The 288,358-nt window shown below is 37.4% G+C and overlaps 6 protein-coding genes and 1 long non-coding RNA gene across 8 annotated transcripts in view; 3 read left to right on the top strand and 4 right to left on the bottom strand.

The window, feature by feature from the left end:
* The window catches only part of LOC121373271 (gastrula zinc finger protein xLCGF3.1-like), a 7,486-nt gene extending 1,221 nt beyond the window's left edge, over positions 1-6,265 (top strand). The window contains exon 2 of the mRNA XM_041499792.1: positions 3,855-6,265. Coding sequence (XP_041355726.1) covers positions 4,319-5,275 — 957 coding nt within the window. The 5' untranslated portion in view covers positions 3,855-4,318 and the 3' untranslated portion in view covers positions 5,276-6,265. The remainder of the gene's footprint in view (positions 1-3,854) is intronic.
* A 14,399-nt stretch (positions 6,266-20,664) lies between these two features.
* Positions 20,665-33,976, bottom strand: LOC121373686 (zinc finger protein 708-like). The gene is made up of 3 exons (XM_041500412.1): positions 33,847-33,976; positions 27,758-28,067; positions 20,665-25,695 (listed from the first exon to the last, which is right to left on the bottom strand). Exon 3 carries the CDS (start codon positions 25,214-25,216, stop codon positions 23,921-23,923), a length of 1,296 nt encoding a protein of 431 aa, XP_041356346.1. The 5' UTR covers positions 25,217-25,695; positions 27,758-28,067; positions 33,847-33,976; the 3' UTR covers positions 20,665-23,920.
* A 15,739-nt stretch (positions 33,977-49,715) lies between these two features.
* LOC121372950 (zinc finger protein 425-like) lies at positions 49,716-63,552 on the top strand. Its single transcript, XM_041499387.1, has 3 exons — positions 49,716-50,259; positions 59,047-59,610; positions 63,338-63,552. Exons 1-3 carry the CDS (start codon positions 49,716-49,718, stop codon positions 63,550-63,552), a joined length of 1,323 nt encoding a protein of 440 aa, XP_041355321.1.
* Positions 63,553-101,724: 38,172 nt separating this feature from the next.
* LOC121372949 (uncharacterized protein F54H12.2-like) lies at positions 101,725-103,029 on the bottom strand. The gene has a single exon (XM_041499386.1). The coding sequence runs from the start codon at positions 103,027-103,029 to the stop codon at positions 101,725-101,727; it is 1,305 nt and encodes a 434-aa protein (XP_041355320.1).
* Positions 103,030-121,662: 18,633 nt separating this feature from the next.
* On the top strand, positions 121,663-137,837 carry LOC121373263. Of its 2 annotated transcripts, none has more exons than XR_005958054.1 (3): positions 121,663-122,421; positions 124,714-124,861; positions 136,762-137,837. It is a non-coding gene; the product is annotated as an uncharacterized LOC121373263 (long non-coding RNA). The 2 variants fall into 2 exon arrangements; XR_005958053.1 differs by lacking the exon at positions 136,762-137,837 and adding an exon at positions 134,761-134,894.
* On the bottom strand, positions 127,585-229,460 carry LOC121373262 (talin-1-like). The gene is made up of 49 exons (XM_041499784.1): positions 229,384-229,460; positions 228,412-228,593; positions 224,831-224,971; positions 222,262-222,422; positions 221,681-221,834; positions 220,837-220,941; positions 219,890-220,057; positions 219,203-219,418; positions 218,405-218,518; positions 216,899-217,030; positions 215,523-215,651; positions 214,385-214,612; positions 213,903-214,037; positions 211,108-211,236; positions 209,836-209,919; positions 208,857-209,084; positions 207,864-207,983; positions 206,718-207,055; positions 205,826-205,919; positions 204,575-204,664; positions 200,268-200,291; positions 196,731-196,853; positions 195,176-195,319; positions 189,765-189,794; positions 180,840-181,001; positions 179,619-179,759; positions 178,723-178,904; positions 178,071-178,203; positions 177,253-177,354; positions 175,717-175,887; positions 174,559-174,705; positions 173,672-173,773; positions 172,233-172,352; positions 170,873-171,019; positions 169,300-169,466; positions 168,711-168,894; positions 168,102-168,227; positions 152,242-152,358; positions 151,054-151,236; positions 149,856-149,960; positions 148,610-148,715; positions 145,109-145,138; positions 142,142-142,177; positions 139,027-139,151; positions 134,809-134,934; positions 133,611-133,679; positions 133,020-133,202; positions 131,558-131,680; positions 127,585-130,722 (listed from the first exon to the last, which is right to left on the bottom strand). The coding sequence occupies exons 2-49, from the start codon at positions 228,481-228,483 to the stop codon at positions 130,588-130,590; spliced, it is 6,381 nt and encodes a 2,126-aa protein (XP_041355718.1). The 5' UTR covers positions 228,484-228,593; positions 229,384-229,460; the 3' UTR covers positions 127,585-130,587.
* On the bottom strand, positions 228,564-260,945 carry LOC121372948 (talin-2-like). The gene is made up of 14 exons (XM_041499385.1): positions 260,810-260,945; positions 259,056-259,153; positions 257,604-257,733; positions 256,220-256,369; positions 255,292-255,434; positions 254,464-254,591; positions 253,290-253,353; positions 251,482-251,586; positions 248,025-248,114; positions 246,870-246,935; positions 245,506-245,607; positions 229,384-229,460; positions 228,985-229,015; positions 228,564-228,593 (listed from the first exon to the last, which is right to left on the bottom strand). Exons 1-14 carry the CDS (start codon positions 260,943-260,945, stop codon positions 228,564-228,566), a joined length of 1,350 nt encoding a protein of 449 aa, XP_041355319.1.
* Between the last annotated feature and the right edge of the window lie 27,413 nt (positions 260,946-288,358).

Here is a 288,358-nt window from a genome sequence, read left to right as displayed (position 1 = left end):
TTAATGCATTTTGTGATATTAAAAATACCAGGATGACCAAAAACACTTCGAAATGTATAATCTAAACCATAAAATCTCAGTAAAGTATTAGTTCAGTTATCAAAAATGGCTCTATTCGTAAAAACTATGACTTAGTGTTTCAAAACTAGGGTATGTCCCTTTAAAATTTAATAATGAATACATTACTGTTTGGTACTTTTCTGTAATAATAATTATCCCCTATTGGTCCAACCGGAGGGTACTATAGGTTTCATCTCTGTCCTTCTGTCTGTGTCTGTCTGTCCGTCTGTCTGTCCTACATATATTTTTCCACATTTTTGTTTTTTAAAGGCATACTGTCACAGACCACTGACCTATTTAATGGTCTAACAAAGTATTACCTGAACAAAAATAATTTGATTTGTCTCTAAATGTACTTTATTCAACCATCTTCATAACCACCATACTCCCATTTATTAATGACATTTTGTAAAAAATAATTGAATTATGGCAGTGGTCCATAATTCAAAAACTAAAATTGCCGAGAGGGATGACATGGATTTCACTCCATTATGGTTCAGTTAAGGTGATGCCATAGCTAGATTTGGTTTCCAACAATTAATGTAATTTTTATTTATCCATTTTTTTTTTAATAAGGTCCTTAAATCTGTGACAGTATGCCTTTAATGCCTTGAGATATTACGCTGAAATTTTCTTTATAGCTTTATCATGTACTGTTACAGATCTTTTTACCCATTTTTGACGGAGTTATGGCCCTTGAACGTAGGAGACTTTTGTTTTACAATGCCTAAAGATACTGAGGTGAAAGCTTGTATATAGCTTTATCATGTGCTGTTACAGATCAAGTTTAACGTTCATGGTCATTTACCCATTTTTGACAGAGTTACCGAGGTAAATCGCCCACAAAATACTGATCTCAATACTGAAACTCAAATTTCAATACCGCCCAGCTCTAACTCTTAGAATGTTTGTTTTACAATGACATCCATTTAAAGGAAGGGACAATTAAGGCATCGCAATGTTTTGTAATAATAATAGGAGGTCGTTTTGATACTCTTTTGTAAATAAACATTTCTGGGTGTTCTTATTAGCGATGTCATCTGACTGCATGTCATTCAGACGCTGGGTATTTTCATTTAGTTCCTTTGGTACGTTAATCTCTTTCAAGGCCTCGTGAAATTCACTGTGCCTTTTGGTTTGAAACCGTTTGTATAGATATTGTGAATCTTTTAACATATCTGCAATGTGACGGTCTTCAATGATCGAAACTTTGTACATCACTTGTAGGTAGTACTATACCAAATAACTTCCGGCTGGGTCAAAGTTCGAGGTGCACCGAACTTTTGATAGAGAAGTGAACACCACAAGTCCTGTGATTGGTTATAAATGTGAGTGTGTTGGTTGTAAAAAATAATAGTTTCATCTGGGTAAAATAAATGTGCAATTTTATTTCATCTAGTACCAATGTGTCAAGTAGCCTTGTGCTTGAAACATGTATGGGGTACCTGTAAAAAAAAGTACTAAAATTTTGTGCGAAACTAGGGTAGTCATAGACCCTACCCGTTATCTCAGAAACGAGCAGCTTGATCCCCATTTTTTTCTGATTCACTTTAAGTGTAAGGTGTGGTAGTATTTATATCCGTGGCGTTTATGTCGGTTGATACGTTGCAGGTAGGAGTTTTAGCCGCATATGTTACTATTGTCGTCTATGGGATTTGATTTGGTAGTATACACCCTGTACTTTTCGATTCCAAGAAAGTGGTTTTTGTCTGGATCATCCTGTATGTGTTGTAATAGACTACGCCCCTTCTGTCTGTAAGGTTTAGACAAGGCGCCAAGAATCACTTCTGCATCCAGCAATTCAAAATCTTCTTGAATCTCTTCAGGTTGCACAGTACCAAAGAAGAGAGTTCCGTGTTAAAGTTCGAGGTGCACCGTGAAATATTTACGAAGTAAAAGCAGCTGTGGGTGTGATTGGTAGTAATATGTGACATTGATTATTTGTGCAAATACTATTATCCATCAACAATAAATAAATACACTTTTATTTGTTATACAGTTGTTCTGCAGTATATATTAGAGATTGAAACTAATGCGGGGTACCCCCAAAAATGGAACTGCAATTTTCAGCAAAAATGACGGTTGCTATTAAAGACATTAATTAAACCTCTTAATTGATATTTGAACACACACACCCCCCCCCCCCCCCCCCCCCCCCCCCCCCCCCCCCCCCCCCCCACCCCCCATTTTTTTGCAGGTAGATTAGATGTGAGGTGCCACACTTTTTATTGCTGTACTTCCTGGGTGTGTTGATACGCTGCTTATATCAGTTTTATTAGTAAACGTTAACATTATCGGCAATGGGAATTAATTTTGTCTATTAGAACCTTCAGGTCGACTTGATAGATAGGTCTTTATGAGACGTTCGTATATTTCCACGGGTATCAAAATGGTTTTTGACAAGTGTTGCCTTGTTGTTTTAATAGAGGTGCTATACTCTTTAAAACGAGTACGATAAAACCCGTTTCTAATAGTTTTTTCTTTTCTTTGTCGAAATTGTCTTGTCACCCAACACATGTAATACTTGCCTGTACCTTTCAAGTTATTAAATGTCTGTTTGGCGAGAGAGAGAGAGAGAGAGAGAGAGAGAGAGAGAGAGAGAGAGAGAGAGAGAGAGAGAGAGAGAGAGAGAGAGATTGATTTCCACGCAACAAATTGGTATAATGACTGTCAGACGTTTTAGTTTAATCTCCAGAAGTAAGAGATGATAATTAAAAAGTGTGCCAACCTTTCAAGAAAACGTTGATTGAAGTACAATGAAGGGCTTTATTCAGCCGTTACGGGACAATTGGCACACGACTCGAGTCAAAACAGACTATCAATGTCATCTGTCCCACGCGTCTTTTGTTAAAATCATGAATGAAACTTGCTGACCTCGACTTGCTGTTATGAAGCGGCGCACGACGGTCACGTCTTTTGTTAAAAATTAAAAATTATCATACGGCTGTTGACACCCTGTTAATCATCTTGTCAGAATCAGAATATGTATGATCCTCTTACGCCGTTGCATAACGGCCTGAGTGTAATAAAGTTCTGTTTTGTTCTGACAAATGTTTTTCTCATTGACACACTGGAGAGTGGTATATAGATATGTTTTAAAATATATGTCATATGTAAGTATTAGAATGTCTGGGCCTTTTTTTTAACTAAGACAAAATAATAATTCAATAGATACAATAAAATAGCTTACCTTAGAGTTAGAAATAATACAGTTCTCTTTTTTCAAAAACGTAGAGCAGTTGTACAGATTCCTACAAGTGAATGACAATAAGGCTAAAACTTACCCATTTTATACTGGATTGTTTTATACATAACGTACATGGTCACTCCGACTACTGAGTCACTCTCAGCGACACACAAATGGGGCGAGCACCGAGTCACCCAAGGACACACAGATGTGAGGACCCCCCCCCCCCCCGAGTCACCCCTCAGCTAGGTCAACCAAGTACACACAGGTGTGTGTGGGGGGGGGGGGGGGGAGTCACATCAAATTCAAAAATGAACCCAGGGTGCATGTGATACTACTTTTCTAATACATTTTCAAAACTGCACGTACCTTCGAGAAGTAATGGTTATGGAGACAAGCTCTAGTCTGTTTTAAATGTATTTCACAGTTTCATTGTTGCAGGCTGTTGTTTCAATCTGTTGTAACGATATCCAAATGCTACAGCTTAGAGTAACTAAAGTTGGTGTCTATTTTCACGGATTGAAACTAGGGTCTGTGACTTTAAAACATACATAATTGTACAACTCGAACTTGTAATTTATTTATGAATTTACTGTCTCTGTTTCAGCACTCCCTCTACAACCTTGAAGATCCATCAAACAATGCTCATGCCAGACTGTTTCTCGAGAAACAAAGACATTGTGATTTACATCATACTCTTCAAAACACTTGATCCCAAGCTTCTGTCTGTCATCCAGTGACTATAGATTTGGTTACAATTAGGTTCCATCAAAACATTGATAGAAAAAGTACTGTTCAAAACGTTAACTCCAGGCTCCTGTATGAAAAAGAATATGCCTTACTGTGATTGTGTTAACAGATTTTTCGACAACTATAGATTTGGTTACAATTAGGTTCCATCAAAACATTGATAGACATTTTTCTGTTCAAGGTGTTGACTCAAAGCTCGTCTGGGAAAAAAAGGAATATGTCATTCAGTAATGATAGATTTGACAAGGTGGCCCCATCAAAACATTGATAGAGAATATACTGTTCAAAACGTTCACTAGAGGCTCCCATCGAAAAAGGAATATGTCATTCAGCGTCGACAATGAGGTCACATCAAAACATTGTAAAAACAGTTCTGATCTGGAAATCGACCGGCCGCCTACACCGGAACATTCTTTTGAAAAACCTTTTCAATGTGGGATGTGTTTAAAGTGTTTCTCGTGCAACAGTAAGATAAAGCAGCATATGAGGATCCACACTGGTGAACGACCATATCAGTGTGAGGTGTGCAGAAAGTCTTTTCGTCTGAGAGATTACTTGAGGAAACATATGCTGGTCCACACCGGTGTTAAAGACTTCAGATGTGATGTGTGTGCCAGATGTTTCTCTCATCGTTTCAGCCTGCAGCTGCATATCTTGGTTCACACTGGAGCTAAGCCGTTTACATGTGGAATGTGTGCCAAGTGTTTCTTACGTAGCAACGACCTGAAGATACACATGTTGAAGCACACTGGTTTTAAGCCCTTTACGTGCGATGCTTGTGGAAAATGTTTCTCACGCAAAACCCACATGAAGGAGCATATGTCAACACACACTGACGACAGGAATTTCAAATGTGAGGTGTGTGCAAAGAGTTTCTCTCATAACAACACCTTGAAGAAACATATGTCGATTCACGCTGAGGTGAAACCCTTTAAATGCGAGGTGTGTGCAAAACGTTTCTCTTTAAATTCCTATTTAAAAAAACATATGGTCATTCACACCAATGTTAAGCCGTTCGCGTGTGAGCTGTGTGAAAAGCGATTCTCTCAGAAGACACTCCTAACAAGACACCTTTTCGTTCACTCGGGTGTTAAACCTTTCAAGTGTGAGGTGTGTGATAAATGTTTTTCCCGCAGTACCCACCTGACACAGCACACGCTGGTTCATACTGATGTTAAACCTTTCATTTGTGGCACGTGTGCAAAATGTTTCTCTCAGTGTAAGCAGTTGAAACATCACATGTTGATTCATACTGGTGAGAAAGCTTTAAAATGTTGAAAGTGCTCAGAATATTTTAAGACAACACGAGCTTGAATCACCACCTGTCCAATTATACTATTGTGAAACGTTTAAAATGTTGAAAGTGCTCAGAATGTTTTAACAGACAGAACCAGCTTCATTCACAACCTGTCCGTTTACTCTGTTGAAAAACATTCGAAAAGTTGAAAGTGCACAGAATGTTTTAACAAACAACACCTGCCTGAAGCACCACGTCCATTGATTCTGTTGAGAAACCTTTCAAATGTTGAAAGTGCTCAGAATGTTTTAACAGACAACATCTGCTTGAAGCACCACATATTTGTTGAAACTGTTGAGAAACATTTAAAATGTTGAAAATGCACGGAATGTTTTAACAGACGAATCGAGCTTTGAAGCTCCACATCCGTTGATTCTGTTGAGAAACATTTAAAATGTTAAAAAGTGCACATAATGCTTTAACAGACAAAACCAGCTTGAAGCACCACATATCTTTCCATACTTTTGAGAAACCTATACAATGTTGAAAGTGCACAGTATGTTTTAACAGACAATACCAGTTTAACGCACCACATATTCGTTGAAACAGTTGAGAAACCTTTAACATGTTAAAAGTGCACAGAATGTTTTAACAGACAACACCCGCTTGACACATCACAAATCAGTTCATACAAATGACAGTGTTATATGAGTCAGACTTTTGTAATGTGATATATTCAGGTTTGAAAAGTAGCAGTCGCCTGTGGCAACCTTTATTGGCTAAGGGCGACTAAGAATTTTACAAAGATAGTCCGTTGGGTGACCATCGATTTTAGAGTCTGGCGAATATGGTGCCTGTTAAAAAAAGAAATGCACTTAAACTGAATCGTTTGTACCAAAACACATTGCGTCTCATCTTCATAAATCAAGGCTAATATTCGTTTCTCGTATTCAGCCTTGATACATGTAGTCAAGATTACTGATATCCACTACTAGCGCCCTCTATTGGAAGAAAATTTGTAACACCGATTATATCCCTTACACGATGACATCGCTGACCAATCACAGCATCGGTGACAATCTTGAAAGCAATATCAAAAATTAACCGCCGAAACCTTTTTTTTAACATCGTGACAAACACGACACGTTTCCACGGACGCTGCCATCTTTGTTTACAATAACAAGGGAATCTATAAGGAACGTTGCGATTCGTTGCAATCAGATCTCATCGCATCCAATGAAATTTAAGCATTTTGTGGCACGATTTCTTGACGACATGTATCAAGGCTGAATACGAGGAACGAATATTAGCCTTGATTTATGAAGATGATTGCGTCTGTGCTGACGTGAACTACAGATCTGGCAGCTGGAGACAGAACATGAAATAAGAACAGATCAGATCTAACGTCTTGACACCAAGACGTGCATGATGCAATAACCACCCAAAGATTACTATATTAAACAATAAGTACGTTTTTATGCTTTGTAATATGATAAAAAAAAAAGACAAAAAAAAAAGACACCCTATATTTTGGTAAAATGTTTGTTGTGATCCTTATTTATTTTATTAGTAGCCTACTACTGTAGCATTTAAAATATTTAAACATTCTCTCTCTCTCTCTCTCTCTCTCTCTCTCTCTCTCTCTCTCTCTCTCTCTCTCTCTCTCTCTCTCTCTCTCTCTCTCTCTCTCTCTCTTTCACACACACACACACACACACACACACTATCTTTGTAAAATTCTTAGTCGCCCTAAGCCAATAAAGGTCGACTGGGCGACTGCTAATTTTCAACCCTGTGTATTATTGGAACAGTATTGCCCAGTAGCAGACGTCTGAGGTGTAATTGCTCACATCAGTGCCACGTTCATTTAACATTCGACGCAACAAAAACAGTCTAGCAAGAGACTGCGATCGTTCTCCCTCCTAAATATGCCTCTGGTAATTGCATTAATGTATAACTGGTAATGTCCAGCTGCGTAGGTCAACAGGTGACCGAGTGGACTGCAGATCAGTCACTTTTTATTACACAGCTTATTTCCGATTTAATGCATTTCTTTTCTACGATCGGTGGGCCCATTGGGCTATTTCTCGTTCCAGCCAGTGCACCACGACTGGTATAGCAAATGCAGTGGTATGTGCTATCCTGTCTGTGGGATGGTGCATATAAAAGAACCCCTGCTGCTAATCGAAAAGAGTAGCCCATGAAGTGGCGACAGCGGCTTTCCTCCCTCAAAATCTGTGTGGTCCCTAATCATATGTCCGACGCCATATAACCGTAAATAAAATGTGTTGAGTGCGTCGTTAAATAAAACATTTCCTTTCCTTTCCTTTCTGCGAAGGGGCGGGCATACTGCACAGTGGTAAAACGCTTGCCTTATGAACAGGTCGGTCTAGAACACATTGATTTGTTAATCATCGGCTACTGGGTGACAAACATTTGGTGATTTTGACATATATTCTTATGTGGAAGCCCGCTACATATTTCCATTAGTATATTTATATGCACCATCTCACAGACAGGAAAGCACATACCACGGGATTTGATATACCAGTCGCGGTGCACTTGGTGGATCGAGAAATAGCCTAATGGGCCAACAGACGGGGATCGATCTTAGACCGACCGCGCAAACGGCGATCGCTTTACCACTGTGCTGTGTGCTACGTCCCGCCCCTAAATCTGATATAAGCACCTATCAACACCCGGGCAGAGTGCACTAGTATAAAGTGTGGCTTTGACCGTAAGTGTTTTCAGTGGTAACCCATCGGGCTACCAGGTTATAAAATCTAGTAGCCCTCAGTACAAATTGTTAGCCCCATAACTTTAATAAATTGTTTTTTGTTTTTTAAAAAGAGAAGAGAAAAAAAAGCAAAATCATTTCTATTTAGAAACATGTTTTAGGGTTGGCTTTTTTTAAATCATGACCAATATACTGTGAAATACACACAACATTACAACATAAACAACATTACAGGCCTTAATGAACAAAGTATTTTGTTTAAATCAGTAAACAAAATCTGGGGGTATTGCCAATTTATCTAAGAAGATTTTTAGTTGGACTTGTCCAGTGGACAAGTGAAAAAAATGTAAACGTCTTGTTGATTGCGGAGTTACTGGACATGCCAAACAATTTGGTAGCCCTGCGGACTACCGGGTTTAGACAACTGGTACTCCCGAGTGAGAAATCGTTAGCCGAAACACACCGGACTACCGCTAAGGTCGAGCTCTGCCGGCACCTAACATTTAATCTACCTGTAAGAAAATGGCGGTGGGGGGAAGGGTTCACATACAATTTAAAAGATTTAATTAATGTTTTTATTAGAAACCCATATTTTGGTTGAGAGTCGCAGCTGCATTCTTAGGGGGTACTCTGCAATAAGTACAACCTCTGGTGCATAGTGCGTAACATAACAACTGTATAACAAATACAAGTGTATTTATTTATTGCAAATGGACCGGCGTCGTGGTTAAGTAATCGGTCTACAGGCTGGTAGGTACTGGGTTCGGATCCCAGTCGAGCCATGGGATTTTTAATCCAGATACCGACTCCAAACCCTGAGTGAGTGCTCCGCAAGGCTCAATGGGTAGGTGTAAACCACTTGCACCGACCAGTGATCCATAACTGGTTCAACAAAGGCCATGGTTTGTGCTATCCTGCCTGTGGGAAGCGCAAATAAAAGATCCCTTGCTGCTTGTCATAAAAGAGTAGCCCATGTGGCGAGAGCGGATTTCCTCTTTAAAAACAGTGTCAGAATGACCATATGTCTGACGTCCAATAGCCGATGATAAGATATAAAAAAATCAATGTGCTCGTGGTATGTGTTATCCTGTCTGTGGGATGGTGCATATAAAAGATCCCTTGCAGCTAATCGAAAAGAGTAGCCCATGAAGTGGCGACAGCGGGTTTTAACTCTCAATATCTGTGTGGTCCTTAACCATATGTCTGACGCCATATAACCGTAAATAAAATGTGTTGAGTGCGTTGTTAAATAAAACATTTGCCTCCTTTGGTTTGACACGGACCGTTTTATTGTATTTGCTACAACGCAACCTCTAGTCCTATTCTCGTTATATGGCACACCGGACTCGGTGGTGTTGTGGTCAAGCCATCAGAAAAAAGGTTGGTAGGTACTGGGGTTCTCAACTCCGTTTTTATCTCCCACCCAAAGCGAGATTTAACAACTCAATGGGTAGATGCATGACCACTACACCGACTTCTCTTTCACTAACCTCTAACAACTAACCACTATAACTACTGTCCTAGACAGAGCCCAGTTAGCGGGGTTTTCTATACTGTGGCGAGCGATATTGATAGGGGATAGGAAGGAAGCAAGGAAATGTTTTATTTAACGACGCACTCAACACATTTTTATTTACGGTTATATGGCGTCAGACATATGGTTAAGGACCACAAAGATCCTGAGAGGAAACCCGCTGTTGCCACTTCATGGACTACTCTTTTCGATTAGCAGCAAGGAACTTTTATATGCACCATCCCATAGACAGAATAGGACATACCACGGCCTTTGATGTACCAGTCGCGGTGCACTTGGTGGATCGAGAAATAGCCTAATGGGCCAACAGACGGGGATCGATCCTAGACCGTCCGCGCAAACAGCGAGCGTTTTACCACTGGGTTACGCCTCGCCCCTTGATAGGGGAAAGAGACATGCTCTCCCAGAAAATATATTGAAAAAACAAAAAAAATCATATTCGCATTATTGAAAAACAGCATTAAAGTAAAGTATTAAAGTATTAACTGAAGAAAGTAAAACCTTTGACGACTGATTTTCGATATAACTGGATGTTTGTACGACACCCCTTCTTTCGCATACATATTTCAAGACAAAGGCTACATGACACAGTGGTACCACGTGAAATAAAATTGTACACATTTATTGCCCAAATAAAATTGTTCATCACATTATATGTTTGACTAAAGACAGGAATAGTGGTATTAACTAAATTTATCTCAGTCGGCTGAGTGGTCGCCTGAGGTGCTTCCGTCGCAGGATCAAACCACCTCGATGGATCCATTCAACTGATTAGGTTTGTTCTCGTTCCAGCCAATGCACCACAGTTGGTCATATACCATGTATGTACTTCCCTGTATGTGTGGAAAGTGTATATAAAGGATTCCTTGCTGCATTAGGACAAATGTAGCGGGTTTCCTCTGATGACTACGAGTTAGAATTACCAAATGTTTGACATCCAATAGCCGATGATTAATTCATCAATGTGCTCTAATGGTGTCGTTAAACAAAACAAACTTTGAACTTTGACACAGCCAAATTTTATTTGGTTCAGCACTATCTATACTAGACACGAGTATTCAATGTAAATCAGTTATGAACTTGCGACTGAAATACAATTAGGTCCTATAATTTACTTAGTGACAGTGTGACAATACATACCATATATTTTTATTAGCAATTACAAGAACACAGACCAAACAAACTTGCACGAAAATGAATTCCAAAACGGCCAAATTGAAATTTTTGTAATCACGAAGAAGATGGTTGAATAAAGTACATTTGGGGACAAATCGAATTATTTTTGTTCAGTTAATACTTTGTTAGACCATTAAATAGGTCAGTGGTCTGTGACAATATGCCTTGAAATGTACTGTAAAACACACCATTGTCATTATCTTATCGTCACAGGCATAAGAATTTAGTCCATCAACCAGAATCGTCAAGAAATAGTTTTTAAGTTGTTTGTTTGTTGTTCTTCTTTAATGACGCCACTAAACCAAATTGATTCAATCTAATTAAAATTAGCTCCACTATTACATGTGGATCTAACAACAGCCTGTTGGAGCTCATGTCCAGTTGACCTTTCATTCGGCCAATCAAAACCTTACTTGCAAAATCATGCCAGTGATTTGAAAAGAATTTGAAAACATTCGGAATTATGCCGAGGGTATACAAAATGACTCGGGTGAATTACGAAGTATGCCGCAAATTAATTGCAATATAAATTTTTATATAAAATTCGTTTCAAGACGAAAAAAAACAAACCCCGTGATGGTATAGCCATAAAGTCTGTTTATACTAGTATATATTCCAGAGTTTTATTACTGCACTTTTCCCCCATTTTTTTCAATTTTGAAATATACCAACAAGTTCGCCTATTGCATAAATAGTCTCGCTCGATATTTTAGAATTTATATGCTCCTGAATAACGCTATAAAAGGCGAAGTGTAATTGGTCGATATTAAAATTGTTATTCATAGATGGGCATGGGAGTCCACGCAATGTTGTTAGATCTACTGGTAGACCCAGTAGAGCTAAATTTTAATCAGATTGCAAATTAATTTAAAGTCCAAAACAAATTGTTAACAACTACGATAAATTACTCTCCTACCTGTAACTACCATTAAATTTACTCCACTTTTTGTCCAAACATAAATCGAGAAAAAAACATTACAATGACAAAGATTTCACATACGAGACTATAACGATGTCATCGATATCGATTTCGCTGAGAAAAAAGAAAGAAATGCTCTATTTAACGACGCACTCAACACATTTTATTTACGGTTATATGGCGTCAGACATATGGTTAAGAATCACACAGATTTTGAGAGGAAACCCGCTGTCGCCACTTCATGGGCTACTCTTTCCGATTAGCAGCAAGGGATCTTTTATTTGCGCTTCCCATAGGCCGGATAGCACAAACCATGGCTTTTGTGGAACCAGTTATGGATCACTGGTCGGTGCAAGTGGTTTACACCTACCCATTGAGCCTTGCGGAGCACTCACTCAGGGTTTGGAGTCGGTATCTGGATTAAAAATTCCATGCCTCGACTGGGATCCGAACCCAGTACCTACCAGCCTGTTGACTGATGGCCTAACCACGACGCTACCGAGGCCGGTATTTCGCTGAGATTGCATAGGGCAAAATACATGTAATTTTTCACCGTCTGCCATTTTGAATTTTTATGGAATATTCTTCATGAGGGGTGGAAGCCTCCTAAGTATGCCAAATAATTAATTTGATGTAATGATAAGTGCGTTATACCTTAGCGCATGTCATGACGTCGTTCGATTACGTCATATTGACCCACCCCTCTTGAAGAGTATTCCATAAACAAGCAAAATGGCAGACGGAAGGAAACGGCATGTATTTTGCCCTATGCCATCTCAGCGAAGTCGACATAGGTGACGTCGTTACAGTCTCGTATGTGGAATCTCTTTCACTGTAATACTTTTTTCACGATTTGTGTCTGGACAAAATTGGGAGGAAATCTAACAGTAATTAAAGGTAGTAGAGTAATTTAACAATTTGTTTCGGACTTTAAGCTGTTTCTGATCGCCTGGATTTTTCAAGAAGTCGAGACTAGATTTTACCTCCCAATAATTTCATAGTTTTATTTACTACAAACATTAGGATATTCACAAAGACATTGGGTGTGTGATCTAGTGGTGTCTAGCTTAAAAACTGCCGCTGGACACTGGCTAGTGATAAAGAAATATCGTGTGGATAAACTGAGTTTAAAAAGAAGTGAGTCCACATCAGTCTTTTAAAAAGCAATAATAGTCACTGACGTAGGATATTTTGATTTATATTTGCTTGATAATAGTGTAGAAGTGTAAATATATAAAAAAAATGTAAATCGATGTAGGTGGGGCAAATATGCTAATTTGCATAATTTCAAAATGGCCGCCATAACTCATATATGCAAACACAATGGCAAACTACATGTATTCTTAAGATCCAGTGGACAGTTGCATGGAATTATCAGTGCTATGACTTAAATGTATTCACACATGTTCTTTAAAATTCATTCAGAGATATATGGATGAAAAGGAAAATTCAAGATGGCCACCTTTGTTCAAAATTGGTACCAATATTCCCCCAAATCGCACACAAATATAAATATATACAGACAATGTACTTTTGTTAGTGTTACTAATATTGTCAAAGAAAGCTGTAAATATAAACTAATTATTTAGTTACAAAAGTGACATAAATGATATATTAAGCCCACCGTTAGCTTCAGATTGAATTGACTTAAGTTGTCCCACTGATCAAAAGCTTGGGGAAATGAATATTTTGTTTTACATTAGATAATTATGCCCTGTCATTTTTATGGCACTTTTGATCAATAAACACGAATCTGGTGGAATGTTTTGTTAACGACCACTTTTTAAGACCGGAATTTTAATTTATTCAAAATGGCGATCAAGTTTTGTCGCCTTTAGATCAAACACCTTCATGTAATATGTCAATGTATGAGTTCTGTGGGTCGCACAGGAAGAAAATTACACTTTTAGATAGTATAGCCATCATAAAGAGGTCTTTCCTACATTTTTTTGCTCTAAAATAATAAAAAATATTGTGATATAGGTTATCATGGTATTTCACTATTTTGTCAGCATGCAGCTTGTATCAACAATTTGTAACTAAGTCATGTATACTATCGAAACACGAATCTACCTCTTTACTGTTGAAAAATGATGACATAATCCTATAAACCATCTTGTGGACAAAATGTAAATTCAATGATTGGCGAGTAACACATACAATATATGAACCACGAATTAGAATGAGAGTAAGCAGGACTGAAAATGATAAAGACATTTACCTGAATACCTGTCATCGACCATATAATTCAACATTACTTCCTTTGTTCTTAAACCTGATCCTTTAATTGGCATAGGAAGAAAATATGTGAAGATATTACAAGTACATGTCATCCGAACTGTCTATAAATATACCCACGGCGTTTTGTCTTGTGCAGGTTTAACCAGTCAAGAAGAATACATCGTCCTCGTGAGTGGCAGACTACCTATAGACAATGCACATGGCTGCTTCATAGTAGCAGTATTATTATATCCAATGTCCCTTTGACTGCTTTCAGATTATAGTACACGTATACATTTGACTTGTTAGAGTACAGTGCACATGTACATATTAAATGCAATAAACGGGGTTTTGGGTGGGTGTACGTTATAAGAAGATTATCAGGAGGTCGAAATAAGTCTAGCATGTGCAGCTGTGAATGGTTTAATGCAAACACTCAAAAACAGTTTATGACACAAGTGATATAATAGATTGTAACAAGCTAGACAAAAGACAAAGTAAGAAAGACCAATCTGATTAAAATTAGCTCTACTGGTCTTAACAGCATTGTGTGGACTCTCATGTCCAGGTGACATTTCATCAATAAATAATAATTTAAATATCGACCAATTACACTTCGCCTTTTATAGCGTTATTCGGGAGCATACAAATTCTAAAAATATCGGGCGAGACTATTTATGCAATAGGCGAACTTGTTGGTCTGTTTCAACATTGAAAAAACAGGGGGGAAAGTGCAGTAATAACCATCACGGGTTTTTTTCGTCTTGAAACGAATTTTATATAAAATTTTATATTGCAATTAGTTTCCGGCATACTTCGTAATTCACCCGAATCATTTCGTATACCCTCGGCATAATCCCGAATGTTTTCAAATTACTGGCATGATTTTGCAAGTAAGGTTTTGATTGGTCGAATGAAAGGTCAACTGGACATGAGCTCCAACGGGCTGCTGTTAGATCCACATGTAATAGTGGAGCTAATTTTAATTAGATTGAAGATAGACAAATTTGAAAGACAGAAACGAAACCAATGAATGTGTCAAATCTGATATATACATAGACATTCAAACTGACGTTGTTGTTATAAGACAGAAGGGACGCTTCAGCTTTCCAGAAGCAATTTATCTTCTGTATCACCTTTTGCAATTTACATATCACAATTTCTGTATTATATTTGTATCTTAGGGCAAGCTCAATGTATGCCAGTTTCACTATGTCATATTATTCTTGTACAGAAGTTGTTTCATCACAGTTATAATAATCAAGGACTCCTGAAAACTTTCAAAACAGTTCATGGTAGACATATAGAGACTATATCAGGGCACAGATCACAATTATTTATGATATACGGTATGTCTCTATATAGCATTAGTGGCTATATAGCACTTTTATTAATATCAGTAGGCCCGTGGGGGTTTTATGCTCCTTTGCCTGCCTGGGGGCACATATCCTGAAAAGGACAGCTCTTCCCAAGATATTGGTTTAAACAAACAAACCGACTAAACCTGGCCGGCGTACCCCCATTTTACAGTAAAAGTATTACATTTGAATTGGCTGTAATTACTACAAAAAAAAAATTCAATGTCAGCAAGTTTGCAAACTGTATGCATTCTCCTGTCAACTTCCGTCTAATAGTTTCCACTACAAAGCTATCTGCCATGAAATAGCCAAACACCAGACTACTTGTGCGGATATATGTCTGGATTTTCAACTACATGTAAATGGGAAAATAGCTATTGTCTGTAACCAATAAGCTGATGTTTGTCTGCATATCCCATTCTGACTGTACATACATGTATTGCTTCATGATTTTTAAACATCTTCTACAGAATTTTCATTGTTGCTTCAGGTAGATTAATTGTCTTTTACTATATATGTGTGAAACTAACAATTTCCTGAATGATCCAGAGTGTAAGGTAGGGTAACTTTGTGATTGGATTCTTCACATTTGTGTTATTTTATTCTACAGATAGTCATTATGTGAAAATGAAGAAACACGTTTCAGGGCAAATAGGTTTCACCCCGTCATTGATGTGTAATTTCAAATGCATATTGGAGCACTGGCAAAACAGACTATGACACAATGGTGCACTTGAAAGGAAATTGGCAAAGAATGGATGTTTGCATGTAAGAAATAGAAATAAATTGTGCACACGAATTTCAGTTTTGTCTTCAGAAGATAGGCTAATTGATTAACTGTAAGACCATGCTATATGTGGAACTCATTAATCAACAAAGTGACATACTACTTTACTTATGTTTTTAAACACAAATGGAATAGATTACCGAGATCTCGGATCATTGTAGAGGAACTGTTATTTCAATTTTAATATTGGCGGCCATCTTTAAAAATGAAAGCCATCTTAAGATATAAATTAATGGAGGTCTTTCTAAGTCATTATGTAGGTTATTACAAACAAAATACAATGAATTTAAAATAACATTTACTAAATATATCTCGTTTCAGCACACATATATGTTTACTAAATTGTAAAATATGTCATGTGGCGGTCATATTTAATTATGCAAATTTGTCACTTTGCCCTGGTTACATCATATTATCTTTTTGATATGTTGTCTAGGATGGTATTCAGAGTACATTATAACAAAAATATGTTTTTGCAAGATCACCAAATCTTAGATTATTTTCGAATTTTAAAGGGACATTCTTGAGTTTGCTGCATTGTAAGATGTTTCCGACTAATAAAATATTTCTACGATTAAACTTATATATTAAATATTTTGTTTTTGTTTAGAATATCAGTGTCTGTATATTCAGTGTGTTTCTGGTCGTCTTAATACTTGTAAGAAGCCAAATCCGGATTTTGTCTTCAAATAATTTCGTACGTACGAAAAAATATATTTTAGGAAATAATATGAATTTTAACCAAGTACAAATTTTAGAACTATCATAAACATGTTTAATATACAGCCACTAATATTTTGTGCAGAAAAATATATTTGATATATAATTACAATCGTTAAAAAGTCTCTGTTAGTCGATAACATCTTAAACATTGCAGCAAACTCAGGAATGTCCCTTTAAGGAACGGTTATTTCAATGGGATGTTGGCGACCATCTTGAAAAATGAAAACCATCGTAAACCATAAATAAATATAGGTCTTTATGGACTAAATACAATCATTTAAAACATCATTTACTAAATATATCTTGTACTGGTACACATACAAGTGTATACTGTTGTAACATAACATGGCGGCAATTTTAATTTATGTAAATTAGTCACTCTCCCCAACATACATAAATGCACACTTTTGATATGTTGTCTAGGATGGCTTTGAGAGTAAGTTACAACAAAAATTAATGATGTTGCAAGGTTATCAAGATCTCAGATCACTTTGGAATTTTAAGGAACTGTTATTTCAATGGGAATGTTGGCAGTAATCTTGAAAAATAAAAACCATTTTAAATTATAAATTAAGGGAGGTATTTCTAAGTCATCAAGTAAGTTATTACAGACAAAATACAATGCAATTAAAATATCATTTACTAAATATATCTTGTTTCAGCACACATACATGTGTATACTGTTGAAAAATATTACTGTGGCGGCCATATTTAATTTATGATATGTTGTCTAGGATGGTTTTGAGAACAAATTACAACAAAAATAAATTCTGTTGCAATGTGTTCCATGTTAGGCCTTTTTTAAACTTAGTTTGACTGGACTAATAATATGCATTTCTTTGGATTTTTTAAGAGAGAAAAATACTATAACCCCATTTCGTTTTAATAATGCAAATTGAAATATATTTAGTTAAACAGTTTATTATATTATCAAGTTATTTATGTTGTTTTACAAGTCTGGTTGATAAAAGCGAAGCGCCTTGTCGTAAATGACTGCGTTTGTTTACACTGTGCATACAGGAGTTGGTCGGAGCTGACGTCACTTCGCCCCAAGCTAGAATTCTGGACGCACCGAAAACAAAAGAAATGTCTGCCTCCAGTTAGCATGATAATCACGGTTTTTATATTTTTTATTAACTCTAAAATTACACGTGTTTCATTTGTTAAAGTGTCAGCATGTGTGTGCATCTTTCCAACACATAAGGCTGTTTGAGTTTACTATCCCTTTAAGTCTCATAGAGGAACCCCCCCCCCCCCCCTCTTTCTGTTAGTAGCAAGGGATCTTTGATATGCTCCATCTACAGACAGAATAGCACATACCACGGCTTTTGATATGTCAGTCATGGTGCACTGGCTGGAACGAGAAATAGCTCAATGGGCTTTCCGACGAGGATCGATCCCAAATCGAGCGCCTTACAGTGGACCACATCCTGTCCCTTCGTAGAAAAGGAACGCATGATATCGGAAACAAGCAGATTAATAAAAGGTGACCAGTCATCAATCGAATGCAAGGACCAGAGGCGAGTTGTCGCAGTCGCTGTCAAGACTAGTTTTTGTGTTGAATGTTAGATGAATGTGATGTGACAGAAGACGATGGTACCAGTCAAATTAGTTGCGAAAGAAGGAAAATGTTTTATTCAACGACACACTCGACACATTTTGTGTACGGTTATATGGCGTCGGACATATGGTTACGGACCAAACAGATATTGAGAGAGGAAACCCGCTGTCGCCACTTCATGGGCTACTCTTTTCGACTAACAGCAAGGATCTTTTATATGCACCATCCCACAGACAGGATAAAACATACCACGGCCTTTGGTATACCAGTCGTGGCACTGGCTGGAGCGAGAAATAACCCAATGAGTCCACCGACGGGGATCGATCCCAGACCGACCGCGCATCAAGCTACACTGGGCTACATCCCAACCCAATTAGTTGCGAGTGTTCGGCCTCTTAAACACGGCACAAGTTGCTGGATAGCCTCGGTGGCGTCGTGGTTAAGCCATCGAGCATAAGGCTGGTAGATACAGGGTTCGCAGCGCGGTACCGGCTCCCACCCAGAGCGAGTTTTAACGACTCATTGGGTAGGTGTAAGACTACTAAACCCTCTTCTCTCTCATTAACCACTAACAATTAACAACTAACCCACTATCCTGGACAGACAGCCCAGATAGCTGAGGTGTGTCCTCAGGAAAGCGTGCTTGAACCTTAATTGGATATAAGCACCAAAATAAGTTGAAATGAAATGAAATACTGGATAGCTGAAATAAACACTATCTCTCTCCCCCTCTGTCTTTCTCTCTGTGTCTGTCTGTCTGTGTCTCTCTCTCTCTCTCTCTCTCTCTCTCTCTCTCTCTCTCTCTCTCTCTCTCTCTCTATATATATATATATATTATCTCTCTCTCTCTCTCTATATATATATATATATATGTGGATAGATACAAGAACTTTGTGAGCCAATAAACTTCGGTTTTTTCGTACCCTCGGAGACAATCGATTAAGTTTTTGTGATGGCTGTTTATTTGTTTTTTGTTTTTTGTTGGTTTTTGTTGGGGTTTTTATTATTATTATTATTTGTTTGTGGGGTTTTGGGGTTTTGGGGGTTTTTTTTGTTATAGTTTTTTTGGGAGGTTCGATTTTTTTAGGGGTTCAAAGGTGGTGTCTTTTATACATTACATTTATACATTTATACATTACATGTTCAGTGTTCAGATATTTTTGGGTATGGCGCTATGGAATTGAATGCAACCACAGTCAACAGGAGGTGTGTGGGGGGGGGGGGGGGGGGGTCTCCCCCAGAAAGGAAATGGGTTAAGTTTAGGGTTTAGAAAATAATACAGTAATGATAAGACTAATTAATTTTGTCAAAAGGTAAACTTTAAAAGAAAATCAGCAAAACATTTAGGTATGGCGCCATACTCATTTTACCCTCTGGCAGAAACCCTGATGTTATATCAAGCAACATGTTAAAAGTATGCTATTTATCAAAGTGAAATTTGTATCCACAATAATCAACATAACAAAAAGGTTATTCAGCTTTTAAAAGTGGAATTTTTTTCCTGAACCAGGCATTATAGTGGCTATTCATGAGAAGAACAAAAAATCAACTTGAGCATTTGTCCAAGATTTCCCATTGGTCTACAGGCTGGTAGGTACTGGGTTCGGATCCCAGTCGAGGTATGGGATTTTTAATCCAGATACCGACTCCAAACCCCGAGAGGGTACTCCGCAAGGCTCAGTGGGTAGGTATAAACCACTTGCACTGACCAGTGATCCATAACTGGTTCAACAAAGGCCATGGTTTGTGCTATCCTGCCTGTGGGAAGCGCAAATAAAAGATCCCTTGCTGCCTGTCGTAAAAGAGTAGCCTATGTGGCAACAGCGGGTTTCCTCTAAAAAAAAAACAGTGTCAGAATGACCATATATTTGACGTCCAATAGCCGGTGATAAGATAAAAAAATCAATGTGCTCTAGTGGCGTCGTTATATAAAACAAACTTTTTTGTCCCAGATTTCACATTTTTATTGCTTAGTTCATAAGAAACATATTTAAAATTTTACAAAATTCTAAATTCAAATTGATTTTAATAATAATAATAATAATAATAATAATAATAATAAAAACTACAAATAAAAAAATAAATAAACCATCACGGAACTCTGTTTATATTATAGACAGCGCATATTGTCAGGATATAAAGTTTTAAAAAGATATCAGTAGATAACTACAAAACTAATGTAGCATGTGCTAAAAGAATTTAAAGGTTTCGTACATGTAAGTATGGACACATAGACTTCAAGCTGGCGTCGTGGCAGGCCATCGGTCTACAGGCTGGTAGGTACTGGGTTCGGATCCCAGTCGAGGCATGGGATTTTTAATCCAGATACCGACTCCAAACCCTGAGTGAGTGCTCCGCAAGGCTCACTGGGTAGGTGTAAACCACTTGCACCGACCAGTGATCCATAACTGGTTCAACAAAGGCCATGGTTTGTGCTATCCTGCCTGTGGGAAGTGCAAATAAAAGATTCCTTGCTGCTAATCGGAAGAGTAGCCCATGTAGTGGCGACAGTTTCACGATTATACTGCTAAATAAGATGCCACTCCCAAACTAGTTTAATACAACAGTCTGTGCACATTCAGCAATTCAGAGGTTTGTTAGTTGTATGGACGTACTTTTGACGCTTCAAGCTGGCGGTGCCTGTTTTAAAACACTGTGCACATTCAGCAATTCAGAGGTTTGTTAGTTGTATGGACGTACTTTTGACGCTTCAAGCTGGCGGTGCCTGTTTTAAAACACTGTGCACATTCAGCAATTCAGAGGTTTGTTAGTTTTATGGACGTACTTTTGACGCTTCAAGCTGGCGGTGCCTGTTTTAAAACACTGTGCACATTCAGCAATTCAGAGGTTTGTTAGTTGTATGGACGTACTTTTGACGCTTCAAGCTGGCGGTGCCTGTTTTAAAACACTGTGCACATTCAGCAATTCAAAGGTTTGTTAGTTGTATGGACATACTTTTGACGCTTCAAGCTGGCGGTGCCTGTTTTAAAACACTGTGTGTACATTCAGCAATTCAAAGGTTTGTTAGTTGTATGGACGTACTTTTGACACTTGAAGCTCGCGGTGCCTGTTTTAAAAGACTGTGTACATTCAGCAATTCAAAGGTTTGTTAGTTGTATGGACGTACTTTTGACGCTTCAAGCTGGCGGTGCCTGTTTTAAAACACTGTGCACATTCAGCAATTCAGAGGTTTGTTAGTTGTATGGACGTACTTTTGACGCTTCAAGCTGGCGGTGCCTGTTTTAAAACACTGTGCACATTCAGCAATTCAGAGGTTTGTTAGTTGTATGGACGTACTTTTGACGCTTCAAGCTGGCGGTGCCTGTTTTAAAACACTGTGCACATTCAGCAATTCAAAGGTTTGTTAGTTGTATGGACGTACTTTTGACGCTTCAAGCTGGCGGTGCCTGTTTTAAAACACTGTGTGTACATTCAGCAATTCAAAGGTTTGTTAGTTGTATGGACGTACTTTTGACGCTTCAAGCTGGCGGTGCCTGTTTTAAAACACTGTGTGTACATTCAGCAATTCAAAGGTTTGTTAGTTGTATGGACGTACTTTTGACGCTTCAAGCTGGCGGTGCCTGTTTTAAAACACTGTGTGTACATTCAGCAATTCAAAGGTTTGTTAGTTGTATGGACGTACTTTTGACGCTTCAAGCTGGCGGTGCCTGTTTTAAAACACTGTGCACATTCAGCAATTCAGAGGTTTGTTAGTTGTATGGACGTACTTTTGACGCTTCAAGCTGGCGGTGCCTGTTTTAAAACACTGTGTGTACATTCAGCAATTCAGAGGTTTGTTAGTTGTATGGACGTACTTTTGACGCTTCAAGCTGGCGGTGCCTGTTTTAAAACACTGTGCACATTCAGCAATTCAGAGGTTTGTTAGTTGTATGGACGTACTTTTGACGCTTCAAGCTGGCGGTGCCTGTTTTAAAACACTGTGTGTACATTCAGCAATTCAAAGGTTTGTTAGTTGTATGGACGTACTTTTGACACTTGAAGCTGGCGGTGCCTGTTTTAAAAGACTATGTGTACATTCAGCAATTCAAAGGTTTGTTAGTTGTATGGACGTACTTTTGACGCTTCAAGCTGGCGGTGCCTGTTTTAAAACACTGTGCACATTCAGCAATTCAGAGGTTTGTTAGTTGTATGGACGTACTTTTGACGCTTCAAGCTGGCGGTGCCTGTTTTAAAACACTGTGTGTACATTCAGCAATTCAAAGGTTTGTTAGTTGTATGGACGTACTTTTGACACTTGAAGCTGGCGGTGCCTGTTTTAAAAGACTATGTGTACATTCAGCAATTCAAAGGTTTGTTAGTTGTATGGACGTACTTTTGACGCTTCAAGCTGGCAGTGCCTGTTTTAAAACACTGTGTGTACATTCAGCAATTCAAAGGTTTGTTAGTTGTATGGACGTACTTTTGACACTTGAAGCTGGCGGTGCCTGTTTTAAAAGACTATGTGTACATTCAGCAATTCAAAGGTTTGTTAGTTGTATGGACGTACTTTTGACGCTTCAAGCTGGCGGTGCCTGTTTTAAAACACTGTGCACATTCAGCAATTCAGAGGTTTGTTAGTTGTATGGACGTACTTTTGACGCTTCAAGCTGGCGGTGCCTGTTTTAAAACACTGTGTGTACATTCAGCAATTCAAAGGTTTGTTAGTTGTATGGACGTACTTTTGACACTTGAAGCTGGCGGTGCCTGTTTTAAAAGACTATGTGTACATTCAGCAATTCAAAGGTTTGTTAGTTGTATGGACGTACTTTTGACGCTTCAAGCTGGCAGTGCCTGTTTTAAAACACTGTGTGTACATTCAGCAATTCAAAGGTTTGTTAGTTGTATGGACGTACTTTTGACACTTGAAGCTGGCGGTGCCTGTTTTAAAACACTGTGTGTACATTCAGCAATTCAAAGGTTTGTTAGTTGTATGGACGTACTTTTGACACTTGAAGCTGGCGGTGCCTGTTTTAAAAGACTGTGTACATTCAGCAATTCAAAGGTTTGTTAGTTGTATGGACGTACTTTTGACGCTTCAAGCTGGCGGTGCCTGTTTTAAAACACTGTGTGTACATTCAGCAATTCAAAGGTTTGTTAGTTGTATGGACGTACTTTTGACACTTGAAGCTCGCGGTGCCTGTTTTAAAAGACTGTGTACATTCAGCAATTCAAAGGTTTGTTAGTTGTATGGACGTACTTTTGACGCTTCAAGCTGGCGGTGCCTGTTTTAAAAGACTGTGTGTACATTCAGCAATTCAAAGGTTTGTTAGTTGTATGGACGTACTTTTGACGCTTCAAGCTGGCGGTGCCTGTTTTAAAACACTGTGTGTACATTCAGCAATTCAAAGGTTTGTTAGTTGTATGGACGTACTTTTGACACTTGAAGCTCGCGGTGCCTGTTTTAAAAGACTATGTGTACATTCAGCAATTCAAAGGTTTGTTAGTTGTATGGACGTACTTTTGACGCTTCAAGCTGGCGGTGCCTGTTTTAAAACAGTATGTGCACATTCAGCATTTCAAAGTTGTACGAGTCAACTGATGGTGCTGCAGCTGACGACTCCGTGTGTAACCTTTAGTGCACACGTCACACTTGAAAGGTTTATCAGCTGCGTGAACCAACATATCATGCTCTTTCAAGCAGGACTTGCATGCAAAACATTTCTCACACACCTTACATTTGGAAAGGTTCGACACCATTGTGAACCGACATATGCAGTTTCAATTGAGATCTGCGTGCAAAACGTTTTGTACATATTTCACATTTGAAAGATTTAATACCAGTATGAACCGGCATGTGCTGTTTCAAGTCACCTCTGCGTACAAAACATTTTTCACACACCTCACATTTGAAAGATTTAACATCTGTGTGAAGCAACATATGCTGTTTTAAGTCAGCAGTGCTTGTAAAACATGTTGCACACACCTCGCATTTCAAAGGTTTAACACCGCTGTGAACCACTGTATTATGTTCCGTCAAGAGTGACATGTTTATAAAACATTTTGCACATACATCACATTTGAAAGGACTAACACGAGTGTGGATAAACATATGCTGTTTCAAGCCATCTCGGAGTAGAAAACGTTTCCCACACCTATCACATTCGAAAGGTTTAACACCTGTGTGAAGCAACATATGCCGTTTCAAGGCACCTGTGCCTGCAAAACATTTTGCACACACCTCACATTTCAAAGATTTAGCATCTGTGTGAAGCAACATATGCTGTTTCAAGTCACTGGTGCGTGGAAAACTTTTTGCACACCTATCACATTCGAAAGGTCTAACACCTGTGTGAAGCAACGTATGCCGTTTCAACACAGCTCTGCGTGTAAAACTTTTTGCACACACCTCACATTCGAAAGATCTAACACCTGTGTGAATCAACATATGCTGTTTCAAGTCACCAGTGCGTGCAAAACAGTTTGCACACACCTCACATTTGAAAGATTTAACACCTGTGTGAATCAACATATGTTTTTTCAAGTCACCAGTGCGTGCAAAACAGTTTGTACACACCTCACATTTAAAAGGCTTAGCGCCAGTGTGTGTTAATGTATGCTGTTTCAAGTTGGAGCTGTATATGAAACATTTTGCACATACCTCACATTTGAAAGGCTTAACACCTGTGTGAAGCAACATATGCCTATGTATTTTGGACTTATGAGAGAAACGTTTGGCACAAACCTCACATTTGAACTTTCTAATTCCAGTATGAACCGACATATGCTCTTTCAAGTTAGTACTTTGACGAAAACATTTCTTACATATCTCACACAGAAACGGTGTTTCACCAGTATGAATTAACATATGCTGTTTAATTCTAAACTTAGACGATACACACTTTAAACACATCCCGCACTGGAAAGGTTTCTCACCACCATGTCTACCTTCAGGTATTTCCACATTAGAGTTACGTTGATGTCCTAAGGAGATCTCACGTTCCACACATCTATCAACACTGCTTGACATATTGCTTTTCAAATGGAGGATTTTTCAGTCTAAGTTTTCAACTGTATAATTAATGTCTTGCTTCAGTCTACGTTCTGAACTGTATTAATTCATGTCTTGCTTTAGTCTACGTTTTGAATTGTATAATTCACATGTCTTGCTTCAGTCTAAGTTTTTAATTGTATAATCAATATGTTTTGCTTCAGTCTAAGTTTTTAATTGTATAATTAATATGTCTTGCTTCAGTCTAAGTTTTGAATTGTATAATTCACGTCTTGGTTCAGTCTAAGTTTTGAATTGTATAATGGTTCAGTTTTAGTTTTTAATTGTATAATTCACATATCTTGCTTCAGTCTAAGTTTTTAATTGTATAATTCACATATCTTGCTTCAGTCTAAGTTTTGAATTGTATAATTCATATGTCCTGTTTCCTAGTATGCTTCTTCAGGCTGGATATTATCTTATCGATTTTCACAGTTGTAGAATGGAGAGAAGAAGACCTAGAATGGAAGCAGTAAATGGTTTAATAAAACGGAGACTAAGAGCTGTAGGTACCACTGAAGGCATCGTGTAACACTGCATTAAGGCAAACTGCTAGTTTTTGGTACTTTTGTAGATATATCAGAGAGAGAGAGAGAGAGAGAGAGAGAGAGAGAGAGAGAGAGAGAGAGAGAGAGAGAGAGAGAGAGAGAGAGAGAGAGAGAGAGAGAGAGAGAGAGAGAGAGAGAGATTAATACAGCTGTGGATGTACCTATATCTCACTATAACATTTGCAGATCGTTTATCTGACACAAGTCTCAAGAAAATCAACCCTTCGACAAGAGCTTTAGCGACCTCCAAGAATTTATTTTCTTGAGATGAGTGTCAGAAAAAACATTCACAAAAGGAGGGGTGCCAGTTACCGTTATATGGCTTCGGACATATGGTGTGGGACCATTGAGAGAAGAAAACCCACCGACCACACATGAAGCAAGCGCTTTACCACTGGGCTACGTCCCCCCCTCCCCCCCCCCTTAAGCATTAGTTATGTTTATTCCCCAAAGAGAAGTAGCCAAAAATCAGAAATTGGTAAAAAAAAATAAAAAGTAAAAGTGAAGTAAAATAAATTAAATAATCAATAAAATACAATAAAATAAAAGGTAAAAGAGATCTATTATAAAAGAACAAGCATTCTGACAGTACGGATAAAGCCATCTGGGGCATATCCACAGAGCAAAAAAACGCAGAGGCAAACCCAGACGTCTGCTTCATGCTGGCTACGCCATTGGCAATACATGTCCCCTCCTGGGCACCACACAGTCCAAGGTCATAACAGTTATTGCCCTTGAATAACTTCCAATGAAAGTCAAATTTGATCTGTCCATAACTGTCAAATAAATCCCCATAAAATTTAAATCTGATCTGTAACTTCATCATACAGTATGTACAAAATTTATGCTCCTTATCTTGTGCTCTTGTGTGGGGGTGTGGAGAGAACATCCAGAAAACTATATATGAGACAGATGGACAGACAAACAGACGACAGACGGACAGACAAACGACAGACGGACAGACAAACAGACGACAGATGGACAGACAAACAGACGACAGACGACAGATGGACAGACAAACAGACAACATATGGACAGACAAACAGATGACAGATGGACAGACAAACAGACGACAGACGGACAAACAGACGACAGACGGACAGACAAACAGACGACATATGGACAGACAAACAGACGACAGATGGACAGACAAACAGACGACAGACGGACAGACAAACAGACGACAGACGGACAGACAAATGGACAGACAAAAAGACGACAGATGGACAGACAACAGACGGACAGACAAACAGACGGACAGACAAACACACGACAGGCGGACAGACAAACAGACGACAGATGGACAGACAAACAGACGACAGACAGACAGACAAACAGATGGACAGACAAACAGACGACAGACGGACAGACAAACAGACGGCAGATGGACAAACAGACAACAGATGGACAGACAAATGGACAAACAGACGACAGACGGACAGACAAACAGACGACAGACGGACAGACAAACGGACAGACAACAGACGGACAGACAAACAGACGGACAGACAAACAGACGACAGGCGGACAGACAAACAGACGACAGATGGACAGACAAACAGACGACAGACGGACAAACAGATGGACAGACAAACAGACGACAGACGGACAGACAAACAGACGGCAGATGGACAGACAGACGACAGATGGACAGACAAACAGACGACAGACGGACATACAAACATACGACAGACAAACAGACGACAGAAGGACAGACAAACAGACTACAGACAGACAGACAGACAGACGACAGACGGTTGGACCAGTAAGGGACTAATAATCACTACTATTCAGCAACGATTCTTATTGTGGGAAATGTATGAATGACTTAATGTTTAACGACACCCCAGCACGAAAAGTACATCGGCTATTGGGTGTCAAACTATGGTAAATGCAAATAAATGATCAACATCAATATAAACATTCAACAGTTAAATATACTGTGGGAAAAACAAAACAAACAACAACTTACCATTGGAAATAGTAGTCTTTCGTTTTACTGTTAACCAGTTGACCAAGCCCCTCCTCCGTCTTAAACTGACTTCTCCACATATACTCGAACAAATGCAGGGCAAACGTTTCCTCCAGTACTGTGTGGGTGCTAGGCAACCGGCGTTTTGACCAAGCCCTATCCTCTGTCTTAAACTGACTTTTCCACATATACTCGAAGAAGAAGTACAGGGCAAACGTTGCCTCCAGTACTGTGTGGTTGCTAGGCAATCGGCGTTTTACACACTACCTCCTGAACTCTTCAAGATTCATGCAAGCTCTGGTCGTGGGGTCTGAAATACACATTTTCAAATGTGTTCCTTTTAATAGCATATGTTTAATTAATAAATATATTAAAATTGTTCTAAAGTTCAGTTTTGTTTTGTTTCAATCTATTTGAAATCAACTCTACTGGTCTACCAGTAGATCTGAGATTGATAACATTGCGTGGACTCCCATGTCCAAGTGACATTCCGTCTGTAAATAATAATTTAAATATTCATAAATCACATTTTGGCTTTTATAACGTTATTTGGGAGCATACAAACTCTAAAAATATCGGGCGAGACTATTCATGCAGCCGCCGTACCGAGAACCATACCAATAAATACGGGCCGGGTTACGCTACTGCTCAGCTGCAATATATTATATATACATATATAAATAAATATTTCAAGTGTTTAATTTATTTTTAAACAACTAAATCAGTCATCAATTTTACATTACAAATTATTTATTTTATAAAATAAAATGTTTTAATGCATTGGCAAGTTTGGTCTGGTAAGATACAAACCTACTGCAAAGATATACATGTATATTTTTTAATGGATTACCAATAAATACGGTGGTATATTTAGGACATAAATGTATATTTTTCTTACTTTTAACTTTAAAGATCTCGAACTCTAGATAAATGAAGTTCGTACACAAGGGCAAGAGATAAGTATAGCATTCGATAATATAATTTGAGAGCTCAAGATAAAAAGGTTCAGAGGTCAACATAATAAGTGATGGTAATAAGTCGAGATCTTAACATTTTCTATTAACATGATCTGAGTGCGGAAACGTGCATTTTCATGTCTTCGTTTTTACAAAATTATTTAATCTTATTCTAAATAGTGGCATACTGCCAGATGATTGGTTAAAGGGTATTATTAAACCTATATACAAGAAGAATGGTAGTCCAAAAGAACCCGAGTCGTATAGACCTATTACACTTGTTAGTTGTTTTGGAAAACTCTTTACAGCTATTTTAAATAACAGATTAACTGTTTTTGTTGAATCTACTGAAAAGCTCAACGAAAATCAAGCCGGTTTCCGTAAAAATTATAGTACAATTTTTTTCCTTATATGCTTTATATGAAATCATACGACAACGAAAGAAAAAACTGTATTGTGCTTTTGTTGATTTTTCTAAAGCATTTGATACAGTATAGCGAACAGGTTTATGGCAAAAGATGTTAAGTTTAGATGTAAATAGTAAATACTTAAGAATTGTTTATAACATGTACCAAGGAATTAAATCATGCATTAGTCATAGTAACGAATATTCTGCTTATTTGCTATGTCAAAACGGTGTACGTCACGGTGAAAATCTTTCACCCATTTTATTTGCTATATATTTAAACGATCTAGAGGACTCATTAAAAGAGAACAATGCACTGGTATTAAATTAGAGTACAAAAAAGACAACATTGATTTATTTATAGTAATTACTTTATTACTATATGCTGATGACACTGTTATTCTAGTAGAATCCCCTGAGGACCTACAAAAATCTTTAAATGTTTTTTCGGAATATTGTGAAAAATGGAGATTAAAAATAAATATTGAGAAATCTAAAATCCTTATATTTGGTTCAAAACCACCAAGAAATAAATCGTTTTATATTAAAGACATCAAATTGAACATTGTTGATACATACAAATATTTAGGCATTATATTTTCTAGAACTGGATCATTTGTTGAAGCCAAAAAAACTCTTATAGTGCAGGCTAAAAAAACAATGACGTTACTAAACATTAGAATAAGAAATTTAAATCTACCTATAGATTGCCAGTTGCGTATTTTTGATAGTACTATTGTCCCAATTCTCCTGTATTCCTCACAAATCTGGGGATTTGGTAATAGCCAAAATAATGAACAAATTCAATTAAATTTCTTAAGAGACATACTGAGACTTAGAAAGAGTACACCACTCCCTATGATTTATGGTGAATTGGGAGGTTTTCCCCTAGATGTTAAGATTAAAACCAGGATGCTAAATTTCTCCAGAATTAATTTGGACACGCATCCTGAGGTGCAAGTAGAATGTTACCCAGACGCCAATTTTAATCACTTTCGGACCATGGCCTCAAATTATAAGGGCAAGTCTCAACCCGAAACCATTGTTCTTAACATTGGTATAAACTCAAAAGATCAAAATCCAACCAGTGCAATAAATCAGTTGCGAAACATGATAAGCTCGATTCGGAAACATTTCCCTAGGTCAAAAATACTTTTTATCGAGCTTAACTTTTCGGACAGACTTTTGGCTAGTCAAAAAACCTGCCTCAACCAAATAAATTTGGCTGCAAAAACAATGAGGGACATCAAAATTATACCTGCGCTTCATGCATGTGATTTTGAGGTTGGGCAGGACAACATTCACTGGACAGAAACAACTGCCAATAAACTTTATCGCAGTTGGATGAGGTACTTAAATTTAAACTAAGGCCGGGAAAGTTCACCCTGATTTAGGACTAGGAACTAACATTGTTAACCTAACTGGTGACACTAACCTTCTAACATCCGCTGAAAAATCATTACTGGACAGGGGTTTGAATTTTGTTCCCACCCCCCAACCAAAAACAGGCTTAGAGGCTAAACTTGACAATGGTGTAATGGATACGGCATTTTTGACCACAAAATTAAACTGGTCGATTATTTTCGGCGTTCAACTGGAGAAAAAATCCCATTCACGGAAAACTCCGGCTGGTTACCCCCAAACTCTAGTGTAGATCCTGAAATCATTAAAGCTCATAAAAGGATAGTGGAAAAAGTGGGTGATATGACAGTTTACACAAATCAGCAACATCTTTCTGTCCTGGAACGTCGTGTTCTCACCAAACTACGCAAAAACCGCAAAATTGTTATAAAACCTGCAGATAAAGGGTCAGCCAGTCATTCTATCAAGGGAGAACTATATCCGGGAAGCCCATCGACAGCTTAATAATTCAAAGTACTACAAAAAATTTGACAAAGCTAGTTGGCCTGAAAATTGTAAAAAGTTCAATGCAATTATTCAATGTCTAAAAGATCAGGGACATATTAATAAAAAAACAAGTAAAATATTTAGAAGCCAAGTCACAATCACAAACCCGGAAATTTTATCTACTTCCAAAAATCCACAAGCCAGTCGATACATGGACCGATATTAACACACCACCCGGTCGTCCAATCATTTCAGACTGTGGATCAGAATCGTACAATATTTCAGAATGCATAGACTTTCACTTAAAACCAATTGCAAATAGACATGAAAGTTTTGTGAAAAACACTGAAGATCTTCTATCAAAATTATCAAAAACCAAAATCCCAAAAGATTCATTCTTGGTTACCCTTGATATTGACTCCATGTACACCAACATAGGTATTGATGCGGGCATTGATTCAGTTAAGAGAGCATTTGTTAAGTACCCAGATCCAAACAGACCAGATACGAACATTATTGAGCTGTTAAAATTAAGCCTAAAAGGAAATGATTTTGAGTTTGATGGAGAAATGTATCAGCAAGTGTGTGGTTGTGCTATGGGCAAACGTTTTAGTCCAAACTTTGCATCTATCTATGTCGCCGAATGGGAAGAGGCTGCTTTAAAGAAATCGAGTAAAACACCTCTTTTGTACCTCAGATATCTCGACAATATACTTATCATTTGGCCACATTCTAAACAAGAATTTTGTAACTTTTTTGAGCTATTAAATCAACAGGATGACAATATCAAACTTAAGGCCACCATATCAGATAAATCAGTTGACTTTTTGGATGTAACAATTTATAAAGGTACACAGTTTGAAACATCAGGTTACCTAGACTACAAAGTGTTTTTCAAACCCACAGACACACACCAACTTCTCCACTGTAAGTCTTTTCACCCATGCCACACCTTTAAAGGCATTGCTAAATCTCAGATTATTAGATTTCACAGAAATTCGAGTAACACACACAATTTCAATGAGGCTTGTTCACTGTTATTTAGTGCTTTAAAACCGAGGGGATATTCAAAACGGTTTTTAAGAAAACTTAAATCTGAAACTGTTCGAGAATTAGAAAATCCCTTTAGGGCAACTGAAGACTATAAACCATACAAACTTCAGCATAACCAATCACCTCAAATAAGCACTGGCTCCTCTACTACTTGTGCCAAAATCAGGTGTAGACTTCACAACTTACTTAAAACGCAGTCGACTTTCAAAAGTCAACAGACCAAAATTGAATATCAAATTCGGAAAGACATGAACTGTGATTCGAAAAATGTAGTATATCTAATCACCTGTAATTTATGTAAAAAACAGTACGTAGGACAAACGCAAAACCAAATGAGAATTAGAGCAGTTTGTCACAAGCATGATATTCGGCATGAAGTTGACACCCCTGTCGCCAATCACTTCAATCTACCTGACCATTCGTTAGATGAAAATTTTGAAATAATTCCAATTGAACAACCCCTGATACTTGGTTCAAAAGACGAAACAGACCTCTTGAGACTTGAACGAGAGGCCTTCTGTATTCGTACATTACAGACAAAACAGCCGTTTGGAATCAACGTTGAATCTGGTAAAGCCGTAAAAAGAGATAAAATAATTTTTCCAATAATTTACAGTCGACGTAGCGTTGATATTGGTAAACTTATGAAGGAGGAGTTTTTAAATCTGCAAACTGTTGTGAAAAACCCTATTACAGCACGTCCGGTTATTGTATACAAAAAAAATCCAAGTCTCAAGAATATCTTAGTCTCCACCCGACTACCCGCCGTCTAAGCCTCTAAACCAGTTCACTTTTCAGCGGTTGGTTTGTTGTTATCCCTATATATTTACATACATACATACATACATAGCTCAGAGCGTATCGTGGTTAGTCTTGCCACAGGTTCGAGTCCCAGCAACGGCATGGGACAATTTGTGAGGCCAGAAAGGATATAATTATCCCCTGCGCCAGTGCGTTAATATCTATGTATGTAATAGTCAACCTCGACATACATACAATATATAGATATTCATACATCAATATATAGATATTCATACATCAATACATATATATTTACATACATACATACATACATGCCAGAGCTTCTAGAATTTTATAAAAATCCACTAGCCATGGGATCAGTGACTTTAAAACTTTACTAGCCCTAATTAAAAATTCACTAGCCCTACTTTAAATAAATACAATTGTACTAATAGTAATAATCAGATATGTCATCTAAAGAGGGAGATAGAGCTTAAAAGCCCATAGATTGGGATGGGAAGAGGGGACAGGATATTCATATTTACAAAATAAGACATAAATGCAGCATTTGACCACTCTGTTTTTCACTAGCCGTCGGGCTAGTTATAGTAGTTATTTACTAGCCCAACACTGAATATCACTAGCCATGGGAGTGGGGCTACCATAATCTAGAAGCCCTGCATACATACATACATACATACACACACACACACACACACACACACACACACACACACACACACACACACACACACACACTCAGTATATAAACATGGCTCCTAATTTTGCTATTTAGAAGTAGGCGTCATCTGGCTCCTTGACAGAAATGTTAACTAGAGGGCTGGAATGTAAAAAAAGAAAAAAGAGAAGAAAAAGAAAAAACAAAAAGGGCCGAAAAAAACCTAAATGAGACAGAAGAACATGAAAGGGACGGGGAAACGAGAAAAAGGGGTGCATCGCCCCACTAAAACTTTGCGATAACTTCCGTGTTTAACAAAGACTCAGTCCGAGCCAGTGTTCTAGTTAAGTTCCACGTAAGCCCCATTTTTCATTTCATCTTTAAACAAAAAATAGGTAATACGTACACGTCCTGGAATTATTTTCGGTACATTGTCCTAGGATATGACCTTAGACCGCTGTTTATAAAGGAAGAAACGTAGAAAATTGCTGTAATATTCAGTAAAACAACGGACCAGCAATTAGGTTACTACAAAGGAAATGGATATGTATAGAAACCTTATTCTGACCAATAGTTCGGACCAGTGGTGTACAATGATACGCGGACATCGATTAATTATCTCCCTTGTTCAAAGCTCATATTCTTGCCATATATATATTGTTACTAATAATAATTGCTGTTTGTCTTTTTGCTTCACGCTGATAGGTACTGGGTTCGTATCCCGTTACCGGCTTTCACCTTAACCGCTAACCTACTGACCTTGAATGACAACCTGCATAAGTGAAGTATGTGCCCCGGACAGCGTGACATAAGTTGAAATAAAATAAATCCCTGTTGATATCGTTCATTGTTTCACTTAAAGGGACATACCCTAGTTTTTAAACACTAACCCATATATTTTGTTTACTATTATAACCGTTTTTGGTGACTTAAATCATACTTTACTTACATTTTATTGTTTAGATTATAAATTTCCGTACATTTGAAATGTTTTTGGTCATTCTGGTGTCTTTACTATCACAAAATGAATTTCTCATATTTTTTAAAACGCACGTGCGTCTGAGAAATAACAGTTATGGAGTCGAGTTTTAGTCTATTTTTAGAGGGTATTTCACCATTTCAAAGTCACAGACTCGTGTTTCACTCTGTTGTAACTTTATCCAAATGTGTTACAGGTTTGTAGATTAACTAAACTTAGTGTTCAATTTTCACGGGTTAAAACTAGGGTCTGTCCCTTTAAAACATCTCACTTAGCCAATTTTTATATCGGTTACATGTTTATATTAAACTCGCATTAACACGGCGCCTTCTTGATGATTCGCGTGCATGCGCTAAATATTTTGGGGGCGGTACGTAGTTCAGTGGTAGTGCGCTCGCCTGATGCGCGGTCGGTCTGGGATCGATCCCCGTCGGTGGGCCCATTTGGTCTATTTCTAGGTCCAGCCATTTTACCGCGACTGGTATATCAAAGGCCGTCTGGAGCATATAATTCAAACATTGAGGGAGTTTCCTCTCTAAGACTATGTCCCAATTACCAAATGAATAAATCGATTTGCTTTAGTGGTGTCGTTAACCAAAAAAAATTCTTGACCATTCTAGTCCATCCACTAAATGTCTTCGGCCTGTGACATCATCGGCTATTGGATGTCAGGCATGTGCTAATTTTGACAGATAGTCTTAAAGAGGAAACCCGCTGCATTTTTCAATTAGTAGCAAGGGATCTACTATATGCATCATCCCACAGACAGGATACCACACACTACGGCCTTTGATATACCAGTCGTGGTCAATTAGCTGGAATGAGAAATAACTCAGTGGCTCTACCGACGGAGATCGATCCTAGACTGACCGCGTGTAGTGCCCACATATGTTGTAAAAGCAACAAATGTCATTTTGACGACAAATTTCGCAATTTTTCTGCCACATATATGTCTTAATCATCGACAAATGTCACACAATCGACGACAAATGTCACAAACGCTTCAACCATAACTGTCGCGACGCTAATTTCCGCAAAGGTCACAACGACACGCAATACATCAACCACAGATGTTATAATTAACATTGGCATTTTTGGTAATTTTTAAAAAACATTTCGTCCTTCTGGATGGATATTCATAGATCAAATATTGTCTCCTTTGTTGAACACGATCGATGGATCAATCCCAACTATACTTTACCTAAACTGTTCTACTATTAGCTCCTCTCTGGTGGTCTGAATCTGTGGCAAACTATTTATGGATAATGTGTATGTGTATATATATATATATATATATATATATATATATATATATATATATATATATATATATATACACACACACACACACACACAGTCGAGACTGGTATAACGGCCTCCTGTATATAACGGTCACCTGACCATAACGGCCACCATAAATCCCGCCCAATGCATTTCCTTCTTTATTTTACCTGTATATAACGGCCACCTGTTCAATGCGGCCAACAGCCATTATTTGTGGACCAAAATGAATGGTTGAACCTGCTTTAACGGCCACAAAATTACAATGACCACTATTTTGTCACAAATTGGACAGTTGAACTTGCCATAACGATTATATATACATGTATTGACCTGCGCCGTAACAATATAAAGTTATTGTTTTACTTAAGTTGAAACAAAACAGATGCATGCTCCAGTGCATCGTTAATCGTATTTACATCTTGTGATATGGTGGTTATTTAAATTACAAGACGATTTGTTATTGCTTGAAGGAAGGCTTGCATTGAACTTACATATATATTCGACTCGTCAACACTGACAGATATAGTCCAGTAGAAATATGTCAAAAATGTCTTAACCGAGAACAAATTGCAATAGACTTTTTTTTTATGATTGCTTATGGTTAGTGGGGTCACTGAATATCCACACCAAGTTAATGGGGGGTTTTACAGTAAATTATTGTATATGTTTTTTTCTTTACCTGTATATAACAGCCACCTGTCCATATATAATAAACTTTATATATCTTATTGTTTTATTTGTTTTTAATTTCCATTGATTTAACTGTACTATAAAGCGTTGTTTACTTTATTTGTCTTTTAGATAAGTTTAGCGAATAGTCTCACATACCTCAGTGTAGAGTGGCTCATTACAATTTTGGAGTTTGCTTCTTCTAGAGAGTTGTGTTTCTTGACTCGTGTCCTCTGTGTTTTCGGTCCATATTAGTCCAGCTTGGGTGACCTTACCAGGAACTGATGCTCCAGCTGGCATAGCTATCCGAGTTGTTGAGATATGCAAGCTACCTCACCACGTCAAGGAATGTTTCTTTTGTACAACGTATCATTATAAATAAGGGCAGGACGTAGCCCAGTGGTAAAACGCTCGCTTGATGATGTGCTGTCGGTCTGGGATCGACCCCCGTCGGTAAGGCTATTAGGCTGTTTATTGTTTCAGTCAGTGCACCACAACTGGTATATCAAAGGCCGTGGTGTGTGCTATCATGTCTGTGGAATGGTGCATATGAAAGATCCCTTGCTAAATGTAGCGGGTTTCCTCTCTAAGACGTAATAAGACGGATTTAGCTGAGTCGGTGGAGTGTTCGCTTGAGGTGCTTGCATCACAATCGAACCACCTCGATGGATCCATTCAACTGATTGGGCTTTTTGCTCGTTCCAACCAATGCACCACAACTGGTCAAAGGCCGTGTTATGTGCTTTCCTGTCTGTGGGAAAGTGTATATAAAAGATCCCTTGCTGTATTAAGAACAATGTAACGGGTTTCCTCTGATGACTACGAGTTATAAATACCAAATATTTCACATCCAATAGCCAGTGATTAATTAATCAATGTGGTCTGGTGATGTCATTAAACAAAACAAAATTTTTGTCTTTTCTACGAAGCAACGGGATATGGCCCAATGTTAAAGCGTTCGTCTGATGCGCGGTCGGTCTAGGATCATTGACGACATTGATTTATTAATCATCAGATATTGGATGTCAAATATTTGGTAATTTTGACATATAATCTTAGAGGAAACCCGCTATATTTTTTCATTATCAGCAAAGGATCTTTTTTATGCATCTTTCAACAGACAGGATAGCACATACCACGGCCTTTGATATACGTACCAGTCGTGGAGCACTGGCTGGAACGAGAAATAGCCCAATGGGCCCACCGATGGGGATCGATCGGCGACCTAACAGGCGAGCGCTTTACTAATGAACAAGAATCATCAATAAGTCGATTGATGTGATTCAAATATAAAAATATGACGGATGTGAAACTTTGCCAAGTGAGATGTAATGCATCAAAGTAACGTAAAGTTTGTTTTATTTAACGACGCCACTAGAGCACATTGATTTTTTTATCTCATCATCGGCTATTGGACGTCAAACATATGGTCATTCTGACACTGTTTTTGAAAGGAAACCCACTGTCGCCACATATGCTGCTCTTTTACGACAGGCAGCAAGGGATCTTTTATTTGCGCTTCCCACAGGCAGAATAGCACAAACCATGGCCTTTGTTTAACCAGTTATGGATCACTGGTCGGTGCAGGTGGTTTACACCTACCCACTCAGGGTTTGGAGTCGGTATCTGGATTAAAAATCCCATGCCTCGACTGGGATCCGAACCCAGTACCTACCAGCCTGTAGACCGATGGCTTAACCACTGCGCCACCCTTTTCACAATGAATTAGTTTCAAGTTACCACCGAGGCCGGTCTTGTGAGATGTATAACAATGCATCGGCAATTCATTTCATTTCAACTTATTTTTGACCTTGTATCAGTTAATGTTCAAGCACACTGTCCTGGGCACACAGTTCATCTACCTGGGCTGTGTACCCAGCACAGTGGATTAGTTGTTAGTGGTTAGTGAAAGAGAAGTCAATAAAGTGGCCTAAAACGAACCCAGTACCTACCAGCGTGAAGCAAAATGCCTATAATGAATTGTGTTTTGTAACTATAAATTATATAGCCCGAGTACTCGGACTGTAAGAGAGCTAGACGGACATTTGGACATAAACACGCTCTCAGTAATGAGAGCGTGTTTATGTCCAAATGTCCGTCTAGCTCTCTTACAGTCAGAGTACTCGGGCTATAAATTATATTGACAAGAATATATCAGTTGTGAACAAGAGAAATAATTAATCGCATTCCGTGTTTCATTGTAAATTACTAGTTCGAACTGTTTGCCAGAATAGGTTTCTCATGTCTATTTCCTTTGTTGTAACCTAATTGCTGTTCGTAGATTTACTTAATTTTACAGCAATTGTCGATGTTTCTTGCATTTATAAATAGTTTAAGCTCATATTTATGGACACGGTAACGAAAATGAGACTAGGACTTGTACGTATTACCTATTCTTGATTTTAAAAAGAAAAGGAAACTTATTTTTATTGTTGTTGTTGGCATAATGGAGCCTATGTAATACTCAAAATAGAACACTGACTCGGACTAAGCGACTTTTGTTAAATACGAAGATCGTCAAGTCTTTACAGTGGGTAAGTTTGTAGTTTTGCAATATTTATAATTTGTTAATGTAAATAATTTAATTTGTGTACACGTACAAAATGACATAATCTGAGGAATTCTGATTGTTTCTCTTCAAAGGCTGTAAGAGTAATAAATTATAAATTAAAGAAACAAAATACTGGTATTTTACAAATGTGCATTTCTAAAACCAGATTCAGCAAGAAATAATTATGACTCACTTAACATACCTGTACATGTGTACTCTATATATAAAAATACACTTATGGTTTACTACTAGTTTAAAGTGAATATAGGTACAATACCAATTAACTTAATGCTAATTACATTAATTTCAAGAGATGCATTACATGCAGTATTAACACATGGCTTGTTTCATATTCAATATATGATCACAATTACTTGCTTAGCATGAGAAAACCCCTCACACACAAAACAACCACCATTTATTTTAAAGGCATACTGTCAGGGATTTAAGGACCTTATTTCTCTAAAAATGGATAATAACTAAACATTACATTAATTGTTGGAAACCAAATCTAGCTATTGCATCACTGTAATTGAACCATGGTGGAGTGAAATCCATGTCAACCCTCTCGGCAATTTTAGTTTTTGAATTATGGACCATTGCCATAATTCAATTATTAAAAAAAAATATTGTTAATAAATGGAGTATGGTGGTGAGGAAGATGGTTGAATAAAGTACATTTAGGGACAAATTAAATTATTTTTGTTCAGGTAATACTTTGTTAGACCATTAAATAGGTCAGTGGTCTGTGGCAATATGCCTTTAAAAGGTAGTAAATAAACTGAACAAATATTAAAATTTCCAATTTCAGGATATTTATGCAAATAAATTCTAGATTATAATTTGGAAAGTATTTTTTTATGGTCAGTAGCAAAAACCAAACAGTTTGTTCTGTTATGCCTCAAGTATTTAATCAAATCTCGCATTGCAAAACAAGCTCTGCAGTATCTTTAGAAAAAAACAACATTGAAAAGAAAATTAATATTTTTATTACAACATCTCAGCACATTTTAAATTTGGTGTTAAACATCTGTGTTTCAGAAAAACAGCCTTCATAATTTTGACCCATGATCATTTTGACACTTGGCATAGATACTGACTCACTGAGAAGGTAAACCCATGGCCACCACACAGGCTACTCCTACCAATTACTATAATTTTAGCATGTTTACTTTCACTGGAGTTATTTGTTTACACCACCACCACAGCATCCTTTGGTAGTATTTTTGTCAGTAATTTCAGATATGTTTAGTATAAAAAGAAAATGCATCCTACATACATATTATATCTTACAAAAGAGATTCCCAACTAGTAGGCCCCCTATCAATCTGTTTAAAATTATCTCTACTGGTCTCGCCAGTAGATCTAACAGCATTGCGTGGACTCCCATGTCCAGGTGACATTTCATCTATAAATAACAATTTAAATATCGACCAATTACACTTCACCTTTTATAACGTTATTCGGGAGCATACAAAGTCTAAAAATATCGGTTGAGACTATTTATGCAATAGGCGAACTTGTTGGTCTGTTTCAACATCGAAAAAACAAGGGGGAAAGTGCAGTAATAAACCCTGTATTGTATACTAGTATAAACAGATTTTATGGCTATACCATCATGTTTTTTTTTGTTTGTCTTGAAACGAATTTTATATAAAATTTTATATTGAAATTATTTTCCGGCATACTGCGTAATTCACTCGAATCATTTCGTATACCCTCGGCATAAACCCGAATGTTTTCAAAATCTTTTCAAATCACTGGCATGATTTTGCAAGTAAGGTTTTGACTGGTCGAATGGAAGGTTAACTGGACATGAGCTCCAACGGGCTGCTGTTAGATCCACATGTAATAGTGGAGCTAATTTTAATTAGATTGGAGCTCCAACGGGCTGCTGTTAGATCCACATGTAATAGTGGAGCTAATTTTAATTAGATTGGCCCCGTATAGACGGATTAACAAAGGAATAATCAAATATAGTTAAGAAATTAACAAATTAAGTAACAAATTAAGAAAATTACATTTTGTTCTGCCTCCTTGTGCCTAAAAACAATTCTGGGAACATGACTAAAAAATATTTAGGTAGGGCCAATCTAAAGTTTAAAAAAAAAAAATACATTTGTACTCTTTTTAATTAAAAAAAATAATAATAATAAGGAAAAATAATTATGGTAAGCACTTGTTTTTTAGGTAGGGTCGGTTTCAAGAAACAATTTTTTTTTACGCCTTAATGGGCACACAGCATCTTCACTATTCTATGTCTATATTGGATGTATGCTATTTGCATGTTTCGAACAATTTTTTTTCTCCTTCAAATTGTGTATTAGGGGCTGCGGAAGAGGTGAGGGCCAATAGGGCCATGGTCTCCTCTTTTTCCCTGTTACTGTTCTCAAAAGTCTGGAGATGTCATAGGCCCTATGTTAACATCTGATATTTAAACTTATTCCGGGTGAGCATGCCTCTCTCACTCTCACTCACTCTCTCTCCTCTCTCTCTCTCTCTCTCTCTCTCTCTCTCTCTCTCTCTCTCTCTCTCTCTCTCTCTCTCTCTCTCTCTCTCTCTCTCTCTCTCTCTCTCTCTCTCTCTCTCTCTCACACACACACACACCACAACCTTTTAACAGTAAACTGCTAGTACCCCCACCCCATCCCCACTTTCAAATACACTCTGCTAGCCCTGTACATATATTTTTTTAAATGTGTTGTTTCTAAAACACTTTTTCTTTTAGTTTTGTGACATTATTGATTAAAAATAAATTAATTAATATATAAATAATCGCCAATAAACATCATGCCATGAAGGGGGGGGGGGGGGTAGGACGAACCCACCAAAACCCTCCCTCTCATCAAAAAGCAGTGAACAAAACACACAAATAAACAAATGTCCACATAGCATACATAAAAAGAAGAAAATTATTATATTTCAACTAGATTTTATTCAAATAATATCCCCTGCGCGTGCTGTAACCTCACCGTGGTGCAGGAGTGTAACATTCTCTTTGAGAATGGACAATACAGCACAAAATTAAAATTTTTAGTGAAAGTCAGTATCTATCTGTGATATTTTTATTTTTGCACCATTCTTTACACTGTTTTTATTTAAATCTTGAATTTTTATATTGATCATCACCTTATTTGTTTGCATTAGGTCAATTGACCAATTATGAAATATCAGTTCTTGTGTTTGTGCTGGCTTGGTTTGGTAATAAATACTGGGTAGAAAGCTAATCTGAATGGATGTAGAAAGTGTGGTTCTTTCTACGTCCGAATAATGTTACATACCCTATATATATGGACACACAAACCATAAATGTATAAGCTACTGTACTCACTAAATCCCGATTGAAGTACTTGCGTCATTATTAACAAAATAAATCTTCCAAGTTCCAACGACAACATAAAATTTTGCCCGTCATTTTAAATTTGCTAAATAAAGGGAAGCAACTCGCCCTGCACATTAATAAACGTATTGACTTAAAGGCACAATCCCTAGCTTTAACCCGTAAAAAAAATGGACACTAAGTTTAGTTAATTTACAAACCTGTAACTCATTTGAATAAAGTTACAATAGAGTGAAAGAAGAGTCTGTGACGTTAAAACAGGAAATATCCTTAAAAACAGACTAGAACTCGAATCAATAAACCGCTACTTCTCAGACGCATGTGCGTTTTTAAACATATTAAAAAAATGTTAATTTTTTTTGTACTACAAACACCAGGATGACCAGAAAGACTTCAGTTCTATGGAAATGGATAATCCAAAGAATAAAATATAAGTAAGCCTAATGTTTGATTTCAGTGATCATAAACGGCTCTAATAGTGAAAATATGCTGTAGTGTTTAATAACTAAGGTCTGTTCCTTTAATATATGCCTTTCACTAGGTAGACAGCGATCTGTTAATGATTCAGACCCTAGTCTCAGCCTGTGAAAAATACAGTAGAGTGATATTTAAACGGCCCGGAAATATCGGCTAAAAATGACAAGAGCATGATTTGATAGCAGTTACTTTTCACAGGTACGTGCGTTTTTAGAATTACGAATAGTATTTCGGTTATTACAAAAGCCAGGACGGCTAGAAACACTTCGGATATAACTAAATGTATATTCTAAACAATAAAATGTAAGTAACTTCTAATTTAAATAATCTAATGGTCTAATACCTAGGGTCTGTCTCTTTAAAGAACGTGGAGGGGGGTGGGGTTAGCCCAATGGGTAAAGCGCTCGCTTGATGCACGGTCGGTTTTGGATCGATCCCCGTTGGTGAACCCATTGGGCTATTTCTCTCTCTAGTCAGTGCACCATGACTGGTGTATCAAAGGCTGTGGTATGTGCTATCCTGTCTGTGGGATGGTATATATATATAAAAGATCCTGTTACTAATGAAAAACATGTAGCAGCTTTCCTCTCTAAGACTACATATCTGATTTACCAAATGTTTGACATCCAATAGCCGATGATTAATTGCTCAGTGCTCTAGTGGTGTCGTTAAACAAAACAAACTTTTAGCTTTAAATAACAAAATAGTTGTGCTTACCTCAGATAAAAATGAGGCAGATGTTTGAAAAACGTTCTGTTTCAGTTGACAAATATAATCCCCGTCCCCCACCCCATGTTTCATAACGCATTTCATGATACCATCTGTAGACCATATGTAATGGTTAACGACCCCCGTTCAAAGTGGGGTTTTTTTTGGGGGGGGGGGTTGTTGTTGGGTGTTTTATTTTTTGGGGGGGGCGGGTGTTCTTTAATAATATTTTATCTATTTCATTTTTTTTTTTTTTTTTTTTTTTTTTTTTTTAGATTTTCAGACATACGGCTGGTAAGTAGGCCTACTGGGTTCGCAGCCTGGTACCGGTTCCCACCCAGAGTGAGTTTTAACGACTCAATGGGTAAGTGTAAGACCACTACACCCTCTTCACTCTCACTAACTACTAACCACTAACAGCTAACCCACTGTCCTGGACAGACAGCCCAGATAACTGAGGTGTGTATCCAGGACAGTGTGCTTGAACCTTAATTGGATATAAGCACGAAAAAATAAGTTGAATTGAACATAAATGAAATGACACTGATATTCTAAAAAAAACAACAGAGTGGGATTTAGCTGATTAATTAATCAATGTTCTCTAAGGCCAAAAACGAAGAAGTTTGTTTCAGGTAACATGGCCAAAAAAAGTAGGGTAGGTAGGTAGGATTTTTTTTTTTTTTTTTTTTTTTTAGTTCAAAGAAAGGTTACCCTACCTTAAATGTGTTTGCCAGAGAAAAACTCAGTCTCAAGATGAAAGACATGAAGGCAAGCTGTCTGAAAAATCTTAGTTTACTCTTTGCAGCCAGAGAGAAATAAAAACAATCTCACTGTCAATGCCAGTTTTAAGTTTCACATGCCATTTTCAAAAGACAGGAAAACAAAAAAAGTTCAAACTATTCCTTTCACCAATAAAAGTCAGTAGATGACTGCACAGAAACTTCACAGCTTTGTCCAGTTTTGTCAGAGGATGACTGCACAAATTTGTCCAAGTTGGTCAATAGATGTTTGCACAAAAAGTTCACAGATTTATCCAGTCAGTAGATGACTGCACAAAAACTTCACAGATTTGTCCAACTTGTATTGGAAATAACAAAACAATACTAATTTTGTGTGCAATTTACAAATCAATCGGCTTAGAAATGAATAACTTGTAGTAAATTTCATAGTAATAAAAAAGGCGTTCCTAGCCCGAGTACTCTGACTGTAAGAGAGCTAGACGGACATTTGGACATAAATAATGAGAACGTGTTTATGTTCAAATGTCCGTCTAGCTCTCTTACAGTCAGAGTACTCGGGCTAAGGCGTTCCCTGTGGGATGGACTTATAGTTTTAATGTTTATTAGCCTATTGAACGAACCCATGCTAAAATCACCCAAATTAATTTATTCCCAATTAACTGAAACACTGAAATAAATGTGAACTGTTTAATGTTTGTGGTTATTCTTGAATATTCCGTTTATTTAATTATTACCCATGCTCAGCAGTTGATAGGCCTATCTACATCACTGGCGTAGGAAGCGGGGAAGGGGGTACTTTGTAGCAGCATCAATGGTTTATATATTAATTTTATACGTGTGTGTGCCCACCCACCCCACTTTTTGGTATCTTCCTACAGGCTACACCCGTGTATATTAACAAATTCTGGGTACTAGGCCTAAGCAGTAGCCAACAACGAAAATTGTACGTCTTCTTCAAATGACCTTCACCATTGCATGCGAAAAAAAACGCGATGACTTGTAGTCTGTGCATGTGGTATCGAGAAATCCTTGATTGTTTTGTTGAGATCGCACGTTGTTGGTTTTGGAAAATAAACGTACAATGTATGAGATGACTATCGAGTAACGATAATACGATATATTTTCCTCTATAGGCCTACAGTATTTAGCAGTTTGTAATAAAAGCCGTTTAATCGCCACACACATTACCGTACTGTCATGCGATCTCGTGTGTCACCAATTACCGTGGTAGCTAATAAGAGCACGTGTTAATGATTCCAATTTCAAACAAATTAGTTATGCTCATATCCATTCAACGTCCAGGCATGTCTAGTCTGGGTCCAGTCTCTAACAATGCCAGTGATTGGGTCCAGGGCACGGCGTAAGAAGGTGCCAAAAAGTGGGGTGGGGGTGTATAAAAACCATCGCTGCTACCTCCCCCCCCCCCCCCCACGCACACACACCCCTCAACCTCCATTTAACACACACACTGACGTGTAAGAGTTATCCTACTTGAGTACTTCTGTCGTCTGCTTTGTCGATCCGTGACCACAACTTTTCTGTGCGCTTCCCCCCACCCCTCCCCACCCCAGCAGAAAAAAAAAAGTTCTGGGTCGGTGGCAAAATTTAGGGTCGGTCGGGTGACTGGAAACAAACGATTTTTTTTTGTTGGCCTAATGGTGTCGTTAAACAAAACAAACTTTTCTAAATGAAAATGTGAAGAAAATGTATTTAAATGTGTAATTTTAGTTGTTAAAAATGTTCTTTAACTCAATTTTTTTTTTAAATGGCAGCAATCTCAGGACAGTCGCTTTAAAGTGACAGACCCTAGTTTTTAAACACTACGACATATTTTTCACTATCAAAGTTACAGACCCTAGTTTTTAAACACTACGACGTATTTTTCACTATCAAAGTTACAGACCCTAGTTTTTAAACACTACGACGTATTTTTCACTATCAAAGTAACAGACCCTAGTTTTTAAACACTACGACGTATTTTTCACTATCAAAGTAAAAGTAACAGACCCTACCCTAGTATTTTTCACTATCAAAGTGACAGACCCTAGTTTTTAAACACTACGACGTATTTTTTTCACACTCGATGTATTTTTTTTTCACTATTAAAGTAACAGACCCTAGTTTTTAAACACTACGACGTATTTTTCACTATCAAAGTAACAGACCCTAGTTTTTAAACACTTCGATGTATTTTTTACTATTAAAGTGACAGACCCTAGTTTTTAAACTTCGACACACTACGACGTATTTTTTACACTATCAATTAAAGTAACAGACCCTAGTTTTTAAACACTTCGACGTATTTTTCACTATCAAAGTTACAGTGTTTTTACACTACGACCCTAGTTTTTTTTAAACACTACGACGTATTTTTCACTATTAAAGTGACAGACCCTAGTTTTTAAACACGACGTATTTTCACACTTCGACGTATTTTTTCACTATCAAAGTAACAGACCCTAGTTTTTAAACACTACGACGTATTTTTTCACTATCAAAGTGACAGACCCTAGTTTTTAAACACTACGACGTATTTTTTCACTATTAAAGTTACAGACCCTAGTTTTTAAACACTTCGACGTATTTTTCACTATCAAAGTAACAGACCCTAGTTTTTAAACACTACGACGTATTTTTTCACTATTAAAGTGACAGACCCTAGTTTTTAAACACTACGACGTATTTTTTCACTATTAAAGTTACAGACCCTAGTTTTTTCAAAAAGTAACAGACCCTACGACGACGTATTTTTTTCACTATTAAAGTTACAGACCCTAGTTTTTAAACTACACTACGTGACAGTATTTTTAAACACTATTAAAGTTTTTAAACAGACCCGTAGTCAGACCCTAGTTTTTAAACACTTCGACGTATTTTTTCACTATTAAAGTGACAGACCCTAGTTTTTAAACACTACGACGTATTTTTTACTATTAAAGTGACAGACCCTAGTTTTTAATCATTACGGTGTATTTTTCACTATTAAAGTGACAGACCCTAGTTTTTAAACACTGTGGCGTATTTTTCACTATTAAAGTGACAGACCCTAGTTTTTAAACACTTCGACGTATTTTTTTACTATTAAAGTGACAGACCCTAGTTTTTAAACACTACGACGTATTTTTCACTATTAAAGTGACAGACCCTAGTTTTTAAACACTTCGACGTATTTTTTCACTATTAAAGTGACAGACCCTAGTTTTTAAACACTACGACGTATTATTTACTATTAAAGTGACAGACCCTAGTTTTTAAACACTTCGACGTATTTTTCACTATCAAAGTTACAGACCCTAGTTTTAAAACACTACGGTGTATTTTTCACTATTAAAGTAACAGACCCTAGTTTTTAAACACTACGGTGTATTTTTCACTATTAAAGTTACAGACCCTAGTTTTTAAACACTTTGACGTATTTTTTTACTATTAAAGTAACAGACCCTAGTTTTTAAACACTACGGTGTATTTTTCACTATTAAAGTTACAGACCCTAGTTTTTAAACACTTCGACGTATTTTTCACTATTAAAGTAACAGACCCTAGTTTTTAAACACTTCGACGTATTTTTCACTATTAAAGTGACAGACCCTAGTTTTTAAACACTTCGACGTATTTTTTCACTATTAAAGTGACAGACCCTAGTTTTTAAACACTACGACGTATTATTTACTATTAAAGTTACAGACCCTAGTTTTTAAACACTTCGACGTATTTTTTCACTATTAAAGTGACAGACCCTAGTTTTTAAACACTTCGACGTATTTTTCACTATTAAAGTGACAGACCCTAGTTTTTAAACACTTTGACGTATTTTTTCACTATTAAAGTGACAGACCCTAGTTTTTAAACACTACGACGTATTATTTACTATTAAAGTTACAGACCCTAGTTTTTAAACACTTCGACATATTTTTTCACTATTAAAGTGACAGACCCTAGTTTTTAAACACTACGACGTATTTTTTACTATTAAAGTGACAGACCCTAGTTTTTAATCATTACGGTGTATTTTTCACTATTAAAGTGACAGACCCTAGTTTTTAAACACTGTGGCGTATTTTTCACTATTAAAGTGACAGACCCTAGTTTTAAAACACTACGGTGTATTTTTCACTATTAAAGTAGCAGACCCTAATTTTTAAACACTACGACGTATTTTTCACTATTAAAGTAGCAGACCCTAAACTAGTGTCGGAAATAGAATAAAACTGATTTTCGTTGATTATTTCTTTCATATTAAACGAACAAGTAAATATTTTGTAAATATCTATTTAATGATACTCTACCTAATTTAGCATTTACTTGTTTGGGTTCTCATTGATGTACAAGGTATATCTCTTTCTAAACATCACAGACTTCAGCTTCTCTCTGTTATAACCTTATCCCAATGTGTTGCAGGTTTGTATATTAACTAAACTTAGTGTCCATTCTCACTCATTGAAACTAGGGTCTGCGCCTTTAATATACATGTATTACCATATTGCTGAGCACTGGCATTTATTTAATCCTGCTGTTGTAATTTTAGGGCAGGTAATAAAAACAAAACAGATCTTAAGTGCCCCTACTAGGTGGTTATGGACTTAAAAATCTTTTAAAATTAGACGCTGCATTTCATTATTTTGTCAAATTTTAAACAAGTCCTCTTACTACAATATTTATAAAAATGTATCCATTAATGTTCAAGATTTTAGGGTACGCAATTGTACCCTCCGACAAAGAAACCCTGTAAGAGAAGCAGACTAGTCCCTAATAATGGGGTGACAGGGTAATAGCGTCCCTTAAACTTGGAGTTGTACATTCAACTCTTAAGCTGTATCCTAACCGGATGCGTGCAATGTGAACGATGTTTTCAAAAAACCATTGATTTCAATCACTGTATCCTAACCGCACGCGTACAGCGCGACAGATAATTATAATTACAGATTTATATGTTGCTTTACGGTTAGGATACAGCAATTGAAATCAATGATTTCTAACATAATCACTCGCGGCCGGTTAGAATACAGCTTTAGTCTCCATTTGTATTTTGGAGCGAGACGTAGCCAAGTGGTATTTAGCACTCGCTTGATGCGCGGTTGGTTTGGGATCGATCCCTGTCAGTGGGATTGGGCTATTTCTCGCTCCAGCCAATGCACCACGACTGGTACATCAAAGGTCATGGTTTATGCTATCCTGTCTATGGGATGGTGCATATAAAAGATCCCTTGCTGCTAATCGAAACGAGTAGTTCATGAAGTGGCGACAGCGGGTTTCCTCTCTCAATATCTGTGTAGTCCTTAACCATATGTCTGACGCCATATAACTGTAAATGTAATGTGTTGAGTGCATTGTTAAATAAAATATTTCCTTCATTCCTTCTTTCATTTGCATTTAATTATTTACTGCTTCCATTTCAGGGCTTCTTCTCTTCGATCTGTTACTTTGACGATACACCTGAGAGTATCCACACTAGTTTTGTAGAAGCCCACACAGAAACAAGACATATAAAATTAATTATGCAGACTGAAGATCCTCTTGTGTGAAAAACATGTGTTCCAGCGATGACAGATATTTGGAACATGAGGTCTGGTCAGATCACCACCAAAGTATCTCTAATATACAAATACCTGAGCATGTACAATCTGCCGAGAAGCCTTTCGAGTGCGGGATGTGCTTCAAGTGCTTCTCATTCAAGACTAAGATTAAAGAGCACATGCTAATCCACACTGGGAAGAGACCGTTTCAGTGTGAGGTGTGCAGAAAAGGCTTCCGTCTGAACAGTAACCTGAAACAGCACATGTTGGTCCACACTGGAGTCAGGGATTTCAAATGTGACGTGTGCGGGAAATACTTCGTACGCCGTGCCAACTTGAAACAGCATATGTTAACTCACAGTGACGACAGGCCTTTCAGATGTGATGTGTGTGCAAAATCGTTCTTCTTAGTTGCCCATTTGAGGCAGCACGTGTTTAGTCACACAGGCGAAAAGCCTTTTGAATGTGAGGTGTGCGGAAATCGCTTCGCTCGCAAGGCCTACTTGAAAGAGCATGTTTTTATCCACACCGGTGTTAAGCCTTTTAAATGTGAGATATGTGAGAAATGTTTCTCGAGAAGTACAGACTTGAAACAACATACGTTGGTTCACACCGGCGTTAGACCTTTTAAATGTCACATGTGCACTAAATCTTACACTCAATGTCATCAGCTGAAACGTCATAAGTTGATTCATACTGGTGAGAAAGCTTGACAATGTTGAATGTGCACAGATTGTTTTAACAGACATCGCTAGCTTGAAGTGTCACATATGTTTCATGTAGTTTTGAAACGTTTAAATGGACATACCCTAGTTTCAACCCGTGAAAATTAACACTAAGTTTAGTTAATCTACAAACCTGTAACACATTTGGATAAAGTTACAATTGAGTGAAACATGAGTCTGTAACTTTGAAATGGTGAAATACCCTCTAAAAATAGATTAAAACTGTACTCCATAGCTGTTACTTCTTAGACGCACGTGCATTTTTTAAAATATGAGAAATGCAGTTTGTGATATTAAAAACACTAGGATGGCCAAAAACACTAGGATGGCCAAACACTCTTCGAATGTATGGAAATGGATAATATAAACAATAAAATCTAAGTAAAGTATGACTTCAAAAACGGCTCTAATGGTAAAAAATATACCTTATTGTTTAAAAACTAGGGTATGTCCCTTTAAAATGTTGAATATGCACAGAATGTTTTAACAGACATCGCTAGCTTGAAGTTTGACATATGCACAGAATGTTTTAACAGACATCGCTAGCTTGAAGTTTGACATATGCACAGAATGTTTTAACAGACATCGCTAGCTTGAAGTTTGACATATGCACAGAATGTTTTAACAGACATCGCTAGCTTGAAGTTTGACATATGCACAGAATGTTTTAACGGACATCGCTAGCTTGAAGTGCGACATATGCACAGAATGTTTTAACGGACATCGCTAGCTTGAAGTGCGACATATGCACAGAATGTTTTAACAGACATCGCTAGCTTGAAGTTTGACATATGCACAGAATGTTTTAACAGACATCGCTAGCTTGAAGTGCGACATATGCACAGAATGTTTTAACAGACATCGCTAGCTTGAAGTTTGACATATGCACAGAATGTTTTAACAGACATCGCTAGCTTGAAGTTTGACATATGCACAGAATGTTTTAACAGACATCGCTAGCTTGAAGTTTGACATATGCACAGAATGTTTTAACAGACATCGCTAGCTTGAAGTGCGACATATGCACAGAATGTTTTAACGGACATCGCTAGCTTGAAGTGCGACATATGCACAGAATGTTTTAACTGACATCGCTAGCTTGAAGTTTGACATATGCACAGAATGTTTTAACGGACATCGCTAGCTTGAAGTGCGACATATGCACAGAATGTTTTAACAGACATCGCTAGCTTGAAGTTTGACATATGTACAGAATGTTTTACCAGCTATGCAGTACAGTTTTAGCTTGAATAGCCACATATGTTTTGTGTAGTTTCAAATGTTTAAAATGTTGAATATGCACAGAATGTTTTAACAGACATCGCTAGCTTGAAGTGCGACATATGATTCATGTAGTTTCGAAACGTTTAAAAGTTTGAACATGTACAGAATGTTTTACCAGCTATGGAGTACAGTTTTAGCTTGAATAGCCACATATGTTTTGTGTAGTTTCGAATGTTTAAAATGTTAAATATGTACAGACTGTTATAACAGACATCGCTAGCTTGACGTGCCACATTTTTCATGTACATGTAGTTTCGAAATTTTTTAAATGTTGAATATGTACAGAATGTTATAACAGACATCGCTAGCTTGAAGCACCACATATGTTTCATGTAGTTTCGAAACGTTTAAAATGTTGAATATGTACAGAATGTTATAACAGACATCGCTAGCTTGAAGCACCACATATGTTTCATGTAGTTTCGAAACGTTTAAAATGTTGGAATATGTACAGAATGTTTTAACAGACATCGCTGGCACTTCAAGCTGTTTCGAAACGTTTAAAATGTTGAACATGCACAGAATGTTTTAACAGATATCATCCGTTGGAAAAAGAAGACGTTTGTTTTGTTTAACGACACCACTAGAGAACATTAATCTATTAATCATCGGCTATTGGATGTCAAACATTTGGTAATTTTGACATATAGCTTTATGTAGTAAGGGATCTTTTATATGCACCATCCCACAGACAGGATAGCACATACCACGGCCTTTGATATTTCAGTCATGGTATACTGGCTTCACCAGCTTGAAGTGCCACGTATACAGGTTAATATTAATTAAGTCTGTTACTGGGCAAAGCTGTTCCTATGACCCATCACACTGAGCTACATACCACTTCCATTAATATTAACATGTATACATGGCACTTCAAGCTGGTGAAGCCAGTATACCTCGACTGGTATATCAAAGGTCGTGGTAAGTGCTGTTCTGTCTTGGGAAAATGCATATAAAAGATCCCTGCTGCTAATGGAAAAATGTAGCAGAGTTTCTCTGAAGACTACAAGTCAAAATTACCAAATAGTTTACACCCAGTAGACGATGATTAATAAATCAATGTGCTCTAGTGGTGTCGTTAGAGAAAAACAAACTTAACACGGCATCTTTTTAAAATTAAAATTTATTTTCAAATGCAAGGTGTCCGCAAACTATTTTAGTTTTTACTTTACTTCTGACATTATGGGCTGTCTACATGTATATCTGTAGTATGTATTTATGCCAGTAAATATATATATTAACAATTTCTTAATGTTGATTTTTTATTTTTTTTTATTTTTAAATTGAGACAATTTAGAATTTAGGGTTTTTTTTTTAATTGGACGTGTTTTACGTTGATGCAAGTATGAACTATAGAATTTAACAATACCACTATTTTTACCAATAGGAAAACAATAATGAAATTTAGCTTGTCTGGAAATGGATTTTGTGCAAAGAAAACCTTAATAGTCTTTCACAATATTCCCTTATCTCAGTATCTCTCGTACCCTTCCCCATCAGTGGGCCCATTGGGCTATTTGTCGTTCCAACCAGAGCACGATGACTGGTATATCAAAGACCGTGGTATATGCTATCCTGTCTATGGGATGGTGCATATAAAATATCCCTTGCTGCTAATGGGAAAATGTAGCAGGTTTCCTCTTTGTCAAAATGATCATATGTTTGACATCCAATAGCTGATGATTAATAAATCAGTGTGCTCTAGTGGTGTTGTTAAACAAAACAAACAAACTTTCTCGTTCCCTTCCATACACAAAATGTTTCTTACCTTTCCCAACACTGTCTTCTTTTGGGGCAGGACGTAGCCCAGTGGTAAACCGTTCGCTTGATGTGCAGTCGGTATAGGATCGATCCCAGTCGGTGGACCCATTGGGCTATTTCTCGTTCCAGCCAGTGCTCCCACAACTGGTGTAACAAAGGCCGTAATATGTATTATCCTGTCTGTGGGATGTTGCATACAAAATATCCCTTGCTGCTAATCGAAAAGAGTAGCCCATGAAGTGGCGAGAGCGGGTTTCCTCCCTCAATATCTGTGTGGTCCTTAACCATATGTCCGACACCATATAACCGTAAATAAAATGTGTTGAGTGCGTTGTTAAATAAAACATTTTGAAACGTCGGGGCGAGATGTAGCCCAGTGGTAAAGCGCTCGCTTGATGCGTGGTCTGTCTGGGATCGATCCTCGTCATTGGGCCCATTGCGCTATTTCTCGCTCCAGCCAGTGCACCACGACTGGTACATCAAAGGCCGTGGTATGTGCTATCCTGTCTATGGGATGATGCATATAAAAGATCCCTTGCTGCTAATCAAAAAGAGTAGCCCATGAAGTGGTGACAGCGGGTTTCCTCTCTCAATATCTATGTGGTCCTTAACCATATGTCTGATGCCATATAACCGTAAATAAAATGTGTTGAGTGCGTCGTTAAATAAAACATTTCCTTCCTTGTTCATCTAGTTTCCAAACATTAACAATAAAACCTTATATATTTTAATTGTTTTATCTTGAATTTGTATTTTGAAACGTGATGAGCCAGTAAGAGGGGTTGGGATAGGTGTGTGTTTGATGCTAGGAAGGTATTAAAGGGACATTCCTCAGTTTGCTACACTTTTTTAAAGATGTTATTGACTAAAAGAGACTTTTTAACGATTGTAATTTCATATCAAATATATTTTTCTGCATAAAATATTACAGGCTGTATATTAAACGTGTTTCTGATTGTTCTAATATTTGTACTACCGGTAGGTTAAATTTCATTTTATTTCCTAACATTTTTTGCCAAATCCAGTTTGGCTTCTTACAAATCTTAAGACGACCAGAAACACATTGAACATACAGACACTGATATTCTAAACGAGAAAATATATTTAATATGTAATGTTTAATTGTAGAAATAGTTTATTAGTTGGAAACATCTTACAATGCAGCAAACTCAGGAATGTCCCAACACCGTCTGTTGGCGAAGCCTATGATTAGGATTAGGATTTAAGATATTAAAGGGACAGACCCTAGTTAAGGCATATTTTTCACTACTAAAGCTGTTTATGATGACTGAAATTAAACATTACTTATATTTTATTGTTTATATGATCCATTTCTGTACAACCAAAGTTTTTCTGACCATCCTGGCGTTTTTAATACCACAAAATGGATTTTTTCATATTTTTAAAAACGCACGTACGTCTGAGAAGGAAAGGATATAGGGGCGAGTTTTAGTCTATTTTAAAGGGTATTCCACCGTTTTAATGTCACAGACTCTTGTTTCACTCTTTTGTAATGTTATCCAAATGTGTTACAGGTTTGTAAATTAATCAAATTTAGCATCCATTTTGATGGGTTGAAACTAGTGTTTGGTAATGGTAATACTAGTACTATTATTATATCAGCTGACAGGCATTTTGTGGGGCGAACTGACCTGGGACGAATAAGCTGGGGGGGGGGGGGGGGGGTCAAAACGTCAGCTATTCATGCGACACTTCTTCTGACTAGCATATAATGATACGCGGACTACCTGTACATACATTATTTCTGTTGTTCACAATTCAAATATTTTCTGCTGCTGTCTTGCCTATATATAGTTAGGAATAATAATTTGTGCTAATACTATACATTATTTCGCTAAAGACATCTAACGTGGCCAGGTTTCATAGTGGTCATATTTTTATATTAAAATTCTGTCCTATGCATTACATGTTTTGGAGCTATATATAATTAAAAACGCTACAATGAAATACATGAGTACTTTAAAAGTTTGTTTTTATTTATTAATCATAGGCTATTGGATGACAAACATTTGGTAATTTTGACATATTCCCTTAGAGAGAAAACCTGGTACATTCTTCCATTAGTAGCTCAAGGGATATTTTATATGCACCATCCCACAGACAGGATAGCACATACCACATGGCCTTTGATATACTAGTCGTGGTGTACTGTCTAGGACGAAAAAAGCCCAAAGAGCCCACTGACGGGGATCGATCCCAGACCAACAGCGCATTAGACGAGAGCGTTATTACTGGACTACGTCTCGCCCTTCGTGTGTAGAATCTAACAGTTTCATATTTAATTTTTATGCCACAGTGTTAGAAGATACATGGACGTATTATCCGCTCAAATGTATATTCCCTTGTCGGTCATAGATCACAGTGGTGTGTATCAAAACTTTCTTCTGTTTAATGACACCACTAGAGCACGGATGTAAAACGTGTGGTAATTTTCAAATATAATCTTGGAGAGAAAACCTGCTACATTTTACAATAAGTAGCTAGGGTCTTTTATATGCACTTTTCCACAGACAGGAGAGCACATACCACGGCATTTCATATGCCAATCGTGGTGCACGTATTGGGATGGGGGAAAACACCGAATCATAGATTGGGTCCACTTTAGTGATTCGATCCTACAACACTAAACTCCTGAGGCTTGCGAACTAGATCCCGCCCCTGGTGTGTAACACATCTATGTGCTATTCTAACACCACCCCACACCCCCATCCCTACCCCCACCACCCGTTACGTGTGGGTTTTTTCACATGTTGGAATTCCAGGTCACGGCTACGAGACACCTTTCAGTGCTATTTTTATACTGTCTGTCTGTGTGTCTGTCTGTCTGTGTATCTCTCTCTCTCTCTCTGCAAGATCCCGTTGTGTAATTTCGTGAAAAGTTTATATACATTTCTTAAAACATGTTTTGTGTAATTTGAGTGCCAAATAGTAAAAAAAATTGATCTTTCCATTTTTTTTATCTGCCATCTTGAATATCTGGCAGCTATTTTTAAAAATGGCTATCTGAAATATAAACAAAAATTGATTATTTGCACATATAAATGTCAGAAAGTGTACGATTTTTTTTGTGTAATTCGAATGACAAATTGTTAAAAAAATTGATGTTTTCATTGTTTTGTCCACCATCTTGAATATCTGGCAGCCATGTTTAAAAATGGTACCCGAAATGTAAAAAAGGATTATTTTCGCATATATGTGTTTAGAAAGTGTAACATGTGTTTTAATGGAGTCAAAATGTTTTATAATATGGTACTAAAGTCAAACACCCTAGTTTTAAGAGGACTGTCTTCGATGGGGCATGACTGTAAGGTATTTTCTCCTAATATATTATTGTGCTGTAAAACAAACATTGGTTAATTTTTGACATAGAATATTCATTTTCGTACACCGAATATGTTTTAAAATTCCTAGTGTTTGTAATGGGCTTCTGCTACTTTTAACAGAGGTACATGCGTTTGCGGTTTTCGGTCAAGTGTACATAAGGGTACGAGACAGAGTCCAGGTGGTGGGGTAACTGGCTCCCTAGTGCTGGAGCAAATCCTCAAATTCGGCCAAAAAGAGTAGAGATATTCGGGCAAAATATGCTAACCTGAGACCTCTTTACCATGTATTTCCATCATTATACCGGCAAAACTTTAGATGTTTGGTAGTATTGCTTATATAAATAAATGTTGTAATCCAGATTTTCTTTAATTCGGGCAAAAACCAGCCCCCACCCTACAAAAATGGGAGCCCGTATAACTATGTAAGTGCATTATCAGAATTTATGGGCCATTATAAACACTAGGACATATTAGATGTAAGAAGATTGTAAGCAATACTTTTTAACTGCAAAAAAGGCTATAATTATCCGAAAATAGGTTACATCCTCATAAAACGGGTCAGCGCCTTTAATAATATTGTTTTGTAATTCAAACAATAGTTAAACGTATGAAGAGTTTAGGCGCAAATCAGTAAAAGTGATTTTTTAATTTGGCATATATCGCGTTTTGAAGAAGAAAAAAAACGGGATTTACCCAATATAATTTCATAAGGATCAATCACGTTTTGCAGAAAAAGAGCGGGCCTACGATTAGCCCTTACTGACATGCAATAAAGACTTTAACTAAAAACTAGAAAGAAAATGGTTTATATCGCGTTTTGCGCCTGAACTCTTCATATATTACTTATAGCTTAACCTGCAAGGAGTTATCAGTAAACCTCATAAGAGCAACGGAGGACAAATCAAAAGGATATTTCTCGGCATACGTTGTATTTTGTTTAACGGCTATTGGATATCAACCATTTGGTAATTTTGATATATAGTCGTGTGAAATTGTGAAAGCCACTTCAAGCCATGAAGAACCTAACACAAAGATAATCTTCTTTCCATCAGAAATGAGTAAACAAGGATACAGTGTTGATATTTACTCATTATATACTCATGTTCCTTCTGTGTTACCCGAAATTGGCGCTAAAGGGAACTGGAGAAAAGCGTAGATAGATTGATTTTCAACCCATATTTGACAAATTAGGAGCCGGCTTGCCTACCACAGTATCCGATAATGGAACTTCTTTCACAAGCAGTGAATATGATGTATTCATGGCTCGAACCAATATCGAACACATACATAAAGACTGCTCCCTACCACCCAGGATCCAATGGACTAGCAGAACTTTGTGTAGAAACCTTCAAAGAAGCAATGAAAAAAATCGAAGGGCGATTAAATTTGTAGAATCAAAAAGTTTCTCGCTTTCATTTCAGATGCAGAGTTATGCCGCACTCGACGACTGACAAGTCGCCTTAGGAAATTTTAATGGGGAGGAAGTTGAGAACTCATTTTGACCTCCATCAGCCTGATGAGACTCTTTCTGTTGGTGAAAAGGTATTTGTAACAAATTTTGGTAGAGGTTCTCGCTGGATTCCAGGCACCATTCTAAGTCAAACCAGTTCGGTATTCGTCATAAAAACACTTGAAGGTCAGACTATTCGTAGACACCATGACCATTTGAAACACCATTTCACAAATGAAACTGTCAATTCTGATGTTATTTTGGATTCCATGGATACCACACTGGTAAACAGTCAACACATTGTGCTCAACCCTGTGCAGCGGGCCGCACCAGAGCCTGTCAACCAACCAGTTCCTGTTGGCAGATCTACTAGACATTCAAACTCACCAGACAGATTGAATCTCTCTAAGTGCAAAGATATTTCACAGTGTTATTGCAGAGATATATCAGTGTTATTTTAGTATTGTTCTAAAATGAGTTGTTTGCTCTGAAGTTAATTGACTTCCGAACTGATTCACGATGAGAACAGACGTGTTGCCTTGTACTCTCGAGTTGCCCCCCCCCCCCCAACCTGGGGGGATTTATGCAGTTATGGAAAACTTTTGGAGTATCGCGTCTCGTACACTGGGTCACGGGCTTCCGTGACTTTGGTGTACGGTGACGCGATCGTACTGACGAAGAAGAGGAGATCGAGGAAGAGGAGAAGCGCGCCAGGAACGGCACGGGGGGGGGGGGGGGGGGGGACCAAAGCTGGCGGTCCCTTCTGCGACGCCGCCCCCAGCCCATCCTGAGTTGACGAGACCAGCCCTGCGGGAACCGTCGACCACCGAGAGGGACCGACTCAACACCGCGGTGTGTGAGACACCCCACGACGACCCTCCATCGCCGACCGTCACGTGGCCAGGCAGAACTGGCCGGTATAGCCAGTCAGCACGCCAGACCCGATCAGCCGCCGTTGGCAAGAGGAAGGCAACATCACCGACCAACCAGCCAGCCAAGACCGAGAGACCAGCGCCGGTAGTCGCCGGTAGTCCCCCCCCCCCCCCCCCCCCTGAAGAGTCCGAGTGGACCGTCGCAGTGAGCGGACTGAAGAAACACCTTCATCAGTACATTCAGGGGGACACGACAGTCCCGACCAAGCTCCGTGGCAGTTACCTCAACGCTGACTGGAGACCCCTGGAGGACGGCAGCGAGTACGAACTTCACAGCAAGATGTTCGGTACTCACCACACCGTAGTCGTGACGCACCGGAGGGAGCAGACCTATACACAGGCCATACTTTCGAACAAGTTGGACAACCGGAATCTACGTAAGATGATCCGAGCGGTCTGCGGCCCCGACTACGGTACGGTAGTCAGTACCCTGTTACGACGCCAACATCTGCTGCCGAACCTCCGGGACACTCCAGCCTCGCCGACGTAACAACCTAACGGCCTTAACGAGGCCACTCACGTGGACGTATAGATCGGACTTTAAAAACTTTTAGACCTTCGTTCATGTCGAAATTACTTCTTCTTTTTTTAAAAATATTATTAAATAGTCCGATCCTCTCTTCTTTCTCTTATTTATTTTTGGACTCTTTCGAAAATGCTCCAAATTATATAAATATTCGACCGAGCAGTCAATTCTTTTTATTTTTGGCTTGTAACTTTTTTCTTTCTAATTTTAATCCTACTAATTTCTTTTACTAATTGCTATTTTCAAAATTCTGTCCATTTTCACCCCCCCCCCCCCCCCCCCCCCCCCATCCCAAATCTGGCGTGTTATCTATCTAATTTCATTTTGACTGCCCAATCTAATCTAGCGATCAAATTTAATGAGTTGAATTTTCTTTATTAATTATATTAATTAGAGATGCGCACCAAACTTTTAAAGGCCCAGTATTTAATTTTTGGATGTAAATTTCAAAATTGTCCCTTTAATTTTGTTCTGTCCCGGAGCAAGTCACTGGCTATCCAGAGACAGGCCCCGGGACGGACATGCTCGAAAGTCTAGTGGTATATGAGCATGTTAAAATTATTCGCACTCGCACTGAAGTTAATTTGCAAGGTTAACATTTTAGTTAGGTAAACAAGTTAAAATTTCAAGTTCTCAATTAAAAACTGTTCGAGATGAATAACAGTGTGTGTTAAGATACTAGGTAGTACAAAACTAAATAACTTCCGGCTGGGTCAAAGGTCAAGGGGCACCCAACTTTTGATAAAGAAGTGAACACCACGAGTCCTGTGATTGGTGATAATGTGAGTGCGTTGGTTGTAAACAAAAAAGATAGTTTCAGCCGGGCAAAACATTTATTCAGTTTTATTTCGTCTGGGACCACAGTGTCAAGTAGCCTTGTGCTTGAAACATGTATGGGGTGCCTGTAAAAAATGGTACTCGAATTTTGTGCGGAACTAGGGCAGTCATAAATGAGCAGCTTGACACCCAAATTTTTTCTGATTCACTTTAAGGGTAGTAGTATTTATATCCGTGGTGTTTATGTCGATTGATACGCTGCAGGTTTTAGCCACATATGTTACTATCGTCGTCTATGGTATTTGATTTAGTAGTATACACCCTATAGCACATATTCAGTGCATAATGAAGAATATCATCATTTTGTCATTTTATTTAATTAAACTATACTGGTTGATTAATTAGCCATCACTCGATCATGCAAGTTCACAGTGACATTGACCTTGACAATAATCACTGTACATGGCTTCGAATTGAGTTTGATTCAAAGTTAGCACTGAGGAAAAGTTGGTTATGGCCTATAATTCATACTGTAAAGATTTCAATAATTTATTTGTACGTGGTATTTGACTTGCCAAAAACAACTGCTCTTAAATGTGGTATTATATATAGGCAACTTGAAATAAGATTTTAATAGCAATTTATTTTTATATTAAAAATAGCATGTGCCAATAGTGGGTTAATATCTAGTTTATACTATATTCAGAACACATTTTTTCAGTTTTCTTTAATTATCTGCCTTGGAGTAAGTTGATAATTTATTTTATTGTTAAAGCTGTATTACCCAATGTTGCTAGATAAATAAAATGATGGATTATAGATTGTAGGAATACATCCAATATACATATTGTATTCATCTGGATTAGAAAAAATGCAAGAAAATAGATGATCAGGTAATTATGTTATTTAAAAATAGGTTGGGGTTTTTTCCCCAGTAATTAATCAAAAATAAATGTGTGAAAGCTACAAGATAATTCCTGATATCACAAATATTAAACCTCCAACTACAGCAGGCTATAAATAAAACAGTCAGGAATATTGGTGGCTGCCAATGGTTTTGATGGTTCAGTATGAAAATCAGCATGGCCGATGGATTTGAAATTTCCACACCTGGTAACTTGAAGACACCCACACTCAGCATACAGGATTTCCTTCCAACACTAATGTTCAGGACATTAAGTCATTACTTCATACAGGTACAGTGTATGTTTTAATACTAATATTTCTTTAATGTGCCTGTTAAGGTCTTCATAATATAGGGGCCAGTCAAGTGCACGTGTTTTAATGTAATTATTTAAAGGAGTAGTGGTACTCTATCTTTGTTGTCTCTACATACTATGATATACACCTGAGTACACACACACAACTGACAGTAAATATCTTCAGCAGTTTTATTTTGAAACATTTTGTTGTTTAACATGATATATTGCATTTGTACAAAACTGTGTGTGTATATATATATATATATATATATATATATATATATATATATATATATATATATATATATATATATATTTATATATATATATATATATATATATATAGCTGTATAGCAGCAATGCCAATAAATATGAATCCTGCCCCCTGCCCCATCAAAAACATGATCCCCAACGCCTATGAGCCTAATTGGTCCACAAATGTTTGACATCCAGTAGCCGGTGATTAATAAATCAATGTGCTCTAGTGGTGTCATTAAACAACAAAAATGTGTGACCATCCGTGTCATGCACCTGCTATCCTCCCCCCCCCCCCCCCCCATCAGATTTTAACTGTGGGCTTAGTGAGACCACTTCGAGGAGTCTTCCGAGCTTACTTCTGTCATTGTTAAGAGGCACTTGTAATAATCTACTACAATGGGTTTTTTATTTTTTTATTTCAACTTATTTTTCGTGCTTTAGGTTCAAGCACGATGTTCTGGGAAAATACCTCAGCTGGGCTGTCTGTCCAGGACTGGATTAGTTTATTGTTGTTAGAGGTTGGTCAGAGAAAACGAGGGTGTAGTGGCCTTACAACTACCCACTGAGTTGTTAAATCTCGCTCCGGGTGAGAGCCGGTAATGGACTGCGAACCCAGTACCTACCAGCCTTATGTCCGACGGCTTGATACAATGTCACATTCTTCATCCGTCACTGAACTTTATTTTAGTACAAATAGTACACACATTGTTTATGTTGACGTGACAAGCAAAATTGATAACTTTTATACATGTAGAATTGATTTACATATAACGCAAAAACGTTTATAAATTATCACTGAAAATTTTTATTAAAATATATTGATACAAAGATACAATCTATAAGTGCAGACTATGCATATGAACAGAAATACACTTTAAACAGTGGCGGATCCAAAAAACACATTTGGGGGGGGGGGGGGGGGGAGAGATTGGCATGTGGCCGAAGGCCGAAGTGAAGTGATTCCTTGGATTCTCCAATGTAACAAAATAAAATATAAATATCACAAAATTTAGGGGGGAATCAGACCACAAGATCCGCCACTGTTAACCAACAAAATAAAATATATCTGGCATTAACTTCTGACCAATATAAAATAATAATAAGCTATTTTAAGTGGGTACTGGGTCTCCAATATAAAATAACAAGCTATTTTAAGTTTGTGGATTGGATGACATATTAACGTGACTATATATCCAATTAAGGTTCAAGCACATCTCTCCCGGGCACAATATTTGACTTATACACAGTGATTGTGTCCGGGACAGAAGTGGGAAGGGGTAAATTGAAAATGGACAGCATTTTGGAATAGCAAGTATGGCCCAGGCCTCAAATCTGCCATAGGCCTGTCTACTGACGAGTGTTCACCGTATGGCCCAGGCTATGACCCAGGCCTCAAATCTGCCATAGGCCTGTCTACTGACGAGTGTTCACCGTATGACCCAGGCCTCAAATCTGCCATAGGCCTGTCTACTGACGAGTGTTCACCGTATGGCCCAGGCCTCAAATCTCCCATAGGCCTGTCTACTGACGAGTGTTCACCGTATGGCCCAGGCCTCAAATCTCCCATAGGCCTGTCTACTGACGAGTGTTGACCGTATGGCCCAGGACTCAAATCTGCCATAGGCCTGTCTACTAACGAGTGTTGACCATATGACCCAGGCCTCAAATCTGCCATAGGCCTGTCTACTGACGAGTGTTGACCATATGACCCAGGCCTCAAATCTGCCATAGGCCTGTCTACTGACAAGTGTTGACCATATAACCCAGGCCTCAAATCTGCCATAGGCCTGTCTACTGACGAGTGTTGACCATATGACCCAGGCCTCAAATCTGATAAAGGTTTGTGCATCTTCCGACTGTTGACCCTAGGACACACAAGACTACCACTGATCTACATACAACTGTCTGAATTGTGAATGGGCATGCGCTACTTCTATCTAACATTGGTTGTATAAAACATTCTGTGCACCTACAACATTTGAAAGGTTTCTCACCAGTTTGAGTCAATAGTATGATGTTTCATTTGCCTTCACATCACTGAGAGAAACATTTGGTGCTCGCCTTAACAGTAATAAATCAACATGATTTTTCTAAGTGTTAGTTCTGAGATAAAGGCTTTGCATACAGCTCACATAACACCAATGTGAATCAAATTACTAGCTTTCAAATGAGTATTCCTTGAAAAACAGTTTTCACACATCATACATTTGAAAAGCTTAGGGTGAATGTCATTTAAATGTCTTGCCACCAGTGTGAACCAACGTATGTACATTTAAGGTATTCATCGTTAAGAAACATTTTGAAATATGCTTTTTTCAGCCTGTAATTCTGAGAGAAACCTTTAGTACATACCTCACATTTGAAAGGTTTAACGTCAGCATGAAGCAAGATATGTTGTTTCAAGCTCGAACTGCGGGGGATTTTAAAAAATGCATATGCTGTTTCAAGTTGGCACTGTGATAGAAACATTTTGGACACACCTCACATTTAAATAATTTAACACCAGTGTGAACCCACATACGATGTTTCAAGTTCGCGCTCTGAGAGAAACATTTAGCACACACCTCACAAGTAAAACGTTTTATACTAGTGTCGACCAACATATGCTGTTTAAAGATGGAAGAGAGAGAGAAACATTTAGCACACACCTCACAAGTAAAACGTTTTATACCAGTGTGGACCAACATATGCTGTTTCAAGATGGAACTGAGAGAAAAACATTTAGCACACACCTCACAAGTAAAACGTTTTATACCAGTGTGGACCAACATATGCTGTTTCAAGATGGAACTGAGAGAGAAACATTTAGCACACACCTCACAAGTAAAACGTTTTATACCAGTGTCGACCAACATATGCTGTTCCAACATGGAACTGAGAGAGAAACATTTAGCACACACCTCACAAGTAAAACGTTTTATACCAGTGTCGACCAATATATGCTGTTTCAAGATGGAAATGAGAGAGAAACATTTAGCACACACCTCACAAGTAAAACGTTTTATACCAGTGTGGACCAACATATGCTGTTTCAAGATGGACACAGAGAGAGAAACTTTTAGTATACACCTCACATTTAAAAGACTGAATACCGGTGTGAACTGGCATATGCGGTTTCAAGTTGGACTCGTCTTGTAAGAGAAATGTTTTTTCCCACACCTAACATTTAAATGCCTTCATACCAGTGTGAATAACATGTGCTGTTTTAAGTCACCATTCCGAAGAAGGCCTTTTCTGTACATGTCACACTGCTATCATCTTTCAATAGTGTGAGACCATGCATGCAGGTTAATTTGACTCTTGTTAGAGAACACTTTAAGCACACCCCACAGTTGAAGGCTCTCTCATCTGAATCTTCCTGTGAATGTGCTTGCAAATCATTATTAATTTCACAACATTTGGACGAGACTTCACATTTGATACATCTATCTTCACTGTACGTCATAATGCTTTTCACACACAGGATCTTCACTGTACGTCATAATGCTTTTCACACACAGAGGATCTTCACTGTACGTCATAATACTTTTCATACACATTATCTTCATTGAAAGCTTTCAACTTAGGGGATTGTGTGAGTTATATTTTTAAGCGAGAACCAGACTATGGTCGCGCAAATAATAGGATACGCGATCAAGTTGACAGACGTCAATAACCATGCTGCGGCGACAAATTGTTGTAAAAAAACCCTTGTTTCAGCCACACTAAGGAAGAGGTTCAGGAAATATGGAAAATGATATATCATTACAGATCTGGAGAGGTACCGTTTGCATTCACAATAACAGTGTGTTAATTAGAATTAGCAAAATCATTTGAGTACCCAAGTATAAACAGTGCAAGAATTAGAAGCGTGGAGATCTGTTTTAGATGATGGCCAATCTGTGGACTGGGTCTGTTACTTCAGCCTATTCCCGCAGAAGTTTTTTTTATAGGCGGCTTACCACTACTTTAGCATCATGATAACACAAAACTTGGATCAAGCCAAAAAAGATCAGTGTGGGGTAGTGGGTGGAAGGAAAAAGTTAAAGTGGGTTGCATTTCAATCCAATAAAATTATGTTGTATATGTTGGTGTGGTGGTTGCGGCAGGGTTGTTTGTTTGGGGATGTTGAGACGGGGGTTGTTTTGTGTGCGTGGGGGGGGAAAGTAAAACTTTCTTATTTAAAAATAACCCATCCAATCCCCAGACCCCAACAATTTCATAATTTGCGTCGATGTTGTTGCGTTGATTTCAGCGTCGTGGCTTAAATGTGGTTGTGGAGCTTGTTGTAAAAGGACCTAAGCAGACGAGGCTGATCTTCACAGTATATTCAATTAACTAAAAAAAAAAAAATGAAAAAAAAAAAAAATCCGAAGCTAACTTATAAAGTCACACTCACAGTTTTCATATCTCTTCAAAGAAGAAAACAGCCAAAACCACATTGTAGTATACGATGTGTGAGAATTGAGATTTAATTTATGAATGGTGAGCATGATCTAATACCAAATGTGCAGGATTGTTCAACCAAGTCACTCATAGGTCAGTTGTGATGTAAGTGTTGATTAGGACAGCACTCCCACCAAAGGTTAAGGTCGACGCTCTGGAGATCTAATGTATCCCGAGTGGTGGTGAGCCGGCGCTAGCCGTGAATGATTGACAACTGGCCATTATACAGGCGAGCCCGCCATGCCCATTGAACCCAAACCAGAGTACAGGATGACGTCCCGGGGTATGGATGGCCCACGTCGGCCTGCAGGCTGCTGCACCAGGCTCTGCGAGGCTAAGGGTCTGGGGTCTTCTCGTCTGGGTTAGTTGTCGACTGTCGTAGGGCAGTTCGGTCAATACTGTGTCCCATAGGATGCTCAATTGGGGTTCAAAATCCGAGGCTGGGGGAGGGCGATATTTCAGTGATGGCACAAGGAAGGAGTCATTATGTTGTTGTTCTGTAGGGAAAATCTGAAAAAGCCTGCTTGTCGGAGACGTGCTGCTAGTGGAGCGGACTGGCGTTGTCATGTTGGAATCCACTGACGTTGGCGTTGGCCATAACTGAGAAGCGATGTCGGGGCACGGAAGGATCTGGTCCTGAGCTGTCGAGGCCCTGTGCATTCAGGTGCCCCTGCCACGGGGGATTCCAAGGGTCAGTATCTGCCAGTGTGTGAGATTGGGCTGCACCACACTCCATGCCAACTACCACAACCTGCCAGAATTTGATTCCAGCTTCCTGCACGCAGGTTTACCGCATAACGTATCAACCACGACAGCCTATAGCAGGCCGCCATGCTTTCCTATCATCGACGTCGGCGGACAGAAATCGGACATGGCACTGACGTCGTGAACCACTGACTCGTGCTGCTACATAGCAAGTTGAGAGACCCATAGTACGATGAAATCTGGAGAAACACCTGACAGTAGGGCGTCGGACTCGGTGTTGTGGTGTTTTAAGGATGAAACCCTCAAACTGGACGTCTGCGCAATCACGGAATTCCGTACCTCAAGTATGGCAGGTTCCGCCGGTCTGGTCGAGAGTATCCGTGGCAAAAACCTGGTATTGCTGCGGATGTGGAGTCGTAATGGTGGCAGTAGTCAACGGTTACCGAAGGTGCGTACCACGGAAATGTAGCGGATGCTGCCCTGGGAGTATGGGTAAGTGACCCGTGGATCGAGCCGAGATTTAGGGAACCCGGTCATGCGTGGTTGATCCATGGGCTGGGGTAACGTCCACAGTCTGGGAGATGGGGCTGGGGACACATGGAATGCCCTGGCAATCAGCGGTGCCTCGTTAATGGATTCGACCTGCGCTAGTCGAGCCGATAGGCATTGATTGTTCTCTGCGGTTCACTGAGCCTGTTTGTGGTCATGTCCTGGGATTGTCAACTGTTCGGCAGATCTCAGAGGCCAGGCAAGGCGGAACACCATGCACCAGGATTTATAATGTCTGGCTCGTTCATGTTGCACTGCCGTGCAGAAAAACCGAAATGACCAAGTCAGGAGAACATGGTTGGCACGTGGATTGCGGTTTTTGCGAAGTATTCAACATTTTGGACTTTTATGGACCAGTAGCTGCTGTTTTAGCCGAATGTTTCAACCGTGTGGAGAATGTGTGATTGGGACATGCAAATGACTTTATATTGACACAAGAAGCATGAAAAAGGTAGGAACATAAAAGTGCGGAGTTATAACCATTTGTAGCCCTTTTGCGGGTCTTATTTTGAAGAGTATAGTATAAATGTCTAGCATATGCTATAACAAATAATGATATTGCCTAAACTAAGTTCGTGTACGGCTAACTGCAAAAATTTGGTATAAATACTGACTGATCATTTTACCTGCGCGACTCGCACAGATCTGCAGATGCGTGCTCATAGAGATCCATAGGTACAGAGATAACAAATGGACAAAGGAAATAACCGAAAATGCATTAGCGTTATTCAATTGATGCAAACCGCTAATTGCTTTTACACAGTTGAATCTAAGATGATTTACTTCTGTGTAGACGGTCGTATTCGTTGTCGAAGTTGTCACGCAACGATGTCTCTTGACAAGCGGGTTGGGTGATCGAGGGAACGGTCATGGAAGCGTGTAGTGATATTACGCCGGAGAGCTTTTACCTCAGGTTATCAGCCAATCGACGATTCTGTTCCTAAAAGCGGTTCAGCGAACTATTTGAAAATGGGTGTCCGTGCGTGTCCATTTGGTTTTAAGTGAAGCGCAAAACCAGTCTGGAGAATGTTGGGTGTTTTTTTTTTTTTTGATTGTGGGGTTATGTGTTGTTTTTTTGTAGCCGAACGTTTGTTTTCGCTTGGTCGGGACTGAAAACCAGCCTTGGGATAGCCTGAACAAGTCTTTCGGCCGCTCCTGAACCTGGCATTGGTGTATTCGAGAAATGTGACATGCAATTGTCGGTTTTTTCTATTACTTGGTTCAAAAGACTTTTACCAAAAGTTAAAGAATAGGCAAAGTTACTTATCATTCCGGGACATGTGAATTACCAGCACATGACGGTATACTGGTCAATTTGCATGCCGTTATAAAAAGTAATAAACCTGATTATTAAACATTAGACAATACATAGAGCATACGCTGTATTCTGGATGACCACCGTTTTCCGTTACCAGGTCGCGAGATCAGGCTATTCTGCTAATTGAATATTTAGTATTAGTATGTGTGAGGGTTGTCGAATACGATGTATGTAAAACCGTTGTCACATCAAGAAGATACGTAATAGATGGCAGTCAGCCATTGGAAATTTTATTAGGTATTGTTGTTATGTAAACGAATTTTTAATTAGCCGATGGCTTCTAACATTGGGTTGATAGACAAGCGCGAGGCCCTGGATAGTTTTCAGTATGGGTTTTTGGAAGAGGGTGTTAGGTTTAAGAAGATTACTGATTACCGAACGAAGTGTACTGTCTAATAAAAAAGTTGCTTCACCATAATTGTGGTTAGTTATGAAGTTAATATAGTACAGCTGAATTCTGGTCATGTATGGCATCTTTTTTGAATCGGAACTTGAGCGCGGATTGCTCGGGCACGGGAATCCCGGTCGCGCGTAGAGAGCGCGCTTCCTGGACGGATTAAGCATATCCCGAGTTAATAAAAGACACAAAAAAAAATGTGGTTTAAAATCTACCAAACACCAATTGTGACGCGAAGAGACTGGTCCATTGTTAAGTAGTTTAGGAAATGTATAGTTCCCTGTCATAGTGGCATTAGGTGGTGCTTGGGCCATAGTAATGGTAAGCAATACAAGTTTGTTTGCAAAGAGGTAGGTGAGCTGCCAACACTTACGTTAACTTGTGATGAGTGTAATACCTTATTATGGGTTAATATGGCGTATGTCAGTGCCGACCACCAAATCGTCTGTTAAATATTTTCTTGTCCGGATTAAATCATGGCATAGCAGATGCATAGGTAGCATATCAAACTCAACATGTAGGAACACCACTCTGGGTATGGGCAGTGGTGTTGATCGCTTTCTATTGCTAGGTCACACTGAATGACCTCTTTTCAATGTTACAGATGCACAATAACCCAGTAACAGCCTCTACGGACCACCATCATTGCATACCAGAGTGCGCCAATACAGGACATAAAAATCATATCTAAGGAACTTGGGAATGATGTGGTGGTCCAAAACACAAATGTTATCACGATCCCTGCCAACATTCAGTTATTAATGGTGCTCTGTATTAATGTTACGCCTTGGTATGTAAATATTACTTCTCTAAGTAAATTGTTGTTGCTCTCTATTAATGTTTTAACACAAGTGTAAATATAACACAACACCATATTCAAACTAAAAGAAAGGGTGAAACCAGGTTTCCATGATTTATCGTAATTAAAACAACCTTTTCAGGAAGTCATGGGTGTGAGAAATGATGACCAATAATTCTAGTTCAAATAAAAGGGCACGATGCGCCATGGTTTCCGTCTTGAGAGCTGTAGTTAATTTTTCGGGTATATGTTGTGGAAAAATGGTCTATTTATAATGAGGAGAGGAACTGAACAAAATCCGCCATCTGACAAGTTTTGTATTGGGTATAAAGCGATTACAAAATGTAAAATCATTAAAACATTTGTTGTTGTAATCATTGAGATAGGAACTATAATGTAATTAACACGTTTGTATAACATTCAAAAACATAAAAACAACATTAATAATAAAGATGACAACAATTTAAATAGGTTGCTATAAATTTCTGTGTCGAATTCCAAAGGTCACTAAGAAACTATATAGTAGTATTGTTTTTCTAAAGTATGATTTTTGATAATTACTTGTATATCTAAAAGCAAATTTCCGCTAAACAAGTAGGAGCTAGGGCGTTAGTAAAAGTATCATAAGCCTGTTTCCGGAGGATTAGGTACTCAGGTCAATACTCGAATTTAGCCGGTACTGAGCCAAAATTCGTAGAATACGCCATTTAATCAAGCACGGAACAAATAGATCTGATACACACAAAATAAGGCGGAAAATGAAGAGAAGGGAGGCGAGGGTCCGCATTATGTGTGGAAATTAAGTTCTAATTAGATGAAATTGAGAGTGGTGAGACTCAACACGGCGTTGCAGTTTATGTTGTATTATCTGTATTAATGATGAACCTGTGATAATAATTACTTCTCTATGTAGAGTGGGGATTATGCTGTATTAATGTTTGTTGTTTATTAGTAAGTGTTATCTTTATTAAATGTTACCCCTAATTGTTGATTATACTAAGTTATAATCGGTAAGGGTAACAGGATGGTCATCACAGCTGTAGGATTAACAGGTGTCATTGTCTGTGTGATGGTTGTATCATGCTGTCATTCAACGGAGTTAATGACAGATATTCAGACAATTAATGACGACAGTATGTGGTAAATTACATCAAAACCATAACGGGGAAAGGTGAGTTCTTCTCTCGCGTGACTGGGGTTGTCGTATGGTTGACCATAATAGTTACATAAAGACATAATGTGTAAAGAAAAACCCCCCACGAAAGAACCGGTAACTGTAGGCCCGGCCCACATGGTCTTGAATTGGGTACAACTTTATAAATAGAAGGCGAGGCCATTAGGCTACCGGGTGTGAAATGCAGGGCACAAAAGGCAAATTTCAACAAAAGTGTAGAAAATAGTATAACAGCCAAGACACACAGATTTCAAACTATAAAGAGAAGTCGTGTCGAAAACATTTTCCATTGTTTTCGATGAGTAAATCCAACTTTACGGAAGTCATGTCGAGAATGATGAACAAGAGTAAGATCTTTCAAAATAAGGCATGGGCACAGAGTTTCGGCTTGAGCTGATTTAATTTTCAAGGGTATATGTTGTGGAATGGTTTTCGTATGTAGAATTGTGGAGAGACACAATCTCAATCCAGGCCAAGTTTTGATGGTATAAATGATAAAAAGTATAATAATTAAAACCAAATTTTGTCGTGTATGGAGTCATTGATTTATTAGATTAACGATTTAACGTTGTATAAGAACTACTATTTAAACATTCACAACATGAAAACAAAAAAATATTAAAATAAAGAGATCAAAATGTAAATTTGCTATAAATTTCACTATGTGTCCCAAACTTCTAAGGTCACTAAAAATTATGTATATATTATAAAATGTATGTGGTTGTAGAAACCCTAACCAATCCTCCAGAGAAAAAACCGCGAACTTAGAAGCAAGGCATGGACTTATTGATGTCTCCTGGAGCGGGACAGGTCACAGTAAGACAGTGGTGGTGTGTTAGCAGGAAACAAAAGTGAAAAAGAAGGACATCTGAATAATTCATTTTCAAATCAAATTCTTGGACGAGAGACCGTATGGACCCATGATTTTCGATCGTGGATTCACAGTCACTAGGGGTGGGGGGGGGCGGGAAACCAGTGGGGGGGAGGTTTTGTAGCAGGAAAAAGGGCAAAAAAAAAAACTAGCAACTGATAGAATCATTTCAATCAACTTGGAGATAGACATGGATAATGAAGTTCAGATCGGGTAGTCGGAATTCAATACGTGCTGACTTTTATGCTTTCTTTTTTAAAATAATTTTAAAATTGGTAGGCAGGTTCAAAATTGACACAGGTGTTAGCATTTTGCATATGGCAATAAACCTTCAAAAGTACCATCGGTAAGGATGTTTTATTTTTAAAGCCCTGGTAATCATACGATTCCCAGACTGTACGGATTTGTTGTAATACGTGTTGATATTCTTCCAACAGAGAAACTGGATCCGCCCCGATGACTGTGCTTTATATTTTATACTGACCAACAGACCAGTCTGCTGGAAGTGACGTGTTCTAACGTTTAAAACATATTGTTGGCCGCTCCGTATTATTCACGAAGTACTAGTTATTTCTCAGCTTTCTGGTGAACCGTGAACAATCAGCGCGATCTGTCCTAATTTGTCAACTAGATCTAATTATATATAAAAAATTATATTGTAATTAACATAACCACCAATTGGTTATTCTACTGTCAAGGGTCAAGGATATAAGGTTTAAAACCTGCGTTAATATTAGCCACGGAGGTTCACACACCGCTTGTCCTGGGCTTAATCTCTGGCCTTTGCCATGTGACTAAGTCCAGGACAAGGCGGGGCGGGGGTGGGGGAGGGGGGAAATGATGAGTTTGAAATGGTCGGGAAGTGGAAATAAGTTATTTAGTAGCGCTCCGAGGCACGACTGCCGGATCTTGTCGGTAGTAGACAACAGATAAAATGGGCCTATGTTCTGATTGGCTGAATTTCGATTCCTTCGGATCTAGACGTAGAAAAACCTAAGAGTCTACGGAGAGTTGAGGAGACGAATAAACTGCGTCCTATAATCTGTCCGGAGACTAAGAATTAACACCCGCAGAAATAAGTGACTGCATCCGGCCGAAAAAGGTCGTTTTTTTGTTAAGGTGATAGTTGAGCAAGGTTTGAAACGGGCGCCACAAGTAATGGTGGTTGGACTATTTATTAAAAAAAAACTTACATTAAGAACTTTTTTGAAGGCTTCAGATCCTCGATAGCTTTAAAGTCCCAACACTAAGCCCAGAAAGGTAGGATAGCCACTGTCCTAGGGTAAGGATTGGGTCTATTCGGGGAACCTGGAGAGGGTATCTGGAGTGACGGCATGCTGATATTCCGACTTGTATTGGTGACGCGATTATCTTGAATAACCGCCCCCATGGGAGGCTAGTCGGGGCCGCCAGGCGCTTTATGGCCTCCTGTGGAATCGATCTGTTGGTCAGGAAGGCTATCCAATTAAATCTAGGGAGGCAAGCCTGTAGGGGTCCGGGTCCCTGCGGTGATTGTGACGAACTATTCCCTTATGTTCCCACACTGAAGATCTTGGATGTGGAGCTCCATGAAAACTGCTCGCCGTAATCAGCATGTCTTTCCACGTTAGTTGGGGTTTGGAGAAAAAATCACTCCTCCCGAAGTAGGTGCTGGATAGAGCGGATTCCACCCTATCTATATTATGATGGAAGTGACTGACCGAAAGTCCATACTTGATGGAATATGGTGCCATATAGTCGTCCTATGGGGGGGGGGGGGGGAGGTGGGGTGGCCGCTTGGTGTACTTGGCTGGACTGGAGAGCTGGTCCGGTGAATGCTCGCCTTCCTTATTTCGTCACCGGAACAACTAAAAGTCCAAATGTGGCGTACTCAAACCGGACGCTGGTCGAATACAGCTTGACATCCCGTGCCATCCGGAGTCTGTAGATTCTTTGGGTGGGGTGGAGTGGAGGTTTGGACAAGTTGGTGTGGCCAACACTGTCCGCTTGGACATCTGGATATGTCCTTTGAGTGGTGTGGGCGCCATTCCGGAGGGTAGGTGCGGCCGTAGGCCGTTGGCACGGTCAGGTCGCGTTTCCACGCTCTCCGCGAGAGAGTCGGTGGGGGCGGCTACACAGAAGGGACCGCCACTTGGCGGTGTAGCCTGCCAGCTAGGTTGTCCCCCTTCTGGGCCGGTCACCTAGCACAGGTTTCCTTCTTCCTCCTTCCTCTTCCAAGTCCATGCCTTTCACCTCTTCTGTGGGTAGGCGGGTCAATCATCTACCCAAAGTCAGACGGTAGTGCCCGTGACCCGGTACCTTTTAGTAGGTGACCTCGAAACTGCCAACAAGCAGCCACACAAAAGCTGGCTTCAGTACACCCCAGGTGGGGGGGTGGGGGGGGGGGGGGTTCGCAAGGTCGAGAGCGCTACGAAGACACGTTAGGTCGACACGAAAGCATGCTGGAGAAATATAACATATATAGGTTGTCGTAACTATAATGTTTGAACTCATATTGGCCCGAGATGGGTTTTATGACCAAGTAGCATGAGGAATCTTGCACGGATGTCTACAGTCATACATGGTCGGGGACGCCAAAAATCCGGGTTGATGAAACTAGGGACCAGCACTGCAATCTAAGTGTTTTGAATGATGTTTCCAGAGTTTTAATTACGTGTCGTTAATCTGTTTTGTAGAACCGATACCAATCCTCCAGAGAGAGGATAAAAATAGGAAAAGCTTGGAAAGAAGACATGGAACGTATGATGTTCAGATCACGTTACAGTCACAATGAGATCGAGATGTTTAGCAGGGAAAAAATAAAGGGAAAAACACACAGTACACTATGATAATCATTTCAATCTCAAAGTCTCTTGGAAGAAGACATGGGCCGAGGAATGTTCAGATCCGGCTAGTCCAAATCAGACAGGCTGTTTTAGTAGGAAAAAAGGGAAAAAACATACCTACATTAGAACAAATTCAGTTTTCACAGCAACTTGGAAGACGACATGCGACCATAGAGATGTTCAGAGCGGCATTGTCCACACAGACAGGCTTTGAGCAGGGAAAAAACGGAAAAATAACAACAATACATGACAATGTTCTTGCAAAAAAAAATTGACATTGTGGTTGATTCCTGTACTGCGATGGTTCTATATGTCTGCTGGTTGATAATAAAAGGCGAGATCTTTGGTGCGAGTTGACAGTTGGTCACCCTTTAACTTTTTTAAGCATTCATAATACCACTAATTAGTGTTATAAAACCTCAACCAGACTCCTGCGTTTAGACTTTTACCTTATAGGGATGATTGGGATCTCGTAATACAAAAACAGTGTTGTAAGTAACTGTGAATAATTTATGTTTTCTAGGTGCATTTTCCCTGGGATCCCGCTTCAATCAAGGTACCAATGTATTTCCTGACTCCAAGAAAGTGCAGCCTAGCGGGGTTTGCTGGAAAAAGGGGAGGGATTCAAACTGAGTGTCATCAACTACTAACTGAAAAACCTTTCCTTTGCAACAATTTCAGTCTTGGAGAAACATGCAGCATGTATCTTCATGCGACAAAATGTGCGGCTGTAGAACAAGAATCGTTTGGTACTGTGGTATATGGCCATGTGAGGTACAGTGCATAAATGCCATCTATGAGATAAATAACACTTTTAAAGTTTCTTGATACAGGACACACCCCCACCAATTTGCCCACGACTGCGTGTTTCCGTACTAATGAAGTACAAGAGGACAAGGCGTACACGGGTATGCAAAATCTTTGTGCTGAACAATGGCTGGGTCGTAGAGGATTACGAAGTACGAGGGACAGGTGTGTCAAAAATCCCCCAGATGGTTAGACGAGAAGATGGACAGTCTGGTGTCCATAACTGACTGCGCTAAGATCGTTTCGAGAGAAACCCCCTATCTTCCGCCCCCTTCCCTGTCGTGCAAGAGGTTTCAGCACTTTAGGTTAGTCACGATTTTGTTAGTTTTAAACATAGTTATAGATACTTGTGACCTTAACTGTATATCCAATTCTAAAATACAATAAGGTAATTAAACAATATAAGAAGACCAAAATTAAGTTATTTTTTCATACTACTAAAACAAAATTAAAAGATTATTGGGTGGGTATTTATTTAGTTCAATGTCCCAAACGATTCTCTTGCACTTGGGTCCCAATCGAGCGTGCGTAATTCGCCGAGGCTTTCCTCATTCGCAAACGAACGTTCTTCCTAACGTTCGCAACTTTTTGTTGGTGTCCTCGGCCATTTGGTTAATGAAGGCAAAACCATGAGCAACGTTTTGTTTTGCTTGGTCTGGGCGAAATCAGGCCTTGGGATACGAAAGTCTTTCCTCGTTACCGGTCGCGAGATCGCTATTATGCTAATTGAATATTTTGTATTATTATGTTTGAGGTGTCGAATAGATTATGTAACCGTTTGTTCACATCAGAAGATAGAAAATGGCTCAGCCACTTGCAAATTTTATTAGGTATTTTTTTTGTAAAAATAATTTTTAATTAGCCGATGGCTAAATTGGTTACCGACAGCGCGAGCCCTGGATATTTTCAGTATGTGTTTTGGGAAGAGGGTGTTAGGATAAAAATTACTGATTGCCAACTTAACTGTACTATTAAAAAGTGCTTCACCAATTGTTTATTGAGTTAAATAGTACAGCTGATTCTGTCAATGGGCATCTTCTTTGATCGACCTTGAAGCTCGGTTGCTCGGCACGGGAATCCCGTTACGCGTAAGCGCCTTCCTGACGGATTAGCGATCCCAGTAAATGTGGTAAAATTACCAAACACCAATTGTGAGCAGACGACTGGTCCATTGTTAAGTAGTTAGGAAATGTTTTACCTGTCATAGTGATTAGGTGTGCTTGGTATACTGGTACACAAGTTGTTTGCAAGAGGTAGTCGACTGCCACACTCGTACTTGTGATGATAATACTATTATGGTATGGCGTTGTCCGTCCGACCACCATCCGTCTGTTAACTTTTTCTTGTCCGGATCATATCTTGCATACAGATGCATATAGGACTATCAAACCTCACATGTAGGAACAACTTGGGATGGCAGTGTGTCGCTTTCTATTGCTAGGTCACTGTGACCTACTTTTCATGGTTTACTGCACATAACAGTAAATCCTTCTCCGGACCACATCTTGCATACAGATGCATACAGGACAATAAAATCATATCTAAGAACTTGGGATGGTGGTTGGTCCAAAACAAACTGTTCATCCATCCCATTCCAACAATTTTTTATTAATGTTATCTGTATTAATGTTACCTGTATAAATATTACTTCTTTATTAATGTTGTTATCTATATTAATGTTTAAACAAGTGTAAAATATAACACAACACCATATTCAAACTAAAGAAGTGTGAACCATTTCATGTTTTCGTAATAAAACAACTTTCAGGAGTCATGTTTGAGAATGCTGACCAATTAATATCTTTCAAAATAAGGCATGGCCAGTTTCGTCTTGAGACTGTTTAATTTTCAGGGTATATGTTGTGGAATGGTTATTCTATAATTGGAGGCACAAATCCCATCTGCAAGTTTTGATTGGTATAAAATGATAAAAATGTAAATAATTAAAACATTTGTTGTTGTATCATTGATTATATTAACTATAATTGTAATAACACTTTTTAAACATTCAAAACATAAAACAACTATTAAAATAAAGAGACAAAATTTAAATTTGCTATAAATTTCTGTGTCCGAATTCAAGGTCACTAAAAATATATATATATTTTTTTTCTAAAGTAATGATTTTTTGTTAATTACTTATATATAAAAATGCAAATTTCAAAAGCAAGTAGAGCTGGGCGTTATACCGTATATACTGTTCGGTATCGGTATCATGTCAATACCGATTTACCGTACTGAGCAAATCTTAAAATACGCCATTTAATAAAGCACTAACAATATATCTGATCAACACAAAATAGCCGAAATGAAGAGAGAGGCGAGGGCCTTATGTGTGGAATTTAATTTTATTAGATGAAATTAGCGGTGAGACTCAACACGGGTATGCATTTAATGTTGTTATCTGTATTAATGTTACCTGTATAAATATTACTTCTTTATTAATGTTGTTATCTGTATTAATGTTGTTGTTTATTAGTAGTGTTATCTTTATTAATGTTACCATTTTGATTAATACTTTAAGTTATAATCTTAATGTTGTTACAGATGGTTCATCACAGCTGTGATTACAGGTGTCATTTGTCTGTGTATGGTTGTATCTGTGTCATTCAACGAGTTATGCAGATATCTCAACAATAGAAACAGTGGTAAATTCATCAAACCATACGAAGGTTAGTTCTTCTTCCATGGGTTGTCTTAGGTTGCCATAATATGTTTACATGAAACACTAATGTTGTAAAGAAACCCCCCCGAAAAAACCTAACTGTAGGGCCCGGCACCCACATGTCTTGAATTGGGTAAACTTTATAATAGAAGGCGAGGCCATTTGGCTTACAGCTAGAATGCAGGGCAAAAAGGCAAATTTCAACAAGTGTAAAATATAACACAACACCATATTCAAACTAAAGAAGTGTGAACCATTTCATGTTTTCGTAATAATACAACTTTAAGGAGTCATGTTCGAGAATGCTGACCAATTAATATCTTTCAAAATAAGGCATGGCCAGTTTCGTCTTGAGACTGTTTAATTTTCAGGGTATATGTTGTGGAATGGTTATTCTATAATTGGAGGCACAAATCCCATCCGCAAGTTTTGATTGGTATAAAATGATAAAAATGTAAATAATTAAAACATTTGTTGTTGTATCATTGATTATATTAACTATAATTGTAATAACACTTTTTAAACATTCAAAACATAAAACAACTATTAAAATAAAGAGACAAAATTTAAATTTGCTATCAATTTCTGTGTCCAAATTCAAGGTCACTAAAATATATATATATATATGTTTTTGTAGAACCCTACCAATCCTCCAGAGGAAAAACCGGAAACTTGGAAGAAGACATGGACTATGATGTTCAGATCGGTACAGTCACATAGACAGTGTTTTAGTAGGAAAAAAGGGGAAAAAAGTACATCTAATAATTCATTTCAATCAACTTGGAAGAAGACATGGACCATGATGTTTAGATCGGCAGTCACACAGACAGTGTTTTAGCAGGAAAAAAGGAAAAAAACTACATCTGATAATTCATTTCAATCAACTTGGAAGAAGACATGGATAATGAAGTTCAGATCGGTAGTCTAATTCAATAAGTGCTCTTTTTTCTTTCTTTTTTAAAATCATTTAAAATTGTAGGCAGGTTCAAAATTGACACAGGTGAGCATTTTGCTTATGGCAAAAACCTTTCAAAATTACCATCGGTAAGATTTTTATTTTTAAAGCCCTGGTATCATAGATTGCCAGACTGTACTGATTCTGTTGTAATACGTGTGATATTCTTCCAGGAAACGGATCCAGCGATGCTGTTCTTTATATTTTACTTACCCATACCAGTCTGGCTGGGAGTGACGTGTCTTACGTTAACCATATTGTTGGCCCTCGTATTAATACAGAAGTACATTATTCTCAGCTTTTCTGGTGAGTGAACAACAGCGATCTCCAATTTGCAATATATATATATATATAAAATTATATTGTAATTCACATAACCAAATTGGTTATCTGGTCAGGTCAGGTATAAGGTTTAACGTGCGTATATACCACGAAGGTTTCACACACGCTTGTCCTGGGCTTAATCTCTGGCCTTTGCCAGTGACTAAGTCCAGGACAAGGGGGGGGGGGGGGGGGGGGGGGGGGGGGGAGATTGAGTTTGAAATGGTCGGAATGTGGAATAAGTATTTAGTAGCGTCCAGCGACTGCGCGGACCGACTAGTAGACACCGAAAATGGGCCATGTTCTGATTGGCTGAATTTCGATTCCTTCGGATCTGACTAGAAAAACCTAAGTCTACGGAGAATAACTGCGCCTAACATCATGTCCGGACTAAGAATTTAAACCCAAAAATAAGTTTGACTGCTCGGCCGAAAAGGTTTTAAGGTGATTTGAGCAATTGAACGGGCGCCAAAGTAAAATGCGTTGGACTATTTATAAAAAAAATAAACATAAGAATTTTGAAGCTCGATCGAATAGTTTAAAGTCCAACTAAGCCCAAAAAGGAGGATACCTGTCCTAGGTAAGGTTGGTCTACTTCGGGGAGCCTGGAGTGTCTCGGAGTGACGGCAGCTGTTCCTTGATTTGGCGCAGATTCTTGATTACCAGGGAGTAGTCGGGGCCGCAGACCGCTTTGAGCATCCTGTGGATCGATCTGTTGTCGAGCTTCCAAAACAGGATGCACTGCCTGTAGGTCCGGTCCCTTCGGTGTGTGACGACTATTCCCTTAGTTCCACTGAAGATCTTGGAGTGGAGCTCATAACTGCTGCCGTCATCCAATGTTTTCCAGTTGGTGTTGAGAAAACCTCCCCGAAGTAGGTGTGGATCGAGCGTGTCCCCCTACATATATTGATGGAGTTGACGACGAAGTCCACTGATGGAAATGGTCCATTCGTCGTCATTGGGGGGGGGGGGGGGGGGGCTTTGTCTTGGCTGGCTGGGTGGTCGGTGATGTCGCCTTCCTTTTCGTCACCGGAACAACAAGTCCATGTGGCGACTCAACGGGAGCGGTCGATACAGTTGACCGCTGCACCGGAGTCGTCGTCTTTGGGGTGGAGGTGGAGGTTGGTGGTGGCACACTTGTCCGCTTGGACATCTCGATGTACTGAGTGGTGTAGGGCCGTTCCGGGGGTGCGGGAGCCGTTGGCGTTCGCGTCCTCTCCGGAGAAGTCGGTGGGGGCGGCGACACAGAAGGGACCGCCACTGGCGGTTGAGCCGCCAGCTTTGTCCCCCCCTGGGCCGTCCCTAGCACAGGTTTCTTCTTCCTCCTTCCTCTTCCAGTCCCTCCTTTCCTCTTCTGTGGAGGCGGGTCACCATATACCAAAGTCACGGTTGCCCGTGACCCGGTATAGGTGACCCGAAACTCCAACAAAGAGCCAAAGCTGGCTATCAGTCCCCCCAGGTGGGGGGGGGGGGGCAGGTCGAGAGCGCACGAAGACACGTCTAGTCGCATCGAAAGACAGCTGGAGAAAATAATATATATGTTTCGTAAAATTTTGAACTATTAATTGTCCCCTGATGGGTTTTTGAAAATCATGAGGATTGCACGATGTCACATCAACATGGTGGGATGCCAAAATCGGGTTATGAACTTGGACAACACTGACATCTAATGTTTTTGAAGATGTTTCAGCTTTTAATTACTCTGTTAATCTGTTTTGTAGAACCCTACCAATCCTCCAGAGAAAAAACCGGAAACTTGGAAGAAGACATGGACTATGATGTTCAGATCGGTACAGTCACATAGACAGTGTTTTAGCAGGAAAAAAGGAAAAAAAGTACATCTGATAATTCATTTCAATCAACTTGGAAGAAGACATGGGCCATGATGTTCAGATCGGCAGTCACACAGACAGTGTTTTAGTAGGAAAAAAGGAAAAAAACCTACATCTGACAATTCATTTCAATCAACTTGGAAGAAGACATGGACCATGATGTTCAGATCGGCAGTCACACAGACAGTGTTTTAGCAGGAAAAAAGGAAAAAAACTACATCTGACAATGTTTTCTTGCAAAAAAAATGACATGTGGTGTCCTGTCTGAGATGGTGCTATAGCTGCTGGTTGATAATAAAAGTAGTCTTGTGGTGACAGTAACTTTGTTTAATCATTCAATTACCATAATTATGTTATACACCTAACAGACTCTGGTTAACTTTTAATTTAAGATGTTGACTGTATACAAAAACAGTGTTGTAATAATGTAAATTTATTTTTCAGGTGCATTTCCCCTGGGATCCGCTTCAACCAGGACCAATGTATTTCCTGACTCCAAGAAAGTGCAGCCTATTTGGGGTTTGCTGGAAAAGGCTCAAACAGTGTCATCAACTACCTGAACCATTTCTTTGCAAATTTCAGTCTTGGAGAAACAGCAGCTGATCTTCATTGCGACAACTGTGCTGGCTAGAACAAGAATCGTTTTGTACTGTGGTATATGGCATGGAGGACAGTGCATAAATTTCATCATGAGATAACATTAAATTTCTTGATAACAGGACACACCAAATTTGCCCCCGACTGGTGTTTCCGTCTACTGAAACAAGAGTACAGGCGTACACGGGTATGCAAATTGGATGACATTGCTGGTGTCGTAAGGAACAGCACAGTGACAGGTGTCAACATCCCCCAGATGGTTAGACGAGAAGATGGGACAGTCCTGGTTCCATCATACGACTGGCAGATGTTTCTGGAACCCTACTTCCGCCCCTTCCCTGGTGTCAAGAGCTTTCAGCACTTTAGGTTAGTCAGATTTTGTTAGTTAAAATAGTATGAACTTGTGAAATTAACTGTATAACCAATTATAAAAACAATAATTTAATTAAACAATATAAGAAGACAAAATTTAACTTTATTTTCAAACTATCAACACAAAATTAAAGATTTATGGGTTGGTATTTTTTTAGTTAATAAATGCAGTGTGAAATAACTATTAATAGTTTTGTATTTTATGGGAATAATTTATTTTTAATGCATTCATAACAAAAAAAAACATCTTTTTCAGCAACATTTATTTCAGCAATGAAGATTATTTTGTCCATTTCCCATACTGAATGTAGAATTATTATTCTCAATGTGTTCATGATTTCTATTCTACTTTTTCAGCTTTTCCAGGCCAGGTCACTGCTAAGGAGTACTGTGATTCAGAGGAAAAAACGGTATTCCAACTGTTGAGGAACCCAGCCGTGCTGCCCCCAGCTGACATGCCACCAACAGTTCCACCACCCGGCATTGATGTCAAAAGACAGACATATTTGTATGACAATATTAGAGAGTTTTGCGATGAAACTTCAGTGGACATCTGTTGTCCCAAGCCACATCAGCCTGCAGCACAGCCGAAAGGAAAGAGACGGAGAGAACCTGATAGTCATGTTTATGATCAATTTAGCCATTTTCTAAATATAAATAGTGGACACATCATTGAACATTGGCTAAAGAAATACAGGGCTTCTAGAATTTTTATAAAATCTACTAGCCATGGGATCTGTATTTTAAAAAATTACTAGCCACGATTAAACGGTCACTAGCCCTACTTTACGTTATTTAATAGTTTTACTAAATAGTAATAATCGGATATGTCACCTAAAGAGGGATTAGAGCTATAAAACACTAACATTGGGAGGTGGGATAGGGGCAGGATATTCATATTTACAACATAAACTTAACTGCAATATTGGACTTTTATTAAAAAAATTCACTAGCCGTCGGGCAGGCAATAATAGTTATTTACAGCCAATAGTGATTTCCCTATAAATTAGGGAAGGCATGGTACACCAAACACTTTTGTGGCATTTTCACCATTTTCGGGGCACTTGTTTTTCATTAAAAATTTCAAAAAAATTAATTAAAATAAACATCAATGTAATTTATGTGCTTGCTTTAATAAATGAATGGCAAAAGATATAAAAGGCATATTTTATTAATTAATAATACGTCTTTGGGTGTTTTATAAAGGCAATTTTAGAATTAATAGACCTCTTTCTCATTCCACTGCGCATGTGCCCGTTGCGGAGTTACTCGAGGACGCAAACCGCGAGATTTCGCGAGATCTCGCCAAAATAGACCTATCTGCAAATTGGGGGGCAAAAGCAATGGGAGGCCACGACCATTGTTCAATTATTAACTGTTCCAATCGCATATGACCGGGAAATTCGTTATCCTTCCATCGATATCCAGCCAATGGATATCGGAAACGTTTGTGGGTAATCGTTTCACGTAGAAAACGATTTTAATGTTACTCTAAGTACGAGGGTTTGTTCGGTACATTTTGTAGGAGGGAAGCCAGTGAACGCATAAGGGACCAAAACCTTACCGGTTCTGTACAGGCAGGGCCGTACCCTGACCAAAATCCATGGGGGGGGGGGGGGGGGGGGGGGCTAAATTTTATAAATAATTTTTAACATACTATAAAGATTAAACATTTCTATGCTATTACTGGAGATATATAAAAAAAAAAAAAAGGACAAGATTCTCGGGGGGGGGGGGGCAGCTGCCCCCCCTGCCCCACCCCCCCCCCCCCCGGAGGGTACGGCCCTGACAGGACGTTCCTACACAGGGCGGTCTAGTATACTTAGATATGGTGGAAAACACATTAACAGTAAAGAAAATAAATATATATTTTGTATATAAAGAAAATATATGTATATTTCGGACAATACTCGACAGAATATATATATATATATATATATATATATATATATATATATATATATATATATATATATATATATATATATATATATGAACTTTTAATGTTATTATTACTCAGTGTGTTTCAAATTTAATTATAAGTATTGTCTGTTATTACTTTTACGTTCATCTAGGTATGAACAAAAAAATCATCCGCAAACTTATGTGAGAACGGCTTCGCCGATTCACACAATTTACGGATGATTTATTTTGTTCATACCCCGATGAACGTAAAAGAAATAACAGACACTCCTTAAATAATAATAATAATAATAATGATATATGAATATATATAGAGTGATGACGGCTGTGTACAGGACGTTCCTACACAGGTCCGTCTAGTATTTTATATACTTAGATATGGTGGAAAACACATTAACAGTAAAGAAAATAAATATATTTGGTATAATACCCAATGCGTTCATGTTGACACTGTATAAAAATGTGTGTATGGGTAAACAGAACGGCACCTACCTTCAAACCACCCCCCCCCCCCCCCTCAAATCCCCCTTTTTTTAAATTCCCACTTTATGGATATACATGTAACAGCATAAAATCAATTCCTTTTTTTAACTTTTCCCAATTAGATAGACACTAAGAAAAATGCAACAAAACACCTTCTGATATATTTATATATATATATATATATATACAGTCAAACCTGTCCTAGCGGCCACCTGTACTCAGCGGTCACCTGCCTTTAGCGGCCACTTTTTTCCTCCCAAACGATTTATAATGTAAATGCACCTGTAATAAGCGGTCACCTGTCTAACGCGGCCAGCGGCCACCTAAATCGGATCCCAAATCGCTAAAATACCTGCATTAAGCGGCCACAGTAAAGTTTTACTCTGATATAAAAGGGATATTTTAACAACAGCGATAAGGTGCAGCAAATAACTGATCTTCACACCTTCAGGAATACTAGTACCCATTCAGTCCCGACATCTCCACTGTGTATCAATTAAGGAAGTATGAATCTGACATGCATCTAATTGCCTCTGGGCAGGCTACGCTTGACATTTGTAGATTCACTTACTATAACAATACATCGCATGAAGTCGGAATTAAATAATTAAATGGAAAAAGAAAACAAAATTGTGGAGAACGGTTAATTTAATATATTCTATTTGCATTATTCTGAAGGAGACAACATGTCAAAAGTTGATTTATAGTCAACTATGAAGCACAAATTCGTTAATTAGCAGTACAGACGGTAAAACAAGAAACAACAACAAATGTTTTAAAGACTATATATGTGGCAACCTGTACTCAGCGGCCACCTGTCTTAATCGGCCACGTTTATCTACTCACTTGTGTGGCCGCTTAACACAGGTTTGACTATATATATATATGTGTGTGTGTATACTCTCTCTCTCTCTCTCTCTCTCTCTCTCTCTCTCTCTCTCTCTCTCTCTCTCTCTCTCTCTCTCTCTTTCTCTCTCAAATATATATATCGATCGATGCCATAACCTGTCGATGCCATAACCTATGGAATCTGTCAACGGTTTTGTTTATACTTTTTACGAGATAGTCTTTTAATCTGGCGTTATCAAAACCCTCGGGTACGAGTCGCAGAGACTTTGTCCAAGTTGTTGCACTGCTTTTTAAAGGGACATTCCCGAGTTTGCTTCACTTTTTAAGATGTTATCGACTAACAGAGACTTTTTAACGATTGTAATTACATATCAAATATATTTTTCTGCATAAAATATCAGTGGCTGTATATTAAACGTGTTTCTGATCGTTCTAATATTTGTACTATGTTAAATTTCATCTTATTTCCTAAAATATTGTTTTTTCTTATGTACGAAGTTATTTGAAGACAAAATCCAGTCTGGGCTTCTTACAAATATTAAGACGATCAGAAACACATTGAATATACAGACACTGGTATTCTAAACAAGAAAATATATTTAATATGTAAATTTAATCGTAGAAATATTTTATTAGTCGGAAACATCTTACAATGCAGCAAACTCAGGAATGTCCCTTTAATTTGAACCATTCCGCTGTAAATTTCAGCGGACCGTTTTCTACGGCCATTATACCATCTAATTCGAAATATGTATATGTTAGTTGCCAAAGTTTAAAAGTCTCCTACGAAGCTACTCAAGTCACCCATAACAACCTGTCTGTCACGCCCCCCAATTTGTAAATAGACTAGTTTCAGTCTATTTTGTCAAGGGACGTTACTCTTCGCGCGCATGCGCAATAGGAATGCGAAATACCTCTATTACTGAAAAAGGCTTGTTTAATCTCAGGACAGCATGGCGCTGATTAAGGCAAGATGGTGCTACACTATTGAGGCATGGTGCTGCACCATGCTAAAACAAGCTAGGGAAAACACTAGCCCAACATTGAATATCACTAGCCATGGGAGTGTGGCTACCATAATCTAGAAGCCCTGAAATATTGTTTAATTTAACCATATTTTGATAATTTTCAAGGAAATACTGTGCATATGTGAAATGTGGCATTCAAATATGATTACGCGATCTATTGACAACGTCATAACCTGCTGGGCGACAATCAAAAAACCTGTTTCACCAAAAGAGGTTCAGGCATACTGGAAACTGATATACAGTACATGACTGGTTTCCGTTTGCATTACACTAACAGTGTGTTACTTAGAATAGCAAATCATTGAGTACCAATATAAACAGTGCAAGCAAGCAGCATGGAATCTGTTTTAATATGGCCATCTGTGATGGGTCGTATTCAGGCCTTTCCCCAGAATTTTTTTAAGGCGCTTACATATTTAGCATCATTATAACACAAAAATCAAGCCAAAAGAAGTGGGGTAGTGGGTTGAAAACAGTTAAGTGTTTGCCTTCAATCCATCAAATCATGTTGGATTTGTTTGTTGTTGGGTTGGGTTGTTTGTTTGGGGGTGTTGTTTGTTTGGGGGTGTTTTTTGTGTGGGGGGGGGGGGGGGGGGGTTAAAACTTCTTTTTAAAATAACCCATCAATTCCCCACCCCAACAATTTCATAATGTGCGCCATGTTGTTGCTGTTGATTTCAGCGTCGTGTTAAATGCTTGTTGTGATCTCTGCTTGTAAAATACCTAAGCTAAGAATGCTGACTTGACAGTATATTCAATTTAAAAAAAACCCCCAAAAAAACAAAAAAAACAACTTAATAAAATAAACATTTTACGGTCTTTTTAAAATCAGCTAACTTATTAAATGTCACCTCACTGTTTTACAAATATATATCTAGCATTATCTAACAAATATGATTATTGTAAACTAATTCAGTGTACATATAACTGCAGTTTGTATAAATGTTGCATGTTCATTTTCCGCGATCGCGATCTGCATGCGTGCTCACGACCATAGGTACAAAATTAACAAAGACAAAGGAAATAACCGAAACTGCAGTTAGGTATTCATTGATGCAAACAACTATTGTTTTTCTACAAATTTACATCAATATTTACTTCTGTGTAATTGTATTGTTTAATGTCCGCAACGATGTCTCTTGACACGTGGGTGTCAGCTGACTCTGAAGCGTGACGTATATTACGCCGAGAGCTTTCCTCAGTTCAGCCAACGAACGTTCTTCCTAACGTTTGCGAACTATTTGATTGGTGTCCGTCGTGTCCATTTGGTTTAACGTGAAGCGCACAAACCAGTGTAGCGAACGTTTTGTTTTCGCTTGGTCTGGCTGAACTCAGACCTTGGGATAGCTGACATGTCTTTCGGCCCTGAACTGGCATGTGTATTCAAATTGACATGCATTGTCGGTTTGTTTTCATTACTTTGGTTCAAAGACTTCACAAAATTAAAATAGCAAGTTACATATCTTCCAGACATTGAATCACCGTCACATTGCTGTCATACATGTCAATGCATGCCGTTAAAATTAATAACCTTGATTATTAAAATTAGCAAACATCATAAGGCATACGCTGTATTCTGGATAACACCGTTTCTCGTTACCGGTCGCGAGATCGCTATTATGCTAATTGAATATTTTGTATTATTATGTTTGAGGTGTCGATTAGCGATCCCAGTAAATGTGGTAAAATTACCAAACACCAATTGTGAGCAGACGACTGGTCCATTGTTAAGTAGTTAGGAAGTGTTTTACCTGTCATAGTGATTAGGTGTGCTTGGTATACTGGTACACAAGTTGTTTGCAAGAGGTAGTCGACTGCCACACTCGTACTTGTGATGATAATACTATTATCGTATGGCGTTGTCCGTCCGACCACCATCCGTCTGTTAACTTTTTCTTGTCCGGATCGTATCTTGCATACAGGTGCATATAGGACTATCAAACCTCACATGTAGGAACAACTTGGGATGGCAGTGTGTCGCATACTATTGCTAGGTCACTGTGACCTACTTTTCATGGTTTACTGCACATAACAGTAAATCCTTCTCCGGACCACATCTTGCATACAGATGCATACAGGACAATAAAATCATATCTAAGAACTTGAGATGGTGGTTGGTCCAAAAGAAACTGTTCATCCATCCCATTCCAACAATTCTTTATTAATGTTATCTGTATAAATATTACTTCTTTATTAATGTTGTTATCTCTATTAATGTTTAAACAAGTGTAAAATATAACGCAACACCATATTCAAACTAAAGAAGTGTGAACCATTTCATGTTTTCGTAATAAAACAACTTTCAGGAGTCATGTTCGAGAATGCTGACCAATTAATATCTTTCAAAATAAGGCATGGCCAGTTTCGTCTTGAGACTGTTTAATTTTCAGGGTATGTGTTGTGGAATGGTTATTCTATAATTGGAGGCACAAATCCCATCCGCAAGTTTTGATTGGTATAAAATGATAAAAATGTAAATAATAAAAACATTTGTTGTTGTATCATTGATTATATTAACTATAATTGTAATAACACTTTTTAAACATTCAAAACATAAAACTACTATTAAAATAAAGAGACAAAATTTAAATTTGCTATAAATTTCTGTGTGTCCGAATTCAAGGTCACTAAAAATATATATATATATGTTTTGTAGAACCCTACCAATCCTCCAGAGGAAAAACTGGAAACTTGGAAGAAGACATGGACTATGATGTTCAGATCGGTACAGTCACATGGACAGTGTTTTAGTAGGAAAAAAGGAAAAAAACTACATCTGATAATTCATTTCAATCAACTTGGAAGAAGACATGGATAATGAAGTTCAGATCAGTACAGTCACGCAGAGAGTGTTTTAGTAGGAAAAAAGGAAAAAAACTACATCTGATAATTCATTTCAATCAACTTGGAAGAAGACATGGACCATGAAGTTCAGATCAGTACAGTCACGCAGACAGTGGTTTAGTGGGGAAAAAGGAAAAAAACTACATCTGATAATTCATTTCAATCAACTTGGAAGAAGACATGGACCATGATGTTCAGATCGGTACAGTCACACAGATAGTGTTTTAGTGGGAAAAAAGGAAAAAAACTACATCTGATAATTCATTTCAATCAACTTGGAAGAAGACATGGACCATGATGTTCAGATCGGTACAGTCACACAGACAGTGTTTTAGCAGGAAAAAAGGAAAAAAACTACATCTGATAATTCATTTCAATCAACTTGGAAGAAGACATGGACCATGATGTTCAGATCGGTACAGTCACACAGACAGTGTTTTAGCAGGAAAAAAGGAAAAAAAACATCTACATCTGATAATTCATTTCAATCAACTTGGAAGAAGACATGGACCATGATGTTCAGATCGGTACAGTCACACAGACAGTGTTTTAGCAGGAAAAAAGGAAAAAAACTACATCTGATAATTCATTTCAATCAACTTGGAAGAAGACATGGACCATGATGTTCAGATCGGTACAGTCACACAGACAGTGTTTTAGTGGGAAAAAAGGAAAAAAACTACATCTGATAATTCATTTCAATCAACTTGGAAGAAGACATGGACCATGATGTTCAGATCGGTACAGTCACACAGACAGTGTTTTAGCAGGAAAAAAGGAAAAAAAACTACATCTGATAATTCATTTCAATCAACTTGGAAGAAGACATGGACCATGATGTTCAGATCGGTACAGTCACACAGACAGTGTTTTAGCAGGAAAAAAGGAAAAAAACTACATCTGATAATTCATTTCAATCAACTTGGAAGAAGACATGGACCATGATGTTCAGATCGGTACAGTCACACAGACAGTGTTTTAGCAGGAAAAAAGGAAAAAAACTACATCTGATAATTCATTTCAATCAACATGGAAGAAGACATGGACCATGATGTTCAGATCGGTACAGTCACACAGACAGTGTTTTAGCAGGAAAAAAGGAAAAAAAAAAATCAAAAATTACATCTGATAATTCATTTCAATCAACTTGGAAGAAGACATGAACCATGATGTTCAGATCGGTACAGTCACACAGATAGTGTTTTAGCAGGAAAAAAGGAAAAAAACTACATCTGATAATTCATTTCAATCAACTTGGAAGAAGACATGAACCATGATGTTTAGATCGGCAGTCACACAGACAGTGTTTTAGTAGGAAAAAAGGAAAAAACCTACATCTGATAATTCATTTCAATCAACTTGGAAGAAGACATGAACCATGATGTTCAGATCGGTACAGTCACACAGACAGTGTTTTAGCAGGAAAAAAGGAAAAAAGACAGTGTTTTAGTGGGAAAAAAGGGAAAAAAACTACATCTGATAATTCATTTCAATCAACTTGGAAGAAGACATGGACCATGATGTTCAGATCGGTACAGTCACACAGACTGTTTTAGCAGGAAAAAAGGAAAAAAACTACATCTGATAATTCATTTCAATCAACTTGGAAGAAGACATGGACCATGATGTTCAGATCGGTACAGTCACACAGACAGTGTTTTAGCAGGAAAAAAGGAAAAAAACTACATCTGATAATTCATTTCAATCAACTTGGAAGAAGACATGGACCATGATGTTCAGATCGGTAGTCTAATTCAATAAGTGCTCTTTTTTCTTTCTTTTTTAAAATCATTTAAAATTGTAGGCAGGTTCAAAATTGACACAGGTGAGCATTTTGCTTATGGCAAAAACCTTTCAAAATTACCATCGGTAACATTGTTATTTTTAAAGCCCTGGTATCACAGATTGCCAGACTGTACTGATTCTGTTGTAATACCTGTGATATTCTTCCAGGAAACGGATCCAGCGATGCTGTTCTTTATATTTTACTTACCCATACCAGTCTGGCTGGGAGTGACGTGTCTTACGTTAACCATATTGTTGGCCCTCGTATTAATACATAAGTGCATTATTCTCAGCTTTTCCGGTGAGTGAACAACAGCGATATCCAATTTGCAATATATATATATATATATATATATATATATATATATATATATATATATATATATACATTGTAATTCACATAACCAAATTGGTTATCTACATATATGTTTCGTAAAATTTTGAACTATTAATTGTCCGCTGGTGGGTTTTTGAAAATCATGAGGATTGCACGATGTCACATCAACATGGTGGGATGCCAAAATCGGGTTATGAACTTGGACAACACTGACATCTAATGTTTTTGAAGACGTTTCAGCTTTTAATTACTCTGTTAATCTGTTTTGTAGAACCCTACCAATCCTCCAGAGGAAAAACCGGAAACTTGGAAGAAGACATGGACTATGATGTTCAGATCGGTACAGTCACATAGACAGTGTTTTAGTTGGAAAAAAGGAAAAAAACTACATCTGATAATTCATTTCAATCAACTTGGAAGAAGACATGGTCAACGAAATTCAGATCTGTACAGTCACAGACAGTGTTTTAGTGGGAAAAAAGGGAAAAAAACTACATCTGATAATTCATTTGAATCAACTTGGAAGAAGACATGGATAATGAAGTTCAGCATCATAATTCATTTCAATCAACTTGTTGGAGATTGTAGGCAGGTAATGGAATGACAGGTGAGCACTTATGGAGAGTCGGTAACATTGTTATTTTTAAAGCCCTGTGATTGGAAAAAAGGAAACGGAAGCGATGCTACATCTGATAATTCATTTCACGTGTCAACTTATTAATACATAAGGCATTAGAAGACGGTGTGATAATGAAGTATCCAGATCATTGTAATTCACATAACCAAATTGGTTATCTACATATATGTTTCGTAAAATTTTGAACTATTAATTGTCCGCTGGTGGGTTTTTGAAAATCATGAGGATTGCACGATGTCACATCAACATGGTGGGATGCCAAAATCGGGTTATGAACTTGGACAACACTGACATCTAATGTTTTTGAAGACGTTTCAGCTTTTAATTACTCTGTTAATCTGTTTTGTAGAACCCTACCAATCCTCCAGAGGAAAAACCGGAAACTTGGAAGAAGACATGGACTATGATGTTCAGATCGGTACAGTCACATAGACAGTGTTTTAGTTGGAAAAAAGGAAAAAAACTACATCTGATAATTCATTTCAATCAACTTGGAAGAAGACATGGTCAACGAAATTCAGATCTGTACAGTCACAGACAGTGTTTTAGTGGGAAAAAAGGGAAAAAAACTACATCTGATAATTCATTTGAATCAACTTGGAAGAAGACATGGATAATGAAGTTCAGATCAGTACAGTCACGCAGAGAGTGTTTTAGTGGGAAAAAAGGAAAAAAACTACATCTGATTATTCATTTCAATCAACTTGGAAGAAGACATGGATAATGAAGTTCAGATCGGTACAGTCACATAGACAATGCTTTAACATAAGCAGCCATCTACAGTAGTGATACAAGATTTTAAATAGAGGATGTGGGGGACCAATCTAATTACACAAAATAGCTTAGTTATTTTATATTGGAGACACAGTACCAGTTTTAAAAGGTTGTTATTTTATATTGGAGCCACAGTTCCAACTTAAAAAAGCTTAGTTATTTTATATTGGAGACAGTCCAGTACCAGCTTTTAAAGCTTGTTATTTTATATTGGAGACACAGCACCAGCTTTAAAAGCTTGTTATTTTATATTGGAGACACAGTACCAGCTTTAAAAGCTTGTTATTTTATATTGGAGACACAGTACCAGCTTTAAAAGCTTGTTATTTTATATTGGAGGCACAGTACCAACTTAAAATAGCTTAATGTTATTTTATGTAATAGAGGACGAGTAACAATACTTTATCGGCGTATAAAGGTAGTGTCGCACGAGACAAAGGCGAGGCGTTAGCCGAGCGTTTTCTTGTGCGACACTACCTATATACGCCGATAAAGTATTGTTACGAGTTCTCTGTCTTAGAGCAGAGCCAAAATCTCGAGCTGTTCGGTGAATCAAGAGGTACACGAAGTGTGCACTTTATATAAACTGCACAGTTCGTGAATCTGCAACTTGTACGTGCAAATAACATAACAACAGCTATATATAAGAAACTAGAATTTTGAACTTTTTTTATTTCTGGCTGTTGAACAACATGGACAGTGATGATGATATTTGGTTGACACAGGCAAGTGAGGCTAGCGAATGTTCTTTATCTGACACCGATTTATCACAAACACTAGATACGTTTGAACGAATTCAAAATTTGTGTATTTATCTAGGATACTTACGACCTTGTATGCGTACCCACACGGTACGTGTTTTTGTATTCGATTTTTTTCGGTTGTTGGTTCGAGAACACTCTCAAAATCGCTGTATATAATGAATGGAAATCGCTGTGTTTTATACTTTTGTTTCACACCAAAACATTTTATTGCTTCATCAAATGGTGGCATAACTATTCTCTGTGCGTTGTGATAACAGTAATCTCTGTGTTTGTCTAACCGTTCTTCGCTGGTAAAGGGCCACAGACACTTTTTACATATGTAATGTTGTCGATCACGGTATTCCGTGCACGATGTTAAACCGGACAAGCTTTTGATTAGACAGAAATGAATTTTTTTTTTATCGTTTAGTGTATTTTCCGTTAACATGAGAAGATCAACGTGATGGTTATTTGGTACGTTGAGAGATTTGCTTATTCGTATGGGGTATACAACCTTCGGGGGCGGAGAGTCTTTAGGTTCGTTTCTACCCACTGGCGGAATTTCTTCATAACCGTAAACATTTACAGTCAAGTCATTATTTTTTTCAAATAAGTCGATTTGTTTTAGTGTAACTGGAAATGTTATACCATTAACATTCAGTTTGTCTTCATGAGGTAAATAGTGATGCGTTCTCTCTGGGTGTGAATGACTGTGAGCGGGGTACAGTTGCGCCAGAACACAATACAGAAAGCATTTGTCATCATCGTTTTGAATGTTAAGTATACTTTTTTTCTTTTGCTTTAACTCTACAGGTAATTCGATGTATGACGCGCCCCTGAAAGGTTGAAATCGAACAACGGTCAGTTTCATGGTGATGACTTCTTCAAAATTAAGATTTGATTCTTCGCCTTCATAGTCGTCTAATCTAATCATGATAGTATTCATTGCAGTAGAATATTGTTCTGCTAAATCATCTGTCTCTGTAGCAACGACCATTTTGTTTTTGAAGTACGGTTCTACAAATGTCTGTTCACCTTCTGTGGTTACTTTTGACATTTTAATTTGTACACAAATACCCCATTTTATCGATAATTTTTCTCTTAGTTCTGACTGAATATCACGAATAATGTCACTACGACGTGCGACTAGAAATCGCATCAAGTCCGACCTATCTTGCTCAGTACCGACATAGTCAAATTCTCTCACATCACCACCCAGAGCTTGTCTATTACAGCCTCTGTTTGGAGAAAGTGGCTCGTCGGGAATCTGACCATCTTCTGGTTGTGGGGAAGGGGCTTGTTCAGCTATGAGATTAATCTGTGGTGGGGGAGTTGTGTCAGGGTTACGACTAATGGTAGCCGATGGTTTGCGTCGCTTGTTATGTGGCTGAACACTACTGACAGTTTGGGAAGATGTAGTACTGACTGACGGAGCTGGCTTTGCTCGTTTGGTTCGTGGCTTTCCACCCCCCGATTGTTCTCGACATACTTTAAAATGTCTTTTTAACATATGCACATTGACAAAGTCTATTAGACATAATGAACACTGAAATTTTCTTTGCGGTTTATGATTTCGAGAGTTGTGTATTGATAGTTCTCTAAATGTTGAAAAAATGCTCTGACACTGATTACACGAATACTGAGGCCTACTGATACATGCTGAAACGTGATTTTCGAGCTTGGTTCGGTTTGAACACTGATACGAACAGTTTAAACATTTTAAAGTATGTTCATGAAACCGTTTAACATGTCTGTGATAGTTATCTTTTCTGGTAAAATGTTCACCACACAGTTCACACATGAAAATGTGTGACTGATTGAAACAATTCCTTTTATGCCTAAGAAGATCAGCATTCCGAGAAAAGCGGCTCTGACACAGTTCACACAAAAATATTCTGCATGTTGTGTGAGAGGACATTTTGAAGTACTGTTTATTCTTGTTTAGATTAATTATAAACTATCTATTCCTAATTGCATATATATATATATATAACTACATTCTTGATTACATATTTTAACTGACTATTCTGGTTATATATTAAACTATCTACTTTGATTACATTGTTTTAAACTTTGATCACATTTTATGTTAACATGTTGCATATGAACACTTTCAGTGCCCTGCAAATAAATGAAAAACCTTTTAACTAAGCTGTTTAGTATGATTAGTGAATAAAACATTAGTAAGTCATATTTTCAAGTTATAACAATTACACTATGTTAACTGAAAATTTATTTCCAAGTTGTATGTTAAACGTCTTAACAAACGGATAAAAGCTAAGTGGTTGCTTTAAAATAGGATAAGTTTGGCTCTATGAAAAGTATATCTAAAACACATACCTTCAATATAGATTCAGAAGCAAGAGATTTAGTTGGTAGATTTCCCAAGCAAGTAGCACTCCCAAGCAAGAGTGTCTGTGACTGACCGATGTAATGGTTTTTAAAGGAAAGATCATTTTTGTCTTTTCCGTCAACCGCTTTATTAACCAATCATAAACTGTTTAATTATAGCGGTGGGGTCAAATAACTTTTTAAATGACTACACTGTACCCCGTAACCCCATTACAAAACCGGTTTATACACCTTATAATCTGTCAATCATTTAATTAATGTAGTGATGTTACTGAACTTTTATAGTACACTCCAACGTCGATTATTTTATCAAAGTGGTTGAACAGATATTAAAATAAACCTACAGTCTAACTAATATTGAAATTATACCTTTAAGATATACATATATGTTAACATTAAATATCAACCAACTCACAGAGTAAAATTACATTCAACAGATCAATAAATAGAGCTCTCGATACTGTCGATTTTAGTATAGATTGACTCATTAACTATTCCTTTAATTTACATATAACATTAATATATTTTGTTTGATTTTAAAAATAATCGCTTACAAACAAATATGTTTAATAAGTTATGGATGTAGGGTAATGCCATCTACGTTTCTAGGTTAACACTTTTGTATTTTATTCTTTAAAGTAAAGAATAATAAAGTAACAAAACATCGTTTGAACATAATATAGAAAATAGTCTCGCTTGGTATACTCAACACAATACGTTTTATATTTAATGTTTAATCACTGTCCAGTATGTATTTGTGAAAATACTTAGGAATAACCTATTTTCAAAAATATTTCCATCATCATTCAAATGTATTAATGCTTCGAGGCAAACTATTAGTACACCGAACACCTGTTATTTCTATTGATGAATAGAAGTTTAAAACCAAAAGGTGGGACCCAAAAGCACGGTGGTTCAATGGTAACATCTTAAAATAGTCTTGGATAATTGAAGAACCAGAATATGTTTACAATTTGAAGAGTAAGCCTTTTACCCAAAAGTATTTACAAAAGCGTGAGGAATTTTCTAATTTTAAGAATTATACTCCCATCATTGAAATTAAAGATGTGACCGACATATGCTTTCTATAGATAATAGAAACTTCATTATGCTTAATCAAATTTAAATTACTGTAAATAGTTTGCTATTTCTAGACAGTAGGGGAAAATGACAAGACACTAAATCGTGGGAAACGGGTTATAGATGTTCTATTGGTTAATAGCAACCTACCAATCGTTTTAGACCTTCTTCGTTATTGTTATACGGTTTTATAAAAGTGAAAACGCAACAGTTTGTATCACTCTGCGCCGAACATTTTTTGTCTTAACATTTTAAAAACAAATCTATATCAAAACAAAATGAATCAATCTAAAAAAATAAACTTTTGGTATAAAGATCACATTGTAGTAAAGGTGTGGGAGGGCAACTCACTGGCGTACGTACATTTCAACAAGATAACGAAGACGGGAACAAAGTCCCTGACATTTTGTTCTGATGCGATCCGATCGCTGTTGAATAATAAGGAACAAATACTGTGTGCGATTGACGATGTTGAAAGGGAGTATCAAGAAGAGCGGGAGATGCTATCCCTTGCTGTAACCGACGAACGGTTGGAACAGCAGCAGCAGCAGCAGCAGCAGCAGCAGCACTACCATAGTCCACCGTCTGAGAGAGTTCCTCTCAATGCAACTCGGCGGTTTCAGCCGTATGTTGGTGAGTATTATTATTATTTTTATTTTTTTACAGTGTAACTAGTTAAGTCCTTATAGTCCAGTTAGCATATGCACATATAGAACTCTAGTAAATCAGAAGAGTTTTGGAGTTTTCTTTAACGACATAGTTCACATATTTATTACAAATTTACTTTGTAAATAAATGAGAAGAAACCAGTTGCAAGATGGGTTTTCTTAATATATGATTAATTCTGTTGAACAAATATCTTGTTTTAATACAAATAAACACAAACATGACACTAAATATGTAGCAATCAACACCATTTTAGGAAAAAATGTTCTAATGAAGGAAAGAAAGAAAGAAATGTTTTAGTTAACGACGCACTCAACACATTTATTTACGGTTATATAGAGTCAGACATATGGTTAAGGATCACACAGATAATGAGAAAGGAAACCGCTCTCGCCACTTCATGGGCTACTCTTTCCGATTAGCAGCAAGGGATCTTTTATATGTAACATCCCAGACAGGATAGCACATACCAGTCATGATGCACTGGCTGTGAGGAGATTTCTAATGAAGGAAGAGTAACTTTAATGATTGTTATAATAAATTTAATTGTTTTCATTGTTTGAAGGAACTGGAGGAGGAAACTTTGAAGGACGAGGAGTTTCCACGAACATGGTACAGGGACAGGGACGAGGAGTTCCCAGTACCAACTTAACACTGACACAGGGCCTAGGAGTACCATTTGGCAGAGGGCGTGGATCAAATCTACTGGCGGCCCTACAACACCAACAACAGCAGCACCAGCAACAGCAGCATACCAACAGCAGATTCCAAACAATTTCACCACCAACACTAATTGATTGAAGATAACATTTAGTCGTTTATTATTATGATAGTTCATATATATATATATATATATATATATATATATATATATATATATATATATATATATATATATATATATATATAACCAATATTTCTTATATACTGGATGTATACAACTTAATGTGTGTAAAAGTTTAATAAATAAATAAAATGATAAACTATTTGTTATTGTAATTGTTAAATTAAACAACTATAGAATTGCAAATTATGAAATTGTCTCCCCTTGATCATCAAGAAATAATTTCTTGTTTTGATTTCCCACTTTGTTTTCAATTTGGATTACCTACTGTTGTTTTCAAGTTGGATTACCTACTGTTGTTTCAATTTGGATTACCTACTGTTCTGTTCAATTTGGATTACATACTGTTCTGTTCAATTTGGATTACCTACTGTTCTGTTCAATTTGGATTACCTACTGTTCTGTTCAATTTGGATTACCTACTGTTCTGTTCAATTTGGATTACCTACTGTTCTGTTCAATTTGGATTAATTTGGATTACCTACTGTTCTGTTCAATTTGGATTACCTACTGTTCTGTTCAATTTGGATTACCTACTGTTCTGTTCAATTTGGATTACCTACTGTTCTGTTCAATTTGGATTACCTACATGCAAATACCTAAAACTAATCAAAAATAAGCATGCAAATAAAAACTTCTTACAGTACTTCTTATTTTTATTTAAGTATAAAGTGGTATAACCAGCACTAGCTGTGTGTAAGCAAACAATCTAACACACATTATCTTTAAATATTAAAATTGAAAAACCATGTTTCCAATAAACTAACAGTAATCACATAAACTTATTTAGTCAATTAAATAAATTTAAGAATTAAAATTTCCAATTTTTATTATTATTGTTTTTAAAATTGACAGCTCTCCCAGAACTATTCCTGGTTGTAATAAACTGACAACAATACCAACAATGTTTGATTAGTAGTAGAAGTTACAACAGCAACTCTAGGTGAGCAGGCACTTTGCTAAATTATTATTATTAAAAATTAAAAATGATATGCAAACTTACACAAACTTTTTAAAATACAACTTATTTAAATTTTAGCAATTAAATGTTCTAACATTGTCTACTCTCCTGCATAACATAATTTTTTTTTTTTTTTTATCATCAAACTGTAAATTCTTACATGTAAAACAAATAATCATTCACACTTTGATCATCAATAATTTGTATAAATAAAACATGAAATTCTTACATATAATCAGCATTAATTTGTAAATAAGATACCAAACTATGATAGAAAAAATGTGTAAATAATCTACAATTCTATGATAGAAATTTAAAAAAATAACTAAAAATAACTACATCTATGATAAAGAAGTATCAAAATAAACTGACATCAATGTTTGAGGTAGTAGTAGTAGTTACAACAGCAACTCTAGGTGAGCAGGCACTTTGCTAAATTATGTTTTAAAATTAAAATGATATGCAAACTTATACCAACTTTTTAAAAATACAACTTTTTTAAATTTTAGCAATTAAATAATAAAGTTTAAATGTTCTAAAATTGGCAACTCTTCTGAATAACATTAATTTTCATCATACTGTAAATTCTTACATGTAAAAAAAAAAAAAAAAAAAAAAAAAAAAAAAAATCATCATTCACACTTTGATCAACAATAATTTGTATAAATAAAACATGAAATTCTTACATATAATCAGCATAAATTTGTAATAATCTATAATACTATGATAGAAATTTGTAAATAATCTACAATACTATGATATAAAAATTGTTTAAATATAAACAAGTAACTAGCTACATCTACAATAAACAAGTATCAAACACTTATGAATTAAATAGAAAATAAAAAACATAAAAGGGCAGAAGGTGAATTTGCAATGTTAGAAACAGGAATGGCTGTGAAAGAGAAGTTGTGAAATACTACCAGTCTTTTCTGTTTAGAATTAATGTTTAATTGAAAACATTTCTATTTCTTCATCGGATTCATCAGAAGCAAACAGAGGAATGGAAGAGAAAGAAAACGGATGTGTGGTAGGAGTGACAGAGATTGTGTCAACAGGTGTTTGTCCAAGTGAGTGAAGTGTTAAGTGGAACAAAGAAAGGGATAGGTGGTGTACGTAAAAGAGTGGCAGAAGGTGAATCTGGAAAGGGAATAGAAGTGTTTGTAGTTGGAGTGGGGGGCGGTGAGTGATTGTGTGATAGGAACCCACAAATTACAGATCAACATTTTACGATATAATGTATTTATTTTCAAAACATGTTTGAATTACAGGGAAATACATGAATTGGTACAATATTATAATAACAATACAAACTAGATACATGATTGTGTACAATATTTAACATATTAGTATGAGCAGTGAATACAAGACGGGGTACAATATCTAAAGTATTTACATATAAAGTTATACACAAATACATCATTCTGTAATGTATCTTTACTAAACTGACTCATAATATCATTCATTATCAGTTCAGTTTTACATTTCTGTAACAGGAAATACAAACAATAAAAAGCACATGTCTTGGATTTAATAAATTGTATGGATTTGTCGTTGTAAACGTATGATGTACAATGTTTCCTTAAAAATTGTACAAATGTTATATTGTAATGTTCTGGTGGTTTCCCAAAACTGTCGAAAAACTCTGCTTTGTTTTTGTCAAAATAGAACGCCACCCAATGTTTGCCTGGAAGGTGAGATGGGTCTGTGTTTACAATACACCCCCAAGGGCTCCGCCGTTTCAAACGTGGTAGTGTATCGCTCGAGTAAACACCTACAATGCGTGAACGTAAATCTGAGTCACAGTCAATCGCACACTGAATCTGCTTTCCATTCATGATATTCTTTATTTGACATACACGTTCCTGGTTTGATCAATTTCAATCAAGCTAGGGAATTCTCCATACACTATACAACTCACTGTCTTTGTTAATGCAGATTTAAACTGCACTTCTAACCTTAAGTTACCGTTTTTTAATAAACTTAAATAATCAGAGTCCACGAAAACGGGTTCAAGGTTGAACACAAACAGACCATTTCCCAAAGAAAATTCAGTTCTTTCAATATAATTTCCACAATCCAGGTTCCAGCTATTAACACCTTCAAACAAATTCACGTAGGCACTGACGTCATCTGCTTCGACTGGTCGACCGGGTACACTGACACCATCCAAATATAAGCCCACCGTTTTCACGAATGAACTCTGGAAGTTAAACGGGTTCTTTGTGTATGATCCACTCACTCCGTCACCGTCGACAAAACCAACAATTAGCCTGTTTGGACACTGCGACTGGTACACACTGTCCCACACGTAACTCTGTTGAGAGGCCGGAATACTACTCATTTTAACTTCGGTTTTAGCGAATGGGTACAAGGCGTTAGACTTTTCAAACATCTTGTTATGTGTTAAAATAAGTGCACTGTTCATTTTCAGTTTACATATCTTGAAGTAAATATCTAAGAGTTCGATCTTGTACTCCTGACCGGACTTCCCAGACATCAAACAAAAGGGTATGGAGCTCCGAAATAACTTAACTGTCATATCAACCCCATTCACCATATATCTGCCCATGTTAAAAATATCTTCACACAGGGGCCCTTCCATGGTAACAGTTTTGCTGTCAGCGATGTGTGCTCCTCGATCCGATACTCCAGAATTAGTGCCAGTGATAGGATCGGTGCTTTCGATATCTGCTTGTGTCTCTCCGACGTCCTTGTAAAACAGTTGAGACTGGAGTTGCGATTGTTTAGCTTCTACTCCATAGTTCAGTAAGGTTTGAATGTATGCTTTGTAGGGATAATGATTGTTCGCCGAACTCACCAGCTGACCTTGTAAGTACACAGCGACTTGCGACCACAGAGCTTGCATGAATAAATTTACTGGGGCCACGTGTTCGTCCTTACCCAAAACTGTTCCATCGGAATGACTCACTTTCAGTTTAACATGTAAACGACTTCGTTTCAAATCCACGTAGTCACTTCCACTATTTGCAATTTGAAATTCTACCGGTGACGAATCTGTAATTTGACTAACAGGTCTAACATCGACGTAGTAATGTTGAAACACACTCGTTTGGTATGGGGGCATAGTAAACAGATCCAAAGCACTGGGTAAACCTTCCACAAAGTCTTTGTCTGTAAGGAGTGACATATTGTTTGTTGTTGTTGTTGTCGTTTATACAAATATATCTTTTTCACTAACAGCTGATTTGTACTTCGATGTAGGAGCTCGTTTTTTCTGTACTGTCATGCGTCTGACTTTTTTGCTTCTGACAATTCGATCACCAGATTTATGTTTTATAGCCCTGGTACGTTCCTGTTCAGCTTCGGCCCTTTCTACAACATCTTGTGTTTGTGACGTCACTTCTATTTTAGGTTTGTGCTTGTTGTCCCCGTCACTGTTTACATGTCTCGGAATCATTGGAATCATATAAGAAAACCACTTATGCTTGTAATTCCCAACTCCAGATCCAACCTGCTTATTTGACTGAACAACATTCTTTGTTCGTTTTATCAAAATACTTTAACCATTTATTAACATCAGGTACGTAAAGTTTTCGATCCATGTTAATTTACTCTAAAAACGGATAATGTCGTAATAGTAGTGTCACACTCGTGCTCTCTTTGATAAATGAAACCGGAACGCCTGATGTTGCTTTTATACGTATTTCGACATATGAACTCTCTGTCACTACAACTGGTATATTCCACAGTGTGTTAAACTCGTAACGTGGACCGTCTCGTAAATCCACACGTCTCAGTAGAGGTACAAAACTATCACCTACTAGACTGCTGCCACACAAATTACACAACACATCTACTTGTAAATCGTTCATACCATGAAGGTCAATTTCTCCAAAATTCAAATCCACGAGAGACACAATCCACACACCTTCAAAAGTTAACCTCTTGTTTAACTTTACTCGAAAGTGATAGGGGTTGTTGTCAGGAAACACTGATTTAGAATCCGAGCTCTTCAAAATAACGTACTTCTCCATGCTTCACACAGTTTTCAGTTCTCCTTCTTCTATGTACGAATCGAAGCTAGGTGGCCACCCTAACCACCGAACCAAATAGTACACTTTCCCCTTCTCCTTCTTCTTTTTTAACACTTTTTCGATTTTCCACAGAATGTCTTGATTTTTATTTACTTTCTGAAGTTCGGCCGTATAAAATATACCTTTCAACACTTCGTCGTGAAAATCTCTCAGTCTGTACACTGGAATACTTTGTCGTCTTCTTCTAGAATGTATTTTAAACAACTCTTCTGTCTGTCCACCTCAAGTCCTGCTCCTTTGTGAATGATTTACGCAAATAGCTGATTCTCGTTAAATCACCCACTTTAAATAAAAAGTTTGCCAATGGTTTCTTTACTTTAAGTTTCTTAACCATGGGCTCGACGTACAGATGACTCCACACTTTAATTTCGTTCGCTTTATTTACATCAACCGGTGCCCACAGTCCCAGTGACGAGTGAACTGTATTGTTATAATTGTGTACTAGATCTGCTAAAACGTCTATGTATTTGTGTGTATTGTTGTAAGTCGTAAAACGCGCGATAAGACCCCGAAGCGTCCTAATACTTCTTTCTGCGAAATTACTTTTGATATCTTCATTCTGCGTGACAATCAGTTTAATGTTTTCTTTTGATAGAAACTGCTTGAATACACCTGCGAACTCTGTACCTTTGTCTACCCGAACTTTCTTGGGTATACGTTTGTCTTTTAAAATTGTTTTGAAGCCTTCTAACACCGTCTCCGGTTTCTTGTTTACAAGGGGTATGGCCCACAGGTATCTCGAAAGAATGTCAATAGCTATAAGCAGGTACCTAACTCCATCGTTGTCTTTTGAATGGCGGCTGACGTCCATTAAATCCATGTCAAACATCTCATCTTTTTTGTTAACCCGTACTCGGAGACGCTTGAATGAACGGTTCACTGGTTTGTGAAGACTGTACGCATCTTCGTCGTTCAACCACTGTGTTACCGCTTTTAACTTGTACGTTTGTAAACCACGTCTCTTCAGAGCGTCGTGAAACTTCTTTGGTCCGTAGAAAGCTCCAGCGTCTCTCTCGTTTTGTATAATATTTTTCAAGTCCTTTCTTGTTACGTTCATTCTTTTCAGTGTTAGGGTTCACTCTGGATGACATGACTGAACTAATGTATTCTGTGTCATTAATTTATACTCGCATACGATCTTCTAAACGTAGTATTTTAAGTACTTGTTCTTTTAAAATGTTCATCCACTCTACAGTTTTAAACGTTCATATCCAAATAGTCTTTGCATTGATACTGACACAAAACAAATCCTGGAGTGTTTAATAAAACTGGATCTGCATAAACAAGACGTAACCACCTGTCAGCAACTACATCTTCGTTCAGTTCAACCCATGCAGTTGTGTAATAGCGTTCGAGCATATCCTCGTGATTCAGTGTTTTACAGGTGTGAGTTTTCTCCTCGTCGAACATGCATCCCATACACATTTCTTTACAGAATCGCTGAACCAGTTTACACACTTCAAAGGCATAACTCAGAGTTAACAAATTTTCCAAGCATTTTCTGTTATCAACTGTATCTACTTCATCCACGAGCACACGAGTTGGTCGTATTTTCTTGATTATTATTAGCTTGGTACTGGTAGTCAAATCGCAGAAGGATCGTTTGGCATCCATCTCACATTCAGTACGACTCTTAAACCAACAAGTTGATTTTTTCACTATTGATTCATTAAAACTGCATTCTGATCGTAAAACATATTTCCAGCTGAAGTAAAGAGCCTGTTTCTTGTCGTTATAGTTCATCTTTGAACGCAATCGTTACAAATAATAAATAATTTCACTTTTATGTTATAACATATATTCAAATGCATTGTTTAAAAAGACTGGTTGCGATTGGTTAATAGTAATAACAAATAAACCGGTTTCAACTGGTTTTCTATTCAAAAATATTATTTCATCATTGCTAACAATAAACCTTTCAAAGCATATTTAGACAAAGGTCTTTGTACCCATCACCCTTGTCACAACTAAAAACCAAGCCAACACAAAAGACTGACTCAAACTATCTATAAATAACACCACTTTAGTTCCTATTGAAAACGCGGACGTTCCCGCCCAAAATTTGAAAAAATGCCAGTCATCCTTTTTAAAAAAATGCCAGTCATCCACTCAGCACAATAGGTGCACTTCTTTTGTTCAAAAATCCATTATTCGCTCCACTGAACCGGAAAACCCAATTATCCGCTCCACTGAACCGGAAAAACCAATTATAAGAGTTAATCTAGCAGACCCTAACAAATGCATTGTTAGATTATTTGATACTTATCTCCTACACATCTCTCCAACTGGACCATTTTATAAGTGCCCACTTGCTCCATCAGCCACCGAACAGATTCGTTTCAGCAGCCAGACAATAGGCATTCACCACTCTTGGCAACTATATGAATCGAATGTTCACAGCAGCTGGACTGCCAAATAAATATACAAACCATTCTGGAAAGGTAAGTGTTTTTTACTTTACTTTTGCTATTTTATGGTCATAATATCTGAGTGAAACCGGTCTCGGTGGCGCAGTGGTTAAGTCATCGGCTCACAGGCTGGTAGGTTCTGGGTTTACACCCCAGTACCGGCTCCCACCAAGAGCAGGTTTTAAAGACTCAATGGGTAGGTGTAAGGCCACTGCACCCTCCTTTCTTCGTTAACAATCTCACTAACATCTACTAACAACCACGGCACTGTCATGACCAGACAGCCCAGATAGCTGAGGTGAAAATTGTTTTGAAGCCTTCTAACACCGTCTCCGGTTTCTTGTTTACAAGGGGTATGGCCCACAGGTATCTCGAAAGAATGTCAATAGCTATAAGCAGGTACCTAACTCCATCGTTGTCTTTTGAATGGCGGCTGACGTCCATTAAATCCATGTCAAACATCTCATCTTTTTTGTTAACCCGTACTCGGAGACGCTTGAATGAACGGTTCACTGGTTTGTGAAGACTGTACGCATCTTCGTCGTTCAACCACTGTGTTACCGCTTTTAACTTGTACGTTTGTAAACCACGTCTCTTCAGAGCGTCGTGAAACTTCTTTGGTCCGTAGAAAGCTCCAGCGTCTCTCGGTTTTGTATAATATTTTTCAAGTCCTTTCTTGTTACGTTCATTCTTTTCAGTGTTAGGGTTCACTCTGGATGACATGACTGAACTAATGTATTCTGTGTCATTAATTTATACTCGCATACGATCTTCTAAACGTAGTATTTTAAGTACTTGTTCTTTTAAAATGTTCATCCACTCTACAGTTTTAACGTTCATATCCAAATAGTCTTTGCATTGATACTGACACAAAACAAATCCTGGAGTGTTTAATAAAACTGGATCTGCATAAACAAGACGTAACCACCTGTCAGCAACTACATCTTCGTTCAGTTCAACCCATGCAGTTGTGTAATAGCGTTCGAGCATATCCTCGTGATTCAGTGTTTTACAGGTGTGAGTTTTCTCCTCGTCGAACATGCATCCCATACACATTTCTTTACAGAATCGCTGAACCAGTTTACACACTTCAAAGGCATAACTCAGAGTTAACAAATTTTCCAAGTATTTTCTGTTATCAACTGTATCTACTTCATCCACGAGCACACGAGTTGGTCGTATTTTCTTGATTATTATTAGCTTGGTACTGGTAGTCAAATCGCAGAAGGAGCGTTTGGCATCCATCTCACATTCAGTACGACTCTTAAACCAACAAGTTGATTTTTTCACTATTGATTCATTAAAACTGCATTCTGATCGTAAAACATATTTCCAGCTGAAGTAAAGAGCCTGTTTCTTGTCGTTATAGTTCATCTTTGAACGCAATCGTTACAAATAATAAATAATTTCACTTTTATGTTATAACATATATTCAAATGCATTGTTTAAAAAGACTGGTTGCGATTGGTTAATAGTAATAACAAATAAACCGGTTTCAACTGGTTTTCTATTCAAAAATATTATTTCATCATTGCTAACAATAAACCTTTCAAAGCATATTTAGACAAAGGTCTTTGTACCTATCACCCTTGTCACAACTAAAAACCAAGCCAACACAAAAGACTGACTCAAACTATCTATAAATAACACCACTTTAGTTCCTATTGAAAACGCGGACGTTCCCGCCCAAAATTTGAAAAAATGCCAGTCATCCTTTTTAAAAAATGCCAGTCATCCACTCAGCACAATAGGTGCACTTCTTTTGTTCCAAAATCCATTATTCGCTCCACTGAACCGGAAAACCCAATTATCCGCTCCACTGAACCGGAAAAACCAATTATACGCTCCACTGAACCGGAAAGACAATAGGTGCACATCCATTGTTGCGGATTGGGGACCCATTGTTCCGGAGGTGCATATCCATTGTATTGGAGGCGACTCCATTGTATTTCCTTTGTTGTCCCCGCTACGTACAAAATATACTACTTTTATCATATGGTGTATTTTTTTACACATGTAAATGTTTTGGATTGAGAGGTAGGGATGAACACCGAACTCTCAACGTTCTCAGTTAAAAATAGGAAAAGATGAGGAAGGTTGGTATGTACAGTTTTTGGGTAGAGAAAGCAAATATCACAAAAATGGCATAAGACAAAGACATGTTGAAAATAAAAATATCAAACAAAGAGTTAATCTAGCAGACCCTAACAAATGCATTGTTAGATTATTTGATACTTATCTCCTACACATCTCTCCAACTGGACCATTTTATAAGTGCCCACTTGCTCCATCAGCCACCGAACAGATTCGTTTCAGCAGCCAGACAATAGGCATTCACACTCTTGGCAACTATATGAATCGAATGTTCACAGCAGCTGGACTGCCAAATAAATATACAAACCATTCTGGAAAGGTAAGTGTTTTTACTTTACTTTTGCTATTTTATGGTCATAATATCTGAGTGAACCGGTCTCGGTGGCGCAGTGGTTAAGTCATCGGCTCACAGGCTGGTAGGTTCTGGGTTTACACCCCAGTACCGGCTCCCACCAAGAGCAGGTTTTTAAAGACTCAATGGGTAGGTGTAAGGCCACTGCACCCTCCTTTCCCTCGTTAACAATCTCACTAACATCTACTAACAACCACGGCACTGTCATGACCAGACAGCCCAGATAGCTGAGGTGTGTGCTCATGACAGCGTGCTCGAACCTTAATTGGATATAAGCACGAAATAAAGTTGAAATGAAATGTCTGAGTTCCCTTTTACAAGGGAATTAATCCATTTACGGGGCAGGATTCACCTCCATGTTAGAGCAGTCACCTGATGAGCTTTTGTTTTCATATTTGAACCTCTTCCCCACAACTCTTATAACAAAGACCACAATATGAGGTATTCTTTTTCATCATAAAGGTATAGCTCATGTGGGGATAGCAAGTTTCTGTTCTATCTATACCATGTCAAAATAACCATGTTTAATCATGTGTTCACAAATACCCATTTCCAGTAAAGCCATATTAATTGATATAACGCATACAATATAAGCCATTCATTTTCTTTCAGGTAACCACGGCAACCACTTTGTTCAATGAAGGTTTAGAGAAGGACTTGGTAAAATCTCGCACAGGACACCGATCAGATGCAGTGTTGTTTTATAGACGACGACCGAACAATGGGACACTGAAAAGGAACTGCAGCATATGTAAAAGAAAATTATATGCTTTCTCCGGAGCGGATCACAGTCTTTACACAAATTTCAACCGATGAGCAACAGAAAATGCCTCTTCCAGAGTTTGTGTTCAAAGGAAAAGGCACTCGAACTCGGTTACACCCACCAGATGACGTCAAGTTTCAGTGGGCACCAAAGGGGTCATATAGGTTAGAAAATATGCTGACAAGGATAAAAAAAAACCTTCCAAACAGATACAACCTGTTCAGTCATAAAAATCATGCTATATACATATTGGATGACTATTCAGTCTTAGCTTAGCTTAGTAACTTGTTTAACGTGTCCATATACCACTAGGGTTTCGAACACGCCTATCCCGAGTCCGGCCTCCGATAGGATCGGGAGTCTGACTCGGGATAGGGATAACCTACTATTCAGTCCATATCACAGATGAAGTTAGAAAAGCACTTCTAGACAGAGGATACATACTGGTTGTGATTGGAGGTGGCATAACAGGTGATATTCAAGTAAATGATACTCACATTCACCATGTGCTAAAACAAGAATATCGGGCACTTGAATCCAAACTTATGTTTGATCTTCTGCAAACTGACCCCAAGAAGATACCAACCCCAACACGTGATGACATAATGACAATGTTGACCAAATCGTGGAAATCTTTGAATGTGGATCCATCAGTTGCTCTCAAAAATAACTTTATATCCAATAAACTTGATGGTTCTGAGGATTTCTTGGTTCATGATAAATTGTTTGAGTTACTTGGTGCTGAGATGACAGCTTTTCGAACCAAGTTGTTATCATCAACACCACCAGCCAATTTAGTTGAGCTTCTCAAGACCATCACCCCACCCAAAGGAGTGAAAGGCAAAGTGCAACTTTGTTGTCAACCTGATGATGAGGGTACGGAGCTGCTGGACTGTGAAGGAGAAGATATTGCTGCAGATGATGAGCAAGCACTTCAAGAGAGTGACGAAGCCAGTGATCAAGAGGATAGTACTAGTACATCAGATGTCACTTCCATCCAGACAACTGAAATTGAGCCGGATACAATTGGTGTCAATCAGGAATCTAAGAAAACTACAGTGACTCTGTGTAATGTTGTTACCGATGCAGCAATGAATGCAGACAGCAAATTTCTTGATGACTTATATGACATGATTCAAAAACACAAATCAAATGTGTCCACTCTGATGTTTCCATACATCAATCAACTTAATTGTGTATTTGCCAAAGCTCGGGAAAGCATAAAGAAGAGGCTGGTATCAAATCCCGAAATGATGGACAAACTGCATGAGCAGACATCTCTGGATATTGTTAGGAAAACCAGTGATATCAACACAAAACAAAATTCAGAACACGAGCTAGCCGAAATATCTGAAGCTTCAACATCGATTAACGGTATCCTTTGAAATAATATTAAAACAATTTGTGCTCCCAATATATTTTTATTCTTCTTAAAACATTTTAATGATAAAATGTAATGTACATCCCAGTGAACTTTTACACAAAATCATACAACTAGTAAATGCCAACCTGTTCTTACTGTTAGGACTGTCCTAGTAATTCAGATTAACACATTGCTATATTATACACACAGTTTCAGTAATATTGTTCTTCCTTGACTTGAATATAGTCGGCCCTGCACATGAAAAGCCAAACAGTGATCTTGCAGAAGATGACTTTGTTGTCATTAAGTTATCTGCGAGTCAGGAGTCGAGTAAATCGGAGGGGACTCGACTATTCCTTGCACGTGCGAGTAAAACATTTTGCTTGTTCTGAAATGTTTACACAAATAAGGTAAATTACATATATTTTATCAAGGAAGATTCCATTTTGTATACAAATATGTTACTTGTAGTCCTGTATTAACCATCTTTGGTACCATATTTAAAAATGTATGCCTACTACTTGTAGTAGCTGGTAGAATTATGTTGTTATAAATACTGCACATTTGCTACACTAGTACTAAAACAACATTCAACAAAACTGAGTTCAGACAATTGTTTATTTCTCAGAACACATATTAGTACAATGACTATACATACTAGTACTTATAATAAATGAAGTTACAGTACTGCTTATAATAAAGCAATTTTTTGTTTGTTGCAAAAGTACAATTTAGGTGTATACTCCTCCTTTGGATTACCTATGCTTTTTTCAATCTCTTCATCTGATAATTCAGATAACCCAGTATCTCAACCCAGTGCTTGTGTCCAAACATCTAACATCTGAGGTGACCTGCTTCAATTCTGTGATACCACAAAGTGATTCACTCTATTTTTTAAAATACTATTTCATGTTCTTGTAACTACTTTTAAATTAAATATTTCCTTTGTTTTAAAAATTTGTTTTCAAACAAATCTAAATACCCAACATCTGTATTTTGCAGATATTAGAACTCCACCAGGAAGAAGGCCAATGTACTGTCGATTTCATGCAGAAGACGGGGTCACTTTACACCTGGCCTGATCCTTATGATGTGGCTACTCAGCCTGTCAAGGATGATCCTTATGATGTGGCTACTCAGCCTGTCAAGGATATTATTGTCAAAGTCAAGACACCTAAATTGATGAACCAAAGGGGACAGTTTAAATTTGATGATCATGAACTGCAGAATGCAAAAGCGTGTTTCAAAAATGCATCATATATATAGTTGCTTAAAATATTACTAGTAAAGCACTGTAGGCTACACACCGCAATTCCCCGTGTCATATTACTACTTGTAGCACCTTACTAGTAATATAATCCAGTTGAATAGGAAACTGTTCTTTATTTAAATTATGATACAAAATATGGAAATGCCTTTCCAAATTGTTTTTGAAGATAATGTTATTTTTATTACTAAATGTTAACAATTGTGCATATGCTGATATACAGCAAACAGATGGGGCTCTCACTTAAGAATGGGCAAGTCGAAATGTTAGTTGTTAAGCTGATTTTTGTGTATTAGTATCTGAGATTGAGAAAATAAAAGTTATAAAACTGTATTTAAAAGATTGTTTTTCTACTGATGTTGTGTCTGTTAGGTGCAAATATATTCCAGTATGCACACATGAAAATACACACACACACACACACACACACAAGTGCATACTTTCAAGATCTTACTACTGTTGTATTCTGTTTTCATTATTAGTCAATTTTTACAATTTAGCTAAATTTTCAGACCCTATGCTAATTCCGCACTCTACTCTTATTGGGGGTTTTTAAAAATTTCTACACCCTTTGCTAATTCCGCACCCTACTTTTAATTGATTTTAGAAACATTTCCAGACTCTATGCTTATTCAGCCCCTATGTTTATTAGGCACTCGAGAGTACCTCCCAAAACAGCAACCTAGAAAATGAACGAGAATCAAGCACATTTGAATGAAAACAGAAAGAAGTTGTAGAGGGGAAAAGAACTGAGAATAGTCTAAATCAGAGCAAGATAAAGTGAAATCAAACAAGAAAAAACAATGAGACAGGACAGCATGCTGAGAATTAAAAAAAAAAAAATTTAAAAAAAAGAATATGGGTTGTTTACAATATCTGTCTTATTCCCATCAATTTCTTAAGAAAGATTTGGTTCGGTTCAGTCATTTGGTAATGTCAAAGAAAGTGAATGCAGTATATACATATAGAGTTGGGGAAATGGGGGGTTGACCCCCAACTTACCACCCTGAACATGCCCCTATTATTAGTTTTTTTAAATTTCATTTTAAGATTTATGTATTTTTTACAATTTAGATGAACCAGTTGCCAAAGACAAATGTTTTATTTTTAAAATATGTTCTTATTAGTTTTTATGATTCGCAAATGTTGCGTCAGTTACTTTTAGTGTTACGCCAGTTACCCATTAATAAAAAAGCTAATAAAAAATTCCTTGTAGAAAATTTAGTTCTCTTGTTCTAGTGATCATAGATTACCTATGCACTACACATTTCTACATGTATGTATACCTGAAAACTTGATGGTTCAGATTCAGAGAATTTTGGCAAGTTCAAAGACATGTCAAATACAAGTTACTTTTTTTGTTGCGTCAGTTACCCACACTTCATTTCTGATTGTAGTTGCGCTGAGATTGTATGCAATGAAATTTTCTTTTTACATGACTGTGTCACAACATATTTATTTCAATCAAAAACATTCTTAAGAATTTTATTGAATACTTTAAAAAATATTAAATAATCAAGACATTAAAAAATGTCTGAATGTTGTGTCAGTTACCGTGGAATTGCCCTAATACAATGTTCTCATTGTTGAAAACTGAAGTCAAATGTAATTTTATTCACATCTAAGCTGAACAGACAAGAGTACCAGTGAGGTACATGATACGCCCATCAGGAGTTTGATGGAAAACCATATCTATATTAGTGAATATGTTATGGGTATGATTCAAGTCTAATTATGTGAATTGTTCCAATGGGATGGATGAACAGTTTGTTTTGGACCAACCACCATACCAGGTTGTTCCTACATGTGGCTTGATGGTCCTGTATGCATCTGTATGCAAGATATGGTCCGGACGAGGATTTACTGTTATGTGCAGTAGACCGTGAAAAGTAGGTCACAGTGACCTAGTAATAGTACGTGACACACCACCATCCCAAGTTGTTCTTACATGTGAGGTTTGATGAACCTGTATGCAAGATATGGTCCGGACAAGGATTTACTGTTATGTGCAGTAGACTGCCATGAAAAGTAGGTCACAGTGACCTAGTAATAGAACGCAACACACCGCCATCCCAAGTTGTTCCTACATGTGAGGTTTGATGGTCCTGTATGCATCTGTATGCAAGGTATGGTCCCGACAAGGATTTACTGTTATGCGCAGTAGACCGTGAAAAGTAGGTCACAGTAATCTAGTAACAGTGCACGACACACCACCATCCCAAGTTGTTCTTACAAGTGAAGTTTGAGGGTCCTGTATGCATCTGTATGCAAGATATGATCCGGACAAGGATTTACTGTTATGTGAAGTAGACCGCCGTGAGAAGTAGGTCACAGTGACCTAGTAATAGAACGCGATACATCGCCATCCCAAGTTGTTCCTACATGTAAAGTATGATGGTCCTGTGTGCATCTGTATGCAAGATATGTTCTGGACAAGAAAACGTTAACAGACGAATGGTGGACGGACGGACGGTCAGACAGATAACGCAATACCATAATACGACTCATCATAGATTGGCGTATAAAAATGATTTCATGCTGCTTACACTGTTTATACTGGTACTCTACTCAATGATTTGCTATTCTAAGTAACACACTGTTAGCGTAATGCAAACAGAAACCAGTCATGTACTGTACATCAGTTTCCAGTATGCCTGAAGCTCTTTTGGTGAGACGGGGTTTTTCGATTGTCGTCCAGCAGGTTATGACGTTGTCGATAGATTGCGTAACCGTACGGCTGCCATTGAGGTAGTGCACGGAGCACATTAAGGCAATACTTTTCTTATTTTTAATTAATCATCCACAATACTGAACACTAAAATACCTTGAAAATGCACCTCTGATCAGTCATAAAATGTTATATATACTAGTTAATTACAAAACGAATTCCTTTGACTGGTGATGCCCAAGACAAGTACAAACAAAACAGGAGCATACATTGTAGTTAGGGGGGTGGGGGTGGGGGGGGGGGGCCTAAAATACTGTTTTAAAGTTCAATATATTAGGCTCTACAGTGTTCTACGTTGCGACCAAAATGGTCGCCAATGCGACCAAAATGTTGGCTTGGCGACTGATTTAATTTCTTATCATCACCATATGGCGACTGACTCCAGAACCGTCTAAGTATTAAATTATTTGGCATGTGCGTTCAGAGTCCTAATAGCGAAAACCAATGAAATTTGTTGACATCATTGTGCAGTCGGAACACTTCGTTATTTACGAAATTATCCGATTGGTCACTGTGAATTCCGTATTAATTTTCGGTACCGTTCGGAACTCATCGCTGATTTTAGTGATTTGGCAAAAACAATCCAGATACTTGCGAAAACAATCCAGATATTTCGATTGGTGTGTCATTTTAATGCACACAACCATTTGGAATATATCAACTGATATCGATTTCTGGATCATGTATGTAATCGGCCGACTAAAGAAGTTCCAAATACAGTATTGTACTAAACATAACCGATTCACTATATGGTACATTACTGGTGGTTGCATTCGATTGAAGAACACGAATACATAATCAAGTAAAGGTTGCTCACTCACATTGTAATCACACTGATTATTAAACAATGCATTACAAAGTGAGCATTTGAACAATTATGAAATGCTATTTGGTGCATCATGGAATGCGTTACAAACGTTAAGGGGGAGGGGACGGTTTGTTGGTCAAGATTTACTTACCAGCAACGTCTTTCAAACAATGTGGGACTTTTTAAAGCATAAACTAAATACCGTCAGCCATACAAGGCCAAATTTTCTATTCGATGATTTTTTTAATCAATTATTTTAAATAATACATTCAAGAGAAAAAAATGCAAACCGAATAATGTTGGTTAAATTGCTTAACTGTGGCAGTGAAAAGTGAAGGGTGTTACATAATATTACAATGGATAGTGGTCTTAACGTTGCAAAATATTATGTGGAGCAGGGTAAAAACAAAACAAAAACTGCCAAAAGTTCCCACTATTTAATTATTAAAAGGACACAAGAGTTGCATTTGATCTGCTAACCTATTATGCATGTTGCTACACTCGTTCAAATTGAGTGCAGCCCCAGTTAGCGGTGTTTTTGTTTCTTGCTGTGCAGATGTATACGTTGTTTCCGCCCAGCATGCAGAAGCATGGCGAAAACTTTCAAAGCGCCAAAATGTTAAAATATTACAATTCTTTAGGAAAACGAAAATCTAAAACGTCAAAGGCTAATCAAGAAGATGTGACAGGTGAGGCAAGTACTGAAAAGTCAAATGAAGGCCAATCTGAGAAATCTGCTAAGAACCGAAAAGGAGCCAGCCAAAACAAAAAGTAGACAATTTAATGAAACTTGGCTTTCAGTTTCCGTGTCTTCAGCTTGAAGATAATACTGACACAACGCATGTACCTATTGTAGAAACATTAGCAAGCTTGTTGCTGGCACAAATCAAATGAGGGTAGACAGTTGACAACGGCGTTACGCATGTACCTATAAAGGCTATTGTAGAAACATTAGCAAGCTTGTTGCTGGCACAAATCAAATGAGGGTAGACAGTTTTTTGTATACCCACCACTCACAAAATAATATTTTATTTAAACAGTAGGATACGTAGGAAAAACAATAGCAGTCATATGAGGTATAAAATTATAATTACAGTCCTTATTCTTGATTGAGTGAAAACTAAACAATTTCATTGTTTCACATTATTTATTTAATCCAGCAGCACAAGTCATGTATAATGCTATGATGGTTACAGCACATGCATAAATGATACAAAAAGAGTAGTGTGGCTAGTAACATTTTAAGCTTGGCTAGTAAAAAAAATTTGTCCACTATAGCCAAAGAAGAGTAAGGTATAAAATCGAGCGTAGAACACTGCTCTACAGCTGTCCAGGGAAATTATATTTGCTTGTATAAGTTTAAATTATTCGTCATGCTTTTGTATTAACGTGTATATACTTTATTATTTACAATTTTAATTATTAACACACTTCCACCAGATTTGATATGCATATACAATTTTTAAATGAGTTTAAACTTATTCGACATGCTGGTTTTGCTTTCAGAAAATGTACTAAAACGGTAATAAATACTGTAAATGCAACCAGATGCAATGCCTTCACATATTCACATATTATTGTGCAAGTTTCACTCCCTTAATGGCGGACCAATCACGTGATTCTAAACATGGGCACACACAGTACTTTGACGTCACTGGCCAATAAATCCGTCTATAGTGGACCGTGATGAATGAACTCTCACCCAGAAGTGATCTGTGTAGAGAGACCCAAGCTAATAAAGTAAAGTTTCCATTGCCGATAACATTTTGTAATGCAACTGATCTAAACAATGCATCGATCTTTTTGGAAAGTACATACAAAAAAAATGTTGTTCCTTATATTTTATTTACCTGCAAAAAATAGGATAGCACTTGGAATTTATGATAATTAAATATATTTATATAAAAATATATAAATATGTGTGCGTGTGTGTGTGTATGTATATGTGTGTGTATGTATATGTGTGTGTGTATATTTATTTTCATTATTTATTTTATTTTGTTTTTAAATATGTATATTAGCAACCCCTAGTTTTGCATTTTGTAGTGGTACACTAAATAATAGATATTAATTTATTTGGAATAGTTAATGGTATTTGCACTGTCAAATAAACATATTACAAATTACATGTTATTAATTATTAATAGTGATTATAAAGTGCTTTGGACAGGTATTGGGGTGGTGGTGTGGGTCTTTTTGTACTTGCTAGTATTTTGGTACAAATTTACAGAACATACAGAAGTAGGGCCAGTAGATTTTTAACCATAGCTAGTGGATTTTTAGAAAATTCTAGAAGCCTTGGACCCATATTCACAAAACATCGTAAGCCTAGTTTTACACGTAAACGTAAATCTACAACTGAAGAGCTATTCACGAAACAACGAATACGTAAGTTACGTGTAAAGTTGGACGTAAATATAAGAGTGCCTCCAGTTACAACTAACACTGCACGTAAGTCGTGTATATATAATAAATCAAGCACGATCGCCGTTATTTACTATTATTTACGAAAACTGGCAGCATTTCCAATAATTGAAGCAGTTTGCGATGGCGAACGCCCACGGATTTAACATATTTTTCTTGGTGATCGAACGGATTTTTCGACTCGGCCAATTTCTCCTGAGTTATCTTTTCCTTTTTAAGGAATATCCTCAAGTTCGTACCAAAACGCGGATCCTCATCAATACCAATACCTGTTGCTGTGGCGTGTCGCGTATGTGTGCAACGCCCTTAATATCACAAGGTGGCTTGACATCCCATACACACTTTTACAACAGATAGCGGCAAGTATAATAGATAGTGTCTCGAAGTCCATTTTTCAGCTACTACAGATGTCAAACCCAATAACAGAAAGCGGCAACATCTGCAACGCTCAATGTAAAAGTAAAAGTAAAGTGTGTTTTATTTAGCTAGAGCACATTAATTTTTTATCTTATCATTGGCTATTGGATGTCAAATACAACACATGGTCATTTTGACCCTGTTTTTTGGAAGAAACCCGCTGTCGCCACATAGGCTACTCTTTTACGACAGGCAAGGGATCTTCCCACAGGCAGGATAGCACAAACCATGGCCTTTGTTGAACCAGTTATGGATCACTGGTCAGTGCAAGTGGTTTACACCTACCCACTGAGCCTTGTGGAGCACTCACTCAGGGTTTGGAGTCGGTATCTGGATTAAAAATCCCATGCCTCGACTGGGATCCGAACCCAGTACCCAGTACCTACCAGCCTGTAGACCAATGGCCTAACCACAACGTCATCAAGGCCGGTCCGCTAAATGTAGTTATTACAGATAGCGTTGCTACTGGAGATCGCTGTTGTTCACTCACCGGAAAAGCTGAGAATAATGCACTTCTGTATTAATACAAGGGCCAACAATATGGTATTGACATGATACCGATACCGAACAGTATATACGGTATACCGCCCAGCTCTACTTGCTTTTGAAATTTGCATTACTTTATATATAAGTAATTAACAAAAAATCATTACTTTAGAAAAAGATAATTTTTAATTTTAAGATACATTGAAATTTAGTGACCTTGAATTCGGACACACAGAAATTGATAGCAAATTTAAATTTTGTCTCTTTATTTTAATAGTTGTTTTATGTTTTGAATGTTTAAAAAGTGTGATTACAATTATAGTTAATATAATCAATGATACAACAACAAATGTTTTAATTATTTACATTTTTATCATTTTATACCAATCAAAACTTGCGGATGGCAGTGTCTGCGCTTAACGGGTTTTTTTAGTTGCCATCCGGGCAAGTGGTGACAGCACTTTCACTTGCCCGGATCTATTTTTACTTACCCGAATAATATTTTCTAAAAAAACAAACAATATTGCAACAGATTATAAGAGAAAACATTTATTTTGAGTATTTTCCAGCACTCAACCAACCCACTCTTTAAATAAATAACAGACATGCCGGGAATAAAATGCCACATCTTTCCTCAAAATTTCTCTGACAGAGTGTCGACACCTACTTAGTATTCATGAGACGCGGTGAGCCACGAGTGGTAAACACGAACTACGCACGTGTTAGGACACGAACTATGCACGTGTTAGAAGTTAGGACACGAGCTACGCACGTGTTAGGTTTGCGTTTCATATTAAATTAGATAACAGGATTATATAATTCCCGATTATATAATTTCCAACAAAGAAAGAAAGAAGTGTTTTATTTAACGACGCACTCAACACATTTTATTTACGGTTATATGGCGTCAGACACATGGTTAAGGACCACACAGATTTTGAGAGGAAACCCGCTGTCGCCACTACATGGGCTACTCTTCCGATTGGCAGCAAGGGATCTTTTTTTTGCGCTTCCCACAGGCAGGATAGCACAAACCATGGCCTTTGTTGAACCAGTTATGGATCACTGGTCGGTGCAAGTGGTTTACACCTACCCATTGAGCCTTGCGGAGCACTCACTCAGGGTTTGGAGTCGGTATCTGGATTAAAAATCCCATGCCTCGACTGGGATCCGAAACCAGTACCTATCAGCCTGTAGACGTTGAGCACTGGTATAACCGACACAACCCCATCTCAATGAAATAATAATAATTAAAAAAAAAAAAAACTAAAATATAATATAATGTTCAGTGGATATGATCTATGACGTGTACACATAACCAGGGCTGAATCTTGTTGACATGAAATTGTGCCCAATTTTACATGCCACTTAATTTACCTTACACCTATTCTTATATTGGGCATATGTTTATATGTAAAAGCAGACCTACACTTTTTCATGGTGCAAAGTAGGCTACATAGCTGTACTTTTATTTATTTATTACATGTAATTATTGATTTAAATAAAAAAAAAAAAAAATTGGTCGCCAGGCGGGCAACCTTACTGTGGGTTTTCAGTCGCCCGTCATCGTTTTCAGTTGCCAGGGGCGATCGGGCGACCGTTAAGTTCGAACCCTGGGATGGCATTTGTGCCTCCAATTATAGAATAACCATTCCAGAACATATACCCTGAAAATTAAACAGATATTAGTTGGTCAGCATTCTCGAACATGACTCCTGAAAGTTGTTTTATTACGAAAACATGAAATGGTTCACACTTCTTTAGTTTGAATATGGTGTTGTGTTATATTTTACACTTGTTGAAATTTGCCTTTTTGCCCTGCCTTCTAGCCGCAGTGTTCGAGATTAAACTTTTTGGCCAGTATCCCAGTTGGATACTAACATTTAAAAATCTAGTATTCCACCTGAGAATTTAGGATTATATGGCATCCCGGTGGGATACTAGGTTCTTGAAGTCTGGTATCCAAAATTAAATTCTGGCATCCCCGGGATATCGGGATACCGTTAATCTCGAACACTGAGCCGTAAGCCAAATGGCCTCACCTTCTATTATAAAGTTTACCGAATTCAAGACATGTGGGCGCCGGGCCCTACAGTTAGGTTGTTTTACCACAACATTAGTGTTTCATGTAAAAATACTATGGCAACCTAAGACAACCCATGGAAGAAGAACTAACCTTCGTATGGTTTACAGATAACAACATTAATAAAGAAGTAATATTTATACAGGTAACATTAATACAGATAACAACATTAATAAAGACGTAATATTTATACAGGTAACATTAATACAGATAAAAATAACTAGTGATGGGAATTGGTTGGAATGCCATCATCAATCATCGGTTGTAATCCGTTTACACCAACCGATTGACTTTCAATTATACAATCGGTTTGAATATATATATTGGGAAGGATCACACTGTTTATTGACTATGCACTTATTTTCATCTTCCATTCATTCATTCATTCAATTCAACTTATTTTCGTGCTTATATCCAATTACGGTTCAAGCACGCTGTCCTGGGCACATCCCTCAGCTATCTATCTGGGCTGTCTGTCCAGGACAGTGGGTTAGTTGTTAGTGGTTAGTGAGAGAGAAGAGGGTGTAGTGGTCTTACACCTACCCACTGAGTTGTTAAAACTCGCTCTGGGTGGGAGATGGTACTGGGCAGCGAACCCTGTACCTACCAGCTTTATGTTGGATGATTTTAATTACAACGTCACCATAGTATCACATGGCGATGCATCGCTGTTAAATTAATCTTTGAGCTACTTTTTATTTCACATTTGGATAATAATTTATATTTTCTTAGTCCCAAATGTGAATGAATGATAAGAATTTGTGAATGTCACAAATATTTAGATTTTTATCTTAATTAACAATTAATGTGTATCAGACATCACTGTGAAAAACATTTGAGGGAAATGATTAATTGCTCCCCTAACTTAGATTCGGTTTAATGTTTAGCGTAAAAATCAGTCTTCCAAGACGAGCGTTATTGACAAACTGCTGGCTGAACTTATTCTTGAATTTTTTTTTTAAAACCTAGCTGTCCCATCTGCGCAGGCGCAACAGACTAAGCAGTAAACCAGTACCAAGTTCAGCCAGCAAACGTTTCGTTAACTTAGGCGAAGTATTTGGTTCCCAACGTGGCCATTTGGTTTACTGTGAAGCATATAATCCAGTCTAGCGGACGTATTACCACAATTACCTAAACAAAGAAGTGAATGCAGTTTTAGAAGTCGAAGTTTTAATGACGGACACTTACAGTTACAAGTGTTGGTCATGTGATTCGACACGTCATCAATCATCCAAAGTTGTCTCCCGTCCTACATTGACTAATTTCCAATTACCATAGTCACTATAATTAAGGTTGGCTCAACAGTTCATTCAGTATATATATATATATATATATATATATATATATATATATATATATATATATATATATATATATATCGTTTATAATGGTTATAGCCCGTTAACCTTGATGTCTATTTTAAATAAAACATGAGTGGAGTAGTCAAGGTTAACATTCGTCTTCGCTGTGAACGGAGAACGTCAAAAGTATACGCTCGATTCGTCGCCTGTGCGGCCATTGCTCAGCAAACCACAAACGACAGCCTGTTGTTCGTTTCAGTTTGAAATTGTAGGGTTCGTTTTAAAAAATGAAATGAGAATTCTTGCGCTGTACAAAGAACGTTCGGTTGAGGATACTTACTATTCTTTCGTTAAAACCGTGTTTGATCTTGACAACGTACTATCGACAATCGTACCTTCCTATTTAAGAATTAATATTTTATAAAGTGTTAGTATATAATTTTCAAAGTTTAGATTGTATAACACATTGATCATGTATATATTTTTAATAAAATATACTAAAGTAGAAAATGACCGTTTTCACTTTTTAATTTTCGTGTGGTAAAATCAACATTCAAATAAATATTATTTCGTTTGGAAAGGGTAAAGTTAGTTTGTTTTGTTTAACGACATCAGTGTTAGAGCATATTGATTTAATAATCATCTGCTTTTGGATGTCAAACGTTTGGTAATTTTGACATATAATCTAAGAGAGGAAACGGGCGAGGGTGCACGGGGGGGGGGGGGGGGAGTATTGGGGGTCGAAACCCTTCCCTGACCAAGATAAAAAACGAAATTGAAATATATTTTTGGGAGAACATGGCCCCATATAAATTTCGCTCAACACAGTTTATAACCCCCAACCCGCTTTTTTTTTTTTTAGCAAGGGATCATTTATATGTACCATCCTACAGACAGGATATCACATACCATGGCCTTTTATATACCAGTCATGGCGCACTGGCTGGAACAATCCCGCCGATGGGGATCGATCCTAGACCGACCGCTCATTTAAAAAAAAAACCCACATTTTTAGGTCTAAGTAATGAATAGAAATAACATAGTCTTTATAAATGTTACATATATCGAACATACCGCCCTCTTCCTCTACCCCTAGAGTGTTACGTAATTATTAACACCCACTTACATGTAATGCGTATGCCAACCGCTGTTCAGTCAAAATCTTAAGGCAAATCCCCCACTGACCCCTGGAAAGGTATTGTACCATACCTCTATGGATATAAATATATTTTGGAGGTACGAGACGACCCCTCAATCGAGACAGTTAAATTTGTTCAAAATCACGTGAGAAGCTCAGCGCCTGCACAAATCGCGTAAATTTCCAGTTCTAATGGCGTCCCGCTAATTGAATAAAAAAAAGCTGGCCATTGGGTTTGCAGTTGACCTAGATAATGTAGATAGCGAGCATTGCAAAACTATAGCAATGTGGTGGGCCTTTTATGTACCAAACAGAACTGGATCATCTATTCTAAATGCTTAAATAATAAAAATATTCCAGACACTGCAGCTTTAATGTGTCCAAACTGCATGCTTTTGGGTGTGTTTTTGACAAGGTTCACACCCATACAAACCACACCCAAGCGGGAGTTGGCAGATATTCAACATATATTTATGGAAACTTTGCTCCTCAAACATTACAAAAAGTCTCATTTGAATAAGGGTTTAGCTAATTAATTAGTTACTATTATCATATGGGGTTTTTTTTTAGTTTTCAATTGATACATGTTCTTAAAGGCATACTGTCACAGATTTAAGGACCTCATTTCTCCAAAAATTTATAATAAATGATAATTACATTAATGTTTGGAAACCAAATCTAGCTATCACATCACCATAACTGAACCACGATGGAGTAAAATCCATGTCAACCCTCTTGGCAATATTAGCTTTTGAATTATGGACGACTGCCATAATTTAATTATTTTTACAAAATATCATTAGTAAGTGGAGTATGGTGGTTACATAGATGGTTGAATAAAGTACATTTAGGAACAGATCAAATTTATATTTGTTTAGGTAATACTTTGTTAGGCCATTTAATAGGTCAGTGGTCTGTGACAGTATGCTTTAGAAGTTGCATATTACACGTATCACTATATGCTAGTAAGTGAATTATGAAATACACCCATCCACATCCAGGTACATACTAGTGTCTACCATGGCTATTCTAGGAATTGCCTGTAATGCTGTTAAAAGGTAGATTTATTTGAGCTTGATGTTAATTTACAAAGAAACTATTTAAAAACAATTGTTATTTTGATTTTTATATCTGCTTATTGACAGATGGGAAGCCTATTCAAACAATAAGAAGACGTTGGAAGCAGGCGATTTGCCTACACAGACACAACCACAGCTTAAACTGAACATAGAGGCACGACTTGAATATTAAATGTTCTGAAAATATAGTAGACAGAATCATGCTCCAAATCAGGTGACATTTTGTATTTAATAAGTTTATGTATTTTTTTTAAGGATCAGCTGCCCTCTGTTAAATTAAAATGAAACAGTTACGCTATGCAACAAGAAAGAAAGAAATGTTTTATTTAACGACGCACTCAACACATTTTTATTTACGGTTATATGACGTCAGACATATGGTTAAGGACCACACAGATTTTGAGAGGAAACCCGCTGTCGCCACTACATGGGCTACTCTTTTCGATTAGCAGCAAGGGATCTTTTATTTGCTCTTCCCACAGGCAGGATTGCACAAACCATGGCCTTTGTTGAACCAGTTATGGATCACTGGTCAGTGCAAGTGGTTTACACCTACCCATTGAGCCTTGCAGAGCACTCACTCAGGGTTTGGAGTCGGTATCTGGATTAAAAATCCCATGCCTCAACTGGGATCCGAACCCAGTACCTACCAGCCTGTAGACCGATAGCCTAACCACGACGCCACCGAGGCCGGTCGCTATGCAACAATGCAATTAATTAGTGTTATAATTTTAGCTACCCCACACCTGCTTGGTTGAGTGCCTGGTTTTTATTTCATTCCAAACAATTCGCAATGACTGGTATATCAAACACTGTTGTGTGTTGTTGTCTTATTCAAAAGTGCATACATGTATAAACAGGACTCGGAAATCTTTTTAAATAATCAATTCATTTGTGGTCTCTCACCTGACACAAAATCTACTTTCGCGTAACATATTTTCTGTTTGCACGTTAAATTTAGGCCATCATTCACTTAGATAAAACAGGTTATGCAAAAAGAAAATGGGTTATGTCACTGTAAATTTATTAGGTTACCCGGTACACATTTTAAATCTTCAAAAGCCTGTATAAATATGCCTTGCTGCAATGATCCTACAACCCCTGCAGTGATCTTACAACCCCTGCAGTGATCCTACAACCCCTGCAGTGATCCTACAGCCCCTGCAATGATCCTACAACCCCTGCAGCGATCCTACAACCCCTGTAGCGATCCTACAACCCCTGCAGCGATCCTACAACCCCTGCAGCGATCCTACAACCCCTGTAATGATCCTACAACCCCTGCAGTGATCCTACAACCCCTGCAGTAATTCTACAACCCCTGTAATGATCCTACAACCCCTACAATGATCCTACAACCCCCTGCAGTGATCCTACAACCCTTGCAGGGATCCTACAACCCCTGCAGCGATCCTACAACCCGTTGCATTGATTCTACAACCCCAGCAGTGATCCTACAACCCCTGTAATGATCCTACAACCCCTGCAATGATCCTACAACCCCTGCAATGATCCTACAACCCTGCAATGATCCTACAACCCCTGCAGTGATCCTACAACCCTTGCAGGGATCCTACAACCCCTGCAGCGATCCTACAGCCCCTGAAGTGATCCTACAACCCCTGCAGCGATCCTACAGCCCCTGAAGTGATCCTACAACCCCTGCAGTGATCCTACAGCGATCATACAACCCCTGCAATGATCCTACAACCCCTGCAGTGATCCTACCCCTGCAGCGATCCTACAGCCCCTAAAGTGATCCTACAGCGATCCTACAACCCCTGCAATGATCCTACAACCCCTGCAATGATCCTACAACCCCTGCAATAGTGAAAATGACCACAGCAAAAAAGTTTGCCATTGGAAAAAACTCTGAATATAGTCCAATGCAAAAAAAAGTGCTGCGAGGAATTAAAAACTCCACATCATTGCTGATTACTGTGGCAATGGCCAAGGCCTAGAAATTATCTCCCCCGTAGAGGTCGTGTCATTATTATAGTCTTGCTTTAAACAGCTGTTCGGTAGTGTGATAGTGTTGAAGTGACTGGTCGCATAAAATTACTTTGTCCACCACTGTACTAACAGGAAAAGTGGTCATATTTTTTCAGACGATGAGGCATTGCACAAAGAATGGCTAAAGACTGCATAACGGATCTAGTATATGACAAAATACAACAGTGAATCTCTGGAGAATGAGACGTTTGTACGTCATTGACAAACACCTTCATTTTCCACCTTGTCAAATTCATTATTATGCAAAATATGCCACAATAGCTGGCTTAGGATAGGAATTGTTACTTTTTTAAAAAGAATACTGTCAGGTCAGGTCAGGTCAGGTCAGGTCATAGGGTTTTACGTGCACATTCAGAACAAGCTGTTGTAGCGCACGCCCGTCGTGGGCACAAGAGCCGTCTTTTTGTGTGCATTCTCCATAGATATATGAATATTGTAATATTGCCCCTGCAGTACTCAAAAAAAAAAAATTAATAATAATAATAAACAATAATAGTAATAACAAAAATTACAAATTATCAGCTGCTGGGTATATTATCTGAAAGAGAAACTAACTACGGAGAGTACACAAACTAACAACATGGCTTCAACTTAATAATTTTTCACCGATTGCAATTTTGAGGCTGCTTACGTAAATATTTTAAAAAGTGAATTTTACCGCAAATATATAATATGACTAAAACTTAATTTTTCTGTGTGTAGTTATATTTCAAATGCGCAAAAGTGCAAGGGGCAATAAAACTCTTATATTTTTTTTATACCCCCTCTCCTTTCCATCTCCTCTCCCTGTCTGTCTGTCTGTCTGTCTGTCTGTCTGTCTGTCTGTCTGTCTGTCTCTCTCTCTCTCTCTCTCTCTCTCTCGTTTTTACCAACTTGAATCAAACAATTGTGATGAAATAGTAATGACAAACAACAAGCCAGTGGTATGTATTAAATATACATATTATAACATTTATTACAGCTGTCAAATATCTTACATATATTCATATGCACTAGGGATATGAAGAAGAATATAAAAAATGATATGCTTCACGCATGCTTATGATAGCGAGATACATGTACAAGATACACAGTTATCACATTTGTTGAAACTACAACTGTCATGATAATTAAACTTAAAGCAGCCATCTCTACAAGGACATATATCAAACCTTAACACAGGTATGGAGTGGGGGGTGGGGTGGGGGTTGGGTGGGGTGGGGGGTGGGGCACTGGCCCCATCTCTGAAACTGAAGTATCAGAATGTACAATGCCCACCCCACCACTTCAGATTACACAGGTTTACCGTCAACACGCATTATGAGAGTACTGCTAAAGCAATACACGTCCCCTACCGAAGCAAACAATTTGTCGTATCTCCTAAATTTAAGGGACATATCTTTGTGAAAAGTGGGTAAAACACCATAAACGATCAAACTTGATCAGTAAAAGGCATTGTAAAACAAAAAGTCCAGAACTTAAAAACAAAAAATCTCCAAAGTTCAATGAACGTCAAACTTGATCCGCAACAGTACATTATAAAGCTATACACAAAATATCGGCTCAAGACCTTCTGAAAAAAATGCAGGATTTTTTTTTTTTTCACATCTCCTAAGTTCAAGGGCCATAACTCTGTCAAAAATGGGTAAATCACCATGAAAGTCAAAAGTTATCTTTAACAGTACATTATAAAGCTATACAAAATATTTCACTTCAATATCACAAGGCATTCTAAAAAAAAACATCCTGAAAAATATATGTGGGACAGACGGACGTACAGACAGACAGGCAGACATATAGGACCGAGATGAAACCTAGTCCCCTCCAGTTGGACCCGTAGGAGACTAATAAACAGTGTTACGTGACTGCATGTCATGAAATTTACGACCATACCTTTAAATGTTTTATACATAACTGAATGACCATGACTTGACTAAGACACTCAAAGTGACAGCTCTTTCTTTTTAGACACAACATATTTTTTGCTATTAAGAGCCATCGTCGAGAACTGAAAATTAGATTTACTTGCATAATGTTTATAACATCCAAAATGTTTTCGTTCATCTGTTGTGACCAAATGCATTTTTTTTTTCATAATTCTAAAAATTGCTCGAAACCTTTGTGGTATATGAGCATGTTAAAGTATTATGCATTCTGAAAATGCTCGAAACCGTTGATGTATACGAGCATGTTAAAGTTTTACGCATTCTAAAAATGCTCGAAACCTTTGTGGTACATGTATATGAGCATGTTAAAGTATTACGCATTCTAAAAATTGCTCGAAACCTTTGTGGTATATGAGCATGTTAAAGTATTACGCATCCTAAAAATGCACGTACAGATACCTCCGAGAAGTAAGGGTTATGGAGAAGAGCTCTATTCTATTTTTAAGGATATTTCCCCATTTCACTGTCATAGCCTTTTGTGTTTCACTCTATTGTAACTCTATCCAAATGTGTTACAGCTTTGTAAAATGTAGATTAACCAAACTCAAGCGTCCGTTTTCACAGGTTAAAACTAGGGTGTTCGACTTTAACCAATGAAAATTCACATTACTACAGTATGTATAGTGGGTCTTTACACCATACAAATTAATGGGTCATTAAATATGGCAAATTTTGGGATTTAAATATTGTTTTTTTTTACACCATCCAACTTAATGTGTCATTAAATATGACAAATTTTGGGATTTAAATATTGTGTTTTTACACCATCCAACTTAATGGGTCATTAAATATGACAAATTTTGGAATTTAAATATTGGGTTTTTACACCATCCAAAATTAATGGGTCATTAAATATGGTGAATTTTGGGATTTAAATATTGAGGTTTTACACCATCCAAATTAATGGGTCATTAAATATGGCGAATTTTGGGATTTAAATATTAGGTCTTTACACCATCCAAATTAATGGGTAATTAAATACGGCGAATTTGGGGATTTAAATATTGCGCCATATTGGGATTCCATCTCTTAATCTTTCATTTCCAACCCGAAGTCTAGGATTAATGGAAACATGGAATTCAGCTAAATGCGCAACCCGCCAATGATATGTTAGAATTTCATACTTTACAAAACAATTAGGAGTGAAGAAAATTAATAAAATGGCCACCGTCCGAAACACTCACATAACAAGAACATCCACAAAGAACTTGATGCACAATTCTTACAATACTATATACAATATATATATATATATGTTAGTAGTAAAGCGCTATAGCACCATAGATAATGCTGACTGAATCATGTGTGGTTTAGATTACAAATATTATTATTTTTAAACAAAATGCTTAATTACTGCATAATTAAAGATTTAAAAAACAAAAAAAATATTAATTGACAAAACCACTACAGGCACATAGAAAAAAAAGAAACCAGCGAGTTACTTCAAACTTCAAAGAGGAACAGGAAGTTTTTTCATGAAAATATTTCTATATTTAAATCTGTTCAGCACTCCTTTCCTTCTGTGCACCCCCCCCTCCCCCCACCCCCCCAGGACAAAAATGTATGTTAAACATTAATACGAAAAGTGATGTCGCTGGAAAAATAATACCTACGTCTATATACCTACTGTAACCTACTGTAACCGTCAAACTTACACTTCCCCATCGCCTCGGGCACTATGTAATATCTTAATGGCCCCTTACAAATATTATTAGTAATTATGGCAAACTGTTTAAATACACACACAAAACCTACTCAGCAGTCCAAACATAATGACATACTTAGTTAGTTACATATATTTATAGTCGACAATAAACAGAGATAGGCACGCGAATGATGAATATCAACTCAGCTATATGTAACGAGTTTATGGTCTCCATTAATGAAACCAGTCTTTTTATGGAGGGCGCTACACACCAACAAAAACTGTTTATATTTCATTCTGGTTTGTACTGGTTGGTTCTGGTCTAATCTGGTCCAAGCTGGCTGTGGCAGGCTGATCTCAAAACGAGGACGAGGAATCGTATTCTTCCGGGGGTTTGTCTTTGTATCTCTCTCGGCGAATTTTCTCAAGTTTTCGACGAGCAACGTCCAGCTCCCTTTCTTTGCGAAGAATCTCCTCTTGTGCCATGATTTCCTGAAAACATTAAATACAGCTTTCATATAGAATCTCTATTACAGCAAAGTACTTCTTGGCCACGGTTTCCTGAAAACATTAAATACAGCTTTCATATAGAATCTTTAAATACAGCTTTCATATAGAATCTCTATTACAGCAAAGTACTTCTTGGCCACGGTTTCCTGAAAACATTAAATACAGCTTTCATATAGAATCTCTATTACAGCAAAGTACTTCTTGGCCACGGTTTCCTGAAAACATTAAATACAGCTTTCATATAGAATCTCTATTACAGTAATGTACTTCTTGGCCACGGTTTCCTGAAAACATTAAATACAGCTTTCATATAGAATCTCTATTATAGCAAAGTACTTCTTGGCCACGGTTTCCTGAAAACAGTCAGTGTTCGAGATTAACGGTATCCCGATATCCCGGGGATACCAGAATTTAATTTTGGATACCAAACTTCAAGAACCTAGTATCCCACCAGGATACCATATAATGTTTTTTTTTTTTTTTTATCCTGCGTTTTTATTTTTCACTGAAACAGTTTAAGTTAAGTAGCTATACAGTTTTCGTTTACAGCAGAGAGCGACCATAATCGTCCATATGTCCGTCTAGCTTTCGAACGACAGTACTCAGGATAGCTATACAGTTATCTCTGACATCAGAGAGCAATCATAACCGTCCAAATGTCCGTCTAGCTCTTGAACGGCAAAGTACTAGACTATATAGATGGATGTTTAGCTCTCGAAATGATAAAAAAGAACTGAAATTTCCAATCCTCCTCCACGTAAATATGTTCCTAGAGGGATGTTTTGATGTTTATCTGGTGTCGTGAGTCGGTCTATACCTGTGCTATTCCCCCGACCATCCGCTTGTTGATCATCAGTGAGTCGTCGGTCTCATGTTCTTTAGACTGCTGGGCAGCCTGCACCAGCGCCTCGGTCGCGCGTTTCACGGCATTCCCAGCATGCTGAAAATATAGACAACACATGTAACACACATTGTACTAGAGCCTGCACCAGCGCCTCCCAGCATGCTGAAAATATAGACAACACACGTAACACACATTGTACTAGAGCCTGCACCAGCACCCCCAGCATGCTGAAATTACAAACAACACACGTAACACACATTGTAGTAGAGCCTGCACCAGCGCCTCCCAGCATGCTGAAAATATAGACAACACACACAACACACATTGTACTAGAGTCTGCACCAGCGCCTCCCAGCATGCTGAAATTACAAACAACACACGTAACACACATTGTAGTAGAGCCTGCACCAGCACCCCCAGCATGCTGAAAATATAGACAACACACATAACACACATTGTAGTAGAGCCTGCACCAGCGCCTCCCAGCATGCTGAAAATATAGACAACACACATTGTAGTAGAGCCTGCACCAGCACCCCCAGCATGCTGAAAATATAGACAACACACATAACACACATTGTAGTAGAGCCTGCACCAGCGCCTCCCAGCATGCTGAAAATATAGACAACACACATTGTAGTAGAGCATGCACCAGCACCCCCAGCATGCTGAAAATATAGACAACACACATAACACACATTGTACTAGAGTCTGCACCAGCGCCTCCCAGCATGCTGAAAATATAGACAACACACACAACACACATTGTACTAGAGCCTGCACCAGCGCCTCCCAGCATGCTGAAAATATAGACAACACACACAACACACATTGTACTAGAGCCTGCACCAGCGCCTCCCAGCATGCTGAAAATATAGACAACACACACAACACACATTGTACTAGAGCCTGCACCAGCGCCTCCCAGCATGCTGAAAATATAGACAACACACATAACACACATTGTAGTAGAGCCTGCACCAGCACCCCCAGCAGGCTGAAATTACAAACAACACACGTAACACACGTAACAAACCAAGTTTTAAAAAGGCGAAACAAAAATTTTAGGGTCTTTAATTATATCATTGTCATGATGGACAACAGCAGTTTTTGAGCCTCGATAAAAGGTGATAAAATGTGTGTGTGTGTGTAGGGGGGGGGGGGGGGGAGGAGAGAGAGGAGGATGATATTTAAAGATTTTTCACCTGTTTAAAATAATAATAATAAAAAAAATTATACTGCTGTGATGGCAGACAACAGCAGTTAGTGAGCATTAATAAAAAGTGATAAAATGAGGGGAAGGGGGATAATTTGAAAATCTTTCATCTCTGTTTAAAAGTAAAAAACAAATAAAAAAATAAAAAAATAATAATTAAAAGAAACATATATAAGAATCATTTAAAAAAAAAAATAAAAAAAAAAAAAATCGAAGTACCTGAAGTCTGTTCATGGCCACAGATCCCGGGTCGGCCTTGACCTTGCATGCCATGAGTAGCTGCGCGGTGGATCCGGCCACTTCCTTGGCGGAGGCGATCAGCTTCTCCTCGCTGGCCTGTCCCTGCACCATGGCGTTGGCCGCCTCACACAGGCTGTGAGTGGCCGCCGCCACCATGCGAGCCTGAAAACACAATACAAAACAAGGCTTAGAGCACATTGATTTTTTTTATCTTATCATCGGCTATTGGACGTTAAACATATGGTCATTCTGACCTGCTGTCGTCACATAGGCTACTCTTTTACGACAGGCAGCAAGGGATCTTTTATTTGTGCTTCCCACAGGCAGGATAGCACAAACCATGGCCTTTGTTGAACCAGTTATGGATCACTGGTCGGTGCAAGTGGTTTACACTTACCCACTGAGCCTTGCGGAGCACTCACTCAGGGTTTGGAGTCGGTATCTGGATTAAAAATCCTATGCCTCGACTGGGGTACGAACCCAGTACCTACCAGCCTGTAGACCGATGGCCTAACCACGACGCCACCGAGGCCGGTCATCAAACGTAATGCACAGATGAAATTCACTTACCGCCGAGATGAGTCCCTGCGACCACTGGCCGTCTTCGTCTATAGCATGCTTTGTGTACGTAGACCCAACCTGAATAAGGAAAATTACACTATGTAATTCACATAGAGGTAAAGGAAGGAAGGAAGGAAGGAAATATTTTATTTAACGATGCACTCAACACATTTTATTTACGGTTATATGGCTTCAGACATATGGTTACAGTCCACACAGATATTGAGAGAGGAAACCCAATGTCGCCACTTCACGAGTTGCTCTTTTCGATTAGCAGCAAGGGATCTTTTATATGCACCATCCCATACAAGATAGCACATACCACGGCCATTGATGTACCAGTCGTGGTGCACTGGCTGGAGCGAGAAATAGCACAATGGGCCCACTGACGGGGATCGATCCCAAACCGACCGCGCTGTAACACGCCTCGCCCCTCGCATAATGGTATTTCTGACTTTGAGATACACACAGTCTATATACAATAGTGTGATATTTCTAACCATAATTGTGAGACATTTCTGACTAAATGTGAAATATTTCGTATTGTGAGAGATATTCTGACTGTAAATGTGAGATATTTCTAACTGTGACATATATTCTGACTGTAAGAGTATTACATTTCTGGCAATATTCTGAGATATTTCTGATTGTGGGAGACTAATTGTGAGATATTTCTGACTGTAAATATGAGATATTTCTGACTAAATGTTTGACTGTGAGATATTGTCATTGTGAGATATTTGTGATTGAGACTGATTGTAACTGTCAGATCTTTGTGACTGTGTGAAATATTTTTGAGTGAGTGTGTGAGATATTTCCGACAGATTGTGAGACATTCTGACTTAACATTGAGATATTTCGGACTGTGAGTGTTAGATATTTCTGACTTAACACTGAGATATTTCGGACTGTGAGTGTTAGATATTTCTGACTTAATCCTGAGATATTTCGGACTGTGAGTGTTACATATTTCTGACTTAACCCTGAGATATTTCGGACTGTGAGTGTTACATATTTCTGACTTAACCCTGAGATATTTCGGACTGTGAGTGTTAGATATTTGTGATTTAACACTTGAAATATTTCGGACTGTGAGTGTGAGATATTTCGGACTGTGAGTGTGAGATATTTTTCGGACTGTGAATGTGAGATATTTCAGACTGTGAGTGTGAGATATTTCGAACTGTGAGTGTGAGATATTGCCAACCTTCCCCTGGGCCACCAGTTCTCTCTGGGCAGCCGACGCTGATTTAACCAACGCCGCTGTAGCAGCCGCGATCGACTTGGCAGCCTCCAAGATCTGTTCATCAAAAGTTAGATTCTCGTCCGCTTTCTGAAAATTAAAATAACAAAATAATCAGTTAACTACTTTCCTGAATGTTTTAACCAAAGAAACCACTATTGTATACATGTTAGGTACATTTTTATTATATATGTCTATGTTTAATATGTTATATATATATATGTCATTCAACTATACTCATGTAATGATTTATAACTGTTAAGCAAATAAACCACCGCACTATACAATACACTTTTACTGAACGTCTAGTATATACTGATGGAAAGAAATATGGGATTACATGAAAAAGTTAAAAGTTTGTTTTGTTTATCAACACCACTAGAGCACATTAATTTATTAATCATCGGCTATTAGATGTCAAACATATGGTCATTTTGACAGTCATAGAGAGAACACTGGGCCACTAGTTTTATAGTTAGTACTGTAGCAAGGGATCTTTTTTATGCACCATCCCGTAGACAGGATAGCACATACCATGGCCTTTGTTATACCAGTCGTGGTGCACTGGCTAGAATGAGAAATAGCTCAATGGTCCCACTGACGAGGATCGACCCTAGACCGACTGTGCAAGAGAGTGCTTTACAACTGGGCTACATGTATGTCCCACCCTCAGGATCACATGAAAGTAGAATTGAATGGCAATAGTGTGATATATAATATATATATATATATATATATATATATATATACACACACACACACACACATTGATTTATTAATCATCAGCTGTTGGAGTAAAATATTTGGTAATTCTGACACACATTCTTCTGAAGAAACCCGCTACAAATGTTCATTATATGTATATGCACAGATAGGACAGCACATACCATGACCTTTGATATACCAGTCATGGGGCACTGTTTCGGATGGCAAGAATGGGTCCACTGAAAGGATTCGATCCCACAAGCGAAGCACCTGAGGCAAGCGCCCTACTGACTGAGCTAAATTCCATCAGCACGAAGAGGCAAAGTTAAAAATGGATAGCCAGGACTCACTTTAAAAAAACAGACCTATCATTCAGAGATGCCAACCCTAGTTGGAATGTCATAGGAATCCAGGCCTTAAAAAATAGGAATCCCACCCCCAAAATAGGAATGTTATCAGTGATGGCTCAGGAGTGCGTTTTTCTACATTTTGGTAAAGTCAAGTTCATGCAAGGCTGTACCCAGTCGGCAAACATTGGGGCTGTTCGGAAGACCGATTGGTTTGTTCTATATTGCCACGCTTGTTATGCTCGCTATTCAGAATCCTTAAGCTTAAAGAACAAGGCTGGAAACCAATCTATGATTGTTGACAGTGAAGAGGGAAAAAGTTCCATTTCTCTGGTGTTAACAACATTTGTGCTTTCCAAAATACGATCCTACACCAAATACGCGAAATTACGATTTTCTTTCTAAAAATCGTAATTTCGGACAAGACAATCGTAATAGCGTAATCTATTCTTTAGATTCGTAATGATTCTGCCAAATTTGTCATGGTTGGCATCTCTGTATCATCTTGGAATGGGTGGGCTAGCTGGGGGAGAGTGGTGATCTTAACTCAGATGACTGCTTTACAATGGGTGATTCATACATGTAGCTTGTGTATCAAAGTGTATGGTATGTGCTGTCCTGTCGGTGGGAAAATGAATATAAAAGATTCCTTGCTGCTAATGGAAAATGTTTCGGGTTTATGATTGTGCTCTAGTGGTGTCTTAAAAATAGAACAAACTTTACTTGACAAAAATGGCTGCTTCTACAATTAAATACTTTGCATGCATTAAAAACAAAATATAGATTATTAAAATTTAATTTCCACTTAACTGCAGTTCTTAATAAAGTTAACATGGTTTGAACAATACACATTATGTTGCTTCAGACACCAGAAGATGATAAGACGACAAACAGAGATGAAAGAGAATGTTACCACGGTGACGGTGCAGTGTTGCCACGGTGATGACAGCAAACAATTGACATGATGCAGGAACCCACCTCCGCAGTGACATGTTTGATACTTGGTGGGTATAGACGTCACCACCAAATATATCAAACATATCTGGCAGAAGTAGGTTGCACACACTTTCCACACAGTTGTCTACCCTGGACACAAGCAACCACTAGGTGGCGTACGACTCACAAAAAGCTCTGGTGAAAGAAAGTCCTTTTTTTTCTTTTTTGTGCAAAAACAATAAATATATCATGCTGTGTGCTGGGAACACTCAGAATCTAAGACTGGTAAATAACATTTAATATTTATTTCAAAGATTTATTTATCTTATTCATTTTAATTTTAAAATTTTATTTAAAATTTAACCATCTATAATGTAACCATCTATATTAAAAAACCAAAAACAATATTGACATATTGTCAGAAATAAACTGACATCTTTAAAAAGACATAAAATAGAATTTCAAAGATTTATTTATCTTATTCATTTTAAAAATTTAATTTAAAATTTAACCATCTATATTAAAAAACCAAAAACAATATTGACATATCATCAGAAATAAAACTCACATCTTTAAAAGAAATAAAATAAAGTTTCTTTTGTTATTACATGTATTACAATCATATTTTACCTTATAAAAGATTAAATGCATATCAACTATTGTTTTTTTTTTTTTTTTTTTTTTTTTTTTTTAGAACTGCTATCTGAAAATAATTTTAGCTAACAGATGGTACTGACTTTGTTATAGTAGAATCAGTTTTTATCTTTTTAAACATACATAATTTCTGACAACAGCCATCAATGCTAGTGTCAGTACAGATATTCCAGAACTTTCTAGCCTTTTTTTTTTTTTTAATAACATACTGTTTAAAAATCTTTCTTTCTATAACATAGTTACATGTTTCACTAATTAATACTTCAGTTGAAATGATTCACCAATTAACTAATATTAAATAATTCACTAATTAGATTACTAACCATCAGCCTCTTGGCACAACTGCCTAAATCATTTTAAGAAATTTTGAGATCCAGTGGAAAAAAACCCTGATTTTTATACAAACAAAATTGAATTCTTTAAACATTATTTGAACAAGAATAAGAAAAAAAAAAAAATCTTATTCTTGTTCCATTAATTTTTAAAGAATTCATTATTGTCTGTATACAACAATTGTAGAAATTTGTATCGTTTTCTCGTCATAAAAACTTAACCTGACCTTAAACAAATGGCATCCCCCTATGTTAGTAGACTGGTCCGAATATCCTAATAGCCAATGGCTTAAAATCTTCCAATGAGTCCTCTCTCTGCTTCATGTTTTGGTCAATTGACATTTGTTTAAGTTTAGGTTAAGTTAAAAAGAATAGTCTTTTATGAACACTCAACCAAACCAACAGGAAAACCATGATGGCTTAGATTTAACAGGACCCTAACAGCAAAGGATAAAGACCGAGACTTCAGTCATGTGAATGGAACAGAAAGCAGAGGACTGATTGGAAGATTTCAAGCCAATGTCCCATTCACGGTTTCCGCCAGAAGGGTAAAATTACATACCTTAAAATCTTGGAAACTAATGGACACATATAAATAACATTTCAGATAGATTATCTGCTGCTTATATGAAAGAAGGGATCTTTCATATGCACCATCCCACAGACAGGATAGTACATACCACAGCTTTTGTTACACCAGTTGTGGAGCACTGGCTGGAAAGAGAAATAGTCCAATGGGCCCACCGATGGGAATCGATCCTAGATCGATCGCTCTTCAGACGAGCGCTGTACCACTGAGCTACATCCCATTCCTGCTGCTTATATGAATGCACTGACCTATTTCAAAACATTTTATACCCATAACCACTTAGCAACCACTTATGATCTGCTTTGTTTTTTATTACATACCATCAAATTATTTTCTGGCAGAAAGCCTTGCAATTGGCTGTTAGGATGTTCGGGCAAGTCTACTTACATATATAAGGGGGATGAACACGCCATTTGTTGAGGTCAGGCTAAGTTGAAAGAAAAACCCAGGGTTTTTTTCCCATTTATCTCAAAACTTGTAACAGTGAATTAGGCAGTTATGGCAAGTGTCCGAGGTGATACTAAAGTTGAAATGAAGCACACAGCAAGTCTAGACCGTCACTGATCTATCACAGGTGACAGGACAAACAACAGGAGCACACGGACAGACATCTGCTTACCTTGGCCGACTGGCGCGGCCGCAGCAGGGCCAGTTTCTTGGCGGCAGCCTCGATGGAGTTGGCGGCTCCCAGCAACTCATTCTCCGCGATCACCATCGGGTCTTCATGGTCTACCCAGTCAAGTCCTTCAATACAATCAGACATATGGTCAATATAATCAGACACATGGTCAATACAAACAGACACATGGTCAATACAATCAATACAATCAGACACATGGTCAATACAAGCAGACACGTGGTCAATACAGACATGTGGTCAATACTGACACATGGTCAATACAGACACATGGTCAATACAATCGGACAAATGTTCAACTAATGTTCAATACAATGGGATAAATGTTCAATACAATGGAACAAAGGTTCAACAGAATCGGACAAATGTTCAATACAATGGAACAAATGTTCAATACAATTTTAGACAAATGTTCAATACAATGGAACAAATGTTCAATACAATCAGACAAATGTTCACTACAATGGAACAAATGTCAATACAATCAGACAAATGTTCAATACAATGGAACAAATGTCAATACAATCAGACAAATGTTCAATACAATCAAACAAATGTTCAATATAATCGGACAAATGTTCAGTACAACTGGACAAATGTTCAATATAATCGGACAAATGTTCAATACAGACTAATGTTTAATTTAGTCGAACAAATGTTCAATACAATGGGACAAATGTCCAATATAATCAAACAAATGTTCAATATAATCGGACAAATGTTCAGTACAAATGGACAAATGTTCAGTACAATTGGACAAATGTTCAATACAATCGGACAAATGTTCAATATAATAAAATTTTCAATACAAGCCAACAAATTTTCAGTACAACCAGATGAATTTTCAACATAATTAGGCAAAGTTTCTAAAACATAAACAGATTTAATATTAATAATATATATTCATATATTGGAATCATCACAGTCAAGGTTTTCATCAAGTGTTTCAATATAATAAAATAAGTAAATAACTACTATTGCCATGCCCGACAGGGTATCTAGATCATGGTAGCCCCACTCCCATGGCTAGTGATATTCAATGTTGGGCTAGTAAATAACTACTATTGCCATGCCCGACATGGTATCTAGATTATGGTTGCCCCACTCCCATGGCTAGTGATATTCAGTGTTGGGCTAGTAAATAACTACTATTACCATGCCCTACGGCTAGTGGAAAAAAAGTGGTCAAATGCTGCATTTTAGTATATTTTGTAAATATGAATATCCTCCATACCCCAATCGTAGAGTTTTAAAGCTCTATCTCCCTCTTTAGGTGACATTATTACTATTAGTAAAATTGTATTAACCTAAAGTAAAGTAGGGCTAGTGAATTTTTAATCATGGCTAGTAAATATTAAAAATCACTGATCCCATGGCTAGTGGATTTTATAAAAATCCTAGAAGCCCTGCTTTAATCAAAATATAGAATAATATGTATACACTACAAAATGAAATTAAAAGTTGAAAGGGATGTTCATGAGTTTGCTGCTATTGTAACATTGTATCACATACAAAGTCCTTTCGATGACTAAAATTACATATTACAGATACTCTTGTTTAGGATATCAATATCTGTATGTACAAGCTCTTTGTTGTCATCCTACTCAGTGGCGTAGGAAGGTACCAAAAAGGGTGTGTGTGGTGGAACGCACGCACGCACACACACACAGACAAACATAATATATAAACAATGGCTGCTGCTAGTACTGGATCAAGGGGGGGGAGGGCAGGCGGGGCACATGCCCACCCCATCCTTGTGCCACCCCCACCCCCACCACTTCTTACATCAGTGCTACTGTTTGTAGTAGCCAAAACCAGATTTTACTTTCCAATAATTCTGTACCACATGAAAAAATATTACAATTACAAAGCAAAATGAAAAATAACTGCTAAATACATTACCACATGGCCTAAACAAGAAAATGTTTTAGCTGGAAACATCTACTGTAACAACGGCTGCAAACTCAGACCAGTCCCTTTAACCAATTACAATAAAAATGTCTATATATATTTTAACAGAAAAAGACAACTATAAACACTGCATATAATAATCAAAATATATAGAACTGTACACTATAAATCTGAAAATAAACATAAGCTCTTTTTAACATCCATGCACACAGAAGCTATGAGCATGCAATGTGGGTCAACTGCACACATCGAAGTGGAAAGGGAGACAACTGGGCAATAGGTGACTATGGTAATAGTTAGGAGCAGATTATTTTATGTAGTTCACATTTCAAAAACGTTACATGCACAATTAAGTATGCTATTCTTTATGGATATTTTATTTAACAAGAAGCATTTATGGTTGTTTTTATAATAATGTTTTATAATTACGATGTATCTTGCTTGCAAATTTATATCGAAACGAAAAATGTCTCAGAGAAAGGCCATTAACATCTGCAACTACTTACAACAAAGACCTATTTATAGATTACAAAGAAAGAACAGTTTTTTAAAAATCTGGTGGTTCTGTCAAGAAAGATAACTAAGTCACACCATGCTGCAAATAAGGCTTCAAGACATAATCAAACCAAAATGAGCTAAATTGTGAAAAGTAAGTCAGTTCAAAGGATTCTTTTTAGATGAAACAAAACAAACTGAAAAAAGCCAGCACAACACCTACCCCCACCACCCCCACCCCCCAAAAAAAACCCCACAAAACAATATTGCAACTAAGAGGCTAAAAAAATATTAAACCCAAATGTCTGATTGAAATAATTTATGATTAACCCCAAACTTTATATTATAGTATTTTGGAATGCTTTTGAAATGTAAAAAAAAAAAAATAGAAGAAGAAATATTTACCAGCATGTAAAATTATACCCCACCCACCCTCAAAATAAATATTTATAAGTGAAACAATTGGCTGAAACCAACATCATTTTAAAACACATCTTTATTACTTTAAAAGTACTTATTCTTAGACATCTCCCAATAAAAAACAGCAAAAGAATTATGTCTTTTAAAACAAATATCTTTTTGTCAATATAATCCCCAAACTAGCGCTTTGAAAGAACTTATTTTCACAAAGTCCTATGACTCTGAAACAAAAAACATGTTAGTGTCATCTACGTCTGTAGTTCACCTTTACCTGGCACCCTATACGACCATCGGATTTCCTTCGAGTCTGGGGAAAAAACATCCAGTTAAAAGTTAGTACGGCCAACAAATCTGGGAACCATTTTATAACATATCAGCTAAAGCATCATTTCTCAAATTTGAAGTGAGATGTCATTAAAATAGAAAAGTATTAATTGTCAGTAACACAATCACCTACACATGTAATGAATGAATGTTTAATGACACCTCAGCACGAAAAGTACATCGATTATTATGAATGAAGGAAATTTTTTATTTAACGACGTACTCAACACATTTTATTTATGGATGGAAGGAAATATTTTATTTAACAGTTTATTTACAGTGTGAAATAAATGTTTTATTTAACGACGCACTCAACACATTTTATTTACAGTTATATGGCATCGGATCAGCTATTGTGTGTTAAATTATGGTAAATGCAAAACATTAAGTGATGAACAACATCAGCACCCAGACATGTATGCGAGTGAAAAATTCTGCTAGGGTGAGAAGATTAGTCTGTCAGAACCTGCCTGGTATTATGGCATAAATCTGTTGTTTTGTTATATCAGTCAGACAATATGGTAATTGACTATTAAAGGGATAGACCCTAGTTTCAGCCCATGAAAATGCACACTAAGTTTAGTTTCATCTACAAACCTGTAACACATTTGGATAAAGTTACAAAAAAGTGAAACACGAGTCTGTGACTTTGAAATGGTGAAATACCCTCTAAAATAGACTAAAACGTAGACTCCATAACTGTTACTTCTCAGACGCTCGTGCGTTTTTAAAAATATGACAAATGCATTTTGTGATATTAAAAATACTAGGACGACCAAAAATACTTTGAATGTACGGAAATGGAACCCACATTTAGGACACTTTAAATTACTATATCATTTTCAAAATCAATTAAAGTATGTTTTTGTTTAACGACACCAGTAGAGAATATTGATTAATCAATCATTGGCGGTTGGACGTGAAACATTTGGTAACTCTGACAAGAGTCTTAGAAAGGAAACCCACTACATTTTTCCATTAGTAGCAAGGGATCTTTTATATACACTTTCCCACAGACAGCCTTTGACCAGTTGTGGTGCACTAGTTGGAACAAGAAAAAACCACAATCAGTTGAATGGATCCACCGAGGTGGTTCGATCCTGCAACGCAAGCACCTCAGGCAAGCGCTCAACCCACTGAGCTAAATTCCACCCCTTGAACTATTGAATGCTGTATTAATGCCAATGATTGCCTGGTGAGTAACAATCCCGACTTGGCTAGTGATTTTGTTTCATGTACCAGCCAATAGACCAGGACATATTTATAGTAATGCTTTGCACCATGCATTCTCCCCCTTTTCAATTCGGTGCACAGTTCAAAAATGTACCAAATTTCCGTCATTCAAACTGCACACCTTTATCCCTTTGGCATTAATCCTACGGGATATTCCAAATTCCATAGCACCAAACCCCCCCCCACCTGTTACTGACTCCGGGTCGGGCTACTGGCACTTTCTAGCACCTGTCAGTGCAGCCTGTCCCGGGCCTTTTCCCCCCCACCCACCCCCCCAACCCTTTCCTGTCCTGGACAGAGCAGCCGGCCGAGGTCAGCACCTGTGCCCATGACAGGCGTGCGCTACAACAGCTTGTTCTGAATGTGCAAGTAAAACCCTCTGACATGACCCGACCTGACATGACCTGACAAAGCATTCACGCGAGATGAAAAATTCATCTAACCCATTTATAATAATACATTTAATACCACTTAAGATTCTGTGATCTACAATTAAATGGCCTATGCAAAGAAAGAGACCATAAAAAAGTTTTTAAAAATGGAAAACGAAAATGGAAAAAACCCAACAAAAAGATTAAGTTAAAAGCTGCTGAGCAAGAAGAAGAAAATTCTAATCGCAATTTTTGGCTTCTGTTTTGAGTTACAGCAATTCTTAATATTGAATAATTATTTACAATATTGAAAAATGTATGATTATAATGTTATTTTGCAAAAGTCATTAATTGTTGTGGGACAGATCTCTTGACTTCCGACTTTTTGTTTCAATTACTTTTTGTTATAGTACTAGCTAGTTTCATCTGGCAATTATCTGTGGCACAAAAATCTGTTTTAAAACGTAAAAGAAATAACTACACGTATTTCTATTCACACACTGATATAAACAATAAAACAGATTAAAATAAAAATAACAAACAAAACCAACACAACACAAAGTGATGGAGACTTAGAAAAAAAAAAGAAAAAAAAGAAGAAAAAAAAGAGTTAAATTTAAAGATTGCTTCGTTTAACGACACCACTATAGAAAGAAGTGTTTTATTTAACGACGCACTCAACACATTTTATTTACAGTTATATGGCGTCAGACATATGGTTAAGGACCACACAGATTTTGAGAGGAAACCCGCTGTCACCACTTCATGGGCTACTCTTTCCGATTAGCAGCAAGGTATCTTTTATTTGTGCTTTGGGATCCAAACCCAGTACCTACCAGCCTGTAGACCGATGGCCTAACCACGATGCCACCAAGGCCGGTGAAGAGTATTTTACCACAACATATGTTTTGCACTGGCCATTTTCTTAATTATCAGGGTTGCATTTTTTTTTAAATGTAGGTCACCCGACAGACTACCTTTATAAAGTATGTGGTTGCTTTAAGTCAATACTGGTTGCCCTGGGAGACTACTATGACTACTCTTGTATGTCATAGCTAATGTTTCAACCCTGTTTATTTTTAAAATGTCTAACAAAATATCTTTATAAAAAAAAAAAAAAAAAGTTTTTAAAATAAAAATTTAACACAGAACAAAGCCAAATAAATAATTTTTAAAACAAATAAAAAGTGAAATAAAATAAAGTAGATTACTAAAATAAAGCTGTCAATTCAGGTTCTATTTATAAGGGGTGTGCAGTGGAGTGTACACTGAAGTCACAAACACCAGCAAACTAAGAACACAAAACACACCTCGTTTTGGTCGAACTCGCGGCCTGCAGTCTATTTTAGAAAAAACAATGGGTACTTTGTTATAAGACCTAACATAACATAAAATAACAATAATCAATCTACATATACAATCCCTGCAATTGCCCGTGACAATCGGCAATGCAGTTGAGATTCTAATTCCCCACAGCACTTGTTTTTGTCTTAATTGGACGATATTCAGGTTTTTTTCTCCAAAGGCATGCTTTTTTTTTTGCCATGGACATGTTCTTAATTGCAGGGGTTTTGATATATATATATATATATATATTCAGTAGAATCTCGTTGGCTTGACCTCGGAAGGGTCGATCACACCGCAACGCTCGAACCAAAAATGAAGTCCTGAGGTTGTTTTTTGGTAAACCCATATATTAACTGATAATGGGTCGACTATAAGCCTTTGCTCAAAAGAAATTATCGGTCCTGTCTGTGTTATCACACAGTCAGAGTAATTTGTAATAAATCCTTTCACTCTGAAATTTTTAACTTTGCAGTTACCAAAACACTTTCTCAAGCACCAATGGGGTTCGAGCCAATGGAATTCAACTGTATATATATATATACACACAGTATTGATTAACTAAGCAATGTCTTTAAAATTTTTTTTAATAAAATGGCTATTCTTTAATTAAGATGGATGGATGGTCATACATACATCTAGAATCATGACAGCTAGATGTCAAAACATTGGATAATTTTTCTAACGAAATTAATGAACATGTTTTTATTTTTCCCAATTTGGGATATCTGTATCGGTATAGTATAATTAAAAAAAAAAAAAAATAAATAATAATTTTTTTTTTTTTTAATGTATATATATTTTTAAAAAATCTTTCAAAATTCTAAAGCTGTCATTGTTAAATGTATGGGGTTTTTTTAAGGTTTTTGTTTTTAGTTTGACTGTTTCACTACAAGTGAATAATCAATCAATCAACCAATCATTTGAATCGTGCTTACGTCCACTGGAAGGTTCAAGCACGGCTGTCTTTGGTACATCCTCCAAGATCCCTTAGTTGGTGGACGTGTCCAAGACCAGGGCTACACGTATTTACACATGAAGGTGAAAATACAGAGAATAATACATGAGTGGCCGTTAGATACCATTTAACTTACGACGAGTTGTTTTAAAATTTATCTAACAAATGAAAGCAATTTGATACATTTTTAGACGAGTTGTAAGATAAATGGTATCTAACAGACACAAATGTATTCTTCTATTTCTTACATATCCTCAAAAACCAGGTTTTAAGGAAATTTTAACATCTTTTTCGCCTAAAAGTTATTTACAGCCTTTGCACTTGTTGCTAACTTTATGCATCACAGACAAATGATTGTCAGCTGAACTATACATCACAGTGAAATCGATTTTGATTATGCTGTTTTTTCAATGGATGTATGACATTGGTGACCTGGTCATCACCTAGGAGCAGCCGGTCATATGTCTTGAAATTGTTAACACACATACATGTGTAAACAAGTACATGTATGTGTTACTAAAAATAACGAATGATGTTCTCACCAATGGGTGTGTCAGAAATATTTCCTTGAGAAAATTTACTTGTTTTTTTTTAGTACATTATTAGGGGAGTATGTCTCGGCCCCCCATAAACTTTCCTTGTTAATACACTACAAGTGAGACCTGGATGTTGTATTCAGGTAGATAAATAGACTAATTATGCGGTACATACCTTTAAGTATTCAGAAACAACAAAAACAACCCAATAAAAAAAACTCTGATTTTAAGGTCAACAAATACGAACGTGAATTCAGAGCATGATGCCTGGGTTGGGTTTAATAAAGGTTCAGTAACAAGGCAGCAAACAATCCATCCATTACACAGAACGAGGTCACGAGGTCATAAGGTCACTTATTCACTATACATTTTCTTCATTCAGTAATATTACACGAAATCGCAAAAATATAACATCATTCATATTATGATCATCACATTTAAAAATTTACATTTTTTTTTCTGCCCCATTTTATAAAAGTTAAAAACCACAATAACAAAATCTTAAGTAATTTGTGCAGGTTATTTTTCCAGTGTTGATGCTTTTGAACATGCTATGGTTGGCATGTATCTAAGGGAGGTAATCAACCAATCTCACCACCAGTACTACCATCTGCACAACCATCCTGATTAATTCTCAACCAGTGAGCAACTAGATTTTAAATATTCAAACAAGAAACGTAAAATCTACATGAGAAAATTAAATTAAATTCTATAATAAAAAATGTAAAATTAATCTAAATCTATTTAAAACCAGATTTGAAATATTCAGGGTTTCTGCCAGGCAGGACAAAGGGTAAAATTACGTACTCTAAAATATAGAAAGTTTATGGATACATTTTTAAAAAACCTTTTAAATGTATTATAATAAGAGACGTGCTGTTTAAAATTTGTCAAAGTTTATAAAATGTATTTAAAAAGAATAACTCGTAACTACATGTACATGTACCTAGTTGGGACACTGTAATGATCCATTTTATTTTTATTACGTACACTCAAAATTATTTTCTGGCAGAAATCTTGATATTAAAATAGGAAATGTAAATCTATTTATTCAGTATGTGAAAATAAATCTTGTAAATAGTACAATAGATCTAAATCTATTTATAACAATTAAAAATCAACCTCCACTGAGGGGATCTGAACCACGGACTTTCAGTATGAGAGAGTCGAGTGCTCTATCAACTGAGCTAACAGGGAAATTCCCACTAGCTACTGCTAGTATTTACTACATATTTCTACTACATATTTAACAAGGAAGTGAAAAAAAATCCATATAAAAGCCCTTGCCCACCACACTAACACCGGACTTACAAGGGATGTGCCCAAAACCATAGGAGTATAGGGGAATGTTAATAAGAGTTCAGATTCAGGTTCTAACACTGGAATATGTTTTTATAGGTAATACAACACAGGCCAACAAAGCACAATGATTTAACAACTGAACAAAAACTGTCTTCTAAATGACAAGCATAAACAATGACACCAACTTGACACAGCTGTACAGAACAGACAACATTACACCCAACTGATTTCATTAACGCTGACAAATCACAATGAAATTATTTTTTGGGGGGTTGATTTAATAAAGAGAACTATTTTTTTCAAATTTCACTTTAATTCACAATTTGGCAAATTACTGTTTCAACCCTTTAATAAAGTAAACCAAAATCTGCTTTCACTTAACTTCTATTCCATGTTACATTAAGGTTTTTCTCTTCTCTTTTTGGTGTATAAGTTTGGTTTCTCCAAGAAAAGCATGCAGCCCTCCTACCTCCCAAACTAAGCCTTTATTATTATTCAAAATATCTACACAAAAATTAATTAAAAATTTACAATTTAGATTTATTTTGCTAACGTTTTTAACACCATTAACCTTTTCATTTTACTATTACTAAGAAGGAATATAACAGCTATCAACATATGAGAAATTTATTGTTGTGTGAAATACAGAGAATATGTAAATGTGTAGATACCTTTGATGGCCTCAGCTGATTGGACGAGCTCGCTGACACTATTGGCTACTTTGCGTGATATGAGTGCAAGTCCCTGTTTGTTCTCCTGAGATGGCTTCACCACACACTGGAAACACAAAAAATATCCTGATAATATATGCTTGATGCACGAATGTGTTACCCACTAAAAAGTTAGAAGCTGAAATTATCTTTAACAAGAGTACGGGTGAGGTACATAATACGTACGCCCATCAAGAGTTTGATGGAAAACCATATTTACATGTATATTAGTGACTATGTTACAGGTACGATTCAATTCAAATTAAGTGAAATGTTTGCAATGGGATGGATGAACAGTTTGTTTTGGACCAACCACCATCCCAAGTTGTTCCTACATGTCGTTTTATGGTCCTGTATGCTTCTGTAGGCAAGATAGGATTTACTGTTGTGTGCAGTAAACCATGAAAAGTAGGTCATAATGACCTAGTAATATAGTACGCCACACACCGCCATCCCAAGTTGTTCTTACATGTGAGGTTTGATGGTCCTGTATGCATCTATGGTCCGGACAAGAAAAAGTTAACAGATGAATGGACGGACAACGCCATACCATAATATGACCCATCATAGATAGGCGTAAAAAAAAGCTGAACCTCTCTACCACATTAGTTATGTTTTTTACCAATGTACTGTGGAGGATATAGTTATTAAAAAAATGACATATGAGGTGGGTGAAAAATGTGTAAATATTTTTATATATATATTTAGTGTATGTATTTTACCAGTGTGCAATTTTGGCTTAAAACATTTAAGTGTCATAAGGACTCCCTGTTTACAAATCTTTAGAGCCCACCACCAACCCAGCGAGCCCCGCTGTGTGTCTCCAGTAGAACAGAAGATACACCAAATATTTTGCATGAAACCATGAAAAAGATCGCTATTCAAGACGGTTTCCCAGGATTTTGAGATATATATTGGCGGTGTCATTTTGAACAATCAATGTAATTTGTACAAATAAGTTTTACGAGCCATGCGGGCTCGTATACTAGCCAAGCTAGAGAGTCCTACATGATTTTTGCAAGCCTCAGACTCTCGGACTTTCCGACAAAATCGCACACCAATTTTATGAATGTTCCTTAATATCATAGCCTCCATTCCAGTAGTAACCTGGTATAGGAGTCATAAAAAAAACGAGAGGTTATTTCCTGTATTATTATCGTGTGTATTTTATAGATGTCCCCCCCGATATCTTTGTTACGGTATTTACCTGGTGTACGACCACCAACAGATCCTTGTAACTATCAGCACACATACGGCCCGCATTGATGGCTCTCTGTCGAATTTCTGCTGTCTCGGCTGTTGATGCAGCACCCTAAAATAAAACAATAACACATTATACACGTACCATACTGAGTTACATGTACCAGACGGCGGAGGAAGGAAGGAAGGAAAGAAGGAAATGTTTTATTTAACGAGGCACTCAACACATTTTATTTACAGTTATATGGTGTCAGACATATGATTAAGGACCACACAGATATTGAGAGAGGAAACCCGCTGTCGCCACTACATGGACTACTCTTTTCAATTAGTAGCAAGGGATCTTTTATATGCACCATCCCACAGACAGGATAACACATATCACAGCCTTTGATATACCAGTTGTGGAGCACTGGCTGGAGCGAGAAATAGCCCAATGGGCCCACTGAAGGGGATCGATCCCAGACTGAACGTGCATCAAGCGAACACTTTACCACTGGGCTACATGCCGCCCCTAGATGACAGAGGAGAAGATTGATCAAATCTGGGTGAGGTGAATATTTATAGGTACATTTCAAAGAGTCTCGCCATATTCTGCTATCATTTGAACAGGTTCTAAATTATACACTTAGTCTGAATTGTAATATTTCGTTATGAAATACTTTTGTTTAATATATTTCTCTTAAAAATGTTTTATTATATTAAGTAACTGATAATTAAGGTGTCTGTGTTACATTAAAATGAAATAATATAATTAGTATTTTTTGGCATTAATAAAATGAATCTGGCTTAGAACTAAACAATGCTTTGTGTGTGTGTGTGTGTGTGTGTGTGTGTCTGTGTGTATGTTTGTCTGTTTGTGTGTGTGTGCGCGTGCATATGTACATGTATGTACCTGTGTATGTGTATGTGTAATAATGCCACATTTGGTGTTAGTTCAGTGTTTAATGGTGCTAATAATATAAAAGAAAGTTAAAGTTTGTTATTTGTTTAACGACACAACTAGAGCTCATTGATTTTTTTTAAATCATTAGCTATTATTGGATGTCAAACGTGGTAATTCTGACATATAGTCTTAGCGAGGAAACATTTTTCCATTAGTAGCAAGGGATCTTTTATATGCACCATCCCTCAGACAGGACAGCACATACCCCAGCCTTTGATATACCAGTCATGGATATAACAGAAAGGAATAATGCACATACTTTGCAGACGTGCAGCAGGTCTGAGATCGCTTTTCTTCCCATATTAGCGGAGGATATTATGTCTTCCTGCCGAAGCGAGTTGCCCGCGGCAACGGCTTTAGCGGTTGCCATGGTAACAGGTTTAGTGTATCGAATGATGTCCTCAGCGGTTCCCTTGGTGTAGTCCTCACTGACATCATAGGCCTGAAAAATAAACAAAAACATTTTTTTTTACGATTAAACGTATTTCCAAAGTTTGGATATTAAAATGTATGACTGTGAAAGCACACTCCTTTATTTCCAAAGTTTGGATATTAAAATGTATGACTGTGAAAGCACACTCCTTTTAAAAACAACTCAGAACATGCAAGTCTCCACCAGCCCACACACACCCCCCCCCCCCCCCCCCCCCCCCCCCACCAATATTAAACTTTCTTGTAAAGCTAAGTGCTATTAATGTCACTGAATAAACCATTTTAAAATAAAGCTGACCCAATCGATGTCAGCATGACATGCCATATAAATACAGGGTTTCTGCCAGAGGGTAAAACGGGTATAGTGCCATACTCAAATGTTTTGCAGATTTTTTTTTTTTTTTTAAGTTAACCTTTTGACAAAATTAATTACGCTTATCATTACTGTATTATTTGTTTAACCCTAACCATAAACTTAACTCATTTTCTCAGCCGGCTCCTCCGTCCAGGACAGGAAAGGTGAGGTGGGTAGGACGAGTAACCACCTGCACTGGCAGGTGCAAGGGAGCACCAGTAGTCCGACCGTAGCAGGTAACAGGCGGAGGGTGGTATGGTGCTATGTAATTTGGAATGTCCCATTGGATTAAGCCAAAGAGAATGGGTGCGCATTTTGATGAAGAAATTTAGGTGCAATTTTGAACGGTTATCTAAATGGAAAGGTAGGGAGCTATGTATAGGTTTAGTAGGCTGAGAGTAGCTCGTTAATTGGACTTATGATGCTGGCATGTCTCCCTAGGTTGTCCATAGGGGCTCTTAAAAGTGACTGAACTGTTCAGCTCATAGGCTAAGGATCAACTCCAGGTTTTTATACTGGCCAAATTAAAAAAAAAACCAAAAACAAGTACGCCCTCATTTTGAAAATAAAAAAGGATGAAAATCTAACATTAATTTTATTATGGTCTAAATGAAATGAATATAAAAAAAATGTTTTTAATGTAATATAAATAAGCCTCACTCTGACTTCCTGCCCAATAGCCTCGATTGTCGACTCCAGAGCCTGTGTCCCTCTAGCAGTCTCATCTTCCACGGTCTTTACTGTCTTCAACAGTGACGTCACATTAGTAACCATTACCTGTAGAGAAAACAAATGTAAAAATTACTGAATGTTATTACCAAAATATAGACTTGATAGTAATTACATAGGAAAAAACCCCATGAAATAAAAATAATGAATATGATAATAAAAAAATAAGATAGCAAGTCAAGACGGCAGTAACAATCATATTAATTTAATGTTACATTTAAATACTGTGCCCAGGACAGCATGCTTGAACTGTATTTGGATATAAGCATGAAAATAAATTGAAAGCAAATCTACCAAAACCCCACATAAATGGAAATGTTTTCATTAATTTCACAAGTATATACTCCAGTATTTAAAAATCCATTTAATAAGTGAAATCTTTATCAATATGAACTCTGAATAAAGTATGCAAATGTAAATACATAAAACATTTATTTTTAAAAATGTTGCAATATTATTTATTTCAAGAAAGAAAGAAACAAATGTTTTATTTAACGACGCACTCAACACATTTTATTTACGGTTATATGGCGTCAGACATATGGTTAAGGACCACACAGAGTTTGAGAGGAAACCCGCTGTTGCCTATTTATTTCAAATGCATGTACATGTATGTAACAATATTAAATAGATGATTAATTTGATGACCTAAAAAACCCAGAATCAAGAATTCTGCTCAATTAAATGTCTCGCCAACCATAAACATCATTGGTGCACTGTGATAAACATTCATCGGTGCAACTCTAACTGATCTAAATTCAAAACTTTAATGTGTAAACCTTAACCCAAACGTTGATGTCATCTCCGTCACCGTCGGAAAAGTAATATCTACATTTCACCTTTTTTAAAGGAACAGACCCTAGTTTCAACCCGTGAAAATTAACACCAAGTTTAGCTAATCTACAAACCTGTAACACATTTGGATAAAGTTACAGTTAAGTGAAACATGAGTCTGTGACTTTGAAATGGTGAAATAACCTAAAAAAAAAAAAAAGACTAAAACTCGACTCCACAACTGTTACTTCTCAGACGCATGTGTGTGTTAAAACATTTGAGAAATGCATTTTGTGATATTAAAAACACCAGGATGACCAAAAACAATTTGAATGTATGGAAATGGATAATCTAAACAACAAAATCTAAGTAAAGTATGACTTCAGTTATCAAAAACTGCTCTAATGTTCAAAAACAAACCTTAAATTTTTAAAAACTAGGGTATGTCCCTTTGAGTTTCAAAGGTGAAACAAACAACAACAAAATCAAGAAAAGAACATGTTTACACAAAATACTAACCTGATTACGTAACACGTGGCTCTCAAATGGTGTCCATGAGTTACATCAGCACAAATCACAATGTATGTATTAATAATACTGAGATACGGCTAAATATCTAACAGGCATATATAATCAGTGTACATGTAGTACTGTTGGTGTAACATATTCAATGTAGAACACAACTTCATAAATCACTACCAGTGTTTCTGCCAGAAAGACATTTTTGGGTGTGGCTCCATGAAATTGAATATTTACAATGTTGACAGGGGGTATTTTAGGGGGGGGGGGGGGGGGGTCTCCCCAAGAAAGAAAATGGGTTAGGTTTAGGGTTAGGGTTAAGAAAATCATACAGTTATGATAAGAGTCATTATCTCGCCTTCATGTAAAATTCTTTAATCCCATTGGTTGTTTGCCGTTGGACAAATCCCTTATCCCCCTGTGGGCGGAGCCAAATTCTCTTATACCCCGTCTGTAATTTCCAACAGTTTCCAGCCGCCCCAGTTAATGCTAAAGCAATAATTAGATTATAAATAACATTGATAATCAACCAAGTATACATAATTAATTTTATTTTTACTATAAAATACACTATTTTAATACTTTTAAAAGCTGCAATGTTGAACTCGGCCACCTAATTACGGTCGTGGTGTTATTGTATTAATGCGCGATTAGCAACAGTTGTTGTTTTTTGTTTTTTTTAATATTTTTATTTTTTTACTACATACATTTCTAATTAAAAAAAAGTGTTTTTTTTTTTTTTTATTAATATCTGTTTCAGACAATTTCGTATTACAAACATTTGAAGTTAAAAACTCGTTTATCGACGGAACTATTTTTCGTCACTGGCAAGTGGTTTTGTTCGCGTCCGCGTGGTACGGCTCCGTTAATAAATTGTTAACAATTATTTTCTGGCGTTATTTTGATTATTTGGCTATATGGTTTAACATGTCGGCAAGATAAATTCGTTGTAGAAGCAACTCTCGGGGTATATGGCTTTTTATGTACCCTCTGTGTGCTCTTTTACACCCTCGCCTTCGGCTCGGGGTAAAAGAACACACAGAGGGTACATAAAAAGCCATATACCCCTCGTGATGCTTCTACAACTTATATTAATTTTCTCAAAAGGTCAACTTAAAAAAAAAAACCATTTTGCAAAAAGATTTGGGTATGGCGCCATACCCATTTTACCCTTTGGCAGAAACCCTGACTACTATGACATATTTACAGGATATTAAACGAGCTTCCATTTCGTATCATGTTTATGTCCCAAGTGAAATAATTTTCAACTGTCACAAGCTTTAGCGGGACATAAGCAAGATACGAAATGGTAGCGAGTTTAATATCCTATTTATTACCCATAATCGATCTTAATTTTTATTACTCAGTTCGTTTGGTTGACGTTCCTGTAAGGTTACAGTGTGCCAATCGATGACATCACAAAGTGTTACATCCCACTTGGCGTTCTAGTGGGACATATCAAAAAGATATGTACCAAGATATTTTTAACCATATGGGTAATAATCATATACTATAAATATTAAAAACAAGGGATTTTTCAGTTATAACTGCTGCTTGTCAACTGGTGGCGAGTGGGTGGGTAGGTCCTTCCCCCCTTCACCACTCACCCTATTTCCTATTTCTCTCTCTCTCTCTCCTCTCTCCACCTTTCTGTCCCCCCCCGCCCCTCTCTCTCCCCTCTCGTTCTGTCTGTCTCTCTCCCCCCTTCTCTCTCTCTCTCACCCCCTTCTCTATCTATCTCTCTACTTCCTATTTGAAAACCTGTTCCAGCACCAAAATAAAGATATAATTCATATGTTTGCCAAGGAATGTGTGATTCATTGTATCAACTTGTGAACAATCGAAAACCAAATTGTCATTACAATAAATAAATTAAACAATAAAAAAAATAAACAGGACTCAAACATATACACGTACTGATACCAATTTATTACTATCAAATAAAATAAATTCACAATAATAATTACTGTAACAACATAACACGATTTAACACTTGAATCTAGAAATTAATATCTACCATATTCCCTCTAATAAGTGCCGGCCTCCAATAAATGCTGGATAAGATAGCCATAAACTAATTACTCCCTGGCATAATATTTTTTAAAAAGAAGAAAAAAACCCCCATTAAAATGACAGGTCCCTTTTTATCATTGTCTACAAAAAATAATAAAGGCCGGGTCTCCAATAAATGCTGGGTTTGAGACTGTTTTGAGGGTTTATTAGAGGAAATATGGTATTTTAAAAAACATTTGATATGTAAAAATAAATTGATGATATACACATTAAGTACAACTCAGAAAAACTATTAAAAATATCTAGAGACACAAAAACTTCTTTAAAAATACTGCCAGAAATAGATACTAGCTTTTCAAATGTGAAACACATTACAGTGAATATATGTTTTTAATTTCTAATTTTAATTTGAAGTGTGCAGAATGCAAACAACATGCAAGTAAAATGTTAGACTAGCCAAAAACCAGAAGAAACTACTACAGTTATGCAACACACGTTTTACTAAACCATGAATGGTTTTTATTCCAGGGATTTTCATAACTAATGTAAGACTGGAAAATCACCTGGGTTTAATTTTGATTAGTACTTTAGTGATTAAACTAAATTCTCAATTGATAATTAAACAGAACATTTATTATTTTCTTTTTGATTATAGAAAATTCTTACACATACAATTAATAATTTTTATTATTATTTCATCCTGCCACCGCCACCCCCACCCCCACCCCCTCGTACAAAATTCTGAAGCCATGGAACTTAATTACTAAGCTATAAAATTGTCATTCATTTTGAAATTAAAAACTTCAAAATCTGACATGATGGTTAATGTTATCAAACTCTGCCGATATACTTAGTTTATTTTAATTAAGCTGCTCTCGGCTTTAATCAACAACAATTCTGCTATTTTTCTCAAAACAAGGGGGGGGGGGGGGGGGGGGGGGGGAGTCTGGATTTAATTTTTCTCAATTTCTTAAAAAATAATATATATTTATATTAACATTTAAGGGGGCGGGACATGTGCACCCCCACACTTTTCAGATATTTTGTTTTATATTTGCTTTATAATAGTGTAAAAGTGTGCAAATATAAAAGTGTGCCCCCCACCCCCCACCCCACCTTTTGGCACCTTCCTATGCCACTTCAATTTATATTGAAATGACGACAATTGATGTTGGTGCTGTTGCTAATTTCGAGCCCTGTATGTGATATGACGTAAACACTTGGAACACCAATGCACAGAATCATGCAATTTCTTCATGCTGGGGAATTACCAAGAACAGCATGGAGTACTCAACAATAAACAACAAACATTTACAAACAGCGATTCATCCACAATTTTTCAGCAGTATCCCATGTCTGATAAAGACTGGAAAAACTAGCATCATTTAATCATAACAGGGGCCAAATTTTAAATTTAAATAAAATTTAAAAAATTGGGGGGGGGGGGGGGGGGGGGGGGGGCCTCACATGGTAAGTTTTTTTCTTCAATTTAATGATAAATATTAGTGCACCTACATACAAGAAACAACATTACATGAATTCCAATGCTGGCAATAATTTTTGTCCAAAAACTGCCACCAGGAAAGACGTACAGCAATTCACTGGCACAGGAAATGGGGGGAGGGGGCAAGTGGGGGGGGGGGGGGACCTGTGCAATTAATTCTTTGAGGCCTGCTAAACCAATACATGTACATGTCACCCTACCAGACAACACATTTTCGTATCTCCTAAATTCAAGGGCCATAACTCTGTGGAAATTGGGTAAAGCACCATGAAAGTTATACATGATCTGTAAGCAATATATAAAATGTCAGCTCAATATTTTGAGGCATTGAAAAAACCCGAAAGAGACCGGAAAACAAATGTTTGTATCTAATAAGTTCAAGGGCCATAATTCTGTCAAAAATGGGTAAATTGCCATGGAAGTCAAACTTGATCTGTAAAAGTATATGACAAAGCTATACACAAAATATCAGCTCAATATCTCAAGGCATTCATTCTCAATGTATTTCATTCAAGACAGCTATTGACTTCTTTTTTTTAACACACCCCCCCCCCCCCCTATGGATACCAGGCATTGAATTTAAAGAATTTTTTTTAAATCTGCCTGAATATTAAATTGATATAATTTTTAAAAAATTAGGGATTGCATCTCATTATCATATTTCAAACCCAAAATTTTGGATTCTCGGAAGCCTTTGCTAAATTCACATCCTGGATACTAGTGGATGGATCTTTACGGAAAACACCAAGTGACAAACGAATCGAAGTCATGCTCACAAAACACAGGCTATAAAGTACCTACAAAGAAATATTTTCAAAGAGCACTCTTTTTTTTCCGAATTTTTTTGTTTGTTGAATGATAAAAAAGATACAAAATTATTTTGCAGATCAATAAAAATACATTAAGAGTTTTAACTTGTTATCATTATTATTGTTTTTAAAGAAGTGAAGTTATTCTAATTTATTATAATTATACAGTTTAAATTAGATGTTTAACGACACCCCAGCACGAAAAATACATCGGCTATTAGGTGTCAAAACTATGGTAAATATATATACAGGGATTAAGAAGAACTCCCAAAATATATTAGTAATTTGGCACATTTAGACAGTAAATCTTTAGCAAATTTAAATTTCAAATTAGCCAAATGAAACAATAATATTAAACCTCTTTGAATAAATCTATTTAACATATTAATTATTATCTGACCTAACATTAATGGGTCAAAGGTCAAGGTGTATTATAATTACTTCTCGGCATCCAATACACAAAACAACGTCGACAAATACTACAAATACTGCAAAAAAACGTACCATGCACACAATTTAATCTACTGAAAGCTTTACAGCTACGCAGGCAAGCTAAATAAAGTATCAATAAAGAAAGAAACAAAGGAAATGAAATTAAACAAAGTAATAAAGTTTTAAAAAGTAAAACTGGTTAAAAAAAAATTGAGGAAATTTGATCTATATTTTCATACATCAGACATTAAAACATTTTTCAATTTGTAACTGAACATGGAAAATATAACTTGATTTTAAAAAAGAAGAGATTTTTTTTCTGCAATATTATAAAATAAAAAAAGAAAAGAAAATATTGCTATTTTTCAAATCAGACAATGTTTTTTTTTTTACAAATAACTAAACATTAAAAATATAACTACATTTAGTAGATAAACAATTTTTTGTTAGATATATATAATAAATATATACTTTAATTTTTTTTTAAAATCCTTTGTTATGTTTTATTTCACAACTTTAGCACCATGAATATTTGAGACATATTTTCAGACAGCGAAATCCATGTCGACACCAATACCAAATTTATACAGTTCGTTATGCATACAACTTGAAGTTCTATGAGTCCACAACATGTAAAGGTTGCACCCTATCCCTACAACACACTCATGCAAACGCAGTATGCATATAATACCGGACCTCGGCAGGTAGCAATTGGTATCTACCCTGGAAATAAGGGGGAAATAATTCAATTTGTATCAAAACCAATCACATTTAGAGTTATCTGCAGTCAAAATTGTGTTTATTAATAAAACATATTTTTTTTAAAAAGATGTCTGAACCTCTTTTCGATATAGGCACGTAAATAAAGCAACAGTAATCAAAAAAAAAAAAAAATTTAAAAAGAAAAAAGGAAAAAAAAATGTTTTCATAAATCATAAAGATAATGAAATCAATTCTACGAATGAATGAATAAGCACACCAATGAAACAATGACTTATGAGTATTAAACAATGGTATTTATGAACTCATATTATATTATTGAAATTAGTTAAATTCTTATAACTCCTAGACCAGTATATTATATAGTAATTTTTATTCACATATTGTACTTGAAGCTCTTCCAATATACAGGTGCTGCTGGAAGAACAATGGAGTTCTTAACTGACAGAATATTAAATTTCTTCAGCAAATTATTATAAAGCCCGTGTTATTTTCACACACACAAAACAAAAAGTGTTTTAGGAACACAAAAAAAAGGTTGAAAAAAAAAAAAAAAAGTTGGAAAAAAAGAACAAAATGGCAACAAAACTAAAATAAATAAAATGTACTTACTGGATTTTAACAGCTCAACATTGATTAACTAACGTCACATACAACAGTTAGTTCACGACAAAAGATTCAAGCTGTTTACCAGATACATGTATGTAGTGAAAAACAATCCGGTAAATATATTTCATGATATACATATATTCGCAAAAGAACTAATCAAACATTTAAAATATTTTATTTGTCACATTTTAATTTTTTAATTTTAATTTTTATTTTATTTTTTATTTTTTTAACTAAAGGGGCCTAAATAAAATTGTTAATAGAAATATCCCCTGGAAAAAACAATTAAAAAACTTATTTAATGGCAAGCGATAGGGTAACCAAAAAGTCTACCATTTGTACACCAATGAAAATATTGACAATTGCAAAGTTTTCCCAAGAAAGTTTTTTTTACGAAACTGCTAACAATAAGTTTTGGCCAGCTTAAATCTTTAACGTATGATATATAAATTAATAAAATAAAACGATTATTGAATATTCCATGACAGGTGATGTAGGGTATTTTCAAGCATGCCGAGCAAATTACGAAGCACGTGTTCTTGGTTTACAAGAATAATTACGACAATGTTTTCACAAGAAATCACAAAAGTATTTCGACTATCACACATTCCTTGGCAAAACTACACATGGTTACATTAACAAGTAGTTACATTAACAAGTAGTTACATTAACAAGTAGTTACATTAACAAGACGTAAGATTATATGTAGATATTACCATTTTGATTATTTTCTTTATTTCCTTTGTCAGGGGCTTTAGATTGTAACAAAATCAAATTAAGTACAAATATGCTTCACGTAAAAACAATTCACATCAAAACTATAGAGTTTTAATTAGATCAAAATAACTTGAAGTACATTTCTCAATATCTACAGCTCTTCAGCAGTTGTTAAAAACACTGCTGTTAAAGAGATCTTGCCACTCAGAATTGACAACAACCTGTTGTGCCCAATTTAGTGAGATCTATATAGCCCTGATCAATTTTTGACAAATACCTTAATTTTTGTCTAACATCCTTATTGGGGTTTTTTTGTTTCGCTAAACCATGCAATTAAAACAATGTTTAGGGTATTACATATGGGATGCAAGAGCAAAATGTAATCATCTAAATGTTAGTATGAACTATACTAAGCAAGATTTAGATGCACTGTAAGCTATATACAATGTACTAGTATTTGTTAAACCTAACAAAAATTACTGAAGATTCACTATTCTTATACAATGCAGTGTTCAAAATAAGCACTTGTCCATTGACAAGTGAAAATCTATTTGGACAAGTAAAATGTGCCTCGGTGGTTGTCCAGTGGACAAGTAAAACATTTCTGTGCAGTTTCATTTTGAGCAATTAAAAATATCATCCTTGTACTTAAATAAAACAATCTATTTATTTGGACAAGTGAAAATATTGGCAGACAAGTAGATTTCTAGATAGATTTGAGCAATTAAAAATATCATCCTTGTACTTGAATAAAACAATCTATTTATTTGGACAAGTGAAAATATTGGAGGACAAGTAGATTTCTAGATATATTTGTCCGGTGGACTAGTAATTTTTTTTGCTTATTTCTATCAGTGCAATGTTAGGATGAATTATAATAAGCCAAGTAGCTTATTCTGTTACACAATACTGTATAAACACAACATTCAGCCCTCTACACTGTGACTAATTTGGTAGCATATGTGACCATTGTTTTCATTTGGCGACTAAAACATTTCATAGTACAGATACTTATATAAAAAATACATAGAGGTTATTACCAGAGTGTTTTTCGGTATCGTCAGTATCATATATTAGGAATAAAAATTGTATTATAATACATTATTTTTATTCCTAATATATTATATTGACAATACCGAAATACACGAGGGTAATAATCTCTTTATCATATAAGCTCAAGCTTAATACAACATGTTTTTGTAAACTGTACACGCAACTTTAATTCCAGTCCGCCATTACTAGATATTCAAATGACGTAAGACTATGTGGCGCAGTGTATTTTTGAATGGAAATGACGTCAAACTCGAATGACGTCATTTTGGATGTCCTTACATCAAAATAAAGTTATGCCTAAAGTTTTTTGTTTTCTGAATGCTTGACAGCTTTCAGTGTCAAATTGCCATTGAAATGTTTTTATTTGATGACAATGAATGCATACGTCAATCATGGAGTGTCACCCAAGTACGTTTGCTTAAATGTCAATAAACCTAGTGCCGAGACCTCGACTAATTTACATCTAATTTGCAAAGTTATCAAATTCTTAAAGTATGTGATCTGAAAAATATTACATACTTTGATTGCACTGAAAATGTAAGATATTATATGATAAAAGTAGGCACAATCTGGTTCCTATGTGGAAAAGTTAATGTAGCTAGAGGCCTGATATTTCTGGTTTCGATGCAATCTTTAGAATGGTAACATGACGTTGAATAATTACAAGCTTTCCGTGTTGATTATTTTCAGCTTAGATCCAATTAAGACAAGGGCTTCTGACCACACACTTAAACTCTTTGATAGAAACCCAACACTTAGTATTTATTTAAATGTTCGTGTTGTATCTACTTGAGGTTCAAGCATGATGTCCTGGGTATACACCTCAGCTATCTACCATACTGCTTAACCGGACTGGGGCCAGTCTTTGCCATGAGTAAAATATCAAGGCTAGCTGAAGATCACTCTCCTGAAATAGTGCTAGGCGAGCAATCACACAAAGTTTTAAATTAAATTTATTTCACATTTTATTACAAGGCAATCAGTTTACCATTCTCCTAAAAATATTCAGCTGAGTTTGGAGGAGAATGGAAGTGATCACTTGACTTTCTCGATGAAGAATGAGGACTACTGTTTAATGGTTAGTTGTTAGTGTTAGTCAAACGGAAGGCAATGTAGTGACCTTTTATATGCACTCTCTCCTATAGACAGGACAGTACATATCATGTCCTTTGGTGAACCAGCTGTGGAGCACTGGTTTACGTGTGTGTGGGTGGGGGGGGGGGGGGTGTCGTTAGTGGTTAGTGAGAGAGAGAAGACAGTGCAGTAACTTTTTATTAGCACTTTTCCATAGACAGGACAGTACATATCATGGTCTTTCATGTACCAGTCGTGGGGCACCGATTTAGATGGTTTGTTCTGTAGAGAACAATCGATCCTGAAACCTACCACAGCACAGACGAGATCGATCTCTATCCACGCTCACTAATAAATGGATTGTTCATGGTTACATACATTTATTTATATATACCTTGCAGGACTGTTAAATAGGTTAATGTAACAACACGTTAAAGCATACTGTCACGGATATAAGGATCTTATTTCTCCAAAAGTGGATAATAAATGAAAATTACATCAGTGTTTGGAAACCAATTCTGGCTATTGAATCACCTTAACTAAACCATGATGGAGTGAAATCCATGTCAATCCTCGTGGCAATATCATTTTTCAAATTATGGACCATTGCCATAAATCAGTTATTTATTTTAGAAAATACCATTAATAAGTGGAGTATGATGGTTACGTAGATTGTTGAATAAAATACATTTTGGGACAATTAAATCAAATACATATGTTTCACGTAATACTTTGTTAGGCCATTTAATGGGTCAGTGGTCTGTGACAGTATGCCTTTAAAGATTGCTTAGTTCACATAGATGGCAGAGTAATAATACTTATTACAGATTTATTTAGTTAACACAATATGGAATGTCAGAGATTTAAAATGTTAAAGATTCAAAATTTTGAATGCCACATTTCTAGATATATAACAAGGATAGGGCCTAAAACAATTGGGTCCAGATAAAATGTTATTTATGAACTCTTTTTGTCACCTAAATGTTAAAGGGACATTCCCGAGTTTGCTGCATTGTAAGATGTTTCCAACTAATAAAATATTTCTACGATTAAACTTACATATTAAATATATTTTCTTGTTTAGAATATCAGTGGCTGTATATTCAATGTGTTTCTGGTCATTTTACTATTTGTAAGAAGCTCAAACTGGATTTTGTCTTCAAATATACTAAAACGCAAAAGAAACGCAGGTCCTGAAAATGCGAAAGAATTGCACTTTGTAAAGCAGTATCTTTGGTGGAATTGAACCTCAACTGTGTTAAAGGACATGGCACACACCCACACCGCAGTCCCACCTGCGTGTCAATTTCATTACCTGTGTGACGTCACGAATTCTCAAAACACGTTGTTTGCACGTGCTGGATCATCCGTATCATGAATCCAGTGCAAACACACTCATTGAAATGCTTATAAAGCCTACACACCTGGATTTAATCGCATAAATTCAATTTGAGTAGTGACAGACAACAGAATCACATTTTAAAAATGCCGCGACTGACGCAACTCCAGCGAGGGATGGCCATCGGGATGTTGCAAGCCGGACAGACCCGTACTGCTGTAGCCAGACAATTGGGATGTCATGTTTCGACAATCGCACGCCTTTCTCAACGTCACCAAATCACTGGATCTGTGAACGATCGACCACGCACCGGCCGCCCGAGGGTGACAACCGCAGCCCTAGACCGGTACATCCGGGTGACCCACCTTAGGAATCGGATGCTGCCAGCAGCTAACACCGCTCACCAGGTGCGTGGTCCACGTGGTCCAGTGTCCGCCGATACCGTCCGACGCCGTCTGAGGGCAGCAGGACTCCGTAACCGCCGTCCTTATGTGGGACCAATATTGACCCCTCGGCACCGCCAACAACGTCAACAGTGGGCGCAACAACATCAAAGATGGCGACGTGGCCAGTGGCAACAAGTTCTGTTTACTGATGAGAGCCGTTACAATCTTTCCAACGCTGATGGCCGAATCCGAGTATGGCGACGTCGACATGAACGTTACTCCGACTGCTTTGTTCTGCAGGCCGACCGATGGGGCGGGGGTAGTGTGATGGTGTGGGGTGGGTTCTCATTCAACCACAGAACACAACTTCATGTGTTCAGACAACGCGTTAATGCCGCCGTGTACCAAAATGACGTCATCAACAATCACGTTGTTCCCTTCTTTGCCGCTCACCCACGTGTGCGCTTGCTACAGCAAGACAATGCCAGGCCGCACACTGCCAGGGCAACACAGGCGTTGCTGGCTCAGCACAACATCCCAACGTTGCCGTGGCCAGCCTTATCACCGGACATGGCGCCTATCGAACACGTCTGGGATGAAATCGGACGTCGCCTTCAGGCTCGCGGACAACCTCAGAATATGCAGGCGCTGGAGGCAGCATTGGTCCATGAATGGAACTCACTCCCTCAGGCATTCTTTCAACGGCTTGTCAACTCAATGAGGAGACGTTGCACTGCCTGTTTGAATGCCCAGGGTGGTCACACGCGATACTGACTTTGACAATGCTACAGGTCGTCTCTTTCACATTTTTAACATGGACCCCCACCCTACTTTATGACATGAAACAATAGCCAAAAAGGAATTCAATCAAACATTTCCAACACCAATGTGTGCCGAATTGGTGTAGCTCCAAAATAAATGTTGAAATCTTCATTTCGTTTTGTTTTTTTAATATTTTATATCCAATTTAATGAGAACCTGCGTTTCTTTTGCGTTTTAGTATAATTTCTTACGTACGAAAACAAATATTTAAAGAAAAAACCCCTGGAATTTAACCTAGTACAAATATTAGAACGATCAGAAACACGTTTAATATACAGCCACTGATATTTTGTGCAGAAATATATATTTGATATGTAATTACAATCATTAAAATGTCTCCGTTAGTCGATAACATCTTAAAAATTGCAGCAAACTTAGGAATATCCCTTTAATACAAAATAGAGAAGAAAGAAAACACAATGATGCTACAGAACTCATGGTAATCTATGAATGGAATGCTGGGATGCTAGATGGATTACAGGTTAGCAGTAATGTTATTCGGTAGTTAGCCAACATGCTGGGATGCTAGATGGATTACAGGTTAGCAGTAATGTTATTCGGTAGTTAGCCAACATGCTGGTAATAAAAACAGGGTTTTTTTTCATTTTCATTTTAACTTATTTTCATGCTTATATCCAATTAAGGTTCAAGCACGCAGTCTTGGGCACACATGTCAGCTATCTGGGCTGTCTGTCCAGGACAGTGGGTTAGTGGTTAATGAGAGAGTAGTCAGTGTATTGGTCTTACACCTACCCATTGAGTTGGGAACAAACAGGCTTATGTCTGATGGCTTAATCACAACACCACCGAGGCCGTTTTGTCAAAGATCAGCTTATATGCTGTCAATGTCAAATTACAAGATCGATGTTACTCAAGTTAGTTCACATTCCACACAGAACATTTTGTTTAGTGTCATGCAGTGATCTGCTATTCAACTGGGGTAGGAATTGGTGAACTATAAAAAAAAAGAGGAAATCTAGAGGGGTCCCGGAAATTCTTGAAATCCTAGGTTAAAATCTGTGCCATCTGACACATTTTGGAGGAAAATGCGAGGAAACGCAATGTTCCATGAGAGGAAAACAGCTGATCGGAGGAGAATTCCCACCCCTGATTCAAGTTTCAGAGATAGCTACACAATTTTAAAACATTAAATAGTAGCTGCTAATCAATTTTCAACCGACTACAAATATTACTAATCAAGATTTTGAAAACAAAATGCTCCTTGCATGCAGGATTGCCATATCAAAAGAGTCGTTTAAAATAACCCTGAAGAGTTAATTGATTAATATACCTTATATGTCTGATTTTATATTGATGGAAAAAAATAAGGGATCACACTAACATTAACATTACATTTGCTAATTCTGACATCTTAGCGAAGAAACCCGCTACATTTTTCAATTAGTAGCAAGGGATCTTTTATAGAAGTCTGTTTTGTTTAACGACACCACTAGAGCACATTGATTAATCAATCAACGGCTATTGGATGTCAAACATTTGGTAATTTCAACATATAGTCTTAGAGAGGAAACCTGCTACATTTTTCCATGAGTAGCAAGGGATCTTTTATAGAAGTTTGTTTTGTTTAACGACATCACTAGAGCACATTGATTAATCAATCAACGGCTATTGGATGTCAAACATTTGGTAATTTCGACATATAGTCTTAGAGAGGAAACCTGCTACATTTTTCCATGAGTAGCAAGGGATCTTTTATAGAAGTCTGTTTTGTTTAACGACACCACTAGAGCATTGATTAATCAATCATCGGCTATTGGATGTCAAACATTTGATAATTCTGACTCATAGTCATCAGAGGAAACCCGCTACATCTTTCCTAATGCAGCAAGGATAGCACATACCACAGCCGTTGATATACCAGTCATGGTGTACAGGATGACAGGGGTCGATCCTTGACCAACCATATATCAGGTCTAACAGCAAAGAATGATTGTAACCACAACCTTTATTGATAGTGTCAGAAAGTCAACCGTGTGACTAGTCGTAAATCCCACATTAGTAATATTCACTACACTACACTACATCTTTGTATTACATACAAACATTACTACGCTAAAAGTTAATTAAATATCTCTCTCAGTACACCAATGTTAGTCGGCAGCCAACATGCTAGATCTTAAACATTACAGGTATGAAGTTCTTATAAATGTTAGCCAAAATCTAATTTTTAAAATATTTGTCATAATCTGCTGATGAAATAGAGGATTAATTCTTGGGTCTCCATGGTGGTGGTAGGTGGTGGGTATTAAAATATGAGCTAACTTCTTTATTACCATCTGCTATTATAGAAACATTTCTTTTGTTGTTTTCATGAAACGTAATTATATCTGTGTTCATGGTTTCAGAACTGCCTAATAAAAAAAACATCTAGAAGACCGACTGCAAGAAAAAGTTGAAGAATGGTGGACGGATGATGATAAGTCGGAATTATGAAGGCTTCACTGACCAAAGTCACAGTGGAGCTAAAATATACACGCTTACCTGGTGTCTTTGAAACGAGCTCAACATCCTTTGTACTTGACCGAGGCCATTTTAAATATACAGATTCAAAGCTGGCAGTGATTCACACGAAACCAGCAAACTCAACTTCTTTTGTACTTGATTGATGCTGTTTTAAACAGATTAATTCAAAGCTGGCAGCGATTCATACAAAACCAACAAACTCAATATCCTTTGGACTTGATCGATGCTGTTTTAAACACATTAATTCAAGCCTGGCAGTGATTCATACGAAACCAACAAACTCAATATCCTTTGTACTTGATTGATGCTGTTTTAAATGTACATATTCAAACCTGGCAGTGATTCATACAAAACCAACAAACTCAATATCCTTTGTACTTGATTGATGCTGTTTTAAACACATTAATTCAAGCCTGGCAGTGATTCATACAAAACCAGCAAACTCAATATCCTTTGTACTTGATTGATGCTGTTTTAAACACATTAATTCAAGCCTGGCAGTGATTCATACAAAACCAGCAAACTCAATGTCTTACCTTAGCCGAGTCCTTCAAGTGTAGCATTGCGGGGTCACTGACACTCTTCCCGGACGCGTTCTTAGTCGAACTGATAAGATCGGAGAGAGCAGACGCCACGTCCTTGACAGCGTTTATCAACAAAACCTACAGAACAAACCAAATAGACCATTCATTACGAGTGTTTTATTAATATGGAAAACACCAACCAAGTTTATTTTAACTGGTATTTGTTGAGGCTCTGCTGAGGTTGATATTTTAAATAGTAAAAAAACATGAGTAGCTAATTCTATTTATCCTATACCATTTAAAAAAAAAAAAATTTATATTTACTAAATCACAGTTCTAAAGTAGACGCAATCAATAATATTAGCCAATCGTTACTCAAACCCAAGAGACTCTGCCCCCAGTTTAACATTGGCCAATCTTTACTCAGACCCAAGAGACCCCCACCCCCAGATTAACAACATCAGCCAATTGTTGCTCAGACCCAAGTGACTCCGCCCCCAGATTAACAATATCAGCCAATCACTGCTCAGACCCAAGAGACCCCACCCCCAGACTAACATCATCAACCAATCGTTGCTCAGACCAGAGACTCAGCCAATGAATTGTTTAAAACCAAGTTACCTGGGCTTCTGGTTGCTCAGACCCAAGGGACCCCGCCCCCAGTTTGACAACATCAGCCAATCGGGTGATAGTTTTCACTGCCATCTGGGCAGCTGCGGCAAGCTGTTCCTGATTGGACGCTGCCCCAGCAACCAGTGTCTTTGTATCTTCAACCAGCGCTTTGGCGGTCTTCAAAATACTCTCTCTGGAAACACATTTACAAAAACAATTATTTCTTTAAGCAAAACTTTACAGAATATGGGTTAAATTTATTTTGTATGAAGTAATACAAGAAATTGGTTCCACGGATCATAAAAGCCGTCTTTGTAAATCAATAATCAGAAGATGTTGATCTTTAGAAATGAAATGATCTTTACTTGTACGCTAAATTAAAAAAATACATGTAACTTCTGTTCTCACCCTCCCTCCCCATCTCTCTCCCCCATTCTCTCTCTCCCTCTCCCTAACTAATTATCTCTCTCTCCCCATACCCTCTCCACCTGTCTTCTTTCATGTCTCTGTCTCTCTGTCTCTCTCTCTCTCTCTCTCTCTCTCTCCTTTGCTTTCATGGAACACTAAGCACATAGTTAATCTGCCTATAATGTTGTACCTGTGATCAGCGAAACAATCATCTCCCTCAGCATTCAGAGTTCCGGCGGAGGCGAACATGATCGTCGTGTCGAGGTCTCCGATTATTCCACTCACGGTGCTGGCTGCGTTAATACAGGCCTGGGTACCTCGTGAACCGGCCTGTAGCGCAGCTAACAAGTACGAAACCTGCATGAGAAAGAAAACATACATACATCAGATGTAAATACTAATAAAACAATTGTAGTGTCGAGGCCTCCGATTATTCCACTCCTGGTGCTGGCCGCGTTAATACAGGCCTGGGTACCTTGTGAACCGGCCTGTAGAGCCGCTAACAAGTACGAAACATGCGTGAGAAATAAAACACATGCATCACATGTAAATACTTATAAAACAATTGTAGTGTCGAGATCTTTGATTATTACTCGCAGTGTTAATACAGGCCTGGGTACCTCGCGAACCAGCCTGTAGCGATGCTAACAAGTACGAAACTTGCGTGAAATAAAACACATGCATCACATGTAAATACTTATAAAACAATTGTAGTGTCGAGGTCTTTGATTATTACTCGCAGTGTTAATACAGGCCTGGGTACCTCGCGAACCAGCCTGTAGCGCCACTAACAAGTTGGAAACTTGCGTGAAATAAAACACATGCATCACATGTAAATACTTATAAAACAATTGTAGTGTCGAGGTCTTTGATTATTACTCGCAGTGTTAATACAGGCCTGGGTACCTCGCGAACCGGCCTGTAGCGCCGCTAACAAGTTGGAAACTTGCGTGAAATAAAACACATGCATCACATGTAAATACTTATAAAACAATTGTAGTGTCGAGGTCTTTGATTATTACTCGCAGTGTTAATACAGGCCTGGGTACCTCGCGAACCGGCCTGTAGCGCCGCTAACAAGTACGAAACTTGCGTGAAATAAAACACATGCATCACATGTAAATACTTATAAAACAATTGTAGTGTCGAGGTCTTTGATTATCACTCGCAGTGTTAATACAGGCCTGGGTACCTCGCGAACCGGCCTGTAGAGCCGCTAACAAGTATGAAACTTGTGTGAAATAAAACACACATATCAAATAATACTAATATAAAACAAACATTCTGAGAGTACTGCTAAGACAATACATGTCACCTACCGGGCACAACAAATTTTCATAACTCCTAAATTCAAGGGCCATAACTCTGTCAAAAATGGGTAAATCGCCATGAAAGTTGCCATGATCTGTAACCGTACATGATAGAGCTATACACAGAATTTCAGCTCAATATCTCAGAGCATTGTGGAAAAAATATCTGAAAACTATATGTGGGACAGACGGACAGATGAACAGACAGACAGAAAGACAGAGATCAAACTTACAGTCCCCTTCGGTTGGACCAGGAGAGGGGAGACTAATAACAAAGTAACAGCATGTTTGATAAATACGTTGAAACCTATAGGTTGCCAGATCTATAATTTATGGTAACCTGTGCATGGGTTATCTGACACCATGACTATTTCGATACCTGGCTCTGTTAAACGGTAATATATTACAATGATGGCAAACTGAAGCCAGACTTTTTAAAAACATTCCACAAACCTTTTCTGATATGTTTTTGGCGTGGTCACTCATATCTTTGCGGGAGTAGCTGTCCGTCGGGTTGGCCTGTAGGTTCCCCGCGTCCTGAACCATCTCAATACAACTCTTGCCCAGATCCTGAACCGTGGAGCGGATCCGGTTCCCAATCTACAAAACACAACACATGGCATCTCAATACAACACATCATATCTCAATACAACTCTTGCCCAGATCCTGAACCGTGGAGCGGATCCGGTTCCCAGTCTACAAAACACAACGCATGGCATCTCAATACAACACATCATATCTCAATACAACTCTTGTCCAGATCCTGAACCGTGGAGTACAAATCCGGTTCTAAATCTACAAAACACAATACCCATTTCAATACATGTGTACTGTACCTGTAGTACAAATCCGGTTCACAATCGATAAAACACAATACCCATTTCAATACATGTGTACTGTACCTGTAGTACAAATCTGGTTCACAATCTATAAAACACAATACCCATTTCAATACATGTGTACTGTACCTGTAGTACAAATCCGGTTCCCAATCTACAAAACACAATACCCATTTCAATACATGTGTACTGTACCTGTAGTACAAATCCGGTTCCCAATCTTCAAAATATATCATCCATCATATTTTAATACACGTCTATTGTACCTTTAGTAAGGATCTGATTATCGATGTAAAAACAGACCACACATTTTTAATACACATGTTTTGTATATCTGTAGTATGAATCTGGTTACATCTACAAAATACACCACAACTTTACAATATACATGTACTTAAGAGTAGTGTGAATCCAGTTACCAATCTACAAAACACACCGCAAATTTTCAATACACGTATATTGTAGTCATAGATGTTTGTAGCAGTCATTTTTCATTTTATTTTGTAATATCTATTTCTTCATATTCACAAAATTATTGAAATGTAATAAAATCCATTTTGGGCTATTACAAACATTAGGACGACAACAAACATCTGGTATTTATTAAACAAGAACATATCTTTAATATGTAATTTTAGTCATCAAAACGGCTCCAGATGTCAGGCTAGATAGCTCCGTTGATTCATTTTGCTGAGTATGTTTACAAACATGTTTCTTACATCGGTGTTGCATTTAAATTCAAAGTTATAAGTTTGTTTTTGTTTAACAATTCCACTAGAGCACATTGATTTATTAATCATCAGCTTTTGGATGTCAGACATTTGGTAATTTTGACATATAGTCTTACAGAGGAAACCTGCTACATTTTTTCATTAGTAGCAATTTTTGATGATTACAGGATACAAATAATAAGCAATTGCCGTCAGTGTCATCGTTAAGTTCAAGCCCTGTATTAACAACTACACATTCTTACGTCAGCATTGTTGACGGCCGCTGCAGCTCCACGAGAATTGTTAGCGAGTTGTCCATAATCTCGAGACAACATGTTGGCGAGATGACCCAGTTCCGTCACATTGGTCGTCGACTTTCCAACCTTCAAGATAATACAAACATTTAACATTGGTCGTCGACTTTCCAACCTTCAAGATAAACAAACAGAATTGTTAGCGAGTTGTCCATAATCTCGAGATAACATGTTGGCAAGATGACCCAGTTCCGTCACATTGGTCGTCGACTTTCCAACCTTCAAGATAATACAAACATTTAACATTGGTCGTCGACTTTCCAACCTTCAAGATAAACAAACAGAATTGTTAGCGAGTTGTCCATAATCTCGAGATAACATGTTGGTAAGATGACCCAGTTCTGTCACATTGGTCGTCGACTTTCCAACCTTCAAGATGAACAAAAAATAAATACTAATATAAAGTGTGCATGAAACAGTGGCCTGATCGTCCGTGGCAACTGAAAGTAACCTCATCTCGTGTTGCCTGCCTGGCAACTGACATTTAACACATACATTTTATAACTTTTATCCTTGCAAAATTATTTGATTTGCCCCACCCTCAACCTGTTAGAGTTTTCAAAATATGACGGTTTTTCTGTTAAGTATACGTACACTGAACTGACAGATATGTAAACTGAACTGACAGATATGTACACTGAACTGACAGATATGTACACTGAACTGACAGATATGTAAACTGAACTGACAGATATGTACACTGAACTGACAGATATGTAAACTGACTTACATTGTTTTTAAATATTTTAAAGCGAACACCCTTGGGACCAAGACAAATGTCCAGTTTTAAGAGGGATCCGGTTTAAAGAGGTTACATTCTGTACTGGTTTTTAAAAGGGGACTGTGTAAAACATCCGGTTTTGAGGGAATTCAGGTTTACAGAGAGTCCGGTCTTGACAGGTTTCACTGTATGTGTATGGATATTGAAAATAAAAAGGCTTTTAGAAAAGAAAGGGGAAAAAAAAGCTGAGGTAATAAATAAAATAACACACTCTGCACCAGTTATCAAATTTATGTCCAGGGTTTCTGCCAGAGGGTAAAACGGGTATGGCACCATACCCAAATGTTGTTTTTTTTAAGTTGACTTTTTGACAAAATTAATTACTCTCATCATTACTGTATGATTTTCTTAACCCTAACCCTAAACTTAACCCATTTTCATTCTGGGAGAGATGCCCCATATCCCCTGTTGACTGTGGTTGCATTCAATTCCATAGTGCCATACCCACAATTTTCTTTCTGGCAGAAACACTGATGTCTGTCATGAAATAACTTTTAATTGTCACATGATAAAGCTACTCGACACATAGATTTGATAATAAATGGTAACTCATTAATTATTCTAAATACAACTGAATTATTAGATAAGTCCCATGTCTAAAACTCACCATATCCTGGGCTGTCCGAGCCATTTGTTTAGCAAGACGCACCATGTTGGTCTGAAAGTCGACAAATGACTGGCCTTCCAGCACCGACACTCTCTCATCGGTCTACAAACACAAACAGAAATTACTACAATGTAACACATCGTACAATATTGTAAATTATGACTAAGCAAACACAGTTTCATCAGTGTCAAAACCCCCATAATATATTAAATTAATATTACATGTTATTAAAACAAATTATTTATGGTCAATATTATGTCACATGAGATTATACATGTATATGTATATGTTCAGTGAGTTTTGTAAACTTATAAATCATCATATCCACCTACAATGAGGAATCCCCTTCAACATCAGTCAATATATATAGAATGCTAAATAAAATACTAAACAAGCTTGTCTGTCATACCATTTTTATGCAATGAGTGAACAGTTTTGGTATCTAACGAGTGAAAGTGAGTCAGATACCAACACTGTTCACGAGTTTCATAAAAATGGTATGACAGGCAAGCAAGTTTAGTATTTTATTTATTACAAACCAAATGCAAACAAGCCACGACGCAATCTCGAGATCTACTACATGTTATTTTTCTACGAATTGGGTCAGCAAGTGATCTATGTCACGCTCACATCATGCTAATATTACACTAGTTAGATACAGAGTGTTTATTATAACATGAGCAATATCTTACATTGACGTGTAATAAATGCATATAATATATCTTTTGCTCCATATAACATATCGATCATATATCACAGTTATGACTATCTTAAATAAAACTACCACTTAATTGTTTGTTTCTGATTGACCTTAGAAAAGTACTTTCATATGCTGCCATTCAGTGTCATTATTATGCTGAAATAAAACTACCTTGTTTGCTTGTTACCTTGGTAATGGACTTTGATATGCTGTCAATCATGGTAGTGACGGCCCCCGTCTGTGATGCGGCCTCCTCGATGGTCTGTAGGAGATCCTGTAGGACGTCCTTCATGTCATCAGCTGCGTTGTCTATGTTACTGTGACTCTGTACGGCCTGTAACGAAGTCAGTGAATTTAGAATTCTTAGGAAGGAAGGAAATGTTTTATTTAACAATATATTCAACACATTTTATTTACGGTTATATGGTGCTAAGGACCACACAAATATTGAGAGAGGAAACCTGCTGTTGCCACTTCATGGGCTACTCTTTTCCATTAATAGCAAGGAATCTTTTATATGCACCATCCCACAGACAGGGTAGTACATACCACGGCCTTTAATATGCCAGTCATGCTGCACTGGCTGGAACGAGAAATAGCCCAATGGGCCCACCGGCGGGGATCGATCCCAGACCGACCGTGCATCAAGCGAGCACTTTACCACTCGGCTATGTCCTGCCCCAAGAATCTTAGGATTCTGCCAGAATCGTACAAATAATGTATAATAAATATTTTAGGATTCAATCTTAGGTTTACTTAACATAAGCTGGCTCAAAATAAGAAATAAATTATGGCCTGCTATTGTTTTTGCATAAAATAGCAGGCCAAACGAAATATGATCTGCTATAAAAACATAAAGCCTGCTGGAAAAACAAAAAGATAGCATGAAGTAGGGGGAGGGTTTGGGACAGTGGGTGGAGAATTAAGACAACCGAGATGAATTTTAGAGCATTATAAAATTAAAATAAAACAGAATCACACAGCCTTAACTAAATAGAATGTGAGATGATCGTACACACAGATGTATCTTGAAAAATGGACAGTGATTTTAAAAAACATTTTAGCAGCTGAATTTTTTTATTTCACCTGCTAGATCTAAAGAATGGGACTGCTTTTCGTAGACCGCTATTTGGAGCCTTGCATAATAAATGTAGTAACCATTCCTGAAACTGGTAAAAATGGAGAAAACTTGGACATGACCGGAACTATAGGGAGCATACAGTGAAGAATTTTATGCCATCCCATTGGCTGTTTGGATGTTCGGACCAGGACACATGCGTGGGGTGTGGGTGGGAGAGGTGCACTTGTTGAGGACAGGTATTGTTGAAAAGAAAATATATTTTACCTTGGGATTGCCTCCCCCTTCTTTGGATGCAAACATCAGCTGCAATGCCGACTCGGACACTGTTTTACAAAGGTCAAGGACATTCATCTGCTGTTTGGAGTTAAGAATGCGGGACGCTGTGCCGACAGCTCCGTCAGCCAGCGGTTCGAAATACGACGCCATCGAGTTGATCTAAAAATAGATATATACACTCTTAAATGTACTTATTAATATACATTAATGTTGAAAATCAGTTGAAAGTTCATCATTGATAATTGGTTATAGTCAGTTGGCACCAACCTGTCAACTTTTGATTAGACAATCAGTTACAAGTATATGACAATCAGTTACCAGTATATGACAATCAGTTACCAGTATATGACAATCAGTTACAAGTATATGACAATCAGTTACAAGTATATGAACACAAGAAAAAAAATTGCTTTGTTTAACACCACCACTAGAGCACATTGATTTATTAATCATCGGCTATTTGATGTCAAACCTTTGGTAATTCTGACACATAATCCTTACGGGACACCAGCTATATTTTTTCCTAATGCAACAAGTGATCTTTTATATGCACCATCCCATAGACAGGATAGTGCATACCACGGTTTTTGATATACCAGTTATGGAGCACTGGCTGGAACGAGGAGTTCAGTATTCATGAATGAATGAAAGAAGTTTGTTTTGTTTAACGACACCACCAGAGCACATTGATTTATTAATCATCGGTTACTGGATGTCAAACGTTTGGTAATTTTGACAGTCATAGAGAGGAAACACATTACATTTATCCATTAGTAGCAAGGGATCTTTGATATGCACCATCCCAGACAGTGTAGCACATACCACAGCCTTTGGTATACCAGTCATGGTGCACTGCATGGAACGAGAACTAGCCCAGTGGATCCAACGGGGATCAATTCCAAACCGACCACACATGAAGCGAGCGGTTTACCAGGGGGCTACGTCTCGGCCGCCTACCACAATAGATCAGTTTTTTCAAATTCAGTTAAATTGATTATTTATTCTTCTCATATCCTTTTTTCCCCAACTACAAACTGGACTGGAGTTCAGTATTAATGAATGAATGAAAAAAAAAAGTTTGTTTTGTTTAATGACACCACTAGAGCACATTAATTTATTAATCATTGGCTATTGGATGTCAAACATAGTCATTCTGACACATTTTTTCCATTAGTAACAAGGGATCTTTTATATGTACCATCCCACAGAGAAAACAGCACATACCATGGCCTTTGATATACCAGTTGTGGTGCATTGGCTGGAGCAAGAAATAGCCCAATGGGCTCACCGACGGGGATCATCCCAAACCGACCACGCATGAAGCGAGCGCTTTACCACTGGACTATGTCTCGCCCGTCTACCAGAATAGATCTGGTTATACAAATTCAGTTAAATGGATTATTTATTCTTCTCATATCCTTTTTACCACTACAAACTGGACTGGAGTTCAGTATTTGAATGAACGAACGAACGAACGTAGCCCACTTTCACAGTACACATCACTGAATGACGTGATCAACTTACGAGATGTCCCAGCGTTTCCGGCTCACTCTTGGCAGCTCGTCTGATGGCGTCAATTGTGTCGATTATCTCCCTTGCACTGTTGATCATTTGTTCTTGGAAACCCTGGAAACAGAAGAGAAAAACATAAATTAAACAATGGACAAACAATTATAAAGTTATTATATTACAGTAATACAAGTAACAAATCATTTTTTATTCAGTCCGTTTTTTTCCAGGCCTGTACAAACAAAATCTGGAGACAGAGAGACTCAATCAACAATCTTGTGTGTGTGTGTGTGCGTGTGTATTTGTGTGTGTATATGTGCGTGTGTGTGTGTTTGTGTGTGTATGTGTGCGTGTGTGTGTGTGTGTGCACAAGCTATATTTTAATCTTTATTTATATAGAGTAGAACAAAAAACATATATTTTCGTCCTCAAATAGAGGGAGATCACCCTCGGCCCCACCGGTTCCTACAGGCCAAGTTTCATTGTCTTACACACTGGCACAGTAACCCAAGTTTCCCGGTGTAGGTAAGATTTGAAGAATACCTTGAGAGATTTCTGTTCCCGCACTAGTTCCTACAGACCAAGTTTCATTAGCATAGTAACCCAAGTTTCACTGTGTAGATAATAAGATTTGAATACCTTGAGAGATTTCTCTTCCCCCACTAGTTCCTACAGACCAAGTTTCATTAGCATAGTAACCCAAGTTTCACTGTGTAGATAATAAGATTTGAAGAATACCTTCAGAGATTTCTCTTTCCCTACTAGTTCCTACAGACCAATTTTATTAGCATAGTAACCCAAATTTCACTGTGTAGATAATAAGATTTGAATACCTTGAGAGATTTCTCTTCGCGTGGTGCCAGACTCTGGCTGATGGCGGCCAGTGAGGCCTGGTCGAGGTCGCGGATCGTTCGGTTCAACTTCTGAATAGCAATATCGCATTCCTTCTGTCCTGGAGCACTGTCCCTGGAAACACGTAAACATTGTTGAGGTTAACATTAATTATTGACTATTGGATGTCAAATATTTGGTAATTGCAGGGATCGAACTTAACAGCGGCACAGACGGCAATTGCTGTCGTTGAGATATAAATTGCCGTAGATAGCGAGTATCACTGATGGCACTTTTATGCCGTTGATAAAGCTCCTCAACAATGGCGAAATGTATACACCTGGTGTACATTATCTGCCAATATTTAACATTTGCACGTTTAAAAGATGTCTACATATAACAAGACAGCCTTTCAATCAGGTTTATTTACTGCAAATGTCACTGTTTCATCCATGGCAATTCTTTTCAAATCTTTGAGTGATTGGAGTAAAGCTGGTAGGTGGGCGGGTCTTTAGGTCATTACTATTCATGAGTTGACTTACTTGATGGAAGACACCAATCGTTTGATAGCATCAGAGACACTCTTTGAGTGATTGGAGTAAAGCTGGTAGGTGGGCGGGTCTTTAGGTCATTACTATTCATGAGTTGACTTACTTGATGGAAGACACCAATCGTTTGATAGCATCAGAGACACTCTTTGAGTGATTGGAGTAAAGCTGGTAGGTGGGCGGGTCTTTAGGATTGATAGCCAATTGCTTGGCCCCTTGCAGCATGTTGCAGGCTCCTTCTACCATTGCTTTACCAGCCGACGCAATTGGTTCTTGAGCTTTTCTAGCCTGAAAGTATGTCAATAAGATTAATAATTTCATGTATGTACATCTTTTATTGTAATGCCTTAGTTTAATAGATGGCAGTGTGACTATTATTGTCACCAAGTCATTAGTTTAACAGTGTACCTTATATAATTCACATAAAATTTTGTTCAGTATCGCAACATGATTTGCTACACAAGTTTCAGATATTGCTACACAATATGTAAATATTAAACAGTAGTTGCTAATCAATTTTCTAAAAATTTTGCTAATGAAGATTTTGAAAACAAAATGCTCTGTATCTCTGTATATCTCTGTGTGTATCTCTCTCTCTCTATATATATATATCTATATCCGTCCGTCCGTCCGTCCGTCCGTCCGTCCCTCTCTCCCCTCTCTCTCTCTCTCTCTCTCTCTCTCTCTCACAGTTGGCCGATACTGTATTACATTAATCAATATTTATAACATCAATAAAATTTGATACAATATTATTATTTAAATCTAGTTTGATTGATCAATATAAAAATTTAAAAACTAAAATGTTCTGCTCTTTCCATCTTTATAATGAATGATAAATGACTCTATTACTTTAATGGAATAGTCCTGTTTTCTGTATGCCAACAAATATTTGTCAGCTTTCACCTGTATGCTAATACATTTTGTCAACTTTCACCTGTGCGTGTTTCTCATCTGTATGCTAATACATTTTGTCAACTTTCACCTGTGCGTGTTTCTCACCTGTATGCTTATCTTGGCTGGTTTACTGGCGAAATCTGGCGATGAAGCGAACGTTGTCAGTTCGTCAACCGCGCGGATCAGCGGTCGTGCTGCATCGGCACACAGCCTACGGTTAGAGTCAGTGAAATCACTGTCCAGAGCCTGCAGATAGGAAGAAAATTGTTTATTTAACGACGCACTCAACACATTTTATTCTGCAGATAGAGACAAGCAACACGTCCATAAAACAATTAAACCAAGTTTTGCATGTCAACATAAATGGACAAAACTTGGATAGTTTTCTCTTGTAAGAATACTTATCTTTTATATGCATTTTGCCACAGACAGGCAGTACATACCACAGATTTTGTTATACCAGTCATGGGGCACTGGTTGGGATGGGGAAAAAACCAATCAGGGAGTAAGTCCACTGAGGGGATTCGATTCCATGACTAAAGCTCCTCAGCAAATCTAAGTTACACCTTTATTGTCTACAATATGCACTTCCCCACAGATAGAAACACATGTACCACAGCCGTTGTTATACCAGTCTTGGGTTACTGGTAGGGATTCGGGAAAATAACTATCAAGGAGCAAGTCCACTGAGGGGATTCGATCTTGGAACCAAGCACCTCAGAAAATCTAAGTTATAACATTATTGCTTTAATCAGCAGGGTGGTATAACTAGCGTGGCAGCACAACTAGCAGAAAATCTGTGTGTTTCTACCTTTATTATTTTAACTAGTGTGGCAGTACAACTAGCAGAAAAAATCTGTGTGTTTCTACCTTTATTGCTTTAACTAGTGTGGCGGTACAACTAGCAGAAAAAATCTCTGTGTTTCTACCTTTATTATTTTAACTAGCGTGGCGGTACAACTAGCAGAAAAAATCTGTGTGTTTCTACCTTTATTGCTTTAACTCAGCAAAAATCTGTGTATAACTAGCGTGGCAGCACAACTAGCAGAAAATCTGTGTGTTTCTACCTTTATTATTTTAACTAGCGTTACAACTATTCTTGTGTTTCTACCTAGCGTGGCGGTACAACTAGCAGAAAATCTGTGTGTTTCTACCTTTATTATTTTAACTAGCGTGTGTGGTACAACTAGCCGAAAATCTGTGTGTTTCTACCTTTATTATTTTAACTAGCGTGGCGGTACAACTAGCAGAAAATCTATGTGTTTCTACCTTTATTACTTTAACTAGTGTGGCAGTACAACTAGCAGAAAATCTGTGTGTTTCTACCTTTATTGCTTTGACCAGTGTGGCAGTACTGTTGGCGACATCCTTGGCACTCTGTACGAAGTGTCTCTTAGCAACAGGATTGGTTGTCTTCGACGATGCCAGACGGCAGGCGTTGCACAAAGCAGACGTGTGTTTAGCAACAACAGTGGCCGCCGACAGAACCTGAAACATATCAACACGAGATGTACATGTATATTCTCCATATACTCACATGTACAGCCATCTTTCACTTAAAGGGACTGTCTGAGTGTGTAGCCATTATTAGATGTTTCTGATTTACAGCCTTTTCGGCGACTAAAATTATATAATCACTATATTTTTTTGTTTAGAATGAATGAATGAATGTTTAACGACACCCCAGCATAAAAATACATCGGCTATTGGGTGTCAGAAAGGTCTTCTTGTTTAGAAGTTAAAAAACTAGTTTGTTTTGTTTAATGACACCACTAGAGCACATTGATTTATTGATCATCAGCTATTGGATACCAAACATTTGGTTATTCTGACACGTAGTCATCAGAGGAAACCCGCTACAGTTTTTCTAATGCAGCAAGGAATCCTTTATATGCACTTTCCCACATACAGGATCTTGTTTAGAAAACCAAAAGTTAAAGTTAATGTATGTTTTGTTAACTATACCACTAGAGCACATTGATTTATTAATCATTGGCTATTGGATGTCAAACATTCGGTAATTGTGACATATGTCTTAAAGAGGAAACCCGCTACATTTTTCCATTAGTAGCAAGAGATCTTTTACATGCACCATCCCAGACAGGACAGCACATACCACAGCATTTGATATACCAGTCATGGTGCACTGGCTGGAATGACAAATAGGCTAATGGGCACACTGACGGGGATAGATCTCAATGGGCTACTTCAAACAAACACTTTGTTTATACAGATACAATGTACATGGTGATATTATGAACAGCAAAATATATTTCATATGTAATTTTAGTCATCAAAAAGGATCCGTTAGTCGTAAAGCTGTTACCATGGCAGCTAACTCAGGCCAGTCCTTTTAATGACAGTCCCTTTAATTATCATCACTTCAGAATGAAGCAATTGTGCGACATATAATAGCATCTTACAACGTACAATTATTTCAGACTTCCAAAGTGGAATTCAGCGGTCACATGATTGCTTGATTGTTTCATTGCAGTGTGCCATTTTGAGGAGAGTCCGGGAGCCCGAGGCTCGCAAAAATCATATAGGACTCTCTAGCTTGGCTAGCATACGAACCCACACGGCTCGTAAAAATTGTACAAATTGCACTGATTCTTTGAAATGACACAGTCAACATATATCTCAAAATCCTGGGAAACCAGTGTCTTTAATAGTGATCTTTTCCATGGTTTCATGTAAAACATTTAGTGTGTCTTCTGTTCTACTGGAGACACACGGCAGGTCTCACTGGGTTGGTGGCGGGCTCTAAAGATTTGTAAACAGAGTCCTTATGACACTTAAATTTGTTTAATCCAAAATCACACACTGCACTGTAACGTGAATCACCACAAAATGATGGTGCAACTGGGAATCTATCGCATAATGGCCCAGTCGAGAATGGCCGTTAGTCTTAATAACCTAATAACTTAAACCTTTAGAACAGAGTAAAACATATATACATGGACATGTATTGCAATAATTGATCAGGGTTCATAGCTTCAAAGATCAAACAAATTCAAAGACTTTCACAAAGACTTTTACCTGCCATTTTCAAAGACTTTCACAAAGACTTTTGCACAGCAGTACGTCAAAGACAATAGAATGCGATAAAAATACCAAATCGGTTCGTTTACATTGCTGTCCATGGCCAAAACATTGAGCTTTTTTACATGCATCATGACAGATTAAACCTTGTAACTGGAAAATATCAAATGCATGTAGCTGTAAAAGATATCATCACTGATTTGTGAGAATGTAAAGACTTTTAAAGACTTTTATTACAACTCAAAGACTTTCAAAGAATTTAAAGACTTTTAAAGACTTTTATTACAACTCAAAGACTTTCAAAGAATTTAAAGACTTTTAAAGACTTTTATTACAACTCAAAGACTTTCAAAGACTTAAATATTATTTCAAATTCAAAGACTTTCAAAGAATTTAAAGACTGCTACAAACCCCGATTCATATTCAACCAATAAAAATTAAATTTGTTACTTTAATCACATGCATTAGTTTTGTCAGTCAATTATCAAGCATTGCAAAAAAAACTAAACAAATGTCAATTAATTATTTAAGACTCATCAGTCATATATTTTTCTTTATTAAAAAAACAAACAACACCTGTTCAAATCAATTTCGGATCATCTACTTACTTCTGGAAACATTTCCCTTGAGCATTAGTTAGCATAGATCATCTCTACATTGACAAACCATTTTACAGTATTTTCCCATAATGTGAAATTTTACATTGCAAATTTGTTAGTTATTTGTACAATCAGTGTAAATATGGTGAGTTACATGGTATACGGATTGAATATGAGAGTATGGGTTTTGCTGTAATTTTATGGTTATATGTGATAAAAATATTACAATAAAATTCCTCAAAATACTGTTTATTTACTATTATGATATTAGAGAAAAAACAATTCCGCACAATCAGTTATAGCCAAAAGGTGAGAAAATATTTGAATTTGTTTTTAGTATTCTATTTTGAGGAGTTTTATTGTGAAGAATATAAATGTATATATATAAAGGTACGTGTGTATATATATATATATACATGTATATATACCGGCCTCGGTGGCGTCGTGGTTAGGCCATCAGTCTACAGGCTGGTAGGTACTGGGTTCGGATCCCAGTCGAGGCATGGGATTTTTAATCCAGATATCGACTCCAAACCCTGAGTGAGTGCTCCGCAAGACTCAATGGGTAGGTGTAACCCACTTGCACTGACCAGTGATCCATAACTGGTTTCAACAAAGGCCATGGTTTGTCCTATCCTGCCTGTGGGAAGTGCAAATAAAAGATCCCTTGCTGCCTGTCGTAAAAGAGTAGCCTATGTGGCAACAGCAGCTTTCCTCTAAAAAAACAGTGTCAGAATGACCATATGTTTGACATCCAATAGCCGAAATAAGATAAAAAAATCAATATGCTTTAGTATATATATATATATATATATATATATATATATATATATATATAAACAATTTACAACCACTGGCTTGAGGTGGATTAAAAACCTGTATTATTAGTCAGGTGGTCTCAATAATCAGTGGTAGTATACAGCGTATAACAAAGGTGGTTGTATTATGGGTTGGTATGTCACCTAAAATAGACAATTTATTATTTTTTGCATTTTAGAATCAACTTTTTATATTAAAAATGTATGACAGTGGATTAAATTTGAATTAAAAAAAAAAGTTAAAAAAACAGAACTGAAAAATTAACTCAGCATAAATCCATTTCCTTTTAATTGCTTCACATTAAATACAATTTATTGCCGCATGTATAATTTTACACCAAAAGCTTGGGAGAATATAAATGTGCTTGAGATACAAACATATATTTACAACAAGTGGGGGCTGGGAGGGGGTGGGGGTGGAAGGGGGTAGGGTGATTTGATGGGAGTTGTTCATGGTTAACTGGCTACACGTACGTGTACCTCTTAATTAAAGTAAAAACCGTTCAGTACTTGGTAAACTATACGGCTGTAACAAATCCAAATCTAATTAAATCTCTTGTTAATTTTATCTGGTACTCATACTTACAAAGAAAGTTTGGTTTGTTTAACAACACCACTAGATCACATTGATTTATTAAGCATCGGCTATTTGATGTCAAACATTTGGTAATTGTGACATATAGTCTTTTAGAGAGGAAACCCGCTACCTTTTGTCCATTAGTAGTAAAGGGATTTTTTTATATATAATGTATGCCCCATCCCACATATAGGATAGGACATAACATGGCCTTTGGTATATCAGTCGTGATGCACTGCATGGCTGGGACCAAAAATAGCCCACTGACGGGGATCAATCTCATGCCGACCATGCACCAAGCGAGTGCTTTACCACTGGGCTACGTCCCACTCCTCATCCTTAGAAAGGTTAATATATAACTACAGTGATACCGTACAATTAAATGTATCCCTAATTAATATCTCCAATGCTGAAAGGTGGATATATAACTACAGTGATACCGTACAATTAAATGTATCCCTAATTAATATCTCCAATGCTGAAAGGTGGATATATAACTACAGTGATACCGTACAATTAAATGTATCCCTAATTAATATCTCCAATGCTGAAAGGTGGATATATAACTACAGTGATACCGTACAATTAAATGTATCCCTAATTAATATCTCCAATGCTGAAAGGTGGATATATAACTACAGTGATACCGTACAATTAAATGTATCCCTAATTAATATCTCCAATGCTGAATGTACAATTATCTGTAAGCTTCAACTTTCAATATTTTAACAGTGTAATAACAACAAAAGAAATGCAAATAGTTTAATATATATTTTTTCATAACAAAACTTAATTCAATAAACAGACTGTCAAACTGCATTAAAATGTTCACAGAACATTAACATTTTTAACAGCTATAAAACTGGAATTCAAACTGAATAATTTAAAATAAATTTAAAAAACAAAACATTTATGCTTTTCTTTTGTTGTAAAGTATATGTGTATTGGTGATAATAACCTGAAATATGTTTACATGCTAGAAAGAAAGAAAGAAATGTTTTATTTAACGAGGCACTCAACACATTTTATTTACGGTTATATGGTGTCAAACATATGGTGAAGGACCACACAAATAATGAGCGATGAGACCCGCTGTCGCCACTTCATGGGCTACTCTTTTCGATTAGCAGCATGGGATTTTTTATATGCACCATCCCACATACAGGATAGTACATACCACGGTCTTTGATATACCAGTTGTGGTGCACTGGCTGGAACGAGAAATAGCCCAATGGGCCCAACGACGGGGATCGATCCCACACCGACCGCGCATCGAGTGAGCATTGTACCACTGGGCTATTATGTGCTAAGAGTAACAATTGTTGTACATATGTAGCCTACACACAAATATATAGTGACCAAGTACTGGCAAGCAATTACTTCATGTAATGGTTTCGATGTACAAACTGCATATTAACATACACATACAATGCATATCATACATGCAGACAAACAAAAAGGCAACATACAGAGAACAGGGTTCAATGACAGTGGTTGCTACGACAACGTGGGGGTTTCCAGGACAATGTGGGTAAGGCTCCTTGACAACAGGGTTCAGGAAAGGGATAACGGAACTGTACCTTTGATCGTATTTCGTGAACACTAAACGTCTGATCCTGAATTTGAAAACAAAGCAATGATCGAACAGATCCAGATGTTTAATGTACCAATTAAACTACACATACATTTGTATATTAGCTGAATAAAACGTTTTGCTGGTTTCCTATAACTTGCTCAAAACAAATAGGGTAGGTGGATCTGAAAACCAATTTTATTTGGGAAACTTATGTTTAATAGAGGTTAGGGGAAGGGTTTGGGGGTCAAAACGCCACACTGCTCACCCCCCCCCCCCCCAAATATATATCCTGGAGGAGTATGACTCGACCCCCTCACCCCCTCTATAAACTTCTTTCGACAGTCTAGATCTCCCATCCCTGCTAATGTTTCTGCAAATTGTAAACATCTATCATCACGGTATCTAAGTGAGAGTTCTGTATCATTTTCTTGGGAATTTTTTTTTTTTTAAAAACCCAACGATTATGGCTGGCGGGTTAAAACTAAGATCTATCAGGTAAGTGGACATTAACGAGCAATGTTCTGACTCCTATTACAACTGTCAGATTACCAACAGTGTTCCAGTTCAGTGTTAACAGTTATTCAATACAATGTTAATAAGGAAGGACATGTTTTATATAACGACGCACTCAACACACTGTATTTACGGTTATATGGCGTCGGACATATGGTTAAGGACTACACAGATATTGACAGAGGAAACCCACTGTCGCCACTTCATGGGCTACTCTTTTTTCGATTAGCAGCAAGGGATTTTTTTTATATGCACCATCCCACAGACAGGATAGTACATACCACAGCCTTTTACACCAGTTGTGGAGCACTGGCTGGAATGAGAAATAGCCTAAAGGGTCTACCAACGGGGATCAATCTTAGACCGACCGCACATCAAGCGAATGCTTTACAACTGGGCTACGTTCCGCCACATGTTAATAAAGGCCCAGTGTTATAGATGCAGAATACTCTGTTTAGTGTTAGATATCTATAGTTGTACATGGTTTAGTGTTAGGATACCTACAGGTAAACACATGTTATATACAACAGTTAGCTCATAGACCTAATTTGTGAAACATGACGAATACAAGAAAAAAAAGAAATTAACAATGCACTCAGTGCTATTCCATGGGATATGCTTTTCCATTAGCAGCAAGGTGTGTTTTATATACATCATTCCACAGACAGGATAGCACATGCATACAATGGTCATTGTTACACCAAATGAGGAGCACTGTCTGAATAATAATAACAAAAATAGCCCCATGGGCCCATCAATGGAGATGGATCCCAGATCAACTGCATATCAAGCAAGTACTTAACCACTGAGCCACATCCCCCACCCATCTCCCCCTCCAAATGAATGAACATCAAATATTAAAGAACAGAATAGAATATATGTTTAACAACACCCCAGCACAAAAAATGTGTAGTAATTGTGCAGCACTGCTTGTGACAGGAAAAAATAATAAGTGTATCGAGGGCAATCAATCCTGGGAGCCACCACACCCATTCTGACCCCACAATAATTTGTCTTTATCTAGATTATAGACAACAATTCATCACTCATTATAACCATTGTATACAGGCAGGGTTTCTGCCAGAGGGTAAAACGGGTATGGTGCCATACCCAAATTTTGGGCAGATTTAATATTTTTCAAGTTAACTTTTTGACAAAACTACTTATTCTTATCATTACTGTATGCTTTTCTTAACCCTAACCCTCAACGTATTTTCTTTCTGAGAGAAGTCCCCTATATTGTGGTTGCATTCAATTCCATAGCGCCATACCCAAAATTTTCTTTCTTGCGGAAACACTGTCACCATATATGACCGGATTTGGGAATAAGATATATGATATAATTTATACCAGAACGATTTTCCAAAAAGTAGAAACACCCTCCATTGCTGACAAAATTGTAGAGTGTAGACAGATTTGAATATGTGCAATGTGGTACAATATGTCTTGTCTATTGTATATGCAAGAGTAGCCTACATTGTATGTTGATGCACTTTTTGGTATGAATTCAAGTTAATCTTGAATTTACTATTTCTAAAAAGTAAAGATTGAATGAATGAATGTTTAACGACACTTCAGCACAAAAATTAGTTTTAAAAAACACAGCCATTTAAAAAAAAAAGAATAAAAAAAAAAAAGAATACAGATATAAATTTTTATTTCAAAAAAAAAGAAAAAAAAAAGAAGAAAAAAGATTAAGAAAAGGATGATACCATCACACATACATTTTACTAACTGATGACATTTATTTTACCTCAGTTGAAAAAGTATTTGTTTATTTAAAAAAAAATTAAATCCTAATCTTACATAGACGTCAGAAGATAGCAGCAACTGGGAGGTGGGGGTCACTTACTAAATGAGAGTTCATACCGTGCATATTGTGGTCCCCCAGTTTCAGAGTTGGGGGGAGCAGTGCCCCCCCCCGTTTCCGATGCCTATGCCTTAACAGACAAGACTGACATAGACAGTAAAACTGACGACGATTTCAGCAAGTAACAGGAGCAGTGACAAGACAACAGACGTGTGAACTATTAAAACACACAGTGACCCCTGCCCCCCCCCCCCCCATTTCCAATGCCTATGCCTTAATAGACAAGACTGACATAGACAGATTTCTAGAAGGAAAACTGACAACGATTTCAGCAAGTAACAGGAGCAGTGACGAGACAACAGACGTGTGAAGTATTAAAACACAGTGACACCCCCCGACACACACCCCCCATTTCCAATGCCTATGCCTTAATAGACAAGACTGACATAGACAGATTTCTAGAAGGAAAACTGACAACGATTTCAGCAATTAACAGGAGCAGTGACGAGACAACAGACGTGTGAAGTATTAAAACACAGTGACACCCCCCCCCCCCCCATTTCCAATGCCTATGCCTTAATAGACAAGACTGACATAGACAGATTTCTAGAAGGAAAACTGACGATTTCAGCAAGTAACAGGAGCAGTGACGAGACAACAGACGTGTGAAGTATTAAAACACAGTGACACCCCCCCCCCCCCCCCATTTCCAATGCCTATGCCTTAATAGACAAGACTGACATAGACAGATTTCTAGAAGGAAAACTGACAACGATTTCAGCAATTAACAGGAGCAGTGACGAGACAACAGACGTGTGAAGTATTAAAACACAGTGACCCCCCCCCCCCATTTCCAATGCCTATGCCTTAATAGACAAGACTGACATAGACAGATTTCTAGAAGGAAAACTGACAACGATTTCAGCAAGTAACAGGAGCAGTGACGAGACAACAGACGTGTGAAGTATTAAAACACAGTGACCCCCCCCCCCCCCCATTTCCAATGCCTATGCCTTAATAGACAAGACTGACATAGACAGATTTCTAGAAGGAAAACTGACAACGATTTCAGCAATTAACAGGAGCAGTGACGAGACAACAGACGTGTGAAGTATTAAAACACAGTGACCCCCCCCCCCCCATTTCCAATGCCTATGCCTTAATAGACAAGACTGACATAGACAGATTTCTAGAAGGAAAACTGACAACGATTTCAGCAAGTAACAGGAGCAGTGACAAGACAACAGACGTGTGAACTATTAAAACACACACACACACAGTAAGGTTGATAAGAACTAAACGGCATGCGTTCTTACCATCGACCTTAGAGTCCAACATTCGTTGTACTTCAGATAAAACAAACCATAAGACGGGTTAGTCAAACCAAGCTCAAACAACAGCAAAACTGCTCTCAAGACAATGTTTTATTATAAAATTATTTTTACGAGAAAATAATATGTAAAATTGCAATTTATTTTTAAAATACAATTTAAGTTTTTTGGGGTTTTTTTTAATATATGTATATGTATGTTATGAAATAATTTGTATGAGATTAAAAAAAAAAAATGTATAACTTTACATTATACCAAAATTTTAAAATAAACTTAGGTTTTTATGAGATAAAAAAAACTATAACTTTACACTATAGCAAAATTTAAAACTATACTTCAGGTTTTAAAATAGAGGTCATTTTTAAAATACATATGTAGGGTATGTTTAAAATTAAAAATATAGCATCTTAAAAATAATGTTTTTACATTACAGGTGATTTTAAAATAACAGATATGTTTCAAAATAAATTGAAACAAAGTGGTAATAGTCGTTTTTTGCAAACCGCAATTGTATTTAAATTTGTAAAATATAGTCAAATTTTAAAAATACAATAAAGTTTTAAAATACAGTTCATTATTATTATTTATTTATTTATTTATTTATTTATTTATAAGTTTATTATGACCTAAATTGGCAAAAATAAAATAGCCTCTATACTGTTAACAAAAATATTACGTACAAATCAACACAACCAATGAGGTTTACGAATTGCTTCTGATTGAAATTCTATGTATGTTATTCCTTGTGACATGAAGCAAGTCTACTTTTTCATCATCAAGAGTTTGAACTGCGGAATCTGCTTTAGGCACTATTTAACTCAAAGGATATATTAGCCTTGTTAAAAATTGGAAACTGTGTCTATGAGAAAGACAAAAGAAAATTGTTGTGACCTATCAGCGACAAAACAAATTATGCAAATCAAGTTTACTCAAACTTCATTATAACAAAAAGACACAAAAAAACAACAACTTAAAAACTAGATACTTATCACAAAATTTTAAAAATATAAGTTTTAAAATACAGGTATATTTCAGTTTATCATGACCTAAAATAGCAAAACTAAAATAGCCTCTATACTGTTAAAAAATATATTACATACGATGCGGTTTACGCATTGCTTCCAATTGAAATTCTATCTATGCTATTCCTTGTGACGTGAAGCAAGTCTACTTTTTCATCACCAAAAGTTTGAATAGTGGAATCTGCTTTAGGCACTATTTATCTCAAAGCTGTGTATAAAAATTGGCTACAATGTCTAGGAAAAATGACAAAGACTTATTGGTGACATTAAGCAAATCAAGTTTACTTAAATTACCGTACATTAGAAAAAAAGCCTTTAAATTATTAAATATTTTATAAACGAAAAACGTATCACAAACTCCACAAACTAAATAATCAGAATAGCAGCTCCATGGAAAAGAAAAAGAAAGAAAGAAATGTTTTATTTAATGATGCACTCAACACATTTTATTTACGGTTATATGGCGTCAGACGAATGGTTAAGGACCACAATGATATTGAGAGAGGAAACCCGCTGTTGCCACTTCATGGGCTACTCTTGTCAATTAGCAGCAAGGGATCTTTTATATGCACCATCCCACAGACAGGATAGTACATAACACAGCCTTTGATATACCAGTCGTGGTGCACTGACTGGAACGAGAAATAGCTCTATGGGCCCACTGACAGGGATCAATCCCACACCGACAGTGCATCAAGCAAGTGCTGTACCACTGGGCTACGTCTCTCACCCCCATGGAAAAGAGTTCTCCTGTTTATTTTATCTTATTTTGTTGGAAGAATGTACATGCCTGACTATTGGATTATACAATGTGGAATTATGGTGTAAAAACAGGTTGATTCCTAGAAATAAGACAGGCCTTGGTGGCGTCCTGCTTAGGCCATCAGTCTACAGGCTGGTAGGTACTGGGTTCGGATCCCAGTCAAGGCATGGGATTTTTAATGCAGATACCGACTCCAAAACCCTGAGTGAGTGCTCCGCAAGGCTCAATGGGTAGGTGTAAACCACTTGCACCGACCAGTGATCCATAACTGGTTCAACAAAGGCCATGGTTTGTGCTATCCTGCCTGTGGGAAGCGCAAATAAAAGATCCCTTGCTGCTAATCGGAAAGAGTAGCCCATGTATTGGCGACAGCGGGTTTCCTCTCAAACTGTGTGGTCCGTAACCATATGTCTGACGCCATATAACCGTAAATAAAATGTGCTGAGTGTGTCGTTAAATGAAACATTTCTTTCTTTCCTAGAAATAATTGCCATTCATGTTGTGTGTTGTGTGTTGCCTGTATCCTCAAGTTTAATGGGAACTGCTTCCCTGTTTGGACCCCTCGAAGTACTAAGCATTAATATTTTTAAATCTAGATGGTGAATTGTTTTTATAGTAGAATGGTCCTCTCACAATTTAAAGAATGTCTAATACATGTATATGATTATTTCAACACAGAGTTGAGAGATTCAAAAGAAAGGAAAGGAATGTATTTAACAACACCTCAGCACATTTTAAACTACAGCAATTTGGTGTCTGACATATTGTAATTTTAACACTGGGTCGATTGAATGAAATTTGTTATGATGTAATAAAAAAATTTAAAAAGTTTGTTCTGTTTAACGACACCACTAGAGCACATTGATTTATTAATCATCGGCTATTGGATGTCAAACGTTTGGTAGACATATAGTCTTAGAGAGGAAACCTGCTACATTTTTCCCATTAGTAGCAAGGGATCTTTTATATGCAACATCCCACAGACAGGATAGCACATACCATGGCTTTTGATATACCAGTTGTGGTGCACTGGTTGGAGCAGAGAAATAGCCCAATGGGTTCACTGAGGATGCCAAAACGATCCCAAACCGACCGTGCATCAAGTGAGCGCTTTACCACTAGGCTACGTCCCACCCCATTCAAAGTATGTGAAATGCAGTGTCGTGTTTCAAAATATGTTAAACCAATAACCACCTAATAGGGGAACTTAGGATCTGGTTTGTTTTTATTACGTACCCGTAAATAATGTTCTAGCAGAAAGCCTGAATGGTACAATTTACATGTAGCTGTGATAAAAATGAAGCATTGTGGAATTATTCAAAGTTCACCCTGGACTGTAACAAAAGCGACAACATATATAATCATAAAAATAACAACTACATACATGTACTAAAACTGGCGGGTTAGAAAGTTTCTGTTATGTTTTTAAAACCAGTTAAAAAGAGGAAAGCAACGTGGTTAAAATATAAATTCTGTTAGTTCTTTTATACATCACATACCTGAGCCTGCATGTTCACCTAGGGTCAAAGTTCAAAGTTCAAAATTTCAAAGGCCATGCAAAGAACCAATCAAAGCACAAAGAAGTGAACTCTCTCTATACGACTCTATTCATTATACAGTGAAACCTCTCAAAACCAGACCCTCTGTAAACAGGAATCCTTTCAAAACAGGACATTTTTCATGGGCCCTTTTTAAATATCTATACATTAGAGAACCTCTCTAAACCAGATACCTCTTATAACGGGACTTTTTTACTTGGTCCAGAGGATGTCCTGTTTAGAGAAGTTTGACTGTAGTATTTACACAAAATACCAAATTCCGATAAAGGTGGCTTAGTATCATCGGTTCCATGGCTATCTTTGGGCGAGCAGAAAATGTTGTCACATCATCTATTTAAACTTCACAAACTGCAAAACCCCATAAAATAACAATAAAACATGAAATTTCTTCACCAAATTATAATAAAATTCGCAGTTTGTTTTTCAAAAATTTGCGACTGGTTAATTTGGTGAGTGCCAGAGCTAGTCCGAGTTGTGAAAACATTTATAAAATAGGATGTAGTTACATGTCGTAGGATTGTCTCCCTTTTTCAAATGAATAAGTAAGGAATGTTTGTATAATGAAAAAGTGCGGTGGAAACCTGCTACATTTTCCTTCTAGTAGCAAGAAATATTTCATATGCACTTTCCCAATTATAGGACAGCACATACCATGACCTTTGATAAACAGGCATGGGGCACTGGTTGGGATGTGAAAAACACCCAGAATGGGTCCATCGACAAGAAGAAGTTTGTTTTGTTCAACAACACCACTAGAGCACATTAATTAATTAATCATCGGCTACTGGATGTCAAATATTTGGTATTTCTGACTCGTAGTCATCAGAGGAAACCTGCTACATTTTTCTTAATGCAGCAAGGGATCTTTTATATGCACATTCCCACAGACAGGAAAGCAAATATCACGGCCTTTGACCAGTTGTGGTGCAATGGTTGAAACAAGAAAAAAAAAAGAAAAAATCAGTTGAATGGATCCATCGAGGTGGTTCGATCCTACAACACAAGCACCTCAAGCTAGCACTCTACCGGCTGAACTAAATCACGCCCCAGAACTGATTTTAACCAGACAGCCCTCAAAATGGAACTGTTTACTTAGTGCAGTAGGTGTCCGGTTTAGAGAGGTTTAAGTGTATAAAGAGAGTTCACTGGACAAAATGACCAAACACAATACATACTACAATCTCTCCTTGCTATTAACTCCAGTGATAAAACAAAGCTACCCATGCAACAGAAAAAACAATATTTAATTGTAATTCTTTCATATCAATATATAATATCATTTGAAAACTGCTGAAACATTTTATTAACCAAATGTTTATTATTACTTGTTTAATTATGTTTTTTAATTTATTATTATTGTTATTAATTTCTGTATTACTGATTTATATTATTAATTTAATATAGTTTATTTGATATCGATTTTTATTATTTTGTTTTAGTTCTTGGAAATTATAAATGAAGAGTAACATACAGTTAACTTTTATCAAACATGGATCATAACGCTATACTGTGTTAACAAAACTTGAATTTCTGAATAAGTTATTTTTTCATATTAAAAAAAATGGAAACAAATATTTCAATGATTATTAAAAAAAATTGAAAGTTTTTGTTTACCACTCAGATATCCGTTTTAAAACTGTAAAATATATGATTAACTTGATGAACATTTTAACCCAGTACTAATATACAAATAGACAATGCTTAATACAAATGAAGCAGATGCAACTAAAGTTACCTAACCCCAATTCTAACAATGCTGGGCTATTACTATCAACAAAAGAAACCAAACCAAATATATATATATTGATAATTAGATTTAAAAAATGTATAACTTACATAACCATCAGTAAATAAAATTTATAATATTCTATCTTTTGATATTTTTAATACTCGAATATTATCATTATACATAAAAAAAAGTTATTATTAAAGTTAAAATATTACATTCAGAACAATGCAAAGGCATTATTAAAGTTAAAATGTTATTACATTCAGAACAATGCAGGAGGTTTTGTTGGGTTTGGCTTTTCCCCATCAAGGGAGACAACTCACCTGCTGCTGCGAGCTGGCTGGATTGGTGAGATTCTGACAGGCCATCTGAATGGCCTGATTGGCTCTCGCGAACTGTGATTGGTCAACAACTCCAGGACGACCAGGTTCTGAGGCTGGGTCCGCAATTCCAACCAGATAGGCAGCCTAGAGACAAGAGAAATAAATAAATAAATAAATAAATAAAATAAATAAATTTATCCTATAACTTACACATGATATCCATGTCATAAACCCATGTGATAATATTACCGATGGAGGCGACTTTGGTACTGTGACTTACTAAAAATTAAATTAAAATGTGATTTTAGAAGTGTTATAGGATAAACAGAATTCACTACTCGTGTTGTTTAATATGTAAAATATTAACCTCGTTTAATTAATCAGTATTTGTCTCGACAAACAGCCTCCACAAATACCGATTAATATAGACTCGATTGATATTTTCCTTATTAAAAAATACTTGTGACGAATCCTCTATAAAATTTGTTATAACAATACTAGAATATCAAATGACAATTTAAAAAATGGCTGTAATAGTGCTCAATAGTATAGAGACAAGATAAATAAATAAATAAATAAATATAAAACAATACTAGAATATTAAATATGGCTTGACAGTGCTCAACACAATACAAGTAGAGCATACATGGATCATACCATGGCTATAACCTTAATTTACCATTAAAATGCTTACGGTTATAACCATGGTTCAATCTGTATACACACATGCATATAATATTATAATTTTGTTCTTATTTTTTTTTTTTTTATATATATATATACCAGTGGTTCTTGAAAGCTATTTTCCCTATGCTCCATCATCAAAGAGCTGATTACTGAATTTCCAACATAACCCACTGTGATTAAACACCCAGAACCCCACCCCTCACCCTACCCCTCCCTGACCCTACCCCTCCCTGACCCTACCCCTACCCCTCCCTGACCCTACCCCTACCCCTCCCTCACCCTACCCCTCCAAAATAATCTTACTCATCCCTTTTAAGACCTAAGATCACACAGTGAAGGTGATTTTTACAACTGGGGCATTATTTCGTCAAACAAAACCATTAACTTTCAAAACAGTATCTCTTCACAAGGCAAAGTCAGGACATTTAAATCTTATTTTGTTTAACAACACCACTAGAGCACATTGATTTATTAATTATTGGCTGTTGGATGTCAAAAAATTTGTAAATTTGACTTATGTCTTAGAGAAGAAACAAATATTTGTTTTGTTTAAAGACACCACTAGAGCACACTGATTTATTAATCATCGGCTACTGGATGTCAAACATTTGGTCATTTTGACATCTAGTCTTAGAGGAAACCCACTACATTTTTCCATTAGTATCAAGAGATCTTTTATATACACCATCCCACAGACAGGACAGCACATACCACAGCCGTTGATATACTAGTCGTGGTGCACTGGCTGGAACAAGAAATAACTCAATGGACCCACCGCGTATCAGGCGAGCGCTTTACCACTGGGCTACATCCCACCCCCGTTCCATCAATTTCGATCCCTGCTACAAGATGGCCGACAGAAGATTACCTGAGCTGATGCCTCCGTCAGACCACAGACCGAGTTTGCGAAGTTGCGCACAGAATCACAGAACTCGTCGATGTCACCCTCCTTCGCAAACCGTGAGATACCAGTCATCGCGTCACCCAGAGTCTGGAATACACAACAAAATTATTTACATTTATTGTTTAATCTATGTCTGTCTGAGAAACAATAAAAGATCAATATTAAACATTTAGAGTCGAATTTAGGAAAACACAAAAAAAAAGTATATATATTTATTGTTTTAACTATGTCTGTCTGAAAAACAAAAACAAGTTCAATATTAAACATTTAGAGTTGAATTCAGAAAAAAAAAGAGAAAAAAAAAGTATATATATTTATTGTTAAGTGTCAAATTTAGAAAAATTCTTTGTCCATTAGTGTACCTTTCCTAAACAGCTGTGTACACACGTATATATGTTTGTTAATTTGAGTTAATGTGCATAATATTACGTCTTTTTTTCACATTTAAGAGCTAAATGTATTTAAATTAAACCAACAATGATCATCAAGTATATTGTGTATCACAAAAAAAAAAAAAAAAAAACGAGTGAAAACTGTCAATATATTATTTAATTAACTAAATGCATATAAATGACTGATTAAAAATTGTTCTTGTCCAAAAGATTCATAAAATACACCTCTTTTTTTTAATATAATATATAAAAATCTTGACAAGGTTGAACCATTTAATCTCTACCAAAACATTACTTTGTCAACAATGTTAACACTTTTCTAGTTTAGATTTAAAGGGACGGACCCTACTTTTCAAACACTAAGGCATATTCCTTCACTATTAAAGCCATTTATTATCACTGAAATCAAACATTACTTTATTGTTTAGATTATTCATTTCCGTACAACCGAAGTGTTTCTAAACATCCTGGTGTTTCGAATACCATAAAATGCATTTTTCATATTTTTAAAAATGCATGTGCCTCTGAGAAGTAACTGTTATGGAGTCACATTTTAGTCTATTTTTAAGGGTATTTTAATATCACACTCTTGTTTCACTCTGTTGTATCCAAATTTGTTACAGGTTTGTAAATTAACCAAACTTAGTGTCCATTTTTACGGGTTGAAACTGGAGTCAAGGTGAAAAATATGCCTTAGTGTTTAAAAACTAGGGTCTGTTCCCTTAATTCTACTATTTCAACGGGAGCTTACAATTTCAATAAATTAAATAAACCAAGACAATCAAATTGCATAGTATAAGCTGTAATTCATACAAATATAGAATTATAACATTTCTTATTCTGAAAGATTAACTGTCACCAAAATTATTTCTAATATCCAAATGTTAAAAATAATTCTGTATGAAAATGATTTGTAAATAAAATTATTAAAACCATAACCATAATTACTGTAATTTATTATTATAAACATCCGAAAGAAAACAAACGAACTGTACAACACTATACCAATGAAATAATAGTTTATTGATATCCTGTAATACGCCTATGTTACAGGATATCAATAAACTATTATTTCATTGGTATAGTGTTGTACAGTTTGTACGGGCTCCCATTTTGGTAAGGGGCATGCTGTTTTTTGCCTGAATTAAACGAAAATGCATGAATCTGAATAAAAACGTTTATTCATATTAGCATTATTACCAAACAGCTATATAGGATTGCAAACGAATCGCCACACATTTTTACATGGATTACAATTAATTTTGAGGGTAGAATGATGGAAATACATTGTACATGATAAAAAGGTATTAGGTTAGCACAATTTGCCCAAATATCTGTATAATTTTTGCCTAAATATCTGTATAATTTTTGCCCAAATTTGAGGTTTTGCTCCTGCCCTGTCTCGTACGCTTATGTCGTGTAATAATATAAATGATCAATTATTTTAAAAGAGAAAGCTTGTTTCATTTCACAGATTTCTCAGTTCATACATGAAGCAAAGGTTTTCTTATGCATTATTTTACATGCAGAAGATCACATACAACATCCTTATATAGTCACTTGTATCACAAGTATTGTAACCTTATTATTAAAAAAAATATTTTATAGATTTTTTCTTAAATCATGTTCTTTTAATCTTTTTGTGTTTGTTTTTTTTAAAATTATTTTTAACAATTCTAGTATACAAACCTTATGTTCACCAACCCCAACTTTCACCAAATGTTACAAGGGTAAAAAAATTTGAAAACAAAGTTTTACCAGCTATTACCAAAAGTTTTAATAGTAAAAACAACAACAATAATAATAATAATAACAATAATAATAATAATAAAGTTCAACAGGTTTAAACAGACCTGGCCATGAAACAAATTAAGGTGAGCGATTAACTGTTCCCCGTACTTCCATTTTTGGGAGACATTTAAAATCTTATCATATTGAACATTTAAATTTAACTTTTTTTCTCTTTTTTTCTTTTTTAATTTACATGCTAAGGGAACTTAAATATTATTCTCTTTGAACTAATTTCAGAGGAAGAAGAAGTTTGTTTTGTTTAACAACACCACTAGAGCACATCAAAAAATAAATCATCGGCTATGGGATGTTGAAAATTTTGTAATTATGTCTCATAGTCATCAGAGGAAACCCGGTACATTTTTCTTAATGCAGCTAGAGATCTTTTATATGCACAGACAGGAAAGCACATACCACAGCCTTTGTCCAGTTGTGGTGCATTGGTTGGAACGAGTAATGCTAAATCATCGGCTATTGGATGTCGAAAATTTGTTAATTATGACTCATAGTCATCAGAGGAAACCCGCTACATTTTTCTTAATGCAGCTAGAGATCTTTTATATGCACAGACAGGAAAGCACATACCACAGCCTTTGTCCAGTTGTGGTGCATTGGTTGGAACGAGTAATCTCAGGGGGAGTGATGAGGAGCTAAAGTGATAGCTCCCTTTAAATGTAAAATTTAAACACAATGTTTAACGGAAAAACGTTTCTTTAATGTCACCTCGACATGGGTGTTAAACAGGAAAGTAATTTTGATACCTGCTCTGGTTGAAGAGAGAACACGCTGCAATCAAGGCTTACTGGCACAAGCAGGATTTTGTAATGGGGAAACAAAGGTAATGGCATGAAGTACAGCCCTCAATTGTGAATGGTGATTTGTGTGACCCCTACAATTTCAACAGTTCATGCAAGAGCTTCATCTCTTGATTATCAGATACTTTATACACACGTTAATTGTTTTACAAAGCTTAATACCATGTGAACTGGTGCAACAGTTTCAAATCAGGGCCCCATTCCACGGAGCAATCTTAGCCCTAAGATCAACGTACGTGCATAGGGTAGCTATGCGTTTAAGGTGATCTTAGGGCTAAGATCGCTTCATGGAACGGGGCCCTGGTCATTATAAATATGATGTTTAATTTTGTATTCATAAAAATCATTCACCAAAGTAGTTAGTTAAAAAAATAAAAATAAAAATAATAAATTAATGAATGAACGTGTAACAACACCCCAGCACACAAATACAGAAAGAAATAATTAAACCTAATAACAAATTTTAAAGAAAGAACAGTTTTCAATTTATCACCCATTCTTACTTTCATTAAAGTAGCCGTCTCAATCTATAAATAATAATATCCAAGGGAACATATTAAACAATCTGAACAAACAACTTAGTGATTTGCATGGATTTAAAAGCATGAACAGAACACAGACTGACAAAATTACGCATACAACACTGATTTTAAATAAACAAAATATTTAAGCCATTGGACATAAGGCTGGTAGGTACTGAGTTCGCCTCTCAGTACCAGCTCCCACCCAGAACAAGTTTTACACATACCCATTGAGCCCTTAAGAACTCGCTCTGGGTTTGAGCCAGTACACTGTGCTGCGAACCCTGTACCTACCAGCCTGTAGTCTGATGGCTTAACCACTGAGCCACCGAGGGCGGTCTTAAAATCAAAACAATGACGCTGCATAGAGAATCCCATTTACAAAATGCTAAATGCACTTTTTATAGAGAATACAGAAGCTATCTGTCAGAACATAATACATCATGAAAGATGAACATGAATTACAAAAGCATTTCGAGAGTATTGTTGAAGGAAATGTTTAATTTAACGACGCACTCCACACATTTTATTTACGGTTATATGGCGTCAGACATATGTTTAAGGACCACACCGATATTGAGAGAGGAAACCCGCTGTCGCCACTTCATGGGCTACTCTTTTTTGATTAGCAGCAAGGGATCTTTTATATGCACGATCCCATAGACAGGATAGCACATAACAAGGCCTTTGACATACCAGTCGTGGTGCACTGGCTGGAGCGAGAAATTAGAGCATTGTTGAAGCAATACGTGTCCCCATCTGAACCCAACACGTTTTCACATCTCCTAGCTTAGTTCAAGGGCAATAACTCTGTCAAAAAAGGCCAAATCCACATGAAAATCGAATTTGATCTTTAACTCTATATAATAAAGATATATATATTTAAAAAACACTTTTAGCTTAATATCTTAAGGCGTTGCAAAAACAAATATCTGAAAAATTATATGTGGGACAGAGTGACAGACAGACAGACAGACGGACAAGACAGTTGGAGACTAAAGCTATAGTTCTCTACAGTTCGACCAGTAGAGAACTGACAATGAAGTAAAAGAATATGGCTAACAGTATAAAACCTGCATGCAATTAAGCAGATTTGTATAAATTGAAAGCCAATCCAAACATTCTGTGCTGAAAATAATCTGTTTAAAACGAAGAGTTCCTGCCTCAACCCATCTACCGGTATATGTAATTTTAGGTTATAACAAAAATGGCTACAGCAACATGACAATGAAATACGACATCAATGAAAATTATAATTTTCTACCATAATGACTGAGTAACGAGATTATGAAGATTACAACAGACATTTAACATCATTAAATAATTAATGTACACAATAAAAGAGATAGGATTTGCAATATTTCTTTTGGAAGGAAGGAAGAAATGTTTTATTCAACAGACACTCACAGGGATTAATCAAGGATATTTCTCCAGGGCCTCATGTCTGATAAAAAAAAATTTATTTAACGACACACTCAACACATTTTATTTACGGTTATATTGCATCGGACATATGGTTAAGGACCACACAGATATTGAGAGAGGAAACCTGCTGTCACCACTTCATGGGCTACTCTTCTTGATTAGCAGCAAAGGATCTTTTATATGCACCATCCCACAGACATGGTAGTACATACCATGACCTTTGATATGCCAGTCATGATAACCCAATGGGCCCACTGATGAGGATCAATCCCAGACCGACCACAAATGGCCTTTGTCCAGTTGTGGTGCATTGGTTGGAACGAGAAAAAACCCAATCAGCTGAATGGATCCACCAAGGTGGTTCGATCCTGCGCTGCAAGCACCTCATGCGAGCACTCAACCGACTGAGCTAAATCCCGCCCCGAGGAAAAGACAAATTTACACATACAACACCGATTTAAAAATGTTAAAAAATTGGTCTACAAGTTCAACTGTGTAACTGTCATTAATGAAGCCTTCACAAGTTGTGCTCATGTATTGGCTTTACAATTTCAGTTTGTATAACTGATCTACTGTTTGTGTAACATTTACTCAGTCTCAATGATAAGTTCGAACAATACATCTTTCATTTTATTTTTCAATTTTAAAAAATGGCTACCCAAACGAAAAAAGATTATGCAAATTATGATTTTGTACAAGCCTGCCTTAATACTTGGTCTCAATATGGTCTTTATGTTTACACATGTCACTCAGTCCAGGTGGGCCGAATTTATAAAGCCTGTTTTTCTTAAAACACAGGTGTTTAAGCGTTGTAAATGTATGTAGTTTATACACACGTGTAAGACATAAACAGACTTCGTAAACACGGCCTAGTATGTTTATAACACTGAAGTTTAAAGATCTGACAATGTGGCCAGAAGTAGAAGATATCTATTTATTTGTTGAGCTGGGCCTTGTTCCACGAACGAATTGTAGCCAAGGTTAATTGTAGTGACTTAAGGCGAGTTTTACATCCGGCATCGTAAACTTTACAGCCGTTCCACAAAGCAACCTTACAGTAGTCGTAAGTGCCCCTTTAATGATTAAAATCTATTTGCGAAGAAGTGCAAATTAGTTAAATAATAAATAGGTTACCGACTTTTTGGAACATCTTGGGTGTATTAATTGATATCGGACATCCATAAAGTAACTTTGTCAGTTTATTTGCTAAGCGATAATAGCCGAATGCATAAGACATGAGAGTTATTTTCCTTATTTTCGTGTGAAGGTCGTATGGCCTAGACTGTTTTTCATCAAATGCAGAGTTTCACAAAAGGTATTTGGTATATATTAGATCCATTTTAACACAAACAGTTAGTATCTTTCTTAGAAAATCATCATCTAATTGCCATTTGACATCTACGTTAGTGGTGTACAACTGCCTCACACCAACTGTAAATGTTCACAGTAATTTACGATGATAGTAAGCTGCGCTGCGTCGTGGAACAGGCTTATGATCGTAGAAAACAGTTACGGTCACGATGGTAAGTATTTACGACAATAGTAGTGCTAAAATCGCTTCGTAGAACGGGCTGACGATCGTAGAAAACAGTTACGGTCACGATGGTAGGTATTTACGACAATAGTAGTGCTAAAATCGCTTCATGGAACAGGGCCCAGGACAACACAAATACGAACACAATGCTGAATCTACAATAAGGATCTTACCTCGATCTCACAGTTAAACTAGGAGAAGCAGATTAACAACGTTAATAAAACATCGCAACTAGCTCGCAACTTGCTCTCAACTTGCTCTCAGGATAAATAATGTAAGTCTACAACTTTAATCTTAAAACGAATACAATTGTGACACCGTATAACTTTACGCACCTAAGCATTTGTGTTACATTTTAAAGTTAAAATCTTTCTTTAAAAATATTTGTTTTTGTGTGTATGTATGTATGTGTGTGTGTGTGTGTGTGTGTGTGTGTTGTGTGTGTGTCTGCGTGAGCTACAACAGCTTGCTCTGAATGTGCACGTTAAACAATCCTTCCTTCCTTGTGTGTGTGTGTGTGTGTGTGTGTGTATGTATGTGTGTGTGTGTGTGTGTGTATGGGTGTATGTATGTGTGTGCGTCTTTGTGTGTGTGTGTTTGTATGTCATGCTAGCTGTGTGTATGTGTGTGTGTGTGTGTATGTATGCATGTGTGTGTGTCCCAGTGTGTGTCTGAGTGTATGTGTGTGTGTGTGTGTGGGTGTGTGTGTTTGTATGTCATGCTAGCTGTGTGTGTGTCCCAGTATGTGTGTGTCTGAGTGTATGTGTGTGTGTGTTTGTATGTCATGCTAGCTGTGTGTGTGTCTGAGTGTATGTGTGTGTGTGTGTGTGTTTGTATGTCATGCTAGCTGTGTGCGTGTCCCAGTGTGTGTGTCTGAGTGTATGTGTGTGTGTGTGTGTGTGTTTGTATGTCATGCTAGCTGTGTGTGTGTCCCAGTGTGTGTGTGTGTGTCTGAGTGTATGTGTGTGTGTGTTTGCTGTGTGTGTGTGTGTGTGTCCCAGTGTGTGTGTGTCCCAGTGTATGTGTGTGTGTTTGTATGTCATGCTAGCTGTGTGTGTCCCAGTGTGTGTGTCTGAGTGTATGTGTGTTTGTATGTCATGCTAGGTGTGTGTGTGTCCCAGTGTGTGTGTGTCTGAGTGTATGTGTGTGAGTGTGTGTGTGTGTGTGTGTGTGTGTGTGTGTGTTTGTATATCATGCTAGCTGTGGTTAACTGAATACTTTGTTTTTTGTTTTGTGATATACGCTTGCCTACTGTGTGTGTTGCATTACTGTGACACTATCTATGTGTTATTGGTGTTTCCACAGGACACACATCCCAACTAAATCTCACCTTTGATTTATCCATGACTCCATCAAGGCACTCGAAGTACGAAACATCACTGACAGGCTCGTTAGGATTGTCCAGCAAGTTTCTCATCATCTGAAACAGATTTTATAACCTGTATGGTTAAAAATATCTTTGTACATATCAAAGCGATACGTCCCACTAGAACGCCAAGATGGACGTAACACTTCAACGTTACACGATGGCGTCATTGAATGCCGCACTACAACCTTACCGGTACGTCAACCAAAAAGAGTTGAGTGATATAAATTAAAATCGATTATGGGTAATAAATAGGATATTAAACTCGCTACCATTTCGTATCACGTTTATATCCCTCATGAAATAATTTTCATTGTTAAAGTTTGTGACAAATGAAAATTATTTCACTCAGGACATAAACATGATATGGAAGCTCGTTTAACATATAAATATAAATAAGAAAGAAATGTTTTATTTAACGATGCACTCAACACATTTTATTTACGGTTATATGGCGTCAGACATATGGTTAAGGACCACACAGATTTTGAGAGGAAACCCGCTGTCGCCACTACATGAGCTACTCTTCCGATTAGCAGCAAGGGATGTTTTATTTGCACTTCCCACAGGCAGGATAGCACAAACCATGGCCTTTGTTGAACCAGTTATGGATCACTGGTCGGTGCAAGTGGTTTACACCTACCCATTGAGCCTTGCTCACTCAGGGTTTGGAGTCGGTATCTGGATTAAAAATCCCATGCCTCGACTGGGATCCGAACCCAGTACCTACCAGCCTGTAGACCGATGGCCTGCCACGACGCCACCGAAGCCGGTAAAAATAAAAATATTACTCAAACCATAAAGCCTACTTACAAAAACAATACATCCTGTAAAGTCAGTTAAATCAAAATGGCAGCATTAATAATCTTTGAAGAGATAATTTTTTATTTTTTTTGTGCCATTTTCCCTTAATTTATATCTGGAGAATTTTAATCTTTCCCTCTCCTGGGATTTTTTCATACATGGATGCCTGGATATGAAATTTGTGGATATATTTAAGCAGGGTTTCTGCCAGTGGGTAAAATGGGTATTAAAATTAATTAATCTTATCATTACTATATGATTTTCTTAACCCTAACCCTAAACTTAACCCATTTTCTTTCTGGGAGAGGCCTCCCATACCCCTGTTAACCTTGGTTGCATTCAATTCCATAAGACCCTACCCCAAAAAGACATTTTTCTGGCAGAAACACTGTTAAGAGAAGTGAGTGTTACCTGTATCTGTCGGAGAGCGTTGTCACACTCCTTCTGGCCTGGAGCCGATACCGTGCAGATGTTGATCAGATGGTTGATGCTTTCCGTCACTGCCCTGTAAGGTTACAATATTGAAATTCAATGTCGGGCTAGTAAATAACTACCATTGACATGCCCGATGGCTAGTGATTTTTTTTGGGTCAAATGCTGCAGTTAAGTCTATTTTGTAAATATGAATATCCAGGGGTGCAGAAATGGAAGATATTTAACTAGCCCGCTGGACCAGAACCAACTAAATTTTACTAGCCCGACAGAATTTCGACTAGTCTGCCAGTCTATAGAACAATATATTATTAACAATATTATAATATACAGGGTCTTCCCTTCAAATGAAATATATAGATATAGTGACAAAACATTGTTAATAACACTTGGTAAGGATCAACATCATGTGGAAAACAAAATCAAAAAGACAAATAGACCGTAGGGCTGGTAGTTGCATTTTTTAAATCGTCCGTACGAATTTTTACTCTCATTTGGCGAGCGGGTGAGTACTTTCTGCAGCCCTGCTATCCTGCCCCAACCCAACCCCTCCAATGTTAGCATTTTTAAGCTCTATCTCCCTCTTTAGATGACATACATCTGATTAGTACTATTATTTAGTAAACTTTTATAAACTTAGGGCTAGTAGGGCTAGTGAATTTTTAATCATGGCTAGTGGATTTTATAAAATTTCTAGAAGCCCTGCTCGAAATAGCTGTATTACATCATTTTATGACTTTGGCTGAATAATGATTATAAATTTGTTTTTTAATCCCCAAATTCAACACTGGAAATGTTTTATTTAACGACGCGCTCAACACATTTTATTTACGGTTATATGGTGTCGGATCAAACACATGCTCATTATTACCTGGCTGCTTGAGCCAACAGATTCTTTGCATTTGGAGCATTCGGGTCGGCCGAGACTGACTTCGCTGCGAGTAACAGTTTACTGGAAACCATGGAAACGCTCTTGAGGCCGCCCACGATCTGGTTCTGTGTCTCTACGTCTTTGGAGAGTCCAGCCATCGTGAGCCCCGTGTCGACAAACTCCTGGTATGCGCGACCGTACTGGTTCGAGGATGACGCGAGTCGCTGCGTCGTGTCACGCGACGATGACACGATGTCACTGGCCGCCTGGTTCAACCCCACCGCAGCGTTGTTCATATCTATCTGAACCTCCTGGTACGACTTGCCGGTAGGCGGGAACTACAACGAAATGGGAAAATATAAATACAGTAGATGATAAACTGTATGTTATTTTAAACATACTATTGTATGGGATTAAATAATTTTTGAGGGTCAAATATGATTTATATCCATCTCATGATACGAAAACACCACTAACAGGGCTTTAGATTGTACTAAAGTGGAGGTGATAAATGTTGTACCCAAAATATATATTCCCAAAATAATGTTACTTTAAATTGAAAAAATCTTGAGGCGCTCAGGAAGTTACAGTCACTTGACAGGAAGTAGAGGTACATACAGTCGAAGAATTTAGGCCATCCCACTGGCTGTGGGGACGTTCGGACCAGACTATTAGCCATAGAGGGGGCGGGGGAGTGCAGTGGTTTGAGGACAGGTGATGTTGAAAAGAAAATACTATTATAGTGAATATATATATATTTTTTTTTCTTAAACTAAAACCAATTGAAAAATCATGACGGTTTAGACTTAACAGGAGTAAAGAAAAGTTGTCCATGTAGTACATGCAGGTATTTAAATGCAAGTTTTACATTAGCAGTGAATGCACTTTAAAATAAGTGGAATTTAAAAAAAAAATTACATCGTGAGCATGGGGGTCCAGACCCCTCAACACCCCCTACCCCACCCCCACCCCTTGGGGAACCATGCCTAGTATGGTCACTATGGTAACAATAAGTAATCTGCAGTACCCTTGGTGAGGAGAGAGTCTGGCTGGAGGCTATGATTTTCCAGACCCCTCAACACCCCCCACCCCCGAGGAACCATGCCTGGTGTGGTCACTATGGTAACGATAAGTAATCTGCAGTACCCTTGGTGAGGAGAGAGTCTGGCTGGAGGCTGTGATTTTCCTGATGGTGTTGTCCACATCTCTCTGTCCCGGCAGACAGTTCACGCAGTTGTTCAGAGCCACAGACACCGACTTCGCAACCTGCACAATAAAAATATATACATCATGTTAATTAGTTCACACAGTCAGACAGACAGACAGACAGAGACAGACGCAGTTGTTTAGAGCCACAGACACCGACTTCGCAACCTGCACAATCAAAATATATACATCATGTTAATTAGTTCACACAGTCAGACAGTCAGACAGACAGAGACAGACGCAGTTGTTCAGAGCCACAGACACCGACTTCGCAACCTGCACAATCAAAATATATACATCATGTTAATTAGTTCACATAGTCAGACAGTCAGACAGACAGAGACAGACGCAGTTGTTCAGAGCCACAGACACCGACTTCGCAACCTGCACAATAAAAATATATACATCATGTTAATTAGTTCACACAGTCAGACAGACAGACAGACAGAGACAGACGCAGTTGTTCAGAGCCACAGACACCAACTTCGCAACCTGCCCAATCAAAATATATACATCATGTTAATTAGTTCACATAGTCAGACAGACAGACAGACAGAGACACACAAGACAGACAGAGATAGAAAGAGGGAGAGATTCACTAAAAACAGACAGGAAAAAACCGTCCCTATAGAAATGTAGTATAAGTGTCATAAGAAGTTTAATTTTAAGACTAATTTCTCAATTTCTAGCATTTGTCTTCACATTAAAACTTAAAACACATAAATGAATTCCAAGGGGTGGCAATTGGTGAACTGTAAAAAAAATGGAGAAGAAATCTAGAGGGGTCTCGGAAATTCTAAAAATCCTGACACATTTTGGAGGAAAGGACGATTAAAATGCAAGGAAACACAATATTCCATGAGAGGAAAACAGCTGATCCGAAGAGAAATCCCACCCCTGATTCCGGACGCGTGTCACCTCTGACGTACTGACCTGTGTGAGTCTCTGCTGGTTCTCCGGATTGCTGGGGTCACCCATGGCTTTCTTCGCCTCGTCCAGCAGACGAATGGACTGGATGAGAACCTCATGGGCACTCGAGATGATCGCCTGCCGGACCTCCTGGTCCTGGGACGTGGCCGCCACACCTCGCACCGCAGACGTCAACTCCTTCAGCGCATTCGCCGTGTCACGGGCCGCTATTCCTACATAGTCTTCATTACCCTGGAAAACAAATCATTTAATATTTAGATATTCTTACATAGTCTTCATTACCCTGGAAAACAAATCATTTAATATTTAGATATTCCAATAATAGTCCTCATTACCATAGAAAAAACCTAACAAACCGTTGAGCTATTCCGACATAGTTCTCATTACCCTAAAAGACATCAAGTAACTTTCAACTTTCAACACATATTATACTGCTCATTACCCATAACCAAAAATCAACAATCATTTAACTTTTAGCATTTTCCAAACAAACACAATGTCTATTGGGATCATATGGATCTTTTATATACACCATCCCACAAACAGGGCAGTACATACCACAATCTTTGCAACACCTGTTGCGGAGCACTGCCTGAACGAGAAATAGCCCAAACGGCCCGACGATAGGGTTCGATCCTAGATCGATCCTGCATCAGGCAAGGAATTACTATTAAGCTATGTCCAACCCTCTCAAGAAGGTCAGGGGTTTCACCAATGGCAATTTTTGCCGCTGGATAAATAAAACTGCCATTGGCTGTAGTGATAATTATTATTTTTCATATTTATTACAAAAGTTACTAGCTAAAAATTGCTGTAGGCAGGCTTAGAATTAAATGTCTGGCCTGGGACGTTTAGTTTGTGAGAAATGGAATTAAATGCGAAACCTTAACACAGAAACAAAACGTAAACGTTGACGTCATTGATAGAAAAATAATACCTATATGTTGCCGTTTTATTAGGACAAGATGACATAGAAACTGACCTGGGCGGCTGCAGTCAGTAACTGAGCCATGGAAGATCCAACAGTTTTTGATGTGGTGCTCAGTTTCAGTCCACTCGACTCAGGCTGGAAAATAAACACACACAGAATACATATATATATACTGTGTTCACACTTACACAATTAAATCAATTTAACTATACTCGACTCGGGTTGAAAAATAAACACAACAAATACATATACTATCTTGATACTTACACAGGTTAAAACTAATTTAACTATACTTGACTCAGGCTAAAAGACAAACACAAAAAATATATATACCATGTTCACACTTACACAACTTAAACTAACTTAACTATACTGGGTTAACTAAAACACTTTTGGCTAGAAATAACAAAATCAAAATCAAAATAACAATGGACTACAAGTTTGTTAGGCTGTTGTTAACGCATTAACTGCTTATTCTGATGTCACTGTTACTTCCACTTTATACTAGTTTAACTAAAATAGTTTGTGTTCACACTACATTTTAAACTGTTTTAATTCAACCAGTTTAACTAAACCACAAACTGAAGTGTTTTAGATAGTGAAAAAATCGTGTTCACATTTACATTTTAAATTGTTTTATTTATACCAGTTTAAAGAAACCACATACCGAAGTGTTTTAGCTATACCGGTATGGTGAAGAGATCGCATTCACACCTACATTTTAAACTGTTTTAGTTATACCAGTTTAAATAAACCACATACTGAAGTGTCTTACTCTTAGCTATACCGGTTTAGCTGTACCGATACAGTCAAAAGATAGTGTTCAAGATGGCAGACATGCAAGTAGTAGTTTTCGGCTCATGATAAAATTATAAAATGTGACTGGAATCAAAGGAAAGATTGGTCTGTGGCTGTTAGAAACATTGTGTTAAAAAATATTTGGTTTAAAATGTGACAGTAATTAACAATAATTGTAATTAACAACAATTAAATTTCCATGACATTCATTAAACCATAACGTCATCCCATTGGTCCAGACGTAGCAACTGAAGTTTGTTCAATTCTCGATGAATGTAAAAAATTATGTCGTCAGGGAACGTTATATCTGATGACGTCATTTTATAATGAAGTATAATGAAGTATGACGTTTTAGTGTTATTATTAGCAACTATCATTCAAATTTAATATAAGTATTGTCTGTTATTTCTTTTATATTCATCTGGGTATGAACAAAACAAATCATCCGCAAACTTATGTGAGAATGACTTTGCCAATTCACACAGTTTGCGGGTGATTTGTGACAATGTAGACATTAAAACTGACCGTTTCTCCTGGAATTGGCACCAGTCGTCCCTCTCGCGCCTCCCTCCGAATCTCCTCGAGTTCCCGGTCCAAGTTCTGTACTTGGTCGACCGCGCTGTCCACCTCCAGAGTTCCACACACCTCCTGCGCCTATCATCAACAACAAAACACTGGTCTTATTAAATGTTAACTTTATGATAAAACTGGAGAAAACTGGACGTGTTTTCTCTTTTATAGATACGTAAAATATGACAATTAATAAATTTGGAAACAACACTTTAAATAAAGTGATTAAAAAAAAGAAAGAAAAAAATGTTTTATTTAATGACGCACTCAACACATTTATTTAGGGTTATATGGCGTCAGACATATGGTTAAGGACCACACAGATATTGAGAGAGGAAACCCGCTGTCGCCACTTAATGGGCTATTCTTTTCAATTAGCAGCAAGGGATCTTTTACATGCACTATCCCACAGACAGAATTGTACATATCATGGCCTTTGTTTCACCAGTTGTGGAGCACTGGCTGGAATGAGAAATAGCCCAATGGGTCCACAGACGGGGATCGATCCTGGACCGACCACGCATCAAATGAACGCTTTACTACTGGGCTACGTCCCACCATGAAATAAAGTGATTAAAACCAAAAGAATTGTACAACAACAATGTAACAACATATAGAAATGTATTCCACACATAAAAGTGTCAAGTAAACCAAATGAAAAGTGCAGACCAAAGTAGTGAAGGAAAAAGAAGGCAATTTCAGTCACATGACCGGAACTAGAGGGAGTAGAAGAATTTTAGGCCATCCCATTGGCTGTTGGGATGTTCGGACCAGACTACTAGTCGTAGGGGTAGAGTGCACTATTCTGAGGATAGGTAATGTTGAAAAGCAATATTAACCATGAGCTATAGGTTTAAATGTGTTATACTGCACACTTAGTATTATACTGCACTTAGTATTATACTGCACACTTAGTATTGGGATATTGTAGATGTACTTTTGCAGAATCAAATTCAAATGAGTCTAATTAAACTGTGTTTCTAATTAAACTGTGTTTCTAATTAAACTGTGTTTCTATCTCATGGTCCATTCCTTGACGTGGTGAGGTAGCTTGCATGTCTCAATGACTCGGAGAGCTATGCCAGCTGGAGCATCAGCTCCTGGTACATGGTTCATACAGGCAAGGACTTTTCAAGGACCTACCTTATGTTTTCAAGGACCATAATACAAACCTTAACCAGCCTTTTTCGAAAAATGTTTTTTTAATAGAAAAGAATAGAAATCGTGCGATTTGAGTGCGCTCTCGCCCATGGCGCCAATGTTAATATCCTTGCGACAACAGGAACACACAGCCTTTGACACGTCCTTACTCTCTCTGATAAACACATGTTTTCAACACCACGTTTTGTTAAAAACACACTTTCCACTAGGCATGTTTAAATTTGAACATGTGCTTGCAAAAACTTCAAAATCTAAGTGATTCTGTATCATCTCGCCTGACTATTGTTTGCAGTTCTCAAAACGAGGCTATTACACTCGTCAATAATCGGTAAATCTCGGCTGAGGCATTCGGAACATAGCATTTGTCCCGGGATGGGCCGAGTACATTCGGGTCGCGGAATGTCGCGAGTGCTGGAATGAAAGTGCGAACACGGAAGTAAAAATGCTAAATGTCTTTCGAGATTGTTCCGTAATTTCTGGTTAGTCGCACTGACATGAAATTCAAGCACTTTTCAAGGACTTTTGCACTTTTCAAGCACTTTTTCCCATAAAAGTGAAAATAAGCACTTTTCATTTCAAACTTCTAAATTCAAGCACTTTTCAAGACCGTGCGAATCATGTGGTAGGGTCACCCAAGCTGGACTGGTCAAAAGGTAGAAACTAGACTAATATGGACCAGACAGACAGAGGACATGAGTCAAGAAAGACAACTGTCTAGGAGAAGCAAAATCCAAAATCAAAACTGGGCTGGAGAGGCTCAGAATCCTAGTAAGGAAACTCTCCTAGGAGAAAGCAAACTCCAAACTCAAACCAAGTCCAATGAAGTTAAGAGTACAGAAGCTATGCATCAGCATTAGCGTGGAAACCGAAAGGAAATGTCTGTACATGCACCAAGCTCTATGATATCATCATCAAACTGTGTTCTAAGGTATAAATAACCATTCCTGTACTTGTTGGCTATGTTACCATTTTTTGTTTGTTAAAAATGTCAATAAACGAAGAGAATATTCACCATAATTGTTTGATTTCATATGTGATACCACATATTTTACGTAAATTTCAACATTAAAATGTTATTATTTAGTGGTCAATAAACGTAGAGTATATCCACCAAAAGCATTCAATCTCAGATAAAAAAAAGACAGCAAAATTGATAATTCTACTGAATTTGTAAATTTGAGTATTAAAATATCATTATTTAGTTGTCAATAAACAGATTAAATCCAGCAAAACTGTTCAATCTTATACACAAAAGACAGCGAAACTGAAAATTGTACATCAGTAAATTTCTGTGTTAAAATAAAAGTTAAATAGTTGAAAATGTTAATCAAGGTACAATTTTCACCGAATGTCAACAGGAAAAGTGAAGTTGAGCACAGTGAGAAAAAACAAATATGAGCAGAGCACAGAAAAAAGTAAGTTTGTCACTAATGAAATTCTTGTAAAACTGTATTCTAGGTTACATTTTTTTTTTATTATTATTATTTTCTAAATATTTTTTATTGTCACTAGAACACAAATTTAAAAGACTCCAGATAATTATGAATTTCAAATTACCATAAAAAAAAAAGACCCAAAATTTTACAAACCTTTGCCGACGCTGCTCGTAACTCTGCCAGCGCTGTCGACATGACCTTGACATTGTTGTTCAGCGTTAACACAGCTGATTGGTTGCTGATGGTTGGAGCGGCTGCATTGGCTGCAGCGATCAACTTGCCGGTCGGCTGAAATAAATAAAAAATAATTAATTAATTGATAGATAGAAGAGTTGTAAGATTTAGTAACAGAATATAGTAAAACATTGAACAAATTTGTATTTGTTATGATCTAACTTCTTGTAACATATATATAAGTATTTATGAACATGTGTTGGTAAATTATGCTCAAGGTTATTTGATCTTTCTTAGAATGACTTCTACAGTCCAGACTTATGTTAGTTATATAGACTCACGTGTATGAAGTCCAGACTTATGTTAGTTATATAGACTCACGTGTATGAAGTCCAGACTTATGTTAGTTATATAGACTCACGTGTATGAAGTCCAGACTTATGTTAGTTATATAGACTCACGTGTATGAAGTCCTGGCTGGCGTTGATCAGGTTGAGTTGCGCGGTGGCCGTGTCCTGGCTGCGCTGTACGGCCTTCAGACTCTGAACGAGGTAGGGTATGGCCTCGTTCACGTCTTCACACTGGTGTACGAGGTGAGCCTGCGAGGTCGTGTTGCGGTTCGTCTTGTTCGCCGAGTGAGACGCGTTGATCAGCTGGGTGGCTGCTGCGGCAGCTTGTCTCGCAGCATTCTGGGTTAAAAAAAATTAAAACGTATTAAAAAGAGTTAAACAGTCATTGTTTTCATCTTCAAAAAAAATATAGTATATACCGTATTTTCCCATGTATTATGCACTTTTTTCCCCAAAATACAGGTTAAAAATGGGTGTGTGCATTATACATAACAATACAAAAAAACAACTTTTAAAAATGTCCATAAAAAATCGTCGATCGGTAGTTTACGGTACTTTACAGGTTATTGACAGTGTTCATTACAACTCATTATATTGTGGTTCATGTTTTTTTTCTTGGAATAAATGTTCAAAGTGGGGGATGCGCATTATTTACCGGTGTGCATAATACATTTGAAAATAGGGTAAAAAAAATTGAAGAACATTTTTTTATATATATAATGACAGTGTAATTAAAAAATATTTTGTTAATTAATTGTGGGCTGTTGGACATCAAACATCTAATTCTTACCATTAGTCTTCAGAGAAAACCAACTATAGTTTTCAATGAATAACAATGTAGCTTTTATATGCACTTTCCCACAGACAGGACAGCACATACTATGGCCTTTGATAAACCAGTTGTAGGGCACTGGTTGGGATGAGAGTAAAGTAAAAGTTTTTTATGTTTAACAACACCACTAGAACACATTGATTTATTAATCATCGGCTATTGGATGTCAAACATTTGGTAATTTTTACATATAGTCTTAGAGAGGAAACCTGCTACATTTTCCCATTAGTAGCAAGGGATCTTTTATATGCACCATCCCACAGACAGGATAACACATACCACGGCCTTTGATATACCAGTCGTGGTGCACTGCCTAGAAAGAAAAATAGTCTAATGTGTCCACCGACCGACGGCTTTACCACTGGGACACGTCCCGGGAGTAAAGTAAATAAAAATACGACAAACAGAATGTTGTACCTCTAGTCGATTGATGACTTTGCGTTTAAACTGGTTGCTAGCTGCAGCGTTGGTTGCTGTGCGCAAGTCTTCGGCGGCACTCTTCAAGATAAGCTGCTGGGAGGAGTCATTGGGGCTGGTCGCACATCCCTACACAACACAAAACTTTCAGTTATAAACATACACAATGAAAGAAAAGAAAGAAATGTTTTATTTAACGACACACTCAACTCATTGTATTTACGGTTACATGGTGTCAGACATATGGTTAAGGACCACACAGATACTGAGAGAGGAAACCCGCTGTCGCCACTTCATGGGCTACTCTTGTCAATTCACATTGGAATCATCTCAGGTATAACTTGTTGAACTATAATAGATCGAGTATAGTGTACACAGGGTAAGGCTTGGGATACTGGAATCTATACTATAATATATCGAGTATAGTGTACACAGGGTGTCTTGGGATACTGGAATCATCTCAGGTAACTCTTTGAACTATAATATATCGAGTATAGTGCACACAAGGTAAGGCTTGGGATACTGGAATCTATACTATAATATATCGAGTATAGTGTACACAGGGTGTCTTGCGATCTCAGGTATAACTTTTTGAACTATAATATATCGAGTATAGTGTACACAGGGTAAGGCTTGGGATACTGGAATCTATACTATAATATATCGAGTATAGTGTACACAGGGTAAGGCTTGGGATACTGGAATCTATACTATAATATATCAAGTATAGTGTACACAGGGTGTCTTGGGATCTCAGGTATAACTTTTTGAACTATAATATATCGAGTATAGTGTACACAGGGTGTCTTGGGATACTGGAATCATCTCAGGTATAATTGTTTGAACTATAATATATAGAATATAGTGTACACAGGGTAAGGCTTGGGATACTGGAATCTATACTATAATATATTGAGTATAGTGTACACAGGGTGTCTTGGGATACTGGCATCATCTCAGGTATAATTGTTTGAACTATAATATATAGAATATAGTGTACACAGGGTAAGGCTTGGGATACTGGAATCTATACTATAATATATCGAGTATAGTGTACACAGGGTGTCTTGGGATCTCAGGTATAACTTTTTGAACTATAATATATCGAGTATAGTGTACACAGGGTGTCTTGGGATACTGGAATCATCTCAGGTATAATTGTTTGAACTATAATATATAGAATATAGTGTACACAGGGTAAGGCTTGGGACACTGGAATCTATACTATAATATATCGAGTATAGTGTACACAGGGTAAGGCTTGGGATACTGGAATCTATACTATAATATATCGAATATAGTGTACACAGGGTGTCTTGGGATACTGGAATCATCTCAGGTATAACGTTTTGACCTATAATATATCGAGTTCGTACCTTGGCTGCCTCCACGAGGTTGGCCGTTGCGTCTGCGAGTTGTTTGGCGGCCGCCAGGAGACGTTTCTGCATCTCCGAGTCAGTGTGGCCCTCCGCCTGAACCCGGATAGCACTCACCAGCTGAGATGTGGCCTGCAAATAACACAGTCAGACTGAGTCAAACACACAGTAATCATTGGAATTAATAAGTGAATGAGTGAGTGCGTGCGTGAGTGAGTGAGTGTGAGTGAGTGAGCGAGCGAGTGACTGAGTGACTGAGTGAGTGAGCGAGTGACTGAATGAATGAATGAATGAGCCTGCAAATAACATAACAAGACTGAGTCAAACACAGTAATAACTTTGAAATAATCATCCGTGAACCAGTTAATAACATAACCAGACGGAATCTAACACGTACACTATCACACAAACATGTGTAACACTGGGCCAACAAAACCCATAATCAAACCATGTTAAAGGCATACTGTCACGGATTTAAGGATCGTATTGCTCTAAAAATGGATAATAAATATAAATTACATTAATTGTTGAAAAATCAAATCTAGCTATCGGATCACCGTAACTGAACCATGGTGGAGTGAAATCCATGTCATCCCTCTTGGCAATTTTAGTTTTTGAATTATGGACCATTGCCATAATCCAATTATTTTTACAAAATGCCATTAATAAATGGAGTATGGTGGTTATGAAGATGGTTGAATAAAGTACATTTAGGGACAAATCAAATTATTTTTGTTGAGGTAATACTTTGTTAGACCATTAAATAGGTCAATGGTCTGTGACAATATGCCTTTAAATGTAAAACAATTAGCAACAGACCTCGACATGAATAATTTAAATTAAGGGCAGTGATAAGATATTACCATAATGAGCACTAATATTTAATCTTTTGTTGTACTAAATCATATGCTAAGGGTAATTAAAAATATTTTCCATGAACTAGTCTCAGGAGAGTGATGGGGACTCACAGTGATAGCTCCCCTTACATGGCAAGGTCATACTCACAAAGTCATAATCGAGGAAACATGAAGACATTAATAGAGATTATTATATAAGCTTGTGTGTTGTACTGATTTTATGAAAAGAGTGTCAGGATTTTTTAATAATATGTGAATCCTGACACGAGTTTCGTAAAATCAGTACGACTCGCACGTGAGTGTAATGATTTCTTTATTATCCATATTATTATTATTGTTTTCTTTATGAATAACAAGGACAGTCTCAAAATGTTTTAACCACTAAAAGGAACCGACGAAATGACGTCATATTTCAAATGCAAAGTCTGAGTTAGGACTGGAGAAGCAACATCATGTTATGATGTCACTTCCCAAAATTACGTCATTAGACATGTTATTATGCGTGCTTTGTATGATTATTATTAACTCGGTTATGTTGAACCATGCGGATAATAAAACATAGTGTTAACATATTCTACAATCAGGAAATACAAAATGATTACTTCCAGCGTAAAGACCTAGTATGTTAATACAATGTATGTGTACACACCTGCGCCAGGTAACGAGCCTGTTTGACCATCTCGTGGGCGTCGCCAACACTGCTGAACAGTCGGTCAGTGACGGTGATTATCTGATCTACTGCTTCCTCATGCTGCTCCTGGGCCTGTGGCAAACATTAGTAAAATTAAAATTAAAATTAATTTAAATCTTGTAAATAGAACATTGTTGTTATTTCCCAAACACTTTTTCTTATTATTTGTAGGTCAAGCAAAACTAAAATCGATACCCTTTCCCCTCTATTTTTAATTCAGGCTGGAAGAGTGTACAAAAAGATATTTTACCCTAACAAGGCCTCGCAGCATTCTTCCTATGTAAATTAAAATAAATGAAAAACAGATTTCTAAATAAATAACAGAACCTCCAGTTTTCTTCAAATGAAAAATTAAAATGAAAAGCTGCATGGCCCTGTGCTCACAAAACCCTTTTTCAGTCAACTTTAACACCATGGGAACATTATATCATTAAAGATTTGAATCCATAGTCCATCACATCTGCCTACAAAAATATTTTTTGTAAATAATTTCAGTTTGGTTTGAAAAGAAAAGTAAAAGTGTTTTAGAAATAACCACAAAATTACTATTTTTGTGTGCAATTTAGAAAATAATTGGCTCAGAAATAAATAACGTGTAGTAAATTCCATAGTATGATAAAATGCATTCCCCATGGGACAGACTATAAGCTCCAGCCCAGATAAGTAAATATGTATCTTACCCAAACAGGGCCTCCCACCTTCTTAATATGTAAATCAAGTTAAAATTAAATGTAGACAACAAAATCAATATCTCACCCTAACAGGGCCTCCCGCCTTCTTGATATGTTGCAGCAGATCGTTGAGAGACTTGGTCACCGCGGTCGCAGCTCCACCCAGGTCCTGCAACGCGACGTCGTCCTTACACGCCGACTGCGCAGCCTCGACGATCCCTTCCACGGACTTCGCTACCAGCTTGGCTGCCTCTATCAGCTGTTCCTGACACGCCGGGCTGCCGATAGTCGGGGCCACAACCTGAGGTGAAGTGAAATGTGTTTAGTTTAACGATACCACTAGAGTGCATCGACTACTTCGCTACCAGCTTGGCTGCCTCGATCAGCTGTTCCTGACACGCTGGACTGGGGCCACAGAAGATGAAGAAGTTTGTTTTGTTTATCGACACCACTAGAGCACATTGATTTATTAATCATCGGCTACTGGATGTCAAACATTATGGTCATTTTGACACAGTAATAGAGGAAACCCGCTACATTTTTCAATTAGTAGCAAGGGATCTTTTATATGCACCATCCCACAGACAGGACAGCACATACCACGGCCTTTGATATACCAGTCCTGGTGCACTGGCTGTGACGAGAAATAGCTCAATGGGCCCACTGATGGGGATCAAACGAGCACTTTACCACTGGGCTACACCCCGCACCCCCTCTTACCTTAACTCTAACAAGGAGGAAGTAACTCTAACAAGGAGAAGGTAACTCTTACCTTGGTGCAGGCGACGAGCTGTGAGGTGGCGAGTGCACACTGCGTGGCCGAGCTGATTACTTTGTTCTGTAGTCCCTGGTCCTCTGTCTTGCTGGCCACATTCTTCGCCTTCAGCACCAGAGACGCCGTCGCATTGGCAACAGCCTTCGCCAACGACAGAAGAGTTTCCTGAAACACAACACAATCACAAAAACCATTACTTTCTGTTTTGTGTATTTCATCTCAGGTCTGCAAGAATAAAAAATATGAAATTGGCAACAGCCTTCGCCAACGACAGAAGAGTTTCCTGAAACACAACACAATTACAAAAACCATTACTTTCTGTTTTGTGCATTTCATCTCTAACCTCCTAAATTTTTTACAAAAAACATTTATAGGATATTAAACAAGCTTCCATTTCGTATTATGTTTATCTCCCAAGTGAAATAATTTTCACAAACATTTATTTAACAAGGGACATAAACATGATATGAAATGATAAGAGTTTAAGATCATATTTATTACCTATAATTGATTTTAATTTATATAATAATCACTGATGTGGTTTGACCGACATTTCCTTAAGGCTGTAGTGTGTCAATCGATGATGTCAGATTGTGCCAATTTGATATGTACTAAGGTCTCACTACACAGATGTCATCTGCCATTGAAACCCATGTTAAACTGCCCAACTTCAAGCGAAGATTGCCCATAGAACGGTATTAGGTCAGGTCAGATCATAGGGCTTTATGTGCACATTCAGAGCAAGCTGTTGTAGCGCACGCCTGTCCTTGGCACAAGAGCCGACCTCGGCCGGTTCTTCTGTCCAGGACAGGAAAGGTGGGGGTGGGAAGGAGGAGGGACCGCCTGTACTGGCAGGTGCAAGGGAGCACCAGCAGCCCGACAGTGGTCAGTAACAGGCTTTATTGTAAAGTTAACCTTTAAATGCTGACTGGCTGGCCACGTACCTGGAATGCCTTGTCTAGATCTTGAACGGTTTCCCCAACCTCTTCCATCACCTGTTGACTGGCCTCGCCGATCTTACTGGCCGCCGCTAACAGATTCTGTCGCGGCTGTAAACATACACAATACATTATCAGACAACACACACAGACATGTAATGGCTGTACATGACCAGACAACACACACAGACACGTCGCGACTGAAAACACAAACAATACATGATCAGACAACACACACAGACACATTGTTATAATACTGCATTTGTCACTGCAATAGGTTTGTCATGAGTTATTCCTCTTGCTTTAATAATGTGTTGTACTAAGGTGATCACACAGTTTCTGCACAGTAGAAAGTAAAAATATTCCCAGAATTGTTCTCTTTTTTTTCACTTAGAATTATTTTTTATTGTAATTTGCAGATACCTTTTCTTCTGGGTTTTTTACTACGATTGTCGGAAACTGGTTGGGACGGGAGAAAAAACTATACCATGGTTTTTGATATACCAGGCAAGGGACACTGGGTGGAGCTGGGGGAAAAGTGGCTAATTTAACCTGAAGTTTAAATCCTAAATGTAGGAACCATTTTGAATAGAAATTAGCAACTGACCCATCTATAGTCCGTCCCATCGTCAAATAAAGTTTGGTCTGACGTAAGAAAAACAGTAAAAGTATCTTGGAAATAACAAAACAAAAAACCTAACTATTCTTGGGTGCAATTATGAAAATAATCAGCTTAGAAATAAATAACTTGGAAGTATATTCCATAGTATCAAAAAAGGCATTCCCTGTGGGAAGAACTATAGTTACGGACAGTGTGGGCCCTTGTAAGACTACTGTGTGTTTCACTCACCTCCTGACTGCCTGGCTGTGCGGCACTGAGTAGGCTGGAGAAGGCGCCCGCCAGACGTCTGGCCGCATCCATCAGACGGTCGCCGGACTGGGAGTCTTCCTGTAGCGCGGCCAGCACCTTGACGTCCCGGCTCAGATCAGGCATGTTGGACGAGCTGAAACATCACATCTTAATCATTACACATCGTTTTGTTTACCAACACAACTACAGTATATTTATTAATTACAACTCATATTCATGTTGGATGAGCTGAAACATCAAATCTTAATCGTTACACATCGTTTTGTTTACCAACACAACTACAGTATATTTATTAATTACAACTCGTATTCATGTTGGACGAGCTGAAACATCACATCTTAATCATTACACATCGTTTTGTTTACCAACACAACTACAGTATATTTATTAATTACAACTCGTATTCATGTTGGATGAGCTGAAACATCACATCTTAATCATTACACGTCGTTTTGATTACCAACACAACCATATAAGAGATTATTATACGAGCTTGTGGGTGCCGTACTGATTTTACAAAACAAGTGTCAGGATGAATACTAGAACAGGCAACAACATACATTTGATTGATGGCCGATCCAACAGCAGTGTAATCAATTTCATCCTCCTTGCCAGAGGTCAAGGTCACGAGCTGAGCGGTCGCAGCATTCATGGCCGACAGCTGGGCTCCAACTTTCTGTCGATTCAGGTCCAGCTGGTTCTCCCGCCATTTCACAGAGTGCTGAACAGAAAGACGGAAAAGAAACATTATTATAATGGATGGTTTAACTTTAAAAACATATTGTTTGTTGTAAAAGGAAGGAAGGAAATGTTTCATTTAACGATGCACTCAACACATTTTATTTATAGTTATATGGTGTCAGGCATATGGTTAGGAAAGAAAGAAAGATTTTTTTTATTTAACGACGCACTCAACACATTTTATTTATGGTTATATGGTGTCAGACATATGGTTAGGAACAACACAGATATTTAGAGAGAAAACCTGCTGTAGTCACTTCATGGGCTACTCTTTTCGATTAGCAGCAAGGGATCTTTTATATGCACCATCCCACAGACAGAATAACACATACCACAGCCTTTGATATGCCAGTCGTGGTGCACAGGCTGAAGCGAGAAATAGCTCAATGGGCCCATCGACGGGGATCGATCCCAGACCGACTGCGCATCAAGCAAACACTTTAACACTGGGCTATATCCCGTCCCTTGTTGTAAAAGATTGTTTTGTTTAATGACACCACTAGAGCACATTGATTTACGAACCATCGATTACTGGATTTGAAACATTTGGTTATTCTGACAGTCTCACAGAGGAAACCTGCTATATTTTTCCATTAATAGCAAGGGATCTTTTATATGCACAGACAGGATAGCACATACCATGACGTTTGATATACCAGTTGTGGTGCACTGGCTAGAACGAGAAATAGCCCAATGGGCCCACCGACGGGGATAGGTCACAAACCGACCGCGCATCAAGCAGGCGCTTTACCACTGAACTACATCCCGCCCCGAATGAATGAATGGTTTAATGACACCCCAGCACAAAAAATACATCGGCTATTGGGTGTCAAACTATGGTAATTGAGGAACTGGATGTATGCACCATAAATATATCAAGTAATTTCTGAAGACAATTTTTAAATTACTACATCTAATTAATTATAAATTGAAGATATTATACTGACAGTATGAAAATACAACAAAAAAACAGAGTGTCAAACTTGTCTGCCTAATAAACTATAATTAAAATTAATAAAAACTGAAAAGTATATTTTATTTTTTAAAATGGTAATTATGAAGTATTTAAGAAACATTGTGAGCAGTTGTATGATTTATCTGATAATTAGGGTTTTTTCAAATATTGAAATATAATTGCTTGAAAAAGATTAATTCAATTGTCATTTCATTTTTTTTTTTTCTTCCATCTATTTTTAAAACTCTTTCTCCTTCCATTTTTATAAAAAAAAAAATTAAACTCTTTCACCACTAAGTTTTACAGTCTTGACCTTCCCTGCACACTGAGTTTAAATAGCAGATTTATGATCATGTTTGTTAAAGGATAAAACTACTTCTTTTATCATTAATTTTAGTTATAGGCTATACATTTCCAGAAAGGTGAATGGATGGCTGTCTAGATAAAAAAATAATACTTTAAAAATGTTAGATTTAACAGGTATAAATCTGGTAATTACAGGTAAACTATGCATATTACTCGCCTATTTGAGTAGGTAGGACTGGTAATTAAAAAAAAAAAACAGTACAAATGTTTTTCTTGTTGGATAATTAATTAATTAACATTCCAGTTATAATTTTAAAATATATATTTACAATGCTTTTGCAAAATTAAGCTTTCATTTCATCAACAGAAATATCATACCACACACCCCTTGTTGTTAGCAGGATCTGTATCACGCTTTTTTTTTGGCATTCATGTTGGTAAATTACACAATTTTTCCATACACTGTATTGGAATAAAATAGCGAAAAGTACTCTATGGCGTTTGTGTTGACGTCAAACACTTTTACGGGCCCCGGATTTTTAGTAAACGTTGATCTGCAGGTAACCGAATATGGCTCATGTGTCCAGGTAAACTCAGGCGCGTGGTAAAACAGTGGCAAGTCATCTTGTAACTCGTCATCGGTATCATTTTCTTCTAAATTGCCATGTTTAATGACATTTCGTTCACGATCGCCAATCTCGATTAAATCAAATGCACCAAAGTCCATAATATCCCACATTTCATCATCGGAAAACCCGTCATCTGAATCGCAACCATTGTTTTCAACAGACGAAATTTCGTCACCTCGGTTCATGTTTAATTACAGTCAGAATATCAGTATAAACTTGGAAAAACTCGTTCAAAATTCGCTAGAACATGGGCGCAGCCATTACAGTGTATCACATGGCAGCTATGGTCGCGCGAGATTTTATCTAATTATAATATTGACGCGTCACTCGGCGCCAAATATGAACAGGTGTTACAAGCCGCTAAACCGGCCTGTCGTGGTGAGAGGCACTGGTATCGCAAGCCGGTATACCGGCCTGTCGTGGTGAAAGAGTTAAAACAGACAAAAAAACAAAAACAACCTGCCACCCCACCCCCACCCCACTCCCCCAACAACTTACTGCGTCTGCTCCCAGCTTAGGAACTTCACCTCTCTTCTGCAAGTCGCTGTGTGCCGCATCCACGGCCGAAATACCTTCCTCTATAGTTAGTAGCAGCGCCCTCTGAGCCTGGGTCAACCCATGCTGTTCCGCACTGCGCCCCTGGAAATAAAACATTTCATATAAACATACGCAGATAGGTATTATGTGTATTATGTGTATTATGATCTGTCCTACAGGACTGCAGAAAGTACTTGCCCCGCTCGCCAAATGAGAGTAAAAATTCTTACAGACGATTTAAAAAATGCAAATACGGTTTATCTGTCTATTTTTATTGCATTTGACATGTGATGTTAATCACTTAACAAGTGTTATTAATAATGTTTTGTCAGTATATCTATATATTTCATTTGAAGTGAAGACACTTTATATTATAATATTGTTAATAATATACATGTATTGTTCAAAAGACTGGCGGACAAGCAGAAATTCTGGAGGGCTAGTAAATTTTAGTTGGTTCTGGTTCGGCAGGCTAGTTAAATATTTTCCATTTCTGCACCTCTGGTCCTGTCACAATACATGTACATGTATGTATCATAAAATACAGTGAAACCCTCCAAACTGGACACTCTGTAACGTGGAATTCCCTCAAAACTGAAGAATTTTCATGGAACCTACAGAAAACTTTTCTAAACCGGATACTCCTTAAAACAAGACTTTTTACTCGATTCCCATTGGTGTCCAGTTTAGCGGGGTTTTACTGTATACTGCTTACAGTAGTGTCAACAGTATGTAGAAGATTTCTAACAAAATAGTGACAACTTGTGATGAAACATGGAGTTTATAATTTAAGCCTTGAGACCTATGGATCGCCTTTGTTGTATTAAAGTTTATTTAGAGGTATCAGTCCCTTTATTTTTCACAACTATAAACATTGCTAAGAGAACAAATTGAAGACAAGAGATCAATGATAAGGACTTGAAATACACAAGTTACAGAATTTCATAATATGAATTATTATTTAACTTTTGAAAAATAATGTACTGGTATACTGGTAATAACATACATTAATGGTAAAGAGCACTGCAGAGGCAAGTATAAAAACAATTTGAAATGAAGTTTAAGAATGCTGTGAAATTTATATCTTTTTTAATGTTTATTATCCAAAAGTGTCTTACGGCAATGTTAAGAAAATATGGAGCCTTAAACACAGAAAACAATTAATTATTATCTATATCAAATGTAAGAAAGCCCTGCAAAAACTGATCATTTTGCTTTACTATTAGCATTAATCCTCAAAAACCAATATTTGTTTTCATAACAAGCAAGAAGTAAAGAAGTAGGCCACAGAAACAGAGATTGGATACACCAGAGACAGGAAATAGTCAATATTGCTTGTCTAGCAGTTAACATGGGAGAGGCCAAGAATTTTTATTTTGCACACCATGCTTTCGTAAAATCCATAAAATAGAAAACACTACCTATTAAATGCATATTGCATATTATACAAGAAAATAACATGCACACCAAAAAATAGCCCTCCTCCCCCCCACCGTAATTCTGACTCCATTAGCAGTAAGGGATCTTTTATATACACTTTCCTACAAACAGGAGAGCGCATACCACAGCCTTTAACCAGTTGTGGTGCACTGGTTAGAACGAGAAAAAAACAATCAGTTGAATGGATCCACCGAAGTGGTTCGATCTACATAAAAAAATAGACATATATTTCCATGTTTATATTCATTTTAGAGTCAAGCACACTATATGGAAGGAAGAAAATGTTTTATTTAACGATGCACTCAACACATTTTATTTACGGTTATATGGCGTCGGGACATATGGTTAAGGACCACACAGAGATTGAGAGAGGAAAACCCGCTGTGGCCACTTCATGGCCTACTTTTTTCGATTAGTAGCAAGGTATCTTTTATATGCACCATTCCACAGACAGGATAGTACATACCACGGCCTTTGTTACACCAGTTGTGGAGCACTGGTTGGAACAAGAAATAGCCCAATGGGTCTACCTACGGAGGTGGATCCTAGACCGACCACGCATCAAGCAGATGCTTTACTACTGTGTTATGTCCCACCCCAAGCACACTACAAACACAGGTCTACAAACACAGGTCTACAAACACAGGTCTGTGATATTTATCCAGAACTGTCCCAAGCCTTAACACACTTTAATACTTAACCTTTGTGGGCCATAAAGATAAAGATTGTGAACACGGCAATCATTACCATTCCACTAACATGCAGTTTATTGACAGACAGCACACACCAAACCTGTCTGTTGAAATATAACCTTACTTTGGAGATTTATGGATTTAATCACTATACAATAAACAGTCAGCGAAGTCCTGTAGTCTTAAAATAAATATACATAAAAGGCAGTGATATCTGACAATTATAACAGAATAACTATTTTATCAAATGTATTTTGAATAACTCATATAAAAAAGTTTGTTTTGTTTAAGGACACCACTAGAGCACATTGATTAATTAATCATCTGCTATTGGATGTCAAACCCATGTAAAATTGATAGAGATGGATTTTTTTTTATTAGAACACATTTTCTTGATTACAAATTTGTAAACAGTATGTTGAATAAAACGTTCTGTTACAACTGAAAATTATGACTTTGTTGTTCAGTATATAATTAAATTTACATTATATTCATTACAATTTAAAGCCATCCCATTGGTCGAAATGTAGCAATACGAGTTTCATGAAATCTCGAATGTAAAAATAGTCTTGTCATGGAACATAAAATATCTGATGATGTCACTTTACACCAAGTATTTTTTAATTTTAATTATAAGGATTGTCTGTTATTTTTGTTATGTTCATGAATGAATGAATGAATGTTTAACGACACCCCAGCACGAAAAATACATCGGCTATTGGGTGTCAAACTATGGTAATGTTATGTTCATATGCGTATGAAAAAAAAAATTCATCCTGAAGTATTTTTCAAATTTAATTATAAGGATTGTCTGTTATTTCTTTTATGTTCATCAGAAAGGGTATCTGCCAGTGCACAGCATCAGATTATAATTTTTTTTGTTCCTACCCCAGTGAATGTAAAAGAAATAACAGACCATATAATGCTAGGATCAGACTACCAACTGTCACGACGAAGTTGACCAACTTGCCAAACTCACGACTTCTATGACTGTCCATGACTAGTCTGAGCGCTCTTACAACTCGATTCTCATCATATACAACTCCTACGACCAATTAGTCGGTTATCTGAGCACACCCATTGTAAGTTGGGAGTTGGGGGAAATGACAACACAACTGTCAAGTTGGCCAACTCCATCATGACAGATGATAGTCTAAGCCTAGCATTAAACAGGATTAGCTCTGCTACTTGCCAAATTCACCAACTGCAAATTTTTAAAAACAAATGGCAATTTTTTTTTTTTAAATAAAATTTGGTGAACAAAATTAGTGCAACATTGATATTTTATGGAAAATAACTATGCGTTTTGCATTTTTGAGATAATTTGTAAAACTTTTCTGATCAGCCAGAGCAAGCCCTTATTAAATGATTATAGGTTAGCACACACTAGACAAGACCGACGACACTAACATGGGGGGCCGCATGTCCACTGTGCACAAGATGCGTTTCGTGCGCTGTCTGAACCTTCTGCATGGAGCCCATCGTGAACTGGTTCTCGCCCTGCCCCGACGTCCGCAACACGGCCGGGATCGCCACCGACCCAGACTCAGGGTGAGTCAACCTTAGATGTCTGGTGCTGGATGATGGTCGCCCTGTCAACAGAGGAATAGAGTCAGTTTATACTATATGAGTGAGTGAGTGAGTGAGTGACTCTAGGTGAGACACCTTTGATGTCTGGTGCTGGATGATGGTCGCCCTGTCAACAGAGGAATAGAGTCAGTTTATACTATATGAGCGAGCGAGTGAGTGAGTGACTCTAGGTGAGACACCTTAGATGTCTGGTGCTGGATGATGGTCGCCCTGTCAACAGAGGAATAGAGTCAGTTTATACTATATGAGCGAGTGAGTGAGTGAGTGACTGAGTGACCGGGTGAGTCACCTTAGACGTCTGGTGCTGGATGATGGTCGCCCTGTCAACAGAGGAATAGAGTCAGTTTATATTATATGAGCGAGTGAGTGAGTGAGTGACTCCGGGTGAGTCACCTTAGATGTCTGGTGCTGGATGATGGTCGCCCTGTCAACAGAGGAATAGAGTCAGTTTATACTATATGAGTTAGTGAAGGAAGGAAATGTTTTATTTATCCACGCACTCAACACATTTTATTTACGGTTATATGGTGTCGAACATATGATTACGGACCACACAGATAGAGAGAGGAAACCTGCTGTCTCCACTTCATGGGCTACTGTTTTTGATTAACAGCAAGGGATCTTTTATATGCACCATCCCACAGACAGGATAGTACATACCACTGCCTTTGTTACACCAGTTGTAGAGCACTGGCTGGAACAAGAATCTGACACCTCAATTTCTGTCAATGACCCTCTATGTGTCTTCTACAGGGTAAATGTTACGTTTACACACAAGAACATCCGACTTACTTTGCAGGAGCCACAGTGTCTTCGAACATCATCGAGTTCTCATCGCCATCAATTCCGAGGTGATCCTTGGCTTGCTTCTACAAACAACAAATTGTAAATCATACAAAAAGATTATTTACAATTACAAAACATTTATAAATATATACATTCAGGGTTTCTGCCAAAGGGTAAAACGGGTATGGCGCAGTATCCAAATTTGTTTGCAGATTTTTCTTTTTTTAAGTCAACCTTTTGACAAAATTAATTACTCTCATCATTACTGTATGATTTTCTTAACCCTAACTCTAAACGTAACCCATTTTCTTTTTGGGGAGGAACTCCATACCCCCTATTTACTGTGGTTGCATTCAATTCCATAGCGCCATACCCAAAACTTTCTTTCTGGCAGAAACACGACACTCAACGCCTGCAACACACCAAGGCTGAAAATTAATTATGTGGAGTGGGAAGAAATGTTAACTTCTCAAATTTGAATATGAAAGTAAATGATTAAAATTTAGAAACAACTACATGTATTATCCTTATTAGATTTATTGGGAGGGATGTAGCCAGTGATAAAGCGCTCGTCTGATGCGAAGTCGGTCTGGGATTTTATTTCCTTCATCATGACTCAGTGGCCCTTGGGCCCATTTCTTTTCTTGCTTCATCATGACTAGTATATCAAAGGCTGTGGTATGTGTTATCCTGTCTGTGGGGTGGTGCATATAAAAAAAATCCTTGCTACTAATGGAAAAATGTAGTCGGTTTCCTCTCAGCCTTTAATTTGACCGTAACCAAGTCAAAACACAGTAATTAAAGTTAATATATAGAGGATTAGTCATGAGTATTTTTTAATATGGAAAATATCAACCGAGTCTATGTTAATCGGTATTTGTCGACACTGATATTTTACATATTAAAAAACACGAGTAGCAAATTCTATTTATCTTATAACACTTCTAAAATAACATTTTAATAAATGTTTTAGTAAATTAGAGAACTAAAGTTGCCGCCATCGGTAATATGACGTCATCACGATTAGTTTGATGTCATGCATTTTATCTAAATCTTTGAAAATGTTACACTTAGGTATACAGATCTTGTTGGCTTGTAAGGAAATGACCCATCTACAGAAAAACATGATCTAGAAATCTTGCAAATTTGCATACCATTATTAACCGGGTTAATACACTAAATTATCACATGGGTTTATGACATGGATATCATAGATAAGTTACAGGACAATTTAAAAAGCTAAATTTGAAAATCAAATAAATGTATACATTTCTTTAAACATCAGTTTATATTGAGGGTGGGGATGGGAGCTGGAGAGAGGGGTTGCATTTCTGTACTCCATCACTGAACTCCATCCTGTTCCCTTTGTACGTATAGTTTTGATTCTTTGGTAGCTTTTATATAACTTCCTGTTCAAACTGTTAATACATAAATAAATGTAGCAAGTGACTCCTATGCAACACACAACATGTTTATATGGGCAGTGTAAATAACCACTTAATGAGATACACATATCACTTAAAAACACATGTACAGCCGATTGCCACTCTCAGTTTAGAACCCAACACTACACTATACACTTGTATAGTGAAACCCATTTAAACCGGACACCCACGGTACCAAGTAAACTGTCTGAGTTTAAGAGGTATTCAGTTTAGGGAGGTTGTTCTGTACAGGCATCCAATATACACCATCCCACAGACAGGGTAGTACATACCACGGCCTTTGTTACACCAGTTGTGGAGCATTGGCTGGAACAAGAAATAGTGTTTCTGCCAGAAATAATGTTTTGGGTATGGCGCTATGGAATTGAATGCAACCACAGTCAACAAAAAAGAAAATGGGTAAGTGTTAAGAAAATCATACAGTAATAATAAGAGTAATTAATTTTGTCAAAAAATTAACTTTAAAAAATGAAATATGCGAAAACATTTGGGTATGCACCATACCCGTTTTACCCTCTGGAAGAAAGCCTAGCCTCCGTGAATTGAAAGTTTGGATATGGGTTATGCAAAACCAAATTCAGGTAAGCCATTTAATTTTTATGTAACCCGTCATGGCCATGGTAAAGCAGGGCTTCTAGTAAGCCCCACTCCCATGGCCATGGTAAAGCAGGGCTTCTAGATCATGGTAGCCCCACTCCCATGGCTAGTGATATTCAATGTTGGGCTAGTAAATAACTACTATTGCCATGCCAGACAGGGCTTCTAGATCATGGTAGCCCCACTCCCATGGCTAGTGATATTCAATGTTGGGCTAGTAAATAACTACTATTGCCATGCCAGGGCTTCAGGGCTTCTAGATTTCATGGTAGTAAATAACTACTATTGCCCCAGTCCCATGGCTAGTGATATTCAGTGCTGGGCTAGTAAATAACTACTATTGCCATGCCAGACAGGGCTTCTAGATTATGGTAGCCCCACTCCCATGGCTAGTGATATTCAGTGCTGGGCTAGTAAATAACTACTATTGCCATGCCAGACAGGGCTTCTAGATTATGGTAGCCCCACTCCCATGGCTAGTGATATTCAGTGTTGGGCTAGTAAATAACTACTATTGCCATGCCAGACAGGGCTTCTAGATTATGGTAGCCCCAGTCCCATGGCTAGTGATATTCAGTGTTGGGCTAGTAAATAACTACTATTGCCATGCCAGACAGGGCTTCTAGATTATGGTAGCCCCACTCCCATGGCTAGTGATATTCAGTGTTGGGCTAGTAAATAACTACTATTGCCATGCCTGATGGCTAGTGAATTTTTTTTTTTGTCAAATGCTGCATTTTATAAATATGAATATCCTGTCCCCAACCCCACCAGTCTTTAGTGTTTTTAATCTCTATCTCTAACTTTAGGTAACATATCTCATTATTACTATTAGCAAAACTGTATTAAGTAAAGTAGGCCTAGTGAATTTTTAATCATGGCTAGTAAAAATAAAAAAAAATCACTGATCCCATGGCTAGTGGATTTTGTAAAACTTCTAGAAGCCCTGTGTAAACGATGTCATACATTCAATAAGCGAATCGAAAATGGGTTACGCAAATGTATACACACACGTGCGACGCACGAATGAAACTATCGCTCTCGCAATTTTCAGAGACCTACTTTACTGATATTTAAAAAAGGGCAGTGAAAAATGTCCGGTTTTGAGGGAATTCTGTTTTATATACAGTCCAGTTTTGAGGGAATTCTGTTTTACATACAGTCCAATTTTGAGAGATTTCTGTTTTACATACAGTCCGGTTTTGAGAGATTTGTTTTACATACAGTCCGATTTTGAGGGAATTCTTTTTTACATACAGTCCGATTTTGAGGGATTTCTTTTTTACATAGTCTGATTTTGAGGGAATTCTGTTTTATATACAGTCCGGTTTTGAGGGAATTCTGTTTTACATACAGTCCGGTTTTAAGGGAATTCTGTTTTACATACAGTCCAGTTTTGAGGGAATTCTGGTTTTACATACAGTCCAATTTTGAGGGATTTCTGTTTTACATACAGTCTGATTTTGAGGGATTTCTGTTTTACATACAGCCCGGTTTTGAGGGATTTCTGTTTTACATACATTTCTGGTTTTGAGGAATTTCTGTTCTACATAGTCCGGTTTTGAGAGAATTGTTTTACATACAGTCCGGTTTTGAAAGAATTCTGTTTTACATAGTCTGGTTTTGAGGGATTTCACTGTATATTGACTAACCAGTGTTTCTGCCAGAAAGAAATTTTTGGGTATGGCGCTATGGAACTGAATGCAACTACAGTCAACAGGGGAATTGGGGGGGGGGGGGGGGGGGGGGGGGGGGGGGGGGGGAGCTCCCCAAGAAAGAAAATGGGTTATGTTTAGGGTTAAGAAAATTAAACATTAACGATAAAAATAATTAATTCTGTTAAAAGGTTAACTTAAAAAAACAACAACTGCAAAACAATTTGGGTATGCATGGCGCCATACCCATTTTACCCTCTGGCCGAAACCGTGTTAACATATATATTTTTTCTTGATCCTTGTAATTTGTCAATGTAAAATAGACACTAAAACTAAAGGAATTCAATCTGAATAAATTTAAATAAATTATAAAAAACTAAATTAAAATTCGCAATTTTTTTTTTGTTGCTCAGTATAATACAGGCACATAATTTGATTTTTTTTCTCAACAATTTGGTCCACATGAAATGAACATTGCAGTCACTTTTATAAACAGTCAATTACATGACAGAAACAAATTACTGCAAAGTCAAATACATTTGTTTCTTTTTAATTTGTCAAACTTTGGTTAAGCAGACATAAAGTTCAAGTTTGTTTTGCTTGACGACACCACTAGATCACATTGATCAATTAATCATCATCTATTGAATGTCAAACATTTAGTAATTCTGACATGTCATCAGATGAAATTCACTACATTTTTCCTAATGCAGCAAGGAATCATTCATATGCACTTTCTCACAGACAGGAAAGCACATACCACGGCCTTTGACCAGTTGTAGTGCACTGGTTGGAATGAGAAAAAAACCAATCAGTTGAAAAGAAAAAGAAAGAAATGTTTTATTTAACGACACACTCAACACATTTTATTTACGGTTATATGGTGTCAGACATATGGTTAAGGACCACACAGATTTTGAGAGGAAACCCACTGTCACCACTACATGGGCTACTCTTTCCGATTAGCAGCAAGGGATCTTTTATTTGCACTTCCCACAGGCAGGATAGCACAAACCATGGCCTTTGTTGAACCAGTTTTGGATCACTGGTCGGTACAAGTGGTTTACACCTACCCATTGAGCCTTGCAGAGCATTCCCAATCAGTTGAATGGATCCACCGAGGTGGTTCGATCCTGTGACGCAAGCAACTCAGGCAAGCACTCAACCCACTGAGCTAAATCCTGCCCCCTTTGTACATACAAGGTCGCTTGCACTGGTGTAACGTGTGTTTTGTTTTGTTACAACACTAGACCACATTGATTTATTAATCATCGGCTATATCTTGTATACAAGAAAATATGTAAGCTGTTAAAATTACTAGGCTATATATCAGGGGTGGGAATTGGTAAACTGTAAAAAAAAAAAAAAAATGAAATCTAGAGGGGTCCTGGAAATTCTTGAAATCCTATGTTAACATCTGTGCCATCTGACACATTTTGGAGGAAAGGATGATTAAAATGCGAGGAAACGCAATGATTCATGAGAGGAAAACAGCTGATCCGAGGAGAATTCCCACCCCCGATACGTACATGTGCCCTACGAGGTGGTATAGTTTTATTCAACTAAGCAAATAGGACAATTAGCGAATCACCTACCCGCTTATTGAAAAATAAATTGCTGACATACATAATATCCTGTGTGTGTGTATATTCCAGCCAGAGAAAGAACACAATGTAGTGACACAGTGTAGCAGTGTAGTTAGACAGTGTAGCAGATCAGATATCCACAGATAACATGTGTACTTGTATTTCAACGTTCAATATTTAATGCCGGACAAGTTGTGACATCAGGAAACAAGTTCAATGTAATCTACTTCCTCTTTGACAGGCAATAATAGTATCCAGTTACTCTATGCACAGAATGGTAAGAGGAAATCATACACTCTTAGGCCATAACTTGTAATTTTTATGTGGGGGTAGAGTAGTGTGGGTAGAGTTTGTTGCCCCACTTCCCACCCTCCAATACTCTATGCACAGAACGGTAAGAGGAAATCATACACTCTTAGGCCATAACTTGTAATTTTTACGTGGGGGTCGAGTAGTGTGGGTGGGGTTTGTTGCCCCCCCTCCCCACCCTCCAATACTCTATGCACAGAATGGTAAGAGGAAATAATACACTCTTACATTGTAGGTCACAACTTTTAATTTTTATGTGGGGGTGGAGTAGATTGGGTGGGATTTGGGGCCGTGAATCATTGCTGTACATGGTATTATTGTATATACATAAACAATACATAATTAAAGCTATACACTCCCCCCTTATTAAACAATATCCAACATACATGTATGCACCAGATATTACCATTTTGAAACAGACAGACAGACCGGATGTGTGGAGTCAGGGAGGTATAACATAATATTAATATCAATTAGGCTTACTGATGTTGTAAAACAGGATATTAGCAATGCAAAAGCCTTAGAAGAGGAAATATTCTGGTAAAGAAGGAAGAAATAGAAACAAAGAGTGACAATAAAGAAGAAGAAGGTGGGGTAAAAAAAGAAAAAAAAACTTTCTTGAAAGATTAAGTGGGGGTATCTTGTTGAAATTATAGAAAGTCAAGATACGTTTTCCGAACTGGCAATATTTTGCATAAAAGTATGTTTATTAGCTTATTCGTATATTTTGCTATTAATAAGTTTATACATGAATTTATACCCCCAGGAACCCCACTGCCAAGGTTCCCACCAGAAATTTAACATTTTTAAAAATTTTTTTCATCTTATTTTATCAAAATTCTGTATTTTTATTTAATCACTTAAAACATTTCAATTTATTTTCATGCTAATGTTCAACTGAGGTTCAAGCATGCTGTCCTGGGCAATTCTTTGCCAAAAATCGTGTCATATTGTTTTAGCAAGTTTTGATTGCAGGTGACTTCTAACAGTCCCCAAATCTGACCCACAATACTGAAAAAACTTGGGACTATTGTAGTGCGATTTAATATTGCTATTTGCTTACTTAGGTTTGTATTTTTAAAAATAGTTTTATTTTAAACGGAAGAATAGTGAAATGCACTCTCCGATTATTCTAGTCATTTTGTTATGAAAGTATTGCTCGTTAATGTTTTTCGTCCATTATTCTGTTTTTTTTTTTTTTTTGCTATTGTACCAATTGTTGTTTTGTTGATGGTAAGCCAGCTTTGTATCTTTCCAAAAATATTTTTAATGTTGTTACAATATAATCGACACTATTTAATCATATTTGCAACTTTAAGAAAAGATGTTGTATTAATTTTTTCTTCTTACCAAGTATTTAAAGAAAAAATGTTTACAGAAACATATGCATCGACTTCTCTTTTGCCCTAAAATTAAAAAATAGTTATTTGTTGAGATATTTGGTAATGCATTAATACGGTATATCTTGATATTGCTTATAATTGTTTTAACAGTCTTTTCATCTCCATTAAAAATTTTGCTATGTTGATTTAAATGTGTTAATGTAAAAAAAAACCCAAAAAACACATAAACACAAAATCCCCACTCTAATTAACTTTACTGTATTCAAAACTGACAATAAAGTTAACAAACATAGGTTTTATTTATAATCTAAATTTTCTCATATGAAAGGATCTGACATAATCAAGCAATATATCAATAACATCTAACTTTTAAACTTATTGAATTTGTGCATCTCTATAATACACACATGTAATAGTAGTTAAATTCTAATTCTTTATAAGAAACTTTTGTAAATAAACATAGTTACCTGTTGACTAAACACCACACTGAAGTATGAGGTGATAACGGCTATAAATCAACCTAAATCAATACGGTGGAAGGATTTGTAACAAGCTGAGGGTCCACACGTTAAAGAAATCAATGACGGAAATCACAAAGTATACACTTCCTTTTTGATGGCTTACAATCAATTAATCAACACACAGAAAGAACTGCAAGTTGCAGGTGAAACATCAACTAGACTTACTGAGGGTTATTTCAATTTTATTTTATTTGCATATTTACATCCTATAAAGGTCCAAGCAACCTATCCTGGGCACACACATTAACTGTCTGGGCCGTCTGTCATTGACAGTGGGTTTATGGTTTGTTGTTAGTGAGAGAGAAGTCAATGTAGTAGCCTTATACTTTCAAAACTGACTTTGAAACAAAACCTAGGGAATATTTGCTTAATGACATTTCAACACATTTTGCTGCTAACATATGGTTATTTAGACACTTAGTCGAAAGAATGAGAGAGAGAGAGAGAGAGAGAGAGAGAGAGAGAGAGAGAGAGAGAGAGAGAGAGAGATGGAGAGACGGAGGGAGGGATGGGAGGGAGAGAGAGAGAGGGAGAGAGAGAGGGAGAGGGAGGGAGAGGGAGAGAGGGAGAGGGAGAGAGAGAGAGAGGGGGGAGACAGAGATACATACATCAAGGCATACATACTTGGGCTGGGGGTGAGGAAAAGGTTTGAGGAGGAAGTGGATGGGGAAAAGGGAAGGGCAGGGAAGGACATAGGGAGTCTGTGGCCACTACACAGGCCACTCATACTGATAAATTGACAAGGGATTGTTCAAGTGAACTTTCCCAAAGACAGGACAGTACCTTTCAGGTACCATGCACATGATGCAGTCACAGGGCACTGGTTGGGATGGGAAAAAAACTCCCAATGTCACTATGTATAGTCTGCATTTAAATAAATGTTATCAGCTCACATAAAAATAATTGGAAATGTTTTTATACATCCCCACCATAATTATATTAATAATATAAATTATTCATAACAAAGTCTTTAGCAAGTCTAGGTATGACCCGAGGGTGACACTTCCTGTTGTAATGATGGTATTAGGTCACCCCGTCACAACACCAAGGTCTGCCCTTCTTGATTGGTACACTAAAACATTTGGCAATCCATCAATAAAATTATTCATCTTTTAGTCTTACAGAAATATTTATTATTATAATTCGGATCATTTTTGTTAAATATAAAGATTTATAATTTGTATATGTTCTTCACTTAATGTCAATATAAAATTTAGTTTCTGAATTAATTAATTTGTCCGACACCATATATCCCTAAATAAAATGTGTTGAGTGCCTCGTTAAATAAAACATTTCCTTTAATTAATTTGAGTATTTAGTGTAAATATTTTATGATTTTTTAATTTTTTTATTATTCAACTTGTAAAAAAAAAATTCAATATATAATAGTAAGAATAATTTTTGTATATTTATAATTTATATATTGTAATTTGTAATTAACTTGAATATCAATATCGAATTTAGTTTCTGAATTAATTGGTCTGTTTAGTTTTTAGTATACAAATTTTTATTAATTTTGGATTTTTTCATTATTAAACTTTTTAAAACATATTTATTATATAATAAGAATATTTTTTGCTAAATATATATATTAATAATTTATATAATATGTTCTTTACTTAAAGTTAATAACAAATTTAGATTCTGAATTAATTTGTTTGTTTATATTTAGTATAAGAACTTTATTAATCTTCTTTTTTATTTAATTACATTCTTCATACTTTTTTACAGTTAAAAAGTTGTTTTTTTTAAATTAGGTATTTAACACAAAAAAGTTTGCCAACAATTATTTTAGTAACGATTACAGGAAACAAAATTTTTCTTTTTAGATTTTATTTTACATTCAATAGAATTACATACCTACCTATCTTTAGAGATTGGTAAACTTACAGGCCGTGGTGGTGATGTGGTTAAGCCATCAGACATAAGGTTGGTAAGGTACTAGGTTCGCAGCCTGGTACCGGCTCCCAACCAGAGCGAGTCTTAACAACTCAGTGGGTAGGTGTAAGACCACTACACTCTCTTTCATCTCTCTAATCACTAACAACTAACCCTGTCCTCGACAGACAGCTCAGAGAGCTGAGGTGTGTGCCCAGGACATCGTGCTTGAACCTTAAGGCACAGACCCTAGTTTCAACTCGTAAAAATGGACACTAAGTTTAGTTAATCCTCAAACCTGTAACACATTTGGATAAAGTTACAACAGAGTGAAAGAAGAGTCTGTGATGTTAAAACCGGGAAATACCCTTAAAAAAAGATTACAACTCGAATCTATAAACGGCTACTTCTCAGACGAACGTGTGTTTTTAAAAATATGAAAATGCATTTTGTGGTATTATAAAAACCAGGATGACCAGAAACACTTCGGACGAACGAAAATGGATAATCTAAAGAATAAAATAAAACTAATGTTTTATTTCAGTGACCATAAACAGCTATAATAGTGAAAAATATGCTGTAGTGTTTAAAACCTAGGGTCTGTCCCTTTAACTGGACCTTAAGCACACGAATAAACTGAAAGAAAGAAGACAGAAGAGATTGGTTGTAACACGATATGGTAAGCCTGAAGATACCCAGTGAACCGTGCGATAAGTGATAAGTTCGTACTTTACAAAGTTAGCCTCAGGATATGTCAGTATCTGTAACACTCCATAAAATCAATTAAGGATTGTCTTGTTTTTAGTTCATACTTTACAAAGGTTGCCTCAGGATATGTCAGTATCTGTAACACTCCATAAAATCAATTAAGGATTGTCTTGTTTTTAGTTTAATGTACAAAACTAGTCAACAGTTTTATGACTCGCCAAATCTACTGACGCAAAATTTAACTTAACTAGTAGGTAATGTGACACAGCCTTTGATTAGGGGTGTGATGATTAATCACAGTTCATAATCTTCGCAGTTTTAGGCTCCATGGTTTGATGCAGTATTTTTCAATTTGAGTAGCATAGTTTATTTAGAGGTTTTTTTAAAAATGGTACATCAGCATTTCCTTGACCTCTCTGTTGGAAATCCTGATGATGTGCAGGCCTTAATATAGCAGCAATATGGACTTTTCTTTTCACCGAAAGTTGCCTTAAGTTGCTGAGTTATCAGTGACAGTGCCAGGGTTTCTGCCAGAGGGTAAAACAGGTACTGCGCCATAACCAGATTTTTTTTGGCAGATTTTATTTTTTAAAGTTAACTTTTTGACCAAATTAATTACTCATCATTACTGTATGATTTTCTTAACCCTAAACCTAAACTTAACCCATTTTCTTTCTGGGGAGAACCCCCCATAGTCCCCATAGCCATACCCAGACATTTCTTTCTGGCAGAAACACTAGTTACCAGTATTGAGAAATGGAAGTAGCCATAACATTGTGAACCTTAATTTTATTTAAAAAACAATATCACTTGTCGCCTTGTCAGTCCGTGTTTTTACTAAATGTTCACTTCACCTCTTTTTATCAAACTTCTCGTGGGAAGGAAGGAAATGTTTTATTTAACGACATACTCAACACATTTTATTTACGGTTATATGGTTAAGGACATATGGTTAAGGACCATGAGAGAGGAAACCTGCTGTCGCCACTTCATGGGCTACTCTTTTCGATTAGCGGCAAGGGATCTTTTATATGCACCATCCCACAGACAGGATAGCACATACGACAGCCTTTGATATACCAGTCGTGATGCGCTGGCTGAAACAAGAAATAGCCCAATAGGCCCACCAACGGGGATCGATCCCAGACCGACCGTACATCAAGTGAAGGCTACGTCCTGCCCTTAGAGTTGGAGGCCATTGACCCCGGGGTACTACTGCCATTGACCTCTGACATTAAATCAACCAACAAGGGGGTGGGTGGATGTTTGTGGAGGGTGTTGTTTTTCCTTTCCCTTCCTTCCTTTTCACCTCTCCCCAAATAAAACTTTAAGAGCTGGTACTTTTTTCAAATAGAGCTAATCATCTCTTTAAAAATTGCATTTTTTATGTGTGGGATTTTTTTTAAGAAACCCTCTTCTTCTGCGTTCAAGCAATAGTTGATCACGTTTTAGAGTTGGAGTCCGGTTGTGGCAATAAAAAACTAAGAAACCCTCAATTCCCCATCCCCAAACATATTTGTAATTTATGTTTATTTAAAAATAACATAACACTGTCACTTTAAATTAACAAAGTATACGAACCCTCCTAAGAATGATGTCACATTGTCACTTTAAATTAACAAAGTATACGAACCCTCCTAAGAATGATGTCACATTGTCACTTTAAATTAACAAAGTATACGAACCCTCCTAAGAATGATGTCACATTGTCACTTTAAATTAACAAAGTATACGTACCCTCCTAAGAATGATGTCACATTGTCACTTTAAATTAACAAAGTATACGTACCCTCCTAAGAATGATGTCACATTGTCACTTTAAATTAACAAAGTATACGAACCCTCCTAAGAATGATGTCACATTGTCACTTTAAATTAACAAAGTATACGAACCCTCCTAAGAATGATGTCACATTGTCACTTTAAATTAACAAAGTATACGAACCCTCCTAAGAATGATGTCACATTGTCACTTTAAATTAACAAAGTATACGAACCCTCCTAAGAATGATGTCACATTGTCACTTTAAATTAACAAAGTATACGAACCCTCCTAAGAATGATGTCACACTGTCACTTTAAATTAACAAAGTATACGAACCCTCCTAAGTCACTTTAAATTAACAAAGTATACGAACCCTCCTAAGAATGATGTCACATTGTCACTTTAAATTAACAAAGTATACGAACCCTCCTAAGAATGATGTCACACTGTCACTTTAAATTAACAAAGTATACGAACCCTCCTAAGAATGATGTCACACTGTCACTTTAAATTAACAAAGTATACGAACCCTCCTAAGAATGATGTCACACTGTCACTTTAAATTAACAAAGTATACGAACCCTCCTAAGAATGATGTCACACACTTTAAATTAACAAAGTATACACTTTATGTCAATTCACTTTAAAAACAAAGTATACGAACCCTCCTAAGAATGATGTCACACTGTCACTTTAAATTAACAAAGTATACGAACCCTCCTAAGAATGATGTCACACTGTCACTTTAAATTAACAAAGTATACGAACCCTCCTAAGAATGATGTCACACTGTCACTTTAAATTAACAAAGTATACGAACCCTCCTAAGAATGATGTCACACTGTCACTTTAAATTAACAAAGTATACGAACCCTCCTAAGAATGATGTCACACTGTCACTTTAAATTAACAAAGTATACGAACCCTCCTAAGAATGATGTCACACTGTCACTTTAAATTAACAAAGTATACGAACCCTCCTAAGAATGATGTCACACTGTCACTTTAAATTAACAAAGTATACGAACCCTCCTAAGAATGATGTCACATTGTCACTTTAAATTAACAAAGTATACGAACCCTCCTAAGAATGATGTCACATTGTCACTTTAAATTAACAAAGTATACGAACCCTCCTAAGAATGATGTCACATTGTCACTTTAAATTAACAAAGTATACGAACCCTCCTAAGAATGATGTCACATTGTCACTTTAAATTAACAAAGTATACGAACCCTCCTAAGAATGATGTCACATTGTCACTTTAAATTAACAAAGTATACGAACCCTCCTAAGAATGATGTCACATTGTCACTTTAAATTAACAAAGTATACGAACCCTCCTAAGAATGATGTCACATTGTCACTTTAAATTAACAAAGTATACGAACCCTCCTAAGAATGATGTCACATTGTCACTTTAAATTAACAAAGTATACGAACCCTCCTAAGAATGATGTCACATTGTCACTTTAAATTAACAAAGTATACGAACCCTCCTAAGAATGATGTCACATTGTCACTTTAAATTAACAAAGTATACGAACCCTCCTAAGAATGATGTCACACTGTCACTTTAAATTAACAAAGTATACGAACCCTCCTAAGAATGATGTCACACTGTCACTTTAAATTAACAAAGTATACAAACCCTCCTAAGAATATGTCACACTGTCACTTTAAATTAACAAAGTATACAAACCCTCCTAAGAATGATGTCACACTGTCACTTTAAATTAACAAAGTATACAAACCCTCCTAAGAATGATGTCACACTGTCACTTTAAATTAACAAAGTATACAAACCCTCCTAAGAATGATGTCACACTGTCACTTTAAATTAACAAAGTATACAAACCCTCCTAAGAATGATGTCACACTGTCACTTTAAATTAACAAAGTATACAAACCCCTCCTAAGAATGATGTCACACTGTCACTTTAAATTAACAAAGTATACAAACCCTCCTAAGAATGATGTCACACTGTCACTTTAAATTAACAAAGTATACAAACCCTCCTAAGAATGATGTCACACTGTCACTTTAAATTAACAAAGTATACAAACCCTCCTAAGAATGATGTCACACTGTCACTTTAAATTAACAAAGTATACAAACCCTCCTAAGAATGATGTCACACTGTCACTTTAAATTAACAAAGTATACAAACCCTCCTAAGAATGATGTCACACTGTCACTTTAAATTAACAAAGTATACGAACCCTCCTAAGAATGATGTCACATTGTCACTTTAAATTAACAAAGTATACGAACCCTCCTAAGAATGATGTCACATTGTCACTTTAAATTAACAAAGTATACGAACCCTCCTAAGAATGATGTCACATTGTCACTTTAAATTAACAAAGTATACGAACCCTCCTAAGAATGATGTCACACTGTCACTTTAAATTAACAAAGTATACAAACCCTCCTAAGAATGATGTCACATTGTCACTTTAAATTAACAAAGTATACAAACCCTCCTAAGAATGATGTCACATTGTCACTTTAAATTAACAAAGTATACGAACCCTCCTAAGAATGATGTCACATTGTCACTTTAAATTAACAAAGTATACGAACCCTCCTAAGAATGATGTCACATTGTCACTTTAAATTAACAAAGTATACAAACCCTCCTAAGAGTGATGTCACATTGTCACTTTAAATTAACAAAGTATATGTACCCTCCTAGGGATGACATCATACTGTCATTTTAAATTAACAAAGTATATTCTGTCAAAAACAGAAACACACAGGTGATGGGGAAAGAAGAAAAGTGTTTGATTTGACAAAATACAGTTTTTTTTACAATGTTGCTGAATAACCATGTTTGTTAATGTTCCTGGAATGGGACAGCATGCCCAAATGCACCCTAAAACAAATTTAACACATGTTGTGCGACAATTGCAGGAAATCGGCATGAAATGGTCAGATTTTGATGAATGCATGTGAAACTCGGGAAAAAGATTGGGGTAGTGATGGGTATTTAAAGCTGCAATGCTCGCAATGATGCCTCATTTCCATTTCGACGTAGACGAGTTACAAGATGCCAAGACTAAGCCTGCCGAATGAAACATTGCAATAGGCCACCTCCAGTTAGGTGAATCGCAGTCAGCAGTCGCATGCCACATGAACGTCCATCAGAGCACCATTTCACGTCTTTGGGACAGGTACCAGCAGTTTCAATCAGCTGAAGTCCGGCTTAGAAGTGGAAGACCTCGCATAAGAACTGCAGCACAAGATTGCTACATCCGGGTTCTGCACTTGTGTCACTGAACTGCCACAGCAACGAACACTGCTGGGCGCATACCTGGTTTGAGAAGGGTGTCTGCACAAACCATTCTGAACCGACTTCAAGAAGCTGGTTTACAGGCTAGGAGACCGTATGTTGGCCCAGTCCTGTGACGTCAACATCGACATTTACGTGTTCGCTGGTGCACAAATGTACAGGGGTGGAACTTGGGAAACTGGCAGCGAGTATGGTTCAGCAACGAGTCATGTTTCCTTCTACAGTGATGTGATGGACAACAACGTGTTTACAGATGCCGCAATGAACGTTTTGCCAACAACTGTGTCGCCCAAGTTGACAGATTCGGTGGAGGGAGTGTCATGATGTGGGGAGCCATCTCATACACTGGCAGAAGTGAACTTGTGTTCGTACAAGGCAACCTGACAGCTGTACGCTACCGGGATGAAATTCTTCATTGTCACATGCTTCCCATTTTGGATCGACAGAGAGAACTCTTTCAGCAGGACAATGCCAGGCTGCATACGGCACGTGTAACAATGGATTTCCTACAGAATGAGAACATTAATGTGCTGCCATGGCCATCAAGATGGCCAGATCTCAACCCCAGTGAACATCTATGGTACGAACTGGACAGACGTGTATGCCAGTGTGACCCGGAGTCTCAGGCACTTCTGCAACTGTCACATGCACTACAGGAAGAATGGGCTAGGATTCCACGTGCCCGGATTCAGTCTATGCCAAGGAGATGTTGCACAGTGATTGCTGCTGCTGGTGGCCATACAAGGTACTGATTTCAGCACCCTCGTGCGACGCTGTTTGGTGACGAAAACGCCTCCACTGCCGTCAGTCCATAGCAAGAACATTGTCACATACTCATGTCAAATTTTACCATGATACAATCATAAATAAGGAAATTATGCCACTTTGTATTAAAGAGATAATTCCATGAATATTTCGCCTGTGTTTCTTTTTTGACAGAGTATATAAGAACCCTCCTAAGAATGATGAGATGTGATGTGATGTGATGTGACACTGTCAGTTTAAATTAACTAAGTATACGTACCCTCCTTAGGATGATGTCTATGTAGCCAGCTATCAGCTGCGATATCTGTTCTCCTTCTGTCGTTTGGACGGAGTAGTACGAGTCAGAATAGTCTCCAAAATCCTGAAACAAACATTTGAACTTTTTCACTTTGCATCAATATTAAGTGTATTTCCCCCTTTATCCATGGATGTTGCTAGACTCCTGTATGACAAAAATATGATGGAAAAAACAAAACAAATAATAAACAAATCAAAAACCCAAGTGAATACATGTGTATTATTTTTGGGAGTCCATAATCTGCATAACAATTTGACAAAGACAAGTTCTCCGTATCAGAAATATCTGCAAAGTAAAGTTTGTTTTGTTTAAAGGGAGAGACCGTAGTTTCAACCCGTGAAAATTAACACCAAGTTGAGTTCATCTACAAACCTGTAACACATTTGGATAAAGTTACAACTGAGTGAAACATGAGTCTGTGACTTTGAAATGGTGAAATACCCTCTAAAAATAGACTAAAAATAGACTCCATAAGTGTTACTTCTCAGACGCACGTGCGTTTAAAAAAAAATGAATAATGCATTTTGTGATATTAAAAACACCAGGATGACCAACAACACTTTGAATATACGGAAATGGATAATCTAAACAATAAAATATAAATAATGTCTGATTTCAGTTATCAAAAATGGCTCTAATAGTCAAAATATGCCTCAGTGTTTAAAAACTAGGGTATGTTCCTTTAAGAGACTAGAGCACATCAATTTATTAATCATCGGCTATTGGATGTCGAAAAGTTAACATATAGTCTTAGAGAGCAAACAGCTATATTTTTTCATCCGTAGAATAGGATCTTTTACATGCACCATCCCACAGACAGGATAGTATATTGGGCTCTTTCTCATTCCAGCCAGTGGGCCACCACAGGTGTGTGTATGTATGTATATGTATATATATATATATATATGTGTATATATATATATATATATATATATATATATATATATATATATATATATATACCTGTGGTGGTGCACTGGCTGGAATGAGAAATAGCCCAATGGGCCCACCAATGGGGTTTACTTTACCACTGGGCTGTCACCATCCCACAGACAGGATAGTATATTGGGCTATTTCTCATTCCATCCAGTGCACCACCACAGGTGTGTGTGTATATATATATTACTGTGGTGGTGCACTGGCTGGAATGAGAAATAGCCCAATGGGCCTACCAATGTGGATCACTTTACCACTGGGCTATGTCCCACCAAATGCATGCAAATTACATGCATGCATGATGTCACAAAAAGTGTCATGCAGTCACAGTAAGTGTGATGATGTCACAGTAAGTGTGATGATGTCACAGTCAATGTGATGTGGCTTACCAGTGTGAAGCTGTTGGGTGACGCTGCCCATCTCCTGACTGTGGTCAATGGGTAGGTCTTCAGGATCTGTACAAATAAACAAATACACAAGCTATAAAATACATAAAATACACATTCTAATTCAATCGACATCTGGCCATAGGATTTCAAATTTCATGGAAAACACTTTTTCGGTTCTGTGCCTTGTGATCATGGGAACCCATTGGAAACTGGGTTTTTTAAAATTATTATTTATCTCATAATTAAGTGAAACGAAATGAAATTTTGGTTCCGTGATTTTACTGACACACAACCGACAAAGTATCGGAAACAGTTGTGACATTAACACGGTGTCACCAGCAAAATGCATACAGTGTAAAAAAAAGTCTCCACAGTATTTTGCACAGCAGTTTTTCAGTTAATGCCATGAGAGGAATTTAATTTGTCAGTATTATTTTTAAAAATAATAATAATAAAAAATATAAAACAATTAAAAAGGTTATTTTGTTTAACAACACCACTAGAGCACATTGATTTATTAATCATTGGCTACTGAATGTCAGACATTTGGTAATTTTGACATATAGTCTTAGAGAGGAAACCCACTACATTTTTCCATTATTAGCAAGGGATCTTTTATATGTACCATCCCACAGACAGGACAGCACATACCACAGACTTTGATGTACCAGTCGTGGTGCACTAGCTGAAGCCGAAAATAGCCCAATGGGCCCACTGACGGAGATCGATCCCAAACCGACCGTGCATCAAGCGAGCACTTTACCACTGGCTACATCCTACACTGAGCTACACAATTAATTAAGGAAAGCGACGTAGAAATTTCAAAGTTCTTCAGCAAAATTAAATGCTGAGGGAAATTTAAAATACTGCTAAAATATCCACAACACTGCCGATTGCTGGGGTTAAAAACGTCAGAAATTGAAAGAGAGCATGAAAAATGCCACACTTCCCAAAGGGTGAAATAATTTCTGTCTGACAATCTTGATAGAAAATCATTTGCCTTCATGGCCCTCTTCTGAAGGAAAAATTTGCCTTTGTGTCTCTCCAACTTTCCGTGGTGTCCTAATTTGTAAGGCAACACTTCGTGAACCCCCAAACATTAAAATTTGATGACCCCTCCATAATTTTACAAAATAATTCTGGGGTTTTTTTTACCTCTTTGGTCTTCTCATCCACCCTGACAACACTTTCTTTTGTAATGCCGAGAAGTCGGGGTACAAGCTTGTTCTTTCCTTTCATCTTCTCCTAAAAAAAAAAGAAAAACGAAAAACCCCACATCAAAAATAACTCTTTGTAACATATTACATTTCATTTGAACTTATTTCCATGCTTATATCCAATTAAGATTCAAGCACGCTGTCCTGGGCACACAACTCAGCTATCTGGGCTTTGTGTTCAAGACAGTAGGTCAGTGATTAGTGGTTAGTGAGAGAGAAGAGGGTGTAGTGGTCTTACACCTACCCACTGAGTCATTAAAACTCGCTCTGGGTTAAAGCCGGTACCGGGCTGCGAACCCTGTACCTACCAACCGTATGTCCGATAGCTTAACCACGACACCACTGAGGCCAGTGTAACATATATTTTCTACACACAGCAATCAGGGTTGTTCCTAGTGAGAGCAAGTAGAGTAATCTCTACCAAATATGAAAAACTACCCTTTTAGTTTCAAACACTTACAAAGGACTGTCACCCAAGTTATCAGCTATGAGCTATATGTCTTAAAGGCAGATTGTCACAGACCACTGACCTATTTAATGGTGTAACAAAGTATTACCGGAATTTTTTTTTTTTTGATTTTTTCTGAATGTACTTTATTCAAGCATCTTCATATAACCACCATACTCCATTTATTAATGATATTTTGTCAAAATAATTTAATTATGGCAATGGTCCATAATTCAAAAAATAAAACTGCCAAGAGGGTTGACATGGATTTCACTCCATCATGGTTCAGTTAAGGTGATGCAATAGCTAGATTTGGCTTTCAACAATTAATGTTGAACAATAAATCATCTGGAGATGACAACTTAGGTCCACGAATACTTAAGTTAGGTGCCTTGGAAATTGCTTCTTCGTTAACATTTATTTTTAACAAAATAATAGACAGTGGTATTTATCCACAATGTTTTAAAAATGCTAAAGTTACTCCAATTTTCAAGACTGGTGACAAAACTGAAGCTACAAATTATAGGCCAATATCTGTATTGCCAGCACTGTCCAAATTAATAGAAAAACATATCTCCATGCAATTTTATGATTACTTAACAAAATTTAACCTTTTACACTCATCTCAATCAGGTTTTAGACCAAAACACTCATGCCAAACAGCACTTATTGATATAACTGATAAATGGTTACATGAAATGAATGAAGGAAATCTAAATGGAGTCATATTTCTTGATTTCAAAAAAGCTTTTGATGTTGTGGACCATTCAATTCTGATTCAAAAGTTAAACATTTATGGCTGCAAAGGGAATTCTCTTAACTTGTTCCAATCTTATTTAACTAACAGGACACAGCAAGTCACTATAGGAATGGCAACATCAGAACCTAAATCCATTATTTATGGTGTTCCACAGGGTTCCATACTAGGACCTCTTCTATTTATACTGTACATAAATGATCTTCCACTATACATTGAACATTGTACCACAAGTATGTATGCAGATGATTCAACAATGTTCATGTCAGGGAAAACTGTTACTCAAATTCAAGATAAACTACAGCAAGATCTGAATAGTGTAGAAAAATGGTGTTCCTATAATAAAATGTTCATAAACACAAAAAAGACCAAATATATGACTATAGGAACAAGACACAAAGTTACAATCCAAAATGATATTTCTCTTATAATAAATTCAGAACGTCTGCAACACACTGAATGCGAAAAACTTTTAGGAATTAAAGTTGATAATAATTTAAAATGGACAAATCAGGTTAAACATGTGTGTTCCCTGATCTCTAAACGTCTGTATCTGTTATCAAAAATCATTAGGTATTTAAATTTAGATGCAAGAAAACTTTTCTACAATGGGTATATTTTACTACTCATCGATTACTGCTGTGTAATTTGGGGAAGCTGTAATCAGGATGGATTAGAACGTTTACTAAAACTGCAAAAGAGAGCTGCAAGGATGATATTAGATGTAGATCCTATTACTCCATCTGCCCCACTATTTAAACAGTTAAAATGGATGACAATGGAAACACGAATCCACTATCACAAATGTTTACAAATTTTATAAATGTCTATACAATGAAGCCCCAAACTATCTTTCAAACTTATTAATATATGTTGGAGAAAACAATCCCTACAACCTTCGAAATGTAGAGGATAGAAATCTATTAATTCCAAAACCTAAAATGTCTTTATTTAAACATGCTTTCAGTTACTCTGGACCAGTACTTTGGAATAAATTGCCTAAAGCTATACGATCATCGCCAAATACTGCTGTTTTTAAATATAGACTCAAGAAATATTTTCTAAAATAATATCATTTGTACGTATGTTTATTGCCATATATGTATTTTCTATTTGTTCATAAATGTATGCATTGTAATTCTGTATTGTTTGTACCTGAGGGCCTCAGGGAAGATTAGCTTTTGCTAACTGTGTTACCCTCACTAAATAAAGAATTTATTATTATATTATTATTATAATGTAATTTTTATTTATTATCCATTTTTACAGAAATAAGGTCCTTAAATCCGTGACAGTATGCCTTTAATCACTCTGTAAGTCGGGCGAAGCCTGACACAGTGTAGACTCCAACATTGTGTACCCAATTCTTATTATAAATACACATGCTAAATATCTTTTAGACTTGGTACAGCCATTGCAACAACAATACATTAAAGTCTCTCATTGCTAATGAAAGTTAAAAGTTTGTTTTGTTTAACGATGACACCACTAGAGCACATGGATTTATTATTCATCGGCTATCGAATGTCAAACATTTGATAATTTTGACATATAGACTTACAGAGGAAACGGTTACATTTTGTTCATCAGTAGAAAGGGATTTTTTATAAGCACCATCCCAGACAGGATAGCACACACCACAGCCTTTTATAAACCAGTTAAGTTGCACTGGCTGGAACGAGAAATAGCCCAGTCGGCCCACCAACGGGGATGGATCCTAAACTGACAGGACATCAGGCGAGCACTTTGCTTTACCAGTTGGCTATGTCCCACCCTTGCAGACATGCACTTGAAGGAAATGTTTTATTTAACGACGCACTCAAAACATTTTATTTACAGTTATATGGTGTCAGACATATGGTCAAGGACCACACAGATATTGAGAGAGGAAACCCACTGTCACCACTTCATGGGCTACACTTTTCGATTAGCAGCAAGGGATCTTTTATATGCACCATCCCACAGACAGGACAGTACATACCACAGCCTTTGTTACACCAGTTGTGGAGCACTGGCTGGAATGAGAAATAGCCCAATGGGCCCACCGACGGGGATCGATCTCAAACTGACCGCGCATTAAGCGAACGCTTTACCACTGGGCTACATCCCACCCCACATGCATATAAATGCAGAACACCAGTTTAAACAAGACTGTACTTGACGTCGGTTTAAAGAATAGGGAGGAATTACCTTGACGAGGAAGAACGTGATGCCGTACGTCTTCAGACTGCGACACATCTGGGTGTATTTCACTTTGGCATCCACCTCGGACAAGCCTTTGTGCTTCTTGTGTTCCTGGAAAATAGCAGATCACTCTTAATATCACACGACTTTAACGGTGCAGACCCTAGTTTCAACTCGTAAAAATGGATACAAAGTTTAGTTACAAACCTTAACACATTTGGATAACGTTACAATAGAGTGAAAGCAGAGTCTGAGACGTTAAAACGGAAAATATTCTTAAAAAATAAGACTAGAACTCAAATCAATAACCGGGACTTCTCAGACACTCATGCATTTTTAAAAATATATATAATGCATTTTGTGATATTAGAAACAAACAGGATGACCAGAAACACTTCGGTTCTACGGAACTGGATAATCTAAACAATAAAATATAAGTAATGTTTGATTTCAGTGAACATAAATGGCTCTAATAGTGAAAAATATGTCTTTGTGTTTAAAAACTAGGGTCTGTCCTTTTGATTTAAAATTACTGATGCCATACTTTTAACATGAAACATCTCTGTATATAGACAACATTTGGTTTTAGTGAAACGTAAAGCCTGCTGACTCTAGTCTCCAAGAAACAAACCATTTTTATTTGGCATAAACTTAATTTTGATCTACAACAAATGACCAATGACCAAAAACACTGAATTTGCCAAAATTGTTAATCTGAGTAAAAACAATTGCACATTTTGTGCAGAGTTAGTGGTAAAGTAGAATTCTGTGCAATTAAAATGACTCGCGTACTATAAACTTTTTCAATGCAACATGACGAACATTCATAGGTGAAATCAAAAACCTAGGACCTATGGTGCGTGAGAAACTGATCTAAACGTGAATCTTTAACATAAAAGTTGACACAGCCATCACCCCCTCAACAATTTGGAAAAGTAATACCTGTATTTAGCCTTTTTTATTTGGTTAGGGTGAGAGAAATAAAAAATAACTAGTTAATGACATCAGATATCTGCTTTATCCTGTGAAGGTAAGAATGGGAAATTACGCGAGGCCCTGCCAAGCAGAATTTCTCATTTGGCCTGAACAGGATAAAGCAGATATCCGACGTCATTAACTAGTTATTATCTTTATCCTGCAGACCACAACAATTAAGGGGAAAAGCTATTATTTCTGTTATTTCAGCCACATTGTACGATGACCTAGAGGTCAAATGAGCAATTTTGTAATGTAGCTATGAGTGACATTAAAGGTTATATCCGGCTAGTAGCAGGATATGACTTTGCTTTATCTGTCATCATATTTTGTCAATAGAAAAAACCGAAAGAAATGTTTTATTTAACGACGCACTCAACACATTTTATTTACGGTTATATGGCGTCGGACATATGGTTAAGGACCACACAGATTTTGAGAGGAAACCCGCTGTCGCCACTACATGGGCTACTCTTCCGATTGGCAGCAAGGGATCTTTTATTTGCTCTTCCCACAGGCAGGATAGCACAAACCATGGCCTTTGTTGAACCAGTTATGGATCACTGGTCAGTGCAAGTGGTTTACACCTACCCATTGAGCCTTGTGGAGCACTCACTCAGGGTTTGGAGTCGGTATCTGGATTAAAAATCCCATGTCTCGACTGGGATCCGAACCCAGTACCTACCAGCCGGTAGACCGATGGCCTACCACGACGCCACCGAGGCCGGTATTTTGTCAATAGAAATGGTGGTTACAGGATAAAAACGTATAATGGTGGAAACTAGGGTCATATTTGAAAGTATAAGAAACAAGATATTTGATAAATTGCGAATACTTACAATGAAAATCTTCTTCTCAGCACCTTTTATTTTGATATACTCTTTGGGTAGAAATTCCTTCAGACTAAAAACAATGAAAAAAAGGGTATTACAACTAGTCATGAAGAAAAAATAAAACATATTTCAGCTAACAATTGTCTTTTGCTACTTCGATTCATCAGGGTATAAACAAACAAAAAAAGCATGCAAACTGTATGAATCGGCAAAGCATAATTATGTTAATTGTACATGATATCGCTAAGTCCAAAATGGGGTATCATGAAGATAATCATAAAAGGTGCTTTTATGATATACGGAGTTACCTGTACAGTGGTTATCTGGAAATGGATTAAATCCCTTTATGTGGTTGATATAAACCTGTGTTATTATACACGAGTTAAAATAGTTTTTCGCAAATTGGTATCTTGTGGACTTACGGATTACCCTGAGTTTTAAAGGTTTTAGGCAAATAAAATAATTTTACATTATTAAAATTACAATTTACCTCCACTTATATTTTGTGGCTTGCAATTTGAATATGTGTATAACCCAACACATCTCTGGACATAATTATAATTTTGTAGTATCTTAATATTCATTTTTGTCTAAAATAATTCCTAACAGCCAAACGAAATTTGAATGAATTCAGTTACGTCTTTCCAAATGTATTTATCCCTCCAATGGTTTATATTTATAACATGTTAAGCAGGGGTGGGAATTGGTGAACTGTAAAAAAGAGGAAATCTAGAGAGGTCCGGGGTGGTGAACTGTAAAAAAGAGGGAATCTAGAGGGGTCCGTGGTGGTGAACTATAAAAAAGAGGAAATCTAGAGGGGTCCAGGGTGGTGAACTGTAAAAAAGAGGAAATCTAGAGGGGTCCGGGGTGGTGAACTGTAAAAAAGAGGAAATCTAGAGGGGTTCGGGGTGATGAACTGTAAAAAAGAGGAAATCTAGAGAGGACAATTAAAATGCGAGGAAACGCAATGTTCCATGAGAGGAAAACCGCAGATCCGAGGAAAATTCCCACACCTGGTTAAGGTATGATAATATATTTTTTTAAAACAGGAAAATGCAGGATGTGTGTTTATTTTGTTGAGACAAACAAACAGAACTCTTGTTATAGGGCTGAAAATCCAGGATAATCTTATTAACAAGTTGTATAAAAACACTATAATAACAACAATGTTTGTGCTCACTCTAGAAATCCTGGTTTGTGTTTTGATTCAATGTGATCCCCGAACTGAATCTGACACTGAATTCCGCCAAACTGAATCGCCTCGTCTTGACTCACAGGGTGCGCACCATTCAAAATGGCGTCCCGGGACTGAAATTAAAACCAAAGCAGTATGAAAACACATGCATTAAAGTTTGTGTTCACCACTAAAGCTGCATCCCACCTTATACACGTAAAAAATATTCTCACAAAGCAGATTCAACTGAACCGTGTAACGTGCGTCTATTATTACTGTAAACCTTGCCCTTCTTAAAAACCTAGTTCCATCCCTGAATAAATCTGCAGCGGGAATGATGTATCAAAACCCGTTTACCACGGAGGCACATCCTTCTCTATGGATGACAAATAATATTCCAATTTACCTGAACATAAAGCAGATTTTCTTACTGTAACCCCCCACACAACCCTTCCCCAACTCCCACTAAATTCTAACTCCACCTGTAAATGGGTCTGCTGAGGGAAAGATGTATCAAAAGCTGTACACCACTGAGCTACATCCTACTTTACATAGGTAAAAATATTCTCATTTACCTAACATAAAGCAGATTTAACTGAACAGTGTCATGTGCGTCTATTATTACTGTAACCTCACCCCTTCTTAAAATCCTAGTCCAACCCATGAATGTGTCTCCTGCGTGAACAAATATTCTAATATACCTGAACGTAAAGCAGATTTAACTGGATGGGGTCTCATGCATCTATTATTACTGTAACCACCCTACAACCCCTTCTTTAAATCCTAGTTCCACCCCTGAATGGGTCTACTGTGTGAACAAATATTCTAATATACCTGAACGTAAAGCAGATTCAACTGGATGGGGTCACGTGCGTCTACATTCTGGTCGGAGAAGAAGAACTTCCGTCTGAGGAGGAGGATTTCATTTTGATCAATTCCTTGTTCTCGCAGAGTCTTGCCAAAGTCCAACCAGTTGACTGAAAATTCAAACAATATAGTTCAGGGAAGGAAGGAAATGTTTTATTTAACGACACACTCAACACACTTTATTTATTGTTATATGGTGTCGGACATATGGTTAAGAACCACACAGATATTGAGAGAGGAAACATACTGTCACAACTTCATAGACTACTCTTTTCAATTAGCACCAAGGGATCTTGTATATGCACCATCCCACAGACAGGACAGCACATGCTACAGCCTTTGATATACCAGTCGTGGTGCACTGGATGGAACAAGAAATAGCCCAATGGGCCCACCGATGAGAATCGATCCTAGACTGAGCACTTTACCGTTGTGCTACATCCCACCTTTAAATCAAGTGATAACACATACCACGGCTTTTGATATACCAGTCATGGTGCACTGGATGGAAGCAGCAAGGGATCTTTTATATGCACCATCCCACAGACAGGATAGCACACGCCACGGCCTTTGATATATGAAACGAGAAATAGCCCAATGGGCCTTTGATATACCAGTCGTGGTGCACTGGTTGGAACGAGAAATAGCCCAATGGGCCCACCGATGAGAATCGATCGTAGACCGAGCGCTTTACCACTGGGCTACGTCCCGCCTTTAAATCAAGTGATAACACATACCACGGCCTTTGATATACCAGTCATGGTGCACTGGATGGAACAAGAAATAGCCCAATGGGCCCACTGACGGGGATCGATCCTAGACTGACTGCGCATCAAGCGAGCGTTTTACCACTTGGCTGCATTTTGTCCTTAAATCAAGTGAAGAATCTCCTTACTGTCATCATCAGTGTGCAGCTTCTTCTTCATCTCTTCAAGTTTTTTCTGATCCTTCGCAATCGACTTGTCTCTCTTCAAGGTCAAGGTCTTTTCCTTCTCTTGCTCTGGAAGCTCGTGGACGAGGGAATATTCTTCGTGGTTCGTGATTCCTGATAAACAGAATAAACATATTTCATGTACTAAAGTTAAAGTTTGTTTTGTTTTTAGGGATATGAGAGGGGCTGGAACAAAAAAGCTTACTGTGGCCGGGGTCCAGGGGCCGCTCAAGAGCCCCTGAAGGAAAATTGTTGTTAGCAAACCCTGGAACTGCCAAAAATTGCATTCAATGCTAACAAATCTAAACTGGTTATAACTTATAATATAAGGCACACATCATAAACTTGAAACCGTGAAAACAGGCAAATGAACCTTGTGTGGTCAACAGTACTGAACATCATGTTTTTGTTTTTGTTTTTGTTTTTTTAGCTCTCACATCCCTGTGTTTTTCAACACCAATAGAGCACATCAATTTATTAATCATCGGCTATTGGATGTCAAACATTTGGTAATTCTGAGGAAACCCACTATATTTTTCCTAATGCAGAAAGGGATCTGTTATATGCACTTTCCCACAAACATACCACGCCCTTTGATCATGGAGCTCTCTTAGGCTTTCTTAAGCAACATTGCATCCTCTTAGGAAGTATCTTTATATTGTGCTGCGAGATCGCAAAGTTGAGAGAGCTTAGTGAATTAGGCCCCTGGTTGTGAATAAACAAAAAGTTAATATTTTGAGAATATTTACAACCCAACAAAATATTGTATAACCAAAGGGGAGGTTACTCCCTAAAACAAATAATGCATAGGCAGTGTTCGACAAATATCTGAGAAAGTCACCAGCTCTCACAAAAGCTTTCATTAGTGTTTTATATATTATAGTAATACAGTTGATTTTCATTTCATTTTAACTTATTTTCGTGCTTACATCCAATTAAGGTTCAAGCATGCTGTCCTGGGCACACACCTCAGCTATCTGGGCTGTCTGTCCAGGACAGTGGGTTAGTTGTTAATTGTAAGTGGTTAGTGAGAGAGAGAGAAGAGGGTGTAGTGGCCTTATACCTACCTATTGAGTCGTTAAAACTTGCTATGGGTGGGAGCCGGTGCCTGGCTACGAACCCTGTACCTACTAGCCTTATGTCCGATGGCTTAACCACGACACCACTGAGGCCGGTATTCAGTTGATAATTTATCAAACACTGTAAAGGGAGATAACTCCATACCCATCTTTGTGCAGATTGTCACCATGAGGCCAGTGGAATTAAATAATGACACCTCATGTTACAATATAACCAAAGGGGAGATTGCGCCATTGAAAAAAAAAGCTAAAGGGAGATAATTCCATACCCATCTTCGTGCAGATTGTCACCATGAGTTGTCCCACCGTGTGGCTGTCATCGACCTGCAGTGTTTTCAGGGCCCCGTCGAGAGTCCGCACCTTCAGAATGCGATGTTTCTTCTTGTACTCCAGAAGATCCTGCAACAGTAAAAAAAATGTAAATGGAAGACAGAATATAACAACATCTGGATCGATTTCACATGTCTGGGTTTCGTAACACCAGGTTTTATCAAAACCTAGGTTTAACACTGGTTTACGTAAAACAAAACGCTGAAAAACTTGACCAAAACCAACACCTGAGGTGCATTTCACATGTGTGTGTTTTACCCGTGTTTACAAAACCACGCTTTCTGCATAGTTTACTCGCAGATCTGGAAAGGGCCATAAGCGAGAGATAGCTTACACGTTATCACTTTGTAGTTGAAACCCGTTACCGGTATATCATTAGCTTATTTGTTTTGTTTAACGACACCACTAGAGCACATTGATTAATTAATCATAGGCTATTGGATGTCAAACATTTGGTAATTATGACTTGTGGTCATCACAAAAAACCTGCTACATTTTTCCTAATGCAGCAAGGGATCTTTTATATGCACTTCCCCACAGACAGGATAGCACATACCATGGCCTTTATCCAGTTGTGGTGCATTGGTTGGAACAGGAAAAACCCAATCAGTTGAATGGATTCACCCAGGTGGTTCGATCCTGCGACGCAAGCACCTAAGTGAGTACTTAACTGACTGAGCTAAATCCTGCCCTATAAAACTTTTTAGTCTTAACTTAAAACTATTGAGAATTCGAGACTTAAGGGGTTCATTTAGGGGTTCAATCTTTCGACCAAAACATATCAGGTGTGCATTGTTCCCTTTGTGTTTCTTCAACGTCAAAGTGCGCATAAATTAGTGAACACTCATCCTAGCAGTCGAAAATTTCTACTAAACTTTGTTTGCTTTGTTTAATGACACTACTAGAGCACATCGATTTATTAAATATCGGCTACTGGATGTCAAACATTTGGTAATGTTTACATATAATGTAGAGGAAACCCGAAACATTTTTGCATTAGGTAGTAGCAAAGGATAAATGTCTACTAATTTGGTATCACAGAAACAAAAATACAGTTAAACTTCTCTAAACCGGACACCCACGGGACCAAGTAAAAAGTCTGGTTTTATGAGGTATCCGGTTTAGAGAGGTTCTCTTCTGTATATATATTTGAAAAGGGGCCGTGAAAAACGTCCGGTTTTGAGGGAATTCCGGTTTACAGAGGGTCCGGTTTTGAGAAGTTTCACTGTAGTGTATAAATAAACAATTTTGACATCTGACATGTGAATATATATATTGACATTTATTAGCATGTTTCACATACTAAAGTGAAATAATTGTCTGTCTATATTTCTCATTATGAGATAAGTATTTCCCAGATTCTGTTTAAGATTAAAATGTTGGTTACCCACCCCATTTCTGAGGAGGTAGTACTCCAGGCTCCGCCCCTGCTCAAGCCACACCCCTTTCTTGGGGTCTTCATCAGCAAGAAAAAGTCCGAACTCTGATGCTGAAATACACAAAACACAGTAAGTAAATACAGAGAAATAACAAACACAGACATCACAATCTCTTTTAAGTCATACAATAAAGTATGAGGGGAAAAACAAGTTGGAAGCTATCTTAAGATCATTTTAGTAGTGATTAATTGTTTTTCAAAACAAGGATACACAATTTGTGGAAAAATTAATTCAACAAGAACAAAAAACAAAAAAATTGGTGGGGGGGGGGGGGGGGGGGGGGCAGGGTTTCTATCAGAAAGAAATATTTTGGTATGGCACTATGGAACTGAATATTTACAATGTGTGTGCTGCATGTACCTGCTGTCCCCCAGAAGGAAAATGGGTTAGGTCCAGTGTTAGAGTTAAGAAAATCATATAGTAATGATAAGAATCATTAATTCTGTCAAAATGTCAACTTAAAAAAATGTATATCTGCAAAATATTTGGGTATGGCACCATACCCATTTTACCATCTGGCAGAAACCCGGGGGGGGGGGGGGGGGGGGGGGGGGAGGGGAGGGATATTTCTTAAATACCAACAAATATTTCTACAGATAACAAGCATTCTGAGAGTACTGCTTAAGCAATACATATCCCCTACCAGGCCCCAAATATTTTCTTATCTCATAAATGTAAGGGCAATAACTCCGTCACACACAGGTAAATTGCCATTGAAGTCAAACTTGATCTGTAACTACATAAAAATGTATACAGAAATAAATTTCATCTCACTATCCGGAGGCATTGTGAAAAACAGTCCAGAAAACTAAATGTGGGACAGACAGACGGACGGACCGACAGACGGATGGATAGTAAAGTAAAGTAAAGTTTGTTTTATTTAACGACGCCACTAGAGCAAATTGATTTTTTTATCTTATCATCGGCTATTGGACGTCAAACATATGGTCATTCTGACACTGTTTTTAGAGGAAACCCACTGTCGCCACATAGGCTACTCTTTTTACGACAGGCAGCAAGGGATCTTTTATTTGCACTTCCCACAGGCAGGATAGCACAAACCATGGCCTTTGTTGAACCAGTTATGGATCACTGGTCGGTGCAAGTGGTTTACACCTACCCATTGAGCCTTGCAGAGCACTCACTCAGGGTTTGGAGTCGGTATCTGGATTAAAAATCCCATGCCTCGACTGGGATCCGAACCCAGTACCTACCAGCCTGTAGACCGATGGCCTGCCACGACGCCACCGAGGCCGGCACGGATGGACAGATGCAGACAGACACAGATGGATGGACAGACATGGAAGGACGGACAGATGAACAGACAGACAGACAGACAGACGGATGGATACAAAGACAGACAAGGACTGACCGACGGACCGACAGAATGATAGAGATGAAACCTATAGTCCCCCCAGGTTGGATCGGTAGTGGACTAATAATGGAATGATCTTGTTCTGCATGCATGTATACTGTATTTGGATCAAGTTAAATGCTGAGAAAATAAATTATTTTTTAAATGTTTTAGGAGTGATAGTTGCTGGCACAGAAAGTTGAATCATGATGTCAAGCTAAGGAGTCATGCATCCATTTTACATCAGCAAAAAACCCCCCAAAAAACCCTTAACAACAGGGCATAAACCATGTGGCAGACATTACATAATCAATCAAGACAATTTTTTTTTTTTTTTTTTTTTTAAACTTACGATTTCCCAGATTGGGATCGGCCACTCTCTCTCGGATGATCCGGCACGCGTCGTAAACAATTGTCGACGGCTCGAACTGCATCGTCTTGACGATGTTGCTGGCAACAACGCTGATTTTCAGTGACAGCATCGCCATATTGCATAGTTCAGCAAGTGAATGCTCAGTCCTGTTGAAGTTCTAGTGCGATCTCAGCTGTATTGTTGTCTGTGTCAAGTAATGCCCGCTATCAGACAAAGAAATCCTGGAATAAAAAATATCAAAATTAGCCATGTAAATACATGTGCTACATTTTTCTTTCCTGGGTTTGAAAGAAAGAAGGCAATGTAATTATTTAACAATGCACTCAACACATTTTATTTACGGTTATATGGTGTCGGACATATGGTTAAGGACCATTGAGAGAGGAAACCTGCTGTCGCCACTTCATGGGCTACTCTTTTTGATTAGCAGCAAGGGATCTTTTATATGCACCATCCCAGACAGGGTAGTACATACCACGGCCTTTGATATACTAGTCATGGTGCACTGGCTGGAACAAGAAATAGCCCAGACCGACCGTGCATCGAGCGAGCGCTTTACCACTGGGCTACATCCCACCCCTACATCCCGAGTTTGAAGTCACTAAAATAATATTGGATTGATTTTCTGTTGGTTATTCTATTTATTACCTGAGCTATTTTTTCTCTAAAAGCCTTTATTTTCGAGACACATGCACATACATGTATAGAAACGACATAAACCACTTTACGCACTGTTCTGAGTATTGATATAACTTTGTTATCACGTTCATATATAATTTTCAAAAACAAAAGTTCTCTTTATTCTGGTACAAAATCTACAATGACATTTTGTTATAAATTTAATGCCAAAAACAGATAGCTGTAAATGCAAACTCTTTAAACTACATGACGTTATTGTGTGTGTTTGCTAAACCATGATGATGTCATATTTAGTACTGACAAGGTCAATGCTTTGTAAGCGTCAAATCATCCATTAGTATTGCTCGTTAGACCAATGCATGATAATTTCTGAAAAATTATTATTTTTATTTTCCCCGTTATGATTGTCTGCTGGGGTAATAAATTAAGTTTAGTTCACATACTTGTCATGACCACTGTTAAAGTACAACACTGAAAGTTTATCTACATGTACAACAAACCAGCTCCGGTTATTTTCAAGTGCAAACAGGTCAGTTATTTATTTTGGATGCATGTCACCAATGCAGATGAATTGGTTTGTATTTGGGGCAGGACACTGGTGAAGCATTCACCTGATCCACGGTCGGTGTGAGATCGATCCCCATCAATGAGCCCATTGTTCCAGCCAGTGCATCATGACTAGTGAAAGGCTATATGGTGTGTGTGCTTTCTTATCTTTGGGAAATTTCTCTTTTTGTTTGTTTGTTTAACCACACCACTTGAGCACATTGATTAATTAATCATCAGCTATTGGGTGCATATAAAAGATCCCTTGCTGCTAATCAAAAAGAATAGCCCATGAAGTTGTGACAGCGTTTTTGCTCTCTCAATATTTGTGTGGTCCTTAACCACATGTCTGACACCATCTAACCGTAAATACAATGTGTTGAGTGTGTCTTTCTTTCCAATAGCCGATGATTAATAAATTAATGTGCTCTAGAGGCATCATTAAACAAAACAAACTTCTTTTTTTTTGGGAGGGGGGGGTTGTATTCAGTTAGGTTACTCTGTCAATTCAATTAAGGTTCAAGCACGCTGTCCTGGGCACGCACCTCAGCTATCTGGGCTGTCTGCCCAGGACAGTGGGTTAATTGTTAGTGGTTAGTGAGAGAGAAGAGGGTGTTGTGGTCTGACATCTACCCATTGAGTCGTTAAAACTCGCTCAGGGTGTGAGCCGGTACCGGGCTGTGAACCCTGTACCTATCAGCCTGTAGTCCGATGGCTTAACCACTACGCCACCGAGGCCAGTGACAGCCTTTCAACTGCTTTTTGGGGAGTTCAATTGGTTTATATATTAAGTTATGTTACCATGTGTCATGGCCACTGTAAAAGAAAAAAAGAAAGAAATGTTTTATTCAACAACTCACTCAACACATTTTATTTACGGTTATATGGCGTCAGACATATGGTTAAGGATCATACAGATATTGAGAGAGGAAACCCGCTGTCGCCACTTCATGGGCTACTCTTTTCAATTAGCAGCAAGGGATCTTTAATATGCACCATCCCACAGGCAGTGTAATATATACCACAACCTTTGATATATCAGTAATGGTGCACTGGCTGGAACGAGAAATAGCACAATGGGGCCACTGACGGGGATCGATCTCACACCGACTGCGCATCTAGCAAGTGCTTTACCACTGGGCTACTTCCCGCTCCGGCCACTGTAAAAGTGCCATACGGAATGTTTATCTCCAGCAGACCTGCTCCTGTTGTTTCCCCAACGCCAACAGGTCAGTTACTTTATCGCCCGGTCAGAATAAATCGGCAGCAGAATAATTGATTTTATCTCCTGTTACATGACGGATTCACCATTATCATAATCAGTTAATTAGATTGAACAATAAACAAACAAAAAAAAGAGGAGAAAGAAATTAAATTAAATAAAACAAGAACACTTGTAATATTTGTTTTTACATCTTGTGGTCAGAGGAAAGGAAAGGAATGTTTATTTAATGATACCTCAGCACATTTTAAACTGGGTATTTGGTGACTAACATATGGTTATTTTAATACTTCATCGAGAGTGAGGGTAAAGGAATGGAAGGTTTGTTAAATGACACCTCAGCACATTTTAAACTACGGCTATTTGGTGTCTAACATATGGTTATTTTAACACTATATGTATATCAAGAGTGAGAAGAAAGGAAAGGAATGTTTGTTTAATGACATCTTAGCACATTTTAAACTATGGCTATTTGGTGTCATACAGACTTTTCCCTTTTCAAAAACAGCATGAGGTCTTTTATATGCACTTTCCCATAGTTGGTAATATCAAGAGTGACAGGAAACGAAAGGAATGTTTTTTTAATGACACCTCAACACATTTTAACTATGGCTATTTGGTGCTAACAAATGGTTATTTTGATACTTGATTTAGACAGTGAGATAAAGGAAAGGAATGTGTGTTTAATGACACCTCAGAAAATTTTGAACTACGTCTAGTTGCTGCCATACAGAGTACTCCCTTCAGAAACAGCAAGAGGTCTTTTATATGCACTTTCCCATAGTCGGGACAGTATGTACCAAGGTCTTTGATGAACTAGTCATGGTACACTGGTTCACAATCGGATGAAAATATTAATAAAAATACATATTTGATTTATAACAAAGTAAAGGTTATTCATTCTGTTGTGGCTTTTTATGACTAAAACCTGTTGGCCTGACAAAGTAAAAAGTAAAGTTTGTTTTATTTAACGACGCCGCTAGAGCACATTGATTTTTTATCTTATCATCGGCTATTGGACGTCAAACATATGGTCATTCTGACACTGTTTTTAGAGGAAACCCGCTGTCGCCACATAGGCTACTCTTTTTACGACAGGCAGCAAGGGATCTTTTATTTGCGCTTCCCACAGGCAGGATAGCACAAACCATGGCCTTTGTTGAACCAGTTATGGATCACTGGTCGGTGCAAGTGGTTTACACCTACCCATTGAGCCTTGCGGAGCACTCACTCAGGGTTTGGAGTCGGTATCTCGATTAAAAATCCCATGCCTCGACTGGGATCCGAACCCAGTACCTACCAGCCTGTAGACCGATGGCCTGCCACGACGCCACCGAGGCCGGTTGTTGGCCTGACAAAGGAATACAGACTTACATTAATTTTAAAGGGACGGTCCTGAGTTTGCAGCCATTTTAAGATGTTTGCGATAACAGAGCCTTGTTGGCCACTACTATGTTGTACTAAATACATTTTCTTGTTTAGAATAACTTGCAGTGTCTGTATATCAAATGTGTTTGTTGACCACTACTACATATATTTCATACTAAATATATTTTCTTGTTTAGAATACCAGTGTCTGTATATCAAATGCGTTTGCGATCGTATACTAATTTTTGTAGCACTCAGTTTTTACTGTAATTCGTGATATATATTTTTTCGTACGTACGAAATTATTGGGAGGTAAAATCCAGCTAGAAAAACAACAAACACCTTGTAAAAACGGACACTGATATTTTAAATAAGAAAATGTATTTAATTTGTATGTTACCCAATCGAAAAGGCTCTATTGGTCGTAAACGCTTTACAATGGTTGTAAACTCTGGATCGACTGTCCCTTTAAGATACTGGCAATGGTAAGAGAACCGATTGCAAAGGGAGATGACCCAAATAGTTCCACTGAGGGTTCGGGTGGGGCTGACAGTATAAATCATAAGACTACTTCATTCTACTGTTACCATAGAAACCAGCGGACTAACACAAATGTATAAACTCACATTAATCTCTGACATAACAGTAACAGCATCATTGTATTGGGAAATGACCCAATACCTCCACTAGGGGGTTTTGGTGAGGTGGGGGTTGACAGGGCAAATCACAAGTCTGTACTTCATTCTACAAACTCACATTAATCTTTGACATACTATAATGGTATGGGCATTGGTTGTCATGAGAAATGACCCAATACGTCCACTAGGGGTTCAGGTGGGGGTGGGTTTCACAAGGCAAATCACATGTCTGTACTTTGTTCTACTGTAACAAGACTAAAAAAACTGGTGGACTAACATAAGTGTACAAACTCACATTAATCTTTGACATACTAGTAACAGCATTGGTTGTCATGAGAAATGATCCAATACGTCCACTAGGGGTGGGGTGGGGGTGGGGTTTGGGTGAAGTGGGACTGACATGGCAAATCACAAGTCTGTACTTCATTCTATTGTTAGAGCACTTAAAAAGCAGTGGACTAACGAAGGTGTACAAACACACATTAATCAAAACCATGTGCGTGTGTTATCTCCAATTACACGCTAAATGAATACATCTTGTTCGTGTAACTCCCGGGAGCGCTTATAATGTCATATTTATAAACATCGGGGACCAATCACATTCAGAGTCAATAAAGCCATGAATAATGCCGGGCTAATGATAATACCGATCAATAAATATGGCACATTTTACAAACAATATGGCCAAGGGGATTTGATATGCGCGATGGCATGGCATTATATTGTGCATCGCAACTCACGCTGATCTCCTGGTAGAGAACGGAGTTTGAGTCCCGCGAGACGGCATCTGTCAGTCACTCGACTCTCCTCCATTGAACAGACTTAACTTCCCGTACAGGTCCCAGTCTAATAGAGAAACACTAGGCATATTTGTGTAGCTACAAAATTACAATCTGTTACAAGTTCTGGTCTTTCAAAATTATTCTAAACTAAAGCAGTGCATTATATTGGTGGTCAATTATAATATATTCCAAGGCAGTGTATATTGATGGCTGTTAAAATTAATTACCATCTGGTAGAAATTTTGGACTTTCAAAACTCTCAAATTATAATATATGAAAACTATGCATATTTGTGTAGCTACGAAATTACAATTTGTTACAAGTTCTGGGGCCTAATTCACAAAATTCTCGCAAATTTGTGATATCGCAGTGCAATGCTAAAAGACTTTGCTAAAAGAGAATGCTTTGTTGTCTAGCAGAGCCTAAGAGAGCTTTGTGAATTAGGCCCCTGGCCTTTCAAATTGTTCCACACTAAAGCAGTGCATATTGGTGGCCAATTATAATATTTAATATATTCCAAGGCAGTGCATATTGGTGGCCAATTATAATATTTAATATATTCCAAGGCAGTGCATATTGGTGGCCAATTATAATATTTAATATATTCCAAGGCAGTGCATTATATTGGTGGCCAATTATAATATTTAATATATTCCAAGGCAGTGCATTATATTGGTGGCCAATTATAATATTTAATATATTCCAAGGCAGTGCATATTGGTGGCCAATTATAATATTTAATATATTCCAAGGCAGTGCATATTGGTGGCCAATTATAATATTTAATATATTCCAAGGCAGTGCATATTGGTGGCCAATTATAATATTTAATATATTCCAAGGCAGTGCATTATATTGGTGGCCAATTATAATATTTAATATATTCCAAGGCAGTGCATTATATTGGTGGCCAATTATAATATTTAATATATTCCAAGGCAGTGCATATTGGTGGCCAATTATAATATTTAATATATTCCAAGGCAGTGCATATTGGTGGCCAATTATAATATATTGGTTTATAATATTTAATATCCAAGGCAGTGCATATTGGTGGCCAATTATAATATTTAATATATTCCAAGGCAGTGCATATTGGTGGCCAAATATAATATTTAATATATTCCAAGGCAGTGCATATTGGTGGCCAATTATAATATTTAATATATTCCAAGGCAGTGCATATTGGTAGTTGTTAAAATTACCATCTGGTACAAATTCTGGACTTACAAAACTTTCAAAATTATAATATATGATGACTATGCCTATTTGTGTAGCCTCGAAATTACAATTTGTTACAAGTTCTGGCCTTTCAAATTATTCTACACTAAAGCAGTGCATATTGGTGGTTAATTATAATATATTCCAAGGCAGTGCATATTGGTGACTGTTAAAATTACCATGTGGTACAAATTCTGGATTTTCAACACTCTCAAATTATAATAGACAAACACTATGCATATTTGTGTACCCTCGAAATAAGTTCTGATTTTTAAAAAACACTCAAATTATGATATATAAATATAATGCATATTGGTGTTCTCAAAATTACAATCTCATATAAATTCTGGTCTTCAAAACACTCAAATTGTGATATATAAATACAATGCATATTGGTGTTCTCAAAATTACAATCTCATACAAATTCTTCAAAACACTCAAATTTTTATATATAAATATAATGCATATTGGTGGTCTCAAAATTACAAATTCTGGTAATCCAAAATACTCAAATTATACTATATACAAGTCCTGGTCTTTCAAAACTCTATTATAATATACTAATACAACACATATTGGTGGACTCAAAATTACAATCTGGCACAAGTTTTGGTCTTTCAAAATACTCAAATTATGACATACCAAGGCAGTGCATATTCGTGGTTTCAAAATTTCAATTTGGTTCAAATTCTGGACTTTCAAAAGACTAAAATCATAATACACTAAAGTAGTGAATATTGGTGGTGTTAAAATTACAATCTGATCAAAAGTTCCTGTCTTGCAAAATACTCAAATTATAAATATACCAAGGCAGTGCATATTGGTGCAGCATCAAAATTACAATTTGGTACAAATTAGGTCTTTCAAAATAATAAAATTGTTCTACACTGAAGCAGTGCATATTGGTGGTTAAAGGGACATTCCTGAGTTTGCTGCATTGTAAAATGATTTCCGACTAATAAAATATTTCTACGATTAACATTACATATTAAATATATGTTCTTGTTTAGAATATCAGTGTCTGTATATTCAATGTGTTTCTGGTCATCTTAATATTTGTAAGAGATCCAAACGGGATTTTGTCTTCAAATAATTTCGTACATACGAAAAACAAATATTTTAGGAAATAAAATGAGATTTAACCTAGTACAAATATTAGAACGATCAGAAAACTTAAATTAAAAAATTAATAAATAAAGTATTTTACAGTACTCAAATTGTGAAATACCAACACAGTGCATATTGGTGCAACACTGGCTATCAAGCTTTGGGGTTCCAAAGAAGACTTGACAGAGACAGCGTTTTTTTATCACCACAAACGGACTCCAAATCTAAAGCATGATCAACTATAGCTTGAACGCAGAAGGTGTGCGGGTTTCTGGCAGATGGTATACAGGGGTAAAATTATGGAAATTAATGTCTATTTTTATCATTTTAGAGAGATAATAGTAAAGTTTGTTTTGTTTAACGACACCACTAGAGTACATTAATTATTTAAGCATCAGCTACTGGATGTGAAATATTTGGTCATTCTGACTCATGGTCATCAGAAGAAACCCAGTACATTTTTCCTAATGCAACAAGAGATCTTTTATATGCACTTTCCCACAGACAGGAAAACACATATGGCCTTTGACCAGTTGTCATGCATTGGTTGGAACAAGAAAAAAACCAATCAGTTGAATGGATACACTGTGGTGGTTCGATCCTGTGACGCATGTATTTCAAGCAAACACTCAACCCGCTACATTTCTCCATTAGCAGCAAGAGAGCTTTTATATGCACTTTCCCACAGACAGAAAGCATATATCATGGCCTTTGACCAGCTGTGGTACATTGGCTGGAACAAGACAAAAAACCCAATCAGTTGAATGGATCCACTGTGGTGGTTCGATCCTGTGACGCATGTATTTCAAGCAAACACTCAACCCACTACATTTTTCCATTAGCAGCAAGAGGTCTTTTATATGCACTTTCCCACAGACAGAAAGCATATATCATGGCCTTTGACCAGCTGTGGTACATTGGCTGGAACAAGATATAAACCCCAATCAGTTGAATGGATCCACTGAGGTGGTTTGATCCTGCACCTCAAGCAAACACTCAACCGACTGAGATAAATCTTGCACCTAGCTTTTATGCAGAAATTCATATGAATACATATTAATGTAGCTAGGCCTTGTCCTTTAAGGGGAAATATCACTCACTCACTCTCTCCATCACTCTCCACTGAGACTGTAGTTCAAGGAGAATAATTTTTATCTCCCCTTAGCATGTAAATTTAAACAAAACGTAATACTGCAGTATTAAGTATTGATGCTCAATATGGTAATATCTTAAATGGATCCCCATCATCTAATCATCTAAGTTAGGGGAGCAATCGATCATTCTCCTCAATCAGAAAGTTTGTTTCTAATTTTCATTATTATTCATACTTATCTAGTGCTAGCACAACAAACAATGCTATTCAACCTGAGTCATACCTTCACACTGCAGAATTCTCTCCCTTGCCGGATATGCGTAATGCATGCTATCCTTGCATGGGCTACCTGTAACCTTATTCTCAATTTGTTGTGCTAGCACATTAAGTTGAATAAGACTCCCCCCCCCCCCCCCCCCCCCCCCTCCCCATGGTGTCATCTGTGTAACCTTGAATACTATATCTAGGCACACGTTTCTTCAAATCAAAACTATGCAAGTAACACATCATTATAATTGTTAACAAAGGTTTAATTTATTGGCCATAAACATGTTGCAGTAGCTACAAAATTACACACGTTTTTGTTTAACGACACCACTGGTGGACATTGATTAATTAATCATCAGCTATTGGATGTCAAACATTTGGTAATTCTGACATATACATGTAGTCTTAGAGAGGAAACCAGCTACATTTTTCTATTAGTAGCAAGGGATCTTTTATATGCATCATCATCCCACAGACAGGATAGCACATGCCACAGTATTTGATATATCAGTCGTGGTGTACTGACCGGAACAAGAATAGCCCAATGGGCCCACCGATGGGGATCGATCCCAAATCGACCACACATCAAAGTGTGCACTGTACCACTAAATGAATGTCGTAAGCTAATATCACGATCTGCTATTAATGTCATGCTACCTAAACCAGTTGATGCCAAAGCCATCATCCCACAGACAGGATAGCACATACCACAGTCGTGGTGCACTGACCAGAACGAGAATAGCCCAATGGGCCCGCCGACAGTGATCAATCCCAGACTGACCGTACATCAAACGAACGCTTTACCACTGGGCTACATCCAGCCCTCCCCAGTAGCTATAAAGTCAGGAATATATTTGTACAATGTAGTCAAAAGTTTAATGTGACATACAAGTAGTGTAAAAACATTAAAGTACATGATACTTTATGCATAAACTGGTTATCTCCCCTATCAGAACTCATTATTAGAACCATTTTTGTAATGTCACATGGAAGAGAAACGACTTGAGCATTCAGTTCCCGATAATTGTGGCAAGTATTACGGTAATATCCTCGATTACGTAAATTTACTCTTATCCTGTTTAGATGTGTAAAGTAATAAAGTGAACGGCTAAGAATGAATCAAGTTCAATGTCAGACAGCATGAGACCGAATGATGTAAATGCAGAAGAAGACATCAGCAGATAACATTTGTCTTTCACACTGGTTGTACACCGAATCAATAATTACGGGTTACGAGGTACATAAATATTAGATGGACATAAAAAATATATTGTGTCAAATGAATGGGATGCTTGTACTTGCTCACCAAATCCTTCATTTTAAACTATGGCTATGTGTATTCTAACAGAGAAAAAAAGAAAGAAAGAAATGTTTTATTTAACGATGCACTCAACAAATTTTATTTATGGTTATATGGCGTTGGACATATGGTTGAGGACCACACAGATATTGAGAGAGGAAACCCGCTGTCGGCACTTCATGGGCTACTCTTTTTTGATTAGCAGCAAGGAATCTTTCATATGCATCATCCCACAGACAGGATAACACATACCACGGCCTTTGATATACCAGTCGTGGTGCACTGGTTGGAGCAAAAAATAGCCAAATAGGCCCACCGATGGGGATTGATCCCAGACCGACTGCGCATCAAGCGAACACTTTACCACTGGGCTACGTCCTGCCCCTCTCTGACAGACACAGAGAGACAGAAAGAAATGTTTTATTTAACGACGCACTCAACACATTTTATTTACGGTTATATGGTGTCAGACATATGGTTAAGGACCACACAGATATTGAGAGGAAACCCGCTGTCGCCACTTCATGGGCTACTCTTCCGATCAGCAGCAAGGGATCTTTTATTTCGCTTCCCACAGGCAGGATAGCACAAACCATGGCCTTTGTTGAACCAGTTATGGATCACTGGTCAGTGCAAGTGGTTTACACCTATCCATTGAGCCTTGCGGAGCACTCACTCAGGGTTTGGAGTCGGTATCTGGATTAAAAATCTCATGCCTCGACTGGGATCTGAACCCAAGACACAGAGAGAGAAAATATTTTTAAGAGTTCAAGTTTAACCATCAGCTACTGGAACAAGAAATAGCCCAATGGGCTCACCGACTAGACCGACCGCGCATCAGGCATGTGCTTTACAGGAATACTTAAACTACTTTTTAACTCTCTAAAAACAATGGCCAAGACTACATGGATCTCTGGAACTTGCCAAATTCACAAACAGCAAATTTTAAAAACTGGAATATTTTATTATAATTTGTTAAAATAATTTCATCTAATAATTAATATTTTGTTTCAAAATAATTGATAATTTGTTACAAAATAATAGATATTTTAGTACAAAATAATTAATATCTAACAAATTAATATTTTGTTAGAAAATACTTCGATTTCTCAACAAACAAAAAAGTTTTCTGCAATTCTTGGGTCACGAATAGGCACCTTCACCATCTAAAAAAAACTCCCTGCCGTTGGGCATTAAAATCCATATTGAACATTGATAACAAATAAAAGTACTATAATAAGTTCAACTCACCAGCTGCGCTCCAAATACACTGGTGCACCATATTCACACAATGGAATATCGGTCTAACAACACAGTGGATTAAATACGATAACTTCATCTTGACGTGCAACTTAGACCATATTGAATCAGTCTGCATATAAAAAAACAGCACCACACACTTCCTCCTAGCATCGTTCTACTACTATGTGCTCAACATATCGCAGGACAATCATCTGCAATGCATGTCGGAATGAATGCCTTGACTTCTGTGTCTCTCTCTCCCTCTCTCTTTCAATCTCTCAATCTCATATAGCAGACCGCACAATGGAACAGGCCAATAATTCAACCCCTATTGCACCATTCACTCCAAATTGCCGTACGACCCTCTATTATTCCAAGTGATCGGCCGACTCAAGCTCTATTTGAATAAAACTATTTTCCTAACCCATAATTCTCCTTCCAATTGAAGCTGCCTCCCCGAGGAGTGATTATCCTAATAGAACATAATAACAAACCAGCATGAATGTCACGCCAGTGAAAAACGTGCTGGCGATCGGCCGGCCGTGGCATATATACAACCGAAAAAGCCAACACCGAGTTAACAACGAGAAACAATAGAATGCTTGTGTCAAATTTGATGTACTCCATTATATTTAACTTGGGCTATGTGTTTGTAATGGTGGCTTAATGACTGTGAACAATTAAGTTGTTAAGCGAGCGAATGCTACATGTATGCGACTAAATAGGGGTTCAGTTCAGTATTTGCTGGTGGTCACCCAACAGGAATAATTAACGGATTAAAAGGAAAGGTTATTTGTGTAACGATGCCAGACAGATTTTAAACTACGGCTATTAATGGATTTATATTTTTAACACAATTCTTGACTCGGTTTGATAGCAGGTTAGGAACTAGGTAGAATTCTGTGCTTCAACAAATCTCAGATTTTAGAAACACAAGATTATAAGATGGAATCCCAAAATATCTAAATTATATTGCTTTTATAATTCCGGCAAAATTAAAAAAAATAATAAAATCAATCAATAAATCAATCAATAAATTCAATGCTTGGATACTAGGTAATATTTTAATTTTAAATTTTGTATTTCTAGTCAACTGAAAATTGATTAACAACTACTATTTAATGTTTTAAAATTTGCGTAGCAAATCCTGATGCAATACTGAACGAAATATTCCCTGGACACACATCACTGGGCTAGAAATGAAAAAAAAAATCTACATGCACCAGGTGCATGCTGAAAAAAAAGTTACATGCACCATTAAAATTTTGCATGCATCAAAAATAAGGCAACTTCGTTTTTTTTTTATACGAAGCTATTCGGAATTATTCGGCAATACCTATATTTATTTATTAACAGTACCGGAACGTTATACAACTGCGTTTATTACGGATTCTTGATCAAATTTGAAAATTTCACCAAACGTAAACGCCTTATAGAAATCTATAATAGGCCTATTACAAAAACGTACGAATATTTGCATTTTGTATTAAGCAAGTTATCAACTTTTTTATGCAATACACAGTACTTGAAAAATATTAGCATGCACCGCGTGCACCCAGTTTTAAAAGTTACATGCACACGCAAAAATCAGCATGCACCGGTGCATGTACTAACACTGCATTTCGAGCCCTGGTGTATATATATCTCGGAAAAAGTATAAACTTGTGACCGTGTCTAGAAAAAAATATCCATGCACAATTTAAATATAGCATATATAACATAAAATGCAATACGTACAATAGTCAACTAAAATTAGTCATATGGGCTATATATTAGGTTCTTTTACTACAGAGGTAGACTGGTCGATTTAAAAAAAAATATAATAATAAAAATAAAAATAAATAAAAATATTACATGTATTTTAATTTTTTGGGATCATGAGTTATAGACTGCTGTCATCACCATTTGGAAATTTGCACTAGGAATGTGTCCTATACTATACAAAATAAAGGGTGGACAAACAGTACAGTCATAGACAGTCATAAAAATAACAATACAGTTTAGACACGAATACAGTGAAACCGGTCTAAACCAGATCACACCAGGGACCTAACGTTTATCTGATTTAGACAGGATCCGATGTTTAGATGGTAACTTTTTTAGAATTTAGAAAATTCGGGGCCATGAAACTTGACCAGTCTTGACAGGATTCCGGTTTCTTCAGGGTATGGTTTAGACAGATTTCGCTGTATTTAAACAAATCGTTTTCCTCGTATTATGTATTATTGATAAACCAATGAAACGGTGTCATTCTTTGGCTCCGGCATCGACTTGTTTAGGTCACATGGCATTCATAGCAGATTGTGATATTAGCCCACGACATTCACAGCAGATCATGATATTAGCCCAATACATTCATAGCAGATAGTGATATTAGCCCACGACATTCACAGCAGATAGTGATATTAGCTCACGACATTCACAGCAGATAGTGGTATTAGCCCACGACATTCACAGCAGATCGTGGTATTAGCCCACGACATTCACAGCAGATCGTGGTATTAGCCCACGACATTCGTTTAGGTCACATGGCATTCATAGCAGATTGTGATATTAGCCCACGACATTCATAGCAGATAGTGATATTAGCCCACGACATTCACAGCAGATAGTGATATTAGCTCACGACATTCACAGCAGATAGTGGTATTAGCCCACGACATTCACAGCAGATCGTGGTATTAGCCCACGACATTCACAGCAGATCGTGGTATTAGCCCACGACATTCACAGCAGATCGTGGTATTAGTCCACGACATTCACAGCAGATCGTGATATTAGCCCACGACATTCACAGCAGATCGTGGTATTAGCCCACGACAATCATAGCAGATCGTGATATTAGCCCACGACATTCAGAGCAGATAGTGATATTAGCCCACGACATTCACAGCAGATAGTGATATTAGCTCACGACATTCACAGCAGATAGTGGTATTAGCCCACGACATTCACAGCAGATAGTGGTATTAGCCCACGACATTCACAGCAGATCGTGGTATTAGCCCACGACATTCACAGCAGATCGTGGTATTAGCCCACGACATTCACAGCAGATCGTGGTATTAGTCCACGACATTCACAGCAGATCGTGATATTAGCCCACGACATTCACAGCAGATCGTGGTATTAGCCCACGACAATCACAGCAGATCGTGATATTAGCCCACGACATTCAGAGCAGATCGTGATATTAGCCCACGACATTCAGAGCAGATCGTGATATTAGCCCACGACATTCATAGCAGATCGTGATATTAGCCCACATTCATAGCAGATCGTGATATTAGCCCACGACATTCATAGCAGATCGTGATATTAGCCCACGACATTCATAGCAGATCGTGATATTAGCCCATGACATTCATAGCAGATCGTGATATTAGCCCACGACATTCATAGCAGATCGTGATATTAGCCCACGACATTCATAGCAGATCGTGATATTAGCCCACGACATTCATAGCAGATCGTGATATTAGCCCACAACATTCATAGCAGATGGGAGGCGGGACATAGCCCAGTAATAAAGCACTCGCTTGATGTACGGTCGGTTTAGGATCGATCCCCGTTGGTGGGCCCATTGGGCTATTTCTCATTCCAGCCAGTTCACCATGCCTGGTGTACCAAAGGCCATTGCTCAGCTAAATTTAACTCTTACCATAGTTAGGAAAATGTCCGTTACTTCAAAACTATTTGAAATATAGAACTCAAGTTGAGATTTGTTCATATGATTAACTGAGGCATGTTTGGTATAAATTTCAAGTGAATCTGAGAACAAAGTGCATAGGCGACCTCAAATATTTGTTGATTTGACATGGAATGACCCTTTAGATATGGCAGTGCATGTGCCGCTATTAGTTTGACATCACGAAAAAAAAGGCACAGCTATAGTCCATGACGTTATTCAAGCAGTCAAGAAAAGATTAATATCATATTTTCCTTTGCATAAATAACTTCAAAACACATGTATGACAGATGAGCGACTTTTCTATCTTGTCTATTTCTCATTCCAGCCAATGCACCACGACTGGTACAAGTATGCTATATGGTCTGGAGTTGCTGTAGGACTGCCAGAACCTGTAATCACAATCAGTTTAACAACCGAACAAATTCAATAAATGGCCAGCAACTGTCGGCTATAACACCTAACGTTTTTTTTTTTAAACCAGTTGTACTAAATACGTAGTACCACCAAACGTCCTCGTGTTGCTGTTGGAAACACTGTAATTGTCATCAATTTTGCAATTGTACAAATTGTTATAAATGAGTTGACAAGCAATTATGGGAAGTCGCCGCGTTGTGGATGGCTTGCTGGTGTGCTGGGCCTTGGTGCGGTGAGAACACGAGCTAATACTAATAAATGTCTCCACATTTCCGCTACTTACTCTACTGTATGCTACACGTGACATTTAACCATGGGAGATATTTTGCTTATATACACAAATGGTCAACAAAGAAAGAAATGGGGTTTTTTTTTGTTTTGTTTTTTTTAATATAAAGATTTAAAAATAAATAAATTAAGAAATGTTTTATTTAACAACGCACTCAACACATTTTATTTACGGTTATATGGCATCAGACATATGGTTAAGGACAACACAGATATTGAGAGCTGAAACCCGGTGTCGCCACTTCATGGGCTACTCTTTTGGATTAACAGCAAGGTATCTTTTATGTGCACCATCCCACTAACAGGGTGGTACATATCATGGCCTTTGATATACCAGTCGTGGTGCACTGGCTGGAACGAGAAATAACCCAATGGGCCCATAGACGGGGATCGATCCCACACCGACCGCGCATCAAGCGAGCGCTGTACCACTGGGCTACATCCCATCCCACAAATGTTTAACATCCCAAACGCAATGATTAATTAATCAATGTGCTCTAGTGGTGTCGTTAAACAAAACAAACTAACTTTAATTTTAACTCAAAATAAATTATACACACAGTGTTTCTGCCAAAAAGAAATTTTTGGGTATGGCGCTATGGAATTGAATGCAACCAGTCAACAGGTTTTTTGTGTGTGTGTGTGTGTGTATGTGTGGGGGGGGAAAGACTTCCCCATAAAGAAAATGGGTTAAGTTTAGGGTTAGGGTTAAGAAAATCATACATTAATGAGTAATTAATTTTGTTAAAACGTTAACTTTTTAAATAAAAGTCATCAGATTTTTAATGCTAAAGCAGGGCTCGAAATATTAAGTAAAATATGGCCGGTTACTTTTTTTTAAGACCTTTTGGAAACAGGACAGCATGGAATGAGATAATTAATGGATATTTTATAGGCATTTTCTCAGACAGGACAGCACATACCATGGCCTATGATATACCAGTCATGGGGCAATGGTTGTGATGGGGAAAAAACAATGGATCTGTTGAGGTGGTTCAATTCATTTTAGACAAATGCTCTACCAACTGAGAGAAGGAAGGAAGGAAGGAAATGTTTTATTTAACAACGCACTCAACACATTTTATTTACGGTTATATGGCGTCGGACCGGCCTCGATTTTTAATCCAGATACCGACTCCAAACCCTGAGTGAGTGCTCCGCAAGGCTCAATGGGTAGGTGTAAACCACTTGCACCGACCAGTGATCCATAACTGGTTCAACAAAGGCCATGGTTTGTGCTATCCTGCCTGTGGGGAGCGCAAATAAAAGATCCCTTGCTGCCAATCGGAAGAGTAGCCCATGTAATGGCAACAGCGGGTTTCCTCTCAAAATCTGTGTGGTCCTTAACCATATGTCTGACGCCATATAACCGTAAATAAAATGTGTTGAGTGCGTCGTTAAATAAAACACTTCTTTCTTTCTTTTTCTTTATATGGCGTCGGACATATGGTTATGGACCACATAGGTATTGAGGGAGAAAAACTGCTGTCGCCATTTCGTGGGCTACTCTTTTCGATTAGCAGCAAGGGATCTTTTATGTGCACCATCCCATAGACAGGATAACACATACCACGACCTTTGATGTACCAGTCGTGGTGCACTGGCTTGAACGATACCAACTGAGCGAAATCGTGTTCCTGCATGTATATTTAAAAACACTGACATCAGATATTAAAACAGACTAAAATAGGTTTGTCTATTACAGCTCTTTTTAACCTTTAGATTACACATTACATACAAGTTCTTGCTTAGATTATCATATTTAGGAAAATATGCGTTTCTTGTTATTTTGGTCTTCAGATAAAAGTTTTGTTTGTTTTAACGACACCATTACAGCCTTCTTTCTTCGTTAACTTTTCCATCTTGGAGCCAGATGGCACATACTTGTATTTTTATATACATAGTATGAAATGTTTTAGTCGCCAAATTAGAAAAAATGGTCGCAATGTAGATGGCTGCACTAGAGCACATTGATTTATTAATCATCAGCTAATGGATGTCAAGCATTTGGTCATTTTGTCATACAGTCTTATAGTTATAGAGGAAACCTACTACATTTTTCCATTAGTAGCAAGAAATATTTTCTATCCACCATCCTTCATACAGTAAAACACATACCACAGCCTTTAATATAGAGCAGTCACGGCTAGAACAAGAAATAGCTCAACAGGCCCACTGATGGGGATCAACAGCCATGGTATGTGTTTTCCTGTCTGTGGGAAAGGAAAGAAAAAGGAAAGGAATGTCTTATTTAACGACACACCAAACATATTTTATTTACGGATATATTGGCGTCGGTATCTGTCTGTGGGAAAGTACATATAAAAGATCCCTTGCTGCATTAGAAAAAAATATACTGAGTTTCATCTGTTGAAAACGTGTCAGAATTACATAATGTTTGACATCCAATAGCCGATGATTAATTAATCAATGTGCTCTAGTGGTGTCGTTAAACAAAGCAAACTTTAACTTTAACTTTACCTTAAAATAAATTTTATGTGTATCAGTAAAGGTACATACCTCAGATTAAGTCAATTTAACTGTGTATTTCTGTATTTAACGAGTTATGTAGAAAATGTAGCTGATTATGAATAATTGGGAGTATTAGTAAGTAATTGCACGCCAGCGCATGTGGTGGAGTTATGAAGTAAACAGCAGGCGACTGTACATGTAGTGTGTTAGCGGGAACACTGAAGGCAAATACACAAATACAGATGAGGTGCAGCATCAAGTGGAGGGATTAACAACAAACACAAACCACCGAGCTATGAATACCACAAAGAACTACAGGGGGGCACTGTAGGTTGTACTATATCAAATAAAATCCCATAGGCGACCATGTTATCGTTTGTACTCAAAAACACTATATGCAATATATCAACCAAATTATGACCCATAAATATCAGTACTATAACCACTACCTCAAAGTATTAACTGAAGAAAATGGTACCTTTCATGGCTAATTTTCGGTATAACTAGATGTTTGTTCAACACCCCCCTAGTTTCGCACAGGTACCCCTATACATGTTCCAAGCACAAGGCTACTTGACACAGTTGTACTAGATGAAATAAATTTGCATACAAAAGTTTGGTGCACCTCGAACTTTGACCCAGCCTAAAGTTTGGTGCACCTCGAACTTTGACCCAGCCAGAAGTTATTGGGTTTAGTGCTACCTGCAGATGTATGTACACCAAATAGCATCTCACAGGGTTACAGTTAAAATTGCATCTCACAGGGTCACAGTTCAAATTGCATCTCACAAGGTCAAAGTTCAATGTCCCCAACTTGAGAACCAAAGCATATGAGACAGGACAGGGACAGGGGGGAGCAACTTCTCCCCAGGGCTGGAGAAAATCCTCAAATTCATGCAAAAATTATAAGAGATATTCCAACAAAATGAGCTGGCCTGTAACGTTTTCACCATGTAGTTCCATCATTCAATCCACAATATTAGTTGTAATCCATATAAAAATGTGTTGTGATTCGTTTGCAACCTTATATAGCCATTAGGTGTAATGCTAATATGAATAAATGTTGTTATTCAGATTCGGGCAGGGTTTCTTTTATTTGTTCAAAAATAAGCCTGCCCCCTTACAAAAATGGGAGCCCGTATGCTAGAAAATGCATTGATTAATTAACCCACTACATTTTTCCATCAGCAGCAAGACATCTTTTATATGAACTTTGCTTGAGACACGCGAGTTGGCCCACTGGGCTACTTCTCATTCTAGCCAGTGCACCACGACTGGTATATCAAAGGCCGAGGTATGTGCTATCCTGTCTGTGGGATGGTGCATATAAAAGATCCCTTGCTACTAATGGAAAAATGTAACAGGTTGCCCCTCTAAGACTATTTGTCAAAATTACCAAATGTTTAACATCCAATAGCCAATGATTAATAAATCAATGTGCTCTAGTGGTGTCATTAAACAAAACAAACTAACTTTTTTCTTCAGACAGGACAGTACATACCACAGCTTTTGATAAGCCAGTCGTGGGGCACTGGTTGGGACAGGGGGAAAAAACCTAATGGGTCTGTCAAGGAAGTTTGATCCTGAGACACCAGCATCTCAGGCAAGTGCACTACCAACTGAGCTATATCAATCCACCCCTACCCCTACCCCTACCCCCCAAACCCACCTCCCCCACTCTCCACACCCACATCCACATCCACACCCAACCTTTAGGACAAAGTAATAGCCAACATCAGACTGAAGCGCCATTTGGCTAAAAAAAAAAAAAAGTGACATTTTGGTCACAGTGTAAATTATAACCATAGTGATAATTTAAAAAATGTAACATTATATAAATAGTATGAACAATGCTCATTACATACATGGTAAATGATCCACTTTAAAAAAAAATCCTCCCCATGCCCATGACTACATAAAAACTAGCTAGTTTGAAGAAACAAACAACAGTATCCTATTATCCTATAGGCAGGAAAGTGAACTTCCTGTGAGGGCAAACCACTCTTCCTGGTTCCACATCACTCACGTTTATTTGTTATTCATCGTAACCGGCCTCGGTGTTGTCGTGGTTAAGCCATCAGACTACAGGGTTCACAGCCCGTTACGGGTTCTAAACCAGAGCTAGTTTTAACGACTCAATGTGGCCAACGACTCTTCCTGGTTCCACGTCACTCATATTTATTTGTTATTCATCGTAACCGGCCTCAGTTGTGTCATGGTTAAGCCATCGGACATAAGGCTGGTAGGTACAGGGTTCACAGCCAAATACCAGCTCTCACCCAGAGCGAGTTTTAACGACTCAATGGGAGGTAGGTGTAAGGCTATTACACTCTCTTCTCTCTCACTAACAACTAAACCACTGTCCAGAACAAACAGCTCAGATAGCTGAGGTGTGCCCAGGACAGAATGCTTTAACCGTAATTGAATATAAACATGAGGTGTGTGTGCAGTACCAGCTCTCACCCAGAGCAAGTTTTAATGACTTAATGAGCAGGTGTAAGGCCACTACACTGACGTCTCTCTCATTAACCACTGACCAATTAACCCACTGTCCTACACAGACAGCCCAGATAGCTGAGGTGTGTGCTCAGAACAGAACACTTGAACCTTAATTGGATATAAACACAAAAATAAATATACTCTTCAAAAGAAGAAACGCAAAACCACATTGTCGTAACATTTGGAGAATTGATTTAATTATTGAATGGTGAGTCCGATAATTACCAAATGTTGCAGGATTGTTCACAATTCACTCTAGTCCATTGTGAGTAAGTGATAGGACACACCACCAAGGTCAAGGTCATCTGGAGTCAATACCGGGTGTGGCCTCCGCGTGTGTTGACACTGCCTGGCACCGCCTGCCCATTGAAGCAACCAGAGTACGGATGACGTCCCGGGGGATGGTGGCCCACTCGGCCTGCAAGGCTGCTGCCAGCTCGGGCAGGGTCTGGGGCTGTGGTTGTCGCTGTCGGAGGCGTCGGTCCAACTCGTCCCATAGATGCTCAATTGGGTTCAAATCCGGTGATATCGATGGCCAAGGAAGGACATTAATGTTGTTGTTCTGTAGGAAAGCCGTTGTGAGACGTGCTGTGTGAGGCCTGGCGTTGTCATGTTGGAACACTGCGTTGGCGTTGGCCATAACTGGAACGATGTGTGGCCGGAGGATCTGGTCAATGTAGCCCTGTGCATTCAGGCTGCCCTGCACGTGGACCAGGTCAGTTCTGCCAGTGTGTGAGATGGCTGCCCACACCATGACAATACCCCCGCCGAATCTGTCCACTTCCTGCACGCAGTTTGTCGCATAACGTTCACCACGACGCCTATACACGCGACATCTTCCATCATGACGTCGGAGCAGAAATCGGGACTCGTCACTGAACCACACCTGTCTCCATCGCAGTTGAGGCCATTGTCGATGAATCTGGCACCACTGCAGTCGGAGTCGACGGTGTTGTGGTGTTAAGATGACACCTCGAACACGTCTGGCACGAATTCCTACCTCACGTAGGCGGTTCAGTACGGTCTGGTCGGATATCCTGCGCAAACCTGGTATTGCTGCGGCTGTGGAGGTGGCAGTAGTCAATCGTTCCCGAAGGTGGCATACCCGGATTGTAGCGGTCCTGCCCGGGGGTAGTGACCCGTGGTCGACCGGATCTAGGGAGGTCACGTGTTGATCCATGTTGCTGGTAACGGTCCCACAGTCTGGAGATGGTGCTTGGGGACACATGGAATGCCCTGGCAACGGCCGTTCTGGATTCGCCTGCGTCTAGTCGGCCGATGGCATTGTTTCTCTGCGGTTCACTGAGACGTGGCATGTCCTGGATTGTCAACTGTCGGCCAGATACAGAGGCCAGGCAAGCGAACACCCTGCACTTTTATACTGTCGGTGTTCATGTTGCACGTGCAGACAACCCACGTGCAGTAGACTGGTTTGCACGTGGCTGCGTTTTTGCGAATAACATTTTGGAACTTTATTGTACAGTAGCTGCGTTTTATCGAATGTAACCGTGGGAATGTGTTTGGGACATGCAATGACCTTATATTCACAAAGCATGAACAGGTAGGAAACATAAAATCGGAGTTATAACCCATTTGTACCCTTTTGCGTTTCTTTTTTTGAAGAGTATATAAACAAAATGAATGAATAATAGAAATTTTTTTTAATTTCCTCTCAAGACTACGTGTCAGAATTACCAAATGTCTAACATCCAACAGCCGATGATTAATTAATCAATTCACTCTAGTGGTGTTGTTAAACTGAACAAACTTTAACTTTGATTTACAGGTACTTGAGTTACCATGGCTACTGTTCCAGCACTACTACACATATAAAATAACATAGATAATAAATCACGGGTAACCTCCAGCGAAGGTCAGCTTCTAAATGAAAGGAAACTGTATGTGTTGAACCTTATCTTAACCCCAATATAGTCACTGTAGGACTGTGACTATAAAAAAACTAACATTTTTGAAATTTTTATCCTAGAAAATAGTAAACTGGATAGTACTGAACCTCATCTTAATATCAATATAGTCAACTGTATAATCTGCAGGACTGTGACCAAAAAAACACAAAAAACATTTATTCTAGAAAAAGGTAAATTGAATGTATTCAAGCATATCTCAATCCCAAGTCACTGTGCAATCTGCAGGAATAAACGAATGAATGAATGAATGAATGAATGAATGAACGAACGAATGAACAAATGTTTAACAATACCTCAACATGAACAATACTTCTGCTATTGGGTGTAAAACTATGGTAAATGCAAACATTAAGTGATGATCAACATCAATATAAAAATGCAACTGTTAAATTAAAACACATTGTAAAGAACTACAACCCTTCAAATCACGTTCATTTTCATATCCTCAATTAATCAGATTAATGTTCTCCTTAATGATCTTGCTGTACTCAGAACAATAAAAATATATATATATATATGTTGTGCCCAAATTAGCATGGGCGTAGGAATGTGCCAAAAAGTGGGGGACACACACACACGCACGCACGCACGCATGCACACACACATACACATATACACATATACACACACACACACACACACACACACACACACAGAGAGAGAGAGAGAGAGAGAGAGAGAGAGAGAGAGAGACAGAGACAGAGACAGAGACAGAGAGACAGACAGAGAGAGACAAAGACAGAGACAGAGACAGAGAGACAGAGAGAGAGAGAATAATACATAAGTGTTTCCATTTGATACCATTTATTTTACAAGTTGTTTAAAAATGTATCTATCAAGTGAAAGCGTAAGTCATAACCAAATCACTACTGTACTAACAGATCCGTTTTCTTTTTAAAAAAAATAGAGCACTCTAAATCACTACTGTACTAACAGATCCGTTTTCTTTAAAAAAAAAATAGAGCACTCTAAATCACTACTGTACTAACAGATCCGTTTTCTTTAAAAAAAAAATAGAGCACTCTAAAACATTTGCCAACCACTCGGACAATGAAATTGATGAAAAGCAAGCATTTTAATGTGGCGAAGCACTGTAATAATACAGGTAATTTTGAATTTGAATTTTGTCAGTATTCCAATGACGTCACTTTACATCTTCATACAATAACACTAAACTGGGTCATGACCTCTCAAAAACGATCTCCAATATACGTTATATACGATTTTGATACACAACAGTGATCTACACGGGTGTGCAAGAAATATAAATGTATATGCATGCATGTATATGTATATGTATATATATATGTATATGCATACATACATACATACATACATACATACATACATATGTATATGCATACATACATACATACATACATACATACATACACACACATACATACATATATCATACATATACATGCATACATGTATAATATCGATGCTGCTACAAAGTGAGGGGGGCACATGCCCTCCTGCTCCCCGTCCCCCACTTCCTAAGCCAGTATTATAGCAACCAGTACAAGGTTACCACACACTAAATACTTATTTCATTGCCTGTATGTTACAATATTATGGGACTGTTTAAAAATTAAAAATTTTAAAAAACCTACCACATTAAAAAAAAAAAACTTAAACATATTTAATTATAACTTTTCACAAGTTAAAATGATCCATGCACATACCTACATCGAGTACATAGTATAAAAGTAGACACCAGGAAATGGTGGTTTATCTTGCTGAAATTAATGTTACACTTTAGATAGAGTCAGCGATACACAGATGGAAACATCAGTTGATTTAAAACTTGTGCAGAATATATCCCAGTTGATTACAAGGCTTGAGAAACACCAGGCTATACAGGGCTAATAATAGACTGGCTCACATCCAGCATGATACATTTCCAAATTCCTCACTGCCTGCCTTCTGATGCACTGTCTATATCCAGGGTGTTACAAGTACCAATCCTATGTGTTTATTAGTACACTGACCACTATTATGTTTGTGATGCACGGTCTATATCCAGGGTGTTACAGGAAGGAAATGTTTTGATTTAACAATGCACTCAACACATTTTATTTACGGTTATATGGCATCTGACATATGGTTACGGACCACACAGATATTGAGAGAGGAAACCCACTGTCGCCACTTTATGGGCTACTCTTTTCAATTAGCAGCAACGGATCTTTTATATGCACCATCCCACAGACAGGAAAAAACATACCACAGCCTTTGATATACCAGTCGTGGTGTACTGGCTGGAGTGAGAAATAGCCCAATGGGCCCACTGACGGAGATCGATCCCAGACCGACCGTGCATCAAGCGAACGTTTTACCACTGGGCTACATCCTGTCCCAATGTGTTACAAGTACCATTTCCTGTGTGTTTACTAGTACACTGACCACCAGTCAGTCTTGTTACCAGTCGATTCTCCACATCTTTAACATTACAAATCTTCCGTCTTAAAAAATTTTTTTTAATTAATTTACTAAATTTAAAAAAAAAGGTTAAAATTAGTAAAGGATACTTTTTTTTTTTTTAAAGTTAACTTTGTTTTGTTTAACAACATGTTAAAGTGCTGTGCCAGACCATACACTAAAATTTCAAATTCCATAATTAAATGTTTTCTTAATTCATTGCAATAATATTTTACACCGATATGTAAATCAATAATTACGAAAATGCCCCATAAAAGTATTAAAACATCACTCCCGTAGAACACTGCCGGAAACGACCGAGTAAAATTCTCGGTAAAAACATTTGCCTGTAAATAGCTATGACGTCACGAAGGGAACGCGCTTCACTGAAACCTACCACGAGATGACTTCCAGCGCAAGCGAAAGTGGGACCGACAGCGACTGCCAAGCTCATTAATCATGCGATTCTTCTTTCGATGATGAATAGTGTAGTAATGACGACTGGACTAATATTTGTGCAACACAACAAATAATGCCGTATCAGTTTGAACCTGGAACATCTTCCGACGAACCACCGGCCTGACAGATGACGATGAAAATGGTCGTGGAGACCGCTTACCACTAATTTACAACTTTTATTCTTGTTTTGTTCTTTAGCTTCTCGTGCGAATTATTTTGCTACACTGTATATTCTAATACTTGTGATGTAGTAGAAAAGACGATAAATAACTCTTGAATTCTATGAGTCAAGTGGACCCGATATCGGTAATTTCAAGAAATAAACAAAAATGACTTTTAGTCCGTCCCATCCCTCTATGAAGATGGGGTTTTTTGGTGAATAATTTCAGTTTAGTTTGACGTAAAAAAAAAAAAAAAAAGTAAAAGTGTTTTGGAAATAACAAAACAATACTATTTTTTGTGTGCAGTTGTGAAAACAGTCTGCTCAGAAATAAATAACTTATTTTAATTTTAAAAAATAAACAAAAACGACTTTTAGTCCGTCCCATCCATCTATGAAGATGGTTTTTTTGTGTGAATAATTTCAGTTTAGTTTGACGTAAAAAAAAAAAAAAAAGTAAAAGTGTTTTGGAAATAACAAAACAATATTATTTTTTGTGTGCAGTTGTGAAAACAGTCTGCTCAGAAATAAATAACTTATTTTAATTTTAAAAAATAAACAAAAACGACTTTTAGTCCGTCCCATCCATCTATGAAGATGGGTTTTTTGTGTGAATAATTTCAGTTTAGTTTGACGTAAAAAAAAAAAAGTAAGTGTTTTGGAAATAACAAAACAATACTATTTTTTGTGTGCAGTTGTGAAAACAGTCTGCTCAGAAATAAATAACTTATAGCACATTCCATAGTATGAAAAAAGGTTTTCTCTGTGGGAAGGTATAGTCAAATTAATTTAATGTATTTTCTTTTTTTTTTACAAAAAAAACCCTACATTTTTGTAGGATGGGACAGACTAGGCTATAGATACTTACTTGTCTGTACTTTATTGTTTTAATGTTCACGAACTGTAAAGAAAAATCTCACAAATGAACGAGATGCAAACGACAACAAATCGGATCTCGATGATTGCACGAACCGTGCATGAGAAAACAAACTGACCGGTGTTGAAAGCATAACGCAATTTGTGACATTGACGATATGCACCCCAAGGTCGTTTCGGTGTGGATGGTGTCGGCTTGTTGTCATTTGTTTTGTTTGTTTTGTGTCGCAGAAAAATTGTTGGTACGGTATCTTTTTTTAAAAGCCATAACACATGGTATTCCCATATCTCGCTTAAGCCAACAAGCCAGTTCGGATGAATCGCAAGTAAAGTGTCTGCTGTTGCAACGGTCTCCGGCATTTTCTTCCTGTCCAGTATTTCCACGTTGTTTTAATCAAATTCACACACAGCTTTCTCACAGCAACATTACTAGGAAATGCGTGAAGACTAAATTTATCGGTTTTTGTATTGCTACAGCCGCCACCAACACGCCGTTTAACCATAATAAACACAAAAGAAGCAATGAACAATGGCGCTGGTTATCGAAAGGAGTTCCCTTCATGACGTCACGGATCAAATCTTACGGAAATTCCCGAAACGAATTCAGCTGGTTCTGTTTTTCAGGGGAATATTTTTAAATGGAAAATATACCGGTATATAATTTTTTTACATTTTTTTTTAATAATTTTCTAATCATATTAAATAATATCTTTATTGATATAGCTCAATACATCATACATCTGGAACAGCACTTTAAACATTTGGTAATTTTGACATATAGTCTTAGAGAGGAAACCCGCTACATTTTTCCATTAGTACCAAGGGAACTTTTATATGCATCATCCCAGTCAGGAATGGATAGCACATACTACCCCACTGATATACCAGTCGT

This window comes from Gigantopelta aegis, chromosome 5 (assembly GCF_016097555.1).
Source record: "Gigantopelta aegis isolate Gae_Host chromosome 5, Gae_host_genome, whole genome shotgun sequence".
Lineage (NCBI taxonomy): Eukaryota > Metazoa > Mollusca > Gastropoda > Neomphalida > Peltospiridae > Gigantopelta > Gigantopelta aegis.
The sequence above is the reverse complement of the archived record's forward strand: the minus strand, read 5'-3'. Positions and strand labels throughout refer to the sequence as shown.

What these genes read in the sequence shown, in the direction of transcription:
- LOC121373686 (XM_041500412.1), bottom strand. Translation starts at nt 25,216, where the DNA reads ATGTCAAGCAGTGTTGATAGATGTGTGGAACGTGAGATCTCCTTAGGA.
- LOC121372950 (XM_041499387.1), top strand. Translation starts at nt 49,716, where the DNA reads ATGTGTTCCAGCGATGACAGATATTTGGAACATGAGGTCTGGTCAGAT. An exon ending in GCCTTTTAAATGTGAGATAT is followed by an intron (nt 50,260 to 59,046) that starts GTGAGAAATGTT and finishes CGCCGCCCCCAG; the next exon opens with CCCATCCTGAGTTGACGAGA. An exon ending in GGTCTGCGGCCCCGACTACG is followed by an intron (nt 59,611 to 63,337) that starts GTACGGTAGTCA and finishes CGTATGGCCCAG; the next exon opens with GCTATGACCCAGGCCTCAAA.
- LOC121372949 (XM_041499386.1), bottom strand. Translation starts at nt 103,029, where the DNA reads ATGTCACTCCTTACAGACAAAGACTTTGTGGAAGGTTTACCCAGTGCT.
- LOC121373262 (XM_041499784.1), bottom strand. Translation starts at nt 228,483, where the DNA reads ATGGGCTCCATGCAGAAGGTTCAGACAGCGCACGAAACGCATCTTGTG. An exon ending in AGACTCTCTCCTCACCAAGG is followed by an intron (nt 207,056 to 207,863) that starts GTACTGCAGATT and finishes ATTTCGTTGTAG; the next exon opens with TTCCCGCCTACCGGCAAGTC. An exon ending in CGGAAACGCTGGGACATCTC is followed by an intron (nt 175,888 to 177,252) that starts GTAAGTTGATCA and finishes ATCTATTTTTAG; the next exon opens with ATCAACTCGATGGCGTCGTA.
- LOC121372948 (XM_041499385.1), bottom strand. Translation starts at nt 260,945, where the DNA reads ATGGCGATGCTGTCACTGAAAATCAGCGTTGTTGCCAGCAACATCGTC. An exon ending in ACTACCTCCTCAGAAATGGG is followed by an intron (nt 257,734 to 259,055) that starts GTGGGTAACCAA and finishes TTACTGTTGCAG; the next exon opens with GATCTTCTGGAGTACAAGAA. An exon ending in GCTGCACACTGATGATGACA is followed by an intron (nt 255,435 to 256,219) that starts GTAAGGAGATTC and finishes TTGAATTTTCAG; the next exon opens with TCAACTGGTTGGACTTTGGC.